Source organism: Sminthopsis crassicaudata, chromosome 3 (genome assembly GCF_048593235.1).
Source record: "Sminthopsis crassicaudata isolate SCR6 chromosome 3, ASM4859323v1, whole genome shotgun sequence".
In the NCBI taxonomy this organism is placed as follows: domain Eukaryota; kingdom Metazoa; phylum Chordata; class Mammalia; order Dasyuromorphia; family Dasyuridae; genus Sminthopsis; species Sminthopsis crassicaudata.
In genome coordinates this window covers 327,476,411-327,764,768 of record NC_133619.1, presented here as the reverse complement: position 1 = coordinate 327,764,768, position 288,358 = coordinate 327,476,411, and the positions used below count along the sequence as shown (strand labels likewise).

The following is a 288,358-nucleotide window of genomic DNA, read 5'->3' as shown; positions in this document are numbered from 1 at the left end:
TGTACTTAACATTTTTTCAAATGAAGCTCTGCCTTTGTACCTTTGTTTCCCTTTACTCAAGAGAAAGTAAGAAAAATGAAACTCTATAAAAAATTTTAAAATAAAAAAATGAAACCCTATAACATATATAGTCAAGCAAAAAAAAATTCTGCATTAGGCATGGCCTCTCAAAAATATGTTTCCATGTGCACTCTGTATCTATCACTTTATATCAAGAGACTGATATGTTTCATATGAGTCCTCTGGAATCATATTCAGTCTTTGATCTAAGTTTTGCTCCCTTCATTTTGCATCAGTTCATATAAGTCTTCTATTTCACAGTTTCCAGAGGCACAAAAATTCTTTATCTGTTCCTGCTGCAATAGAGAAAGCCATTTATCCTACATAGATTTTTATGAGCTGACCTTTCTTTTTTTTCCCTTTTTTTATTAATTTTATAATTATAACATTTTTGACAGTACATATGCATAGGTAATTTTTTACAACATTATCCCTTGTACTCCCTTCTGTTCTGAATTTTTCCCCTCCTTCCCTCCACCTCCTCCCCTAGATGGCAAGCATTCCCATACATATTAAATATGTTATAGTATATCCTAGGTACAATATAAATGTGCAGAACTGAATTTTGTTGTGGTTGTTGCAAAGGAAGAATTGGATTTGGAAGGTAAAAATAACCTGGGGAAAAAAACAAAAAAATGCTAACAGTTTACACTCATTTCCCAGTGTTCTTTCTCTGGTGTAGCTGATTCTGTCCATCATTGATCAATTGGAATTGGATTAGCTCTTCTCTATGTTGAAGATATCCACTTCCATCAGAATACATCCTCATACATTATCATTGTTGAAGTGTATAATGATCCCCTCGTTCTGCTTGTTTCACTCTGCATCAGTTGATATAAGTCTCTCCAAGCCTCTCTGTATTCCTCCTGTTGGTCATTTCTTACAGAACAATAATATTCCATAACATTCATATACCATAATTTACCCAACCATTCTCCAATTGATGGACAACCATTCATTTTCCAGTTTCTGGCCACTATAAAAAGGGCTGCCACAAACATTTTGGCACATACAGGTCCCTTTCCCTTCTTTAGTATTTCCTTGGGATATAAGCCCAGTAGTAGCACTGCTGGATCAAAGGTATGCAGTTTGATAACTTTTTGGGCATAATTCCAGATTGATGAGCTGACCTTTCAAATGGCACTAGTCATTTGATGATGACTATTGATGATGAAAAGAAGTAGATAGACAAAAGCAAACTAAATCCCTATCAACTCTCTAGAAGAGCATCTAAGTTTACATTCTGAACTTTAAACAAATATATTTCAATGCTGCTTATTTATTTGTAGCATCTGGAGAGAAAGAAATTCAGGGCACAGAAATAGGAAAAAATAAAAAACCAAATCCTAGATAACAGGCAGAAGTGAGTAAAACTGGGCTCCTGCTCCAAAATATGTCATACACTGAAATACAGTATTGTAAATCTTAGGAAGGTTTTTTTTTCTCCCAAGGCATAAGGATGGTCCCTTTATTATATACCTTAATATATGGCACTCAGAAAAGTCTCTTTCTAGAAGAACACACTGATATTATTTTTTTCTGAAGCAAAAGCAATTTATTTCTCTAATAAGTAATCTAATCAGAATATTTGTTGCATTATCTATTAAAGGGCAAGTTCAGTCTGTTTTTTTCCCAAAAATTAGTCAAAACTCTTTACAATGAACTCATTAGGAATTGTCCTTTTACATGTTCAAGTTAAATACCAAAGAAAAGTTCACAGATGTGCTTAATGTTAGAGATAACCTAGCCTGGAAAAGATAAAATTTAGGTGGGGGTGGGAGGAGGGGAGGCAAGGATATGATGTCTGTCTTCAAGTATTTGAAGGTCTGTCATGTGGAATTAAACTTGCATTTGGCCCCAGAAGGCAGTACTAGGAATAGTAGATGGAAATTATACAGACAGCAGATTTCTGGGTGATATTGTCACAAAACTGTCAAGTAAGTCCCATGACCTCAGTCATCCTGTCCCCAGGAGGCATTCACTTTTCAAAATGAGCTAAGAAAAAACTCAGAAATTGTCCAATTCAAATAAATAACATGAGATTAAGTCTGATTAATAACTACTCATCATTGCTCTTCTGTAGTTTGGGGATGTTTAGGGTGCACATCAATACAAACATTGTCTCTCTTGGATCACAGCTTAATGGATACCCTGGCCCTAATATTCAATATCTCCCTTTCTATCTTTCTCTGACACATGCCCACTAACTCCTCTCTTCATTCATTCTATTTGTTCTTTCCAAGCTCCCATTATCAAACTTTTCTCCAGTCGACATACTGACTCATTCCTCCTCTATTATAGCTGATAACTATTTATATGTATATATGTGTGTGTGTATATGTAGACACACTCACATACTTACATATACACCCTCTATACACACGAGTGTGGATGTGGTATAAATAAATTTAGGTTTACAAAGTGCTTTATATTTTATCTTCATTTTATCTTTACAACTTTATCTTCACAACTACCCATAGAAGGAAATACTATATTATCCTCATTTTACATATAAGGAAACAGGCAGACATAGGTAATGTGATTTGCCTGGAATCATGTAATTATTTAATGTTTAAGGCAGGATTTAATACTAGGTATTCCTGACTCCAGACTTATCACTCTCTCTAGAGCTAATTCTAGAGCTCTATAGGTCCCCTAGTTATCTGAATTCCTCCAAGTACTCCATAAGCTAATTTATAAGTCCCATGTCAATTAACAGTAAACTCTGGGATTATCTTCTAAATCCTTTTAATATATCAAGAAGCTCATAAGTGACCCCAAAGCCTCATGAGAATAGATATTCCTGGTTTAGTGAATGGTCCAATAACATGCTAAGTCTCTGCTAAATATATATATATATAATAAAACCACTCCCTAAATATAATCATTCCAAAATGAAATAAGTTGCCTGGGAATGTAGTAGAGGCAAGTTTTTGTTATTGTTGTTTATTTTTGTTTATCTAAGATCAGGTCTCTGTCTCTCCCAAGATGGAGAGAAAACATCTTAGAAACTGTACAGCATTTGACACTTTTGACTATCTCCTCTTCAACAATTTTTTACAAATAATATGAATCTCAATGAAGTCAACCAAAATTACATTGCATTTATTAACAAATTAAATTATCTTATAAAATGTTATAACTTATATTTCATTGCTTCTAAGTGTCTAACAGGATTCTCATTATCTATTCATTTTTCCTTCTATGGGATCATAGTATACTGTATTCTTCTGATTCTGCTGGTGATTTTTAAATTATTTATTTTGCATTTATTTTTAATAGTATTTTCCAATTATATGTAAATACAGATTTTGCATTCATTTTTACATTTTTACAAGATTTTGAGGGACTTTCCTTTCTCCCTCTCCTCCCTTCTTCCTAAACTAGTTAGCAATTTCATATACATTATCTAGTACCTATCATATAAAACATATTTCCATTTCATAATTGTGAAATCATAAACAAACCAAAAAGAAAAAAAATGAAAAAATAAATTAAGTGAAAATAGTATGAATCAGTCTTCATTCACTCAGTTCTTTATCTGAATGTGGATAACATTTCCATGAGTCCTTTATGATTGTCTTAGATCATTATATTGATCAGAAGAGTTAAATTATTCATAGTTGTTCATCACACAATGTTGCTGTTACTGCCTACAATGTTTCTCATTTCATTTTGCATCAGTTCATCAGTTCATAGAAGTCTTTTCAGGCTTTTTTCTGAAATCTGCCTGCTCATTTCTTGTTGCACAATAGTATTCCATTACATTTGTATACCACAACTTGTTCAGTCATTCCATAATTGATTGGTAATACCTCTATTTCCAATTTTTGCCACCACAAATAGAGCTGCTATATGTAGGTCTTTTCCCCCCCTTTTTATGATCTATGGGAGTAATTCCAAATTGCTCTCCAAAATGGTTAGGTCAGTTTGTAATTTCCTTTTTCATCATATTAGTCAATCTGATAGTTGTGGAGTTGTTTTACCTCAGTTGTTTTAATTTGTATTTCTCTAATCAAAAGTAATCTAGAGCACTTCTTTATATGACATAGATTTATTGTGCATTATTTTATAAAGAGTTTTCCATATGTCCTTAAGTTATTTGTTGCACAGGGGCAGGGGTGCTGACCCTGCTGTCATTTTGACAAATATTCTCTGGGGTAGCAGAAGGGTGAAGGGAAGAGGGATGTATGACACACATTTGAGTTTAATCTGCATTATTAATCTTCTCTCTCCCACTTTCTTAAGTTCAGACAATCAACAAAACAATAAATCAAACCCTTAATTGAGGTGTTTATTGATTTCCAATGTATACTTGGAGATCTTATAGTGTATATATTACAATCGGCTCTCCTGAGCAGATACCTCTGCACCCAAGAACTATGGGATTCTTGGGCCAGTTCAATCTTTGGAAGTCAGTCCCAGAGGAATAAATTTATACCTGTGACGATATACTCTACCCCTATCCCAGAGTAAAATTCTAAAGATATCTCGAAAACAAAGATCAGAAATGGTCTATGTCTAAGCCTTCTCCAGAAGGGAATAATAGTGTCCCTAGCTGCAAACATACTCAGTGTTCAATAACAGGAACAGGTATGGGACAGCTTTTTATTTTCACCACAGAAAAAGAATAAGAATCAAAATACTTATATAGACAAATTTTAAAAAGCAACACAGGAAACATAAAACAGTCAAATAGTCTATTCTATTCACTAGATAAGTTCCCCTGGAAAATAAATACCTTTTATATGACTATACAAATATTTCCCACTTAGTCTAACAGTCAACAAAAAATAAATACATATTTAAGCTCTATTAGCCAAGCTAAACACTAGAAATACAAAGAAAGGCAAAAGCACTATTCCTAGGCTAAAGGAGCTTACATTCTCATGGTAGAAAGGGAACAAACAATCATTTATAAAGCACCTACTATGTTTCAAGGCACTTTACAAATATTATTTCATTTAATAATGATATTAATTATTAATTGATAATGATAATTAAAATGTTAATAATAATGAGGTAAAACCTATTAGTATACCATTTTGCAGTTGAGGAAACAGAGGTTGAAAAGTTAAGTGACTTGCTCAGGGTCACCCAGGTAAGGTTTGAACTCAAGTGTTCCTGACTACAGGTGCAGTGCTCTATCTCCTGGATCGTTAAGGTGCCTAGCTAGAATTTCCACTCAATGTGTAACTAAGCAGGTTGAACCAAGATATATAAAAAGTAATAAGAAAATATTCTCAAAGGGAAGTCTCAAGAGGTTGGGTAGCCAGGAAAGACTTCCTGCAGAAGGTAGCATTTGAGTTGAAACTTTTTTTTTTAATTAAAACTTTTTATTTTCAAAATATATACATGGATAATTTTCAAAATCTTGTGTTTTAAATTTTTTCCTCCCTTCCCCCACCCCCTCCTCTAAATGGCAACTAATCCAATATATGTTAAACATGTGCAATTCTTCTATACATATTTCCACAAATAATTTGAGCTGAATCTTGAGGGAAATCAGGTTTGCCAAGAAATGAAGATGAGGAAGGAGAAGAAGCAAAGGCATCGAGAGAGGAGATAGAGTTCCATTTGTGAGGAAAAGCAGGCATAGTAGTGGAGCTAGAATGCAATGTGCAGAAGGATGCTTTAAGTGAGAATGGAGAAGCATACAGAGACACCACACCTTCTTGAGCAACTCACAGCAGCATCATGAGGTATAGAAAGGTCCTAATCTCCCAACTCCACACATCATAGCTTTAGGTTTTGAGCTACAATATCTTCCTGTTCTCTGGTTCTATTTTCCTATGAGAAATGCACTATTAAGGACACCTCCCTCTGAGGAGCTACTCAGGAATTTTCAAACACAAGATTACTCATGGGTTCACTCTGAAATCTGGAGACATCTATCATTAGGATTTTTTTGTCTCTAAGTAATGGAGCAACAGGGAATGAGATAGGATTAACAGCCATGAAGGGCCAAGTTGTCAGAATATGCATAGTATGCATTGGTACCAGGACATGCAAGGCTTTGTGAGCTTGCTTCTGGGTTGTGCAATTTAGAGGGATTCTTTCCTATTTTATGGACAACTAAGTGAAGCAGTAGATAAAGGACCAAGTCTAGAGTCAGAAAGGCCTGAGTTCAAATACAGCCTCCGATACTTACTAGTTGTGTGACCTTGGGCAAGTCACCTACCTATGTTTGCCTCAATTTCCTCATCTGTAAAATGAGCTGGAAAAGGAAATGACTAATATATTTGCCAAGAAAATTCCAAATGGGGTTATGAAGAGTAATGAACAATTCAACAATAACAAATTCCCTGATTTGGAACATGCACAGATACCTTAATTTTCCTTTTGGTTCATTTTGTAGCATCAAAACTTCCTTTTACATAGCTTCTGAGAAGTGTCCATACAAAATGTCAAATTAAAAGAAGAACTCTCTCTTCCTGGCAGTTTTCAAATGAGGAGAGAAAAATGTGTAGGCCTTCAAAAGTAACGACTAGGACCAATGGTAGATGTGGCTGTAGCTGCTTTATTTTTTCACCTTGACCACTGTGTAGCCATGAATACATAAAGTCTATGTTTCTTCTGTTCCTCTTGTATCTACCCTTTCCTATAGCTAAATAAATAAATATTGAAGATGGAATAGACCAGATTATCACTTTGTAAACTTTGAAAAGTTAGAACCACCAAGGGTCTAGCAGTTGGAATCCACCCCACATGGCCAGTAGTCATAGAAGCTGAGCACAGTGAGAAGCCAGCTCCAAAAAAATGACTTGCTTGATTCACCTTTGTGGGCACTAACCACCTGAGCAGCTAAGACACTATGACCCACAGGGAAGGAAATGGCATTAGTTCTGCCCAAATCAGAAGTGAATTTGGAAGGAAGAATATTGGTTGTCTCCACTTTAAGCTTTGATTCCACTCTCCCCAGGAACTGAGTTGGTTAAGAGTGAGTTCCTACCTTTAGAGATGTCCAACTCCTGGTTGGGAGCCAGGTTCTTTACTAGCTTTCCACTCCTTATAGTCAGAGACCAGGTATTCTATGGTCCAGTTTCTGAGACTGTGGGTTGCAAGATATTCTCATAACTGAATGTGGGGATCATGAAATAATGATTTATTATCCATAAATGTTTAATTTGTATACCTATTTTATATATTGGAATCACATAAAAATTTCTCAGGTGAAAAGGTGTCATAAGTGGAAAAAGTTTAAGAAGCCCTGTTCTATTGGATCCCACTACCACAGAAACATAATATTTTGAACCCCAATGAGTAGACTTGAGGAGAACTATGAATAGTATCTCAAGCCACAGGTCAGGATTGTTTTAGTTGACATGACTATGTGAAGGACTCAGCAATGGAATACAATATATTCAATTCAAATGGAACATGCTCTGTTAAAAGCAACAGACGCAGTTTGATTATATTATCTGCACCTATAGTTTGCCTGCTTTATGAGGGGAGGAACCTCATAAAGACTGTGTTTCTTAACCACAGTCCTACAGCTGCTTCCTGTTCTAAGGGTGTGCATTAGTCATTTATCTATCCTCGTCTATTTGTCAGCCTCATCCACTATATTCCTTTAAGTCAGGAGATATATTTTCTGTAGACTACTTGTTAATGAGATCATGGAATTTAGAACTGGAAGATTTGGAAGAGATTGTCTAGTCCAGTGGTGGTTAAAACTCTTTGGTCTATATTGACCTCAAAGAGCTTTCATTTTTATGGGTTGCATCTATTTATATTCATCTTGCTGTTGTTGTTTACCCATTTTCAGTTGTGTTCAACTCTTCATGACCTCATTTGAGGTTTTCTTGACAGAGATACTAAATTGGTTTGCCATTTTTTTCTATTTCTCATCTTACAGATGAGGAAACTGAGGCAAACAGGGATAAGTGACCTGTTCAGGGTCACAGAGCTAGTAAGTATCTGAGGCTAGATTTGAATTCAGATCTTTCTTACTCTAGGTCCAGTGCTCTATCCACCATACCACCTAGCTGCCCCCTACTGATATTCATCATATTAGAAATTAAAACTGATAAATTTTATGTGTATTAATTCATATTATAATAAAAAGCCTATTGCACATTAACATGGACAACATATATTTTATGAAAAACAATTATATTTTCCGAAACGAATAAATTTAGAAAGAATGGACATCTTTAAAATTTTTTTGTAAATTTCTTTAATGATTGTCATAACAAAAGACAACTAATTTTTCATATCTGTTTCTGCATCTAGTCTGTTGTTTTGATTGAAGTGTATAAAGAAATTTTGACTTCACGTGTATATGTAGTTGAAAAGGGAAGCATGTTTTATTATCTTAGCATTATTAATTGATTATCATTAATTATTAACAATGCTATAAACTATTGTAATATAAATATTACAATGCTATAAAATATTAATTTATAGTTAATATTTAATCATCTTAGGGTTATTATGAAATAGTTTTGACCTCATGGGCTGTCAGAAAAAAATCTTAGGAACCACCAAGAGTCCATGAACCTCACTTTGAGAATCACTGATCTAGTCCAAGTCTTCATTTTTAAAGCGAAATAAACACCAAGGATCAAGATCTCTGCCTAAATTCACACAGACTGCAAGTAGCAGAAACACATACATTGACCCCAGATCCAGAGTTCTATTTCATTACATCACATTCTTAACTATACTATTCATAAAATATCCATAATCTGTATTTCTACCTCCACAATATCTCAGATTCCTCCCCTCTTTTCCATTTCTCTATTTTTGGCCCTTATTACTTTTTGCCTGAGTTACTATCATGGTCTTTTAACCCATCTTCCCACTTTTAGACTTTTCTAATACATCTTTTACACAACTGTTCAAACCCTAATTCATAGCACTGATCATATCAGTCCATAGTTCAAAAATAATTACTCACATCACACTTTAGGGTTTGAAAAGTTTCTCCTTCACTATAAGTTCCTACATTATTATCCTTACTTTATACTTAAAGAAAGTAAGGTTCTGAAAGATTACATGTTTTGTCCATAATTACCTAGATGATATAAATTGACATTTATGTAGCATTTTTCAATTTGCAAATCATGTTTCATATAAATTATTTCTTGAGACTTACTATAACCCTCTGAAACAACTTCTACAGGTGCCATTTCTTCCATTTTACTGAGGCTTAGCAGGATTAAGTGACTCAAATGGGTTATACAGCTAATAAGAATCAAAGGAGAGGATCTGAACTCAGATCTCCCAATTTCATGTGCAGCAAACACTCTGGGTCCAACACTCTATTACAACATGTTGCTTCTCAAAAATTTGCATTCACTGCCTACCAAATAAATACATGCTACTCTCCTTTACTCCATAATTTGCTACAAGACTTTTTTTTTGTGTATGTGTATGTATATATATATATATATATATATATATATATATATATATATATATATATAATTTTCCTCTGTTTCTGTAAAATTTGAATATAATTAGTCCCTTCCACATAGAGGAGGTTAGCACCTCTGCAATGTGGAAAATCTGCATAGAATTATTTGGCCCTCCCTTTGTACCAGAGAAAAAAAAATTTTTCCCTTTTTTAACGGGTATTTACAACACTTTATTGTAAAATTTGGATTAAGTATTTGATCATAGGATATGTTATATAATACTATACACATATTTTATGCATTTCTGAGTTTCTAAACTTTTTCAGTGTTGTTTGCTGGACTTCTCATATTGTCTATAGTTTGAGGAAAATTCCCTCCAAATTCCTGTTTAATTTCTTAGGGCTGACCCATGATATATAGAAACTGTGATGGGGGGGGGGAGTGGAGTTTCTATGCAACACATAGACTTTCACTAAAGCCAAAACAAAACTTGAAAGAAATAACTAGAAGAAAAGATGTTTCTAAATACCACCCCCATAACCAATTAGCATTCGTAAACACTTATCCAAAGTAGCAATTCCCATAATTGGTTTTACAATATACCACAGTGTGCTTAATTATATGGGGGAGAGGGATGAGGAAGGCAAAATTCTCTGAAGATTAACAAAACAAAATCAATTTTAATTCATTTTAATATATGGTATACTTTTAGGAAGGAAGGAGATATCCCCTAACCAAAGATGGATTGTTGAAAAGACTGTTAGGAGTCACTTAATTACTACTTGACTAATTCCTGGAATTTTTTGCTGTGCCTGAGAGTTTCACTTCTGATGCTTATCCTTTCAGTTACTTTCCTTCATCATTCTTTTAGTTTTCATAAAAAAAAAAAAATCCTCCACTCTACTTGGTAGTCTGTTTCTTATGGTCTGGCCACCTAGTTATGATTTTGTTTGCTAATTATTTCATAGTTCTGCAAATTGGCCAAGTAATTTTCATATCTCTCTATTATCTTATATGTGACTCTTTTCTTCCAAAAATTTGCTTTAGACATGTTCATTTTTGTTTGATTTTGGATGAGACCTCTGATTTCACTGACATAGGGAACTTCCTTTAAGGAAACTAATTCCACCAATTCAGGTCATTCCTTGTTCTGAAACTTATTTTTTAAAATAAATTTTCATTCTTTGTTTTTGTTACTTATATTTTCCATTATATTCCTCTTCTTGCTCCTCTCAGAGACAAAGGATAAAAAAAGGTGGTAGGACACTAGGTCAACAAAACTATCCTACCAAAAAAGTCTGACATTATTTGCAGTATTCCTCACCAATAATACCTAGACTATGCAAAGGAAGAGTACTTCCTCATATTTCTTTTTTGAAACCAAACTTAGTCTTATAGTATTCATTGTGTGTATCGTTTTCCTGGTTCTGCTCATTTCTAATTGTATTAGTTCCTATAAACCTCTACATGCTTCTTGTATTCCTCAAATAATAGTGTGGGGTGGGGAGAAAGACTGATAGATAAAGAAATATAAAGAGACCAGAGAAGGCTCTAGAGAAGAATAAGGAATGAACGTGGTTGTCCTAAGGGCCCTTCCTTAAAATGGAAAAACAATCAATCAAATGGTAAAAGAAACTTCATAGTTATTTTATGTGCATTTCTGAGCATTTCTTTTGTTTTTTGATGATCTGTTGCAGTGTTTCTTATAACTGCTGATTGTTTTCAATTCTTCTAACAATGTTTAGTTCCTATCCTTCCATCTTTTGGGGAATGGAGTTTGGTTATATACTTTAGTTCTTACATATTTTGAATATTAGACCCTTATAAAAATATACAATACAAAAATTTATTTCACAATTTTGTTGTACAAAAGCTTTTCATTTTCATGTAACCAAAATGACTTATTTTACCATTCATGATTTCTTTTTTTTCTTGTTTGGCTAAAATGCTCTCCCTAACCATGATTGTAAAAGATACCTGAATTTATTTGTCTCTAATTTTTTAAATTGTTGCTCTGCAATATATGGTCTCAGATAGTAGACTGGGGAGTATTGTGAGTTTAAATCATTTCTCCAAAGTCACACAGACAGTACGGAGATATAATCTTTAAAAATTACATATTTGAATTTATTTATTAGGATTGGATTTGCAAGACGATTCTTATTTTCTTTGAGACTCTGTGCTACAAATTTAAATTGCATCTCTAAATGGGCCTGAAGTTATGGTAGAGCTAAACTAAGGTTCTTCCAAATATGTATATGTATGTATATATACATATATACACATTATGTATATATGTATGTGTGTATAATACATATATGCATACATACATAATGCCACTATATATATATGTGTGTGTAGATAGATGTATATATGGTATACAAATGCTTACATTAGATACACACTTGCATATATTATATACATACATACATGTATCTATGAGTCTAATATAAGGATCCATAGTCATATATGCTTTTTCATGTGAAATGCAATTATTTACCAAAGGAAACTCTCAATTACTAAAAATCATTACTTACCCATAGTTATTCTCATAGACTGTGTGGCAGTCTCACTCAGGCTTTTCTTGGAATCAGAAACTTTTGCAGACTGTGCTTTCTAGGCTTAAGTCTGAATATGGAAATATTAATGTTAATGCTTGTCAAGTTCAACCTGAAGGGCAAACCTGAATTTGTCATTTCTTGCACTCCTACTGTCAAAAGCTTTCAATTAACTATTTAGCTGAAGTACTGTAGCTAAAATCTATGTTATTTCTGTGTCCCAAGCCATTATTTCTCCTGAGGATTTTTCTTTTAGGTCAGATAATCCAATTTTATCCATCTTGTCCTTAGGATGAAAGTGAAAAAAAGAATCTTAAAACTTGCAGGCTTGTCTATTCTTCTGACTTCTTATACTAAAGTCATACCAAAGGCACTTATCTATAAATTTCTCAAGTGTGATAGCTTAGCTTTCTGCTCAAGATCTATGACAGTTTCATTTTTTGGCAAACACCAGATCCCAAAAGGGGGACGACCTCCAGGAATCAGATCATTCCAAAGCATCCAGGTGGACTTTATTGAGCTGCCACCAATGGATTGCTTCAAATACTTGCTGATCATAAGACCAGTTATCACCTTGTAATCCTAACAGTGGACCATCTGACTCAGCCGGGGCAACTGCCTCAACAGTAACTAAAGTCTTATTAGAACAAATTATTCCCAGATATGGAATGGTGGAGAGGGTAGACTAGGAGCAGGGAACACATTTTTCTATTCAGGTATTGCAGAATCTGATTAGGGACTTACAAATCACTTGGGATCTCCATACCCCTTGCCATCCTCCCTCTTTTGGGAAAGTAGAAAGAATGAATCAAGAAATAAAATGGCAGCTGACTAAATTATCTTTAATGACCCAACTACCTTGGACTAAATGCCTTCTTCTTGCTCTGGTCAGAATCAGAACCAAGCCACGTAGAGATAGTGGGCTTTCACCTTATGAATTATTGTACGGTCATCTTTTCCAGGTTTGCCATGAGGAAAATTGGGACCCTATCTTAGAGAGAAAGGATTTATTTAAGAGATATGTTAAATCATTGCTAAGACATTTACAAGAACTTCAACAAAAAGCTCAGACTCCTCCTCTAGGCTTCCCTGTTCATAGAATTCAGGTTGGAGATTGGGTGTTAATTCATTCCTGGAAGGACGAGAAGCTGACTCCGTGCTAGGACAGAACCTACCAGGTGACACTGACCTCAAACACTGCAATTCGCATCCAGGAGCAAGGCTGGACACACCACACCAGAGCAAAAGGACCTGTGGCGTCTCCTTTATCAGAGTGGACAGTTGAAGATAGGGGAGATCTCAAATTACATTTGAAGAGGGGACCTTCACTGAATGAGAATACTGATTCTGAATCCCATGCATTGTAACTGTATGATTTTCTTTTCTTGCATTAATTACTTTGGGAATTTCACCTTAACTTCACAGTGTTATAATAGTTGAACCTCATGGGGTTTTCCCTGAGCTTTGGGTTTAGCTATTTCCTCATGATAGCCATAGAAACCAGACCTTTACTTTCCAGAGATGAGAATCAGCTCCTCCTGCTCATGCAGAATATAGGGAGAACTTTTAACTTATCAAATTGTTGGATCTGTGGTGGATCCCAACAATTGAACCAATGGCCATGGGTACCTGTCCCCTTAAGCCCAGCCTGGGTCCTTAGTAACCGATCCCAAAGGGAACATATACATTGGGTGCAGTTATCAATGGGGTTGGTACAATGTCACCCCAGGGACTCCCGGAAACATGGGACTCTGTTTCCCACATTTTGGAGTACCTCTAACCTAACAGATCACTGGCCAGTTGCCAATTGTAGTTGGAGGAAGGAGCAAGGTTTATGGAAATGTCAGTATGTCACCTTTGTGGGGGGGGAGAGGAGGCTCCCTAGGGATGAGAGACCAACAATATTACCCTTTTACAAAGAATAGTTCGGACATATTTTCAAGGAAACAACCTGCTCTAAAAGGTCATTATTAACTGCCTATACTCACCTACCTCTTAATTGGACAGGGATTTGTTATATTGGATTAAGGCCAAATTTTTTCTTTCTTCCTGAACAGGCAAACCAATATTTAGGGATTCAGTTGTACGATGATTTGGGAAGGGGGAAATGGAGTTAGATACCTCCATCACTCATTCTGGAGACATAAATGGTTGGGGTGACGCCTGGCCTCCAGAAAGAATAGTTAAAGAGTGTGGGCCGGCCACCTGGGCTCAAGATGGAGGCTGGGGATATAGAACCCCAATATATATGTTGAACAGGATAATTAGGCTTCAAGCAGTTGAAGAGATTATCACCAATCACAGGGCTAAGGCACTAGATCTTTTGGCTGATGAAGCTACTGGAACCAGAGAGGTTATTTTAGAACACAGACTTGTGCTGGATTATTTGTTGGCTGAGGAAGGGGGAGTTTGTGCAAAACTATATTTATCAACATGTTGTATAAAGATTGAAGACAATGGAAATCTAGTAAAAGAAATCCCTAAGAATATTAAGAAACTTGCTCGTGTTTCCTGTACAGACTTGGACCTCACCGTTCAATACTTCTTGGTGGTCCTGGTTTGGGAAAGCTGGTGGAAGAAGCTCCTTTGGTTTGGCCTTATAGCTCTTAGTGGTGTTATATTATTCCTATCTGCATCCCTTGTTTAATCAGATTAATAACCAGAATTGTCTAAAACTCATTATCTAGAATGATTAGCTTGGAAGATAAAGCTGAAGGGTCTGTTAGATGGATGTTGTTAAAAGGGCAAGGGTGGAGCCAGTGGCCCAAGGCCAACAGGAACCAGAAGGAAGTGAGGAATCCATAAGGAATGTGAAATTATGTTACAAAAATTTGAAGAGATCTCAGTGTATAAATAAGAGGAGGGACTGAACGAGATGAGGCGAGATCTTTCAAGACAGTTGTGAAAATCGAGTTCAGAGGTTGAGTAGGCCAGAAGGACTTTGAGGATTGAGTCAAGGGCATGATTGAGTCCCCTTCCTGCTATTCTGATACAATTTCCTCCCTATTTCAGTCAAATATGGGCAACTATGTACTTATTGGTCAAGTTGAATTTCGTGGGTAGATATTTCACTTGTCTTACTCCACCCTCTGATCCCTCTCACAATTCTCTGTCTATACTCACAGATTAAGGCAGCACAGAATAGTTGAGCAGGGCCATTCTCCAAGCATATGTTTATTAGAGTATTGTCCAATTGATAATTAGCCTCAAGTGCTTGGCTATTCAAGTGCATCTGCTCAGAGGTTCAGCCCTTTACACATAATGAGAAGACAGAACTCATTGGAAGAGCCCCTAATGTTGGAAAAGATTGAAGGTAAAAGAAGAAGAGGGTAGCAGAGGATGAGATGGATAGATAGTATCATGGAAGCAATGAATATGAACAGACTTTGGAAGATCAGGGAAGATGGAAGAGCCTGGCATGCTATGGTTTATGAGGTCATGAAGAGTCAGACATGACTGAATAATTGAACAACAAGTAGAAAACATAATTAATTCATTCTGCTTGGTCCCAATAGACAAAATTAGCAACAGTCAGGCAGAAATTCCAAAGAGGCAAATGTAGACTTGACATAAAAAAAACTCCTAACCATTACAGTTATCCAAAAATGAAATGACATGATAAGAAGTTTTTCTTTTTTTTTCTCAATAGTATTTTATTTTTCCTAATTATATGTAAAAACAGTTTTTAGCATTCATTTTTGTAAGATTTCAAGTTCCAATTTTTTTCTTCTTCCCTCTCCCCTAAAACAGCAAGCAATCTGATATAGATTATATATGTATAATCATTTCAAACACATTTCCATATTAGTCACATTGTAAAAGAAAAATTAGAATAAAAGAGGAAAACCATGATGAAGAAAAAACAAACAAAAAGGTGGAAAATAGCATGCTTCAATATGCATTCAGTTCCCATGGTTCTTTCTCTGAATTTGGATGGCATTTTCCATCCCAAGTCTATTGGAATTGTCTTGGATCACTGTATTGCTGAGAAGAACAAAGTCTATCATAATTGATCTTCATAATGTTGCAGTTGGTGGGTACAGTGTTCTGATTCTGCTCACTTCACTCAGCATCAGTTCATATTAGTCTTTTTAGGCTTTTCTGAAATCAATCTGCTCATCATTTCTTATAGAACAATAATATTCCATTACATTCATATACCCTAACTTATTCAGCCATTTACCAAAGTTTTTCAAACAAAGACTGAACATGTTGTAGAAGGGTTAGTTGTTCAGGTATTAATTGGCCTCTGAACTGCCTTCCCAACTCTGTTTTTAGTTCCATGTTAATGACCTACATTTTCCATCAGAGGTAAGAGAGAGAGGAAGAAGTCTGATGGAATCTATGTGACCATGAGCAAGTCACTTTCAGGTTCTGTAAAATGTAGGGTGTGATTTAAATGTCTTTTAAGGTACCTTTCAATTTTAAATAGAGGACCTTTGTTCCTATATAGGATCTGAGGCAAAGAGGAGGTCATAATCTTAGAAGACAGAGGGACTACCTTATGAAAGGCAGGTAATAGGAAGTCCGAAATAGAAATCAAAGTTAGGAGTGAATGTGAAGCTTGCTGATTATGGTTTTTAAATGGTTGAGCTCCTTGAGGGCACAGAATATTCCATTTTTGCTTTTATGTAGCTCTTGTGCTTGGCAGATAATAAGAACTTAATAAATGCTTATTGGTTGATTGAAGGAAAATAGATGTTTCTGAAGAATGGACAGGATCAAAAATTAAATCTCCTGAAGTTTAGGAGGGTTGTGGGAAGCAAAACCTAAGAGATTTAGAAATAAGACTTGAGTATTGAATGAGTGTACTTATGCATGTTCTACATACCAGGGCCCCATCCTCTGGCTTCTCTTGGATTTTCTTTGTCTGGAGAGCCCCTGCCATGGCTGCTTCCATTAATTCCCATATGTTGTAAGGGATAGCTTTCTCATAGTAAATACAATACATGAATCTTTCAACTAGCGTTCTCATAGTAAATACAATACATGAATCTTTCAACTACTTTCTTATCCATATTTTTTTCACTTAAGTAGTACACCACATGTTGTTACTAGAGAACTTAAATTTAGAAAGGAAAGCAATGATTCTTTGATTCAATCCTCTATACAGTACAAATTGGTAGGTCAATGATAGGGCGCTGAACTTGGAATCAGAAAGACCTGAATTCAAATTCAGTCTTAGACATTTATTAGCTGTGTACCTTTGGACAAGTCATTTAATTCTGTGTGTACCTCAGTTTCTACAGCTGTAAAACAGGATAATAGCTTCTACATCACAGAGCTGTTATGGGGATCAAATGAGATAAGTTTTGTAAAATATTTGTAAAACAAAGTGCCTGGCACAGTTGTTGTTCAATCATTTTAATTCTTTTTGACCCCATTTAGAGTTTGTTTAGGACAACTGTCTTCTATTTTTCCAGATTATACATTCCTAGATCTGTCAAACAGTCACTGAATCATGAGATTATAAATTCTTAATCATCTTAATTAATTACCTGCTTCAATATATATTCCACACTATGACTGTCTCTTTTCAAATATATTACTGTGGTATGACATACTACGTGTTGTGTTTGACTTAGCAATTACGCCAACTCATAGATGGAATGAAGTTAGTCCATAGTACCAAAGAAAAACAACAGAGGAAAAAAGTTCGGAGAAAGGAGTAGCCCAGGGACATTCACCAAATCCAAGGTATAGTCTTTTAGCAGATGAGGCTGTAGCAGCAAAGGATATAATTGAGAAGCTTAAAAATACAAACCACTAAGGAATTCCAGTCAACAGGAATTTAGTAAGATGAAGAACACTGTTCTTGCACTCCTCTTCCTCAGAGTGGTAATATGTAGCAGGTGGCTCATGCCCACCATACACTTCTTCTTTTTCTCTCTATGTATATTCTTTTCTTATTTTTTGGAAGTATTTATATTCTAAGTTTTGCTGCTATAAAGCAACAGAGATAAAATATTAATATTGAAAAAATTGGTCTTTGTTTTCATGAGAAGCTTAGGGTTGATAAAAGAGCTTTGCAAATTCCTGAAGATGATCCAGTCCACTTTATTGCACCTGTTCATGTCTGGGCCCACTTTTTTTGTCTATATGTATTGTCTTTACCAAGTTACATCCCAATTGTATCCTAACATATATGGCATTCTTCCAAGTAAATTTTGTAATCTTGGCAATAAACATTCTTCATCTCTTAGTCTTTCCTCTGTGGATAGGCAGGTCAAACTCTTTTGGGATATAACATCTCCTCCAAGAGCTTCTGCAATGTTCTGGGACTTGATGTGGATGACCCTGAGATAAGGTCATCCATAAACAGGAACTGCTCAAAGAAAAATTCTCTATGACCTGTATTCTGTGCAGAATTCCTTCTTTCATAATGGTATATCTTACCTGATGTTTATTATCAGACCATTGTTAAACGGGATTAGTTCTGTTGTTACATTTTCCAAGGAACTTTTAATTATTTTGATGAATAGAAGACAGTTTGTATTTAAAAGAGGAAGAAGAAAAGAGAAGACAGCACTTTATTCTATGAAATCAAATACTTTTTCACAATCAGCAAAATAAGCATAATGACTCTATTGCTCTTTCAATTAATTGAGAGAAGGTACAGATGACATCTACTTTTAGATAGTACTGTTTGTTCCTTCCCTCATTAAGAATTGCTTGCATTAGTGTACTTTATACATTAAAGATTTTATTAAAATGAGAAAAAAGGAAAAACTTTTGACCTATCTATCTGGTCAGTTGCCTTTTTTGTATTAATAAGGTCCAAGATTTTTTTCATACCTTTAGATACCATATAGATCAGTCTTTCAATACCCTCACAATTGTGTTAATTTTTTTAGTACAAATCTTCTTTCTACACAGTTTATCCAATCTATCTCCTTTCCCTATGTTTATTTTCTGGCTACATTTCTTCATTTGGTCATCTTGTCAGCTCCCATGGATTTACTTACCATATGTATGCTGTTAATTCTCAAATCTACCTATACTCAGCTCTAATATCCCTTCTGACCTTCAGTCTCACATGTCTAACTGACTTTCAAACATATAGAACTGGATGTCTAATAGACATCTTAAACTCAACCTATCCAAATCAAAACTCCTTATCTTTTCCCTTAAATCCTTCCCTTCTTCTTATCTTCCTATTACCACAGAGGGAAACACCACCTCTCCCTAGTGAGCCTTAAGGCTCATTATCTAGGTTATGAGTGCTATACTCAACTTCTCATTATCTCTCATCCCACATATGCAAATTGACGAGGTCTGTAAACTTCACCTTTGCAACATGTCTAATATATTTCCTCCTCTTCTCTGCTCTGACATTGTCACCACTCTGGTGCAAGTCCTCATCACCTCACACCTGGAGTATTGTAAGAGCCTGCTGATGAGTTTGCTTCCTCAAGCTTCCTCACTTCAATCCATCTTCTATTCAGCCACTAAAGTGATTTTTCCCAAAGCACGGGTCTGATCATGTTACTCCTATACAATCAAGTCCACTGGCTCTCTATTGCCTCCAGGGTCAAATATTGTCTGCTTGATATTGAAAATCCTTCTTAACTTAGCTCCCTCCTATCTTTCCCTGCCACATATTCTTTGACCTACTGACCCTGGTTTCTCAACTGTTCCACAAACAAGACACTCCATCTTTCAGCTCTGTGCATTTTTTTTCTGGCTGCCCCCTTTGCCTGGGTTGCTCTCCTTCCTCATCTCTGCTTATTGACCTCCTTTGCTTTCCTTAAATCCCAACTGAAAACCCACCTTCCATAAGAATTTTTTTCCCAACTCCTCCTAATTCTCCAACATTCCCTTTGTTAATTATTTCCAATTTTCCTGTCTTTAGATGCTTTTTGCCTCCCCCCCATTAATTATGAGTTCCTTGAGGGCAAAAGCCATTTTTAGCACCTATTGTATTCCCAGTACTTACAATAATGCCTACTAGGAATTTAATTTATTGACTATCTCCACTTCCTCTATAAATGCATACAGGATGGTGATGTTAAATGTGGTAGTTCAATTGTCTTCAATGAAGAAAATAATCTGCTATAATGATTTTTGCAAATATTTTCCATATTTATATGTGAAGAACCTTGGGATGACTTTGCTTAGTTGTATATCTTGCTATACTTTCTTTAAAGTGGTCTCATCCATTATTGTTTTTTTCCACTTTAGAAGATGATATCATAACTTTGTATCATTCTCCTTCAAAAGATTTCACGAATATCTCTCCATTCTGCAAGTATTTGCTGTCTGTGCTACTTGCTGGTTTCTTTTGATCTTCTTGTGACAATTTATTTACATTGGTTAAACTTCAGGATAAAATCATTGTTATTGCAGTAGATAATGGTGAATGTTGGAGGGACACTAATACATTGTTAGTGGAATTGATGAGAGTTAGGTAAGGGGTAACCCCTTCTGGTTCGGCACAAGGATACATAGTTAAATGCAGTCTAGTGACGGTGCAGAGTCCCCTGTAAAAGAATTTACAGACCCGAAAACCTAGATTGATTAAAAAAAAAAAAAAAAAAGGTTTATTGTAGGGGTTTTGAAGTAAGGGTAAATATAGAAAGATGCCAGGGCCAGAGCTGGTTGCCGGGCAGACAGGAACCCTTACATGGCTAGAAGGATTACATGTTTGGGGCTCCTGGAAAGAGTGGGCTCCAGGGTTCCCCTTTTTATAATGGGGGCTCTTGGTGATCTTGAAGGTGGGTAGAGTTCCAGGCTCCTGGTGGGTTTCGGCCAGGGTTAGATTTGAATAGTATTCAATGGGTTTTTAGATAAGGAGGAAGCTGTTTGTGGGGGTTGGTGAAACCTGAGCAGATAGTGGAAGGCTGGGAAAGCCCAAGTTAGCTCAGATCTGGTGAGGGCTGGGAAAGCCCAGATATCATTGGAATTCAAAAGGGTGCTTTTTGACCAGGATTTGTGAATCAAAGGTCCTAGCTTCTTCAGCCATGGGGGGTTGGGAATCAGAAAGGAATCTTAAAGAGACCTCAATCCACATCAGAATTATGAATGGATCCAGCCATTCTGGAGAGTAATTTGGAACTATGCACAAAGGGTTATCAAACTGTGCATATCTTTGATCCAGCAATGTTTCTATTGGACTTATATCCCAAAGAGATCTTAAAGGAGGGAAATGGATCCACATATACAAAAATGTTGAGGCAGACCTTTTTGTAATGGCAAGAAAATGAAAATTGAGTTGATGTTCATCAGTTGGAGAATGGATAAAGAAATTATGAGAAACTATCAGCAGGAAGATTTCAGAGAGGCCTGGAGAGATTTACATGAAATGAGCAGAACCAGGAGATCATTGTACATGACAACAAGAAGATTATAAGATTACCAATTCTGATGGACATAGCTCTTTACAACAATGAGATGATGGAGGCCAGTTCCAATGATCTTGTGATAATGGAAGCCATCTACACCCAGAAAGAGGACTGTGGGAACTGAGGGTGGATCATAACATAGCATTTTCACTTTTTGTGTGGTTTACTTGAATTTTATTTTCTTTCTCATTTTTTTACTTTTTGATCTGATTTTTCTTGTTCAGCAAGATAATTGTATAAATATATATGCCTATATTGGATTTAACATATATTTTTAGCATGTTTAACATATGTTGGATTACATGCCACCTAAGGGAGGAAAGTGGAAGGAAGGAAGGTAAAAATTGGAACACAAGGCTTTTCAAGGGTCAATGTTGAAAAATTATCCTTGCATATGTTTTAGGAAAAAAACTTCAATAAAAAGAAAGTCTTTTAAAAATAAATACACTGTCATTTCTCCTATTTCCCATTTAAACAATTTCTTTTTTAAAACAATATTTTATTTTTCCCAATTACACATAAAGAAAATTGTTAGCATATTTTTAAAATGTGAGTTCCAAATCCTTTCCTTTTTTGAAAATGTAATTAATTAAATATAGGTTATACATGTTCAATTATGCAAATCACTAACCATCTAAGCAATTTTCAATTGAGTAGTTTAAAGCAAGTTTAAAATTTTTTCAGTTATGTCATATCTTTTTCTTATTATTCTTTTTTATTATTTGCTTTCACTAATTTGATTTTAGCTCTGAACAAATCAATGGTCTGTGGCAGTCCAACTAAAGACAGACAAGTGATTCAGTGATAAATCTCCTATCATTAGCCAATATTTTTCCCTGTGTTAAAATATAACTATCTATACACATATAAATTTATATTATAGTTATAAAATAAAACTTTTTCAATGTCCTATGTGTTTTTATGCATATGATGTTCAGTGCTTACACATTCTTTTCTTGAAGAAAGTAAGTAAAATATGTCCAAATAGGACACACTGAGGAGTTATTCACATGGCAAGAATAAGGAATAACAGATGGACAGCCAGAATACTTCACTAGTACTTCTTACTACATCAGGAAAAAATAAGGAAGGTTCCAACACATTGGGTAGACTCCCTCAGGCAAACTTCTGGAAGACATAAATAAGAACTGCACAGATAGATAGGCATAGAGAGGTTGGAATTTGTATCACTAAAGGGAATAGGGGAACTTCCAAAACAAGGAAATCACAAATCTATTTGAGCATTCCAAGATGAGTTCTGCAAAGCTGTGTAAATATAATTTAAATTTGCAAATTAATATTTAGTACATATCTTCCAATGAAGTTTAGCTGATACAAGTTTAACTGATACTGCTCAGTCAGCTTCTGTATAACCAGTAGATCTCCTGCATTGTAGGTTTCTGCTGGGATAGAATAAATGCCAGGCACTTTGCCATACAAGGGGGTCCTAATGGCATTCAGTAAGTCTTCTTGGTTTGGATATTAGTCTAGAACAGATTTGACTTCAACTTGAGGTATTTGATGAATGAGTTCAATGATGAATGTCTGTTGAGAACACCATGAAGTATTCAGCCCATCTCTCCAGGATCAATATAGTTCCATCAGTGCTAAGTAGTTGAATTGCACCATAGGTCTTTGGCCCATAATCTTCAGAGCATTGTAGAAGTGCTGTGCATTAAAAGAAGAGCTTCAGATTGTTGCTATCATCATAAAACTGAATTTTAACTGCCTTCTTACCAAGCCAAGAACTCTGCATCTCTCTAAGAATTACTTGCATTTTGCTTTTGGTGGAGTTAAATACTGCCTTCTAAAAGATGATCAAACTGTAACTCTGGTAAACCCTATGGAGTTCTCATTTTTTTATTTATCAGCTTCTGAATTTCCCCATCATTTTTGTCAAAACAATCCTGATAAATGCAAGTGTTCTGGTCCAGATGAACAAATAAGGTACTGCACATCAGGTCTCTGAAAGCTACTCATTCCTTTTCTGCTCCCCTATTGCTGTGTGCTGATTCAGCTTTCCTTCCAGGTCAGCAATAAACTGTTCATACATGGAGAAGCAGTATAATCTGTTGATGGTGATTCTTCTGACAGTTGTCTTGTCTTGGAGTCATCACTTTTGTTAAATGTGAATGTTTAGCTTGGAGAAGATGAGTCTATGATCAGTCCAGCCCTCTGCACCACATATCACCTTGTCATTCTCACATCCTAACTGTCTCTTCTCTTTATACTGATGCAGTCTATTAAATGCCAGTGCTTGTTGTGAGGATGCAATATTGACATTTTGTTCTGTTTAGATAAATAGAAGACAGTGTTTGTGATGAGAAGGTTGAAAGATGCACAAGTCCATTGTTATTGCTGTTGCTTTTTCTAACTCTGTTTTCCTCCCAAGGACTCCTTGCTATATCTGATAGTCTGTCTACTTTGGCAATTACAAGCTTGTTCTCTTTTGGCACATTTATGATGAGAGGCTCTATTTCTTCCTAAAATTTTTCTTGTCTTAGAAACATTCTTTAGATCACCTGGAAAAATAAGGTACTAGACACTGAGACCCTCTCTTAAATTGAACTGCCAAGCATTCAAACTCTATTGCAAAAAGCAAACTCTGATGAGCTGGCCATATTCCAAATGCCAAATGTGCAATTTATGTAAAAGACTATTTTATAGACTGTACAAGGCAAATGCTAAGACCAGAAGAAATGATACAAAGACATCTCAAGGTCTCTCTGAAGAATTTTAGTATTGATTGTGAGACATGGGAGATGCTGAAAAAGGACCACCCAGTATGGTGTGCCCACATCAAAGAAGGCATTATGTTCTATGAGCAAGGCAAAATTTCAGTAGCACCAAGGAAACATGAAATGTGAACATCTAGAGATATCTCCATCCCAAATGTCCAGATGGACTATTTGTGCCCAACCTATAGTAGAACCCTCCACACATGAAGTGGACTGATTAGCTACCGTTGAACACATTGTGCTTTGACTCCAACATTGTGATGTTATTGATCCCTCTTCAAATATAAGGGGCAAATAACAACAGTTGTTACGACTACTGCTGCTGCTGTTGGTGATGGTGGTAGCTAATTTTTATAGAGAGCTTTAAGATTTACAAAGTGTATTTATTTGTATTATCTTCTTTGATTCCCTCCAATAATCTATCATATCTTTGACAACCAAATCTTTTTTATTTAAACAAAATTTATCAGTGTCTTTTTACATTTACCTATTTATTCAAAATATATTTCTCTTCCCTGCCCTTTTCACTGGGTCAGTCCTTGTAATCGGGATTCAAAAAGAAAAGGAGGGAAGCATTTCACCAAAAATCCATGTATTGATTGTAGCTGACAGTAAATATAATATTCTATACCCATAGTCTCCTACTTTTATAATGAAGGAAGGGAATTGCATTTTTTCTGCTTTTTCCTAAGGCTAAGTTTGGCCATTATAACTACACTTAAATTTCATGTTATTGTTCTTTTAACTTATATTGTTAAAAATCGTTGTATACATTATTTTCCTTATTATATTACCTTCACCCTATCAGTTTATATGTTCCCTTGGTTCTCTGAATTCTTGATATTCATTGTATCTTACAGTGCAGGACTACTCCATTACTTTCATATGTAATTATTTAGTCACTCCTCAATCAATGTCTTTATTTCTTTGCTATTACAAAATGTGCCTCTTTCACTATTTTGGTATATATAAGCTTTTTTTTTTTTTTTTCTGTCTTTGACTTCCTTGAGCTTTATATCTAGCAGTGAGTTCTGGGCCAAATGATATAGACCAGTGGTCCTCAAACTTTTTTAAATAGGCCAGTTCACTGTCCCTCAGACTGTTGGAAGGGCCGGACTATAATAAAAACAAAAACTCACACTCTGTCTCCGCCCCTCAGCCCATTTGCCATAACCTGGTGGGTCACATAAATGTCCTCAGCGGCCGTATCTGATCCATAGGCCGTAGTTTGAGAACCCCTGATATAAACTCATCAACCCAGTTCTGACTGACTATCAAGGCCATTCACAATCACATCTAAAAGTTCTTTCAAAACTCTGGAATATAATTCCTCCAAGTTAAAAAGTTTTAATTCATTTAAAATTTCCCAGTAATCTCTACAGCATCCTTGACAAATGGTCTCACAACCTTTACTTGTAAACCTTTAATTTGATGACTCATTTCTCTCTCCAAAGGCTAATTATTTTCCATTGTTGCATAACATAAATTGTTTTTACCTGAATCAATGTTCAAAATCTATTTCTTTGTCACTTCTACCTAGTTGTCTTGGTTTTCACTTTGGGAATATAGCACTTGTTTACTCTCCACATTATAGTCTTTCATATACTTAAACAAAAGTTACATGATTTTTCCTAAAATTTATCCTTGAAATTTTGGAATTTATTTCACATGTATATCTTTATTTAGCTAAATGCTTTCCAGCAAGGACTGTTTTTACATTTTCTATTTCTGGCAGCTTGCAGTATAGAGGTGCTAAGTAACTATTGCTGATTGATTGAAGGGTGTCCTTCGAATGCTATTGTGTTGCTTCTGCTTATATATTCATGACAGAGATTTAAATACCTACATTAACTGTAATATGAGAAGTTTATTTAAAAAAAAAAAACAGAAGTATTTGCACTTCTTCCTTACTCACTGGAAAGCTGCCTCAACAATCTATTTTCCTCAGTAAGCTCTTCAGGACCCTGGAAAATTCCATAATCTTGATTTAATTTGTGGAGTTCTATATAAGTTGGGTCCTTTGATAATGAATATCAGAGGTGAGTTCCGTTCTAATTATCCTAAAAGAATGTCAAGCTTATCAGAATCAAATGCTTTCTTTTAAAAATACAATGAAAAGTAGAGAAAGAGATTCTAAATTTTCTGCTCTTCTCTGTTAATTGATTAATGACATGAATGGAGTTCATTATTCATTCTTGCCAAAGCCTCTTCATTGTCTATAGCTCTAGTCATCTAGAGCTCCTTATGCACAATTAAAAATGATTCCCATAAAGCATTGGCTTGTTTGCAACATCAGACAGTTGATGATTTCCACATTGTTTGCCTTTAGTAACAGGGAAGTTTGGGATGCTTTCTGGTTTATAAGAATTTTCTCAATTTCAATGGATTTTCTCATGTTATGTTAAACCATTGTTTCTCCTATTTGTAGTCCTCTTGCTTTCTATTCTTCTACTTTTGGATTCTGTCCAATTTTGATTTTATGTTTTCAATTTTTGGCTAGGTAAACTCAATTTCTGTCATAATATTTTATATTTCATTTGTGAAACTAATACTAGTCTTGTAGTTTTAGCTCATATACTGTCTCTAGTTATTTTCAAGTTTGACACAAATTTACATCTACTCAAGTAATTGATGTATGAATTTCTTCCTTTAGAAGTGAGGTTAAATAGATATATTAAGACCATATTGCTATTATTGTGATTACAGAAACCTCAAGGGCAATCCCAATCCTTGGCTTATTCTTTTCCAAAATGGGAGAGACTTCAGCATTTTGTATGTTTTTTTCGTAATAATTTTTAAAGACATGGCTTCATAAATTGCTTCTCAAAAAGATGCAATAGATTTTTTTTTCTTCTACTATGTGTAAAAGAAATTACCATATCCATATTCCTTCTCCCAATTCTTTTTTTCTTTTCAAGAAGAATGAATTAGAGAAGCAATAAAAGTATTAGAGCAAAGACTAAGAAGGGTAATAAAAAATCTTAGACAAAGAATAAACTCCTTGAAAATTAGAATAGACAAGACAAAAATTAATGACACAAAAAGCCAAAAATAAAACAAAGACTTTTAGAAATAAAAAATAAAGAACTTTCTATTTAAAAAAATTAACCCTGGAAAACATGTCAAGGATGAAAAAGTATAAGAATTATTGAAATATCTGAAAGCCATGACATCCTTCTAATGACAACAACAACATCATTAAAAACAACAAAGCCTGTATACCAAAATTCCATTAGTCTCCTCCTAAAACAAACTCCAAAATAAAAATTCTTAGGAACATCTTAACCAAAATTTAGAACTTCCAAGTCAAAAATAAAATATACATTGCAAGCAGCCAGAAAAAGAATTCAAGTGTCAAGAAATCAAGTTGGGATCACATAAGATCTCATAGCTACTCCTCTCCAGGAGAGGAGAGCTGGAATATAGTAATACCAAAGGTAAAAGATATTGACTTACAATAAAAAATAACATCCAGTAAAATAAAGTATAATAATTGGGGACAGGAGATAATGTACCTTCAATGAAATAAAGCATTTCCAAACATTCCTAATGAAAATACTAGAACTGAGTAGAAATTTTAAGACAAAAACATAGTTGTCAAGAGAAATATGAACTGGTAAATATTTATGAAAATTGGGAAGCACTATGTGACTTCTAAGGTCTCTAGTACCTATAAAGATAGAATCCTATGACTTTGGTTTCAATCCAGCATCTGCGACCTATACTCTGTTTGAGCTTGGACAAGTCACTTAACTTCTTTGAATTTCATTTTCCTCATCTGCAAAGTAAGGATTTGGACTAGATGACCTCACTTCCAAATCATTTCTAATTCCAATTCTAATAACCAATGATCTGTGATTCTATGATCCAATCAGTCTCCCAGGTACAATAAACGGCCCTATTACCTTGGTGAATCTAGGCTCTTCCAAATTATATGACTATCCCAAGCCCTGAAACTATGCTAAGTGCTGGAGATATAAATACATGAGTAAGAAAACCCCCTTCACTCAAGAAGCTTGTATGCTTTCTAGTTATAGAGTTCCATAATGTATGTGATATTCAAATTAAATCTGTAAAAAAAAAATGTCCAGTGGATCCAATTGAGTTGAGGTACCATCTGAGAGTATTATAGCTTCTTAGGTTTAGTGTGAATGATTATGACATGCTGATCTCTCTCCAGATAGTGTCTCTATACCTCAATGTGATCTTTATAATAAGGAATTTCTCTCACAAGGCACAGTCCTCCTTTGCCTTAGTCAACTTATAAGAGAAGTAGATGCTGGTCTGTGACATCAGGAAAGGGGTATGCTAACCTATTACAAGTATCATTGTCTATGACAATAGACATAAAGGCACATATAGCACAATAAAGAGCCTGAAGCAAAATATTGACTAAAATAATTAAATTCACATTCCTAATATCTAAACAGTTGACAAAAACAATAACACTATCTCAGATAACTTGAAAGAGGATATAGACATATATAGACAAGAATTTTGAAAAGCTTTTTTTTTAGTCTGATGGCATATATTTAATGAGCAGACCACCTCTCTCAAGAGTAATTTTAAAATGTGACATTTGCTACAAACATCACAAATGAAATCATTCTTCTACAATATTCGAGAGATATAAAACATACATAAAAAGACCTACATACAACAGTACACACAGCAACTATTGTCATATTAAGAATGAAAGAAATGGGGCAGCTAGGTGATGCAATAGGATCTGAGTTCAAATTTAGTCTCAGACACTTAACAAGTCCTAGCTGTGTGACCTTTGCAAGTCACTTAACCCCAGTTGGCTCAGGAAAAAAAAAAGGACCAAAGAAGGAATGGGGGAACTATCAAGAAGAGTTGTTAATATGTTTAATATATATTAGATTACTTACTGTCTAGAGGAAGAGTTGGGGAAAAGGAAGAGAGAGAAATTTGGAATACAAGGTTTTGCAAGGGTGAATGTTGAAACTATTTTTGAATATTTTGAAAATAAAAAGCTGTTATAAAAAATTTTAAGGAATGTTGTAACTATCTTTACATGAATTTGGAAATATAAAATACTACTATGGGGGAAAAGATCTGTCAAATACTAATATTACAAAAGTCACTTGAAAAAGCTCTTGAAGACCTCTTGGAGGGATACTGGAAGATTTTATCATTACTTGTTATGCACAATAGAAAATTTCAGGCAATATTAACTAATTAAAGTCAATAACAACAACAAAAGAAACATGTCAAACAGAATCCATAAAAACAATATTAGAAATTCTAGATTCTCTTAATCAGTGATTAAAAGCAAAAGTCAAAAGTTTAAGGTGATAAAAGAAACCAAAACAATTCAAAGGAAAAAAAAAACTACAGTATCAATCTGAAACTTTACCACAGAGGCTTGAGAAGAAAGGAAATCAGAAAGAGAGACAGAGAGACAGAAAGTACACAGAAAGAAGATCCACCAAAAAAAAAAAATGTGGAAAGTTTTGGTCATCTTTATGGTTTCAAGAAGTCTATTATAATGGAAACATAAGTCGGATCAAATATGAAACAGAAAGTTTGCACATTGCTGATATAATGAACAGTAGAAAGTTACTTCAAAGGAAGTAACAGAAATCCTAGCTTGCTTCTTTACAAAACTAGAAAGCATGAAGGACAGATAGGATACATAATTATTGACTGATATGTTTCAGTAGCAGAAAAATTATTAGCAAAGCATTTTAACAATTTAATCTGAGATACCGGACCCACATTTAACACCACATACTAAGATAAGATCAAAATGGGTCCAAGATTTAGGCATAAAGAACGAAATCATAAATAAATTGGAGGAAAATGGAATAGTTTACCTCTCGGACTTGTGGAGGAGGAAGGAATTTATGACTAGAGGAGAACTAGAGACCATTATTGATCACAAAATAGAAAATTTTGATTACGCCAAATTAAAAAGTTTCTGCACAAACAAAACTAATGCAAACAAAATTAGAAGGGAAGTAACAAATTGGGAAAACATTTTTACAGTTAAAGGTTCTGATAAAGGCCTCATCTCCAAAATATACAGAGAATTGACTTTAATTTATAAGAAATCAAGCCATTCTCCAATTGATAAATGGTCAAAGGATATGAACAGACAATTTTCAGATGATGAAATTAAAACTATTTCCACTCATATGAAAGTGTTCCAAATCACTATTGATCAGAGAAATGCAAATTAAGACAACTCTGAGATATCATTACACACCTGTCAGATTGGCTAAGATGACACTAACTAATAACGATGAATGTTGGAGGGGCTGTGGGAAAACTGCATTATTGGTGGAGTTGTGAAAGAATCCAACCATTCTGGAGAGCAATCTGGAATTATGCCCAAAAAGTTATCAAACTGTGCATACCCTTTGACCCAGCAGTGCTACTACTGGGCTTATATCCCAAGGAAATACTAAAGAAGGGAAAGGGACGTGTATGTGCCAAAATGTTTGTGGCAGCCCTTTTCATAGTGGCTAAAAACTGGAAAATGAATGGATGTCCATCAATTGGAGAATGGTTGGATAAATTATGGTATATGAGTGTTATGGAATATTATTGTTCTGTAAGAAATGACCAACTGGAGGAATACAGAGAGGCTTGGAGAGACTTATATCAACTGATGCTGAGTGAAACGAGTAGAACTAGGGGATCATTATACACTTCAACAATGATACTGTATGAGGATGTATTCTAATGGAAGTGGATATCTTCAACATAGAGAAGAGCTAATCCAATTCCAATTGATCAATGATGGACAGAATCAGCTACATCCAGAAAAGGAACACTGGGAAATGAGTGTAAACTGAGAGCATTGTTTTTTTTTGTTTGTTTGTTTTGTTTTGTTTTGTTTTGTTTTGTTTCTCTTCCCAGATTATTTTTACCTTGCGAATACAATCCTTCCTTTGCAACAACAACAACAAAATGCGGTTCTGCACATATATATTGTACTTAGGATATACTATAAGATATTTTAATAAGTATGGGAATGCCTGCCATCTAGGGGAGGGGGTGGAGGGAAGGAGGGGAAAAACTCGGAACAGAAGGGAGTACAAGGGATAATTTTGTTAAAAAAAAAAAATTACCTATGCATATGTACTGTCAAAGAAAATGTTATAATTATAAAAATTAATAAAAAATTAATCAATTAATTAATTAATTGAAAAAAATCTCAGATACCAAAGCTAATTTCATCTAACTCAATAGAATATGTGTGTATGTAATACTACCAAAAGATGAGTAAATATAGGTATTTATGTGGTTTTGTACTTTATGCAATTCATTCATAGTGAATAGCCAGCGGTGTCTAGGGTTCTACCTTCCTAGAATTATCTCCTGTTATATAACATTGGTATGCTTAAAGTTTAAACTACACCTAGTTCTAATTAGTTTCAAGTGCTAAAACTCTCCAGCAGATATGTTGCTGTGGCTTAGTTTTAATTCCACCTTTCCGGTTATCTAGAATATGATTTCCTGAGTGATTTTTAGCAACCCATCATTTTGCTATTGATCCATGCTCCCTAACTGCATCACTTCAACTGCAAGCAATGTGACAGCTTTCACACTAGATCCTTTGTTTGACAATACTGGGTAAACCTGGACCTTCAGTAGCTCATGGCCTTCAAACAAAAAGCACATCCCTTTACTCATCTGGGCCATCATCCAGCTTATTGTTCCATGGGAGAGTGGGAGCAAGGGAAGTTATATATAATTCTATTTAGACTAATTCTGTCCATATTTTCCTATACTGTACTTTACTGTGAATACCAACACTTCATTCTTATCCATCTTAGTATCATTTCTTGGCATTCATCCAAATTTCAAGAAACAGATAAATAGGCATCTAGATAAAGCATTATTAAACATTTCTTATGTGCCAGACATCAGGCTAAGTACTGTGAATACAAATACAAACAAAAAGCAGGACAGTCAGTGTCCTCAAAGAGTTTATATTCTAATGTAGGAAGATGGCACATAAAAGAGAATCAAGGAAGGAGAACTCATGGGGAGAGTGAGAGATATTTATATGGGGATGGAGGTCCAAAAGGAGTTAAGCGAGCAATGGACTGAACCTAAGTTTCTGGTAAACATATGGCAAGCATATGGAGGCTTAGGGATGAACCAATTAATCAGAGGAGGAGACAACTGAGGTGGAAGCATTGTCCACATAAAGAAGGCTATTAGGGCAGAAGAATAAGAATAATATAAGAAATAAGAAAAAATATAAAACCACACATCAAAATATATGAAAGAAAAGAATCAGTTGATTAAGTAATAAAAGAAAGAAAAGCCAATTATTAAGTGGTTTCCTATATATTGAGAGAGTACAAGCATAAAAGGAACACAAGCTCTAATAGGGGAAGATAATACACCCAAGATAATTCAGCTGCAGGATATATAGAAAGACCTGAAGATCCTGAGGCTACAATTGTAGAGCAGATGACAAGGTTTGGGAGTCCTTAGGATGCACTCAGATGTCTAATCCCACAATAGTGACCTACTACGTTGGAAAGGGGGAAGTGAACCTAAAGATCAGAGGGGACAAAGGATTCTTGGTAGCGTCTGGAGACAGAGGTAGGTGTTGCTGTCACCAAAGAGGTGCAGCCTTAGTCAGACTGAGACCTATTGAAGATCTTAGCTTAAATAGACCAAAATCTCCCATTGTATACAGGTCCATCTCTAGTTGTTATAATCTGTATTTAGCCACAGGATCCATATGGTTCTGGAAGAGAAAGTGAGGCTGGTGGCTTTGCACAGATCTTCCTCATTTAAATCCATTTCACGTGCATATCATGGCAAGATGTTGTGGTCATGTTCACAATACTACCTAAACTAATCTATTTATGTAGCGCTATACCAATCAGACTCCCCAAAAAACTATTTTAATGACCTAGAAAAAATAACAACAAAGTTCATATGGAAAAACAAAAGGTCAAGAATTTCAAGGGGACTAACTAATGAAAAACAATCAAATGAAGGTGGCCTAGCTGTACCAGATCTAAAATTATATTATAAAGCAGTGGTTACCAAAACCATTTGGTATTGGCTAAGAAATAGACTAGTTGACCAGTGGAATACGTTAGGTTCAAAGGACAAAATAGTAACTTTAATAATCTTGTGTTTAACAAACTCAAAGACCCCAGCTTTTGGGATAAGAATTCACTGTGTGACAAAGACTGCTGGGAAAATTGGAAATTAGTATGGCAGAAACTAGGCATTGACCCACACTTAACACTGTACACCAAGATAAGGTCAAAGTGGGTTCATGATCTAGGTATAAAGAATGAAATTATAACTAAATTAGACCAACATAGAATAGTTTACTTCTTACACCTATGGAAGATGAAGGAATTTATGACCAAAGAAGAACTAGAGATCATTATTGATCACAAAATAGAAAACTTTGATTATATCATATTGAAAAGTTGTTGTACAAACAAAACTAAGGCAGACAAGATTAGAAAGGAAAAAATAAACTGGAAAAACATTTTTACAGTCAAAGGTTCTGATAAAGGCCTCACTTCCAAAATATATAGAGAATTGACTCTAATTTATAAGAAATCAAGCCATTCTCCAATGATAAATGATCAAAGCATATGAACAGATAATTCTCAGATGAAGAAACTGAAACTATTTCTAGCCATATGAAAAGATGCTCTAAGTCATTAGAAAATAGAAGAATTTGGGACTCTAAGACTCAATATTGATGAGGAGCTGAAGAGCAAAAAGGGATATACCAAAAATATCTAGAAGTATTAGCAGAAATGTACTGGATTAGCCACTAAAAAATGATGAGATAATTATACTATCTTTATTGATTACTACAAAATCTTTGACTTTGACACTCATGAATTATTCATGCACTCCAGATTTACAAATGAAATACAAATACAATAAAAACATGAGACTATTTGATGTCCGCCTAGACGATCCTTCTCTATTTAAAACTTCTTACCAATATAATAATTTCAATAATTCCTGAAATGAAATGTCCATCTTTCAGGTAGTTTAAATCTCTTATGTTCTGCTTATCTATAAAGGGGCAAGCTGAAATTGTATATGTTGAAAAAGTTACTGGTTTCCTAATCAAAGTTCAACGAGAAGAATACATTTAAAGCAATTAGCATCTATGAGATATGAATCTTAATATATACTTTGGGATTTGTAAAATGGAATGTAAAAATGTATCTTAACAAAAAACTATAAAATACTGATGAATCACAGGATGTATTATCTCAAAGCAGCTAGGGAATAATTGATACTTGTCAAAAAAAAAAAAAGTATACAATGATCTCGTGGTCCTACTCATTTCACTCAGCATTCTCCCCAGAGATACTGTGTATTTATAGGAATGTGGCCAAGAGTTATGAAGGGAATGTTTCATAGCTACTATTCTTATGTGATTTTGGAAAAATTTATTGCTTTAAGCTAATTATGTCTATTGACTATTGATGAGAATCACACTAATGGAGCCTTTTGAGCTATAGTGATAAATAGAAATATTATAATAGAAGTGCTACACAAAGATACCCTTAGTAACCTGGGAGCAGTAGCCAGTCTCACCTGATACAACACACAAGTCATACTGAGTAACATATTGAGGGAGTAGTACAAATAAGGTTTACTGTAGTTGGACATAATAGCCTTTAAGATCTCTTCTAATTCTAAATCTATGATCTTATGAAGCTAAACACTACTAGAAAGGGAGCATTTTTCCTTGCCCATAAAGCCAGTGAGTTTGATTTGTAGAAAATACTGGTTCTTGATAATTTTCAGAGCCCTTGTAGTGGTGATGGATAATACTACCTTCCAAGATACATATTGAGTATGGTGTTACTTTTGAATAGGTAAGCAGAATACTGATGGGACCACAGTAAACTAAATATAACTACAGGGGGGATTCAATGCACATGCATTATTACCAGATGAGTCAGTTAAATTACTGTTTATCTCCAAATGAATTACATCAGAAATAGTTCCTGCTAAGCCTTCTAAGGATTGATTGACCAGACAGTGTATATTCTATGACAACTTTTGGCTAAAGATTAAGAGTTAGCATTTTCACCAAGGCCTCACATTGCATTTGTGCCAGTGGATAGTGGATGTGATTACTGATTACAGACAAGGGGTGCACCAAAGTTTCCCTTGACTTCAAAGAATTCCTAAGAATCAACTAATATAGAAAGTCTCCCTTTGTAAGGAAATAGGGTAGCCTATTTCCACAGCCGAAGTACTACAAAAGAGATGCTAGCCCATGAAATAGGGAGATCCTGGGAATGAAGAGCTATAAACAGCTTGATTTATGCTATGAGCCTAAGAAAATTCTCTGCCTCACTGGTAAATCTGGAGATTCAGTGTGTTTCTGAAAGAAAAGGGAAGCTAAATTATCTTTTTTTCTAGAATCATTTGTTGAGTTCCTGCAAAGACCTCAAAGCTGGAGAACCTACAGGACAAGAGGCAACAGAGCCATAATTTTCACAAAGCAATCTGAGTTTTGCCCCAGGGATATGATATCCAATAGAATGTTTCCTCTCTTTTCCCAATCTCCATGTTTTGTATTGTTTTGTGATCTATCTTCCTCCAGTCTAGGAGTTTGGTTGTGACAAAAACTTGACTCTCCTTCCATTTCCATAGCAACTGCTTTCTGTGATTTCTTCTGGCGTCAATCTCTTGCTTCTCTACTTGGTCTCTAGAGAGGTTGTTGCAGTGTCTCAGTGCCTGCTGTCTGGCCTAGCATAGCACTCTTGGTATCTTTGCCTCAGCCTGGCACACAGCAGGTCAAGACATTTATTCAGACATTGGAGGTGGTAGCAATAACAGAAACAGTACCAGGTAGGGCAGCAGAAGGCAGCCTCACCTCTTCAAATACTGTCTCACTTGGAACCTTGAGGTATGAAAGCCTCTCACAAGCTTCCCTACTCCTCCAAGACTGGGAAGCACTAAGTCCTCTCAGGGTTTAGGGAACTAATTCCTATCCATCCATAGATATAGATCTCTACTACCATTCAGTTATATTAATTTTTTTTCTATTTTGTACTTCATAAACATGTTATTTTAATAAGCAAAGAACATAAAAAGAGGATTACATGTGGAACTGTGACTATCTTTTATGTGTATTTTAAGTGGATTTTCACTTCAGCACAATAATAATAAAACTGTGCTGCTTATCTGAGTCACCTTCTTTGACTCTCGTGTCTATTTTAAAAACTATTTTGATGTGTTGGTGTCATTTTTTTCCTTTTAAAAAATAATCACCACTACCCATCTACAACAATCCCTTACCCAAATAAAAAAAATCTCCTTACTAACAAATAAATGGAATTGAGCAAATGAAATTCCTGCATTGGCTGTGTCTTAAAATATATCTCATGCTGGAACTCTAATCCATCATCTTTCTGCCTAGAAGCATCAGTCTTCTAGAATTACAGTGAGCCATTATTATTGGTTGATCACTATTCTTAAACTTTTAAATTAAACTTTTAATGAAATTTTAATTCTTATGATCATCTCTTTCCTTATTTGATTCAGAATTTTCTGGTATACATATTTTAAAGAGACATCTCTTTCCCTTCTCTTCCAATTTTTTGTGTTATTACCTATCTTAAAGTTTTCAAGAGAAATATCAACAATCTCAGATATGTAAATAGTACCACTCCGATGGCAAAAGTGAAGAATTTAGAAACCTTTTGATGAAGTTTAAAGAGGAGAATGTTACAATAGCTTGAAAATTAACATTAAAAAAACTAAGATCTTGGCAACTGGTTGCATAACTTCCTATCAAATAGAGGAGAAGAAATGAAAGTAGTATCAGATTTTATGTTCTTAGACTCAATGATCACTGCAGACAACAATAGCAGCCATGAAAATAAAAAATGCTTTTTCTTTAGGAGAAAAGTTATGGCTAATTTGGACAGTGTACTAAAAAGCAGAGATATGGCCTTATTGATAAAGGTCCACATGATTAAAAATATAATTTTTCCAGTAGCAATTTATGCCTGCAAGAATCAGTCTATAAGGAAAACTAAGGACTGCAGAATCTATGGTTTCAAAATGTATTTCTAAAGATTTTTGAGAGTCCATTGGATAGCAAGACCAAATCAGTCATTACTTAAAGAAATCAACAAATGATTTTCATTGGAAAGTCAAATACTGAAGCTGAAGTTTAAATACTTTAGCCTCATGATGAGAGGACAAGACTCATTGGAAAAGACCTTGATATTGGGAAAGACTGAAAGGAAAAAGAAAAGGGAATGATAGAGGATGAGACTGATAAATAGTGTTATGGATGCAATAAATAAGAACTTAGACAGACTTCAGGAAATAGTGGAGGACAGAAGGGTTTGGTATGCTATGGTCAGAAAGAATTAAAAACAACTGAATGAAAACAGCAACATTCTAAATATAGATCACACATCTATTTGGAGTGATATGTGGAATATTCTATGAGATGCTGGTCTACATTTAATTTCTGCCAAGGGCATCTTTGAGTTTATTGAATGTTGTATTACTACATTCAGTTGTTTCTGGATTGTTTGCCTTATCTGTTCATTGATCATTTTTTCTAGTTTTTAACCAATACCAAGGTTTTAATGATTGTTGCTTTGTATTGTAATTTAAGATCCGGTACTCCTAGGCCCTCTTCCTTCTTATTTTTTCCCTATTATTTTCCCTCTGATTCCTGACCTTTTGGTGTTCCAGGAGAATTTTATTATTGTTTTGTCTAGTCTAGTTCTATAACTAATCCTTAGGAAGTTTGATTGGTATGGCATTAAACCTGTGAGCTAATTTTAATAGTCTTGTTATTTTTGTTACAGCAGCACAGCCCATTTATCTTCCAAATTATCCCCCCCTCCCTCCACTCCCTCCCCCCGATGACAGGCAATCCCATACATTTTACATGTGTTACAATATAACCTAGATACAATATATGTGTGTAAATACCATTTTCTTGTTGCACATTAATTATTAGCTTCCAAAGGTATAAGTAACCTGGGTAGATAGACAGTAGTGCTAACAATTTACATTCACTTCCCAGTGTTCCTTCTCTGGGTGTAGTTATTTCTGTCCATCATTGATCAACTGGAAGTGGGTTGGATCTTCTTTATGTTGAAGATTTCCACTTCCATCAGAATACATCTTCATACAACATTGAAGTGTACAGCGATCTTCTGGTTCTGCTCATTTCACTCAGCATCAGTTGATGCAAGTCTCTCCAAGCCTCTCTGTATTCCTCCTGCTGGTCATTTCTTACAGAGCAATAATATTCCATAACCTTCATATACCATAATTTACCCAACCATTCTCCACTTGATGGGCATCCATTCATCTTCCAGTTTCTAGCTACAACAAAAAGAGCTGCCCACATTTTGGCACATACAGGTCCCTTTCCCTTCTTTAGTATTTCTTTGGGATATAAGCCCAATAGCAGCAATGCTGGGTCAAAGGGTATGCACAGTTTGATAATTTTTTGGGCATAGTTCCAAATTGCTCTCCAGAATGGCTGGATTCTTTCACAACTCCACCAACAATGTATCAGTGTCCCAGTTTTCCCACATCCCCTCCAACATTCATCATTATTTGTTCCTCTCATCTTAGCCAATCTGACAGGTGTGTAGTGGTATCTCAGAGTTGTCTTAATTTGCATTTCTTTGATCAGTAGTAATTTGGAACACTCTTTCATATGAGTGGATATAGTTTCAATTTCATCATCTGAGAATTGTCTGTTCATATCCTTTGACCATTTATCAATTGGAGAATGGTTTGATTTCTTATAAATTAGGGTCAGTTCTCTATATATTTTGGAAATGAGACCTTTGTCAGAACCTTTAACTTTAAAAATATTTTCCCAATTTGTTACTTCCCTTCTAATCTTGTTTGCATTAGTATTGTTTGTACAGAAACTTTTTATTTGATGTAATCAAAATCTTCTATTTTGTGATCGATAATGATCTCTAGTTCTCCTCTAGTTATAAATTCCTTCCTCCTCCACAGGTCTGAGAGGTAGACTATTTTTCTGTTTCTCTAATCTATTTATTATCTCATTCTTTATGCCTAAATCATGGACCCATTTTGATCTTATCTTGGTATATAGTGTTAAGTGTGGATCCATATCTAATTTCTGCCATACTAATTTCCAGTTTTCCCAACAGTTTTTTCCAAATAATGAATTTTTATCCCTAATGTTGGTATCTTTGGGTTTGTCAAAGATTAGATTGCTATAAATGTACCCTTTTTTGTCCTTTGTATCTAATCTGTTCCACTGATCTACCGGTCTATTTCTTAGCCAATACCAAATGGTTTTGGTGACTGCTGCTATATAATATAGCTTTAGATCAGGTACACTTAGACCACCTTCCTCTGAGTTTTTTTTCATTAGTTCCCTTGCAATTCCGAACCTTTTATTCTTCCATATGAATTTTGTTGTTATTTTTTCTAGGTCATTAAAATAGTTTCTTGGGAGTCTGATTGGTATAGCACTAAATAAATAGATTAGTTTGGGGAGTATTGTCATCTTTATAATATTTGCTCGGCCTATCCAAGAGCACTGAATGTCTTTCCAATTATTTAAATCTGATTTTATTTTTGTGGCAAGTGTTTTGTAATTTTTCTCATATAATTCCTGACTATTCTTTGGTAGATGGATTCCCAAATACTTTATACTCTCAACATTTGTTTGGAATGGAATTTCTCTTTGTATCTCTTGCTGTTGCATTTTGTTGGTGATATATAAAAATGCTGAGGATTTATGTGGATTTATTTTGTATCCTGCCACTTTGCTAAAATTCTGAATTATTTCTAATAGCTTTTTTAGCAGAGTCTTTGGGGTTCTCTAAGTATACCATCATATCATCTGCAAGGAGTGATAGTTTGATTTCCTCATTTCCTACTCTAATTCCTTGAATCTCTTTCTCCGCTCTTATTGCCAAGGCTAGCGTTTCTAGTACTATATTGAATAGTAATGGTGATAGTGGGCAACCTTGTTTCACTCCTGATCTTACTGGGAAAGGTTCCAGTTTGTCTCCATTGCATATTATGCTTACTGACGGTCTTAAATATATACTCCTGATTATTCTAAGGAATAGTCCATTTTTTCCTATACTCTCAAGAGTTTTTAGTAGGAATGGATGTTGGATTTTGTCAAATGCTTTTTCTGCATCTATTAAAATGATCATATGGTTTTTATTAATTTGATTATTAACATGGTCAATTATATTAATAGTTTTCCTAATATTAAACCAGCCCTGCATTCCTGGTATAAATCCTACTTGATCATAGTGTATTATCCTGGGGATGATTTTCTGAAGTCTTTTTGCTAATATCTTATTTAAGATTTTAGCATCAATATTCACTAAGGAAATTGGTCTATAATTTTCTTTCTCAGTTTTCGATCGACCTGGTTTAGGTATCAGTACCATGTCTGTGTCATAAAAGGAGTTTGGTAGGACTCCTTCATCTCCTATGTTTTTCAAATAGTTTACATAGCATTGGGGCTAATTGTTCTTTAAATGTTTGGTAGAATTCACATGTAAATCCATCTGGTCCTGGGGATTTTTTCCTGGGGAGTTGATTAATAGCTTGTTCTATTTCTTTTTCTGAAATGGGACTATTTAAGCAATTTATCTCCTCCTCTGTTAATCTAGGAAGCCTATATTTTTGGAGGAAGTCATCCATTTCACTTAAGTTATCAAATTTATTGGCATAAAGTTGGGCAAAGTAACTCATTATTTCTCTAATTTCCTCTTCATTGGTGGAAAGATCTCCCTTTTCATTTGTAAGACTAACAATTTGATTTTCCTCTTTCTTTTTTCTGATCAGATTTACCAAAGGTTTATCTATTTTATTGGCTTTTTCATAAAACCAACTCTTGGTTTTATTTATTAATTCCATAGTTTTTTTACTTTCAATATTATTGATTTCTCCTTTTAATTTTTGTATTTCAAGTTTAATTTTTGGTTGGGGGTTTATCTATAGTTATAGTGAATAGATTTTTTTTTCTTGCTAAATTTTGTTAGTCATATAAGGAAAGACTGATCGTTTTTTGTGGATTTATCATCCTTTTCAAAGTTTGAATTGTTACTCCTTTCATTATCTCATTTACCACTTTCAATCAAACATTAGGTTCTTCCCAATTTTGTTTATTGCATAGCTTTTATCAGACCTCTCCTCATTGCCACCACCCTAGTTCAGACCTTTATGAGTTTATGCCTGAACTGCTATGATAGTCTTTATCAATATTGCCTTCACAAATTCTCTCCTTTCTTATATATACTGAACAAAAAATTTTATTTATTATGTCACTCTACTGCTCAAATATCTTTCAAGCATAGCACTCCACAGTCTGACTTAAACATTATTTTCTGCTTTTACTTCCCACTACTCAGTTATATTGGTTTATTTATCACTCCAACCAAATTGGTTTACTAATTTTTAAAATAAAATATATCTTTCATTCTCTTACATCTATGTATTTCCTTATGGTAGTCTCTTTATTTGAAAAACCTATATATCTCTACTTTTATCAAAATCATACATATACTTTTATCAAAATTATACATATGCTTCATATATATCCAGCTTAAATTCCAGTCTTATTAAAGAATTTCTTTGTTGTACTTATTCAAAATGACCTTTCCTCCTTGAACTCTTTTTACCACTTACTTTCTAGCAACAATTTGTTTAGGAAAGCTGATTTTTAATCAATGTGTCTCTCTTTTCCTATTCTTTTAAAAAATTATATATTTTATATTTTATTTTCCCCAATTACATGTAAAAATGATTTTAAAATTTTAAGTCCAAAATTCTCTCCTTCTCTCTCTATCCTGTTTAAGAAAACAAAGGATTTGGTATCTGTTCTAATTATATAATCATGCAAAACAAATTTCCATATTAGTCATGTTGTAAAAGAAAACAGACCAAAAAACTCCACAAGAAAAGTTAATTTTAAAAAAAAGTATACTTCAACCTGGAATCAAATTTCATTAGTTCTTTTCCTGGGAATGGATGATATTCCTCAAGAGTCATTCAAAGTTGTCTTGGATCACTGTTTTGCTGAGAATAGTTAATTCATTCACAGTTGATCATCTTACAATACTGCTGTGACTGTATGTTTCCTAGTTCTACTCATTTCACTTTGCATTAGTTCCTGTAAGTTTTTACAGGCTTTTCTGAGAGCATTCTTCTCATCATTTCTTATAGCATAATAGTATTCCATCATAATCATAATCCACAGCTTGTTCAACTATTTCCCAGTTTGTGGTAATGTCCTCAATTTCTAATTCTGTGCCACCAGAAAAGAGCTGCGATAAATATTTTTTTGCAAATACAAGTTCTTTTCCTTTTTTCATTTTTTATCTCTTTTGAGATATTAGATATCTCTTTTGGGATATAGACCTAGTAATAGTATAGGTCTAAAGATATACATGGCTATATAGCTCTTTGGGCATAATTCCAAATTGTTCTACATAATAGTTGAATCAGTTTACAACTCTGCCAACAATGCATGTGCCTCAATTTTCCATATCCTCTCCCTCTAACATCTGTCATTTTCCTTTTTTGTCCTATTATCTAGTATAATAAATGTGAGGTAGTGCCTCTGAATTGCATTATTTGAATATCTTTAATCAAGATAATATAGAACATTTTTTTCACATGGCTATGGATAGTTTTGATCACTTCATTTGAAAACTGATGCAATCCTAGCTTCTTTGCCCTCTATTACATATATATACTATAAGTCCATATGTCCTTTATGTAAAACATGCTAAATCTTGTGTTTTTCTGACTGCAGCTCTATGATACTTGAATTATTTTTTCTGACTGCTTGCAATATTTTCTCCTTGGCCTGGGAGCTCTGGAATTTGGCTGTTATATTCCTGAGATTTTTCATTTTGGAATGTCTTTCAGGAGGTGATTTGTAGATTCTATTTCTATTTGATCCTCTGGTTATAGAGTACCAGGGCAGTTTTCCCCGGTAATTTCTTGATCAATGTTTAGGCTAATTTTTTGATTGTGGCTTTCAGGTAGTCCAAAAATGTAAAAATTCTCTCTCCAGGATCTATTTCTCAAGTTAGTGATTTTTCCAATGAGATATTTCAACATCTTTTTTTTTTTCATTTTCTTGGCTTTGTTTTATTGTTTCTTGATGTCTAATAGAGGCATTAGCTTTGACTTACTCAATTCTAATTTTTAAGGAATTATTTTCTTCAGTAAGCTTTTGTACTTCTTTTTATGTTTGGCCAATTCTATTTTTCAAGGCATTCTTCTCTTCAATGGATTTTTGTAGCTCTTTTACATTGGCCTATTTTGGTTTTTTAAGGTGTTATTTACTTCAGTATTTTTTTAATGCTTACTTTACCAAACTGTTGATTCTTATTTTCTTGCATCACTCTCATTTCTCTTCCCAATTTTTCTCTACTTCTCTTACTTGATTTTAAAAATCCTATTTGAGCTTTTCTATGGCCTGGGACCAATCTTTGAGGCTTTTGATATAGGAGTTTTGACTTTTTTTTTTCTTCTGGCTATGAGTTTTGATTTTCCTTGTCACTTTCTTTAGTAATTTTCTGTAGTCAGAATTTTTTCTATTGTTCATTCATTTTAACAGCTTATTTCTTGACTTTTAACTCTTTGCTAAAGTGAGGCTCTGCTTCTGGGGTAAAGGATGCATTGTCCCAAAATTCAAAGGTTTTGTGCAACTGTCTTCAGGGATATTTCTAAGGACCTCTAAGTTTTTGTATCTTCTAGGATGATATGCTCTAAGGAGAAATATTTACTACTCCCCTGTCTGATGGTTTAGTTTGTGAGCAACCATAAACACTTTATTCTGTTTTGGAATTATAATGAGGTTCTCTATTCTACCCCTTCCCCTCTCCCCCACTGTAGCCCATACCACTCTGCTCTACTACCGCTCCTTGTCCTGGGATCAAGACCAAGAACTATGACCCATATCTGAGTATGGGCAAAGCAACAGGGTCTTGCCTCTATTGCCAGCAAAAATTCTATTGTAATCTTCTAAAAAATTTTTCAATCCCCTTATGATGTGTGGGCTGAGAGCTCTGGAAGTAGATAATATTGCTACTGATTCAGTTTCTCCCAAGGCCTGCTCCTTGTTTGCTATGGCTTGGTCTACAGTGATGCCCCCTGCCCTGGATTGAGCTCCTTTCTCATCCCAGAGCAACAAACCTTTTCCTGCTGAGCTGCTATGTTCTCTTGGGCTTTAAAGAATGTTTCACCCCTGTCCTTTTATGGATTCTGCTGCTCCAAAATTTATTTTGAGGCATTATTTAAAGTTGTTAGAAGGCATGTCCCTGCCTTTTCTCCTCCATCTTGGCTCTGCCTCTTGTTCATCTTTTTAAAATAATCCCCACATGTGTTTTCCTTGTTCTATACTCATCATTCATCATTGCTTGCATAGATTCTAAACCTTTTTCATCTGGGTAATTTTCTAAGTGGTACAGTGAAGAAGACCTACGTTCAAATATGGCCTCAGATGCTTACTAACTTTATAATCCTGAGAAAGTCACAAGAAACCCTGTTTACCTCAGTTCCTCAGTTATCAAATAATATAGAGAAGAAAATGCAAACCATTCCAGTATATTTGCCAAGAAAATCCAAATGGAGTCACAGAGAATCTGTTATGATTAAAACAATTGAACAAAAATTTCCCCGATTTTTTTTTCCTTTTGGTGACTTTGTTGTTTATTTATATCATTCTATGTTCTAACAAAGAAAATTAATTACATTTTTTTCTATTATATTTTCCATGTATATTTCCAAGTAGTGGAATTTTACCATTAGCTTGTCCTGAGGTTATTTGTTTGTTTTATTTGATTCCTTATTATATTTATGAAGTGTTGTATAATTTCTTTATTTAGGTTATGCTTGAAGACCTCCACTTTGGAGGTCAGAGTTTGAATTGAAACTCAGGTCTCTTTAATCCAAGTTCACCATTCTTTCTGTTAATCTGTATTGCATCCTATTTGTATCATTAAATGTTTTTCTACTGTTCTTAGTATTTCCTACAATTTTGATGCTTCTGAGAAGAATATTAGTGCTAAAAATATGGACTTTTGCAGAAGCCAAGAACCTGAAAGTATTGAAAGTACAGTATAATTTTCCCAAATGTTTCAGTTGCAGGCTGTTTTTTATCTCTATTTTGTGACATTGTACATTTATAGCACCTGTCTGTATTATACTGATGGACTAACAAAGGACTGAGGGACATTTTTTAATCAGTCTGTTTTATCTAACACTGGGTATACAATTCAAAACTTTTCTTTATCTTGGTAGAATTAATCAGAAAATTTTTGCCATACTAGCATAACCTTTGAGAATATAGAGACATCCTCATATTAAAATAAGACACCAGAGTGATACCTTTGCAGAATTCAATTGCATAATGACTTTTAACTTATTAGGATTCATTATGAATGCCATTCTTTTGAATAACTTTCTGGTCCATATTTCAGATTTCTCCAAAGTTTTTTGGGGGGTATCTTTTGCAGGTATATTGGAGGAGTATATCCTTTTTAGTCATCCCACTAAATATCTATCACTACAGCACATTAGGTGGAACTAGACTTATGAAGAAAAGAATATCATGACAGTTCAATAAAATATGAGCATTGAAAAGTTCAAATTGTTAGCATAAGTTGTTAGTTTCATTGTACTTCTTGTAAGTTGATGTTGTGAGGAAGATAGTAGAAAAAAGCTCCCATTTTCTTGTTTGTCCTTCATTTTGAAGAAGACCATTGCTGGCATGAAGTGATGTTTTGATTTGTGTGTGAATTGAGGCAGAGTTGTGCAAGTCTTCAGCCTGACTCTTTCATCTAGAGTCATGGAAGCCCATGGTCAGGATACCTGGTGTGCCCTAGAATGCTGTGGATGGAAACAGTGGAGAGACTAAGATCAGCTGCTAACAGATCTCAGACAGAGGCTTCTCTTGATATTATGGCCTGTCTACATTTTTTTTATTAATGGAGAGCCTTTCATTTAGCTGATTCTTTGTCAAGTTGTTTTTAATACTCATACTAATGTTTGTTTTGATTTCCATCCCTCTAACTTATTTGCTAATTACTTTTACTTCAGGTTTTAGTGTTTTTGCCAGCCTCTTCAATACAAATTAGAGAACCCCATCCTCACCACATCTCCAGCTTCTTCTTGTCTCTGCCACTTACTATCTGTTTGATTTAGAGCAGGTCATTCCCTAGGCCTGTTTCCTCATTTATAAAATGGGGAATTTGAGTAAAATGGTCTTCAAGATCCCTTTCTGCTTTAATTCAATGTTCCTATGATCGGCAGTCTAACCTTGGTGTTCTGTGCAGTATGAATAGGACTTTCATGAGAAAATTTAAATGCTAATGATGTTTTCTCTTGATTATGTATAAAAAATGCTTACTCTGTTAGACAATATTTTGATATGAAGTCTAGATTAATTTCCTCTATTCTGAAGGAAATTATCCTTAGCTCCTCTAACACATAGGGATTCAGTAAAATTCTTCTTGAATTTTCCTTTTGATTTCTTCTTCAAGAAGTTGATATCAAAACAAGGATAAAAAAAAAAAGAATCAGGGAAAGAGGGGAGAGGAGCTTAAAAATATTCAATTTACATGAAGACGAACATAATATAACAGGAAAGCTCTTGAACTTTAGATACTTTTTCCAGATTTGTTAGCAATTAGCTATGTGACTTCATGCAGGTAACTTCACCCTTCTGGGTAGGAGTGTCTTGGTAAATGTTTTAATAACTTCTTCCCTTCCAAAAAAAGTATACACATTACAGACTTTTAAATTTATATTGTATTAACATTTTTCTCCATCACTTTCTTAAGAGTAGACTATGAACAAAACAATAAAGCTAAATAATAGTGTTTGCTAATTTGGAAGGTTTAAATGCTCACATTGAAAATTAAATAATAGTCCTCTGGAGCCAGGCTGAGCTGCCTCCAGTATACCACTACTTCTTGGACTTAGTTTCCTCAAATAAAAGATGAAGGGTTTTAATGTAGCAATCAATAAGATTTTTAAAGAGCTTACAATGTATCAGGAATTATGCAAAGTGCTGGAGATACAAAAAGGGGGTGGGGGGAATGTGGCACAAAACCAATCTCTTTCCTTAAGGGGCTTTCATTAAGAGAAATCAAAATATAGAAGATAAAAATAAAATACTTTTTAAATCAGTGTAGATAGGAAACAATCTTAGAGGGAATTGCACTATACCTAGGGGGACCAGAAGAAGACTTTTGAAGTCAGGACTTGAGCAGAGTCTTAAAGGAAGTCAGGAATTCTAAGTTAGGGAGGGAAAATGTTCTTCAAAAGAGGAAAATCCAATGCAAAAGGCAGAGTTGTATTTGAGGAATAAATGGACCTGTATGGTTGGAGCACAGAGTAGGTGAAGGGGATTGAAATGATAGGAAAGGATCAAGTTGGAAGACCTTTAAAAGCCAACTAATGGACTTTTTAGGGAACTGAAATGAAAATGAAGGGTGAAGGAACTCTCAGAGAATTACTTCAATTTTTTTTCCAATGAAATATGAGGCAAAGTCTTCAACAAAGTGAATGAGGAGGTATTGTGTGGGAGTCTTGAAGAGAGAATAAAAGGTTTGCATCTTTTGCAAGATTGGGAATCAATTAGCTAGATGTAGGATTGTGGTAAAGGCAGCCTGGAAATGGCAAGGGGTGTAAATAGTATTTCATATCTACCACAAGGATCATTGAGTGAAAATAATTGAAAATGAAACCAGTACTGGAGAGGGTGACAAAGGAAACAGTGATATGAAAAGAAGCCAAGTATCAGTGAGGACTAAAAAATAGGATGAGTGAAAAAAGAAGAGTTTGAAAGTGAAAGAAAACTTGCTAATTATGAAGCAGTGTTGCAGAAGGCATATTGCAAAGGGCAGGCAAGTCTGGAGTGGGACCTGGGAAGTTAATTTTGAGGGGAATAGGAGTAAGAGAACATATACCCAAGTTTGGAAGAAGGTTGGTTCTTTTAGGACTTTTTTCAGTCTCACAGGAATAGAAAGAGTAGGAAGGTCTGGTGACAAGCTAACCTGAACAGTGAGTCCAGTTGGAGTAATGGGGAGGTAGGCTGATGAAAGCAGGAGATACTGTTATTATATGCTGCTTAATCTAAGTCTTACAGTTGATCAGTGCTATTTTAAGGAGAAAAGTTTTCTGAGGTTTTCCCTAAATTCCAGCTTTGGTTTCATTTTTAAAACTTCAGGGAAACTTCATTATTATTATTGTTGGTGGTGTTTTTAAATAGAATAGTCAAATCATTTATTTATTTATTTTAATTAAGTTTTCCTATTTCATTTTTTAAATTTTTTAAAATTGAAGCTTTTTATTTTCAAAACATATGCAAGGATATATATATATATATATATATATATATATATATATATATATATATATATTTTTTTTTTTTTTACCATTGACCCTTGCAAAACCTTGTGTTCCAATTTCCCCTCCTTTCTCCCCACTCCCTCCCCTAGATGGCAAGTAATCCATTATAAGTTAAACATGATAAATATATATATATGTAAATCCAATATAGGCATACATATTTATACAAGAAAGTTAGGGAGCTGCACAAGAAAAATTAGCTCAAAAAGGAAAAAAATGAGAAAGAAAATAAAATTTAAGCAAACAATAACAAAAGAAGTGAAAATGCTATATTGTGATCCATAATCAGTTCCCACAGTCCTCTCTCTGGGTGTAGACAGCTCTCATCATCACAGAATCACTGGAAGTGGTTTCAGGGAAACTTTGAATAAAAAAGCCTTAATTCTAGTATTTATCTGCTTTCAGTTTATCAGAGAAATGATAATAATTTGCTTTCTAGTGTTTCTTCTTAGAGCCTCTTTTGTTTTCATTCTTTCTAACCTTTATTTTCTTTTCTATGAACATCTCCACCATACATTTATTAGTGCCTACTAAAAGTGAGAAACTGTGCTAGGGAGTACTTTCCATGCATTTTTCTATTTCTTTGTGACTCTATTTAGGTCATATGAAACCAAGAGTTCCTTATTTATTAACTTAGAAGTTTACAACTAAAGCTTTGGAGGAGTCAGCGTGGACTTCATTCTTCTATTCAATTCAATGTTACCTATGTTAAATTCCTGGACATATAAAATTTATGAATCCTGGGCTGTCTCTTTCTATCCCAACTTCTTTCTTTTCTGTTAGCTTAATGCTTTGGCCTCCTGGTTCCCTTGGTTCATTGCTATCATCCTTTATTCCACCTGGATTTCTCTAAATCCAGATTCCAAATTTGATACTTACCATCTGTGTGCAAGTCATTTAATTTCTCTGGGCCTCAGTTTTCTCATCTGTAAAATGAGAGTATTGGACTACATTCTTCTGCATGTGTCCATATTACATGTCGCAATTGATGATATTTTTGCAATCATGGATTTTTTAAATAGCTAGCTACTATCTAAGGCTGAAATTTAAGCAATTAAATTCAATAAACAAGATTATCAATTTAGCATAGACATAAGCCTAGAGATGAATTGCTAAATGGATTAATTTACTAAGGCTATAACAGGCTTCTAATAGATTATTTAATCTGGCCTCTATAAGAAATTTGTTTAGATTCTTAAAAGAACCAAATTATCTTTTTTTCCCTATCTGATCATTTCAAAATACATCTGTACAGATCATAAATCATTTTAAAAGATCATCTATAGAGAGAAATAATTTCTTCCCTCTAATAAGATTCACACTCCCTCAGGGCTAGGACCATGTCATATCCTTTTGTCCTATCCCTAATCAGCATTTGGCACAATTCTGGGTATAATCCAGTGGGGCTGGATATGACACTGAACTGAAGCAAACTGTTAAAAGTTGGAAGTCATTATAGATCTGCAAATACTGACCAAGAAAGTTCATCCAAATTGTACAAAATCATTGATAAGTTTATACAAAACAAAATGTAAATAATTGTTAAAGTTCTTGTTTACTTTGCTTTTAAAAAAACTAGTCTCTAGGCTAAAAATGAAAACAGTATTCAAATTGTCATGAAGTGAAATTGGATGTGTTGACTCTTTTTAAAAAAAGAGTACCCTAATCTCAATTTTCCTGGGAAAAAAAAAAGATTGTTTCCAAAATAGTGGTAAATAGTTATTTAAGGAAATAATGGTTGTTTTCCTAAATTATATATTTACTTACAAAGACTAAAACTCAATTAGTAAGTGAAGTGCAATTTAAGGATAAAGAACCAATATTAAAAAAAATTAAATCTAAACGGTTCAATCTAAATGAGTTTAGCCAACTGAATTCTAAACCCCAGGAGTATTCCTACCTTTGTGATTAATTGGCAGTTCTCAGAACTGTTTGATTGGTATGTCAGACAGTAACTTAGTTTTTTTTGTAGACCTTCATCTAGCATTCTTACTTTTGAAATTACATACTATAGGCCATAAAAATGAAATCATAGTCATGGTGCATTGAAGGAAGAACACTTTTTACTTTCTGTAATACCATTTTGATTTTTGTTTTGGTAGGATACACTTTTGGTTAAAATATGTTTTTTGATTTTCAAAATGTATTTTATTTGAAAAAAACAGAATAAGAAAAAAACAGAAAAGGAATATAAAATAGGGCTTCACCCTAGCAATACACCTAGATTTGGTGTTCCTAATCAGCTGAGGTTCAGAGTCCCGACTTGACCAATAATCTGGCAGGTGTAGTTCCTGCTGAAGCTCCAGGCACATCTAGCTAGCCCACTTGGTATGTTTAAGGAGCTAGCCCAGAGGTGTTTGTACTTCAGGCAGGTTAAATCCTAGCCCAGGATCTTTCTTTGGATTTTCTCAGGTTGTAACTGAAGGACCCTGTTCTGTCCCAAATCTTCTTGATTTTTCACCATTCTATTGCTTGCACTGAGGAGCAAATTTGTTCTATTTGTAGGGGAAATCTGGAGACCTTAAAATTAGCCAGCCTACTCCTCCATTTTTTCAGAATCCTCCTCTCTAAAATCAAAGGCAACATGATATAAGGGAACCATAGTTTGCCTCAAAGCAAAGAACTGGGTTCAAGTCCTGATACATACTGGCTCTCTGAGCCTGGGCAAATCACTGAATTGTTCACAGTATCTGAATATCAATTGCAGAGATAGTGTTGACCTGTAATGGTAGTTGTGAAATCACAGGTTCAGTCCCTATATTATTGACAAACATAGTTAAATGTGGACAAAGAATAAAAGAGAATGTGAAATTATGTTGTTTTGTCATGTAGTTTTGCCCAACATATTTTTATAATTTCCCCAAGGTTCTTTTCTCTAAGTTAAAGTTATTAAAGTCTTAGAAAATTATAGTATATCATTTAGGAGTTGTGTATACATTCTCCTTAAAAAAAAAAAAAAACCTGTAGATTTTAGTGACCTTTAAGAACCTGAAACACAAACACAAAATGTCCACAAAGGTGGACATTCAGTGAAATAGTGGATTTTCAAACATTCATGATGAAAAGACCAGAGTCTAATAGAAAATTTGATTTTCAAATACAGGACTCAGGAGAAGCATAAGGAGGTTATCAGGAAAGTGATTTAATATCAAGGACTTAATTAGGCTTATCTGTTTACATGTCTACATGGGAGAAAAATTATAATTTATGAGAACTTTTTCATTATTATAGCAGTTTGAAGGAATATATATATAGAGAGAGAGAGTGCGCAAGTGTAAGTTGAATATGGAAGGATATTATCTTTTAAAAAATGATGAAATTAAGGGGGGAGAGAGGAATGTACTTGGAGAAAGGGAAAGGTTTTAATTATCTGCCATAAAAAAGAAGGAAGAAAAAGCTCTCCTTCAGTGGAGGGGAAGAGGGAGGTGAGGGTAAATGAATGAACCTTACTCTCATCAGAACTGGCTCAAAGAGGAAATAACACGTACACTCAATATGGATATAGAAATCCATCTTATTCTGCAGGAAAATAGGAGGGGAATGGGATATGGAAAAGGAGGGAGGGTGATAAGAGAGAGTATATTGGGGGAGGGAGTGGTCAGTGGCGAAACATTTTTGAGGTTGGGCAGGGTAAAAAGAGAGAGAAAAAATAAATAGGTGGAAATACTGTTAGCAATAGTAATTGTAAAAAGAATTTTGAAGCAAATTTATCTGGTAAAGCCTTATCAAACACAGAGAGAAATAAGAGCTATGCCCCAATTGATAAATGATCAAAAGATATGATCTATGCCCAAAGGGCTATAAATTCATATATATATATATATATATATATATATATATCCTTTGACCTAACAATTCCACTCTTAGGCATGAATATCAAAAGAAATTTTAAAGGGGGGAGGAGGAAAAGGACCTATATGTAGAAAAATATTTATCAGTCTCTTCTGAGGGCAAAGAATTGGAAATTGAAGAAATGCTCATCAAATGGGGAATGGCTGAATAAATTGTGGTATATAACTGTCATGGAATATTGTTGCTATATGGGAAGTAATGAGCAGAATGCTTTTGGAAAAAAGACCTGGAAAATCCTTCATGAACTCAAGCAAAGTAAAATGTACTCTATACAAGGTAATAGCAATGTTCTGGGATGACCAGCTGGAAATGATTTAGCTATTTTCAGCAGTACACGGTCCATGACTACTCTGAAGGACTTATGGTGAAAAATCCTATCTATAATCAAATAAACTGATTGTGTATCTGAATAGATTGGATATTTTCTTTTCTTTTTTTTTACTTTATTTTTCTTGAGGGTTTTTTGTTTTTTTTTTTTAATTAGGATGGGAGACCTATGTTTTCTTTCATGACTTTTATGGAAATGTGTAACTTCACATGGGATTTCTTAATGGGGGACAGGAATGGGAATTAGGGAAAGAATCTGGAGCTCAACAGTTTAAAAATAATTTTAAATGTAACTGGGGGGGGGGGAAGCTAGGTGGTGCAGTGGATAGAGCACCAGCCTTGAATTCAGGAGGACTAGAGTTCAAATCTGGTCTCAGACACTTAACACTTCCTAGCTGTGTGACCCTGAGCAAGTCACTTAACCCCAGCCTCAGAAAAAAAAAAAATTCAAATATAAATGTAACTGGGGAAAATTAAAATTTTTAAATAAATTTAAAAATTATCTTCTATCACTCATTTTACAGATTAATAAGCTGAAATTTAAGGATGCTGACTTGTACAGTGTAGACAGAAAGTTGAGTTAATCCAAAGGTAATTGACTTGCCCAAGGTCACATAGATAGTAACAGACAGAACTTAAATCTAATTCTTCTAAATTCACACAGATTCTTTTCATTATGTTAGCTTTAGGGAAATTGCATTCAAGGTTTTCATTTGTTGTTTGTTTGCTTGTCTCACCACATTCTGAGAAACTGAGTGGAACTCAGGAAAAAAAAAAAAGAATATTTGAATTTTGTCAAGAAGCTATTGGTTGCTGAGAACACAAATCTTAGTTACTTCCAGCTTAAAATTGAAAAGACTCTTCTTTGCCAAGGTTATATTTTAACATGTATAACAACAAAGTTCTTTTACACAGAACATATATTTGAATGCTGTATTTAAAAAAAAATTAACATCAAATATTTATTGAAAACTTGATTTAATAATATAAAACATTTATAGTGAAATATATAGATTTTTCTATTAATGTATATTTTAAAAAAATAAACACACATACAACTATGTATAAAGAAAACCAAAACCTTTCTGAATAATTCTATGGGTAGTAACATATGGGTAGATAACACAGAATGATTACCTACATGATTACTCCATACTAGGCACACAAATATGACAAGCATACTGAAACTATACTTTGCTTAAAGAGAATCTAATATATGTGAAAATGCAGATTTTTTAAAAAGGTAATCCTAAGAAAAGATTTATCCTAAAATTCTTTTAATTTGCAAACTCTTTGAAGTATGTCAAAATGTCTGATTTATAAAAATTTGATTTTCATGCAACTTTTCAGAGTACATTTATTGTATTAAGTGAGATACATCTGCACCCTATTGCAAAATGGTAGGGTTTTACACACATTCACACACAAATAAAAGGTAAACACACATACACATACACATATAGGCCTTTATCCAGTATCTTAGCACCTATATACAGTTTGTTGTTTATAACAAACATGACAATGTTATATGAATAATTGTAGGTAGTTACATACTTCCATATTCAAGTCTTCAATGGCTCCCTACTGTTAATTCTTTTTGGCTCAATTTGGGAAGCAATCTCTACTATCCTACTTCAAATCAAAATGTCTGCATTGATAGAGGAAGTTTCTCTTTCCTGGCATTTTCTATACCAATCATTATCACAGAACTAGTCCTTAACCCTACCCCAAGTGGTTATGAGGTAGCGAAAGGGTGTTATATCTAGAGTCACAAGTCTAATTTTAGCTTTCCTACATATTTTTTTTATCACCTATGTTAACTCTGGGAAAGCCACTTAATGGCAATGGTTTATTGTTAAATGAATGTGATCAAGGTCCCTATATGGAGTCACTAGCTTGAGAAAAGGGATAAGTTGTTCAGTTATTTCAGTCATGTCTAATCCTTTGTGACTTCATTTTGGATTTCTTGACAAAGGTACTAGGGTGGTTTGTCATTTCCTTCTCCGGTTCATTTTATAATGATACTGAGGCAAACAGAATTAAGTGACTTGCCCAGCATCTCATAGCTATTGTGCCTGAGATCGGATTTCAACTCCAGAAGAAGTTGCTTCCTAATTTCAATATTCCTATTATTTTATCTTAAACTGACTCCTTTTCACAAGGTAAGGGCAAATTGATAAAAGTTACCTTCTATGGAAATATTGGAATTAAGGATAACTAGAGAGTTGCAAGTCTCTAACACTGGAATGGAATTATTTTAAGATTTAATTCTTAGTGGTTGCATACATATTTACCTTGGAAAGGCCCTGAACTGAACAAAATTGTGCCCAGATTGTATAGGAGGAAGAGAGCTGATAGAATTGTATATGGGAAATTGAACAAATGATGAGGTCTGGAATTAGGAGTACCTAAATGAAATTAGGGTTTGAGGTCTAGTGGCAGATTAGGAGTTCAGGGAGTCAAACAGAGCTCCCCTGCAACCCCTTTGTATTCAGTGCAAGAATACACAGTTAAATGAGGTCTAGTGCAAGAATCCCCTGTAAAGGAATTTACAGACCCAACAACCTAGATTGATAAAGGAGATTTATTATGAGGTTTGGAAATAAAGTTAAAGTCTAGTTAGTAAAGGTGAAGGTTGAGATAAGAGGGCATCAGAAACAGTGTTCCAGTGGGCAGAGACCCTTGGCATGCCAGGTGTAAGGCTGCCATGTTAGGAACCTCTGCAAAGAGAGGACTCCAGCTTGGTTCTTTTATAATGAGAGATTTAGCTAAAGGGGCCTGTGGGTGGAGTCCCAAATTGGCTCAGATCCAGTGGGGGCTGGGACAAGCCCAAATCTCCTATTGGAATTCAAAGGGATGCTTTTGATCAGGATTTGTGAATCAAAGTCCTGGCTTCTTGAATTGATAATGCATCAGCTAGGAAGGGCTGGGAATCAGAAAGGAATAAAGCCATCTGAAAGGACTAGTTTCTTAAAGGGACCACAACAAGCACTTCCAATGGTTCCAAGTTGTTCCCTGATACCATTTTTTTAAAAAATCCTCTTTTAATGCCAATATTCCTCCAGCAATGCTATCTAGCTGGGCTTTTTTTCTGAAGAATAAAGATTGTGGGCAATTCAGAGGATAAATAATAGATGCATGTTAGGTATAACCTAATTCTATGTATTGCATAGAATTAGGTTATACCTAGCACACATTTATATATACAAATATATACACATGCATATACACATATATGCACACACTTGTATACATGTGTGTATATGTTTATAAGTATTATAGTTCCCCCTCCCAATAGGATTGGATAAAGAGGGCAAAAGATATCATATAGTTCAAGTGCTATACTGATGCCTATTCATTGTCTCTGTTTATGAGACCAATTATGGAGTTATTGGTTTGGAAATCTTAAACTATTTAACATCTCAAATTCATTAACTATACAGTTAAATGATCCTATCCTTCTCAATACTCATTTGATGGGCTTGGTTGTTTAATACAGGACATGGTTTTCTTTGTGTAAATTCTTCTATCTGAAATTCTGAGTACAGATTATGTCCTAGTAACAATTAGTAGAACTTTGATTGCATATACTTTTTTTTTTTTGGAGTACATTGGGAGAAGAGAAATTTAGATTGATTCAAATCAGGATTTTAGCTTTGTTCCAAATTCAAATGCTGAAAATATTCAAGCATTGATTATGGACAGAGTCCTTATTGAATTTCCAACAAAAATGTGATAATTTACAAAGAAAGATAGAACATGAAGTAGAAAGAAAACAGAATTTGAATTTCAGGATCTCAGTTCAAATCCCAGGTTCTTGGCCTACTGTATGACTCTGGACTTATTTTCTCACATGTAAAAGGGGCTGAAGAGTTTTACTGATGTTCTTTCCTCTTTTTCCTTTTGAGCTAGAAATCTATGATTTGTTTCTTAACACACGTTCTTTGGTAGTTTCAAAAGTTGGGCTCCAAAGAACCTCTTCATTTAGAACAGCATCCAGCTCATGGTGTATTTTAGAGCCCCGGTTCCTTCAAACCTTTATCTACACTCACCTATTAGCCACTTTACTTCTCCCTAACCATCTGATACCTTCCATTTATTTTTCCATTTATTTACTCTGTCTTATCCATTAAACCACATGTGCTCTACGTACATATTTCTATATGCACTTAAGAGTTATCCTCTTGTATTTCTGTTCTTGTATTAATTGTTTTTATATCAGTATGATAAAACTTGAGCTTTAAAATTTGGGATTTAAGCTGTGGTTATTTTCTTTAGCTCAATTACCTATAATATAGAAAATGGTTTACACACCGGGATATCAGGTACCCCCTAGGGGAACCCAATTGTTCAATTTACAGATACATAGAAATAAATAAAACTACAGATACATTTCCATTTTAAGTCATTAATGCAGTAGGTGTACCCGAGTCAGCTCAAAATACGCAAATGGTTAAGTAGACGGTAGGACTAGGCACAAAGGTACTTGGGAGTATAAAGAGAAAGTGTCCACTATCAGTCCAAGGAGTTTGGTCCCTGTTACAATTATACACTTTTGGAACATGCCATAGGTAAGAAACAAATGATTAAAAATAACTTGCCCTTACATATTACCCTTTGATCTAAAGTTTCCAAGCCAACTACAGCTATAATTATCCCTGTTTCAACAGGGCCTAAGGATATCCGGTATGACTCCGTTCCCCTTCACGTGTTTTTGGAGCCACTCACTGAATTGCAGCTATTTGGGATCACTCATTTCACCGCCGGGCTGCACCCTGGGAACACGCAGAGCCGGGGTGATCTCATTCCTCTCGATTGTTTTCCGGGGCATTGAATATAGGGCCACGCGCACGGCGCTCATTTAGGAATCTTAAGAATCAAAAACTTATAGGGTTTGGGAGAGAGTAAGCGTCCGGGGCTCCTCCTTTTCTCCGCTAGGCAGCTCCTCACATCTTGCAATTCAAGGACCGTCCATACAGAAAACTATGATCCTCAGGGCCGCAGCCCTGGGCCACAAGACGACGGGAGGTTCCGGGCACACCGCCTCCGGCAGTGCTGCATGAGAGGGCGGGGTCTCCCGTTCCCAGGAAGGAAGAACCTCGGGCCTTTGGAGTTAAAAACACGGAACACGAATTTCTCACCAACCCTCCCCCCGACGCACATGCACGCACATGCACGCACACGCCTGCGCGAGCTATGCTCAAGGACTTAGCCACAGAAGCAACTGGGCCTCCGGGCTGTAGAGACTTATGTGCCCCTAGTCCCAACCATTACGTAGAGAATGCGAGAGAGTCTGCTCCACCCCTCAATATCTGCGGCTTTCAAATACTCTGGAAACAATTCACCCAACCCCGTCCGCCCACCCAGGGGAGGTTCCGCCACGACCACAATCCTGCTCATTCCTCCCAGCCGAAGCCCTGGCTGGCCAATCACGCTCAGCCGAAGTCTTGCGATAGGTCCAAAGCAGACTCGGATTGGTCGAGCTCAAGGAGTTCATTCTCCCTCCCCTTCCCCTTTCCCCTCTCCGGAGCGCAGCAGCCGTTGCCCAATAAGAAAGAGTATTATAAGTCTTCCCCCTCCCTCCTTCCCACCCCGCCTCAGTGAGGGATGGGACGATTCGGGCTGGCTGGGATGTCCTCGGAAGCCCCCTTCTCTCAGCCAATCACTAAGCGATGTGGCTCAACCTCCCCAGTGGAGTTTTTCGACCAATGACAAAGCGGCCCAGGCACAGGGTAGCACACCTTCCTGGGGCTTTTAACCATTTTGGGCCTCTTCGCACTTTTCTGCGAGAGCAGACGATTGGAAAGTCTTTGATTAAGCCATTGCTGCGGCTGACGAATTTCAGACATTGCCTGTGACCTAATCAGGAAACGTGGCTTTCCAACGCTTTTCTTTTCCTTCAACTCCTCTTCCTCGATCGCCAGTCTTCAGCTCCTTCCGTCGCCTCGGGGCGTAGGGGGTTGGGAGGGGAGGGTTGTCTAGCGGTCGCTTCCAATTGGCTCCTGCTGTCCCTCGGCTATTTCCGGAAGGAGCAGCGGACAGACGACGCTCTCTGATTGGCTCGGGTCAGCGTTCGGCCGAAGCGGGCGGGCGGTGTGCGAGGCACAGGCTTTGGCCGGCGATTCCCAGACGCCTGTTACGCGGGCGGTGGGGTGCTCTGGGTAGTATTGGGTTGGGCTGGGCTAGGGAGGAGGAAGGAGGAGGAGGCGGAGGTGAGCGGGGGGTGGGGGTGGAGGAGGAGCAGGCGAGGGGAGGGGGAGCTAGGCGGCTGCGCACTAAACGTTTCTCATACAGAGCAGCCCCCGACCCTGGTGAATGCGGGCAGGAGCCGCTGCTGCCCGGACCGAGTGACAAAGGAAGGAAGGAAGGAAGGAAGCGAGGAGGAGCCGGCCCCCCCCCCCCCCCAAGCCGCTGTCAGGGCGCCGGGCTGGGGGCAAAGCGCGGACATTTACCGAGCGGGCACTGAGTGGAGCTAGGGGGCAGGAGGGCAGCGTCGGTGCCTTGGACGGGGGAGGGGGCCCTCAAGGGACGGAAGCGGTTGCCGGGTTCCCATGTCCCCGGCGTATGGGGAGCAGCATAGGAGCCGCTGCTTGGGGTCTGAAGGGAGCTGCTGCCGCCGCCGCCGCCGTCATGGCCGCTGGATCCAGCCACCGCCTGCAGCTGCCCCTGGCGCAATGAGGAGAGGAGCTGCTGCCGCCGCCCCCCGCCGTCTCTGACCGACTCCCTAGATCCGCCACCTTCGAGCTCTCCGGGCCGGGCCGCGCTGAGCCGCGCCGACCGAGCGCTCCCTCCGCCCGTCGGCCGGATTCCGCCACCGCCGCCGCCGGATCCGCCGCATTTCCAGTGGCATCACCGAGCCACCCTCCCTGCCTCCCTCCTTCCTTCCCCCTTCCCATCCCCCTTTCTCTTCAAGCAAGAGACTCGTGATCCCTCCGCCGCTTTCCTTCTTCATTGACTCAAAAAAAAAAAAAAAAAATCCCCGAGGAGGAAAAAAAAATAATATTCAAAGTACTGAAATTCCAATCAAGTAAATTCTTCCCTTCTCTTTCTTCCCTCCTCCGTTTTACCTGATATTTTTCAGGTTTTTTTCCCTTCCCCCTCCGAAGGTGAGGGGGGAGAGGAATTGTATTTTTTTTTCCCAGCCCCAAATCATCTATATATAAAAATCCATATATTATCCGTCTTGAAGGAGGATATAAATCGATCGTTTGGTTTTATATAGCTCCATAGAAGAAGTAAAAAGCTAAGAAGAAAAAAAATTTTTTTGGTCTGTGTGTGAGCTTAATGCTGCATTTGTCATTAACTTACACCCCAAAATAAAACAAAAGGAAGAAAAGGAGGAAGAAGGTGATCGGGAAAGAGAGATCATGTCAGGGCGGCCCAGAACCACCTCCTTTGCAGAGAGCTGCAAACCAGTGCAGCAGCCTTCAGCTTTTGGCAGCATGAAAGTTAGCAGTGAGTATTGATTTTTTTTTTTTTAACCCTCTTACATCTTCCTTTTAAAATACAGGCCTTGAAATGCCAGGATTAGAAAATATATTAGAAACCAGAAATTCAACCGCCTGTGTAATGGGAAAAGGTGAAAGTAGTCGCTATTCAAAGATGAAGCACCTCCCTCTCTCCTTCGGTACCTTCCCCCCACCGTCTCATTAACCTTGAATTGACAGAATGTGATTTTTATTTGGGTGTTGGAGTTTGCAAGTTTTCCCCCCTTATCTGTCGTGATTCTTAATGGATTTAGGAATGATTCTCCTAAGCAGCTGTTCAAAGAATCCATAGGAAATTAGAGATCTAAATAATCATCTTTTTGAATAAGGAAAAAGAAAAAGATTTCTTGCAGAAAACAAAAAGGACATACAAGTTGAAGTGTGTATGCCTTTTTTTTTTTTTTTAAATGAGAAGATATGTTTAGGAAGCTTAGACGTCAATATGATAGTCTTGGTTTTATGCTCTTAATAAAGCCAAATGTTTAACATTTATTTTTTTGGATGTGTAAAATAATTGCTTGTACTCTGGAGGATCATTTTGGGTCCTTGATCAGATTTTGAAATTTGAGGTTATTCCTTTTTGCCTTAAAATAAGGGGCTTGTGGCAGCACACTATACAGCATTATACGTACTGCATATGTTGTAAGTTAATTAACTGGTTTTAATATGTCATCTTATGTCTTTAAGTTGTGACAGTAGGAATTTAATGAGTTATTGGGATTTGTGTCTTGATTAAAAAGTTTCACATTTCAGTTTGACCTTTGGTGTGATTTAGAATTTTAATATCAATTTCAACATGCTAACCTATACTTGAGTTGTTGTCAACTAAAGCTATCATTTTAATTCATTTGGAAGGGGCATTGTTGTAGATGGCTATATTAAAGTCTTGAATTAAAGTGTATCTTAAAGGGAAGTGTATTGTGATTACTCCTCATATCTGAAAAAAGCTTTAGATTTTGTTATACTTTTGCAAATGTTGATGTCACTCCTGGCCTGACAGATGCACTAGGCTACTCTGAATTAACTAGTAATTATTAGAAATTATCTTTACATCTAGAGCTTTAAAGGCATCATAGAATTGAATAATTTGAAATCTTTTCTTTCATAGCTTCTGGAGTAGAAATGACTTTTAAGAATATGTTATATTGTCCCTTTTAATCCATTTTGCATCAGAAATTCATTGTTTATTGCTGTTATTGCCATATGTCCAACAACTTCAGTTCATCTTCATGCTTTTTGAAAATGCAAAATGTGAACTTGGAACAGTGTTTATAAAGTTGTAATTTTTTTAATCTTATTGAAATGCACTTCCAAAATTTGACCAATTGTATTCTCATTATTCCTGAAGTGAGATGCAGCAAGAGAAAGATGAAATAAGGTTCAATTGAATTTCCTTTCTCTGAGTGAAAATGACTTGATTAGAAAGAATAGAAATTTTAATATGGATCACTTTTTTGAAAAATTGGTTAAATTGCTTATCTTTACCAAAAGGTATTTTCAATTTTCACAGCTATTCTAGACCATTTTGACTGTGGATTTCTATTTCATAGGAGACTGCCCCTGTGTTGCTTTTAAATAATGAAGTTAAAGGTGATAATTGGGAATTTTTTTATTTTGGAAAGAATAATCAGGCTTTTGGTTTTTTGGTCATTAGCCAACTAAAGTTCTAGGCAATGGGAAAGAAGCAAACTATGCATTATACTGTGGAAGGTCAAACCATCTTAAAGTACATTATGAATTGGATTAGATGAATAAAATTCTGCTGTAATCTTCATCTGTGATGAAGCAAGTCTTAAAATAGGGTAGGAATCTCCTGAGTTGTTGAAATGTGTTTTTTATAATGGAAATTTGGAATATAGTTAAATGAGATCGATTTATAAATTCATTAGTTATAGCGAAGAAAGCAAACCTGTTCTTCAGACTTTGTTTTGTTGGAAGAATTTAGTTATTTACTTTTAAAGAAAGAGCAACATTGGTGAATTATGTTTAAATTGTTAATTGGTAGAGTTTATATATAATATATGTGTGTAATATAATATATATAAACACTAATATTTTGTTAACTAGTAGAGTGTAATATTAATATATATAACATTGGATCTGTAATCTCATCTTTTAATGGGTATAGAGTGCCGTATTAAGTGGAAATTTAATGTCAAATACAATCAATCATGCTCTGATTTTGAACTTAAGGATATTTTTGAGGAAATGAGAGCAATTAAAAATTTAATCAGTATTTCTTTTGCAGAGTTCTGCATTAATGGGACTATTTGAGACCTGGGAAAACAAACATAAAACTATTAAAACTGTGTAGGTGATAAAATCAATTTGAATGCTTGAGTGCTAAGGGGACTTAACATTAACGAATGATGAAATGTAGAGTTAACCGGGAAAAACTACATGAACTAAATGAAGAAAGTAAATTTCAAGGCAGAATTTGTGGAGAGCAGTATAGTAGATTGGGATCAACCAGGTATAGCTGGAAGAACACGATTTGGTGTCTGAAAATTTGGTTTTGACTCTTAGATTTAAAGCATTATTCATGTGACTGTCAAATTACTTAATATCTTCTAATCTTAGTTTCCTACTATGAAAAATGAGAATAATAATACTGGTGCTACTTCATGAGTTGTAAGGAAGAAAACTTCGTAGGAATGAAACTACATAAAAATATTTGCAATTATTGTTGGAGTATAGGAAAGAAGACTGTATTCTAGTTGGGAGAATTAGAATGATTAAAGCACAAAAGTAAGAATTAGTGTGTAATTTGGTAAACATCATAGAAATTGACTAAAAAGAATTGAGAGAGGAAAGCCAAAGAAAAGGCCATTGACATAAAAATTTATCTCTTTTATCTGATAAATAAAAACTAACTTCTGTAGACATGTAGAATTGACATGTAGAATGGATAATATGATGTTTGAAGAAGCTAAATATGGCAGTTATCTTTAGAATGAATTAGAGTGGTGTGAGATAGGGAAATGAGTTAAGGGGCTACTAGAAATCAGCTCAAGTGAGAAGTGGTTATAGTGTAGAAATGGAAAGCAAGAAGCAAACTGGGGAGAAATTGGCAAACTCTCAAGATCCAAAGAGAGAGGGAGGGAAGGAAAGAGAGAGAGAGAGAGAGAGAGAGAGAGAGAGAGAGAGAGACAGAGAGAGACAGAGAGAGTGTGTGTGTGTGTGTGTGAGAGAGTGAGTGTGTGTGTGTGTGTGTGTGTGTGTGTAGGTGAAAAAAACTGAGCATGAAAGACTTAAAAGTATTTGTAATCCTTGGAAAGAAATGCTGTCTGAAAGAAGTTGATAAAAGTTTTTCCCCAGGTTTTGGTAGGTAGCTGTTACTACTAGAAATGACATCTGAATTTCTAAGCCATTTAAGACTTTTCCAAATCTTTTTGCAGCTTAGAGTAGAGCTTGCTCAAGATTTGGAAGTAGTGAATTTGTAATTTACATTGTGATGAAGAAGAGAACTGGCCTTAAAGCTAGAAAGATCTTGGTTCAAGTTCCATCTGTGAAACTTTGGCACTGTGACTCCAGGCAAGTCACTTTTCAGTGGTCCAAGCAACTTTCCAAGATCCTAAGTTGTAGAACAAATCCTGATCTGCATTGGCAGAGGGAGTTTCCTCAATGGGAGCTTCCAATTCCAATGAAATCAATGGTCCTGTAAAAATTGGAATTTACATTGTTTTATTTTTTCAAGCTATAGAACTCTACATAGAATTTCCAAATGACTAAAAAGTTGCTGAGCTGAACAGTGACCATTAGAGTAATAATCAAAACCATTTGCTTGAGGCCAAATGTTTTTGTATTTGAATTTTGATCCTACAAATAGAAATTTTTAAAGTGTTTCTTCTCTTCTGATTATAGATAGCTATCTAAATGCTTTTCCTTTTGATCAATGAATTAATTATACTCTTGCTTATCAGAGAAGAAGTTGATTATATAGGTATGGAATGAGGCATACATTTTCAAACAGCTAACATTTAGATTTGTTTTGCTTGATTGTGCTTAGTAATGAGCATTTATCATTGTAGTGGTGGATAGTTATTGTAAGTGACTTTGTGTGTGTGTGTGTGTGTGTGTATTTTTTTTTTTTAACTCAAATACCAAGAGAGCTTTAAGGATTTAAAAAAAAGGCAATTTGTGAAATTAACAGCAAAAATCAGAAGGATGTTTTACTGAAGACTAATAGCAAATATTGGATACTTTGTTTGTTTCTTTTTGTTGGTACAAGTATTCTGTTGGGTAAATTATTTCCTTTAAATGTGTTTTCCATAATAAGTATTAGTGGACTTGCAGTCCTAAAAATCATAGAATTTCAAGCTAGAAGTCTTAGAGATTATCTGTTCCAATTCCTTTGTTTTTTAGAGGGAAAAACTGGTATCTAGCAATGTGAAATTAATTCCCCAAGGACACATTATTAGGGAACAAAGCTAAAATTTGAATCTAGCTCTTCTAAGTTCATCTTTATCAGTTTCCACTATATTTAGGATATATATGTTGTCTCAAATTTCTTGATTTGTTATGAATGAACTGGGTTCTTTGTTTTCAGTTCTGCTTTCTGGTAGCTTTATTAAGTATTATAATTAAGAAAAATCATATTTTTTCATCCTAAATATCTATTTGCTAAAAGGCAATTTAGGCTAGATTAGTATAATAACCATTTGTAAGTGATGTAAACTGGCCAGGATTGAGACTTGAGACTTGGTAAGGGGAAAGAAAATCACTTAGTAACATTTTCTCAAGTAAATTTTCCTAATCAGAGCTAGGCAATATTGTAATAAAAAGATCACACTGTTTCCTATATAGGTTGTCCATTCCTAGATTGAGATTTATCTCATTATCTTTATGACATTTGAAAAGGTCATTAGAATTTAGCCAGTTCTAGATAACTCATGTTAAAACAATGATAGCAATGCATATTTGAAATCCAATTATTCCTGAATTTAATTTTATTTTCCTTTCCTTTCATTTCCTTCTCCAAACAACTTTCATCTTTGCTGCTACAAAATTGAATTCCAACTTTAGCTTCTATTATTGTATTATTCCATATGGTAGAGTCACTAACAGTTTAATGTCCAAAAGTGGAAAGATCACAGAATCTTTTGTCTCTGTTAAAATCTCTAGAACTTTTTATCTCTATATATAATTTTCACTGATCTTTTTTGTTGTTAGTAAACACTTATGGCGGGCCTGTTATTTATTAATTATTATGATTAAGTGTTAAGATACAAAGAAAGGCAGAAGATAGCCCCTAATCCCAAGGATTTGACAGTCTGATGGGAAGGCATCCTGCAAAAACCTATGTGACAGCAAGCTATAGTGAAATAATTTGGAGATAACAGAAGAAAGGCAATAGAATTAAAGGAGACTTAGAAAAGTTTTCAGTAGAAGATGTAATTTTAGCTGGAATTTGAAAGAAACTGTGGAAATTAAGAGGTGTAGTTGAAAAGGGAGAGAATTCCAGGCTCAGGAGATGGGTCAGAGAAAAGCTTAAGAAATCTATTGAGGTGCCTGGGTGAGGAGGAGAGATCCATCAGCAGGCTCTTAGAATTTACCAGATGTGAGGTGAGGAGGGCCTATATCCAGTGTACCAGTGGCAGAGGACAGACAGGGCATTTGAGATATTTTTTAAAAAATGATGGATCTAGGCAACAGATTGGATTTGGAGGATGATTGAGATAACATCTGTGCTTTGAGCTGGTTATTTCTTTTATTATCCCTTTCCCTCCCAGAGAGCTAATACAACAAATTTTTTCAAAGGAAAAAAAGCAAGGGTTGGGGGCAGAGGAAATAGGGAAAAGGAAAGCACAACATGCCTGTGTTGAAAAAGTCTGAAAACTATTCTACACAGGTGTACTTCCCCCTCACTGGAGAAGGGGGTAGGTGTGTCTTAGCTCTTCTTTGGGGTCACACTTATTCTTTGTAATGTTGCAACATTAATTTTTCATTGTTTTTGTGGTGGTAGTTCTTGCCATTTACATTGTTGTCTTTGTGTATATTGTTTTCTTGAGTCTGCTTATTTTATTTTGCATCAGTTCTTGGCGATCTTAAGCTTCTCTTTATTCATTACATTCATTGTTTCTTACAGCACAGTAATATTCCATTACAATTCATGTACCACAATTTGTTTAGCCATTTTCCAATAGATGGACATCTACTTTGTTTCCATTTCTTTGTTGTACTACAAAGATTGCTGCTATTAATATTTTGGTATATATACTTTTTATTTCTGTGGAGTATATATACTTAGTTGAATTTCTGGGTCAAAGGGTTATGGACATTTTGCTCACTTTATTTGCATAGGAATCATACAATTCTAATCCTGGGAGGGACCTGTAGTCAGTCATATGTAACACTCTATAGTATTTCAGTTTCACTTGAAGATTTTCAGGAAAAGGAAATGCACTATGTTCTGAGGAAACCCATTCTATTTTGAGGCATTTTTGTTAGGATTTTCCCCCTTGAAATTTGCCTCTGTGTAATTTCTACCCATTACTCTTCCATTTGCTCTTTCTGGGGCCAAGCAAAACAAGCCTAATTAAGAGTTAGTCTGGTTATAATGGATAAATGGCTTGACTTGGAGTTAGTGCTGTGTGTGTATACACACACATATAAAACATAACATGTTTTATATAAACATATTTACATACACATACATACAGCTAACACATGTGTATATCACTTTGTGAGCTTTAAAGTGTTAGATAAATGGCAGTCATTTTCTATATGACAGCCTTTTAGATACTTGAATACAGCCATTAGTTTTTCTCCATGCAAACCATTTCCATTTCATTTAACTGATCATATAGTGTGACTTCTCATAACTCTGTACATACTCTCCTGAAAGGTGCCATAACTTGTGAGTTTCTTTAAAATGTGACATTCAACAATCAGGCAAAGATAAGTTACAAATAATGCACTTGTTTTGATGCATGTCCAGTTGAGGCTTTTATAAAGTATTTATGAAAGATGAACATGATTTCTATAGAGCTCAAGTTGACTATGTAATTGCTCAGCATAAACTATATTAGCTTACATCCACCCTCTTCCTATCTTTAGAACAACTTGAACCTATATATGACCTGCTACTTCTAGTAAAGTCAGTAAGCCTGGGGAACCGAAGAGCTATATAGGTGCCAAATTAAAAAACCTTAAATTAGTGATCCATTCTGAATCTTCTAGCAAAACTGTATTTTGATCTGTTTGAACTTGTGAAGCGTGTAAAATATGATTTTGATATTTCTAGTGTCATATTTCCAATTTTGTTTATTAGGTTAATATGTAGTTGAGAGATTGGGAAGTCAAATGACCTGCATTTATTGTTATTGTTGTGACCAATTTGACTCCCAGAATACTGTTTAATAAGAATATAATCACCAGGAGGGTTTTAATTTGCTTGTAAGATTTAGCATCACTTAAAAGTTTTTTGCTTCTTGAACCATATCAATAAATTATATAATTTCAGGATTAGAGCTATTTATGGTTCATTGCTTATTAATTATTTTTTAGAGGCTTAATATGTATAAAATATCTTTTTATTCATGGTATAGGGGGGGAAAATCTCTGGGAAGGGCTAGTCAATAAGAAGTTCATTTCTTTTGTAAAGGAGCAGCATAGTTTTGGTAGAGCACTGAAATTGTACAACCAAATGTGTTCATTATATAATGTGCTATAAGCTTGTAATATGATAGATATTGTACCTAAATAGGTGACTTCACATGTTAAGGATATAGGTTCTTTAAGAAATTCTCTAAATTTGCCTGCATTTTTTTTTTTTTTTAAGGAGGACTATTAGAGCTTTGTTAAAGAATTGCACAACTTATGTCATAATGCTCACTTAGTTCAGTCCATTTCATTTTACAGTTATGGAAGCTGAGGCCCAGAGAAGTCAAGTGAGTTCTCAGGTCCCATAGGTAGAAGTGACAAAGTCTGGATTTGACTCCATGGGTACCTGACTCTTTGTCAGTATCTTCATTTCTTTGTCTTTTGCTTTTCTTCTTTCAAAGAGATCTCTTTTAGGAATGGGATCTGTGTCTGGAGGACTTTGGCAAAATGCCTTTGCTTTTATTTACACGTTGAATAATTTTTCAGAAGCATTTTATTATATGAAAACTTTGGTTAGTGTTAGATTGAAGGAGTGGAAATGAGTAATACATTTTCCTTTAAACAAATTTTACTGAAATTCTGTTTCTGGTTGTCCTTTGGGGACTATCTAGAGAATTGATAAATTAGCATATAATGTAGTTAATATCATCTAAGTTAATAAGGAAGCTGCCAGCCAGGAAGCTCAGGATAAAGCACTAGGCCTAAAGTCGGGAAGCCTTGAATTCAAATCCTGCCTCAGACATTGCCTAACTCTGTGATCCTGGGTCACTCATTTAAAACTTTCTTTGCTTTAAAGGAACTCGCAAAGCACTTCTAGTAATTTTGTCAAAAAAACCCTATATGGAGCCATGAAGAGTCAAGACAGCTGCACAACAAGAACAATTAAAAATCTAACTCCCCCCACACTCCCAAGCTTTTTTTTGTTGTTGTTGTTGTTGTTGTTGTGATGGTTGTGGAGTTATAAAAGTATAAATTAGAAGGAAGAAGAAAAGCAGGAATTTTGAAGAGTTTTTTAAAAATTATTTTTTAATCTTTCCTAGATAGCTGCTTTTTAAATAATATATAGACTGAAACTGCTAATTCTCCGGTGAGTTATATATACAATTATATATATATAAAAGTTGGGCTAATGCATATTTTAATAAAAATGAAACAAAAGTAAAAATATCCTGTTAATCATTGGCATCAAATCATTGCCATATTCTTCATGAATTGCATATAATATTATAAATAAACAAAAGAATTTTGTTTATATATAAACAAATAGATAAACAACTAGATACCAATACTAGAAACAAAATGAGTGTTATTGGGGAATGCCTTAATAGAATGTTATTGGGATAAAAATCTGGCCTCAGATCCAAGAAAGTCTGGTTCATGTCATGCTTCTGAAACATAATGACTTTGTGAATCTGGGCAATTTATTTAGCTTTTTAATAATCTACAGAATTCTTTAAGATTATAAATTGTAAAACAGTTGTTTATCTTCATTGAAAGATAATGAAGCAGTCCCAACACTAGTAAAATAAGTTATGTTTAAATGAAATAGGAAATGTGAAGAATTCAAAGAATTGTGTAAGTCTTGTTTGAACTGATGCAACATGAAGAAAGAACCAGAAGAAGAATATACATAATGATTATGATAAAGTGAAAACCCAGTTAAGACATTCGAATGCAGATCATAACAGTGACAGAACTAATGAGGTAAACTCTAACTGTGAATTGTTTTAGAAGTACTATCAGAGGGTAGGGTCTGCTGGTTTGTTTTGCTTATCTCTATGTTATAAGAAAGGGTCCTGGGGAGGTTTTATTAAGAAAGTCTGAAGCAAAATATCAAAACATTAAAAATGAATAAAATTGTTAAATTATTTAAAATAACAATAATAAAAATTTTATTTATCTGAATTGATTCCTAATATATTTATCATGTAAAGAATGGAACTACTACATCTAGGTTGCCTGATTTCAAATGATGTGCAAGAAGAAACCTTACCTTCTTAGTATAAAATAAGCATTTGTAATTTCTAATTCTTTATTGTGGTACTCAGGGCTATGCTATGGTGATTCTACGGGTTGCAAGATTATTTTACATTTCTGTGTTTTAGTAATTTCAACTAAATTCTTTGATTGTATTAAATAAATTTGTACTTAATACTGATTAAGGACGTTGTCAGAATCAATTAGAATTGCAAATATTTCACTATTTTTGTGTTTTCCTGCCATTTCAAATAGCCATTTTAAGAATATGAATTATTTTCGAGTTCCTTGAAATATTTTGTATGAGGTCCATTAGAGATGAAAATCTAAAGGCTTATTCTAGTACACAAGAAAAGGGAGCATATGATACCTGCTTTTAAAACTGACTAGAACTTTGATTTTGGAAACAAAACCACTTAGAGACAAAATGGGTTTTATTTTATTAATACTATGTCATCATTTATTTATTTATTATTTACGCTCTGCAGATCCTAATAGAACAAGGTTTTCTAAAGTAACCATTGTTAGGATTGATGATTTTCTTATGCTGCTTTGGTTTGTGGAAACTATTTTGCATACTCTCTAAAATTTGGTACTATTCCATGAAGGCATTTTTGCATGAGATTAAATTCAGTTTGTTAAGAATTTATTGAATGTCTAGAATTAGGAATTCTTGATTAGACCAAGAATTAGTTCAATTGAGGTTCTTGAGCACTTACATTTCAGTCATAAAGCTTTTCATTTTCTTTCACTCTGAGCTGATTGATTCTTTGTATACTCTTCTAACAAGCTTTGATCTGGTTTTTCAGCCCTTTGCAAATTTAAAGAGGGAGGAGGGAGCTGCTTTTGGAAAGAATTGTGATAGTGGAGAGTGAAAGTTGACTTCAGAGCCAGAAATTTTAAAAATAATATGCTCAACTTGAAAAGCACGATAATGCACCATATATGGAGGGCTCAATATCTTAGACTTTTTGATGGAAGGGGAGAGGAAAAAAATAAACATTTACATCTTCTACTATTTTCCAAACACTGTGTTAAATGCTTTTTATAAATATTTCATTTATTCCTCACAACAACCCTGTGTGCTAGGTTTTCTTAAGGAAATGGAGGCAAACAGGTTAAGTTACTTGTCCAGGGTGACACAGCTAAAGTCTGGATTTGAACTCAGGTCAGAATGACTCCAGGCCCAATGGTTCATCTGTTGAATCACTAGCTATCTTTATCATGAGGCATTTAGCATTATTATACCATTTCTAATATTTGTAGTAATAACTTCTAGATGATTCAGAGTTATGTTCACTACACCTTGTTTAATATGGTAAGGAAGTATCTCATTTTAAAAATAATTTTTCTGGGGGGGGAAATTGTTTAAAAAAAAAAAAAAGGTTCCTCACTTATCAAATCACAGATCCTGCACATATTTGCATGTTGTATATGTTTTTGGACCAAACACATCCTCAGTTATCCAGGGGATTTATTTTTTGAGAGATATGGATGCCTGACATTTAATGTAATGGTTTTCAGAATTGGGCTTGTCTCTGCATTATTTATTCATCACTAAAGTGATGAGAGGTTGGGAACTGGATTATATCTGACTTAGCAAGTTCTAGTTGGTTTGTTACAACATAGGTATTGCAATTATGTTTCCCTTAGTGGACCACCCAGAGTAATTTTTTTGGATCTCTTAAAATAAAACTAGTGTTAAATTTATGTAGTACTTTACAGTTTTCAAATTGAATTCTTCACAATTCTTTTGAGAGCAATATCATAAAAGTATTTAGTATTCAACAAGCATTTATTCAGTGCCTACTTTTTATATAGGCACTATGCTAAGTAGTGGAGATACAAACATAAAAGCAAAGCAAAACATTTTCCTTCAGTAGTTTATATTTTGCTGCAGGAGATAAATGTGTAGTATACAGATATATGCAAAATAGATTTTAGATACAGGGCACTAAGGTACATTGCTAGAGATGGGGAGGTAGTCAGGAAAGGCTTCCTTTATATCTTGTTTTCATTTTGCAGATGAAGAATCTGGCACAAGGGTTAATTGATTTGTTAAGGATCACATGACTTGTAGATGACAGAGTTGTTACTTGATTTTATCAGATCTTTTGGCCACATCATATGTTTTGTTCACTTACCACTATGTCTTCTCCATATATAAATATTTTAAAGATTTGGAATTTTCTTTGTGTAGTTATTCCTTCCACATATGCAGATCATAACTCCTTTACGATTTAGGAGATATTCTTAGAATCTTGCTGTAGCTGAAATTTTCATCACCACATGTACAACTGATTTTTGAGTCTCTTAATTTATCTAGATTGATTCTTGGACTACAGGTTTATAATCTGTGGTGGGACCTGTACTCAGTCTTTACAACTTTGAGCCTTAGAGAACCTTTGGAGAACCAATCATCACCTTAATAGTGATGAAGCATCAGAACAGGATTTTTGTAGAAGTTATTCATTTCAATCTTAAAACCCTCTTGGTCCATTTCTAACTAACTTGATTATCTGGTTTATAAGTCTACAGATGATAACATACATCAAATTAGAAGACATAATGGGACTGCTGATTATTATTGCTGAGCAAGAAGAAAAACTATTTCTTTAAAGATATGAAGCTGCCTCTTTATTCATGTTGGTTATCCATTCACTCAGCAAATGTATTGAATCTATTTTGTGCTTGTGCCATATAAAATGTTATATTTGGCACTTCATTCTTTAACACCTTGCCTAATTGTTATTTCTAGATCTCATTCCCTTCTGTTTTGTGTTTTCTAATATTTATTGCTTGTTTGAGCCTTCCATCCGTGTGTTTAAAAGATAATAACATTAGATGGACCAGAATTTAAAAATATCTTGAATGACCAAGCTGTGTTGCTAGATGCAGTGTATTTTTAAAAATCCATTCATAAAAAGAAGAGTAGGGTGAAAATTTTTATTTTTCAAAGTAAAGTTGTTTTTCCCCCCTCAATTGATGGGTTGGTTTCTTTTAGTGTTAAATGTGTTAGTGTTGTTTAAGCTTTAGTTGTTTAAACCTGTGATTTCAGTGTTTTATATCTCTTGCTAGGAGAAATTCTTAGATTGTAAATTGTTTGCTGTTGCTGGATGGATAGTCTGCATTAGGCAAAAGAGAAGCATTCCTTATAATTCTGATTTATGTCATGCTAATAATTCTGATTATGTCATGCTAATAATTCTGATTATCTGTTTAGGGAATCTCTTTACCACTTCCTTGACACATAACAGTGTAAACTTATTGAAATATTCCAGAAGGCTTTAATTCTGTTTTAAATTATCTATCTTTGTGAATCAAGATTCTTAGTCCTTTTTTCAGACCCAAAACAGGAAACAAACTGGAGGCTGAACATGATCTATCATATTTCGTTCAAAAACCATAGTGAGAATAAAAGTATTGGTTGACAAACATCAATCATAGGGCTTACTAAATCCTTAAAATTTTTATTACATATAAGAAATTTTATGTAGGGAATTAAGTTTTTGTTATAAGTTAATCTTTTATTTCTTAAGTTCATCTGCATGGTAAGTGATAGATTTTATTTGCTTTCATGGTAAATAGGGGGCCCAAAGATGTTTATTGAAAGCTAGGTGAGAGAGGCAGCTAAGTGGTGCAGTGGATAGAGCCCTGATGTCAGGAGGACCTGAGTTCAAATCTGTTCAGACGCTTAATATTCCATAGCTGTGTGACCTTGGGCAAGTCACTTAATCCCAATTGCTTCAGGGAAAAAAAAGGTAGGTGGGATAGGGACTGAAAAAGATTGGGAAATCTTGACTAAGGAGCTGTATTATTCATTACAGAACCCTGTTATTGGCATATGGTAGATTGAATTAGTCTTGTCAGAATTATGGATGGTGAAAGGATTTGAACCTGGATTTTAAAACTCATAAAAATGAAGTTGCTTGTCCAGTATTGGATAGGTATAAGCAGTAGAGCCAGGATATAAATTCAGATTCTTTGTCTAAATCCTGGGCTTTTTCTTTTCTTTCTTTAATAAGTCAATCTTTATTAGCTAAAATGGAAGAGTAAATTTTGAATAATCTTGATTCATGATATTAGAAAATTATAGTTAACTTTGATGAACTCAAGAGTTGATTAACCAAGCATTCTTCATTTCTCTTCTTATTTTGCTCCTGTCAAAACATGACATGTCAAGCCTTGACAAAGCAATATATAGGTAACATTTTGCTATTTTGGATAGCACTGGCAAAAGGCTGAGCTTTTTTTTTTTTTTTTTTTTTTTTTAAATCATCATATTGTCCTCTTTTCCCACTTCACACACCTAATTAAGAATTGATGAGAGAAGTAAACATAATTAATTCTGATATGAATTCTATATATTACATTAATCCTGTCAACATATAATAAATATGGAACCCAGTTCTTTAATTATATACATGCTGCCCAGTATGATATGAAGTTTGAGAATCTTTTGAGAAATAGACTGAACTCATGTCACTTAAATTGGTCAGCATATGTTTATAGTAAGCAAAACTATTAACATCAACATCTCTGAAAAAATTGCTAATGTATAAGTACTTAAAATCTTTAAAAATTACATTTTCTTTTCCTTATTGGCTGATCATATTGTGTCATTTGGGAGGAAAGCTTTATTCCTGAGTAAGGTTTTTTTTGTTTGTTTGTTTGTTTTTGTTTTGTTTTTGTTTTTTTGTTTTTGACCAATTGCAGTTCTTGACCATTTTCCCTTCAATACCTGACCAATTTGTGGATATATTCCAAGAGGCTTACTATTAGGGATTATTCTTTGTTTCAAGGCCTGTACCCGCTGACCAACATTACGAGCTTTTTAAAAAGAATTTAGAAGATTCCTTCTCTTCTAAAAATGTCCTCAGTGACATAAATTTAAGCTGCTGTTATCTTATTTAATTCTTTCAATTTGTGAAGAATATTTTTTATCAGCTAAATTTCTAGCATCATGCAAGGCAAAAAGCATCTTTTTTTTCAGGCCCAGCATATGAGTAAACTTCTTAAAAATAATAGAGGACAGTTTCTTTATCACTTTGGACTATTTTCTCAAAATGAAATTTCTGTTCTCCAACTTTTCAGTAAATAGAGAACCATCTATCCAGTGATAGTTAACTCCTTAAGAAGTTTTGGAAGAGTATCCTTTTTCTTTCACATAAACACTTTAGAAGGTCATCTGTGGGGTGACCATAGTACTGGCCTGTTGTAAAGCAGTGGCCATACACCAGCTGTAACTCTAACAAGCAGTAAATATTGAATGGCTGGTCCTAATGATAATATCTGGATGATCTTTTTCATTTATATATATGGTCATTTATGTCATTTTCAATTGTAGCTCTCAAGGCAAAATTGATAGATAAAGATTCAATATTAAGAGGAAGGAGTTTGACCATATTTCTGCAATTAGACCATTTCAGAGGAATTCTTATGGGTCTCCATGGGAAACTTATCAGGTGCCTGAAGAACATTTTTCAGATAATTTCTGCAAAATGTAGAACATAGTAATACTCAATGATTTTCAAATATACTATAACAAAGGGGGCATGTTAGTTCTTCCTCACAATTATGCATTTTTTCCTTCATATGGTCCTGACCTAGAATGTTCTTTTTCACCCATCTGGGAGTCTTCCTGTGCTTATGAGTCCTCCTCCCTGAGTTTGTGGCCAGTCATCCTCTTTCCCTACATAGATAGGGGAATCCTGGGTTTTTTCTATTGCAGAGTAAATTGAATTTTCTAGATTTCAAAAAACACTTAAGTATAACTACTCTGGAAAGTTAGAGGTTACAAAAACGAAATATTGAGTGGGGAAGTATGAATAAGAGAAATATGTGGTTATTTGTATCAGAGATTCTTCAGGTTGTAGAATAATTTAGTTCAGGGCTCTGCTAAAATAGTGAGTATCCTTAGTGCCTTTAATGCTTGTTATGGTTTATAAAAATTAAGGAGGAATACAGGGTTCCAAAGCTGGCCTGAGTTGCCAAATCCCTTGATAATTCTTTGAGCATACCTGAATAACATAGATTGAATTACTACATTGTAAGCTCTGTGCAGGTATAGTTGTTCAATTGTATCTGACTTTGAGATCTCTTTTGGGGTTTTCTTGTTAAAAGTATTGGAGTAGTTTGTCATTTTCTTCTCCAGCTCATTTTACAGATGGGGAAACTGAGGCAGAGTAAAATGATTTGCTCAGGGTCATACTGTAAGTGATTATAGCTAGACTCACAAAAGTGAGTCTTTCTTACTCCAGGCCCACCACTCTACATTGTGCCACTATGGATAATAGTATTCAATAATATTTATTGAAAAGATTTAGATCTACCATGGATCCTTATTTGGTCACGAGAATGATTTAGGGATTCCCTCAATGAAATGAAAGGCAGCAAGATATTACATTCCCAGAATTATCAGCAAAATAAATCTGTATTGTAATCTCTAGGCTGAAGAGCTATTGATATTGACTACTTAAACATTACAAGGTCTTGGTATTCCTTGCAATATTCTGTAATGACAGAAATAGATAACATTTTGTTGTATTTTATCATGGTCTAAAACTACCCCGAGAATCTAGAAATACACAGTTGATAATCATTTTCAGTATCAGGTAGTAGAATTCTGGATAAGATTGTAGTAGCAATAGAGATATTGTATCCATTTTTATGCTTAACTCTCTTGCCTTGCTATTTGAACATGATAATTTTAATATTTCAATTTCAGAAGATTTCTTCCTTGTATATTAAAGAACTATTGTAGATTGCTTAAAAATCTTGATGAATATTGGATATTCTTTATGGTTCTGATTCTAAAGTTTGTTGACTTGAAGATTGGAACATTTAAAGACAACATTTTATTTTGGCAGATTTTCTACATTTTACAAAGTTTCCTCAGTGTACACATATTGCAATCAGTTTTGGAAGAATTTTTCTTTGTGCAGAGTTGCAGAGAAGTATTGTTAAAGTATTGCTTCATGTACTCTTTGAATTTCTAAGAAGTTCACACCAAATCATATGTACATGGCATACTCAGCCATGTACATAATGCCAATCGCTAGCATCAGAAAAAGTTTCTGATTTGTAATTCATTTTGGTGCTTTTGAATAATGTGCTTTGGGAGAGCAGATAATGATATCATAATTTTCCACCTGTCTTTCATTCTTGAGGATCCTATAGGTAGGTTTGTGGTATTTTGACTTTCTAGGTATCATTCTGCATTACTTTGGTCATTTCGGGTCCAAATCAAAATGCTATATTGTCTTTTATATGGTTTTTTTAGATGAACAGTGAGGCTTCTTACACTTCTTCAGAAGTAGGTGCTAATCATCCTGAGAATTAGACTCCTCTCTTTCTCATACTATAGCTCCTTTTAATATCTTTTGTCCATCCCTCATTGACTTGTTAACTGTTACTGTTGCCATGATATAGGTCCAGATTGTAATGTTATGTTTCTCTAAAATGTAATCATTCTCTTGGGGGCAGGTTTCTTGGGGAGCTTCTGAAGGCAGCCTTAGCTTCAGTTCAGTTCAATAATCCCAAAATACAGCCAGGAGTTCCATAAAGTCCAGATCCTTGGATCCTTTATTGTCTCTTTCCAAATCTTTTTCACTTGGAGCTCGGCTAGTTTTCTAGAGGCCTTCTTTTCTCCTTGGTTTCTGAGAGCTCTTGTCCAAATGTCTCTAGCCTCTCATCTTCCCAATGTCTCCAGCCAGCACAAAAATGGAAATGGGAATGAATCTGACTCTACCTTCAAGAGTGTGGGATTGTGGGTTTCTGCCTTGTGAATCTTCTGGAAGTCAATTCTAGTTCTGAATCTCCCGGAAATAAGTCCATGAGCAGGCTTTTCCTTTAGACTTGTGAATCTCCTGGACTTGCGAATCCACTGAATCCTGGCTCTGAATCTTCTCTCAGGGAGTGGTCTTGTCCTTTTATAAGCTCTGTAAAGGTATGAAGTCTAATGTGTGAACCAATGAGCGAACTCCTTTAAAGGTATGAACTAAGTACATAAGTACCTTGTAAGAATCCTAACACCAGATCTTGCCAGAAACTATGTGAAATGCATATTTACTATTGGGTATTTATGAGTCACTAGGTGATCATTGATGTTTATAAGTATTGAAAAAATTGATATTTCAATTTGAAAATTTGAAAAAATTTAAAAAGAAATCTTAAAACAAGATACTGCTTTTCAGAGTCCAAGCTTGATACTGTGTGTTACTGGGAAGACCTTTCTAGAATAACCATCTAAAATGAAAATATTTCAGATTAGACTATGAATGCAGTGTGGTATACTGGGAAGGAGCACTAAACTTGAGGTCATGGCATTTGTATTCTATTGGTGTGATTTTGGCATGATCTTGAAACTTTCAAGTTTTATTTTCTATAAAATGAGGGAATTGGACTACATGGCCTCTGAAGTTCCTTTCAGCTTTAGAGCTATGATACTATGGTGATTGAGCAGTGGATAAAAGGATATTTCCAGACAGAAAAGTGTATCTGGGGGTTGAGATTTTGATGTTCCATGACTCTACTTTTCTTATCTTCAATCCCCAAATGGCCCCCAGGTGCCACTGTGTGCTGCCTTAACTCTTTACCCCTTTCCTTCTACTGTAATTTTTTCTGGTTTTGTTGTTGTTTTTTTTTTTTTTTTTTTTTTTTGCTATTATCCTTTCCTGACTTCTTCCTTGGTACCTAAAAAACAAGCTTAAAAAAACAAATCCCCTATCCTCTCCTTTATAGCAATTATCATATATCTTTTTCTTCCCTGTTGTCACTAAATTCCTCAAGAAAGCAGCCTACTGTCTCTATTTCCACTTCCTCTCTTCTCACTTGATTTCTAAAGATTTCACAATTTGGCTTCTTGTCTAACCTTTAAAACAAAACAGGTTTTTCCACAATTTCTAAGGTTCTCTTAATTGACAAATATAATGGCCTTTTACTGCTACATTTAAATTGATCTTGTCCTTCTGAATACTCTTTCCTCTAGGTTTTGGCAAAACTGTTCTTTGTTGTCCTTTTTATCTGTTTGATTATTCTTTCTTACTCTCACCTTGAGACCTGTCATTGGTCCCTGTCTCTTTTCACTCTATATTATGTTGTGGTTTCATAAGTTTCCATGGGTTCAAATGTCATCTCTTTGCTGAGATTCCCAGATCTATCTATCTATCTATCTATCTATCTATCTATCTATCTATCTATCTATCTATCTATCTATCTATCTATATCCATCCTTATTCTTTCTTAGTTTTAGTAATGCAGCTCTAACTGCCTTTTGGATTTCTTAAACTGGATTTCTCATGGGCATTTAAACTTAGTATGTCCAAAACAATTCATTTGTTTTTCCTTCCAAACCCTGCCTTCTTTCCAACTTTCTGATTACCCTCAAAGGTAGTGCCATCTACGTTGTCACTCAGAAAACTACTAAGGTCTAGATCTGATCATATCCCCTTGCTCAGTGAATTCTATCTAGTGACTTTCTGTTAATCCTATAATCAAATATAAATTTTTCTAGCATTTAGCATTTAAAGCCCTCTCTGGCTCTTTTCTATCTTCCCAGGCTTCTTATATTTTTATTTTACCTTCACACCCTATACCATCCAGTTACACTTATCTAATTGTTGTCCTTGAATATGATATTTCAACTTACCTTGCCTTTTCATTGGCTGTTCCCTCAACCTAGTTTTCTTAGCTTTTCCCTCTTCCCTCCCTCACTTCCTCTTGCCTTCTCTGACTTCAGAGTTCAATCCAAATCCTAACTTCTCTTATTTGCTATTGTCTTTCCCTTTCAGAACACCTTCATCTGTTCTTTATATCTTACAAATTGTATGTTGTCTTCCTCCTCAGAAAGTATGCTTTTTGAGGGTGTTTTGTTTGTTTGTTTGTTTTACTTTGCTTTGCTTTGTATTCCCAGAACTTAGCAGTTTGGTCCATCCCTGTCTCATGTCCCTATTCCCTGCCCCTTCCCTTTTCACTTATGAAGAAAACAAGGCAAATCCAAACCTCTTTTCATTGCATGACATTACTATGCTTCAGCTCCCTGAAAAAGTTAGCTTATATAGAATATCCTAAACGCTGAAGATTTTGGATAAGTGAGGCATTATTGTATTTTATTTTCTTCTAGTTCAGAGTTGTTTTTGTTTGTTTGTTTGTTTTTCTTAGTTCAAAAATGATTCATACTAGGGAAAAAATAATGTTAAAAAACTGATGTGCCAGCTGCAAATCTGGGGTATATACTGACTTATAGCACACACATGATAGTTGCTTTTATTAAGTTCTGTGATATGGGCTGAAGTGATTCTGGGAATTAAGAAAGTATTGAACTTATTAATTAAATGAATTGGGAGCCTAGGTTTTCTTTGGTGAAAAAAGAATGGAGCAGGAACTTTGTGTTGTGGATAATACAAATTACTGGCCAGTACATGATAGATCTTGTTCTTTTACTTCTAGGAATACCCAATGAGCTTCTCATTTCAGTAGATTGAAAGATGTCATAATGGCAAATATTTGCAGCTCCCATAATCCCTGTTTTAAATACAAGGAAGGTTAAGTTTAGTTAAGACATGATTCCTGTCTTATTGGAGTTTTTTATTTAGTAGTAGAATAGGATAGACTTCATTCTAGTCTCTTCATCTCTCAATGTTCTAGTAGCACATCACCTGTGCTCTAGCTTTATTTTCTTCCTTTCTTGTTTCTCCCCCATTTTTACTTACTCAACCCAATCTTAAACTTTTCTGCTCTTGAATCTGTTAATCCTCTTGCTGTGTTGCTTGTGCTGTTATTTGACAAACTTTCTACCACTCACTATATGCCACCAAACTGAACTAGAAAATATTGCACAACCTTGCTAATGAGTTCCATTCACTGAAGTGAAAGTCCTTTTACCTGTTCCTCGTTGATTCTCCATCCCCTACTTCCCACAGCAGTTTTTCTTTTCCCATCTTTTCAACAGAAGACCCCCATATCACCTTTTATACTGAGAAAATGGAATTCATTTGCTTGTTAGCTCATTCTTCCTTTCTCTAGACTGTCAGGATTTTGGCATCATTTCCCATTTTCTCCTCCTTTGATTCAGTATTTGATAAAAAGAGCAATTTCCCATGGACCACTCATCTTACATATATCCTAGGTTCCCTTCTTCCTCCATAATTTGGTTGATAACTACCAGTCATTTTTCTCTTAAGTCTCTTCCTTTCTATGAGCTTCTCTCCTGCTGCTCTACATGTGCCACAGATTCCTTAATGCTTTTTTTGTTGTTCTTTTTATTTTTCAAGTAATTAGCTTTTCATAAGGTAATTGTTCCCTTCTACTACTATCCTCTTCCACTGAGCAAATTAAAAAACAAATTAAAAAGAAAATCCCCCAAAACATATCTGTGTAGTCTGGCAAAAAATAAATTATCACCTACATGCTCAAAAGTACATGTCTGCATCTCAAATATACTTCATCTTTATTCTTTAGACTAATAGTTCATTATTGATCAGAGTTCTAAAGTCCTTCAAAATTACTTTTCTCTGTAATATTATCTTTGCATATAGTTCTTCCTTAATTTTTTTGCCGATCATTTTTGTTTGTGTAAAATAGTCCAAATTGTACATTTCCTTTCTATCAATTGATTGGTTATGAAAATTCTTCCTTTAGTTTCTGACTTGCTCCACCAATTTATTTGTGGTATGTCTTTTTATATTAAGCCATGCATTAGCCAGGAGAGGGTTGGCTTTAATGGGAAAGATGATGAGCTTTGTTTTTGGGTTTGATGAGTTTAAGAATACCTATGGAGCATTCAGTTTGAAATGCCCAATAGATGATTGGTGATTTAGGAAGTCAGTTGAGGAAAGAAACTGTAGCTGAATTTATAGATTTGTGGATTATCTGCCTAGAAGTCAAAAAGAAGAGGGCCTAGTTTGGGGCATTTAGTGGGCATGAAGAAAGATTCAGAGCAAACAAGTAGTAAAACCACCAAGAGACTCAAGTAGGAGAGGGAATCTAGGCATGTCAAAAGTAAAATGCTTCAGAGAACTCAAGAAAAATGAGAATTAAGAAAAGGCCATTAGATTTGGCAATTAAGGTGAATTTGGTAATTTTGGAGAAAACAATTTCAGCTGAGTGAAGTTAGAAGCCAGATTGCACAGATTTTAGAATAAGACTCAAGCTTGTTGTTTATCCTTCATTCTGGAAGGAGGACCATGATATCAGGGACATGACATGACATGCAAGTGAATTGAAAAGTGAGGGAGTGCTGTGCAAAGTAATCTGCCTCAATTTCTCCTCCACAGCCATTTGGGTCCAGTGGCAATATATAGATCAAGACAACTGGCTCTGGATGCAATGGGAAACCTTAACCTTTTTAAGTTGGGGTCTGTACTAGGCATACCAATGGCAGTAGGGTAAAAGTTATCAGTGCCTTCCCCATTCCATTCCTTTTTGAAAGAATAAAAGAAATTTAAATGTCCGGACCACAATGTTTTTAGGAAAGCCAAATGATTTACCTGGTCCTGGCATGGAAGAGGAAGTATCTTCATTTCTTAAGCAGTCAGTATCAGTATGCAACAAACTATATCCAAATGGTGTTAGGATTCTTACAAGGTGCTAAGTCACTGGAATGAATAGAAACAATAATTATCTAATTTAGAATGGTTCAGTATGATTGATCTGACCATACAAGGAGATGTTATAGGCCACAACTTGAAACAAGGTATTGAGTGGAATTGAGGAGACAATGGTTAAATCTAATTTAGCATTGATTTAATCCTACAACAAATAATGGTTTCCTAATAATGAAATGATTGGTATGTATTCAGTGAGCAGCATATAAGCAGGAAACTCTCAGGGCCACAGAGAACTTCTGGGAGAACTTCAGTGGATTTTGGGAGAACTTTGGGAGAGGACTTCAGGAGATTCAGAGTCAAGATTCATTCCCACTTCCACCTTTGTGCTGGCTGGAGACATTGGGAAGATGAGAAGCTGAAGCTGGCAGAGACAAAGGATTAGCAGCAAGAACTCTCTGGAACCAAGGAGAAAAGGAAGGCCTCCAGAAAACTAGCTAAGCCCCAAGTGAAGGAGATAAGATTTTGGAAGAAACAATAAAGAATCTGGACTTTAACTCCTGGCTGCATTTGGGGTTATTGAACTGAACTGAAACTAAGGCTGCTCCCAGAAGCTCCCCAAGAAACCTGCACCAAGAGAACGATTACAATTTAGAGAACAGAACATTATAAAATGGCAAAGCTGTCACAGTACAAATATTTAGATTAACTCGTTCTGCCATCTTTAATCTTAAGAGTAATGCTGCTTAGCTTATTTTTTATTATTATTCCCTTTATTCCACATCAACCAGAAACTAAAGATGAAAAAAAAAAAAACCACACAGTTTTCACAAAGTTCTGCAGGGAGACTGTTTTTAATTGAATCTTTATAAAAACATTTGAAAAATTCACTACTTAAAGGAATTCTGCAAATTCTTTTGTTAAGTAGAAGAACACTTGTAATAATTATCCCCTAATTTCTGTGAATATGTTTGGGTTTTCATACACAGCAAGTAAGCCAAAGCAAGATTAACCTACATATATACAATATTTCCAAGAATGCTTGCATTAACATTCTTAATGGGCATTCCTATTGATACATAAACACTAACTTTGAACAAATTCTGGAATAGACTAAAATTCAGATAATTGGCTAAAAAGTTGGCTGGCTATTAACATTAGCTAGGGCTGAGTTGAAAGAGATAACAAAATAAGATTTGGTATTCTATTGATGTAGAACATTTCTTGTATATTGTCAGACTCGGTTGATACATGTTAGTTTTGCTGAATTTTTCCTCATTTATTCACTAATTCATTTATTAATTTATGTTACAAAGTTAGAGGAATAGGGAATATTAGGAAATTAAGGTGACAAAAACAAAAGACCAATTTTAATAAGATGACTATATGCTGATTTGGGTATTTTAATTACTGTCCAATGTGAAATTCAGAACCTTAATTCTGAACTCTAAAAGTAGTCATTAGTACTAAACAAATTTTTTTTAAAAATCACTTTTAAGAGACTGGAATTAATTTCTGAAAAGCATTGTTATGATATTTAACATGCATTGGTCAACCTGCCATCTTGGGGGTGGGAGGAGGGGAAAAATTGGAAAAAAAGGTTTGGCAATTGTCAATGCTGTAAAATTACCCATGCATATATTTGGTAAATAAAAACTATAATTAATTTTAAAAAGCATTGTTATGGTAAATGATTCAAATTAAGATTGTAAAGTGTGTTAATTTCAAAAATGTTGAGTGAGATAAACTTGAGTTCTTAATTTGTATGTACCTGTCTATGCGTGCACACACACATATACACAAATCTAATTACCAAAATTGAAATTTGGGACACTCATTAAAAAAAGTATGTGTCCATTGTGAAGGTCACTTAGGTAGAAAAAAATAATTGAAGGATTCATTAGCTTTCTGAGTCTCTTGGAATGTTCCACTTCTGTATGAACTGACATAAAGGGGGGGGGGGGAAGAAACATTCAGATAGGCTGATTCAGAAATTTGTTCAAACAAAAATAAACCTAGTAGATGGCTAAATAGATGGAAGAAGGTAGTAGGTAAAAAAGAATAATGAATGGCATAGAAGGTGGTTAAAGTGGATAGGTAGTAAATTGGTTCAACAACAAGGATACTGATGCTATGTACTAACTAGTCTTAAAATATTAAATAAAATACTTCTTCCTGCCAAATTGCTTTAATTAGTTTGATAAATATGAAACAAGGTCTATAATCTAAACAGGTTTAATTCTGAATAAACCCATGGCTTACTTGGACTATTGCAAGTCTTCAATTTCAATGTGTCTCTCATTTTTCTTCACTTCCATCTACCCTCCATTAAACTTGGTGGTTTTCTGAAAGCCAAGGTCTGACCATGTTAAGCTGTCCTATGAAATAAATGCCTATGACTTCTGGGATCAAATAAAAACTGTTGGTTGGCATTCAAAGTTCTTTACAGCCTCTCCTTTTCCTATATTTTCAGAGATCTCCCACATTATTCTGCTCCATGATATGTAGAAACTTGCTGTTCCTCACCCATGATGCTTTGTTTTCTTTTTCTTTGCATTGCCCATCCTTCAGTTCGATGCTCTTCCTCTTTATTTCTGGCCTCTATCTTCGTTCCAATTTTGACTCAAACATCCCCTTCTGCAGAGAGGTTCTTTCCTGAGTCCCCTGAGCTGCTAGTGCCTTCTTCTCTTTTTGAGTTACTCTGTATTTAAGTACCTGTTGTGCTCTTCATTAAAATGCCAGTACCTTAAAGTCAGAGGCTTTTTTTTTTTCCTTCAGCTTTCTCTTTATATCTCCTAGGTTTAAAAGGAATTTGATGCTTTTAAGAATTTAATAAATGTGACAATACTGGGAGAAACGAAATTATAGCAGTATTAACCTTTTGGATCCCTTAGTATTATTACACAGAGCAGTTTAAATGTTCCAGTCATATTATAGATTGTTGTAGATTGAATGTCTCTAGTGCCTTGAAGCATTATAAATAAATTTCAAACTTCTATTTTCAAAGAGAAAGCATCAAATTGTTGTCCTTGGCTGCCATTTCACCTGCTTTATGTTTTTTCTTCCCTTTTAGTCTAATTATAGCAGTTGATTAAATTTCTTTAGCAAATAATCATAAATGGAAATATGTTCATCTATTTGGGGATATCAGTAGTTTGTTATTTTTAGGCTAGAATTATTTTAATTTTTTTAAAAATTTTATTCACTTTTGTATTGATTTGGTTCAGAATTTAAGTTCATTTACTAGTTTGTGACTTTGGACTAGTCACTGAACTTTGTTTTCTCATAAAAACATAGGAAGTCTTTAAATGAATGTTTTTAATTAAATTTGTCAAATAAAGAGGCTAGGCTAAATAATCTCTAACATTTGATTTAGTTTAATTCGGTAAAATTAAGTGGACTTGCCATTTAAAAAATATTATTTGGTGTTTATTATGCATATTGCATCTAACTCTTGCAAGAGAATATTCATGAGTTCAGTACTCTGCATTTGGAGTCTGAGTACTTAGGTTCATATCCTGGTTATTCTGTGTTACTTTAGGCAAATCGTTGAGCCTCTTTAGACCTCAGTTGGTTTACAACTCAACATTTGCCAGATTATGAAGTTGAGCTATGTTATTAATAGTACTTATTTGTAAATTCTGAAAACGGGAGAGAACATCTGATGTAAGAGGAAGGGCAGGAGAAAACTTTACTCTTTTTCCTTGTGGTCTCAGCTTCCACCACAAATTAAAAAGAAAAAAAGCAAGTTTTTGATCTGACCCTATTTCAAGCAAATATTTATTTTGGTTAGACACAAAGGCTATTAAGTGGTTTTGTCAGCCTCTGGTCATACCTTTCTTACTCCTCATATTTCCCTGTATTTTCCCACCCTCCTCTTTTCTTATACTCACCTTTGCATTAAAGTCATTGAATATAAAATATATTTAGTTGAAAAGTTTCATCCAGTTCTTCATTTCATTTTCCTGTCTCATCCTTTTTAACATCCTGAAATATATGCTGTAGTTTTTTGGATTTTTTTGTTTTTTGTGGTTGTTTTGTTGTTGTTGTTGTTGTTGTTGTTGTTGTTTTTTGCTAATTCTCATAAGAATTGAAATACAAAGTGACAAAATGCCCCTTTTGAGCCCCTTCTTATCTTAGCATAATTTCTTTTTTCTTTTTGCCTTTGCATAGACAATAAAACCAATTCAGGGAGGAACTATGAGACAGTTTTCATTTAGCAACAATTCAAGGAGGGGGAGGAATTTATTCTAGTTTCATGGATTATGAGAATGTCAAAAGTAAGATAATTATGCTGCTGTTGTGCCCATTAATTGCTCATTAGATATAGATCCACATTTAGAAGGCCAACAACCAAGTTAAAGTTTTTTAAAAATGAAATGTTTTTATTGATATCTTTTTTTATATTAATGTAGTGTTTCCCAATATCCCTCTCTTCTTAACTGCCTAGAGAGGTATACTGTATGACAAATAATAATTTTTTTAAACGTAAAACAAAAGAATAGGAAAAGTGCAATTGGAAAGTGTATCATAAAAGTTTGAAAATATGTGCATCATTTGTGGGCCTCCCACATCTATAAAAGAGTGGTTGGAGATATCTTTTCATCTCTTTTATTTCCAGCCATGCTTGGTTTTTTTGTTTGTTTTTTAAAAATTATTGTCGGGTTTAGTTTGGTTTTTTGCAGCATTTTGCAATATTTACTTTTGGGGGGAGGGGAAAGATGTGTTCTCCATATTTACATAGTCTTTTCTTAATTCTATTTTACTTTCCCTCAATTCATGTACATATTTCCAACACATTCATTTCAGCAAAGTAATAATCTCATTACATTCATGTATGATAGTTTGGTTAAGTCTTTTCTGGTCCATGAACATCTATTGATTATAGTACTTTGCTATCGCTTCAAAGTGCTGCTCTCAATATTATTATGATGTATTAGAACTTCTTTTCAGTGACCTTCTTGGAATATAAACTCAGCGATGGAATATCTACGTCAAAGGATAGTAGACATTCTGGTTAATTTATGTAATTTGAAATTGCTTTCCAACAGAGTTGTATCAGTTTATAGTTCCAACAATAATGCCTTGGTGTTCCTTTCTACGCACAATCCCTCTATTGACTTTTCCTCTGTTTTTTGTTGTTGTTGTTGTTTGTTTGTTTGTTTTTGCCTAGTCACACAATTAGGAAGTGTTAAGTATCTGAGACTAGATTTGAACTAGATTTGAACTCCTGTCCTCCTAACTTCAGGTCAGGTGCTCTATCCACTGCACCACCTAGCTGCCCTGACTTTAATTGTTTTTTGTCATCTTTTCCCATTCATAGATTTTTTTTTTCATTATAGTTTTTATTTACCACATATATGCATGGGTAATTTTACAGCATTGACAATTGCAAAAACTTTTGTTCCAATTTTTCGCCTCCTTCCTCCCACCCCCCTCCCCCAGATGGCAGGTTGACCAATACATGTTACATATGTTAAAGTATAAATTAAATACAATATATGTATACATGTCCAAACAGTTATTTTGATGTACAAAAAGAATCGAACTTTGAAATAGTATACCATTAGCCTGTGAAGGAAATCTGAAATGCAGGCAGACAAAAATAGAGGGATTGGGAATTTTATGTAGTGGTTCATAGTCATCTCCTAGAGTTCTTTCCCTGGGTGTAGCTGGTTCAGTTCATTTCTGCTCTGTTGGAACTGATTTGGTTCATCTCATTGTTGAAGAATTGATCATCATATAGTATTGTTGTTGAAATATATTATGAATGATCTCCTGGTCCTGCTCATTTCACTCAGCATCAGTTCATGTAAGTCTCTAGGCCTTTCTGAAATCATCCTGTTTGTCATTTCTTACAGAATAGTAATATTCCATAATATTCATATACCACAATTTATTCATTAGCCATTCTCCAATGGATGGATATCCACTCAGTTTCCTGTTTCTGGGCACTACAAAGAGGGCTGCCACAAACATTCATGCACATACAGGTCCCTTTCCCTTCTTTAAGATCTCTTTGGGATATAAGCTCAGTAATAACATTGCTGGGTCAAAGGGTATGCACAGTTTGATAACTTTTGGACCATAGTTTCAAATTGCTATCCAAAATGGCTGGATGTAGTCACAATTCCACCAACAATGTATTTTCCTACATCCCCTCCAACATTCTGCATTATCTTTCCCTGTCATTCTAGAGAATATGACAGATGTATAGTGGTATCTCAGAGTTGTCTTAATTTGCATTTCTCTGATTAATAATGACTTGGAGCATCTTTTCATTCCCATTTATAGATTATAAAATAATGCCTCAGGATTGTTTTGGTTTGCATTATTTTTATTAATAATAATTTGGATCATTTTTCCATGTGATTGTTAACTTCATTTGAGAACTATTACATATTCATTTATCATTTATTTAATGGGGAATGGCTTTTGGTCTTATATATATGTTATTTAGTATCTATCTTAAGTACCAAGTCCTTGTCAGAGAACTTTGATACAAAATTGTTTTTCTCATTTAACTGCATTATTTATTATCCCTAGGTGCATTCATTTCATATGTGCAAGGGATTTTCATTTTCATATAATTAATGCTATGTCTTTTGCCTTTTGTAATTACCTTTATTTCTTGTTTGGTTAAAAATACTTTTCTTACCCATTAGTCATGAGAATTGTGATCTCTTAACATTTTTAAATTTTAGGATTATTTATGCACATAGAACAGATTATGGAACATGGTATAAGTGATAGTCTAATCCTAATTTCTAGTGAATAGCTTTTGAATTTTCCTGACAGTTTTTATCAAATAGGGAGCTTTATGTTTTTTCAAATATTAAAGTTAATGAATTCTATAGTTTCTTTTTTCTCCCTTGTCTACCTCTCCATTTTTAAAGCAGTATCAGAAAATTTTGTTGACTACTGCTTTATAATGATATGGAAATGTTATTTCCCTTCATCCCTATTGTATTTTATTATTGCCCTCCTATTCTAGAATTTTACTTTTCCAAATTCAGCTGTTCTATATCAAGTTCTATAAAGTATTCCTTTGATAGTTTGACTATCTTATTAAAAGTGTGAGACAACTTTGGTAATGTTATTTTTATTTTATATCTCTCGTATATATGTATGTGTATGTCCTAACCATGAGCATCAAATATGCCTGTAGCCATTTAAGCTATTCTTTTGTTTTTAAAGGTGCGCTTTGTAATCAAATCTGTACATGTTTGGGGTTTTTTTTTTCTTTTTTGTTTGGGGGGGTATATTTTGCTTTGATAGATTGAGCAAAGATACTTTATGTATTTTTTAGTTAAATTTGAAGTGATATTTCCCCTTCTATTATTGCCTCTTAAATTTTTTTTTAGTACTATATCGAAATGCATTTGATTTTTGAGACTTATTTCTTTACCTGTATTTATATACCTTTCATTTATTCCTCTTATCCTATTACCATTGTTAATATTTCCAGGGTGGCATCCTTGCTTTACTCCTGCATTTATTGGATAAGGTTCTAACATTTACCCATTACATATCATGTTTGCTTTTGATTTTAGGCAGATTTTTTTTTTTTATATAATAGCAGAAAAGGTTTCTCTATGCCTGTACTTTGTAGGGTTTTTTTTTTCTCCATAAATAAATGCTGTGCTTTATCAGCAGCTTTTTCCGCCTCTGTTAAGATGATCATGTAGTTTCAGATGCTTTGTTTTTTTAATATAATTAATTATGTTGATTATTTTTCTATTTTTGATTTTTTTTTCCCCCCACTGAGGCAAGTGGGGCTAAGTGACTTGCCCAGCTAGGAAGTTAAGTGTCTGAGGTCACATTTGAACTCAGGTCCTCCTGACTTCAAGGCTGGTGCAGTATCCACTGCGCCACCTAGCTGCCCTGAATCATTCTTGCATCTCTGGCATAAATTCAATTTAGTTATATTATATTCTTTCTTGGCTAAGTATAATCTGATAGAATTTTATTTCAAAAATTTTTATAAGATTCATTATTGATACTGTTCTGTATTATCCATCTGTCCTTTGTCATTTCCTGATTTAAATATTAAGGATTCTATTTCATGCAAGGAATATGATAGGGTACTTTCTTAATTTTTGTGAAAGATAGGTCCTAATTTTCTGTAAGGTTTGATAGAATTGTTCTATGAATCAATCTATTAGGAGCAGGAGTTGTTTGTTTTCTTTAATAATTTCTTTATTGTTACTCTAGTTCCTTTTCTCAGATTGAGTTTAAGATCTTTATTTGATCTTCTCTAAGTTTGTAAGATGACGTTTAATAGGTTGCTTAAAAACAGTTGTTTTTTTTTTTTTTTAATAATAGCTTTGTATTTTCAAAATACATGCAAAGATAGTTTCCAGCATTCATCCTTGCAAAACCTTGTGATCCAATTTCTTCTCCTTCCTTCTTCCCCTCCTTCCCTCCTCTAGACGGCAAGTAATCTGATGTATGTTAAACATAGCCCTTCTATACATATTTCCACATTTATCATGCTGCACAAGACAAATCATATGAAAGGGGAAAAAAATAAGAAAACAAAAAACAATCATACAACAAAAAGAGTGAAAATTCTATGTTGTAATCCACACTCAGTCCCCGTACTCCTCTTTCTGGATGCAGATGGCTCCATCACCTCATTGTTGATGAGAGCTACGTCCACTGATCATCATATAATCTTGTTGCTGTGTACAATGATCTCCTGATTCTGCTCATTTCACTTAGCATCAGTTCATGTAGGTCTCCCCAAGCTTCTCAGAAATCATCCTGTCGATCATTTCTTATAGAACAATCATATTCCATAACATTCTGTAAAGGGCTAGAACTGAGCAGCTGCAAGGTAACCTAGCAAGTAATGCTAATTACCAATTGGACAATTCTCTATTAACATATGCTTGGAGAATGACCCTCTCCCTAACTATTATGTGCTGGATTGGTGGGTGTGGACAAAGAAGGAAAAGAGAAAGATGAGAGGGTGGAGTAGGACTGGGAGGATCATTCTTTTGGAGGTGGAGAGAGAGGAAGGAGGTGTGGAGATTGCTAGATCTAATCGCCTAAGGGCGATCCCAAAAGATCTAGAATAAAGATTTTTGCTTATTCTGACTCAGCTGATTCTAAGATATCCAGGGTCACAACAATATTCATATGCCATAACTTATTCAGCAATTCTTCAACTGATGGACATCCACTCGTTTCCAATTTCTTGCCACTACAAAAAGGGCTACAATGTTTTTGCATATGTGGGTCCCTTTCTCTTCTTTATTATATCTTTGAGATACAGAGTAGACACACTGCTGGATAAAAGGGTATGCATAGTTTGATAGTCCTTTGAGCATAAAAACTTATTTCTTAGCACCCTCTGAGCATAGGGTTTTTAATTTTTGGGTTTTTTTTTTTTTTTTTTTTTTTTGCCATTATAAATGCCAAAAAGAGACAAAGGTCACAGAAGACAGATTGTCATTTTCTATTTTTTATGAGCTGACATGACCAAAGAATTCATTACCAAATGGACAGCCTACTAGTGATGACCTCTTTATACTTAGCTAGGCTGATCGTGGGGAAATGGACATTATGTGTTGCATTACTAGGGATATTATAGGACTTTTGCCATAGCTGAACCTTGTAAATTAGTTGTACTCTGTTGCCACAGAGACTACTGGTCATCTTTACTTCATGATGCATCTGAATAGAACTTTGTGGAGGAGCAAAAATTAGTAGAGAAAATATATATTTATTGGTTTTCCTTAGAAAGACAATATTTTGGAAGAGATTCAGAGAAGAGGGCCCTGAGTCTTGGGAAAGCAATTCTTTAAGTGTAGAACAAAATGGATTAAAAATTGCCACTTGACCCAAATCTGCATAGTAGTTGATAGGTCACTAGTCTGTTATATTTCATGGTTTATTTGCAGGGATGATAGGCAGAGTGGAAATTGGACACCTGCTACCTTCTCTTCCCTGGATCATCTGTTCGGTGGAAGCAGCTGACAAAGCATTCTGCTTTTATTTAGGGTCTGAACCCTATTTCTTTCTCTACCCATCCCGTACTTTCACCCCCTTCTCTCCTTAACCCACCCAGCACCACTCCAAAGAGAGGATTGTCCCACCAATTGCAATCATTTGTGACTTTGAACAGGCACAATGTTGCTGATCCACTGTTTCTGTGATGGAACTTATTTCAGTGCTGAAAAATAGTAGGATGAATTACACATAAATTAAAGAACATTTAAAATTAGTTTTAAAATATTTAGTACATTTTGAAGATTAAGACCTCTTTGTCACCTATGATTTATTTATTTTCGCCCAGTTTTGTGAATTCATCAGTTCATTTGAGGAAATTCCCTTTCTCAACAAATGCATATCCAGTATCTGCTCTGCAATTTTTAAGCTCAAAGAGATACTTAGAGCAGAAGTGTTGAACTTTCTAGGTGTATATAGTGGCAGCATTCCTTAGTTCATGACACTGCTTCTTCCACTTTTAATTTTTAAAACCTAAAACAGCTTATTGTTTTGAGTTTTCTAAGCTCCAGTTTGAAATAGGGGCATTTTGTAAATAGAGAAAACGTTTTGTTGATAGATTAATTACTATTGGGTTGTAAGAAAATGAATATTGGGATGAATTATATTTGTAGTTGAAAAAAATCGAAAGAAATAAGCTAATGACACATAGCTTAATGTGAATATCTCTATTCTCTACTTGCTTAACTTTTAGGTATCTATTCTTCAAGGTTCAGCTCAAATTTTGGCGCCTCTGTAGTGCTTTCCCTGCCTACTTCAGTTTATATTAATCTATTATTTTTCTAAATTAGAGTTGGTATCCTCAATGTCTAGACCGTCATTTGTACATGCTAATAGTGATAGCTCATATTTATGGAATTTCACGAACATTTATTAATCATTCATTATGTACATTATGTATGATGCTATGGATAGTCTTGAAGCTGGAATCAGGAGATCTGAGTTCAGATCTAACCTCAAACACTTCCTGTGTGACCCTAAGCAAATCTTTTAGCCTCTGAGTGCCTCAGTTTCCTCAATAGTAAAAATGGGGATAACAGACTTTATATGGTTGTTGTGAGGACAGAATAAGAATACTTTATCCATAAAGCACTATGTAAAATACTTGCTGTTACTGCTGCTATATTACTATTATATTACATAGAATGATTTTCTTCCAAAAACTCTTTGAAGTAGTAATGATACAGATGGGGAAATAAAAGGCCAGAAGTATCAGCTGACTTGCCTGAGAGTCATGTAGTAGATGTATGGGAACCAAATCAGATAGCATTTTCAAACACACTGCTTTTCTTACTATATCTCTTTAAAACAAGATTTGAGAAGCTTTGAGTCCTTCTCTATAGAGACAAGGGACAACACAAACTAAACATATACTATGAATACATTTTTCTGGCATTTAAATTTTGTTGTTGTTGTTTTAAACAGCTTTATTTATGCATTAAGAATGATGTAATAGTGTCAAACTCAAAAGTAGGGGTCACTAAGCCTGTAAGGACTCCTAGGTATATATTTATTTTAGAAAAACACATAATATCCATGTTCCATTGTATTTTTATTTATTTTGATAAACGTTTCCCAATTACATCTCTATCTGGACACACCCAGCTCTTGTGCTTTAAAACATGTTCCTATTCCCATTTTAATCCATCCTTTACTCCCAAGTGTTATGTGACTGCTTAGCAATTTGTTGTTCTTTTACAGTTGTATGCATATTAGTTTTTCCTGCCCCCCCCCTTTTTTTCTTTTTTCTTTTTCTTTTTCTTTTCTTTTTTTTGGGGGGGGTGAATTGTTAGAGGAAGAAAATGGTAGTGGTGTGCGATGGAAATTAAATTTAAATTTGGAGTACCTGAGTTTGTATGCCAACTGCCCATCTTGGAACCTTAGATTTCTTATTTGTAAAGTGGAGGTTCCACTAGAAAATCCTTCTTAAACTGTGAGTCGCAACACCACATAATTGGATGCAGAGTGTCTTGAAATTATGATTTATTATTAATAAATGTTTGATTTGCATAGTAACTTTATATATCTATATACTCAGCGTTGCATGAAAATTTCTTGGGCTTCTCAGTTGCTAATAGAAAAAAATTTAAAAGCTCTTAACTAAAATATCTTTCTGTCCTAAATTCAATAATGGAACAATGTCTTAAAACACTTTTTATATCCCATACAATATCCACCATGGGATAGTGGTTGGTTGTTTGATTTGCCTGGATTGTGATTTACTAATAAAGTCCAGAGCGGTGTGTGTATATGGAGAAGTTCAAGGGAGAAAATGAAAGCAAGAGTGGAAGGAAACCTGGGTTTAAAAAAAAAAAAAAAAAAGGTTACAGGAATGACATTCTGAAATAGTAATGAAAGTAAGTTTTTTTCTTTTTGTGAATTGTTTCTTTGATCCTCATTCACCCTTCTGGTTCCAACAAATTAAGGGAGAAAAGCACACAAGGATGTCTATATTCTATTAAACTTTAGAGTTTAGCCACTCTTTTTCATTCCATTTCTTTTAGTTTTCCTAACTCCTTCCTAGGTTTTCTAACCACATATCCCCCACTAAAATTTTCTCTTTTTATTTTTCACATTTTTATTTTCTTGCCTACTAATCTTAAATCTTATATAAATTATTTTTTCTAGCATCATTGAAGAAGGCATAATAATTAACAATCCTGCATAAGCAAACTGAAGCATTTATTAATCTGAACTGAATTTGAAGAACTGAAGCTTATGTTTGAAGGTCTGAAACATTTTAAAAGTTAATCCTTTGAAGAACATTTCCAGAATGGATTGCACATTATAGCATTAAATATAAGATACATAATTTGGCATTTTTATGGTTGACTCAGGTTTACATAATAAACAAAGTTATTATTCTATGCAGTAATATAAATAATACAGTAATATAGTTAATATCTTTGGCTGTCAGTGTTAAGAGCTATTTACTTCATAGAATAAATAATTCTAAACTGCCCTACTTTGTCTATTTTAATAGTTTTATCTCCATTTAATTTTTTTACTTATGTTACTATTGGTATACCTGCTTCTACCATTCAGCTTTCCTTTTCTGATTGATTGCTTTTGAATATCAATGGGAAATCAGGTGGCCAAATTTGTTAAAATAGTGGATATAATACACTTAATAAACTTTTTGATAAAGATTAATAGTCTCAAAGTGTCATAATGGTCACTTTTATATAGTAAAGAGACTGTATAACATTTTCTCCTTTGGGGATTGGATAGGACAGACTAATGACTTAAAAATCCTGTAAGTACCAATAAAGTAGCTTAATATGGTCATGTTATAAATATAATGAACATACCTAACTTCAGCAAGACTACATGAATAATTCAAAACTTTCTCCACCTAGACTTACAGAACAAGGAACAGAGGATATGTAATCTTAGTCCTCAACATTCATATGTTTAACTTTTGGAATTTAAAACATTCATGTAATTTTATTAGTAACCATATTTTTACTTATTTGTTGGCAACGATGCACATTCTCAGCCATCTGCAGTAAAGAGAAAAAATGATAGGTGAGATGCACTCAAGTTTGTGGAAGTTTGTAGAATGGCTGATATCCTAATAGGTGTTTCACTGGACTGGCCTACTGTATCCTTATAGAGTGTTCCACGTGCATTTGTTGCATATTTTCATTACTTGGCTTTAAAACTCAAGTTCTATGTTTCAATTATGCCCCTAAAGCTCAGGCTCAGGGTCTTCCAACTGTATCATCTGAAGTCCCAGGAAACTCTTGATTTTTAAAGGAAGGACTATATAGAGGGGTTTATAGCAATGTAATAAACAGAACAACACCCTTATGCTGTCATCTGACACAATGGAAGGTAAGATTCAAGTTAAAATGTTTTCATTTTAAGAATTTTATTAGTTGTACAGTATTTGTGGTACTATAGATTTTTGTGTTGTGAAAATATTATATGAAGTCAGTTGTTGGTTGGTTTTTTAAAAATTGAAATTTTAGTACAAAAAGGTTCCAGAATTCTAGGGAATTATTATTATTATTTTTTAGTATTCTTTTTTTCTCCCCCCCCCCCCCCCCAGGCTGGGGTTAAGTGACTTGCCCAGGGTCACACAGCTAGGAAGTTTTAAGTGTCTGAGACATTTGAACTCGGGTCCTCCTGAATTCAAGGCTGGTAGCTCTATCCACTGCGCCATCTAGCTGCCCTCTCTAGGGAATTATTAACAATAAAAAAATGTTCTGCTTGTTATCAGTTTTATTTTGTTTACTTCATTTTGTGGGTTATTTAATGGTTACTGGGTTAGGAAAAGTGCATATTATCAGAATTAATGTTTTGTTTTAAATAACTATGCATAAAATTAAATTTTTAGCAATCTCTAGTGAAAGATTACAGTTTTTGGTAAATGTAAAAATTTAACCCCCCATTACCCATATATTCATGTGTCAATATTGGCATTTTTGACTTTGACTCTGTATTCTAGAAACATTATTCCTGTGAAAATTGAGGATTTACTATATTTGAGAGAGCGTTCTGTTCCGTTAGTTGTAACAAACAAAGGGGGTATTAAAATCATGTCTGGCATATTTCCTACATTTGGATTTTTCTTCTTTTTTTCTTCCTCTTTTTCTAAGTTAAAAGAATTCAGCTACTATGCTAAGTTGTTCAAAGTATTAAGTCTTTGGGTCTTCATTGTAGTAAATTTACCTTAATGGCTATAACATACAATTTCACAACTTTTATGAATGTATAAGTATTTCCATAAGACATACCACTCCATTGAACTTTAAACACCCACGAACCTTTTTAGGGGAAAGGAACATTTACTGTGTATAAAAATAGAAAACCAAATTGTTGCCTTTAGAGTGTGTTCTCTCAGTGTATTGAGGCAGCTTATTATTAAATAGTCCTAAAAACTCACAAGCAATTTCCATTCATTTTAGAATACCAAGAAAATGTGTTGTTTTTTTTTGTTTGTTTGTTTGTTTGTTTGTTTTTTTTACTTTTATTGATAATTGCTTAGGCTAGTTAATGGAACTGGAACATAGGCATTTTGTTGAAATAGATTACATATCAGGTGACTGACTTTGGCTACTGCATTTTTTGTGGGAGTCATTCTTTTAATAGTGCTTGGTATTACTGATTCTTTTGGTTTGTAATTTTATTTCCTTGTATATGAAAATTGTATGTGTGAGGTACTGCAAGGATCTATGATTTGATTATTGTAAGGGTCCTCAGATTATAACCACTTTACAACTTAGATGGTATTTGGTAGTTGCTGTGGGGGAACAATTGATCCTCTTGTGGTCAGTCTTGTTGATGAACCTCTGAATTTAGCTCAACAAGTCCTTGGGTGACAGACATAGAATCACATTGTGTCTATTCTCAAAGTCTGCTCAGCTTTCTTTGATCTTCCAGAGCTTTTGTTTTGAATACATATGCCCAGTCTTTTAGTACAGAAGGATATTTCCATAGGAGAAAATGTAGAAGCATAAAAGGGGGAAGAGGAAGAGAACAAGCAATTATTAAACTAAGAGATGTTATATCATTTGATTCTCACAACAATTCTATGAGGTAGATACCATTGTTTTCTCCCTTTTATAGTTAAGGAAACTGAGGCAGATAGTGTATAGCTTTAAAAGCATGATATTTTAAAATTAGTTATTCCTGTTTACTTTTGTCACTGAAACAATGAAATTGGTATTTAAACATATACTATGTGATCAGTGACAGCTATGATTGGTTGCAAGAACTAAAAAGGCAATTAGTTCTTTGTACTCTTTTATAGTTTGAAGAGGTATGGACAAAATTTCAGTTTAAATCTTTAAAGAAAAACTTTCCAATAGTTAGAGATTAAAAATTAAAATGGGATGCTTGGGGAATTTAGTAGTTCACCATCACTAGAGGTCCTCCAGGAAAAGCAAATGATTATTTGTTTGGGTTTAGTTTAGCATTTTTTTCTTTTTTTGTTTTTGTTTTGTTTTGTTTTTAAGAGGGAATTCTTGTTCAAATACCGAGTAGGTGATCTCTGAGCTCCCTTCCAACACAGATTTTATGGGGAAATTTTTCATATATTTATATATTCATGATGATATTGAGAAACATACCTAAAAAAGTAGTAGGGGATTTATTGACATACCTAATATAAAATAGCATTTTTTTAAGTTAAAAGGACTTGGCTTATCTCATTTGAGCTTCATGATAAATCCTTAGAAGTAGATTCTGCTATTATCATGATTATTGTGAACCCTATTTTGAAGGAAATTAAGGTTCAGAGAGGTTAAATGACTTATTACCCAGACTAAGACGCCAATGATAGGATTTGAATTCAGGTTTTTCTGAATCAAAATATGGCACATTATGCACTGTGCCACCTAATTTCCCTCATAAAGAACAGTGATTGTTTCTAGCATGGAATCTTTGCTTCCTAAATTACCTGCTCTTTTATCTTCTGGAAGTTATAATGAACAAAATGAAGAGAGTAGTAACATTCCTTCCAGTGATATCTGGCTACCTATTTACCTACTACATCAGGTAGAAAGTCCTCTGATTGGTTTTCAGAGTCCTATCCAGTCTTTTTTCCTAGTATAAATTCTGTTCCATTCAGGCTGATTTCCCATAATACCTTTACAGAGCTTACTCCTGTTCTGTTTTCTTAGCACATTCTTTACCTTACTCACAAATCCTATCACTTTTTCATTCTGCAGCTCACACTGATCTCTAGCCTTTTCTAAATTTTATTACATTTATCCTTAATATTACATAGCTTTTATCCTAATTGGGATAGTGGGAAAGGTAATACACTAGAACTCTTGTTTGGATTTTGTAAAAGGAAAGTTATTGCATTATTTGTTGACAGACACATGTCCTATCTTTATGTTTAATTTTTGATCTAGTTTAGTAAAGATACAATGGTTCTTGATGATTGGTATTTCTTGTTTATTTAAAATAATTGTTCAAAACTTTGGAACAGGCTAATTGGTTATAACTCAGATGATTTCAATTTTTGTTGATAACATCTAAAGCATTGTAGACAGCATGGACCTTTCTGTCTTGGGCCTCCTTATGCTAGCTACCCCTGCACCGGTGGGCCACGTCCTCTCTTGCCCAACTGAGACAGACCTTTCCTGAAGTCCTTTCAAGATATCTTTTGCTGGAAATTAGTTATATATTGTGATTCAGGAGCCACCTACCAGTGGCTGCTGGAGGTCTAACTCAGACTTGTAGAATGGTTCTCTTCCTTTGAGAGGATGGTGATGATACAAGGATACTGAGAGGCAGTTGCTATTCTCTGACCTCCCGACTGAGAGGCTGTTGCATTGTCTAACCTCTTTCCTCTTCTCTCTGCCTACAATTTATTTCATTCCCAGTCCACAAGCAACACCTGTGTCAGTAGAGCTTGCCCTGCAACTCCCTCAAGTGTCACAATCCATAGCTGCAGATGCTCTTGGAGAATTGACCTGTCCTTTCATCCAGGCATGGTCCTTAACAGTTATACTCCAAATATTTGTGGGTTCTGTTACTCCAAAATCTGTTCAGAAGCTTAATCTACTGTTGATTCTGAAGGAAGCCAGGAAGAGATTAGACGAAGTCCTATGTACTCTCCCTCATTTTAGCTCTGCCTTTCCCTTTTATTTTTTCAAAATGCCTTTGGACACCTGTAACGTGCTCTCCTGGCAGTTACAATTATTATTCTGTCCTAGACCCACCAGAGTACCTTTGACCACTGTCCTTTGCAGTGTGAGCTCTACCCGGCTCGCCTCCTCTGAGGCCTTCTAAGGTCTCTGGCCACAATCTCTTGAATCTATAGCTTAATAACCGGTAGCGCACTCAAGAACAACCACGTGTAATCTTAAAAGCCTTTATTATACCTACTCACATAATGCCCTAACTGATGCCCTGACTTGTTGGTTCCCAAGTGAACACCTGGTCAGAAGACCCATGTGTTCACTACCAAAATCCTTACCTCTTTCGGCTACCCATCTTGGCTTGGCCACCCAGGCTAGGAGCCAGGGTGAACAGCAGGAGGTTAAAGAGGGCGGTTGCTGCCTGCAGTGGGCTTATATAGGGCCTGTGAGGTCACACACACAGCCAATCAGCGAGAGAGTCACCCATTACAAAACTATCTCAATATGGCCAGGATCCCGCCCAAGGGCAGTCCTAATATCCACAGAAATTACTTCTGGGCCTCAATCCCGATGCACTGTGTCCGCCCATTTAAAGGGCCCCTTACAGACACCCTTCAAAACTGACTTCTTGGGCTCCCAATAGACTTCTTTTGGGGCTAAGGAGATACCATTTTCTTAGCTTTTGGCATGCTCTTTTTGTTGTCAAGTTGTTTTAATTGTGCCTTACTCTTTGGGGTTTTTTTTGGCAGAGAAACCAGAATGGTTTGCCTTTTCCTTCTCTATCTCATTTTGTAGGTGAGGAAAACTGAAGCAAACAGGGAGGAAAACACAGCTGGTGTCTGAGGTTCAGGTTTTTGTCTACATGTCAGCCCTTTATCATGTGTCACTGTGCTCCCTAGTTACCCTGGCATAATCCTAGAACGAAAGTTTGTTTTCTACCCTTCTATTCCACTATCAGTATCAGAGTGGTAAGAGAAACTATGTTGAGCTTTAGCGTAGATTGGTTAAAGTAGATTTTATGTTCTTATGAATGGGAGAAACATTTCATTGAGGGGAGGTTTTATTATATATATGTATATTCACACATTTGGGTATAATAGCATTGACATAACATTTTACAAAATGGTTTATGTACAAGTTCTCATTTTTCATAGTCATCCCTTGAGGTATTGCTAAAAATAATCCTTACTTAGATGAAAATGAGGTTTACTGAGTTTTAAGTAATTAGTACAATGTCATACAGTTAGCATCGCAGATAGGTGAATTTATATCTTTTTGACTAAAAGTTCAACACTCTTATCACAGAGATATGAAAAGTGGATGATGAGCAGAAGATCATGTGTAAAAGTAAGAAGACCTGAATTTAACTTTTGCCTATGACACATACTAACTTGTTTGACTTAGGCAAATCCTTTAACTTGGGGCAACTCTCTTGGTAAGAAAGACTGTAAATTAAAGATAAGTTGTTAATTTGCCCCAGCAGAGGGAGTTTCTTTAGTTCCCCATACCCATAAAACCATAGGTCTGGAACAAATACCCATTCACATACAACCTAGATATATGTGGAAACACATACTGTTAAAAATGAAAAGCTTTCTAGGAGAGAGAGGTATGATGTTAGGAAGTTGTCTTTTAGATTTCTCATAAAAGGTAGAATCAATCAGCAAACATTATTAAAAGCCCACAGAATGCCAGGGTACCTCAGGTGCTGGAGAGAATAATAAAAAGTAAAGTGGCAATTGTCTTCCAAGAAGTTTTATTTTGGAGGGGGGAGGATGTTTGTTTTTTTGCTGAGCCAATTGTGGTTAAGTGACTTGCCCAGGGTCACACAGCTAGGAAGTGTTAAGTATCTGAGACCAGATTTGAACTCAAGTCCTCCTGACTTTAGAGCTGGTGCTCTATAGGGATGTTTATTGTACTGGAAGAATACATGTTCCCACCTAAGAAGTAAAAGTTATACACACAAAATAAATTTTTTTGGGGGGGTGATATTGAACAAATAAAAACAAGTGGGAAAGAGGGGAAAAAATTTTTTTTAAGGTAGGGATGGTAGAAACTGAGCTGAGCCTGCAAAATAACTAGGGATTCCAAGATGCTAAAATAAAATGGGGCAGAATAACATTATGGGGATGAAAAGACTGTATTTTCGCAGGTAATGAGACAGGAATAAGGGCGTGTCACATGAAGTGAGCAGCTAATAGGCACATTGACACATAAAGAACTATAATAAATGGAATTAAGCTACTAAGGGAGTTGTAGCTAAATTGTAAAGGTCTTAAAATATCCGGGGAGTTTGTTTATCACCTTTGAAACTTTTAGAATAAGGAAATGACTGGATCAGATTTGTACCATCAATTGATAAACATTTGTTAAGTACTCCACTATGCCTCAGCCACTGTCCTAAGTGCAGCGAGTTAGGATTATCAGTTTTATTGCTCTTTAGGGAATGTATTTGATAGGGGAAACAATGCAAGGAGACTATATAATGAGATTTAAATAGTTCAGATGAGAGCCTGAGCTAGTGAAAGAAGTGTATAGAATAAGTTAGATTTGAGAGATGTGAAGGCAGAATCAGCTGGATTTGACTACTATATGAATATGAGGATAAAAAAGAATGAATCAGAATGGTTCTAGAAGTTCTGAACTTAGATAATTAGAAGATAGTGCCCTCTATAGAGATGGGAAAGTTAGGAGAGGTTAGGAGTGGAAAGATTTTGGACTTGTCAAGTTTGAGATGCCTGTGGAAAATCTCTAGGTTATGTCTATATGTATATATAATCTATATCTTTTTCCAGAAGTTTTATCTGTGGAAGAGATGAAAATATAAGATAATAGTTTGAGGGAATGATAAGATAAAGCAAAGGGTTTTCTTTTACTTAGATCAACCACCATATTCTACCTGAAACATTTCCTACAACTTCTTCCTTTTCCTCTTATAAATATCAGTTCTTTACTCTCTGAAATTAAAACATGTTCTTTGTGTTTTAAATTTACTTGCCTGGCAATATATTATTTTCCTTGATATAATGTCCCTTGACTTTTGCAGGGTGAGATTTTAGGCCCCATAAATGTGAAAAATCCTGAATAACTTTAGGTTCCCCCCTCCTCCAGATCTTTATTTTTAATAATTCTGATCTTATTTGTTGTTTGTCCTTCATTTTGGAAGAGGACTAGTGATATCACTAGTGATCATTTATATTTAACACACAAAACAAGTAAAATAGCACCCATTATCCATTTTTTAAAAAGTTACAATTTCTATCTGAGAGATTTTAGTATCTTATATACACCATTCAAAGTCTTCACAGCAGCTGGTATAGCTGCAGTCAAATACAACATTCACTGCTGGACAAAATCATTTGGCTGAATCTAGATAATAGAAGAGAAAGCATTCCAAAAGAGAACATGTAGGGTCTGTAGTTTTTTATTGCACTGAAACTTGTAACAACATTTAACTTTATAATAAATTTGTGTAGATATAGTTACAGTAGTAAATGATAATATGGTATTTATGACTTAATGTATATGCATTTATGTATATGCATATCACCTGATATTTTCTGCATTAAGCTGCAAATCTCCAAAAATTCCCATTTAATTATTGATGGCTAAGCCAGGGATAACCAGCATTACTAATGTAAAAACTTGGAATGTTGACTATCTAGTTAGTGACAAAGACTTTCGTTTTTATTTTGAAAAATGCCTCTATGATAGTTAAATCCTATGGAAACTAAATGATAGAAAGAAAATGTAGAGCAGAAGTTCTTTTTCTGGGGCCAGTGACTTTTAAAAATGTGTCTTTATTGATGACTTGTTTTTCACATCATCATAGTTACCTCAAATATTCCTTCCTTTCCCCTTTCTATTTATAAAATAGCCCTTTTTTTTTTTTTTTAAAGAAAATATAACTAATTAATGCAATGAAAAAGTCTGAAAACATATTAAATGCATACACCTTGTGGACCTTCCACCTCCACAAAATGATAGGTAGGGAATATCCTCTTTTTTGTTACATTTATTTTTTATTTGTGTGTATGTGTAGTTGTCCTTTCCATTTACGTTTTTATCTTCAGTATATTTTTATTTTGCTTGCTTTATTCTGTATCACTTCTTATAGATCTGTCTTATGCTTCTTTGTCTGAAGCATTTTTTTTATAACAGTGTAATATTCCATTCACATACTACAATTTGTTTAGCTGTTCTCCAATCTTTGCTATCACAAAAAGGGCTATTTACAAATATTTTGAAGTATATGGGAACTTTCTTTTATTATTACTTCCTTAGATTATAGGACCACTAGTATAGACGGTTTAGTCATTATAGTTGCATGATTACAAATTGCTTTCCAAAATAGTTATATCTTCATTGCCCCTAAGAGTTACAGTGTTCCTCTCCTCCCATGTAAGATAAATGGACTTTCTAAGCTCCAAATCCCTCAGATTTAATATAGATACTTTGGTAGCCTTGCATTGGGTATAGACCTAGTGCAAGATCTCTGTCTCTTTTCACCCATAGGAGCATTAATCATAGAAATCTCTTCTGACCACCAAAACAAGATCTCCTTCCTTTTTCTTTTCTTTCAACCTTTCTCCCCATCCTTACCCACTCCCCTTCAGGTTCTCTTCATTTCATTGCTAGACTTTCTTTTGATTCAGACACATCACAAATTTCTTTTTATCCTCCTGTCTCCCCTCCCCTTTCATGTGTCCTCCCATGTTGTATTTTAGTCTCACAGAAAGTCTTAATTTACCTTTCAACAGGGTCTTATTCTGTCCATGATGCCCTACAGCCATCTTGTCACTCACTGTCCCCTCTACCGACTTCCACTTCACTCTGGTTTCCTAGCATATACATTTAGAAAGAAGTTTCTGGTGTAACTATTGCTGCTGTTACCCTTGGCTTCTGCATTTTTGTTGTGTGGGATGTTTGAGAAGCAAATGCTTGGTATGCTTTTCTAAAAATATTTCAAATCCTCTATTATTATTGCATATCCCCCTGATTTTCAGGATAGGTCACTCTGGGCTGCATCCTGAGCACTCTGTTGCTTTTCAAAACACATTCCATTCCCTCCTATGTTTTCTGGTGGGTGCAGAATAGTCTTGTGTTACTGGAAATTTCTTTTTCTTTGTATTTGAAAGTCTTTTTCTTGATGGCTTATTATAGTTTATCCCTAGTTCTCAAAGTGGATCACGACTTCAGAAAGGTGATACTATATGCAAGTGAATTGGATTTAAGGGAGGAAGGGCTGGGAAAAGTCAACTGCCTCACTATCTCCTCCAGAGTCATCTGGGTTAGTGGCCAGATATAGATCCAGGACTATTGGAAATAATCCTTGATGTATTGAGATACCTTGCCCTCTTAAACTAAGGTGGTGGTGGTGTTGTTTTTTGTTTGTTTGTTTTTTAAACAGATTTCAGATTGACTTCTTACAAAACTTGTTTCTGTAAAATTTAGTTTCTTGCTAAAATTTTAATTTCTCATTTACTTTAATCATGTGTCTTTTTGAATTTGCAACCTTTGAATTTTTTTATTTTCCTTTTTTTCTTCTTAGTAGACAGTGTAAGAATTATGTCACTGTTATTTACATTCTTTTGTTTTTCTTTGGCATTTCATTTTCTGGATTCAGAAATTCATGGAGTTCTCTTGCATTATTTCTTGCATTTTAGTATTCTGTTTTTATGGCTTATGTTGTTCTGAGGGATCTATAATCCTTATATTTTGTATGTATCTTGTTTTTGAAATCAGCATGTTTGGTTTGTATAGTGAACATTTTCTTTTAATCTTACTTGGTTTTTTGCTTCTCTTCTAGATTTTCCTTCATTTCTGTACATTTGTATTCCAAGTCTGTTTTCTGTTTTGTTTCTTTGGTGAAGCATCCTATCACAGATTCTGCCTATTCTTTTTTTCTGCCAGGTCATAAAATTCTGCTTTCATAATTTTCATTTCTTTTTTTGAACCACTCAAGAACAAGTGGTTGTGGTTCCATATTCTTTTCACATTCCACAGGATTTTCCATCTTACCATGAGTTGTAATTGTTTTCTAGTATTTTGTAGTATTTATTCATAGATGCCTGAATTTGATCTTGGGTAATTTCAATCAATCTCTCTCTCTCTCTCTCTCTCTCTCTCTCTCTCTCTCTCTCTCTCTCTCTCTCTCTCTCTCTCTCTCTCTCTCTCTCTCTCTCTTACAATTATTTATTTACAATTATTGTTCATTTTTTTTTAATCTTCATCTTTGATGATAAGGAATGAAGAGACTTCCTTCAGGGCAAGTCTCAAATAGTGCCAGCCTTCTCCTACACAGAATAATTCTATGTTAATCAGCCTACATCTTTGCCCTCGAGTGACTTTTGCATGAATAGAATTGGATCCAGTTGGACACTTGAGTGCTCTCCTTCAGTTCATGATGTGTGGCACACAACTTCCTTTGCTTCCCGCTCCCCTCCTCCCCACCTCCCTAGCCCCCCACAGATTATCCTGGCCTTTTCCTTCTGTTTCTTGGCTCTCTGGGTATCAGAAGTTCAAGAGCTGTTGCTATTGATGTGTCTGCCTCAGTAGCACCAGCATTTCAGAACATTGCAGTGCTGGGATTGGCTGAGAAGCTCTGGCTCTCTCCCACCGTCTTCAGCCTGCTTTTGTTTCTGAAGGGCACCCATGCAAACTAGTGCATCCAGGAGCTGGGATCTCCATGCAGAGAGGGAAGGGGAACTGGAGTGTCAGATGGGATTTCATTAAAAGCCTGTGTTTTGGATTCTTTGGTTCTTCTGCTAGTAAGTATATCCTTGATGATGGTAGCATGGGAGGTGGAGAGATGCTGAGTAAGGCGAGGGGTCAGTGAGCATCAGTTGATGTATTGTTTTTAAAACCTTTTGGATTCTGTGGCCTAGGACTCAGGCAGCTGAAGTTGATTTATCTTTGACATGTAATTACTATTTTGGAGAGGTTTGAGAGGTCATAGAGTTCAGAGAAAATGTTTAGTCTTTCATTTTGTTCACATGACAGCGAATCTTGTTTTGAAAAATATATTGATTATTGTTCAGTATAATTTTTTTTATTCCTTAGTATTTTTGTTTTATGTATCTTATAAACATAATTCTGAGAATAGATCTGTAAATTTTACCAGATTGTCCAAGGATTCTACAAAAAAAAAAAAAAAAATTAAGAACTTCTATGAAGGAAGAGAGAACAGGGAAAGAACTGGACAAAGAACTAGTGAAAAAGAGCCTAGAGTAAGGGCAACCAAGTAGGAAGATTGAGAATTACAAGAAAGGATAGCTGCAGTGAGAAGTGTCAGAAAATCTTGAAATTGACTATCAGGAAGATGAGATAGACAGCATCAAAATTCTCTATATCACAGTGTTAGGGTAAGATTCAGATGTGACAGTGTGACAATTCTAAAAATGGCTTTGAAAACCTAAAAGTTGCTGTTATAGATGCCCGCTATTATTACTCTTGTCATGCACTTTTGTTTCTTCAGATAAGTTTTTTTTCTACTTTGTATCTTCAAGTTTTGTATTGATTGATTATTTACTTATCTGTCTAGCTATAGTTTAATTGTTCTTTCTGACCTTTTATGTGAGGAGAGGGTTAGAAGGCCAGCTTATCTTTCCATTAAGAACTGTATGTATAACACTCTTTTTTGGAAGTGGAGGGTGTTAGATTAGACCAGGGGGCTACGAACGGTTTTCTTAGTTGTCAGAATAATACTTGACAAATCTCTTGAAGGATCAGAAGAATGAAGGAATTATTACTGTAATTAATAGTTTCCTTTTCTGCATTCACTGCTTTCTAGAAAAGGAAAGAAGAACCTCTACTACATTGCCCAGTGTTCTGTTGCAAAATACTTTCCTGCTGAGTGTAGCTTTATTGAAGGATTTGTCATTTAAAGCAATTTTTAAGTTAATTCTATCCTTATTGTAATGAATGTATTAATTATAAAATGATTCTAGATTTATATTTTTTGAGTGTATCATTTTGTTTTCATTTCTGCCATCAATCTTTTAGTCTCTTTTTCAAAGTGCTATATGTTTTCTCATTAAGGTAAATTAATTTGTTTATTAAGTTTTTAATGAATGTTAGTGGTGACACAATTACCCTTTGGGCAATTTAATGGGGGATGCCTTGGGAAACCAGGACCAGGAATTATTGTTTTAACAAAGCTAAACTATTCACCATCTTTCTCTTGTTATTTGCCAGTGCACTTATATTGTTGTTAACAATTACTATATCCAGATTATTTTTAATAGCAAACTTAAGTAATATTCAGTTCCCTAACAATGGTCTTTTGAGATAGGTTGTTTAGATATTGTCCCCATTTTATAAAAGAGGGAACTATATTCTTCCAATATGAAGGGCTACTTTTTTTTTTTTTTTTTTTTTTTTCTTCTTTTTTGGTCAGAGGCAGTTTCCATACCTGATGCTGGATTAATTCATTAAAAAAATTTGTCGAGCACTGTGTATAACATTGTTCCAGGCCTTATGGAGTGCTACATAGAAGCAGAATGGACTATACTGTTGAGCAGCTTACTACCTCATTTTATATTTTCTTGTTCTCGAAAAAAAAAGGCAGATGGTACAGAAAATGGCACGAGATAGTACAATATATGATGAAATACCTCATGAGTGGTACAGACAGCTTGTTGGAATTCAGAAAGAATACAAATGATCATTATAGTTTAAAAGCAGCTAGGGAAGTAATAGCAGAGTAGGTAGGATTTGTACTAGTTTTTAGAAGATAGTAGAATTGTATGAGCTTAAGGTGGGCATAAGTGAAGTTATGAGATGGAAATTTACAGGATCTATTTAGATGATAGGTTGATCATGGAAAATTTATAAATTAAAGTATTAGTACACAACATTAGAAAAGTAGGTTTGAGTCAGACTGTGGAGGGCTTTGAATAACAGTCCAAAAAGTTGGGATTTTACATTTAAAATTGCAGTGGTGAGAAGCCATTAAAGATTTTAAGTCTCTCCTTTCTCTCCTCTCTTTTCTCTCTCTCTCTTTCTTTCTCTCCCTCCCTTCTCTTCTTCCTCCCCTCCCCCTCCTCCTCCCTCTTCCTCTTCTCTCTCTCTCTCTCTCTCTCTCTCTCTCTCTCTCTCTCTCTCTCTCTCTCTCTCTCTCTCTCTCTCTCTCTCTCTCTCTCTTCTCTCTCTTCTCTCTCTTCTCTCTCTTCTCTCTCTTCTCTCTCCATTTACAAAAATAACTCATTTGGAATGATGGAAACTTTTTGTTGGGAAAATGATCTGTGTTTAGACCTGTCAAGTGTGAAGAGGCAGAAGGATATAAAAGTCAAATTTTTCAATAACTAGTTCAATGTAGGTGGCAGGGCAAATTTGAGAGCTATAAACAGAAACCAGGAACATTGGAAGTATTGAAAGGAAAGGGGAATTGAGCTGAAGATTGAGGTTGGGGAAAGATCAGTGAGAGGAACTAAAAACTAGAGACACAAAATGGAACAAAAATTTCAGAGTTGTGGGGTGAAGATAGGCTGGTAGCACAGAGTGGGGTGGTACTTGGCCTTGGAAGGAAATAGCCTGGGAATTAAGACTTGATAAGTCTGAAAAGGAGATTGTATAAATTGACAGCATAAGAATTGTGTCTTTCATTTTGCTATACGTTGTTAAGCATGTTCTCAGTATTTCCTATAGTCATTTGTAAATTTTTTATGTCTTAGTTAATAATAAATTTTTGTAAAGGGGCTCTATAATTTAGAAAAAAATAAGTCTCTTATTTAAGATATCAGTTGAATAGTTGTAAAAGGTCTATTAAATTTAGTTTTTCTCTCAAAATTAGATTTGAATATTTAATTTGCAGTTTATCTTTCTCTCAAATATTTTATTTTCATTTACTTATTTGTTTTGTTGAGGCAATTGGGGTTAAATGACTTGCCCAGGGTCACACAATCTGGAAGTATTAAGTGTCTGAGGCTGAATTTGAATTCAGGTCCTCCTGACTTCAGGGCAGGCACTCTCTCTACTGCAGCATCCAGCTGCCCCAGATTTTTTATTTTTAAAGTATGAAAAATCTATGTTGAAAGGTTGTTAACAATTATTGTATTATTAGATAGATGTTACAATGAATGAAGTTGCACTTTTCATGTAAGTACTCAGGTGCTTTGTTTCATGGGTTGCCATTTGAATATTTAAGTTTTATTATCTTTGGTGCCTTTGAGTATTTTCCTTGTATTTCAAAACTGATTTGTTTTTACTGCTGTTTTTACCTGAAGTCATGATGGCATTCCTGTTTTTTAAAAAAATTATCTGGGGAAAATAAATTCTATACCTACTTTTTAACTCAGTATGAATCTTTGTTTTAAATATGCTCCTTGTGTACTACATATTGTTAGGCTTCATTTTTAATCCATGATCCTGACTTTTACTTAAAGCTAATCCTTTTCTAATCTTCATTCCTTTCTTTCCTTCCTACTTCCTTACTTCCCTTCCCAGACTAATTAGTTTGACTGTTGAAGATGATGTTTGGTTTTTGTTCAGGAAGAGGACAGTGACATCAGAGAAGTAATGCCTTGACATGCAAGTGAATTGGATTTGAGGGAGAGAGGGAAGGAAGGAGGGATGTGCCTTCCTTTTCCTTCTAGAGCCATCTTGGTCCAGTGGCCAGATCAGAAAGACTGGGAGATGGCTCTGGATGCAGTGGGAGACCTTGCATAGTTGCAAGACCACTGTACTTAGACTCAAAAGGGCACACACCTTTAGACAAGGGCTGGTGCTGGGAACCTGGACAAGCCATTTATAACCTTTCAGGGCATGTGGCTCCCTTTGCCAGCTTAACCTCTGCTTATTTTATAATATTTCTACTGCTATAAATTTTTATGTTGGGGGAGAGAGCCCTTTGATTGAAAATGCCTTCCCTCATTCTGCTTGAATTTTTCATTTAATATTCCTTGTGTCAAATCTAAATTCACTAGTATTAATAAATATCCTCTTTTCAAAGTATTAAGATGAGGTGGGTTACCCAGTTAGTGCAAGTTATCCTCAAAGTTGTTTTCCTCATAATGCCAGAAAACCTGTGTACTGCTGGAATAAAAAATTTGATTTTTGAAAGGGAGAAATAGCTAGGTATTCTTTGTTTACTTTTATCTTGTGAGTTTGTTGTTGTTGTTGTTGTTGTTGTTTTTTGTTTTTTGTTGTTTTTTAGTAGAAGGGTGGACTCATGGTAAGGCAGCATGTAGAGGTCTGATGACAGATGGGAGTCATTACTAAAAGTTAGAAAGGTAATTAAGACAAGCTTTGTCTTTTTCAGCTTTTGTCTTTTATCTAGAGCCTTCAAGCTTATATCCAGGTTGAAGAAAAGCTAATTTAATTGTTTTTATCTTAGGATTTAGATCTGGAAGGAAACTCCTGGGTTTTTTAATATTTATTTTAAAGATAATAGAATAAAAATTTCTGAGTTGATTATCACACAAGTAGTTAACATTTGATCAGAATTCAAGCTAGTTCCTCACACTAAATTGAGTATTCTTTCACATTGTTTTCTTCTAACAATTCCAACCGTCCCTGTCATGCCCACTGTTGTCAGAGTTTAACAAAATATTTGTAAAAGAATTTTTGAAACACAACTTTTTTGCAAGTTGGAATTTTCTCTGTCAACAAAATTTGAAACAATGTTTTCATTTTATATTAAAATTCAGATTGCTATAATATATCCTATTCTTTGAGCCAGCTAGTTAATCAAGGTTGTTTTTTCTTTTTAAATTAACTTTTACTGAAGACCCAAGTTCCAATTCTGTCCCGGGACAAGTCACAGAACCTCTGTGCTCACCAATACTTACTTGATCTACTTTTTATGTAGAGCAATGGTTCTTAAAGTTATCTGCAGAGATCTTTTAAGGAGGTTTTTAGGGTCAAAACTAATTTTCAAACTAATACTAAGTATATGTCTACTAAAATACTTTTCCTTCTTCCAGCTACATAGCTTTGTAAGGCTGGATTTTCTTCATATACTTGGACTAATGCAATAGATGGCAACAGATTGAATGCACAATTAGAACAACCTAGTTGCTTTCTACTTATTCAGACATTAAAGACATTTGCAAAAATCAGTGATAAGAATGTTCACTGATTTTTGATTTTGGAAAAATAGCTTTTCACATATTTATTAAATAATATGTATGTTTATTTTGCTATTTTAATATAAATTAACATCGGTTTAAATTTCTATTGTGGCAAAAAATCTAGTTAAATATAAACAAAAAGCTCTTTGGAGATGTATATTTATTTCTGTTATTTTATCACAAATTAATATGTATCAGTTTTAATTTCTAATATGGTATAAATTGATAGATTTTAATACAAACAAAAACCTTTTTGGGTCCTTCATTAGAGTGTAAAGAGGTTCTGAAACCAAAAAAGTTTGAGAACTGTTTATAATCCTTTTTGGGAGCACCCTCTATTGAGGGAATCACAGGTTGTTAATTCCACCTTCCTACACTTTAAAAATAACACATTGAATTGTAGAATATTTGGAGGAAGAAGCAAGTTGAACAGATTTGTAGTCATATGTGCGATCCTTATTTTCTGTTTTGCTTTGTATATGAAATGCTCATTATTTGATGATTAAGTTCAGAATTTTAAAAAAGTCACGTCATGTGACAGCTTTCGCTCTTCTTGCTAAAATTTCTAAATTTAAAGTTCTGTGGGTTATCCTTAATTACTGAATAAGCTTGGATTAAGAAAGTAGTATCCAGTCAAACCAGCAATCTTCTATCAAGTACATGTTATGTACAAAGCAAACTTGGGCATTACAAAGACAAAAAAATAATATTGGCCCTTCCAGAAGTTTATATTCTGTTCAAATTTTGGTAGCTGGGTACAGAATTTTAGCATACAGATTAAATTTCCACCACAAACAAATAATATTGTGTTATCTGAGGCAGGCTGTCTTTCTGGGTCTCAATTTCTTCAGTCTTTTGCCCAAAGATGTGAATTTTATGAAAGGAAGATGGTAGATAGGATCCATTGAACTAGAATAGCTTTGAATTCTGGTTCTATTACCATTTTCCATTCATGAATGTAAGACTTTGAGAAAATCATTTAAGTATTTGACCAGACAAGGCAATGGATACCTGTACCTGTTGCTGGAAAGACTACAACTAGTAGACTCCTTTGAGTTTTGTAGGTCTGAGCTACATTCAGTAGGGTGGGCCCAAAGCATATCAGATGTCTGTGCTATGTTCAGCACCAGTACAATATGGCAAACCTCTAGTGGTAGGAATTACCTTTGAGTCCTAAGGATAGTGTTACGGACCAGTATTAAAGTGGGGGTGAGGGACGTGGAGGGTTTGGGAAACACATTAGAGTTTATAAGTTTATTATCAGTATAGAGAATATTGAGGTCTTTCAGTAAATGACCTCTTCACTTCTAGCCTGGATAAGATAGAGCTATTAAGTATAACAAAGAAAATCAAACAACAACAAAAAAACCACTTCTACCACAAAACAAAAAACCACCATCACCACCTCCAAGACAGATACCTAAAAACTTTTTTACTCTTTAGAAGAAAAATTTGCTGACATTTTAAGAAAAAATTTTAATTGTTTTTCATTTAGCTGGTGGAAATAACTTTTCCAGGCACTGATAAAATGATTGTGAGCTTTAAAATAGCATTTTTGTTGCTATAAAAGAATGGTTTCTACCGGGTCACTAATACATTGTTGGTGGAATTGTGAACTGATCCAACCATTCTGGAGAGCAATTTGGAACTATGCCCAAAGGGCTATCAAACTGCATACCCTTTGATCCGTCAGTGTTTCTCCTAGGTCTGTATCTGTAAGAGATCATAAAAAAGGGAAAAGGACACACGTGGGGGGGGGGGGAAGCAGTACTTTTTGTGGTGGTAAAGAACTGGAAACTGAGTGGGTACCCATCAGTTGAAGAATGGCTGAATAAGTTGTGGTATATGAATGTTATAGAATATTATTTTTGTGTAAGAAATGATCAGTAGGCTGATTTCAGAGAGGCCTGGGGAGACATATGAATTAATGCTGAGTGAAACGCAGAATCAGGATATCATTATACACAGTAAAATTATGTGATGATTAATTGTGATGGACATGGCTCTCATCAATAATGAGATGATGAAGGCTAGTTCCAATGGCCTTTTGACAAAGAGAGCCATCTACACCCAGAGAGAGGACAGTGGGAACTGAGTGTGGATCACAATATAGCATTTTTACTTTTTGTTATTTGCTTGCACTTTGTTTTATTTCTCATTTTTTCCCTTTTTGATCTGATTTTTCTTGTAGAGCGTGATAATTGTGGAAATATGTATAGAAGAGTGACACATATTGAACATATATTGGATCATTTGCCATCTAGGGGAGAAGGTGGGGGAATGGGAGGGAAAAAATTTTGAACACAAGATTTTGTAAGGATGAATGTTGAAAATTATGAATATATTTTGAAAATAAGGTTTAATTAAAAAATGTTTCTGTCTTTTGAACTAGATATCTTGAAGAATTTTGGGACATTTGAAAAAAGAAGGAAACTCTTTTCAAATACATGAATACGAATAGGAACACAAAAACTGACCTCTATAACCTAATATATATTCTTAAGGGATTTTTTTAGGCTTTTAAAGAAAAGGAAAAGAGTAAAAAGAAGCAATCAGAAAAACTGATCAATGCATCCCTTCCCACCCAAATTTGTTAATATATTCAGTGTGCTACATTCATGGACCTCCTACCTTTGCAAAGAAGTTGGGGGGAGTATCTTCTCATCTCTTATTTGGGGTCATGTTCTTTGTAATTTTGTAATACTCATTTTTGATAAGTGCTTTTTGTTCTTTGTTGTAGTCTATTTTATATTTTATTTTCTTGTTTTTTCTTCCTTTACTCTGCCCTGGTAACTCCTTCAGTACTTTTCCATATTATCACAATTGCCATTATTTACAGTATAGTAATATTCTATTACATTCATAAGCCATAATTTGTGGGCATCTCTCTTATTTCTAGTACTTTGCTATTATGAAAAATGCTATTATATAAATATTGTGATGCATGTGAAAACTTTTTCTCTCTTTCATCAAAGAGTGTATAGGTAGTAATAGTTGGGTCAAAATGTGTGGGCATTTGATCACTTTATTTGCATAATTACAAATTGCTTTCCAAAGAAGTTTACAGATTTACAGCTCTTATCAATAATGCCCCAATGTCTCCATCTTGCCATAACCCTTCCAATAGTGACTGTTTTGATCTTTTGATATTTTTGTCAAGTTGCTGGATGTGGGATGAGACACTAAAGTTATTTTGATGGACATTACTCTTTTTATGTAGTAAATTGGAATATTCTTTGGAATTATTGACTTGTTTTTATCATTTTCATGATGATAGTCCTATTTATAGGCCTACATGTCAGCCTCTCCCCCTCTTAGTAGATAAAGTGTAAGTTCTTTGAAGGCTGAATTTTTTTTTTAAACCTTTTTCTTTCCATTGTTTCTTTGCATTATATATATATATATATATATATATATATATATATATATATATATATATATTTATATTTAATAAAAGTTTAGTATATGGGCTGATCTAAAAGCATTACCTTAGAATATTTGGCAAATAAAATAACTTATTTTTATGATATTTTATTGCCTATCTCCCCTCCCCCCATAAAAAGCATAGGATAGAGATATAGTATCATAGAGATATATTATTATACACATGGATATATATTTCAATAGATAGAAAGAAAACTATATATCCCAGCTTTGGAAAGCAATGTATTAAGTTTATAGTAGATTATAAAATGGATGTAGAAAAGATAATTAAATTGAACCCTTTTGGCTTTGATTTATTAATCTGAGCTCATCTGACTAGTGACTTAAAAGGATTTTATTTAAACTATTTCCACCTTCCTGATTGGACTTATGGAAGAAAAAAATTGTTTATTGCTTTGTAACTATACATAAATCTTTGCAACAAAAATTTTGCTTTATTTTATACAAAATATAGATTACTAATACCATCAAACCTAGGTAATATTTATAGCTCATTTTTAAACTTTTTTTTTTTTAAGAAGGAAATAGAAAATGATAAATCATATAAATAGGCCAGACTTCATTAGCTGGATAAAGAGTGTTCTAATGAGGGAGTATATGGTCTTTTGGGTCCCTTAAAACTCTAAATTCCATAATCCTACCTTAAACATGAGGATATTTCACATTCCAATAGATTTCATGATAGTTTTTAAAGGGTAATATAAACTACTTTGACTGGGATATGAAATTCCACAAGTAACTTTTTTTGTGTCTGTGACATCCTTTAGTGATTTCTAGAAATACTGTATTCAAATAGCTTTCCTCTGCAGCAAAGCTAGATAGAAATTTGCTAGGAAAGCCATTTTACATTTACCATAGTAATCCTTGTAGACATTTCTTTTCATTAAAGAAGCAACACAAAGTTTTGGTCATCTAATATTACCTATAAATTAAATCTTAGTCTTATTAAAATATAAAGAATTAGGAAAAGCTTTAAGAATAATAATTTTAAAGATATATTTGGGGAATTTGGGGTAGCCTGATCATTGTAGAGGAAAAGAGAAAGGGAATAAGCATTTATATAGCTCCTGCTATGTTCCTGGCATTGTGCTGGAAGTTTGTTCATTTGTTTTAAAATTTTGATCTCATTTGATCTTCCCAGGAATCCTCCACAGTAAGGTTTAAGAAACTTAAGCAAACAAAGGTTAAAAGATTGTCCAGGTTATATTATTAATAAGTATCTGAGATAACATTTGAACTTAGTTCTCCCAGTGTGTTAATGTGGTAGATATCAAGATATTTGTCAGCATCATTTTTATCCATTTGTTTACTTTGATCTTCCATTTCAAGTTTTTTCAAAATGTACCACTTAGATAATGATAGAACTGTCTAAGTTCTGGTAAATGTTTTCAAGAATGCATTCATTTTTCATGATTATAGCATTATTCTAACTCAAGACTTTTGGAAAATCATTCCAAATCATTTGAAGTATGGGAATTGTGGGGAATGTCATCCATTTAGTTATTATTGGGGACAATTTCTTAAGTTTATGTAGTAAGTAAAAATTTCAGTAACTCTCAGGTTCTAAAGTTTTTTCCTCTTTAGATTTTAGTAGCTTTGCAATTTTAACTCTTTTATTTAATCTGATTTTAGGGATGATTTCTTATATTTTACCCCTTATTGGATTGTAATATTTTCTTATGTGACTCTGGGTCTGTATGTTAAATTCCCCTAATATGAGGATAGGAGTTAAGAAGGACTTTGGGAAGGCATTGAACTTATTTAGGAAAGAAGAGAAATATCTTGGAAAGTGGTAAACAGCAAGCAGCTACCTGAATTTTGAGTGGGTTGTAAGAATTGAGTGAGCTTCAAAGGAGGAGAGGTTACTCTGATAGTAGAATGGTAATATAAAATTTTGAGGTGGCAATGGGGAGCAAGGACTATTTCAATAGCTTCCTTACTTTGACCATTGAGTCAGGGAATGAATAAAAATGCAGGCAGAGTTGCAGAAGAAAATGGAGGGAGGCTGTCATTTCAGAACCAGGTCTCACTAAGACTCAGAAAATGGAAGAAGTGGCAAAGGAAAATATTTTAAGGTGAGCAAGTTTATTCTTATGGAGTAAGTATTAAAGAGAGGATGGTGGAAGCGGTGGTTAGCTTTAGAGTGAGTTGAAGTGAATAGCTTTAGGTTAATTTGCAGGGAATGGAATGAAAGATTGGGCACTGAGGGATTAGTAGTTTTAGTGATGACTTGGGGAATTTAGAATTACTAAGATGGGAAGATATAATCAGAAGTGAGTTTTTTTAATCATTGAAGAAATAATTTAGGTAGACTTAGGTTGTTCTTTGGCATTTGGTCTCAGGGTGGTGTCCTCTGAGTGCCTTAGGCATTTTAAGTTAGTATATTGCTGAAAGAATGGTGCTACTCTTCCCCTAAGGCTGAAGGCCAGGCTGGAGACTTGATAGTATGCCCTTCTTCCCCCCTTACCCCCCAAAAGGGAGGAGTCTGGTGCTCCATGAAATGGTGTTTTGTTGAGGCAGTGTGGAGTGGTGAACACAGCGCTTACCTTGGAAGATGAACTAGATTCCATCATCAAAGTCCCATGGCAAGGTAAAAGTCATGATCACATGAAAACCCAGGATGCACTGCTCATATAGAAATTGACTGAAATCTTCTGAATTATATGAGTTATCCCTAGGAGATCAAGGATACCTCAAAGTCCATTTCTATCAAGGAAAGGGAAACAGTTTTTCCTGTGACAGTCACACAAGAGTTTGTTTCTTAGTTATTGCTGGCAAGATTCTTGCTATAGTTCTCTTTTAATAGGCTGGTTCTTTATCTGGAAGATGGTCGTCTAACCTGAGAGCAAATCTAGCTTCAGAAAGGACTGAGGAATGGTACTTGCTGCCCATCAACTCCAGGAGAAGAACTGAGCTCTGTACACATTGCTCATCAACCTGACCAAGGCCTTTAATACTATCAGTTGTGTGGCCTTATGGAAGTTCATGATGAAATTTTGTTGCCCAGAGACTAGTTTATCAGTATTGTACACCAGTTTCATGATGACATGCTTACGGAGATTCTTGATAAAGGACAATATTCTTACACTTTCCAAGTCACCTGTGGAGTAAAGCAGGGCATTCTGCTTGTATCCATGCTTTCTTAGCATGAACTTTTTTCTCCATCTCATCAGATACTTTCGGTGAAGATAAAAAGCAGCATTAAGCTCAACTGTCACATTGATGGTAAATTATTTAATTTGAAAAGGCTACACGTCGAAAGTAAAATGGAAGAAAAGTTGGTTTTCTTCTCAGATGACTGCATACTCAGTGCAATTCTTAAGGCTGAGATGCAAGAGAGGAGTATGGATCCTTTTTTTTTTTTTTTTTTTTTTTTTTGCCACTTGTGCAAATTTTGACCTGATAACAACAAAAAAGCGGAGGTTCTCTGCCAGCCAGTATTGTAGCAAATGGAGAATTTGGATGCTGTGGATAAGTTCTCTTACCTTGCTTTCCAGGGCTGTCCACATATAAGATGAGGTTGGTGCATGCATTGCTAGAGCTAGCTCACTTTGTAGGAGGCTCCGAAGGGAAGTGTGGGAGAGAAGAGATAATTAGACTGCCTCATACTGAAGGTTTATAGAAGCATTGTGCTGACCTCATTGTTATATGCCTATGAAATCTGATCAGTATTCCAGTGCCATACCAAAAAATTGAACCATTTCCATTTGAATTGCCTTAGGAGGATTCTGAAGATCACCTGACAAGGTAAAATACCAGACACTTTCATGTGCTGAATTGCCAAGCATTTAGACTTTACAGTTCTGTTGAGCTGTTTACAATGTTTGAAGGTCAAAAGACTATTTGTCTAAAAAACTTTTACAGAGACACACAAAGCAAGTGCTTACATGGAGGTCAGGAAAAGCAATACAATGATGGCCTCACGATTTTCTTGAAGAACTTTATTTTTGATTGTGAGACCTAGGAGACACTGACACAGAAGGCATTGTTGCTGGATGGGGTAAAGCAAATTTTCAGTAGCTCAAAGGAAATGTGAAATGAGCAAATGTAGAAATATCTTCATTCATCCATCATCAAATGTTCAAATAGACAAACTGTGCCCAACCTGTGATAGAGGTTTCTGAGCTCATATTGGCCTGATCAGCCACAGTTGAACACATAGTATCTTGGCTCCCACATTGTGATGTCTTCTTTGAGTATGAAGGATGAACAATAGGTTCCAGTCCAGTGTCTGGCTGTATGACCTGGATTGATAGCTTAATCATTCTCACTTTTCCCAGGAAACTCTAAAATTATAAATTCCATTTCCAGTTTTTTTGGGTATACAATTTTTTCAGTAATAAGTGACAAAATCACAGGTTTAAGCAAAGGAGAGGATAGCTTTAGAGTGCAACACTGAAGAGGTTGGTTTGAGCTGGATGAGAATAAGGGATCAGGCAGAAGAGAATGAATATGAGTTTGAATGATTACCAGGGGTTCGGCATCACTGGGAGGAGGAAATGACTGAATGGGTATAAGCTGATTATAGACAAATAAGCTACAGTGAACATCCCAGGTAGCTTGAACTGGGAAGGGTCTACCTTGTTAATCTGAATTCATTTTGACTAATTTTTTTTCAATCTGCCCCCATAGATGAGCTTTCACTTAAAATACCAACTTTTTGAAGTTTCCTATTGAAAATGGTTAAAGGGAAGTGTGAGTATTTTAGTTACCTAGAAAATTCACCTAAGTAGAACACATTGTCAGAAAAAACCTTGAAAAAAGCTGTTTTAACTAAAATTTTAAGGAAGCCAGGAAGTAGAGATGATGAGGGAGAGGTCATTCCAGATATGAAAGACAGATTGAAAATACCCAGACTCTGTAGATGGAGTTTTTTGTTCTAGAATCAGCAAAGGAGGCCACTATCACTGGCTTATGGGGAGGTATAAAAAATTATATGTAGGGCTTTGAAAGCCAAACAGAGAACCTCAGATTTGATCTTAGTAGTGAAAGGAGCTATTGGAATTTATTGAGTAATAATGTGACATGGTCAGGCTTGTTCTTTTAGAAAGATAACTGACAGCAGAAAAGAAGATTATCTTCAATTAGAATGGGGGAGAGACTGACAGATCAACCAGTAGTCTGTTGTAATTGTCCAGGAGTATGGACCTATCCCAGGGTGGTGACAATGTTAGGAAAAAAGGGGGTATAGATGAGACAGATGTTGTAAAGATGAAATCAACAAGCCTTAGCAACAAGTTGGATGTAAGGGTGAGTGTAAGGAGTGAGGGTCCTAGTTGTGGTCCCTCAGTAGTAATAGGGAAATTAAAGGAGAATGTTGGGGAACTTTAATGAGTTCATTTTTAGACATGTTGAGTTTTAAGATTGCCTACAGCATATCCTGTTCAAGTTGTCTAAAAGACTGTTGGATCTGTGAGACTGGAGGTCAGGAGAGAAATTAGAGCTGGTTAAGTAGATTTAAGAATCATATCAGCATATATATAATAATTGAATCCATTGGAACTAATGAGAGCACTAGGTGAAATAGTATAAAAGACAAGAAAAAGAACCAAGAGCCTCCTTTTGGATTCTTATCCAGATATGTCCTGGATTGTAGATCCAGCGAAGAACATTGAAAAGGAGGATTAGATAAGCAGGAATAGAAGCAGGGTGATTATTAATTGCTTATCAATTTCTCATATACCTAGCCACATGTCATGGGGCAGTAAAAATCACTTCAGAAACATAGTTAAAGCTTTGCTGTCTCAGAAAGTGGGATGTTAAATTGGGCTAATAAGGAATCATTAGTAATTGAATACAATAAATAGGGTACCAAAAGACTCAAGCATAAATAGGCAATTAGAGTTTTACCTCACTTAATTTGGAATCAGACTCTTGGAAGCCTCAATTTTATAAATTAACCACAAATCCAGAAATCATCCAAGTAGTTTATGAGCCTAAAGTCCCAGTGAACCAAATGAAAATAACTGTCACAAAGGCCATTTTGCTGCTTAGTCGATTTTCAAGTACAATGAGTGTACTGTAGCTTCCTCTTCTTTCCTCTTGAGTTCCTATCACTCAGATGCCTTCTGCTACTATTTCCTCCTTCACCTTCTCTCCCATGATGAGGTAAACCTACTTTGAAAGACAAATTTCTCTACATAGATAAGTCATACCATTCTATCCCATTCATTACTCACACTCCCCTTAATTTCTCTTTCCCTATAAACTCCTTCCCATTTGCCTATAAACATATCTATTTTGCCCCTCCTCAACCCTCATTTGATTCATCCATTTCCACTAATTATTGTCCCTTATCTTTTTCCCTTTTATGTTGAAACTGAAAAAGGTACACTTTTATTCCTTTAATTTTCTTAACTCTTAATTGGGTGTCCATCCTTATCATTAACCTGAAACCACTCCCTTCAAAGTCTCTTAACAATCTCTAATTACTAAATCTAATGTACTTTTTTTTAGTCTTTCTCTCAAATGGCATTAAATTTTTTGGTAAAATATATAAGGCAAAATTCTAGCTGAGAAAACAGAGAAACCATGGGAAATTTGAAGAAGCATGAAAAGGTTTGGAAGACCTACTGTTGTTAGTGGGACAGTGAGTTAATTATGCCAAGTGTTTTTGTATCAGATAGCTTGCATTTTGTTCTTAAATTTCTTGCCATCTCAGTTACTTATTTTTCCTTGGCCCATTCTAGATTTTGCAGAGGTCTGGGTAAGATTTATTACTCTTTTAAGGTTCTTAATTGAATTCTTGCCTCAAGAGCTTTTATTACATTAAATTTTTTTTGTCTCCTTCCTTTCTTCTAGGTGTTTATGAAGTTCTGTTGGAAAATCCACTTTTCCTTCTAGTCTCTGATTGCAATTGTAAAGTTTCTCTCTCTCCTTTTAAGGGCTCTTTAAATTTCTATTAATTTTTCATAGTTGTCAATCTTTTCTTTGATTTTTTTTTTCACCTCATCCATTTAGTTCCTGAATTACAGCATTGTGCCTCAGCCAGATTTCAAAACATGATGCTTTTGCTTGTGAAATTCATTTCAGTCTTTCAGATTCCTCTCCTAACTTCCACAGAATTTACCCCTTTTTGGATCATAAGATTCAAAACTTTGTCTCTCCTGAACCCTCCTTGTTACCTCAATAGAAGTTCAAGACCTCAGAGCCCCTAGGCGTGCCATGGCTCTAGGTAAGGCAATGCACATGGTACTTGACTTTCTGGGACTTCTAAGGTTACCATCTTTGGGTTTTCGTTAACTGCCCTGAGGCTTTTTCAGTGCATCTCTTAGCTTTAGTTGCCCCTAGGACACAAAGTCTTGCTTGTTACTTATGTCTTGCCACTATTTGTACTGAGATAACTACCCTTGATTAGTTTGGTTTTGCTGGTGGAGCCTTCTTTATTACCTTTGGGCTTCTCTCTGACTTGTAGTGGTTATGGGGTAGAAAAAAAATCATTTTGGTTTCTCATGATTCTTGATTTTTTTTCCCTCTTCTAGTGTAAACATTTTAATGCTTTGCTTCAGTAGTTGTGTGACCTGGACACTCTCCCCTCCCTTTTAAATATTTGGTCCTTTTCTCTTCCTCTTCCCCCTCTGCCCCTTCCCCATTCTCCTTCTACCTTCCCCTTCCCCTTTCCCCTTTCCTTTCCTCTTGCTTCCTCTATCTTCCTCTAACCCTTCTCTTCCCTTATTTCCTTCCCTCTCTTTCCCCCTCCTTCTTGCCTTCCCTTTTTTTTTTTTTTTTTTTTTTGTGGGGGAGGTTTCTCTGCTCTTTGGGGGTATATATCCTATAGAGGGATCTTTTGGTCAAAAAGATAAAGGTATTATAAATATGTTAGTAGCATAGTTCTAAATTGTTTTTCAGAATAATGTATTGTTAATGTTCCTATTTTTCCATGTCTCCAATATTTACTATTCTTATCTTAGCCAATTTCCTGGTTATGAATGAACTGTGTATTGTTTTGATTTGCTTTTTTTTTTTTTTTAACCAGTAATTTGAAGCAGTCTTTCAAATGGTTGTTAATAGTTTGATTTTTCTTTTGAAAACCATCTAATTCATAACCATTTACTTATTTGGGGAATGGCTTCTGATCTTTTCTTCAAATGACTGCTTCACTTCTTATCCTAGTGGTATTCATTTTGTTAATATAAAAGCTTTTATAACTTTTATCTTTTGTGATTATCTCTATCCTTGTTTGGTTAATAATCTCTCTCCTGACTTTTAGCCATTGCTGGTTGTGAGTGGGGGAAGGGTTGATATATGTGATTTTATTAGTTATATTTAGTATTTAATATTCTGGTCTCATCCATTTTGATCTCGTTGTATATAGTGTAAGTTGTTGCTTTGAACCAAAAAACCTAATCTTTTCCATAATGTTTTCTAGCAATTTTTGTTAAAAAAAATAGATGGGGATGGGGAAAAAGAGGGAAGGAATAGATAAAATTAATGTTTGGAATATGGGGTAGATATCAGGGTAGTGTATGCCTGACTTGGCCTTACTAGGGCATTAGATTGAGGGCAGTCAAATAAGATTGAAGGCAGGATAGACTCAATCATTGTACTTGGGAATATAGTAAGCAGGAAAATTGCCTTTTTTGGCAGCTATTTTCATTTGACTCATAAGCTTTTTGGCTAATTTTTGAGTTTGTGGTAAAAATTTGGGGTAAATTGTAATTGCCTTACCTAAAAACAAATCTCAAGCATCTTGTTTCATATGTGGCACAAAATGTTTTTTTTTATTATTAAAATAAGCTTTTTATTTTCAAAAAATATACATAGATAATTTTCAACATTCATCCTTGCAAAACCTTACGTTTCAAATTTTTTTCTCCCTCCCTTTCCTGCACCCCATCCTCTAGATGGCAAGTAATCTATGTTAAACATGTGCAATTCTTCTACATATATTTCCACATTTATCTTGCTATACAAGAAAAGTCAGATCAAAAGGAAAAAAAGAGAAAGAATACAAAATGCAAGCAAACAACAAAAAAGTGAACATATTATGTTGTAACCCACACTCAGTCCCCACAATCTTCTCTCTGGGTAGGTGATTCTCTTCATCACAAGACCATTGGAACTGGTGGCACAAAATCTTTAAAATTCTAAGTCAGGTTGTATTTTTAAAGTATTTATGTATATCTTAAAGTTTAAAGCATAGTGTGTGTGTGTGTGTGTGTGTGTGTGTGTGTGTGTGTGTGTGTGTGTGTTGGGCCAGGACTCAGTCTAACTTTGATCGGTTTTAATAGTTTTAGAGAAATTATGAATATTATTTCATTGCATGTTAGATTATTCTTAATGATTCTGGATGAGGCAATTCTTTTTATTAAGATATATCTATATTTAGCCTTTAGATCTGCACTAAACCCTCCTTTTCAGGTTCAATGATAAGGAAATATTTTTGCACTTCCAATAGCCATATGGAGAGCTTCGGACTTTAGTAAAATACTGGTCAAATAAGCAGCACCTGAATAGAAACATCTGGTCATATTGGTGTTTTAGATCATTTAGAAGAGTGCTGTCTATCTCCATCTGGAATTAAGAAATGGGAGGAATTGTGCTAGATACCATATGGTAAACTTGTATAGCTTTAGAATAGCATTTTTTAAGTTGTGTGTTTTTTCCCCCTTTTTTCCCAAGTGTTATAAAATATTTAGAGAATTAGATAATCGTGTACTTATATTGATGAATCCTTTATATCCTCTCTGAAAATTCTTGGCTGATTGAAACCTTCAGTAGGCGGTGTGTCTATACCTTCTGTGTTATTCTTGTCATCTTTTCATAAAGAATCTACCAAATATACTAGAAGTTATTGTCTCATAGTATTTTGTAGATAGCTGTACAATAGTTAGACTCCCTTTTTGTTATCCCTCATTCTTACTAGATAGATGGTTAACCTACTTCTTGTATATAAATCTGTCACATGCTATAATATAATAATTTATACCTAAAATCTTGTCTCTTCTGTTACCCATAGTTTTTAATTCTTACAAGTCATCCTTTCCCATGTAATGCCACCATGAAAACCTTGGAGTTAAAAAGATAAATTTTGTGACAGAAAAATTTGTGATAACCAAAAGCACTGCCAGTTTTCAAAATGTTTTGGAACCCAACTATTTTTGTATCTATTATTTATGCAAGACCTCTGTACTGATATACTAACTCAATGGCTTGCCCATTTAATTACATGTCATAATATGTCCACTTAAGAACTGCTGATTCATCATCTCTATCTTGCTCAGGAAATGTTGGCATGTTTCCTCCTTCCCTCCCCCCTTGCTCCTCAGTATTCCCTCAGGCCCTCTTATGTCTATATTCTCTTGGCAATAATCACTTTTCACTTATCATTTTGAAAGCAGATTACTTAAAAATCTATATGTCTTTGTTTGCCTGAATTCCAGTCTTCTGTCACCTGTTTATTTAATATAAAGTGTCCCAAACAACTCATTCTTTTCCCCTTTCCTTCCCCCATACCTATTTCTGTCACAGTGTCACAGAATTTGAGAGATGTAAGTAATGACCTCAGAGACCTGTACCCAAAAAGACTCTCCATTATTTATAAATATCTAATAGGTATTTGTTGGAAGACTTCCAAAGAGGGAGAACCTGCCATTACAATTCATGGGTAGCTCTCATTGTTCGGATTTCAAGTATATTGTCAGCTTTTGTTTTTATCTAGGATTATAAATTAAATCATCTTTGACTGCCTCTTTTTTTTCTCCCCCAACTTCTTTCCTCCCATATTCCCTTCAGTACAATCAGCTTCCAAATTAAGTTAGTTCTACTTCATAACATCTCTTACATCCATAGTTCTGTACTCAATTCAGGCCCTCTTCATTTAGAGGTCCACTGTACTATTGTACTGTTGTTGCCTCCTAATTTACTTGCTACTCTTTGTCTTTTACAATGCATCTTCCACACAGTTAAGACATTCAGTGTGCCTGGCATTGTGCTAAGACATTTATTGCCTCTAAAATAAAATACTTATTAAAACCTTAGCATAAAACTTAAAAGTTCTTTAAAATCTGACTCCCACTTAACTTTCCAATTTCCTGTTACTCTTTTAAGCATTCTTTTATTATAGCCATACTGGAAGACTAATCTTTTAAGTCAGTATGGTATTTACAATTTTTTTATTTTATTACAGAAGAATTCTTTTGCTCTGTGCCTCCATTTTCCCTTCCTTTCCTTTATTTTTTTATCTACTTTGCTTGGAAACCTTTACCTTTATGGTGCCCCATACTTTTTTTTTTTAATATATTTTTTATGGGTTTTTATTTATCAGATATATGCATGTACTTTTACAGCATTGACAATTGCCAAACCTTTAGTTCCAATTTTTCCCCTCTTCCTCCCCACTCCCTCCCTCAGATGGCAGGTTGAACAATACATGTTAAATATGTTAAAGTATAAATTAAATGCAATATATGTATACATGTCCAAACAGTTATTTTGCTGTACAAAAAGAATCAGACTTTGAAATAGTATACAATTAGCCTGTGAAGGAAATAAAAAATGCAGGTGGACAAAAATAGAGGGATTGGGAATGCTATGTAGTGGTTCATAGTCGTCTCCCAGAGTTCTGACTCCTTAATCAATACTCTGTTCTTTGTTTTAGAAAAGAAAAATACATTTTAATCTTTTTTTCTAAACTATCATTTCTTTTTTTTTTTTTTTCAGTTCCTCAGAATTTTCATATAAGGCTGGTTTATATCATGTAGCTCCTTAAACATGAAACAAATATCTTATGATATTATTTGATCAACCTAGTGATTTCCAGTTTAGCCTCAAGATGATTATGTGATAGATGTGATATTGAATGATTTATCTATACATATCTCTTATGTTTGAGATGTCTAGAACTACTTGAAAATTCCCTTTGAGTTATTTAAAATTAAAAAAAAAAAAAAACACCTCACAATTATGTTTTTTAAACATCCACTATGTGCCTGGCATTGTACTAAATAAATGATGGAGATCCAAAGAAAGGGCCCCCAAATGAACCTATTCTGAAGAAGCTCACAGTCCAGTGGGGGAGGCAACATGTAAATAATTATGAATAAACAAGATATACACAAAATCAGTTGGAGATAATCTGAGAAAGCACTATGATAAACTGAGAAGGGCTTTTTGCATAAGGAGGGATTTAGCTGAGACCTGAAGAAAGCCAACCCTAGAAAGTAGAAAGTAGAGATGAGATGGGAGAGAGTTTTCAGACAAGAGTAGAAACCAGTACAAATGCTCTAAGGCTAATATGGGATAATGTATGTGAGAAATAGCAAAATGAATTGACTGCGTTCATTATCCTGGGAGTCCTGCCTTTCCACTTATAAACTGTTGATCCTCTGCCCCCCCATCTGTTATTTTTGTCCTAATGGTGCAGTTAAGCAGCAAGCCTTTGAATCAACCACATCTAACATCAGATGCCTCAGTATGTACTTAGTCAACCTCTACTCAGCAAAAGGAGGAAAGTATATATCATTGTTTTCTCTAGTCTTGATTAGTCATTGTATGGATCAGCGTTCAGAGATTTTAATCTAATTACAAGAACTTTATATATATGATATCATTTGAGGCTCGTGGCCATTGTGAGATAGGTGCTATAATTATCCCATTTTATTGATGAGTAAACCAAATTTGAGAAAGGTTAAGTGAGCTATTAAAGTCTGAAGGGGACTTGAACTCAGATCTTCCAGACTTTTAAATCTGGTGCCATGTCCTCTGTGCTACCTAGCTGCCTCTAAGTTCTTTAAAAGTTGTTTTTCTTTACATTGTTATTGTTATTGTATTGTTATTGTATAAATTGTGTGTGAAGTAGGCAAAACCATCAGTCTCTTTGAATTTTCCCATAATTTCTCAATTCTTCCTATTCATTATTATATTGTAATATTCCATTATATTTACATACATAAATTTTCATATATTCCTCCATTTTTTTCCCCATTCATCCATTTATGAGTATCTACCTTTATCTACCTTGCATGAGGTTTTTGCTACCACAAAAGTTGGTGTTAAATGAATTTTGTTCATATGAGTTTTTTCCCTTTGTCATCATTAATCACCATGGAATATATATCTAACATTAGTATTTATGGGTCAAAAAGCCTTTTTTAGTGGATTTCTAAATTGTTTTCTAGGATGATTGATCTAATTCACAACTCTAGCTACTGTGAAATGCTCTTTTTCTATGATGGTCCTGCTTTGATTATTCTGAAGTTTTCTACCTTTTATTTTGTGAAATCTTCCAAAGATTTACATAATGGAAGCTTTGATTTTTCCTGCTCTTTAAAAAAAAGAGAGAGAGAAGAAAAATGTAGTTTTATGTTTTAATGCTGCAGAATTTAACTTGTTGGTTCTTAATTCTTTGAATTTTTTAGAAAAACTAGATCCTATAGGAATTGAGATGTCTTTAGTAGAAGGGAATATGGAACTTAGTCATTGCTTGAATTTCTTTTGAATTTAGATAATCCACAGAAAGGAGATGGAGTAAATTGCAGCTGGATTCTGATGTCATAAATAGTAGGGTCATGTAATAGCAGTGAGACTTGATGTGTACTATGTGTTGCAGGAACGTTGGTATTAGATTCACTGATATAGGATTTCTTGGACATGAAGTATAGTTAAATTTTGAATGAAGTTTGATTACTTGAAAGGAATGATCAAAAAACTTGTTCATGTAGCCAGAATACAAAACATTTCAATTGAAATGCTTGATGCTTAGGAATCACAAGATGAGTTGATTTTTAATTTAAATTTTTCTTTTACTTTTATTTTGGACAAGACTCAAAATCAGATGTAGTTAAGGTATCTTCAAAAATAGCCTTTTCTATATCTATAAATAAACGGAAAGCTAGGGTTTTTTTGGTGGTTGTTTTTTTTTTTTAACTTCCTTTCTTTCTAGAAATGAATGGTCTTTCTATATTAAATTATCAGAAGTGTGGTGATCCCCTTACCTTTGGATAAAGAACATGCAGAGTCATCCCGGCAAACCCCGTTACAGTGAAAGCTGTGATATGAGCCATTTTGTTTGGCATACTAGCCTAAATTATCTTTTGGCTACTGCCACCTACTAATGTTGAATCATTCATTTTACCATTCTCTCTTGCTATTCATTTTCCCCTTTTCTAACTTGAGTGGATACCTAATTAAGACTTTTTTTTTGTTTTTGTTTTTGTTTTTTTTAAGAAAAAGAAATCCTTTTTAGAAAAAGACAAAAGAAAATTAAATTAAACTAGCAAACAAAATAAATGAGAAGAGTGGGAAAAGATTTTAGTTGCTTACATAGCTGAGAGGGAAAAACAAGGGAAAAAACTAAATAACTAGGAAAAAAAGAACTAATAATTAGTTATGCAGAATTCCAGAATTATGGAAAGGGATAATAAATGGAGGATGGGTTTAAGGGTAAATAAACTAAAATAACTGAAGAAATAACATATTGTATTTAGAGAGGCTGGCAGGGTGGTAGCAGTGAAGATGGTTGGTTGGGAGAATTTTTGTGTGATGGCCAGGGAAAAATCCTAAATTGGGAAAAGAAAAAAAAATCCTAATTTGGAGGCAATTTTTCTTAGCACTATTTGGAATTTTTACAAAAACTGATCACCTGTTAGGGTACAGATATTATAAATAAAGTATAAAAGACAGAAATAGTAAATATATTCTTTATGACTGTAATACAATAAAAATAGTAACGAGTTCAGAACAAGAATCAAAAACAAAAAACACAGGCCTAAATAGAAATTTAATAATGAAATTCTAACTAATAATAACAATTGGATTAATTATTATTGACCTGATAATTGGATCAGAGAACGTAAAAATAGTTAATAATTACATGAAAGAAAATGATAATGAAGAAACAAGATAGAGCTAAAAATTATTCTGAGGGGAAAAATCAAATCCTTACAAATGTACATTAACAAAATAGGAAAATAGGATAAATAAACCAATACTATATGTGAAAATTTGAAAAACTAACAAACCTAAAATGACCACAAAAGAGGAATTTTTTTTTAAGTAGAAGAGAAACAGATTATTTTAAGGCAAACATTTATAGATACGATAAATAAAATTAAAATTTAAAAAGATTAATAAAATTAATAAACTTTTAGCCAATCTGATTATAAAGAAAGCAGCAGAAGTCATATTAACAAAACGTCAAATCACCAATCACTTAGGAAATAAAAATGATTTACAGAATCTACTTTGCACAAATGCTAAGAGAGCAGAATATACACTTTTAACATTTCACAAATGTAAAATAACCCAGCCACCAGAAGATCGAATAAAGTTCTTAAATAATCCATTCTCAAAAAAGGAAATAATACAACCTATAAAAGAATTACCAAAAGGAAGGGGAGGAAGGGAGGAAAGCACAAGTGCTCCTGAAGGATTTACAAGAAAATTCTTTCAAACTTTTAAGTTATTCTCAAAAATTGAGAAAGCTAAAAGATTCATTTTGTGACTCAAAACCCTAATGTTTAAAATAGGGAAGGATAAGGTACAGAAATAGAACTATAAACATAACAATAATGAATATTAATTCAAAATTTTTTAATAAAATCATTTGAAATATACTATAGCATGATTCATCTTAAGAAAGCATTCATTTTGACCGAGTTGGATTCATACCAAAGATGCAAGGAACATTAGGAAATCAATTAGTCATATTAAGATTTAAATATCCCAGGGCAGCTAGGTGGTACAATGGATAGAGCACCAGCCTTGAATTCAGGAGGATCTGAATTCAAACCTAGCCTCAGACACTTAACACTTCTTAGCTGTGTGACCCTGGGCAAGTCATTTAACGTAATTGCCTCAGTTTAAAAAAAAAAAAAAAAAAAAAAAAAGGAATTAAATGACCTAAACCATATGATTATCCTGAAATGTGGAAAAAGCTGTTGACAAAGCATAATGTGTCTTTGTGTGGGGGGAAAAAACCCTACAAAATATAGCTGTATAGGATCTTTTAAAAAAAGATATCAAAAAGTATCTAAAATCAAAAGCAAGCCTCATTTGAAGTAGAGATACATGAATACCTTTTTCTTTTCTCAGTAGTACTTTATTTTTCCAAATATTTCTAAAGATAGTTTTCAACATTCATTTTTATAAGATTTTGTGTTCAACAGAACCTTTTTCAAGTAAATGCAGGAGTAAAGATGCCTAGTTTGTTCATTGTTATTTGACATAGTTTTGGAAACACTAACAAGGGTAAGAAAGGATAAAAGCTAAGAAGATTGTTAAGAAAAATTATCTCTATTTGCTGATGATATGATGGATTTTTTTTTAAGTTTCCCGCATAACTTGATGCATATTATCTTTTTTTTCTTTTATTAATTTTATAATTATACATTTTTTGACAGTATATATGCATGAGTAATTTTTTTTATAACATTATCCCTTGTATTCATTTTTCAAGATTTTCCCCTCCCTCCCTCTACTCCCTCCCCTAGATGACAGGCAATCTCATACATTTTACATGTGTTACAGTATAACCTAGATATAATATATGTATGTAAATCCAATTTTCTTGTTGCACGTTAAGTATTGGATTCCGAAGGTATAAGTAATCTGGGTAGATAGACAGTAGTGCTAATATTTTACATTCAATTCCCAGTGTTCCTTCTCTGTGTGTAGTTGTTTATGTCCAGATATGATGGATTATTAAAAAATCCTAAAGAATTAGCAAAGGTTCTAATTGAGAAGATAGATTCAGCAGAATGCAAAATAACCTACTATAAAATAAACCCTCAGAACTAAACTGTTTTCTATATAGTGACAAAATCAAAGAGACGGTATTAGAAAAGCAAATTCAATTCCAAATAACTACAAAATGTTTAAAATCTCTGGTGTTCAGTGTACCAAAGCACTCAAAATACCAACATAGATCTAGTTTCAGAGAAAGTAAAAGTGGTTTAAGTAACTAGTAGAATATTCAGTGCTCATGGCAAAAATGTGCAAATATTATAAAAATGAAAATATCGATGTTAATTTAGGCTTTTAATGCTATGCCAGCCAAATTATCAAAAGGATAGTTTGTGGAACTTGAGAAAATAACAAAATTGATTTGAAAGATAACAAATCTATGGAATATCAAAGGTGATAATGAAATAAGGTAGAAACAAAGTAGAAATGGTAATTCCAGATGTTATACCATGTTATAAAGCATCAGTCATCAAAAACATCCTGTATTGATTTTTAAAAGGGAGTATTAGAATACTGGAACAGACTATACAAAGAAGAATCAGAAACTATGCAATTTAATAACCCAGAGTTCAAAAAAACAGAAATTATAAATTACTTAGGAAAGAATTCCCTATTTGATACAACTTCTGGGAAAACTGGAAATTAGGCAGAAATTCGAATTAGACCACCATTTTATACTACAGTGCGTTTTAATTGTATAGGTGACATTAATATCAAGGATCATTATAAAAATTATAACTTTTCATATCTATATGTAAGATATATTCTTAATCAAAGAAGATATAAAGACAATTTAAAAATGTATCTTTGATTAAATGAAACTGAAAAGCTGCACAAACAAAATTAATACACTGAGGATAAGAATGCAAATAGTCTAATGGAAGAAAATTATATTAAAATTTTCTGTGAAAGTTTAATATCCAAGATGTAGGAACAAGGTGTGCGTATACACGTATGATGTGTATGTGTGTGTACATATATTTATATACACACACATATATATATAACATGTATTTCACAGCTATGTCAATATAACATATAGAATATACATATTTGCTTATACCTATATATAACATAATAAGTTTATATATCAAAGTTAAACAAACAGACATGTTTTTATTTGATCCTAGAGTTAATAAGAATTGACTGAAATTGGTTGAATAGTCAGTAGGTATATAGAAAGAAAGGAAAAAAACAACACTTCTTCCTTTTAGGGATCTCACAATCTAGTGTGGCAGATAACATTCCAACAGCAATGTTAAAAACAAAATCTATACTGGACCTATAAGAAATGTTCTCAAAGGGAAGCAAAAATTAAGAGTCCTGTAAAGGGCTTCTTGGGTAAAATTGAGTTAATCTAAGGTTGGTGCTAATCCAATTGAAGAAAACACAGCAAGGCAATTAAACAGAAATGGAGGAGGGAGAGAATTCTAGGTATGGGGAGGCAGTCAGTGAAAATGCAAGTTGGAAAGGGAATGTTGTATGCAAGGAAGGACAATATCCATCACTAGATTACAGAATATATATAGAAGGGATGAAGAATAAGAAAATGGAAGGGTAGAAAATATGAAGTAGATGAGCTTTAAAAGCTAAGCAGAGGAGTTTACATTTGATCCTGTAATAGAGTAGAATGTGGTTGGTCATCTTTGGGCTTATTGGAAATCATCAGTTGTATGATGGACTAGAAATATGGAAGGTCAGACAATTGGGAGATTGTTGTAGTAATGTAGTCTAGAGATGTTGAAGGCCTGAACTATGGCGGTAGATAATAGGTTTAGATGTGAGACATGATTTGAAGGTAAAAACAATAAAATCTGGCAACTGATTGGATATGTTAATTGAGGAAGAATAAACAGTCCACAATAATGCCAAGATTATAAATCTGAGGCACTGAAAGGAGAACAGTACATTTGAAATATAAGGAAGTTTGAAAGAGGGGAACATATAAAGGAAAAATTAGTTTGGCTTTAGACATGTCTAATTTAAGGAATTTCTAGTTTATGTTCAAAAATTAATTGTTGATCTGAGACTGAATCTTGGGACAGAATTTCTCTCTCTCTCTCTCTCTCTCTCTCTCTCTCTCTCTCTCTCTCTCTCTCTCTCTCTCTCTCTCTCTCTCTCCCTTCCTCCCTTCCTCCCTTCCTCCCTTCCTCCCTTCCTCCCTTCCTCTCTCTTCCTTTCTTTCCCTCTCTCTTTCCTTCTCTCTCCCTCTCTCTCCACCTTTCTCCTTTTTCCCCTCATCAATGCATCTTTTTCATAAAATTGATAATTAACCCCCCCCATATAAAGGCAGATATAACGAGGGTTAGAGACTGAGAGAAGAAATAAAGTCACCAAATATAATTACCTTTTCATGGAAGTTCATTAGAGAAAGGGAGATAGGGTGATAGTTTAAGGGGATAGTAGAATCTATTGAAGGTTTTTTTAAGCATAAGGTCGATTTCAGCTTGTTTGAAAGTGATTTATAATTGAAAAGAGGGGATTAAGAATGCATCTTTTGGAGAAGATAGGAGTGGTAGGTTCAAGTTCACGTGTAGAAAGATGGCCTTGGCAAGGAGAAGGGATTTATTTCTCTTTTGACAGACTAGTGAAAGGAGAATAATGTGGGAAATTATATCAAAGAATTTTGAAATGGAAGAAAATGGGAGAAGAGTTCATGTTGATTGGCCTCCATGATTTTTAGTAAAGTTAGGACTAAGTTCCTCAACTGGGAAGCAGAAGGAGGTGTTATGGGGAAGTTTGAGGAAAGAAGAGAAGGTTTGGAATTGCTTTTATAAGTGTGAAATAGTCAGTAATAAAAACACTGCCTTGCTGCAGTGAAGACCCACTGGAAATGTATGACAAATTTATATGGTACTAATAAAATAAATAATGTTTGATCAAGTGATTCACACAGCCACAGATAGGCTTAATAACATTGTTTTAATACTTATTAAAATAGAAATAAGGGTAGATCAAATGATTGTTTTGATTATTTCCTTATAATGTATATATTATAGTGTTTTAAACTTAAGATTTTAATAAATTAGAATGTCAAACAAAATTAAAATCTTTGTATAAAAGATAGATATTTTAAATTTAATCTCAGTGTATGAAAGTAAATTTGCCCATTTGTAAAATGAAAAGGTTGGCCAGATCTTTAATATTCCTTTTATCTGTAATTTTTCCATGATTCCTTGAATATTAGGGTTCTAGAATGGGTATCCTATAATAGTACCTTCATGTTTTAATGTTCTGTACTATATAGCATATGGAAGACAGTAGTGGTAAATGAACGTACAGGTATTAAATCAGAAGGAACTTTGTAACTCCAATTCTAAACTTTCATTTTATGGTGGAGGATATTGATATCCAGGTAGGGAGGGTAAGTGACTTTCCTAAGATTGCATAGATTCAAAACTATGTTCTTTGACTCTAGTTCCAAATTTCTTTCTATTATACCATAGTGCAGCTTAATCTCTATTTTGAATTAATTTAACATTCTTATTTTTGTATTTATTTGTTTTGTTTGTTTTGCTAGACTGTAGTGATTAAGTGACTTGCCCAGGGTGATGTAGCAAGTAATTGTTAAGTATCAGAGGCTGGATTTCAACTCAGGTCTTCCTGACTGTAGGGTTGGTGCGCTATCTACTTTGTCATTGCCTGCCTCTTTTTTAATTTTATACCCATTTTCCTTGTTTGAGATCTTATTTTAGGTACTTTGTTCCAAATCATTTTCCTCATACTCAAGCACTTTTAAATTAATTATAATTTAATAATACATCTAGAATTTAGATTTCTTTGTTTATGGAGATTTATTTTAATACTATTCTTTTTGTGTTCTCTTTTCCAGGAGACAAGGATGGCAGCAAGGTGACAACAGTGGTGGCAACTCCTGGACAAGGTCCAGATAGGCCACAGGAAGTCAGTTATACAGACACTAAAGTGATCGGAAATGGGTCGTTTGGTGTAGTGTATCAAGCCAAACTTTGTGATTCAGGAGAACTAGTTGCCATCAAAAAAGTACTGCAGGACAAGAGATTTAAGGTGAGATTTCTGTTATTTTACATGTTTTTGTGATTATTTTAATGTCATTTTTCTAATCATGTTTCACTTCTGTTAGGCAAGTTTTTTAGTAACTCAGATGTAAAGATTTTAACTTATTCAGCTAATATGGTTTGAAGAGACTAATTTGGAAATAGTAGTACTGGATTTAGAGTGATAATTTAGTCAAAACAAAGGTGTTTTACTTTTCCTTAGACTTTTCTTTTTCTTCCCTATTTTCTCTTAATATATTGTTTTACATATGGCCTTATATATAATAATCTCAGTGAAGAAGGAAGAATATGTTTCTTCACAATCTCTAAAATAGGCAGTGTTCAGGGTTCATTCATAGTGAAATCAGAAAGAAGGATGTTCAGAGTTCCATTAATTCCTACCTATATCAAAATGAAATAGCTTCACTACTTTTGAGTAATAAGTTTACAATTCTTCTAACAGAATTTATTTCTAATAGGTAAGGGTTTTATAGACCTTTTGAGGTATTTATAAAAGAATCCATTTGAAGTTAAGTTGTAACAGAAAAATTGCAGGTTGAGACCTCTGATTTGAAAAATGATAATTAAGACTTAGTGACATTGAGCTCTTCTGGGTAGTGAAAAGCCAAACCCTGGTGGACAAACTTAATTTAGATCAGAGAAATTTTTATGTAGGTATATAAAATAGATATGCAAACCAAACATTTACATTAAGTTACGAGATTGGGGTCGTGACCTACAGTTTAAGAACCTAGGAAACTTTAGACAAAAAATTTCAGATGTTTCCTTTATGATAGTAAGATGAGACCTTATATAGCCATCTGTATTTATAGCATAATAGGAATTAAACTTCTTGCTGTATGTACCCCCTCCTCCCCCCCAAAAAAGACAAAGGAGTAAGTAACTAACCATATCTATTTTTTTGAAAAATCAGAGAAGTTTTATGTTAGAAAGGACCTCTGTGCCCTTCTTCTCTAAGGCTTACTTCTCTAAAGTAATCCCCTTTGAGACACATCTAACCTTTGTTTTAAGATGACCAGTGAGGAGCAACTTACTTCCTAACTCCTGAAACAGACCTTTCTACTGTTTTGGGAAAAACTCTTTAAGAAAAATTTTTTGTCATTATCAAATCCAAATTTGCCTCTTGGCAGCTGTGTCCCTTCCATGAACCAGAAGAACTACTCCAAACCTTTTACATGACAGCCTCTTCAGTACTTTAGAATGGCTGTTGTGCTATCAATTCCATTCTCACCCTTTCTTTTTTCCAAGCCAAGTATCCTCAGTTTCTTCAGTCAGTTCTCACATGGCATGAACTTAAGGCTCTTTATCATTCTTCTTGCTTTCCACTGGATAGCCTCAAGATTATTAATGTTCTTTCTAAAATATTGTACTTAGAACTGAATACATTTCTCCAGATTTGATCTAATCTGGGCTCACATGCTGTTACAGTTTCAGAAGCTCACAAAATGCTAAATATCATAAATTGCATATTTGAAACAAAAAAAAAATAAAGCCATGAGCTGTCTTTGCAGAAGCCTATGTTTCTCTTGAATGAATAGTTTGTGTGACATCTCAAGTGGAAATAATTGAGACAGGGATAGTATCATGTGTTTCTAGCTCTGAGGATTCCAATGAATGGTAAATCAGAGCAGTGAGATAGTGCTAGATTACAAGAGACAAGAAAATGGGAGGGAAGATGTAAAGAGCTTGAGGTGGAGGGACTGAACAGGTGAGAGATCATTTCTTATTTCCTATTGCCTTACCTTTCCTTGGTACACTTAGACCTCACTTGAATTAAAAGTGTTCTGCTTTGTGTCTGTCCCTTGGATCACTTGCAGATACTTTTTATTTGTACTTTACATACTTAGAGCAAAATCCTGCCTGCTTTATGAAGTTTTTGTTTTCTTTGCTTAATTGGTTTGCCAGTTTTCACTGTCTTGGTAACAACGAATTTTCTGAACTCTGGTTTGGAGCCACTTTCTAAAGTATTTAAAATTCACTTTCAGCTATTTCTCTGTAGCAACAAACATCTGTTATGTACAGAGATAGCAGAGTATAGTGGATAGAGTTGATCTTGAACCAAAAAGAACTGGATTCTAGCCTGGCCTTTTACAGACAATGACTGTGTAACCCCTTGGCAAGTAAGTTTACTTCTCTGTATTCTAGACAACTTGTTAAAATTATAAATAGGAGAGAAAATGCCAACCTCTATATTGGAAGAGGCGATTTCCAGTTCCCGGTTCCAGTGAATTTTTTATATCTGTTCCTTATCTCATCTCTTATGTACGATGCACAGGGGATCAAAAAACAAAAACGAAACAATTTCTACCTTAAAGGAACTTTTCTACTATAGGAGATAATACAGCCATAGCATAATGAAGAAGAGTGCTGCATTTGGAACCTCCTTGATCTAGAGAGTATTGCTGCATTGATTGTAAAGTCAAGTACTAAATCTGATGTGGCAGTGATTAGAAGTGAATCTTCACTTGTAGGCACAATGTAGTCAAATGAACTTTCTCCTGAGCCCTGCTGCTTTATGCTCTAAGGCAAGTCACCTTAATTTTGCTCAAGATCATTTTCCTCAGTTGTGAAATGAACATGAGAGTGGATGATCCTAAGTATTTAGCTCAACTCAGAATCCTATGATTCTATGTATCTGCTTACAAATAAATGTCTCATACTGGTAGTAGTCATCATCTAGAATGAGGAGGGAGGAAAGGAGAAGGCAGTGAAGAGAATTCCAAATTTGACATTGCCTGGGGATTTGGGGAAATGTTGCTTTAGACAGAAGTGAACAAGATAGAAGAATTTCCTTGTGGTTTTATTTTTGTTTGGTTTTTTTGGGGGGGAGAGCCTGATTTTAAGTTAATACTTTTAATTTAAATTCTTTTTTTGTTATATTGAATTTATTGTACTGGAAGCAAAACTTAAGTAAACATCTCTCCATAGGCCCTTGGAAAGTACTGTACAGGAAAGGTGCTGAAAATTATATGGATTTTAGGTGTCATTTGTGTAAATGTGATAATTGAAGCTGCAGTGTGGGAACTATAAGAGATAAAAGTAAATAAGCAGAAGAGCACAAAGTCCAAAGCAGAGCTTTGGGGAATAATAATTGTTATGGAGCAGGAGGAACATAATGAGATTACCATAAAAGACTAATGGGGGGGAGGAGGAAATAGGGAGTAAGAGGAAATTTTATTTTTTATAAGACTTGGTTTAAAAATTTTGGTTTTTGATTTGCTGATAGGGCTCCGTTAAAAGCACTCATGGTGGCAGCTAGGTGGCGTAGTGGATAGAGCACCAGCCCTGAATTCAGGAGGACCCGAGTTCACATTTGGTCTCAGACACGGAACACTTCCTAGCTGTGTAACCCTGGGCAAGTCACTTAACCCCAGCTTCAGGGGGGGGAAAAAAGCACTCATGGTAAAAAAAAATATTGTTTATTAACACAGAGTGAAAATTTTCATTTTTGTTGTGTAATATCTGAAAACTTCAAAAGATATATATACATTTTGTTATGATGCCAAATAAGTCATCTGAGTTGTTCATCGTGGGAGATTCTTTAATGTCAACATGAATGAAACTTTTCTTCCTTAACCAACTTTCTATCTGTTATGATTAACCTATGTGCTTACTAAATACCAGCCATTGTGCTAGTTACTGAAATATAAGTATAAAGAAACAATCCTCTCTTCCTTATATTCTAATGGAGGAAATGAAAAATCTCCTGTTAAGTATATATTGAATAAATACAAAATATTTAAATATAAAATAGTTAGGAAGAAGGTACTAGTGAGATCACAAAGGCTTCATGTAGAAAATAATTCCTGAGCTAATTCCCAGGTAATGAGGTGAGGAAGGGGGAATGCATTTTAAGAATGAAATAAAAAACAGTGCAACATCTGAAACTTAAAGAAATATTGTTGATAAAAGGAGGAAGACCAGTTTGGCTGGAACATAGTTTTGTTGAGGGAGAAATATTGATTAGTGAGGTTGGAAAGATCAGAATGGGGCCAAATTGTAAAGGATTTAAAAGGCTAAATAGGATAATTTGTCCTTTAGGCAACAGAGAAATAATATGAGTGGATTTTTTTTTTTTTCCCCAACTGCCTATTCTCAAAACTCCATAGAGTCATTTTTTTTCCTCTCCCAGACCCTTAGCATGTCAAGTCCATTTCATTCAATTTTTAGTACATTTCTTGTACTTATCTCCTTGTTTCAGCTTTCATACCTTTTAAATTAGATTTGCTTCTTTTAGTCCAGAAGTAAACATTATTCTGAGAAGGGAATCCATAGGCTTCCCCCAGACTGCCAAAGGAATCTTAAGACACACCCAAAAGAGGTTAAGAACTCCCAGTAATCTAGTTGGTTTCTACTCTCTAATATTTTCTCCACATTAAGGTTCATATAAACTGTCTAAAGTATTCCTCTAATCAGGTCACTCACACATTAAAAACCTTCATTGGTTTCTCATTGGCAATGGAATAATGTTAATTTTTTAAACCCTGACATTCAAGACATTTCAAAATATGGTTTCTAATGACTTTTCCAGCTCTTTTATGTGCTCTATGATCTGGCCAAATTGAACTATTCATCATCAGATATTCTTGTCCTACCTTTACCTCTCTTGCATCATTTTTCGGTACTCTTGAATGCCCCTCTCCCCAAATATACCTATTGAAATTCCTCACTTCAAGACATAGTTAAGATGCTACCTCTTCCTGGAAATCTTCCATGATTCTTCCATCTAGAGTATTTCTCAGAACATTTTGTTTGTACTTCAGTTTTTTATTTACTCTCATTTTGCTTTACACTGTCTTCTTTCACTGTCTTCTGTATTAAATTATAAACTCCTTGTTGGCAGCAAGTATCTGGTTTTACAGTATCTTGCACATAAGTAGAAGTTTAAGAAAGAGTTATTGATTTGAATTGTTCCATAAATTCATTGGGATGATGATTTATTTCAGGATACATTAAAATCTTGTTTAAGGTCTTGGTCACATGAGTTATGCACTTAGGACCTTTTCATTCTGGCTACAAGTTGAGAGGTGCGCTTTGGAGGATCACGTGTTGTTTGCTGTGATTTCCTAAGGTTAGATTTGCTAGTTGACAGCTCGGGTCTGTTTTTCACCATTTTGTGTAATTTGTTAGCAACTAAGGTCCTGCTGCCACCTGGTGACATTTTACCTTCGTTGCCTGTAACTTTTCTCCTTACCAAAACTCGTAGATTTTTCTTAATAGAACTCATGTTTCCTCCCAAACTATTTCCATTTCCAAATTTCCCTATTGTCTCTATCATTCTATACTCTGAGGTCATCCTGAATTACTCACTGTCATTTACCTCATATGTCCAAATCCATTGCTAAATCTTATTGTTTTTATCTTCTCAAAATCTTTTAGGTATTTCCCCTTCTCTCTACTCATCTAGCCAGTACCTTAGTTCAGGCCTTCATCTCTCTCTTGGATTACTGCAGTAGCCTTCTAACGAATTTCCTTACCTCATATTTCTCCTTACTCCAATGAATGCATATTCAAGACTCAGCTACAATGCTGATTTTTCTGTCATATATACTTCCCCTATTGTTCCTATTGTTCAGGATCATATATAAAAGCCTCTGTTCAGTATTTAAAGCTCTTTATAACCTAGCCTCTCCCCACCTTTTCAATCTTTCTACATCATTCTCCCTTCCATATACAAAATGATCCAACAACACTGGCCTACTTATAATTTCTTTTCTTTTTTTAAAAATTTTATTATTATAGCTTTTTATTTACAAGATATATTATGCATGGGTACTTTTACAGCACTGACAATTGCCAAGCCTTTTGTTCCAATTTTTCCCCTCCTTCCCCCCACCCCCTCCCCCAGATGGCAGGTTGACCAATACATGTTACATATGTTAAAGTATAAATTAAATACAATATATGTATACATGTCCAAACAGTTATTTTGATGTACAAAAAGAATCGGACTTTGAAATAGTATACCATTAGCCTGTGAAGGAAATCAAAAATGCAGATAGACAAAAATAGGGGTATTAGGAATTCTATGGTTCATAATCATCTCCCAGAGTTCTTTCCCTGGGTGTAGCTGGTTCAGTTCATTACTGCTCTATTGGAACTGATTTGGTTCATTTCATTGTTGAACAGGGCCATGACCATCAGAATTGATCATCATATAGTATTGTTGTTGAAGTATATAATTAATGATCTCCTGGTTGTGTTTATTTCACTCAGCATCAGTTCATGTAAGTCTCTCCAGGCCTTTCTGAAATCATCCTGTTGGTCATTTCTTACAAAATAATAATAATCCATAATATTCATATACCACAATTTATTCAGTCATTCTCCAACTGATGGGCATCCATTCAGTTTCCAGTTTCTGGGCACTACAAAGAGGGCTGCCACAAACATTCTTGCACATACAGGTCCCTTTCCCTCCTTTAAGATCTCTCTGGGATATAAGCCCAGTAGAAACACTGCTGGATCAAAAGATATGCACAGTTTGATTACTTTTTGAGTATAATTCCAAATTGCTTTCCAGAATGGTTTGATCTGTTCACAGTTTCACCAACAATGTATCAGTGTCCCAGTTTTCCCACATCCCCTCCAACATCAGCATTATCTTTTCCTGTCATTTTAGCTAATCTGAGAGGTGTGTAGTGGTATCTCAATTGTTTTAATTTGCATTCATTACTTGCCTTTGCAAACTCTGGGATCTAGCTAAACTTACCTTCTTCCTTAAATATGATGGTTGTCTTCCTTCCGGACACTTATCTCCCTCTGTGCCTCTGCCACCACCTCTTAGAATCCCTAATTGTTTCAAAACCTAACTCATGTGCCATCTTCTGTGTGAGGCTTTTTCTGATTATCCCCACATATACCTCTGCTCTTTCACTCCGTTACCTTTTTTTAAAATGTTATGTGCATTCTTTTAAAAAACATATATGTATTTGATTTAATCCACAGAATGTAAGGTTCTTGAGAGTTGGAAGGGTTTCATTTTTGTCTGTATTCTCCATTGTCTAGCACAGTGCCTGGCACATAATAGACACTAAATGCTTATTGATTTGTCAGTCTAATAAGGTCTTGGGCTAATAAATTTTAATTCTTCTTTAATTAATTTTCTATACCAAAGGAAAAAAAATTTTTTTAAGGTAGTTTGTGGGGTGAGAGGTGGCAATTTATTAGTGGCTCTGAAGGATATTTGCATTTAGGATTTTCTTTCTTTGCAGGTGACAAGTTTGGGGCTTTGGACCAGGGTTTGCACAGTCCCACAGTTGCATTTGTCATAGGTCACAGATCTAGCATTTCTTATCTAAAGGGAGAATGTATATGGAAAGAAGAACAGAGCCCCAAAGTTGGATGTTCTGGCAGAAGTAGTAGAAAAAGAAAAAGAAAGTGGTGTTAACCAGATAGACTCCCCAAGGTACTTGATGGTGTGCTATACTCTGCCCTACTTAGCCTGTAGCCAGGTTTTCCTGAATGAACATTGAATCTTTTAGAGGAGATTGAGGTAAGAATTAAAAAATAACCAAGAAAATTGAGCACTTATTCTTTTCAAGGCCAGAATTAAGAACTGGGAGGGATACCTGAATGGGAGTCATGATTCTGCTACTTCTCTTTGTTACCTTTGGCTGGTTGCTTTACCAGAGCTCGTTTACCTTCTGGGTAAAATGAAGGCATTAGATTGTTCTTGAGCTCCTTTCTTACTCTTAAGCCTGTGATCCTATGAAGTGAAACTGTTACTAGTAGAGGCAGTTGCTTTTTCAAAACAGACCTCTTTCTCTTTCTCCCTTTCCCCCTTTCCCCAACTCTGTACTCCCTCTCCTTTCAAAAAAACAAATAAAAATGGTAGCTGTCCTTTGAGAGAAGATAAATTCAGTTTATTCATTAGGTGCTTTGGAAATAAATCTGATACTGAATCTTAGGAAGTGCTGAATTGAATAGCTGTAATTTAGGCTTCTGGTTACATGGGTAGCATCTTGCCCTTATCAACAGATATTAAAGATTTTGGGGGAATATATATATATATATATATATATAGTCAACACACTTCTGTTCCTCTACTGTTAGGATTAAGAGTGAATAATAATTTAGGTAGATCATCAAGGAAAAAACTCCAATATTCCCTAGATTAAAAATTCAGTAGTTCCCCATTGCTTCTCCCTCTGCTTAGAATATCTGTCCTCTCTATCTCTATTCCTAAAATTTAGTTTCTCCCTTTAAAAGCCTAAGTCATGTTAGTCAGGGTAATAAACATTTAAATGTCTACTATTTGCCAGGCACTATGGTAAACACCTTGAATACTGTACGAGAAAAGAAAGTCTCTACCCTCAAAGAGATGTAGTGGGGAGGAAGACAAGACACAAAAGGAAACAGAAAAGTTTGGGGGTGAGAAGGAAGGAAGGAAGGAAAGTGCTTTGATGTGCTGGAAAAGTCAGAGAAATCCCAAAGTAGCTCAGCCAAGGGAAATGAGAAAAAATACTACCCACATCATGGAGCTTTCCCAGGTTGCCACAGCTGCATATAAGCTCTACCTCATTTGACCTTGTTAATATAGTAGAGAGAGCTAAGCACTTAAGAGTTAGAAAATGTGAGATCTTTATTGTTAGCTCAGTTACTTAACAGTGTGACCTTTGGGAGATGTCAGTCTGGGAAAAAGAAGATACTTTGGAATCCTAGTTCTTCTACCCATATGACTTTGGCTAAGTCCTTTAACCTATCAGTCCAGTTTTCCTCACTAGTAAGATCTGTATCTGTCTCTACATGCTGAATAAAAGAAAATAATTGTGTATTATATAATATCTAAGATTCTTTTTAACATATAAAGCCATGATTCCAAACTTGTTCTTTCTCCTTAAACTTCCCAATACTTTCCCTTTTACTACTCTCTCAACTAAAAATCTTGCCTTATATTTTGCAGAAAAACATTGAGGTCATTTGGGACAAGTTCCCTCTTCCGTCTTCCTCATTTCTATCACCCAGATGCCTTTTGCTACTGCTTTCTCTCCCTTCACCCTACTCTCACATGATGAGATACTCTACTTGTTCAAGTGATCCCATTATTTCCCATCTCGTCCAATAGATTATCCTCTCTTAGTTTGCCCACTCTTTCATTTATTTTCAGTCTCTTCTTGTCTACCATCTCATTTTTTCAGTCTATATAACTTGTGTCTCCTCTATCCTGGAAAAAAAAAATTCATCTCATATCTCTTCTGCCTTTTGTAACTAAATTTCTTGTAAAGACAATAGATGCCTTCACTTTCTCTCCTCTTAAACCCCTTACAATGTGGCTTCTGACCTTATAATACCCAAACTGCTCTTTCCAAAGCCCAGTTCAGTATCCTTGATGCTTACTTTCCTTGAACTTTTTGCAGTATTTAACACTGTAATTGTCTCTCCTCCTTGTTACTCTTCTTTCTCTAGGTTTTTAGGAAACTATTCTGTCCTGGTTTTCCTCCTACTACCTGTTTTCTTCTGTTTTGTTTTAGTTTGTGTCCTTTGTTGGATCCTGATTCAGATTATGCCTTCTAACCGTAGGTATCCTTCAGATTTCTGTCCTGGACCTTCTCTTCTCCCTTTATATACAACTTCACTTATTGATCTCCTCAGATTCATTTTAATTGCTATCTTTCTGCTGGTGATCCTCAGATCTGCCACTCATATCCATGGCTCTCTGCTGACCTTTAGCCTCACATCGCCAAACCACTTTTCAGACCTCTCAAATTGGATATACAGTAGTCATTTTAAACTCAAATATGTCCCAGCAGAACTCATCTCCTCCCTTAAAAACCTTCCCTACTTACCATCTTCCCTGTTACTAAAGAGGACACTGCAGTCCTTATAATCCCTCAAGTTCATACCCCCAGAGAGATCCTGGATTCCTCACTGTCTCTCAGTTTCCACTCCAAATTCTTTCTAACATCTGTTGGTTTTTACCTTTGCAGCATCTCTCAAATATGTCCTCTTCTCCCCTCTGACACTGCAATCACTGTGGTATAGGCCCTTATCACTTCATAACTAAATTTTTTTCTTTCTTTTTTTTTTTTTTTTTTTTCAATAGCCTGCCGATGGGGATACCTGCATCAAGTTTCTCTACTTTAATCCATCCTTCATTCAGTTACTAAAAGTAATTTTCCTAAAACATAGGTTTGATCATGTCATCTTTACTCATTAAACTTCAGTGGCTGTTTCCCAGGAGCAAATGCAAAATTCTATCATTCAGAGCCCTTCTTTAACCTAACTCCTTCTGTCTTTCCAGTATTACTCCCCAGCATGTACTCTTCTATCCAGGGCCAGTAACCTGTTACATATTCCATTAATAAGACATTGCCTGTGTAATAGGTTTGATGGTATAGTTACAATTTGCTTTTCAGAATGGTTGGACTAGTTCACAGCTCCATCAGTGATGTATTAGTGTGCTTCTTTTCCCAAAGCCACTGACTCCTTCTCCTCCCCACATTGGTCATTTTTCATTTTTGTCCTCTTAGCCAATTTCATTTTTGAGAGGTCATAACTAAACAAAATTTGAAATTTTGAATTTCCTTAATTATTAGTAATTTACAGCAAAGATTCAGTAACTGATCAACACAAAGGCTTAACCACAATTCCAAAGAATTCATGATGAAAAATATCCTCTTTCCCTCTCTTCCTCCTTCCCTCCCTCCCTTCCTTTTTTCCCTTCCTTCTTTCTTGAACATGGATAATGTGGAAAGGTGTTTTGTTTTTTTTTTTAAACATAATTCCATTTTTGTAATGGGCTTTGTGTTTCCCTCTGTATAAAATGGATATAGAGAAAACAAGAGAATCTGAAACTGAAAAATAAAGTGCTGTTTGATGTAAAGCTCTGTAATTGTCATCTCTAAATTATCCTTGGGGACTTCCGGCTCAACTCAATCTCCCAGCCAGACTCTCCTTCCTGTAGAGAGCAGTCCCAACTCTGACCTGGAGTAGACTCATTTCTCCGGGCCTAATATTGTCTCTTTTATCCTCCCAGAGAAGGGGCGTGTGAGAACTCAAGGGCTTATGGGAAAATTACTTCAACCAATGAACTTGCTCCTTTTAAAGGTTATGTAAACTCCTCCTCTGAAGTTCAAAGGGGTAATTATACTCCCCTTAATGGCCCAACCAAAGGTGTGAACTAGAGAATTGTTAAGTACCGACTCAGCACTTAGTAAGAATCTAACAGTGTGAGATTTGAAGGGGGGGTAGGGAGCGATAAAAGATTTTCTTGAGGAAGAATAATTTGATTTGGGTTCTAAACACTGACTGGAAACAAAGATAGATTCAGAGTTTCAGGTTGGTTGGAGCACAGCGCATGAAGAAGAGAAAAGACTAAAAGTAGAGTTGAAGGCCTTGAATACCATGCAGAATAATTTAAACTTTATTTGGGAGGCAGTAAGGAGTCACCAAAGAATTTTGAGTAGAGGAATGATATGAACAGATTTATGCATAAGAAATATGATTATGACAATCATATGAAGGATTGTCATTGCCTCTTCCTTATAGAAAACTATTGCAGTTTTTAAGGGGGAATGAGGAGGTGAGAATGAGGGTAAACACTAGGGTTGTGTTTGTGAGCAAAGAATTTGGAAAAGTACATATGGTAGACTTGGCAGAGCTAAATGTTTGATTAAGAGAGTTGAGGGAATGAGAGAAGAACCAAAAATGATTCTAAACAAGGAAAACTGAATAAGTAATGTCACAGATTAAAATAATGAAGCCCCTCAGAATGAGGGACAGGTTTTGGGGAGAAGACTGAGGAATTCAGTTTTTTCCATTAAGTCAAAGGGAAAATCAACTTTACAGGTATTCCAAAATTTGAAACATAGGTCTAGAGTTCAGAATAAAGACATTGACTAGAGGAGGGAGACTTAAAAAAAAATTAGATTGGATGATTAAGAAGTTATTGCCAACCTTGAGAGATTTCAGTGAACTGATGGAGAAATCCGATTGAAGGCATTTAGGGAAAGTAAGTAATAAAATCAAGGAAATATCTGGTGTGTTCAGCTTTTTAAAAATTAGGCACTTAACAAATCATCAGTAAATGCAAACATTTCATTTTATGAAATATAATAAAAAGGAATTGAAATCTGTTATAGCTTGCTTTTTTAGTCTGTTAAATATACCAAGATAATTTTTTTTTATTGCATTTTATTTATAGTGTGCTTGATAAACAACAAAAGTGAATCTCTACATATTAAATTTAACACATTTATATCAATAGTGCCCTACTTTGTAATGTTCTAAACATTCTGAACAAGCTAAATGCTCATTGACATTTGTTTAGCTTAATTCAGTTATACTTATTAACTACAATTGACACCCACCAAAGCTTTATTTTTGTGTTTATTTGCATTTTTGATGTTGGTGACACCTACTGGCTATGTCACCCTGGGAAAATTGCCTATTTTAACCATGTTCTAGGCAACTCTTTCTTAAGACTTTGTGAAAGTCTTAATTTGTGAAAAGAAACTGATCTGAGGATGTTTACTCACCGGAGTTATATGGACCTATAAAATAACAGGTCTGGTCAGGGGAAACCAAAAATAAAAGATAATTCCTGCTACCAAGTCAAAACAATGAAAAATAAAGTATTTTGAGAAGGAAAAAGCTACATATTTGGGAGCTTCTTGATCTTAAAAATGATAAAAATAATTTTTTCCCTGCCTTTTGATAGAAACTCTGCTTCAATGTCTATAGCTTATTTACAATTGTTTATTTTATATTAGACACTTTAGAATTTGTTTTCTTAAGTATGCTTTTTGGACAACTTTCAGATTGTATATTTGTTTATATACAAAACAATTAAATTTCTGTTAGAAGTTTAGAATTCCATTTTAGAATACTTTTATGTTTTTCCCTTTTTGGCATTTTATTAATATCAGTGGTTCCTTTATTATTATTATTTTATTTATTTGAATTTTTTAACTTATGGAATCTATAAAACAAGTATTTCTGTAACATAATATGATAATAACTTTAAAAGACAGCAAAGTTATGTTTCTTAGAATAACATTACTCACGTCTATTAGTTACAAAAAATAGTCTCTAGAGCAGTTTTGTAATTGGGTGGAACTTTTTGCAAGAATATATAGGATTATATATATGTATATATATATATATATGATAAAATTGATACATACTACTAGTAGTGATGAAAATGATTAATATCTTTCTCTTTAGGAAACTTAAGTAAATCCAAGTTTTTCTTTTGTAATGGAAAGTAATTTTTTGTATTCTCATTTTGCTCTGCATTTTATGTCAGATTTTGAAATAATTTAATAGTCTGTTAATGGTAAATTCTATTCCAAGTTGCGTAGGTCATTCTGTATAACAGATTTTGAATCCCCTGACCAATCAATATTAGCAAAGGTTTGCTAAGCACTTATGGATGCTTGTCATTGTGCTAGGAGCTAAACTTAAAAAGTAAAAAAAATAATCTCTGTTCTCAGGGAGCTTTCATTCTGATGGAGGAAACAGCATGTACATGTTAAAAAAAAAAAAAACGTGATATACAAAATTAAAGTTGCAGAAGAAGTCAGGCAAAACTATCTACAGCAGAAATTCTTAACCCGAGCTAGCACCTCCATTTCACCCCCCACTAAGCATTCTATGAGCTTTGTTAAGAAAAAAAAAATTTTTTACCTCTTCATTTTCAGCTTCTAATTGAAATTTAGCATTTCTTTCACTTATGATTTCTGTCCCCCAGACTTCCAAAGGGGGTCCATGACACAAAACAGTTTTAAGAACCTTTGCTTTAGAAAGTGAAACCTGAGCTTGTCAAGATCATTCCTAAAATGTGGATCATAGAATTGGACATCATGACCTAAATGTCATCAAATCATAAATCAAAATTTAGATATGTTGCAGAAGTATATATATTCCAACATTCTCATTTTTAAAATGAGGGAATTGAGCCTTAGGAAGGTTATCTTATGAATGGGCTAGAATTGACAATTGATATTAATGAGGATCCCAGACACAGGGCAAAGGTCTGAAACACCTTATAATTTTCCACATATTAAATTTTACTTTTATTTTATTTTTTTATTAATAGTTTTTATTTACCAGATATATGCATGGGTAATTTCACAACATTGACAATTGCCAAACCTTTTGTTCCAATTTTTCCCCTCCTCCCTTTCCCCTCCAATGGCAAGTTGACCAATACATGTTAAATATGTCAAAGTATAAATCAAATACATGTCCAAACAGTTGTTTTGCTATGTACTTTTATTTTAATTGAAATAAATCAATGTTATCTTTCCCATAATTGCATTTAAATATTAAAATTTTTATACATGTAAAATATTTTGTAAAACATTGCATAGCATTAACTGGAATTTCCACCACATTATAAAAAATTACTTGCTTTTGTATCTGTTGAGCATGTATAATATTCTAGGTAAAAAGTGTTATCTTATAGCTTCATTTTTCACCTTTGAAGATGATGTTACTGAGCACAATGAAAATTTGTAAAGCAGATTTTTGTGAGAAAATATTAATTGGTTTTTAACAAATTACAGTGTGGCATATAAACCGTGACCTTTTTATGGTTAAAAAATTATTTACACTCAATGCTGTTTTGTTTTCTCAAAAAAAGTCTAGTTTAAATTTTAAAAATTAAAAATAAGAGACCAAAATGTCCCTTCTGCTTGTTTTAAAACGTGATAAGATCCACTAGGTTGTTCTAGGAGCTATTCTTGTGCTTTTGTCTTGTGTCTTTTCCCCCTTTGGTTTTTTCTTAGCCTTTTTTTCCACAGGGAATCAATTGTTATCTTCCATGTACTTTAGTGTTTGAAAGATCTGTGATAGCATGGTCATTCATGCTGCCTCTTCCTCTTCCTCTTCAAGTGTAGATAGGGATCCTCCTACATTTTTGTAAACTGATCTTTTATGGAACCAAAATTTGCCTATTTTAATTTTATTCTATTTTAATTACTGATCCTAATCCTGACTTTTAAAAAACAGGAAATAAATATAATCTTTTGTACCATCATATGTTTTGAAGCAGTTTGTACATTTCCCTTATCTTTTCTAATTTCCAGGATAAATATTCCTAGTTTCTTCACCCATTACTGATTTATTGTGGTTTTCAAGCCATTCCCCACAATTTCAAGATAGTACTTAATTCCAAAGGTCGCTGAGGAAGACCTCCTGCAAAGACAGGAAAGTTAAGAAATAGGAGGAGGTGGAGGAGGAGGAAGAGGAGGAGGAGGAGGAGGAGACATTCCACGCAGGGGGAACAGCCAGTGCAAAGGCATAGAGACTGGAGATTGAATTTTGTGAAGTGTGAGGAACATCAAGTAGACCAGTGAACTTGATAGAATTTATGGAGGGGAGTAAAATATAGGAAAGACTGGGATGATACAAAGGAATCAGATGAGGAAGATCTTTAAATAGCAAAGAAGGAATTGGAAGAAAGAACCACTAGAATTTACTGAGTGAAGAAGGGGTGACATCAGACTTTTGCTTGAGAAAAATCAGTTCAGAGCTATATGGAAAATAGATTGGAGTGGTAATGAAAAAGTTAGACCAATTTTAGAATGTTGTTGCAGTAATAGTGTAGGCTAGATATGAGGAGGACTTGAACTAAAATATGGCTATATGAATATAAAGAAATTGAGAATTGATGTTAAAATGAAGGAGATAAATGGGAGCAACTTTTAAAAATAATCTTTACACCTATACCTAAGGGCAGCACGGAAGTCTTAAACAGAGGTACACAGTATGAAGTAGGAAAAAGAGATAAACTTTCCAGATAGATATAGCTCAATATCTATTGTGGAGTTGAGAGAAGTAGACCTTGAAAAAAAAATGGGAGCTAACATGTACAGAGAAGACAGAAATAAGGTGCACAACTTAGGGATCTATCCAACAGATTGCTCAGATCTTAAGATGGAGAGAAAGGACTTCAAGGCCCTGCAATGCCAGACACATATGTTGTATTAGAAATACATGTTTCTTATAAGTGTGTCTCTGTTGTATACACATAGAAGGAGAAAGTTAATAAAATCTCCAACATTAGGTTAAACAGTGATATAGGATACAATTGCGCTTAGTTGTTGTCCTAAGTAATTCTGAAAGTTGCAAATCTTTGATAGCCTTAATCATGATTTGGAGGGCATCACAGAAACTTAAGGGACCCATAGCAAAATTAGACTTAGAAGAGCAGGGCCTGCTCACTCTGGGTAAATTAGTGGAATTAAAGCTGGAGATATGAGTACAACAAACCACCAAATAATTTGGGCAACCAGATGTTACATTAATAAATTGTTAGATTTGGGGGTCCAGAAAACCTGAATTCAAATTTGGCCTTAGGTACTTAACTAGTTATGTGATCCTGGGCATTTTTCATTTATGTTCTCTTATATTGTGTAGGCTTTTACTTTTTAAAAAATATCATGGTTTCAAGGGAATCTGGTGATTTTTAAATTAGTACTCCTTGACCTGTAGTTGTTTTTCATATTACAAATCTTATAATTTATTACATTAAATTCTTTTTTATCTCAAATTTTAAAAAATTAAAATTAAATTTCTGGTCTTATGTATATGACAATTTTCAAGGTGTTTTGTAAGGTTCATCATTTCTCTTCTAAGCTGCTTTTTTTCCTTCTAATTATTTACTCCTTTAAAAAACAACAAAAAAAAACCCCACAATTTTTTGCTTCATTAAGTATTCATGTAATTTTTTTTTTTTTTTTTTTTTTTTTAGTCTTCTTACAGTTGTTAAGGAGTTACTTTCTCTAAGATATAATTTTGGATAACTTTGGATCTATTATAATCAAAATATAAAAGCTATGTAGTATTTGGATCTGGAATATGTGTATGTTTTTGTGTTTTCTCATCTCTCCAGCTTTCATTCTTTCATTGAATCTTTGTGCCTGGCCCAGACTTACTTCTTGTTTTTGCTTTATATGACGCATCAAGCCTTGCCTTTTCTCCACCTTGGTCCCTGAATTAATCTCTCTCTCCTGAGGTGAAAACGCTACATTTGCCAATACTATAACATTTTGGAGGTACAGAGTGCTGCATCTTTGCAGGATACAGTGCTAGTGACCTTGGAATCAAAGAGCCTCAGTTATATCCACAGGCATACCCCACTAATGGCCAATTCAGGCATCATCTTTTAAGATTCATGTTCTGGGTTCCTAATCCCATTGGATCTACCGCAGGGGGCACTGGCTCTTAATCCCTCTGGATATATCTGGTCATGTATTTCTGGTCAGCCTTTACTGTGATCTTATTACTCAGTACTAGTGTTAATGTTCCCGGTGAATTCCTATTTTGTGGCTTTTATATGCTTTTATATACTTAAGTACCCAGAGTCACATAAAGATTTCTCAGTCAGAAAGGAGTTGCCAGTAGAAAAAGTTAAAGAAACTCTGAGATAAAACTAAGGCAAGTTAATGTTGCCTCTCTTGGCTTTACTTTCCTTAACTGGAAAATGGGCATAATAATGCTTGAAAACCTTACCCCCATTTCCCCTCTTCCCATCTTCCTCCCCTATGTTACTGGGAGGATAATGCATCTAAATATTTAACGTGTTGTGTAAATATGCTGTTTTTCCTGTTACTATTAAGTCTAGTGTGGACATTGAAAATTTGACTTTTCCTTGTCATTCATTTCATTATGAATATTTCAATATTCATTCAATATTATATTTCCTTATAAATATGTGAATTTTCGATTACTCATTTATCCTTTTCTTATATTCTTTTATTTTCTAATCTCTAAAAAGACCTAAGTGTTCCATCACAGACAAACCAAGCCCTGCTACATCAACATGGGTTATCATGTAAAATACATTTCCATAATTGCCATTGTAAAAGAAAACACAGACCACTTTGCATTATTCGTGTCTTTCCAGGTTTTTCTGAAAACATCTTGTTTGTCATTTCTTTCTTTTTAGCTCAGAATTTCAAAGTACAATTATAGGTTTGATTAGTGACTCTGAATGTAGATCCTTTATGACAAAGTTTGTCATGTTTAGAAAAATAAAAGGGAAAAAATTTTCATCAGTCATATGAATGAATTATAGTATTCATTATTTGACTGTACAGGACAAAAATTTAGTGAATTTGCCTTTGTCTTCATGCAGTCGAGGCCAACTCCAGGCAAAATTAGTGTTTACGCAATGACCCAGGTACTTTTTTATATTATTGGTTCCAAAACCAGTCCTTTCTCCCTACTAAACTAGGAAGGAAAATTATGCATCAAACAGCTCAATGCAGCTTAATTTTCTTCTTCCAAATTTGTCTGCCTTCTACATTTTGAGGTGTATTTCAGTGATCTGTTAGGGTCAATATGCTTAGGCTGTCACTGGTTTTATAAAAAACTTTTCTGTAAAGTTTTAAAGCATTACCTTCCATTCTCCCATGTTTATTCAAACCATTATTTTCAAAAGTGTTCAAATCTTTTCAATTTATTTCTAAAAGTCCACAAAAAAAATGTCAATGTAATAAACACAGGCCAATTTAAATCAAGCCAATCCAGAATATAAAAGAACTATCTATCAGGTGCCCTCAAAAGAAATATATTTTTAGATATAAAAACACTTACATGAGCAATGAGGGGAAGGAACAGTCCAATTACAAAAGAAAAATATTAAAAGCAGCAAAAGCAGGATTGTCAGGAAAAATTCATTCTTTAATATAATAATAATAGCAACATGACAAAAGTTCACTAAATATTCACTTTATGTTGTGTTTTTAGACAGAATGATAATGGTTTTCTAAGTTCAAGCTAGCCCTCATGCCAACATGCTAATATCATTGACTTCTGAAAGAAATATGTTTTAATACTGACTTAAGATGCCATCTGTCTTTATTGGTGATCTTACTTGACTTTCTTGGGTTTCTTTCAATTCGGCAAATGTATAAAGTACTATGTGCATGGAGAACACTTTAATGGAACTAGGGGAGAGATAATTTAGGATTGATTTATAAAACTGTTCCTGGAAATCTTATTCTTTTTTGTGCATGTGGACCTCTTGCAAAAATCCAGAAATAACAAAAACTGGCATTTCAAAAATGATGTGACCCATCCATGTTTAACATATATTGGATTACTTGCCATCTAGGGGAGGGGAAGAGGGAAGGGAGGGAAAACAATTTGGAACACAAGGTTTTGCAAGGGTGAATATTGAAAATGATCCATAAATAGATTTTGAAAATAAAAAGTTTTAATTAAAAAATGGTGTGACCAATTTGTCACATTTTCTTTAGTTAAAAAAAAAAATTCTAACTAACAAAGAAACACCTTTGGACCAGGTACCCTTAAAAGAACAAGGAGAAGGAGGGAAAGTTACTATTGACCTTTTTTTCCTTCCCAATAATATGTAAAAACTTTTTAGCATTCATTTGTTAAATTTTTGAGTTTCAAATTTTCTCCCTTCCTCTTTACCCTCTCCTCCACTCATTTAGAAGGCAGACACTTTTATATAGGTTATACATATCACTGGCAGCTTCTACTGGGATAGGGATGTTACCATGCCCTATTCAAAATCTGCTACCTCTTTTGTCCTTAATCCATCCTTTTTCTTTAAGAAGACATACATAGGGGCAGCTAGGTGGCACAGTGAACCCGAGTTCAAATCTGGTCTCAGACACTTAACACTTCCTAGCTGTGTGACCCTGGGCAAGTCACTTAACCCCAACCTCAAAAAAAAAAAAAAAAAAGACGACGACATACATACACCAACCAATAGAGTATGTAATGTATGTGTGCATTCATGCATACATGTATATATGTATTCCTCCAAATGTAATAGTATTCTGTTCACAATTGGTATGTAAATGGTTGTTTAATTGGATTTCTTATGGCAACTCTTCCTTCCTTGTTTGCTATTAGAATACATGTCTTTGTAGTTTTATTTTTATCTAATCTTATCTGTTTCTGATATAAATCATCAGAATACTGCTTTCATGAAGGCATCACTGTAAATACATAAGAAATTATGCTCTTATAACAAAGTGAGGACTAAACTTACTATATATTATTTGAAACCTTAGAGATAAATATTTTAGGTTCCTGTAATGCCATCCTTGTTAGTGAGCAGTCAGCCTAATCTAGTGTAGCTTACCATAAATCTTTTTATAAGTAAAAAGATAGCCAGATTTCTTTTATTTGTTAATTATTATACTAGATATTTTGTTTTCAAGTGTAGGTTGTATATTGACAGCAAATATTGTAAGTCTAGGCTATTTGTAGTACTTGCTGCTTTCTCTATTAATATTTTAGAATGCTTTATTTTTTAATATCTTTTCACATCTCTCTCTTTTTTTTTTTCAGAACAGAGAACTCCAGATCATGAGAAAGCTAGATCACTGTAACATAGTCCGATTGCGTTATTTCTTCTACTCCAGTGGAGAGAAGGTATGTGTGATTGTATTGCATGCAGAAAATGTAAATAGAGAGAAATAGATACTATAAGAATATTTGAGTCAGAGTCTGGTGTATTATAATATGTTGATGCTAATTATAATAAGACTATGTTATTCTTAGTAACACTTTATAGATTAATAATGTTTATAAATTATTATTATTTTTATCTTTGTAACATCCTTATGCTGGATTATATTATATTTTGTTGATGAGCAAATGTATATATCCATACTTGTGAATCTGGTGTTGGTACTTAGGTCTTTTTTAGTCCAAATCCATGTTTTCTACCATACTATTCTGTCTCTCTTTGATACAGAATATGAAAAATTGAGGAAATGTGACAAACTTCCAAGTTTCTCCCTTTTTAAATTTTCTCTCTAATTTTTAAAGAATTGAAGGAAAGTTTAGTGTCCGTTGTTAAAGTATTATAAAAAAACTACATGTTACTTTTTATATGTTGATTCGTGTATTAATCCCTAATACAAACTTTTTGGAAGGGTAAGGTTCTGTCATTTTGAAAAGGAGAGAATTTTGAGCAGAAAAGATATTATAAATTGAGAGTCTGCTATAGAGTATTCCTGTGTACCTTATCAACTCAAAGGATGGTGATGTAGTAGAATAAATAAGCTGAAAAGAAATGAGGGAAAGAATTTTTAAGAGGCAAAGAATTATTTTTGAGACATTCAAATGGAACATTTGCTCATTCTTGAAATTTAACCAAAATTATCATTTCCAAATTGTTATATTTGGCCACTGTATTAGTTATTATTTACTTTTAGAAAAATAACAAGTAATTTTATTTAAATGGACACTTATACATATCCAATTTATTTTTTGACAGTTTTGATATGCTCCTATTGAGCATCAGAAAAGTGGTGTCATTTCCCTGGGTGCAAGTAACTTATTTAAACTCCTATTTTTAAAATTCCTGAGTTAGTTTGAAAACCTTCATTCAAAGGCTTTGAATTTTGTAGATGATATGGTGTTCTACTTAGAAAACCCTAAAGAGTCAGTCAAAAATTAATTGAAAAATTAATAATTTCAGCAGAGTTACAAGATACAAAATAAACTTACATACACATCATAAATATGTCCATACATTAACAGCAAAATCCATAGGTAGAGAAATTCTATTGATAATAATTGCTAAAGGTATAACAACACTTAAGAGTCTTCTTGCCAGGAAACACATAGGAATTTTATGGCTATAACTACAAAACACTTTACACAGAGATTTCATTAATTGGTGAAATATTAATTTAATTTGTTATGGATTAACTGGACCAATATAATAAAAATGAACATTTTATGCCATTAAGATTGAGCTACAGTCCATAAATATGAAATTATCAAAGGATTCCTTTATAAAGGTAAAGAGAAAAATCTCAGAACTCACCTGGAATTTTAATAATAATAAATCAAGAATTCCATGAAAAATAATAGGGGGAAAAAGTGGGAAGAAAAGGAGCCTCATAGTACCAGACCTCAAGACAATATCACTAACTAATAATTATCAAAACAAATTTGGTACAGTTAAGAAGTAGAACTTAATTAAACCTAGAGTCAGGAAGAAGACCTAAGCTCACATTTAGCCTTAGTCTCTTCAACTCTAAAATGAAGATAATAGTAGTGCCTACCTCCCATGGTGGTTTTGAAGTTCATATGAAAATATTTATGAAGAACTTAGCATAGTCTTGGCCACATAGTAAGCACAATATAAATTTCGATGATGACAGTAATTGGAATAGATTAAGTACTTAGTATAAACAAAAATAAATGTAGTATCCTAGTGTTTAATGATCTCAAAGATCCTAGCTATCAAAATAAGAACTAAATATTTAACAAAAGCTGTTAAGTAACATTGTGAATAAATTAGAAGAACAAGGAAGAAATCACCTATCAGATCTACCGGTAAGAGAAGAATTTGTGACCAAATAAGATGTAAAGAAAATTGCAAATGATAAAATAATTTTAATTTCATAAATTTTAAAAAGTTTTTGCACAGACAAAAGCAATGCACCTGAAATTAGGAGAGAAGCAAGTAAATGGGGGAAAAAAATCTTTGGAACAAGGTTGTTTGATAAAACTTAGTGACCTATAAGGACCTAATGAGTCATTTTTATAAGATTAGGAACCACCCCAAATTGCTACATCTTCATAGCATATGAATAGTTTGTAGAAAAAGAACTCCATGCTACCAGTAGTCATATGGGGGGAAAAAAATTGTTCTAAATCACTAATAATTAGAGAAATGCAAATTAAAAAACTTCTAAGGTACCATTTCACATCCCTGAGATTGGGAAAGTAGGAAAAAAAAGGAAAATGACAAATATTGGAGAGGTTATGGGAAAATAGATACTCTTGGTGGAGTTCTAAATTGGCACCATGCCCCAAAGGCTGTTAAATTATTTGTACCCTTTGAACCAGCAATAACACTACTATTTCTATACTTCTAAAAGATCAAAGAAAGAGGAAAAGGACTCATGTGTGCAAAAAATATTTATAGCATTTATTTTGCTTTGGCAAAGAATTGGCAAATGAAGGGGTATCTATCAACTAGTTATGGCAAGTGAATGTCATGGAAGTTTATTAAGTAACAACAACATTGTAAAGATAACCAACTCTGAAAGTCTTAAGTACTCTGTTTAACAAAATGACTTAACCACAATTCCAGAGGACTCGTGATGATTTAAATATACTGCCCACTCCCAAATTGAGAGGACTTAGGATGAAAATTGAAACAGTATTTTTTTTTTTTTTTAACATGACCAGTGTGGGAATTTGTTTTGCTAGTTTATATGAATTTTTGTTTTTCTTGTTTTCTCATTGGGGAAGGGGTAGTCATGTAGTAGGAGGAATAGAAAATAAAGTGTCATTGCTTAAATATTATATTTAATTTTTTTTTAAAAATTAGAAATCTTAGCACTTAAAGAGCTAGAATTGTTGTCCTGGTCTTTAAGAGTTTTTAATTGTTCTTGTCATTCTTACTCTTCTCATCTTACTTTTGGTTTAGTCTATCTGAGATAGCTTTTTTTTTTTTTGATAAATATATGGCAGATGATTACACAAGATGGATAAAATGATTGCTTTTTATAATAGTGAAAGTATCAGAATGTGTAAGTACAATTCTTTTAGCCGAACCACAGATTTATTTTCTGAACCTCCACTAGCAGACAGGATGAGAGAGATATGTATTTTATACTTTTATCATATGGTTTTGATTTCTTATATACTTTACTTTCTATTTTTGAGAATGATGATCACCTCACATTTGAGTTTTGAGTTATCTACCAAATTTTCAAAGATTATTTTGGGCTTTGTATTTGTAGTGTAGGAATTTGTTTCTATGTGAGATTAGGGTGATAATGTGCTTCCACAGGATATAATTTGGTTATTTGATCATGGCTTTACAAGTATATTCAGAGAAATAAAATCTTACATAAAACCTTTAGTATTCAGCACAGCTGAATCTAATTGTTGCACTACAGGCAAAACAAATACTGCTTTGAATCAGTTTCTAGGTTCAGAATTTCTTCAGCTTTTAATTTTTTAGGAGAATGAGTAATTGTGTTAGTTTTGTCATTCCTCAAGTTTTAACATTGTTTGAAATAGTTTACTATGTTGTCCCAGCAAAATTATTATACAGACATATCTTTTCTTTTGAAGAATTTGATTTTTGTACGTGTTATATGTGTTCTACTTGTCTTAATAGAGGCTTGATTTATGGCTTAGTGTTTTTATTTTTTCTCACTGGGGATGAAAATGGCTCGGCTGGCTTGATTTTTGGAGAAAGAAAAAAAAGTTACTTGAGTCAGAGGTGTATTTGCTGAAATACTGAGCATATTGGTACTAATCTGGCAGTTACCCTTCTTGCTGCTTAGTTTCTTTTATTGGTTTACATAAGAGTCTTTCTGAAATAACTAATGTTTCTTGATTTTATGGGGAATTTGGTTTGAGAAGGGTCTAGTTGAAGTGAAATCCAAACTAGTAAGACAGACTTCTGTAGTATCAAACATTAATAGATCCCAAAGAAAGTTTTAAATGTGGATTATTATAAATATAGCTACTTAGGACACTATCTCAAGTATAAGCTAACATAGAACATCTTGTAATGCAGATAATTTGCTTACTAAGTTGCAGTAAATACTCAGTGAATTAAAGATTCTTGTCCCCATGTTCTGAGATTTCTTGCTTGGGTTAACAACTGAGCAGACTTTTTTTTTTTTTTAATTAATTTTATAATTATAACATTTTTTTTTTTTAAACAACATTATCCCTTGTACTCCCTTCTGTTCCTAGTTTTTACCTTCCTTCCCTCCATCCCCTCCCCTAGATGCCAGGCATTCCCATACATATTAAATATCTTATAGTATATCCCAGGTACAATATATATGTGCAGAACCGAATTTTGTTGTTGTTGTTGTTGCAAAGGAAGAATTGTATTCGGAGGGTAAAAATAATCTGGGAAGAAAAACAAAAACAAAAAAAAATGCTCACAGTTTACACTCATTTTCCAGTGTTCGTTTTCTGGGTGTAACTGATTCTGTCCATCATTGATCAATTGGGATTGGATTAGCTCTTCTCTATGTTGAAGATATCCACTTCCATCAGAATACATCCTCATACAGAATCATTGTTGAAGTGTATAATGATCTCTTAGTTCTGCTGAGCAGACATTTTGAAAACATTAACTACGTGGTGATTGGTTGACTCTGCAAGACATTAGCTATGTAGTAGAGTATAATAGTAATATAGTATAATCCAACTGAAATAACATCAGCAATATCGGTTCTTGACACATGAAGAGGAAGTTTGAACATAGTCACAATAAAATCATGGACATTTAGAGTTAAAAAAGACTTCTGTGTCCATGTAGTCTAGTCTGTAATAGGATTTTCTCTGCCGTGTTATTGATAAATGATCTTGCAGCCTCTGTTTGAATAACTCGCCACTTCTTGGGCTACCTATTCCACTACCTATACCACTATCATTTTTAGTAAGTTTTTATTTACATCAAATCTAAATCTGCCTCTTCAGCTTCCAGTCTTACTTTTTGCCTTTTGATGCCAAATCCCAACTCCCTTCTTCCCCCAACCCAAGTCTAATTCTTGACAATCCTTCAGATACTATATATTATAAATTTTATTGTGTTTGTCATCTGAAACTTCTCTTTTCCAGTTCTTTCAACTGATCTTTATATGATAAGGAGTTAGCTTGCCTTTTTATTTACAAAACCAATTGTTCTACTATTTTCTTTAGTCTCATGTCTTTCCACATTTCTTGCATACTATTCATCTTCTTGGATGCTGGACAGCTCTCTATCTCTTGTTAATATCTTTGCCTTTATTCATTTTGTCCTTTAGCCGGACTTTTCTATTCCTTCCTCCTTTAAGAATTAATTCTGGTGGTGCTTTGCTTTCAAAATCAGGAGAGGCCTTTTCTGAGAATCTCTTCTTCAAATTTATTTTATAGTATTCTATATCTGTTCTTTGCATTTAATCATATTCTGTTATTTGTTTATACATATTTCTCTCTATCTTAATCTCTTCTGTTTTATTAGCTCCTTGAGAGCAAGGCCTATTTGCTGATTTTTTGTTCTCATTTTCATGTCTCATTGTACATGATTCCATGGACAAGTTTTCTTGGCAGAAATCCTCGAGTGGTTTGCAAATGTATAAAGTCAGTTTTCAATACTACCTACCTGCCCCATTTGCTTTTAATTTTAAAACATTTTTTAAAAGGTTTTTTTTAACTTTAACTTTTAAAAATAAATGTTGATCTAAATTGCACTTGTTTTTAATCATCTCATCTTTTGGAAGTAAAGTAGTACTATTTTCAGCATTTATGTATTTTTCTGTTTAAAAACAAAATAAAATAAAACCCGTAAGGAGCATTTACTGTGTTCAGTTGATCCTCTTTTTATATATGATTTTACATCCTTTTCAGACAATTTGTTAACAGTCATAATTATTTATAAGACCTGCAGGGAAGAAAGTAAAAGTTAGAATTGTCTATTCATTGTTTGAACTGCACACAGAATCAATCATGAGCAAAGGGTTCTATTATACCTTTAATGCTCCTCTAAATGCTCTCAAGTGAGTAAGAAAGTAGAAGGGGAAGAAGCCCATTCACTTAAATGCAAGGGGACACTAGAGAAGGCATTTGAGGTTTAACTACCTCAATAGTGAGAGGTGGGAGCCTCAGACAAGATCTAGCTCTTAAATTCATCCTATAATTAGGAACAAACTCAAATTACTACTTTTCTACACATTTCTACTATATAGAAAATAATTTCTTCCCTAGAAAGTTGACTTGGCCATCACAATTGTACAAGAAGTTGTAGAATTGCAAATATCACTTTATGAGGCAATTCATATTTTAAAATAGTTATAAATGCATATTATAGCTGACTTGGAAAGTGAACACAATTCACCTTCTAACATTTGCCTCAGAACCTCCTCTTCCCTGTTTTGCTCTATTTTCCTCTTTACTGTCTTTTTCTATTTCCTTATATGCTGTCTCCTCTTTCCACTCTTTTTCATCTCCCTTTTCAAATTTTGTCACCTTCTTTCCCTTTCTTTACACTTTTGCTTCCATTCCTTTTCATAAATTCATAGTGTTTAGAAGTAAAAAAATATTTTAACATTTGTTCATTTAAGCCCACTGGGGCCAGTGTTTTGTTTTGTTTTGCTTTGTTTAAGGAAGACCAGTAAGTTGTTCTTTTGCTTGAATGTATCACTTAATAGATTTTTTTTCTCCCAATTATATTACTGACTCTACAGAAACAAGTTTTCCCATCTCAACTTTTGGAAAAAAAGATTTTGAAAGCTACTAAAAAGAAAAAAACAAACTATATTTTATGAGAGAACCGCTAGGCTACCAAAAAATCTCCATTTACTCTCTACACCCTTTTTTCTTCCTGGAGGGTCCTTATTGATCTATATAACTTGTTTAATAATATAGAGGCAAACTTACTTGTATAATAGAGTCAAGATCCAAAAGAGACCCTATTTGTCATTTGGTCGATCAGTCCCATTGTACTTAGGGGGGACAGTGAGACCCAGAGAAGTTAAATATTTTATATAAGGTTATATAGCTAATCCCCAGAGCCAGAATTCAAACCCAAGCTGTCTCTTAAGTTTAGAGTGCTTTTTTTTTTTAATTATAATTTTTTATTAAAGCTTTTTTCAAAACATATGCATGGATAATTTTTCAACATTAATCCTTGCAAAACCTCATATTTCAATTTCTCCATCCCCTCCCCTAGATGGCAAGTAGTCCAATATATGTTGAACATGGTAGAAATATATGTTAAATCCAATATAGGCATATATATTTATACAATTATTTTGCTACACAAGAAAAAGCAAGCAGGAAAAAATGAGAAAGAAGATAATGCAAGCAAACAACAGAAAGAGTAAAAATGCAGAAAGCTTTCTACTTCACATAGGTGATACTGCTGCTTAGGTGACACAGATGAGGCAGGTTTAATTGCTCATATTAATGTCTGTTTCTTATTGATTACAGGTACTTTGTGAGGTAAGTAATGAGATAAAGTTTTAGGAAAAACAATACAGTGTCCTGTTCTGTCAAAGGACCTGCTTTTCTGAAGTTGGCAGGGGAAGAGACCAGACTTAACTAAGTGGAAACCTTATGTTATAGAGGGTATTGTAAAAGTCTGAGTGTAGTTTTAAGCTTGGATTGATTTTAGAACATCCTATTGGGGCTAGGGGGAGAAGGAGGAGGGAGAGATGAAATCAGTATTTATTAACAAACAGCAATTAGGCATTTTAATTTGGATAAGAGTTCTTATCCTGTATTACAATATTTTAACAGCATTTTGACAATATTAAAGCCACACACATAGATATGCTAAACTTTACTAGAAATATATACTTGATCAGCAGTTTCCAGCCCCATTCAAATCCAAATGCTATAAGACTGCTCCAACTAGATAAATTTGTCTTCACTATTTACTTATCAATTAATTGAGTAGCATTTTAATTTTTTTAATTTTACTTCCTCTTCCCGTGCCTTACCATTTTTAGGTTTCTTTTTTGGTTGTATTTCCAAGCCTGGGGACTATAAATAACCTAGTTTACTACATTTGACTGGAGAGGGAAAGGTAGCCAGAGGACAAAGGCTCTGGACTTGAAATGTGGGATAATTGCAGCCTTTGGTCTTGAGGTATAATTATTAATATTTATTGTATTGGAGCAATGCATTCTTGCTTAAATTAATACAGAAGAGATTTTAGCGAATATTAATTGAAGAAAACATTTGGCAATCTTTTTCTGACTTGAGATTAATTGGATTTTGTGAAACTCTTAAATTCAAAGGACAAGGAGAATATTTTACTATACTTCATCTACCATCATGATTTAACTTTGATCAAGAATCTTTACCATTTCCTATATCTTCTATCATTCTTTTTCCTTTCTGTCTGGCTGTTTTTTCCCTCTTCTTTTTCTTCCTCCTACTTGTCTCCTTTTTGCCTCTTCTGCTAAAACAGGAAAATGTCTATCATAGACTTTTAGTGTTTAAAAAAAAAGTTCTTCTTAAAATTGTATATTCTTATTGCATTTATTTTAGAAGAATTTTATTTTTAAATCAGTTCATTGTAAAAATAGAAGAGATTGGCAGGAATTCTATGTGCTTCAATATAATATAAAATTTTTTTCCCCTGAGGATGGGGTTAAGTGACTTGCCCAAGGTCACATAGGTAGGAATTGTTAAGCGTCTGAGACCAGATTTGAACTTGTGTCCTCCTGAATTCAAGGCTGGTGCGCTATCCACTGCGCCACCTAGCTGCCCCTATAATATAAAATTTTTATGAATTCCAAAACAATGTAAACTCTCTGAGGAACAGAGAGGAACACATTTACATAAGTCTTTGAACCCTCATTGTATAGCTTAGTGCATTGCATTAATGAGTGTTTAATAAATGTTTGAGTTTAAATGAATTTGAACCTGGCAAAATTGCAAACCCCATATATCTTCAAAAAGGATATGCAAAAGCTGTGCTCATTGGATGATTTTTAAAATTACTTGCCTAAAAGTTAAGGATTATGACAAGTTATCATAATGCAATCAGTCTTTCTGAAGTTGGTCACATATACAGTGCAGTGATAAGAAGATAGTTTAGTAATATCTTGAAGTTTCTTGAATCATCAAAAAATGATTCTATTATATTGAATGTACTTTTAATGTTTGGCATTTTGGTGTACTTATGGTCTCACTAATATGATTATTTACAAGTTGTATATTCATGTCTTTTTATCCCAGATGACTCTTGTTGATATACTGTAAATCTTCCACAGTGGGGCTCCTTTTATTTTTGTTTTTTAATCCCCAGTCATCGTGTCTTTTTTTTTTTTTTTATGCATGTACATTCATTTTATACATATTTCCTCATGAGTCATGTTGGGAGAGAAAAATTAGAACAAAAGAGAAAAAACCACGAAGGAAAAAAAGGAAGAAAATAAAAAGTGAACATAACATGTCTTGATTTATAATTCTCTCTCTGGATGCAGATGGCATTTTCCATCCAAACTTTATTGGGATGGCTTTGGACTGCTGAGCCACTGAGAAGAACCAAGTCTAATTGTTCATCTCACAATCTTGCTGTTGCTGTGTTTGTATTCCTAGTTCTGCTTGTTTCACTCAGCATCAGTTCATCTTTCCAGAAGTGGACCTCCTTTTGTACTGAGGATCTTAGGATGGATACCAGGGAAGCACTGAAATTATTCATTGGCTATCTCCTGCCAAACTGACCTTGTTTCTGTTCCTCATTCATAATTCTTCATCTCTTGATTCCATTTTTTTTTGCCCTGGCTATCCCCCATTCCTAGAATGCATTCTCTCCTTACCTCAGGGAATCCTTTCTTCCTTCAAGATACAGTTCAGATACCATCATCTATATGAAATCCTTCTTGATTCACCCAAACTTCTTGTGCCCTCTTCATAGAACTTTGTATTTAGTGACTCTGTGTGTGTGTGTGTGTGTGTGTGTGTGTGTGTGTGTGTGTGTGTGTGTGTGTATTGTTTTTTTTGCTGAGGCAATTGGAGTTAAGTGACTTGCCCAGGGTCACACAGCTAGGAAGTGTTAAGTGTCTGAGGTCAAATTTGAACTCGGGTCCTCCTGAATTCAGAGCTGGTGTTCTATTCACTGCACCACCTAGCTGCCTATATATACATATATATATATTTTGTACTTGTTTCTCCCACATTAGAATATAAACTCATTGTGAGTAGGAATCATTTTATACTTTGTTCTTTGTCTAGTAGACATCTTCAGCAAGTCAAAAACTGATTATCTTTTCCCCTAATTTACAACAATAATCTTGTGGTTGGTTTCCCAACCATAAGATTCTCCCCCCTAATGGCCATTTTTCAGCCATGTGTCCAAAGCAATTTCTTACAAGTCTGTCCATATCAATTCCCTCCTCCTCTAGGATTAAATATAAAATTCTCAGTTTAGCTTTCAAAAACCTTATGCCACCCATCCCAATATATTAGTAATACTGGTTTGTTTGATGTTCCCTGCACAGGATGCTGTCTCTCAGTTCTGAGCATTTTCACTGGCTGAGCCTCATGTCTGAAGTGCCCTCCCTCCCCATCTCTACCTCATAATTATCCCTCTTGATTCCAGTTCTTTTCCCTCTATTGATTATTTCTAGTTTTTCCTATATATTACTTGTTTGTATATAGTTGTTTACATGTTATCTCTTCTTAGAGAGCAGGGATTATCTTTTTACTTTATTTGATCCCCAATACTTAGCCCAGTGCCTGGCACATAGTAAAATACTTAATTGTTTGTTGACTTGTATCTGCAGCACTTAGCACTATGCCTGACACATAGTAGGCTTGTAATAAATTCTTTTTGATTGCTTTTTAATCAAGAGAAAGGAATTCTGATTTGGTCTTTTTCATTTGGGGTCAGTGTGTTACCTATTTTCAGTATTTCTCCCAAGTCATATCTATTGATGAATCAATTATGGGTTATTCCTTCATTTGCATGTTAATAGCCTGGACAATAGATGCTATACTTTGTAGGAAAAAAAATTTAATGACCTTCAGCCCTATGTAAAGCTCCTTTTATTTTTGCTGTGGTAAGAGACGGAGGAAGCTAAAAACCACACTATTTTTATTCCTTTTAAAAAAATAGCTTTTAATTTTCAAAATATATGCAAAGATAGTTTTCAACATTCACCCTCGCAAAACCTTGTGTTCCAAACTTTTTCGCCCTCCCTTCTCTCCATCCTTTCTCTTAGACATCAAGAAATCCAATACATGCCAGATATGTGCAATTCCTTCTACATATATTTCCACAATCAGGATGCTGCACAAGAAAAATCAGATCAATAAGGGAAAAAAAGAGAGAGAAAATAAAAAGCAAGCAAACAAGAACAAAAAAGGTTAAAACACTATATTGTGCTCCAGTCAGCCCCCATAGTCCTCTCTTTGGATACATATGGTGTTAGGATTACTAAGTGAGAACTGAGGTTGTCTGGATAGTGACAAGGTGAGAATTCAGGTTTTCTGGACAATTACAAGGTGAGAACTCAGGTTGACTTGATAGAGGGGGCAAGCTCATTGGCTGGGGTGGTTCTTCCCAGAAGCCCTTGCATTATCCCACACCCATTCTCTGGGAGGATAAAAGAGACAGCACTGGGCGCAGAGAGCAGATCGGCCTGGAGAAGGATAAGAGCTGGAGGAGATTCAGAGCCAGGATTCAAGAGAAGACTCTGAATTGCATCAGGCTTGACGGGGCTCTCTGCAGGAAGGGAAGTCACTTCTTTGGACAAGAGTTAACAGCAACTGCCTGGAGACAACGGTTCATTACAGGAAGAAGAATCTGTTGGAGAGATTTGAGTAGAAGACACAGCAGATCTCTTCCCAGAGAGCGATCCAGCAGCTTCTAGAGACGACAGCTCACTACAATTGGCGCCCAACGTGGGGCAAGGACTTTTGCTTATCCTGACAAGAGGAGCTAGACCAGACCTTCGCAATTTGGCGCCCGAACAGGGACAGACACGGTCCTGATTCCAGTGGAAAAGCTAACGATCTAGATCTCAGTCTCTCTGACCCAGAACCGTGAGTAACGAGGAAACTTTGTTAAAGATTAAGTGAGCGTGCTAATAGATAAATAAGGAACTTAACTTGTTAAGGGCTAAACCAGGAATCTCTTATAGCTGAAATGGGGCAGATGTTAGCTATATTCAATCCCTGGACCTCAGCCGACTCAACCCCAGCCCCAGAAGCAACCTCAGCTCCATTCAGGAGTGGTACTATAGAGAGTATAATCAAGATAATTGAGGAGCAGAGTTTACTTGTAACCTGGGTACAGATTGCTAAACTCTTGGCTGCATTAAGACGCACATCCCCTTGGTTCTTAGAGGAAGAAAAGATAGATGTAGATAAATGGAAGCTAGTGGGATATGAAATGAAAGAATTTCAAGCAAAAAATGGGCCTCGTTCAATTTCTGCAGAAGTATTTTATATCTACAACATAGTTCAATTAGCCTTAAACTATCAAGCAAGTTGTAGGAGAAGGAAAAGTTCTAAAAATGAACAGAGGAGGAAGTGTGAGGAAAAAAGGAAAGATCAAGATCTTTCCCTAGAGCAAGAGGATTTAAATGAGGAATTATGGTATGATTCTCTTGAAGAAGCTTCAACCCTGCCTAGAGAACAGATTATTGACAGGCCCACATCAACCCCACCTTCAGAGATGGAGGAAGAAAGAGGGGAAGAGGCAGAAACACAAACAGAATTGCCTGTGAAGAAGCCTAAGCCTATGACAAGATTAGAAAAAGCATTGGTTAAAGCTAAGAGAGAAGGACAGGATATAAGTGATTTTATACATGCATATCCTGTGATTGAAAATACTGACTCTGTAGGTAAAAAAAGGAGAAGATATGCACCTTTAGATTTGAATACAATTAAGGATTTGAAAAAAGGTTGTACCCTTTATGGGGCTACATCAGCTTATGTCAAAATGTTACTAGATGGTTTGTCTTATGAAGTCCTAACCCCAAATGATTGGAAATCCATAGCAAGGACATGTCTGGAACCTGGAGAAAATTTATTATGGCTTGCGGAATTTCATGAATTATGTAAAATTCAAGTCAGATGCAATTTGGAAATAGGAGTTAACACACAATTCACTTTTGAGCACTTAGCTGGTGAAGGTCAGTATGGAGAGAATTCGGAACAGATTAATTATACCATGACAATATATGAACAAATTGCTAAGGCTGCGATAAAAGCTTGGGGTGTCCTTCCTGGACAGAAAGATCGTGGAGAGGCTTTCACTAAAATACAGCAAGGTCCCAATGAACCTTTTGCAGATTTTGTGGGACGTTTGCAAACTGCTGTCAAAAGAACTATTGGAGAAAATTCAGCTACAGAAATAATGACCAGACATCTGGCTAAGGAAAATGCCAATGAGATTTGCAAAAGAATTATATGGGGATTAGACAAAGATGCTCCTTTAGAGGAGATCATAAGACGCTGTGCTACAGTGGGAACAAATGCTTTTTACACCCGGACAATGATGAATGTGGAAAGACAGGGTCCCTCCTGGCAAGGGCCTTCTAGAGAAACTCGGCGATGTTTTCAATGTGGAAAAATTGGGCATCTAAGAGCTCAGTGTAGATATGGAGATACAGTGAGAAGACAGGGTGAGAGAAGACCTAAAACTCCATGTCCAAAATGTCACAAGGGCCTCCACTGGGCCTCCGAATGTAGATTGAACCAGGGAAATGACAGGTGGGGCCCAGCTTCAGCCCCCCAAGTGGGGCATGATGGCAGCCGAGGTTACATCCAGAGAATTTTAAGACATGATCAATCAGCCAAAAGGCAATCAGATGGAAGAAAGGGATTGAAATTAGGAAAAATAGAGTTGTGTGCAGTAGAGACTACCGAGATACTCCCTGGAGAAGTGAAATCTGTTCCTGTTGAGCCTATGGATCCTTTGCCTCCAGGCACAGTAGGCTTGACCATTTCACCTTCTGAGAGTGCCTACAAAACAGTGTCCATCCATACACTGATGTGGGAGACTGGAGAACGTGTATCTAATATCCCAGTCACTAACACAGGCAGACAACGTGTGATTTATCAACCAGGAGAAGTAGTAGCATCAGGCTTATTGTTACGGACCCCTAATAAGCAACCTAGTGATAGTCGCCTAGATTTTGACTCCAATGAACAAAATCCAGGAATATATTGGACAGCAGCTGTGACAGCTGACCGACCTATGCTTACTATTTATATAAACGGAATACCATTTGAAGGATTGGTAGACACGGGTGCAGATCGTACAGTTATTAGAGGTGCCAATTGGCCCGGTCACTGGCCAAAGATTAAAGCAGACACCTATATGTCTGGGGTGGGAGGATCAATAGCAGCAGAAGTTAGTGCTAGGCCTTTGAGATGGGTATTTGAAGGAGAAACAGGAGCTTTTACTTCTTTTGTGGTTGAAAAAATCCCCATCAATCTGTGGGGAAGAGACATTTTACAGCAGATAGGATTACAAATAAGCACTTCGGCTTTTTAGGCAGGGCTGCTGTTGAAGGCCTACCTGCACTTTCACCAGTTCCTATTCAGTGGAAGACTGATTCACCAGTGTGGGTAGAACAGTGGCCCTTAAGAAGTGATAAAATTCAGGCCTTATTAGACATAGTGCAAGAACAACTTGACCAAGGACACTTGCGGCCTTCTCTAAGTCCTTGGAACTCCCCAGTATTTGTGGTGAAAAAGAAATCTGGAAAATGGAGGATGTTAACTGATCTAAGAAGAGTAAATGAACAGATGGAAACTATGGGACTTCCATCTCCTACTCAGTTGCCAAGAGAATGGCCTCTATGGGTTATAGACATTAAGGATTGTTTCTATTCTATTCCTCTAGATAAGGAGGATATGAAAAGATTTGCTTTTTCAGTGCCTAGTGTTAATTTGGCTGAGCCTTATAAAAGATATGAATGGACAGTTTTGCCACAGGGAATGAAAAACAGCCCTACTATGTGCCAAATGTATGTTGCAGCTGCTCTTGCTCCAGTAAGAAAAGCCTTTCCAAAAGTAATATTGTTACATTATATGGATGATATTTTGGGATGTGCACCTGAGGAACAAATGTTAGAGGCATGTCTACAAAGGACCATGGAAACATTAAAGTACTACAAACTGCATATAGCTACAGAAAAAATTCAAAGACATGCTCCTTTTCAATATTTAGGATATGAAGTATATCCTAAGACACTCACAGTACAAAAGCTTTCTTTAAGAACAGAGAAGTTGAACACCTTAAATGACTTTCAAAAATTAATAGGAGATATCCAATGGATGCGTCCAGTGTTAGGCTTAACTACCAATCAACTACAACCTCTATATGACATTTTAAGGGGAGACAGTGCTTTAAATTCACCACGCCAGCTTACAAAAGAAGCACAAGAGGCTTTGAGAGAAGTTGAACTGGCTTTATCCAATGTGGTTGAAAGAGTCACTCAAAAACCCTTGGAAATATCAGTTTTTGCTACAAAAGAGGCACCCACAGCAGTCCTTCATCAAGGAGACAGAGTGATTGAGTGGGTGAACCTCCCAGCACAACCAGAACAAAGCCTTACACCTTACCCAGTGCTTGTGGCTAGGATTTTATTAAAGGCTATTAAGAGAGTAATACAATTATCTGGGATAAGTCCTGAAAAAATATACACATTCTATACTAACGCACAGGTTAATGTATGCTGTGAGACCATCCCAGAATGGCAAATTTTATTGGCCACCGCTCCAAATTTTGCACATGGATCTCCATTAAAGATTACCCGGCTACTACATAATTGGCGATGGATTTTTGAAGAAAAGGTTTCTAAGGTTCCTCTTAAAGGACCAACAATCTTTACAGATGCCTCCAATGAAAATATTTGTGCCATATACTCTCATGATTTAACCATAAAGAGAGTAATCAGGACTCCTTTTGAATCCACTCAACAGAATGAATTATTTGCTATCATGCTAGCTCTCACTTATTACCCAGGAGACGTAAATATAATTACTGATTCAGCCTATTCAGTAGGTGTAGTACAAAGAATTGCCACAGCCCAAATAAAATTTGCAGCCTCCAATATTTATCAGCTCTTTAAGGAACTTCAAGAGCAAGTGAGAAAACATCCAGGCAAGATTTATATCTTGCATGTCCACTCACATAGTGGACTTCCAGGTCCCATTTTTGATGGAAATTCAAAGGCAGATAGCCTTCTAACCATGTTAGCCAGTAGTCCTTTATTTCAGGAAGCACAAGAATCTCATTCTAAATATCATCAGGCTGCTCGAGCTTTACGTTTACAATTTGGAATCACAAGAGAGGAAGCTAGGAGCATAGTAAAAAGCTGTACAGCTTGTCTTCTTTTCCATGCTCCTACACTCCCTCCAGGGAAGAATCCTCGTGGTTTGAGACCCAATGAAATCTGGCAAATGGATGTGACCCATTATAAATCTTTTGGTCGTCTATCTTTTATTCATGTCGTGGTAGACACCTTTTCAGGATTCACATTTGCAATGCCAGCAGCAAAAGAGACAGCCCGAGTGGTCACTGAATTCCTTATACAAGCTTTTGCAATTATGGGTGTGCCACAAGCAATAAAAACATACAATGGACCTGCATATACGTCCAAACATTTTACACACTTTTGTGCACAGTATAAGATTTTACATACCACGGGCATACCCTTTAATCCTCAAGGGCAGGCAATAGTAGAGAGAAGAAACAGAGATATTAAGACACTCCTCCAAAAACAAAAGAAAGGGGGAGCCACAGGTAGCCCTAGGGAACTTCTAAATTTAGTTCTCTATACCATTAATTTTCTAATTTTTGACAAAGATGCACTGGCTCCAGCAGACAGGTTTTATAACCCACCAGAAGGGCAGTGTCCAGTGAGAGCATCTCCACTGTCCTTAGATAATCGCCAGGTGATGTGGAGAGATCCAGAAAGTGGTGAATGGAAGGGACCAGATAGGTTAACTGCCTGGGGGAGAGGGTTTGCTTGTATTTCTTCAGCAGGAGAAGGAATCAGATGGGTGCCAACGAGTCATATTCGCCTTGTCCATCAGAGAGAGACAGAAAAAGAGAAAAACCTCAAAATAAAGGAGAAGATCTAAGAAACATCTGACACTGAAAGAGCATGGATAATAAGAAGACTGTTAAAGAACTTTAAAAACCAGCAGGAATCATTGGACTTCCTCACACAAGATGAGACTAATGGACAATGGACTTATGGACATTTATAAATTTTCAATTTATGATTATTTGATTATGATTATGTTATATACTTCTAGCATGTGTTATGTTACTATGTTACTATGTGCTTATGTAATTTATGTAATTATCTGTAATGCTTCCCATATTTATGGATTTATGTTTCAAGGTCATGACTGTCCTATGTTCTAAATCAAAAGAAAGGGGGAGATGTTAGGATTACTAAGTGAGAACTGAGGTTGTCTGGATAGTGACAAGGTGAGAATTCAGGTTTTCTGGACAATTACAAGGTGAGAACTCAGGTTGACTTGATAGAGGGGGCAAGCTCATTGGCTGGGGTGGTTCTTCCCAGAAGCCCTTGCATTATCCCACACCCATTCTCTGGGAGGATAAAAGAGACAGCACTGGGCGCAGAGAGCAGATCGGCCTGGAGAAGGATAAGAGCTGGAGGAGATTCAGAGCCAGGATTCAAGAGAAGACTCTGAATTGCATCAGGCTTGACGGGGCTCTCTGCAGGAAGGGAAGTCACTTCTTTGGACAAGAGTTAACAGCAACTGCCTGGAGACAACGGTTCATTACAGGAAGAAGAATCTGTTGGAGAGATTTGAGTAGAAGACACAGCAGATCTCTTCCCAGAGAGCGATCCAGCAGCTTCTAGAGACGACAGCTCACTACAATATGGTACTTTCCATCACATTGGAATTGGCCTGAATCACCTCATTGTTGAAAAGAGCATGCTCATCACAGTTGGTCATCACATAATCTTCTTGTTGCTGTATACAATGTTCTCTTAGTTTTACTCATTTCACTTATCATCAATTCATCTAAGTCTTTCCAGGTCTCACTGAAATCATCCTGCTGATCATTGCTTATAGAACAATAATATTCCATAATATTAACACACCCTAATTTATTCAGTCATTTCCTAACTGATTGGCATCTACTCAGTTTCCAATTCCTTGCCACTACAAAAAGGGCTTCTATATACATTTTTTTTTGCATATGAAAATCACTGTTTTTAGGCTGTCTATAATCATTAATTTATTGTTAGTGTAAATAGCTACTTTTTCAATAGCCAAAGATTGGACTTATAAGTGAAAAATTTGAATTGTATTAATCTTGACATTCTTGCTATAAAGACAAAATTGTAATTCAGTAGAAAAATGGCTCACAGGCTCTTTTGAAGATATTAAGAAGAAAGTTGATAGAATTGGTTTTATTGTATGTCCAAAAATAATAAAAAATCATTCATAGACATTTTGGTCATCTATCACATTGCTTATAATAAACATTTGCCAAAAGAGCACTATGAAAATGTGTAGCTTATGTGCTAGGATTTTTTGCAAAATAGTGAACATATGTGAAGAAATCTTTAAGGAACTGAATAAAATCCTCCTAATTAAATCACCTTCTGTTTTAGTACTTAGTGAGCTTAATGTGCATAGCAGAGATGAAAATGCATGGGAAAATAGGATTTAAGAAAAACTAATGGGTTGTGGACTACACCAAAAGCAGTCTGTCCATATCATGATTTCATAATTGCTTATTTCTAAAAAAGAGCCATAAGGCATTGGACATAATAAGCAACAACTCTCCCAGTCCCTAGAATCATAGAAATTGAAATTGTTTATGTTTCAGCTAACAGGAAATGATTAGTTACTATTATAGATGCTATTTCTTAAATTTGTCAGGGTACTCTCGGATTACTGTGGTCATACAAATAACAAAATAAAATACAAACTTCAAGAGAATAAATATGGGAAAATATAGTAGGAAATTAAAGAAACACCAATCTGCTTTAGTGTTTGTGTTAATTTTTATATTTGAATCGTTTGAAAATGTGCCATTGGCTTTTTAACTTGGGAACCTTTTTATTTGTAACTCAGATATTTGAAACAGATTGTATTTACAAGCTGTTTTTGTCATGTCACCTGTATTCTGGATAGGTTCTCCTTATCCCTCTCCTATTGGAATATGAATTCTTCCCCTAAGATTTGGGGCTTTAATAAGTGATTTTTCTCCTTATCTTGCTTGAAAATAGGTTCTTAACCAGCATCAGCAGCTCTCATTTTTAGGTCTTTCCCCCCCCCCCCCAAAAAAAAAAAAAGCTCTACTCTTTAGAATTTAAACTTTTTGGAGTTATGAATTGTTTTACTTATTCAAACACAGGACTGACATATAAGTATTTATTAAATACTTTTTTCATTCATAAAAGAACATCCACTCTATTGTTGACTGGGATGAGGCGGTTTTCTATGCTGACTGCTACTCTTTATGGATTTGTATAATAATTTTGAGGGAGGTTGGAGGTGGTGAAGGAATGAAGAACAATAAAATAATAAACAATAAAATAGAATTTGTTTTGCCTTGTAGTAGAGAAACAATGGAAGCTTAGGATAAAGACTTGACTGGCAAAATTTAAGTGAAACCTTTAGTTGTTACAGCACCATGTATGGAAGGTTGGGGATCTGATCTCTGGAGCAGGAAGGAGTTGAGAATTTGGGGTTTCTGATGCCAATGAATGCTAATATATGCCTTGCTTGCATAGGCTAAAGGTGGCTCAGCTTGCAGATATGAAAACATCTAGGGTACTATAACCTGGTTGGTCTATAGGTCTATTCTGATTTTTCTGGCCCTAGTCTTAGTTGTGCTAACTCCTGAGCCCAACTGAATACTTTAGTAGCCTAGTGTTGACTCCTGCTTTGTCAACTATCTAGAAGGTTCTCCTGGTTTCAGAAGCTAAAACTGCAGAGTTTCCTTGACCTCAGCTCATATCCTGCTTATTTACTTACCTTCAGATCTTAGCTTGGGCTGAAAACCCAGTTGCTCTGTAACTCCATTTTCAGGGTCAGAACAAAAGAACTGCCAGCTGGCTGCTTTGAAAAACAATCTGGAAGTTTTAATGGATAAGTCATTGACATTGAATGACAGCCAAGTTTTTCTGCATTATTAGAAGTAATAGTGACCATAATGAGGAGGTTCCACTGTATTCCATCCTATAGAGTATAGAAATAGGTTTCCAGCATCACATTTTAGGATTTAAAAACTGGAATATTCTAGATGACTAGATTATGAGTAGATTGGGAAGCAAGATGTTAAAAAAAAATGTGTAATGAATTCTATGTATTTAACACAAAGAAAAAGATTCAGGGAGGAGAGTATAGCATTTATTTATTCTTCAAATATTTAAAGGATGTTATACAGAAAAGACTTTTACTGTACTTAGTCTCACCAGGCAGTAATAAAAACAGTGGTTTAAAGTTGTTAAGAGGCAGTTTTAGGACAATAAATAAAAATGCTTTTTCTTCTTTTTTTTAAAATTTCAATAATATTTTATTTTGTCCAACTACATGTAAATATAGCATTCAACTTTATTTTTGTAAGATTTTGAGTTCTAAATTTTTATTCTTCATATCTTTGCCTTCCCCAAGATAGCAAACACTTTGATATAGGTTATACATATACAGTCATTTTAAATGTATTTCAATATTAGTCATATTATCAGTAAAAGAAAAATCAAAATAAAAGGGAAGAACCAGGAGGGGGGAAAAAAGCTAACCCAACCCACTCCCACTCCACCCTCAAAAAAAGGGTGGAAATAATATCCTTAAATCCACATTCAGTCTCCTTAATTCTCTCTGGATGTGAATGGCATCTTCTACCCTAAGTCTAGTGGAATTGTCTTGAATCATTGTATTGCTAAGAAGATGGAAGTCTTATCATAGTTGCTCATCACATAATCTTGTTGTTACTGTATAAGTTGTTCTCCTGGTTATAGAAATACAATTTAAGCAAAAGGAAGGGTGGAGGATATTAAAAAAAAAAAAAAAAAAAAAGGTTGCCAGAATAGTGAGTTACAGTTGTTGTTTTCATTGTATAGGCATTCTTGTTTAGATATGCATTGGTGTAGAAGTATTGAGATTTCTCCTAGCTCTGTGATTCTGAGAAAATCAGTTAGCAAACATTTATTAAGTGCCTGCTATATGCCAGATACCTTGCTAAGTGTGAGAGATACAAAGAAAGGTAAAAGTTCTTTTCTAGGAGGTCACAGTCTAATAGGAGAGATATATGCAAACAACTGTATGCAACCCAGATATGTACATGATAAGTTGCAGATAAATGACAGAGATAGTGGAACCGCTTCTAGGGAAAAGGAAAGCCTTTTTAGAGAAAGAGGGTATCATTTTAGCTGAGACTTGGAGGAAGCCAGGGAAGTTATAAAGGAGGGATAAGGAGGAAGAGAATTCTAGGCATGTAGGCAGCAAGTGAAATTTTAATGTTAAAACTGCACTAAGAGTTTTAGGATTTCATATTTACTTGTAGACACACATTTATAGCACAGTGTCTTTTAATTTTTAGGATAGTTATCATCAGGCATTAGAAGCAATTTGACCAATCAGCCAAATGATTTTTATTGTTTTTAAACCTGTTAAATTATGGTCATCAATGTCCTTATAATGAATAGTTAATAAGTTGTCAGTAAGGTAAAAGAATCTGGTAAAGGGTCATCATGTAAGTGTTAGCTTTGTTTTTGTGTTTTAATATCCTGTTCAACTAACATTTTTTTTCCAGAGGACATTGCGTTGTATAGTAACTACTTACACTACTTTTGTTTCCAATTTTTTGAATCATTTCTCTCTGAGAGATGATGAAGACCACCAAGAGCATGATAACCAAGTTGGTCACCAAAAGTTTAGATCCCAAATAGTTATAGTTGTTAGTAATGCTTTAAACTCCCTATGTTTCCTTACAGTTAATTCTTTAAAATAGAATTTATTGTTTCTCTTCCCTAAACTATATTTCTTTCAAATCTTCCTGTTTCTGTAATAGTATGCTAACCTCGGCATTATCATTTTCTCTTGAGTTTTCCTCCCCACTACATCTTGACATATCTACTTCTACAACATCTCTTAGACCCAAGCTCCTCTTTACACCCATATATCTATCACTTTAGTTCAGGTTTTCCTCCTCAAATATCATGCCATATCATATAAATCCTTTTGCTATATTTGTGTTGAAGTGGGTTTCCTTAAGTATAGATATACCTATGTCACTCTTCTATTTGATTGTGTCTAATGGCTCTCTCTTATCTCTTAGTTTTTAAAGCCCTTCACCACCTGCTTCCACCACAGCTTTCTAGTTTTATTGCATATCTTTCCTCTTTCAGTCATATGTGTTCCAGCCAAACTGGCCTTCTCTCTTGTTTTTCATGTAGGGCACTCCATCTTCCATCTCTTATCTTTCCACTGGCAGTCCCCATTCCTTGGAATGCAGTCCTCCCCACTTTCACCCCAAAACACCCCCTTTCCCCCACCTTCCTGTATGTACCCATTGGAATGTAAGTAACTTGCAGATAGGACTTGTTTAATTTTTTATATTTGTATCCTTATACCTGGAATAAGGCTGGCCATATTCATGCTTAAATACTTGATGAGTATTCCCTGAAATAATTTCTCCATCTCCTCATGGCTTACTCCTGTAATTCACCTAAGCTCCACATAGCAATAATTGTACCCTTCATCTGTCATTACTAGCAAGTATTTCACATCTTGAATCAAGATATTATGAAGAAATGGAATTGATGAAACTTAACTACTGAGCCATATGTACATTCTCATTGAGAAGGAAGAATTGAAGAGGAATCAGCTTATGAATCTGAGTGTCTGTAAGAATGATGGCATCTGGGAAGTTTGGAGAAGGGATGGATTTATGGAGAAAGATCAACATTATTTTGGATATATTGAATTCAAGATATTTGTGGGACATGAAAGCAGAGATGGATAGATTTGTAAATTTGGGTTTAATTTTACAAGATAAGAGATATAGAAATAGCCTGTTTCTGGAATGAAATGATGTATTGTGAATTTTGGTTGGTAAAAGCAGAAGATAAAAAGATATAAAGCTGGTATAAAGCTTAGAAAGTTTGAAAATTAATTGAAGGAAGTAAAAAAGCTTAAAGATAGGTAAAAACTAGGTTGTGGAAGATTTTAAATATCATGTTAAGGGTTTTGTAGTTAATCCTAAAGGCAGTAGGGAGCCTCTGAAAATTTTGAGCAGCATTACACTTAGGCATCATGAAGATTACTTCATTTATGAGTGGGTCACTGTTTTCCCTCCCTGCCCTAATAAATTCTAATAGTTCTCGATTACCATAATGACTAAATGTAAAGTTCTCTGTTTAGCATTTAAAATTCTTTATATCTTGACTCCTCCCTTACAGTTTTTTGTGTTTTTCTACTCCCAATATGCTACACTGTTCTACTTAGAGTTTTTTGAACATAACATTGCAACTTCATGCTTTTGCACCGACTTTCTTAACCTTGGGTGCTCTGCCCCACTTATCTCCACCTTTTGGTTCCCATGACTTTTCTTAAGATTCCAGTCTTTCCTGGGGGTCCTTTCCTGGGCCCCCCTTATCTATCAGAGCCTTCTCTTCTAAGGCTAGAATTTATTCTGATTCTTATGTGTATACCTTTTTACGTATATGTTGTCTCCCGAGTTAAAATGTAAGTTCTTTGAGGGTAGAGTCTGTTTTGCCAAGTTCCTGGCTCACAATAAGGATTTTATGTTTGTTTAATGATTGAGTGATTGGTGGTAGATAATGCTGGAGTAAAAGAAGGTTAGAGCAGTGTCATAGAAGCTCTGGAGAAAAAAATAGATATATTTGAACTCAGCAGCCTTATCTTCCCTAAGCTTTCCTTGATCCCATTAAACACCCTTAGATATGCTTATGTCATGGATTATGGATTGTGCGAATTTCTTGATTTCAGTGCTACTCTCAAAATGTGGATGGGATATAATGGCTCTTAAGCCTAAAATGATCATAGCTTTTTCATAGCCTTGCTACAGCACTATCAAACCCTAAAACCCACTCCATCCATGACTTCTGACTGGTGAGAGTACTCACCATCATGGGAACAATACCAGTCATTCATGCTGCTAGATTTTTAATGTATCTTGATTGAGATGAGAATCACCAATTCTTTCTTTCTTTTTTTTCCCCTCCAAGATGTAGAGATTATCTTGGCATCTGCCCTACTTGTATGACTTTGCTAATTCTTTGTACTTACATTAGATATCTGATGCTGCCATTTACTCTTGTGCTCTACAGTTAAGACTTTGGGTGTTGCCATTCACCCTGCACTAGAACTCTAATTTATAAGTTGTCTTCTCCAACTAGATTATCTGCTCTTTGGCAGTGGTATCTCCAAGGAGCCCCCTTGGCACATAGTAGCACTCAATAAATGATCAGTCTAATCCTCTTTAATACTTTTTCCATCTGAGTTCTAAATTGTTTGTCCTATGAATTCTGTTTTATTAGTTTCACCTTCATCATTGTAGATCAAATTATTTGTATCCTGATTCTGTAATAAATCATTTTAACTATTTAACATTATCTGGTGAACATGTTTCATATGTCTTGGCTGGAGTGATTGAAAAGGACAGGACCAAAGATAGAAGAACCCTGTAGCATTCCAGTGTAGATTTTCAAGATTTACACAGATTCAATCAAACTTACCTACAAACTCACTTAGTGAGTTGAATAGCTGTTGTTTTTTCTGCTCTATTCCACATGAATATGATGATTACAGCAAGTGCTTTAACAGAAGAATAATGTGAATAATATTCTCTCAATTTCCTTGTCTATTTGCACCATCAAATAAAAGGAAATTCGATTTATTTGGCATGGCCTATTCTAATAGGGTCATTAAGTTTCCCAGTGATCACTTTGTTTTCATATTGCTCACAAATCACATATTATATAAAATATTGTATTTTAAACATTATTTGGGGAAAAATTTCCAGCGATCTACATAAAACTCTGGTATCTATGATTTTGTACTATACCATTTTATCCTTTTTTGAATATTGATAATTTGTTCACCTGTTGTTCACCTGTTGGCCTTTTTTATATTTTAAGAGATTTACAATAGTAATCTCAGGCCTTAGGGATAATCTAGTTTAGCCTCTTTGTTTTTCAAAAGGGATACAAAAGGAAATTTGTGATTAAATAAATGCCTTTAATTAGTGATAGAACTAATGGAAGGTCAGAGTTTCTTCTGATTCCTATATACGGTGTTTTTTTCTTCTGCACTATTTTGCTTCCACATTTGTTTAGTAACTCAAATGTAATTTGTTTGCTTCTAGATTGCTACCTTGTTCTTTAGATTCCAGGCTAAAAGAATTTTACCTTTGTATGGGGGAAAAAAGAACAAAATAGGAATTCAATTATTCTACTTTCTCACTGTCAGCTGTTAACATTATATAATCTATCCCAAGTACTATTCCTATCCCCTATCATCTTGCTCTAAGGTAGCCAGCTTAGTTGGTACAGTGGATAATGTGCCATGCATAGAGTCAGGAAGGATTATCTTTATGAGTTTAAATCTGGCCTCACTAGCTGGTCAAATTAGTTGTGTGACCCTAGATAAATCAGTTAACCCCATTCGCTTCAGTTTTTTCGTTGTTTAAATGAGCTGGAGAAGGAAATGGCAAAAACCACCCCAGTATCTTTGCCTAGTAAATCCCAAAATGGGGTCATGAAGAGTTGTACATGATTGATTTAACTGAACAGCAACAACTACATAGTTCCGAGGAACCTGGGGTCAAAAAGAATTGAGTTTGTATTTTCTCTTGCCCAAATCCAAAGTATCCTCCATCTCTTTAAGTGATTTAAGCATATTATTTTGTACAGACCTTTTACCATCCTATTTATTTCCTTCCAGACCTATTAAAGCTTGTCATTGATGTCTAGAACTGAACGGCATACCACGTTATCCTGCTGTTTCTTGTTTCAAGGAAAGATATTCGGATGGCTGAGTTAAGGCAGACATATCAAGAAATGATACCAAAAAATACAAAATGATGCAAAAAAAAGATGAGCATTGATAAAAATTACATTGGGGAAAGGAAAAAAAGAAACTTAAAAATACCTACTTCAAAGTTGTTAGGAAAATGCTTTATAAACATATAAATGGAAGTTTTGTGATATGCTCTACACAAACCCATCTTCTTTCTCTTAACTAGTTTGTTTTCTTTCTCTGTCTGCATCCATTTACTTATACAATTTTCCGTGTTTGGAAATGCCCTTGCTCCCTGTCTACATTAGCTGATAATCTTATTTCAGTGGCACCTCCTCTTTATAGACTTTCTTGGTGCTTTCTCTTGTGAATTCCCATAACACATTTTCCTGAAAGAATTATTTCACAGTATCTAGGAGCTGAATGTTCTGTAGTAAAACATCAGCTCCTTGCAGACACTCCCTTTTGTATTTGTGTTCTCATTCCCTAGCACAGGGTCTGGCACATTAAAATACATGCTTAATAAAATCCTTGTTGATTGATTTAGTTCACTTCAGGTCTGACCAAAAATCCCTTCTGTCATAATAAGATCCCTTCCAGCTTAAAATCATTATCTTAACAACAAATATTTATTAAACACCTATGTTCCCATTGCTAAAGGGACTTCATTAATTTTATTTCTATTTTTAATTGCTAAGAGTTTACTACATTCTTCATCAAGTGATTTAGTCTCTTATCGAAGAGGCAACCTAGCTTACTTTTGAATTATCCTGATATTTAACTAAGGTTTCCCCTATATCAAGGTAAAGTTAGCTTTATTTTCTATCTCTAAATTTTAACTTTTTATTCTTAGTTTTGTTCGGAATTATTAAATCCTCCTTAGAAAAATGCAGATCTTTACCTGCTAGAAAAGAGCTATCATATCCCCTCTGTTTTGTCTCTTTTCCAAGCTAAATGCCCTTCACTTTCTAGGATTGATTCCTTTTTGTTATGTTCTTCAGTATTTTTACCATCCTATCCTCTTCTGGATATATTTCAGCTTTCAACAACTACATATGGTATAACAAGTGTTGCCTAACCCAGAGCACAATTACCTTTCTCATTCTGAATATAAATCCTTCACAAATGTTTTTTGAGGTAGCATTAGGCTTTTTATTAATGTATGCTATTGAATGAATCATACTGAACTTAGTCTTTAATGGTCTCAGATCTTTTTCAAAGAAAATCTTGAGTAGCCATAATTTTCCCATCTTATATTTGTGAATTTTTTCTTTTGAACCTAGATAAAGAATTTTATACTTAATGCCTGTTTCATTTTATTTGATCTGTCCCATCATTTTAGCTTGTAGCAATCTTTTTGTCTTTTGTTGATAAATTTTTGAGTCTCTGATTTCTATTGTGTTCTACTTTACTAAACTTTTGAACTTCATGTAATCTGTAATTTAACAAGTTTGCCATTTTGCTTCCACTCAAATTCTGGATTTATTCAAGTTTTGGCCCAGTCAAGGGCCAAGTCAGATTCCTATGGATTTTTCTTCTATCTACTGACTTTCCTTTATTTAGCAGCTATTAATGAATATGCATTGGGTTTGGTCATTCACTGAGTTTCAGAGCTACTGGGTTATGCTATCTATCATCTTGTCTATATCCACAAATGTTTTTTGGTATATTTTTAAAATTTTATTTTATCAAAGTATTTTTAATATTTCTCTGGTCAACTGATCTAGTTACTTTGTCAAAAATAAATATCAGATAATCTAGTGCGACTTTTATTTGTATATGTAGTTGTATATGTATACACACATTGTATATGTAGTCAGTCAACTTTAATTAATGCTTACTATATGCTAGGTACTGAAAAGATAGACACAAGATAGTCCCTGCTCTCAATGACTATACATTCTAATGAGAGAGAACATGCAAATAACTGTGTACATATATACACAGTGTATATTTAAATTCTGCATGTGATAAAATACAGGTAATCTCATAGGAAAGGTATTAGTATTAATATGTAGACCCTTTTTTATTGAAAGCTCATGTATATGTGTATTGTGTAATACTGTTTTGGCTGTAACCAGTCTCTTCTCAAAAAAACTTCCATGAGTTAAAGCACAATGTAACTAACATCAATATCATTTTTGTAATTGTTTAAAAGAAAGGGAAGGATTATATTTTAATCTTAATAATTTGTATATGTGCTACTGAAGCAGGCACAATCTTAATAATTAGAAGCTAAACTTTACATTGTATTTAAACTAATTGCTTTTTCCTTTTATTATTTTCATGTAGTTTTGGAATCACAGGCTATTTTCTCTTCAGTTTTACTTTTTTTTTTTTCCTCCCAAATTTAAACCTAATGGTAGGACAATGGATCAAAGAGAGTATTAAATGACTTTCTTGCATAATTCTTAATTGTTTTCTAGAATTGTTTAATTAATTAAAGTTTCACCTACAGTGAATAATCTATTCTTGATAAAGTTGATAATCACTGTTTTTCCCCAGTGTAAGCTACTACCTTATTATTATGTTTTAGAATTTCTCCGGAATATAAAGTTAAGCTCATTGATATTTGTTTTTGCCAACTTCACTATCTTTCCCTTTTTTTGAAGATGGGGGCATTTACCCTTAGAAATTATTGGGTTTTATATTTTTACTCCCATCTTATAGCACCGTGCTTGGGACATAATAGACACTTAATAATTGCTTGTTTAATGATCCTGAAGTCCTGTTTCTTAAGTCCAGCTTCTCTGTTATATATCTTTCAGAGATCATATAGCAGCTCCACACACCACATCTGATATTTGTAGTTTGCCTGAATAAAAAATGGCATAAGCTTCTTGAGCAAAAAGTAGATGTTGTCTGCTTACAGCTTCTTTTATTTGGGTTTCCATTTTGTACTTAAACTTTTCTAGTCTCAAGTTCATTTTCCTGAGAAGACAAAACTATGTTAGAATGAGAATTAAGTAGTTGAGCCTTTTCCATATTCCATTATCACTATTTCATTCCATTTAAACAATGGGGTCCTACCTTCCTTTAACTTTCACCCATCATAGTATTTTATCAACATAGTATCAACAGTATTTTGAATTGTTCTTAGTCATCATTATCTAACTTCTGCTCCTTCTGGATTTAACTCTTTTCTGATGAAATCCTAAAAGGATAGTCCCTTTAAAAAAAAAAAAATTATTTAGATGTGTGCCTTCATGCCTTATTTATTTTTTCTTTGGATTTAATTTTTTTACATTATTATTTATTTTTTAATATAGTGTAAATGTATCCTGTTTAAAAAAGGGCTCATCATTCCCCTCCCCCCCAAACTTAGACCTTTTCCAAATGTTCTGTTTTTGTCAGTGGCATCACAAAACTTCTAGTAACCTAGGTTCATAATACTAGAACTAACATCAACTCTGCTCCTTACTCTTTGGTCAGGTTTTGCTATTTCTACCTTCCAACATCTCTCCTATCTGTTCCTTTCTCTCTGCTCACTGCACCATCAGTCTACTTCAAATTCTAGTTTTTTCTACTCTGGAATATCAAAATGGTGTCCCTAATTAGCATCCTTGTCTTTTGTTGTCAAAGTCAACTAATCAGTCAGTAAACATTTATTAATTACTGGTCTTTTTGTACTAAGTGCTGAAGAATACAAAGAAAAGCAAAAGTCTTGAGGCAGAATTGTAACTGTTGGATTGTAATCAGAATTTATTTTACTTAATTCAATTTATGGTAATGTTTCTTTATTTGACTATTTAAAAAAATAATTATAATAAATTTTGTTTATTTTTAATCTTTCAGAAAGATGAAGTCTATCTTAATCTGGTGCTGGACTATGTTCCTGAAACAGTATATAGAGTTGCCAGACACTATAGTCGGGCCAAACAGACGCTCCCTTTGATCTACGTTAAGGTATGTAAGAAACTTTTAGTTTGTTAGCACATAAAAAATTTTTTTAATCTTCACATCTGGTAACACACTTCAGTTTTAATCCTAGGACATTGTTTATTTTCTCATCTTTGACAGCTTTTCCATTTTTCAGAAGATTGAAAATAAGAATATTGGAGTGCCACTTAACTTGTCCTTAAACTACATTAAATTTGTTCTTAAAAATGGCATTTCAGATAGAATTGTGCTTGAAAACTGAATTTAAAAGTATAGAACTTTATGAATTGATCATTTAATTCTTAGAATATGATTTCTGAAAATCACATTTACTTACTTTTTTTAACTAATAAATGTCACAACTATTCACATTTCTCTACATATGTTTTCAGAGTGCTTTTCTCACAACAACACTTTGAAGTAAAATGTCCAATTATTATTGTCCTTCTTTTTCAAATGAGGAAGGTAAAGGCCAGAGAGAATGATGATAATAATAATAGTGGTAGTAATAATAGTTTGTATTTACATAGTGTTAGGTTTTATAAAAAACTTTATATATGTGATCTCATTTGATCATGGTATAAAAAATAGGTGCTCTAGTTATCCCCATTTTTTTAAAAAATGAAGAAACTAACTTTCAAAAATATTAAATGTCTTATCCTGCAGTGAGAATGATCTTTGTTTTTCCTCACTCCAAATCTAACATTTTCTCCCCTACACTATGCCTTTTCTCAGTTTGCCTATGATCATATAGTTTGTCCTTTAACATTATATCATGTTACAAAGGACATCATCTATCATGACTTATTCAGTATAACAGTGTGAAAGCTAATTTTAAACTGATTATTCTCTCTTTACAGTTTGCTATTTAAGAATGTTTATGTCTCTTTAAATCTATAATAGTGAGATGCACATTATTATTATTATATATATATTTCGTTTTTTATCAGAGAACCTCTGGTTTTAGATCAGTAATTTGGAAAAAACAAGCTCTAGTTTTTCTAGCCTTACCTTTTAAAAAACAAAAATTGGTTAAATGTAATATAGAAATTAAAATGAAAGGAACCTATGTATGCCCAGGCAAGAACAAGTAGGAGTAGAATTTTGTCCTTTTTCTCCCCCTGTATTTTGAAAATCACATACAGGTAAAAGATAAATCTTTTGTCTCAATTTAAAGTTTTAATTCGTGATTATGATCCTAGGATTTTCATTTTTTATATACACCAAAATTGTTAATGTTTATAAATTCAAGTCCTTAGACTGACACATAATAATAGGATGACCTTTGGCAAGTCACTTATCTTTTCAATGCCTTAGGCACTAAGATCTCAATGAATTGCATTGAAGATGTAATGACAAGTCCAAGACCCTCTAAACATTCATAATTTTCTTTCCTACTCTGAGGTAATGATTTTGAGTAATTAGAGCTTGAATAAAATTGGATAAGCATAATTTTATGTTTAGAATTTAGCTGATTCAGTGTCACTAATTTTTTCTGTTGTTCAAAGATTCTAATGAAACTGTTCACATTATTGGAATTCTGGCCTAGGTTTTGGTTAAATGATAGATGCAAAAATTAACCATTTTCTCTTGGCTCCCTAAAAGCCACACAATCCAGCATAATTTTAGCAATCATGAATCAACCTTATTTTTTGTTACTTAAATTTATTTTTGTTGCTTTATATCTGTTCCCCTCTTCTTCTCCCCCCCCCAAAAAAAAGTAATGACTATTCTAGGGTCTAATTCTAGAGTAGAATTTAGAATGAGATTAAGTTATTTGGACATTGTTCATGTAGATTTTCTTACTTAGCATATCAAAAAGACTTTATAACATGGTCTTACTTAGAACCTGCACTTGAAGGACACTCATAATTTTCTTCAAAGTTCAAGTGCCAGGTCCTGTATAAGTTCTATTATGATTCCATCACTTGGCTGGTGTTCATCCTCTCTACTCTCAAAATTTATCATTTACTTTGTATGTATTTTGTATTTATTTATCTGGATTCATATTACTTTGTTCAATAAAACAAAAATTTCCTAAAGAGAGGTGCAGTATTTCATTTTTGTCTTTTATCCCCACCACCAAACATAGTGCCTGACACAGTGTAAATGTTTAATATGTGATTGTGGAGTGAATGAATGAATGGCTAAGCACCAGGTGGAAAGTTTCTTAGCTTACTTCAAAATTCTTTTTGAAGACTTGAATAGGAAAAAAAAAAAATAAATTAAAATTCTTCTTTCTTCTTCAAAAAGTGAAGGGAAGGGAAATTTAAGGTATAGAATACTAGATAAGAATTTATATGAAGCAAATGATTTCTTGAAACTAGCCTGTTTTGAACATTAGGTAAGTTTTAAACAAGGAAAAAACTCTTTAGTATTAGTATTCTCATCATTAATTTTCACTACTTTTAAGACATTAGTATGACAAAACTAACAAATGAATCATTAGCAAACTAATACACATGAGGCCAGGTTTCTTATTTGCAGGGTCCTTTTTTCATGGCAGTGAAGGAAAGACTCTATACCTTAAGATTTAAATAATATTCCTATTTATTTACTATATGTTACCGAATTGTAAAGATCTTGATGACATTGACATGTCAATACACCCTTAATGCCTTCCAGAAGGTCAGAGGAAGTGTCATCTTAATTCAGTAGTCAGTGTTATCTTAATTTTTCTCTTTGTAACATACTCATTTGAGTCAAAAATAAAATCTCCTAAACTTTTTACCCTTGTTAAATAATGTTTTTAAAAAAAAATTTTTTTAAACTATTACACTTTGGAGTTCAGTTTGATGCCAAATTGCTAAGTAAACTATGATGAAATCCAAGCAGTGATTTATCTTTGCTTTATCATATCTTTTTGATGCAATTAAAAACTACAAGGTCATTCTCAAGATTACTTCATCTGAGTCGCTGCCCTATCAGCAGCTTCTAAAGGGACTGCCACAAATGTCACTTTTACATCTCACATGCGCCTGTATAAGGATGGTGTCTGGCTGATCCACCTCAGTGATGATTGTTTTCCAACGGACATGCTGTTTAGGCAGCCAACAAGTCAGAGCAAGCAAGATATGTAGATCCTACCCTTGAGAGACACCATCAAAGAGGTTCAGGAGAAAATATCTCTTCATATGGACTTTTTTTCTTTGTCCTTCAGGCAGGTATTTAACTATCACCTTTTGGAATAAAATGAAAAAAGTCCTCATAGTTTTGGGCATTTCTGTTGTGTTAGTCATCCATGGTGTATGTGGTGATTTAAAACCCATTTATCTCTGAGATTCATCAAGGATGATAATGGTGTTATAGCCTAATTCATCATTGCTGTGACACATAGACTCTTAGGTCTCTCTCTTCTTGCCCGAGTCCAGAAAATCCTGAGAGTTTTGGGTCACAGTAACTTCTGAAAGGTATTTGCCAAGGAAAACTAATAATGTCAAAAACTGCAGAGATATTTATGTATTTCCTTCCTTCCTTCCTTCCTTCCTTCCTTCCTTCCTTCCTTCCTTCCTTCCTTCCTTCCTTCCTTCCTTCTCTTCCTTCCTTCCTTCCTTCCTTCCTTCCTTCCTTCCTTCCTTCCTTCCTTCCTTCCTTCCTTCCTTCCTTCCTTCCTTCCTTCCTTCCTTCCTTCCTTCCTTCCTTCCTTCCTTCCTTCCTTCCTTCCTTCCTTCCTTCCTTCCTTCCTTCCTTCCTTCCTTCCTTCCTTCCTTCCTTCCTTCCTTCCTTCCTTCCTTCCTTCCTTCCTTCCTTCCTTCCTTCCTTCCTTCCTTCCTTCCTTCCTTCCTTCCTTCCTTCCTTCCTTCCTTCCTTCCTTCCCTTCCTTCCTTCCCTTCCTTCCTTCCTTCCTTCCTTCCTTCCTTCCTTCCTTCCTTCCTTCCTTCCTTCCTTCCTTCCTTCCTTCCTTCTCCTTCCTTCCTTCCTTCCTTCCTTCCTTCCTTCCTTCCTTCCTTCCTTCCTTCCTTCCTTCCTTCCTTCCTTCCTTCCTTCCTTCCTTCCTTCCTTCCTTCCTTCCTTCCTCCTTCCTTCCTTCCTTCCTTCCTTCCTTCCTTCCTTTTCCCCCTGAGGCTAGGGTTAAGTGACTTGCCCAGGGTCACACAGCTAGGAAGTGTTAAGTGTCTGAGACCATGTTTGAACTCGGGTCCTCCTGAATTCAAGGCTGGTGCTCTATCCACTGCGCCACCTCGCTGCCCCCATATGTATTTCATTTCTTAACTGGAGGTACTAATTTTCCCATAAACTTAGTTTTCTTGTTTCATTGTTTACTGATTTAAGGATAGTCTTAAGTTTGATATAAGAAATGTAACATTCATTATTGTTTATTCCAGTTGTACATGTATCAACTGTTTCGAAGTTTAGCCTATATCCATTCCTTTGGAATCTGTCATCGGGATATTAAACCACAGAATCTCTTGCTTGACCCTGATACAGCTGTCCTAAAACTTTGTGATTTTGGAAGGTAAGTTTTCTCTTTTGAATTTTCACATACCATTCTAATCCTGTTACATGTTCATTGAAATAATGTATGTAAAAACACTGCAAACTTTTTAAAGAATCATAAGTATAATCTATTGTTTTTATTCTACATCTAAACATTGTCATTTTGATTAGGCTGTACATAATTTTGTTTCTCTTTGGCTCATTTTTATCTAAGTTTAGAGAGGAGGAAGAGACTTAAGTAGTAATATTTTATCCTTTTTTTCTTTCTCTTTCCTACTAGCGCTTTTTTTTTCTTTGCAGCTCCTGCCTCTTTTCACCCTCCATTTACCTTATTCATTGCCATTAATTATAAAATTTCATTCATCTTTTTATTTTCCCCCTCCATCTGTCCTTTTCTTTCCTCCCTCAGTCCCCTTCTCTCTCCATCCTCTCTTCCTCCCTCCCTCCCTGTCACCATCCTTTCCTTCCTTTTTTCTTTTCTATCATTTATTTCATTCCCTGGGATATCCCCCAAAAATTTCATTAGCCTCACTTAGACTTTTATTTATTTGCTATCTTTGAATTATCTTAAATTCTTAAAAGGAAATATAGTCTTGTTCTGCATCTTGTACATCTTAAGACTAGCATTGCAAATGGACAATGTAAGCCTATAATTGAAGCTGAGAAAGATAATCAGATTACATTTGGGGAATTGATTACCACTTTCAATAATTCCCAAACCATTCCTCATTACAAAGTCTGTCTTTGAAACAGTTAATTTGCAGTGATTTTATGTAGCTGAGAATAATCAGTTTCTATTATAGTCTCATGAAAATCAGAATTGTTGGTGGCTGAAATTCAATTCATGAAAAAACTCATACCTGATGTAAAATAGAGATGGTTACAACCATGATCTCCATAAGAAGTGGATTAAAAGACTTCCACAAGAACATGTGTGACTATAGGATGTAGAATAATTTTCGTGGAGGAAAAGCCAACAATAATAATATAATTTAAGCATCCTATAGGAAAGCCTCTGCGGAAAAATTTGTAGAAGATAAAACTATACATTGTAGGAATGGGTTTAATCCCTACTAGTAGAAGAAAATAGCTACCAGGAAATAAGTACATGGATTCATTGAAGCAGCTTTTAAATGTTGGACTGACCTTCACTGACTTCTACTTTGCTTTCTTTCTTATATTTTTCTCATGTCTTGTTCTCTTTTGATTCTTTTTTTTTTAGGTTTTATATAGACACATTCATACCTTCTAATTTTCATATTTCTACTTCAAAACATTTTACAGTGTCCTTATGATTTCAACTTGATGTTTCACTTTCGAGTATTTTAGTGACACCTTTTTTTTTTAACAAGTCATTTTCAGACATAGAACTACTTCCCATATTGCCCACATACTAAAATAACTGTGCAAAAACATCTAATAAGCATCTGCATTAACAGTGTAGATGCAGAATTCTTTCTGTGAACTTTACTAAGAAGAGGCTGGTATCGGTATGGCAGCTATTCAGAGATTGGTTCCCTTTTTGGTGGTCCTTTTTTTTTTTTTAATGTTGTTATAATTGTTATTGTAATTATAATTATTATATATTGTTCTGCTTACTTTCCCTCTGTATCACATCGTGCATGTTTCTTTAAATTCTTCATATTTGTCATTTCTTTCTTACAATAATATTCTATGACATTCATTTATTTCAATTCATCAGCTGTTCTCTAATTGAATAGTTTCTACTTTATTTCTAATTCTTTGCTACCACAAACAAAGCTTCTATGAACATTTTGGAATATGTGGATCTTTTAATCTATTTTTTACTTCTTCAGAATATGTATATAAAAATGAGATCTCTCTCTCTGATTCAAAAAATGTTAATACTTTACTCCGTTAATGTAATTCCTAGTATATATTTTTGATTTGGGCTTTCAGTTATCTCTGGGAGAATTTCCCACTGATCATATATACTATTCATAGTACCTAGAACGTATATCTATAGCTAATATCTTCTTTTTGATCTTTCCAGTTTCATAGTATACAAATGTCTAATGGCTCTTCTGAGATTTGGTTTATTTCTGAGCTTTTATGACTTCCAGACTTTTCATTATAAGACTTAATGGGAACTGCTGCTTAATACCTATATCAAAGTGTTCCAAAACTGTTACTATTCCCTACTTACAGTACAGTGTTAAATTACATGTGAAAAAAATATAATGTTGATTTTTGATTGTTGAAGTATTCTTATCCAGCTGGGTCATAGAAACAGTTTTATTAATATACTTCATTATGGTGGAATCTAGAATAAAGATTTTGCCTTTACAGGGAGAATCTCATCTAATAGATTCATTGTCTGATTCAACAGATTTTTCTGTAGTGAAACTTTTTAAAACACAGATTTTAAAAGCGATGTTTTTCTCACTGTTCAATTAATGATGATAGAAGAAATACTAGTGGTGCTGTCTCAGGTATAAGCCAATCAAAGGAAATTTGAAACCCAGCTGAGGGTATGCCGTACTGACCAGACCATGTCTATATATACCTTTTCCATTCGTAGAGAAGGAAGGTATCTCCTATATAAATTAAGAGGGTAGAAAACATGTAGCTTGCAGGGAATCAAGAGGAAGTAGTGTCCCTTCCAAGGTTACAAATAGGATTAATTTTGCACCTACAATAAAATAAATACTTACTAGATTAGTTCTGTCTATAATAATTCATTAACAGCAAATAATCTTTTTATGTATCTTTTTTAATCAGTGGATTTGATTTTATTTCAGAGCAGGGAATTTTCTGATTTCATTTGTTTGGAGATTTCCCAGGTAGCTCTCTCTATTAATACAGATCAGTAATTCACCTATAAGTTAAATTTTTACAGAGTTGCCTGGTGCATGTAATTATTTTAAGCTTGCAATTTCAGTTATTTTTTTAAAATAAAGACCTGCATCCAAGCCATCCTGATTTCAAGGCCAGCCTTCTATACAGAAATATTATATTATAAAAAGAGAAGAGCTTTTGATGTTTGTTTTTTCAACCATAACTTCACTTCATTTCATCCCTAAATCTAAAGAGCAACTTTTATTATTTAACTTGATAATTCACTTGCTGAGTAGGGACCCATTGTGGAGATATCACAAGAAATAATCCTGACCTTTGAATTTAATAATGAAGCATGAATATTGGGATTAAACAAATTACTAGAAAAAGAATGAAAAGAAATAATTTTAAAGTATTTAACATTAATATTCATTTGGAGTTTGGGTTCAACTTATGACTTTAATTTATAACTTTAGGGGCCAGGAAGCACTGAGTATTAATTAGAATGAAAATTGAATGACTCATTTAAAAATATGAACATTTAAAAGTTAGCGAATATTGTGTCATTTCTCCTCAGTAGCAAGAACCTCAAGTTTTCCTAGTACAATTAGGATAGAATATCAGCTCCTCAGGTTATCATTTAGACCCTTCAGATTTAAATGTAGCTTAACCTTTAGACTTAGTTCACATTATTCCTCTTCTTTAGTTTTGTGTCCTGATCATAACTTGTTTGTTCTTCCCAGAGCTCTTTCTTTAATGCTTTAGAATCATTAGTTGTCCCGCAAAACCTAAAATGAACTCTTTTATCATCTCGTATTTTTAGAATCTCTTTTTTTCTGAGGTTGGCTCAGGCACCATCACTAATAGTCTTTCTTTATTCCCTAATGGATAGGATTCTTTTCTTCTCATGTTATTTTTAATTACTAATCATAATAGTTAAAATCTCCCCTCCACCACACAAAAATGTAAACTCTTTAAGCCTTTTTGATCTGTGTGTATGAAGCTATATGACCATTCTTTGCCAAGAAGTGCTTTGGGGGTCTTACACATAGCAAGTGTTTAATAGAAATAGAAAGTTGTGTTTTTTGGGTTTTTTGTTTTTGTTTTTATTTTTTTCTAGTTAAATTGGCTTACACATGTCTTACTTCTAATTCTAGACTCTTTGCATTTGAAACTGCTGTGACCTCTCTCCAGACTCTATGTCTAGCTCATTACCCTGATATGTACATGTTATACTTAGTCTGTTGCCTTACTATTCTCATTTAACTCTTTTAGCTTTGTTGCCTTGTGTTCTTTGCTTATTAATAAAAGACACCAAATTTTGATAGGGATTCTCAATTCTGATTGTTTTATGCTGCTTTGTGTTTCATTTTTTCTCAGATAGTGTTTCAAAATAATAACTAATTCATTTTAATTTTTTAAAATATGTAAATATTTTAAATATGTAAAATTTTTAAAAAATTAAATATGAGAGCCTTATAATGGTGGTGGTAAATGAAGGAGTTTTTTGGGGTTGTTGTTTGGGGTTTGTTTTTTTTTTTTACAAAAATTTTATGCATAGGTAATTTTCCAGCATTGACAATTGCAAAACCTTTTGTTCCAACTTTTCCCCTCCTTCCCTCCACCCCTTCTCCCAGATGGCAGGTTAATCAATACATGTTAAATATGTGAAAGTATAAGTTAAATATAATATATGTATACATGTCCAAACAGCTATTTTGCTAATGAAGGAATTTTTCTATTGAACAAAGGGGCTATGATGTCAAGATTCATAAAAGATTGTTTGTTATCAAGGTAAACAAGGATGTAGAATTTGAATTTGTACTTAATCAATTCTTTGTGTAGAACTTAGGCACTTAAGTGATTCTAAGTTTGTAGCAGTGCAGTGATTGTTTTAATATTGCTTGTCTTTAAATCAGTTATATAATGTATACAATATTACAGTATTGTAATATTTGGAAATATATCTAAAACAAATGTATAAACATGAGTATTTTGTTGATTCACTTAGGTGGTGTTTTTTTTTTCCCACATTTAAAAATATGCCTCAGATTAAATGACTAGATTTAATATGAATCTTGGAGGACATGTAGCTGATAAGATGCTTTTCCATTTTGTTATTAGTGCGAAGCAGCTGGTTCGAGGAGAGCCCAATGTTTCATATATCTGCTCTCGCTACTATAGAGCACCAGAGTTGATCTTTGGAGCAACTGATTACACCTCTAGTATAGGTAAGTAGTGGCTTCTCATTGCTATTTATTTTCTAAAATGATTATATTTAACATTGGCCAGTTTGTCATAATTTCAAATAAATAACAAGAATTGATATTGACCAGAAGTATTTTCTAATAATCCACAAACGTGTTTAATGTGAAGGATACAAGCATTTGTTAAGCACCTGCTGTGTATCTGATACTTTAATAAGTGTTTTACAAATATCATTTGGTCCTTATCTCAAACCTGAGGGAGAGGTGCTACTATTAAATGTAACTTAAAGATGAAACTTTTTAAAGTTGAAGAAACTAAAGACTACCCAACTAGTAAGTATCTGAGAACATATTTGAACTCGGGTCTTCTTGACTCCAGGATTGGTAGAAATTGATACTTTTTGTCAAGTTAGGATGGTATATTCAATGAAAATTAGTTCATACATTATTTCTGTGGTAAAAATGGCAACTAAGTTTAAGATACTTTTAAATTCTGAAATTTTTCACCAAAGTTTTCAAAATAAACGTAGGTAGGTAATTTAGTGGATAGAGTTGTTCCATATATATATATATATATATATATATATATATATATATATATATATATATATATATATATGGATAGGAAAAGAAAAGAAGTTATTCTTGGAGTTTCCCAGTAGCAGTGATAGATATTTACTGATATATTTGAACATCCTCCCCAATTGACTTTATGACAATTAACATATTACTTCAAGATCATTGACAATTTGTAGCCTTTTGAGGAATTAAAAAATTGTTTTTCCTAATTGGACACATACCAGTATCCCATAATCATCTGAGTTTATTAACCAAGGAGTACTGAAGTACATACCTACACAAACACACGCACAAACCTACAGAAACATATGAAGGACACATAACATGAAGAAGAGTGAAAACATTTGAAATGTTCTTTCTCTTCTTCTTGCCCTCTAGTAATAGGCCTTTACTGTAATCGAACCATTTGTAAGAGTCAGTATTCTAGCATGGTCCTGGGAGACTAGCAAAAAGTCTAGGACTGAAAGACCAAATTTGAATGACTTAGGAAAAGGGGCACATGGCATAGAAAGTCAGCTTATATCAAGGATTTTTTTCAATCAAGCAAATTTCAGATGACTACTTCCAAGGCTGACATGTATTTAGCTCTTTGGTATACAAGATCGTATGTAATTTTTTAATGTGGTATGCAATTACAATTTTTTAAAATTAATAACAGTTGGTTGTTTTTTTCTTAGCACCTACATAAATTCTGATTTTAGTAATTTGATATTGAAGTTTTACATTGTAAATTAATGGCTACAATAAGGAGATTAAGGGAGCCCCAGCACCCTAGTCAACAAAATCTGCTTCAATTTCCAGATAGAGAAATGTCTGCGAATTTTAACCCTGAGTTAGAATATGAACTCTTCTTTAGTTCTTTTGAAGAATGATGTACAGTTGTCAGCAGTAGCATCTTAGAAAGCATAGAGAAATAGTAGAAAATTAAATGAGTTTAAAGAATGCTTTGCAAAAGATCCAGCTAAGAAAATCATCCCAAGGACATTCAAGGTTGAAAATAAAAGAACTACAAACAGAAGGGGAAAAATTGAATAAGATTTGCTAAAATTTTCCATCATGAACAACATTCATCATACTTGAATCCTAATATCCTAGTCTCAGATATCCTTTTGAAGAGTAGTTCAAGTGGCACTAAATAAAACAAAGACAATAAATGCAGCCTGGCGTGGACCAAGTTTATATGTGGAGGGAATAATGGAGGTAAATTTCGAAGGTATTGAGTGAATGATATGCAAGGTAACTTCATGAGGGGAAAATTCCAGACATGAAAAAACTTCAATTCATTAGTACTCAAAAAAAAAAAAAAAAAAAAAAAAAAAGGCAACAAAAAGGGCCCCAGTAAGCACCAATATATATGCCCCCACTTACAAGTATATAAAATTTTTGAATTATCTATTCATTAATCATGAGCATCCTTGATGAAATTTATTAATAAGGAACAATTTATCAATTGTAAAAGATATTTAACAATAACTCACATCTTTACCACTTCATAGTTAACTGAAAGATGTAGAAAATTTGGAGATACCTAGTGGCTCAGTGGATAGATCACTGGCTTCAGAGTTTTCTAACAAGTCACTTAATCCCAAATTGCCTTGTGACTCCCTCCCCCCCAAAAAAGATGTAGAGAGTTTAAAAATTGCTATTATTTGTTGATTTTGATTTGGTATGATGAAATGTTACTTCACAGGCTCTTTTCGGGATCCATAATATCACATTTATTCAAGGTCATTAGAAGATATAATAACAGAAGTAATCCTGTTCAATGGCCCTCTCATAATAATCATCAAACAAGGCATTAAAAAAGGGGGGGATTTCTACTCACCAAAGGAATTTGCCACTTTTGGTATTAGTGAATCACTACAGAGCCCATTTGAAGAAAGGATTAGGGTACGGATGGTGATGTTCTTCAAATATTTTACTGAGTGTATCAAGCTCCAGACTGTTGTAGAGTCTCTTGGAAGACATCCCAGAAGAAATTGATCTCTCCATCCACTCAGGAAAGACGATGTAAATGTAGAGACTGTTTGTTTTCCGTATATCAATATGCACTTATAAAGATACTATTTGTATGTGTATCTATGACAGATAATGTAGGTGAATAAGGAGGATAGTCCTTTACTTTTGTATTGTCTTTAGAAAATTTTGGAGCTCCTTTTTTGACCCAAAGCTTTTCATGAAACCAAAGGCCCACTTTTTAATAATAACATCCTACCAGTGTTGCTGTTTTGTCAATGAGACAAAGAATAAATCATTGTCCAAAGAATTTAAAATGAATATCACACAGAGGGCAATCAAGGAGTAGATGACAAATATGAAAAAGGATACAATAGATAATTAATGGTTACTCTGGAAACTATGAGTAAAAAATTATCAAGGAATTTTATGTTAGCTGATCATTTGGTAATGTGAAGGGATTTTTAACGGACATCCAGAGTACTCAAATGGTATTTGTGTAGTGTCAGAAGAAAGTTAGGATATTTTCCCACTCTTTGAGTAGACCTCCTAGTTGTTAAATTTATAACAATAGAAATGAGTCACATAGGCTGAATTGTAATTGATGGTAATTTCCAAATCACAGCTACTTGAGTAGCTATACTTAGGAAGTCAGTTAAAACTAAGTTCAGTTAATAGTCTACTTCAAAAACAAAGTTTGTTAGAGGAATAGATTCAAACTAATAGATAGTCAATCAGTAAATACTTAAATGAGGACTTATTGTTCACCTCTGGGGACACTGAAGGGGCAAAAGAATCATTGTTTTTAAAAAACTTATGTTCTAATGGAGGAGACAGTAAACAAATATGTACAGAGAAGCAAAATATATACAATAATTAGAAAGGTTCTGAATGCCATACAAAGGATTTTGTATTTTATGCTAGAGATGATAGGGAATTTCTAGAAATAGTTGATCAGAAAGAGATGATGTGATTGGACCTGAGCTTTAAGACAATCACATTATTAAATGGTCAAATAAAGGATGTCTTGGAGTGGGAAAACACTTCTGGCAGGCAGACCATCAGCTGACTCTTGTAATAATTCATATGTAATATGATAAGAGCTTTTATGTCAAAGTTGTAGAAGTGTCAGAGGAGAAAGATGCTACAAAAATGAAATCTACATGCCTTGAAACACAGATTAGATCAAAGGATAAGAGATAGTAAGGAATCAAAAATGACACCTATTTTTTGAGCTTGAGGTAGGGATTGCCTTTGACAATAAAAGGGAAGTTTAGCTAGGAGCAGTTGGGGTGGGTGGGCGAATGATAATGAGTTCAGTTTTGGTCATATTGAATTTAAGATATCTCTTGGACATCCTGTTTAAGATGTTTTTGAAAGGCTGTTGGGGATATGACAATGGAGATTAATAGAGTACTTGGAGCAGGACAGGTTGATTTGAGAATCATCAGTGATAATAATCATCTATGATAATATTTAAATCTATGGGAGCTGGTGAGATCATCAAGTGAAAAGAATAGGATCCAGGACAGAGCCTGTATTTAGAGGGCATGACTTTGATGAAGATCCTTAGAAAGGAGAGTCTGATAGGAAGGAAAGAAGCAGAAGATAGTGGTGTCCTGAAAACCTAAGAGAGAAAATTATCAAGAAAAGGAGAGTCAAGTGTTTAGAGAAGGAGACTATCACAGACAAAAGAGGAAATGTTAGCATTTCTTGCACTTGTATCTTCAGATCCCTATATCACTTAGGTCTGCTATCTGAAGATCTAGGGCCCCTTCACATCTTTAGTGTGGAATTTCCCTGTTTAGTTTTCTGTTTGTTTTTTTTTGTTTGTTTGTTTGTTTTTTGTTTTTAAATTTCCTAAAGGACTAGCTCTGTGATTCACCACCCTTTCTGTTTCCTGACCTCCTCTGCTGAGGATGCTGCGATGTGGTGTATTTCCATCTTCACTTTCATTCAGCTATCCAGAGTTTTATTTACTTATTTTAATGACATTTAATAGGGACAAGCTAGAGATAATTTTTAGAAAAATTGACATAACTATGATGAACCTAAACCATAGCTTATCTCTCACTCTTTAACATTAACCCTAACCCTAATTTCTTATGTTGGCTATTTGGTAGAATTGATGTCCCCTGGGTGGTATTCTATGTAATATTCTGGAAAAGATCTTAGAGTTTCAGCATCTTAAAAGTGTCACATGACTAATAATAATAATAATAATGGGGGAAATGTTTGCATAGTGTTTTGTTTTTTTTTTTAATCTTACTTGAGGGATAACTTGATTTGATAAAGTTTAAATTTAGGTCAACAAGTAAATATTCAGTGACTTGCATTATATGTGCTCAACATTGTTAAATGCTTTGAGAAACCAAAGAAAAATAACAAATATGATCTCTTTATATGGAACATTAGAAAAAATAAAATAAGGTTATCTGTGAAATGAGTTTAAAGTGTGTGTTATATACTGTAATTAATATGAGAGTTCAGAGAAAAACCGGATTCTTGAGCAGCCAAGGAAGTTTTCATGTAGGAAGCAGGAAACAATCCAATCTGTGAAGGAAGGTATACCTACTCCAGAAGTGTTTCCAAGTTTCATTATATGTATTTCAAATGGATATTTTACAGGTGTTAAAAGTCGCCAAAAGAATAAAACTTTATCTCAGTGGAGTATCTTAATCAAGATGAAAAGAATCCATTGAATCAAAGCTTTCCATCTGTTTCTTTGACATGTCAACAAGCACATTTTAAGTGCTTATTGTATACACTAAGTGCTAGAAAAATAGAGAAGCAAAAATAGTCCCTGCTCTTCCTCAAGAGTTTACATTCATAAGAATGATAATTTCCCATAACTATATACATACAAGATTTATACATTGTATATAGAGGCCTCTAGGTGATATAAGATGGAATATTAGGCCTAGAGTAAGGAAAGACTTGGAATTCAAATGCAGCCTGACCCTGAGAAAGCCACTTAATCTCTATTTGCCTTATTTTGTCCATCTGTAAATTGAGGATAATAATATCTTCTATTTACCAGGGTTATTGTGAAAATCCAGTGAGTTAATATTTGTGAAGTTTTTAGCATAGTGCCTGGCAAATTTTAAAAGCTTAATAAATATTTGTTTTTTTCCTTCCTAAAATGGAAGTATTTTTAAAGAGAAGTAACTAGTATTGGAGGAGGTTGGGAGTTGGAGTAGAGAATAGGAAAGGGTTCTTGTAGAAAATTGGATTTTAGTTGAAACTTGACGTTAGGCAATCTAGGAAGTTTATATATAAGGAGGCTTTAGGGGAGACAGCAAGTTGGAGGTGGAGATGGGGATGGAATGTCGTATACAAGGAAGGGAAAATAGGTCAGTGTACCTGGATTATAATGTGTTTGGAGGGGAGCAAAGTGTAGGAAATCTGGACAATTTGGAAGGGTTTTAAAAACCAAACAGATGATTTTATATTTGATCTGAGAGGTAATGGAGAACCATTAGAGTTTATTGAGTAGGGAATTATGTGATCAGGCCTGCCCTTTAGAAGTATAACGAGTTTGGCTGATTGAAGCATGCACTGGAGTGGGAAAGAGACTTGAGGCAGTCAGACTCAGCAGTGACTAGTAGACATCTGCCAGGTTATGGGGCTCCTACACCAGAGGAGGCAATAACAGAGGAACCATGTAAAAGATAATGTGAAGGTAGAAAAAAAGAGTACTTGATAACAAATTGGTCACGTATGGTGATTGTGAATTAGGATGAGGTCTTGGAATGTAAACTTGGGGGAAATTTTTAGTTTTATGTATTGATATTTTTCTTATTTATCAACTTTGCTCTCTATACTGAGGAGAGGTAGCATAATATTGGGCCTTTGAGAATTTGAATTCAAATTGTACTGTTTAATAGACTAATTGTCTGACACCCCCCCCACACACACGTCACTTCAGTTCTCTTGAGATTTCATCTGTAAAATCATCACAATAATTATAAGAATGTCAAAATTTTGCTGCAAGAATCAAATGAGATACATTGCGCGCGCGCGCACACACACACACACACACACACACACACACACAACACTTTGCAAGTCTTATCACCACATAAATGTTATTAAAGTTGCCCTAAGAATTTCTATTATAAATCAGGGGCAAATTATAACCTACCTGAAAAATCCTAAGTTAAGAATAATTTTTACATTTTTAAACAAAATTTCTTTATGTTTAAAAATGTAAATTCTTTTTTTAAGTTGGGACTAGCAGGCTCATGGGCTAAGTTTGTTGACCTATGTTACAATTTAAACATTCTGTGAAAGATAGAAATAACTCTCATAGTTTATAGATTCTACAACTGGAAACTTGGGGTATAGAACATTAATTTTTTTGTCTGTTTATTTTGGCAATTATGTCCCAAATTTCATTTTTATTAGTGAGAAAGGCCCTTATGAACATGGCACTGTATGTTGTTATTTTATAGAATTTTAATATTAACTTCTCTATCCAAATAGCTTTTAATCTTAAGCCAGTCAATTTAATCCAACCACCTTTCCTTCTATTACTTAGTAAATGTAAATGTTTTTTTTTCCTTGTGTGCTATTAGAAAAATATATTATTGTTTAAAATAAAATCTTATTTTAAGTTATGGATATTTTATATTTTTTGAGTTTGTTTTATCATCTTTTACTGATCTCGAGAGAGAAAAATAACTAAGAGCCTCAGAAATACAGTGAATTTAATTTATGTGTGGTTTTTAAAAATATATATCTTGCATTTATTTAAAATCAAGAATAGAAGATACCCAACTATATTCAGTAAATACAACAAATATTAAGTATGCTTTCATTCTGTGTTCTCTGATTAAATATACCTGGAGATACAATTATGTAGATAAAATTAAATGTGCCACCTCCAGAGGATATATCAGAAGTTATCTATCCTTGCTCTTAAGACCAGGAATTGAACAGAACCATTGAATATTTTTTGTAACTTCCCACACTACTGAAAAGATAGAGAACATATCATACAAACTATAGCTCTAATTTTCCTTACCTCAAAAAATCTTCTATCTTTACTTATCTTTTTCTTTCCTTATTTTGAAGGAAGAATTATTCCTGCTCTTGTCAACACTAATCTTTACCCCCAATGCAGACCATTTTTTGTTGTCTTTCAAGAAGACAAAGAAGTAGAGTGTTAGCAGACTAGACTGGGGTGCCATAGAAGCTAAAGGAGGACTATTCATATGTAGTCAAAGTACATAAACAGATAAAGAGCAATTTGGCAAATATGCCCTAAATCATTACTACTAAGAGAACACAAAACAACTTTGGGGTTTATCTCCTGAGTTAAAGATGGTAAAAATTAGGATATCAATGTTGGAAAGAGGAAAAGGAGATAGATCCACTAACACATGTCATTAGTTTTAGTTACTCTGGAAAGGAATTTGGAATCATGTGAGAAAATTTGCTAAGCCATTTGACCTAGAAATCTCACCACTGGATTTGTCCCTCAAATGAGGGAGAGCAATAACAGAAAAACTCCATGTGAAGGCAAAATATTTATACTAGAATTTCTTTTTTAAGGTAGCAAAAATCTGAAAACTCTTCCCACCAATTCGGGAATGGCTGAAGAGAACATATATAACTGTAATCTAGTGTTTCTTCATCATGAAGGCAGAAAGATAGGAAATTCAGAAAAACATAGTAGGACTTATATGAATTTAAAAGCAAAGGGAAAAAAAAGTTCATTTAGGAGAGTATAGTATACTCCAATGTATGATGAGTATGTTGAAAGTAATGTAAATAAAAAGAACGAAAAGGCATCTAAACTGAGATTAAATGCCATGACCAATCTTAGCTCCACAGGACAGATGAAGAAAACAAACAAAGGCAAAAACAGTCTCTGCCCTCAAGGAGCTCACATTCTAATAAGGAAGGAAGGAAGGAAACAAGCATTTATTAAGTGCCTAATATGTGCCAGGCACTGTGCTAAGCACTTTACAAATATTATCTCATTTGATCCTCACAACAAACCTGGGAGGTAGGTGATATTATTATCCCCATTTTACAGTTGAGGAATCTGAGGAAGATGGAGGTTAAGTGACTTGCCCAGGGTCACATAATTAGTGTCTAAGGCAGAATTTGAACTCATGCCTTCCTGATTCCAGGGTCAATGCTCTACCCATTGATTTAGCTAGCTGCCTGTATGGGAGAAAACAGTATTTTAAGTAAATACATACAAGGTAGATGTAGAGTAGTCAGATGGATGATAACCCCAGTGGGGAGGACATTAGCATCTGGAGTAAACAATTTTTTTTTTCTATGTTACAAGGAGCCTGGGAATTGGTATATCAGGATAGTTTTATATGGAAGGCATACAATGTTTAAGAAGTTATGGCGGTTGGGTGTAGCTAAATAGAGGAAGTAGTTGTTTGCTCAGTAGAATGTGGACAAACCAGACTGAAAGATGTTGAGAAAGTAAGGGAGTGGGTGGTGAAGAATTGGAGGAATCAGAATAAGACCATGCTTTAAATAAGTTTGACAGTGAAAGGAACAAGAGACTGAAAAGGAGCAAGAAGACAAGCTGAGCAGTATCATGAAAATCCCTAAAGAAAGCACATCTAGAACAGAGTGGTCATCAGTATTGAGGGTTTTCAGCAGAGTCATGTGCAGCAAATAGTTCAAGAAAGATGAGGACTAAGAAAAGATCATCAAATTTGGCAATTTATTTGTTAAATACCCAGTCAACATGGTTGTAAGACTTCTTCCAGCTGCATTTAGCAGCTCATTAGTAGCACTGGAAGAGGCAGATGGTAGCAGTAATTCAGGAATGAGGTTTGGCAAAAGATGAGTAGCAAGAGAAACTGTGATTTGTCCAAAATTACATGGAAACTAGCAGAGCTGTTAGCTTAGTGTCAAAAGCAAAAACTTGGTGACTTTGAAATCCCACCTTTTATGATACCAGTTACTCCAAGTTTTAAATGTTAGTACAGTTTATCCTAGGTCATACAGAGCCTTCTTTCTTCACAGAAAACTAATTTCCCTGGGACTTTTTCAGTTGTTTTGAGAATTGGAGAATTGGATAGTGACTAAAAACTAATACCTAGGTCAGCTTATTAAACTCATTGAAGGCATAATCTGTAGCATAAGACTATCAAATTAAAGGGAGATGTGGATTGTAGTTACAAGAGGTTGTTCAAACACTTACTACGATAATGCTGGGTTATTGTGTAGAAGGAAAAAGAATTAATTGAATATCCTTTGATGTCTGGCCAGGAATAAGCTGTGTATAGCCATGAGTTTATCTGAGCATTTTGTAATATTCAAACTCTAAATAGTTACATAGTTAAAAATAACTCCCATATATTTTTAGTTTGATTCTTTTTTCCAAGTGACATTAATTATAGAACTTTACAGGATTTCCCTATAAGAATTTAGCTCTTAGGTATCAGAGACTATTCTTCAAGGTTCTCTGAATGATTGCCTTATGTGTCTACTTCCAGACAGCCAGTGCTATCCCCCCTCTTTTTTTTATTTTATTTTATTTTATTTTTTTATTTTTTAAAAAAGTACGTTAAAATGCTGGCACCAATTCCCTTACAGGCATGGCTATTAGTTGGTTTGGTTCCCTCTTCTCATTCCTCATGTGTTTGGAAAACTGCTTTGGGTAAGGTTTGCAAATAAGTCTATGTAAGAGTTTCCCTGAGTTGTAAACAGTAGCACCTATTGTCTTGAAAAAATTAACAGTTGTTGCCTGTCTTTCTAGTCTGGTCAGATTGATAGTGAAGTCTCCTTCATTTTCAGATCTTCTATAGGTCTTTTGGCACTATTCCCATCCCTATTGGTTCAAAAGTGATTAAAATCATTGGTTGCTCATGTGATACTGATAAAGCACACAAGAGAAATAAATGTAAATCTTACTTAATAAAATATCATTTGTCCTGACCTTCTTTTCCCCAAATTACTTTGTATTTACTTTGAATTTATTTTGTATTTACTAATGTATGTGTATTTTGTTTCCCCAAAAGGAAGTAAAGTTTCTTGAAGACAAGAACTCATTATTTTTATCTTCTCAGTGCTCAGCATAGTCTTGACAGAGAGGCCCTTGACAAATCTAAAAGTACTTTAAAATCTTAAGAAATCAGAGTTCATATAAACAGAAATTTCACTTAGCTTGATTTGTTTTGCCTATATTCAAATTTTGGGGAATAATGAGCAAATAACAAGAATAATGACATGAATTTTCTAGGTTATTTAGTCAAGAAGTATAGATCAAGGCCAATCTCTAATTTTTTATGTGTCTTGCTTTATGCAATGATAACTGAGGTACAAAAGTCATTAACAAAAAATATTAAATTTTCTTTATGCTAAAGCTGAAATTGTAGCTATTTTCTTTTAAAGATTTTTTTTTTTTTAACAATAAGAATTGATAACAATCAGTATATGCAGTACACTAGTGTTAACAAATCATGTTGATTATCAGGAGAAAGAAAAGTAGCAAAAGATTCATGAAGTCTTAATGGGTAATAACAGAATGGAGGGAAAGGTAATGCCATGAACATATGTGTATAGGGATTAAAGACACATAGGATGAAGCACTCAAACAGAGTTCCATTTCCAATTTTGCTATGAGCAATGTTTCTGAAGAAACTACTTAATAACAAAAATAATAATAGCTAAGATTTCCATAGCACTTTGAGGTTAATAAGGTGGCTCCCCATATGTAAAATGAAGAAGTTGGAATAGATAATTTTTCTGATTATGAAATCAGAAAAGTAGATTTAAACTTAATGTTATTATAGTAGAAAGAGCCTTAGATTTTGAGTCTGAGGATCTGAGTTTGAATCTTGATTCTACTACTTAATGTTTTAATGACTTTAGACAATTAATATGTTTGGAACTCAGTGTCCTTATTGTGAAATGATAGATCTCTACCCCCAAAGATTTCTACTAGGTCTAAATCTGATTTTGATTACAAAATCAAAAAATTCAATTATCTTGAATAGTGGTGTCAAATTCAAATAGAAACTAATTCCTGCTCTGCATATTGATTTAGAAAACCACACAAAATGATAATGATGTTTTGTATTTTTTATTTATTTTGTTTAACATTTCCAATTACATTTTAATATGTCTCCCATTGCACTAGGAATTTACAACTCTGAGTTGATACCTAATGGAAAATAGTTAATGTACTGATGATTCTAGTTAATTGGGCTTTTGTTGTACTCTGGTCTTCACTCCATTCTTTGAAGCACTCCTGTAAGAAAAAATCCTGATTTGGTGTACCTTAACCTCAAAATGATAGTCACCTTGATTGTATTAGTATGCCTGACTTTGCAAGAATTGGCAGCTAAAAGAATTAGATTTCTGGGTCTCTTGATGCTTTATCTACTAGATAACATTGCCTCTTGGAGGTCTTCTTTCATTGTTCTAATTCTTCAGCTAACTGTTGTCTGCAAGCTGATTTCCTAGAGTTTTGTATGAAAGTATTGTTTGTTCTTCTACATTTATAACCTTATCTTTTTGTTGTAAATGGTTTTGCATTCTAGGAGAATTAATTAGTACGCCTTGCCTTTCACTTTGATTAGTGGGTAGAAGAGGTTTTAAAACCTAGATTAAAATAAAACATTCAGATCAGTAAAGGCTTTTAAAAAAAAAAAAAAAAACTTGGCATTAAGATCACATGTGAGCAGTGTCTGGTTCAGAAAATGTTGGCTTGTTTTATATAATTATAATAGTCATTATTCAGATCCTCAAGTATTGTCAGTAAGCTGAAGAATTTTTATGGATTTGAGTATTTCATTTTGTGATTCTTACTGGTAATTTCAAAAAGTTACCGAAATGGGCTTTTCTACATGCTCCCATCTACTCCAAAATATAATAGAAGTGGCAAACTATAATCCCTATAGAACTATCCTCACTGAAAAACCAGGTTGGTAGCCAAAATGATAGCTTTTCAGATATTCTACATTAAAAAAAAAAACAAAACAAAACAAAACATAGGTGGAGATAGCTGTTTCCATTCAAGTTTCTATAGTCCTACCTCAACTTCTTAAAGTATTATAATCATTAAGAAAAAGGAAGTCATACAAGTAGTTAGAGACAGGTGGAGAGGTCATGCTAAAGTCGTCATAGTGTTCTAGACAACCTAAGTAGGCTAAAGAAAAGAGAAATATAGATAGGAAGAAAAGAATAAAAAATATGTTTTATAAAGAAAAATAAAACAATTGATAAGAAGGTAAGAATGGAATTATATGGGAATATATCCAGGAAGAAAAATTACCTTTTAATACCCTTTAATCCATTCCATTCCTCAAACTCATATATATATATATATATATATATATATATATATATATATATATATATATATATATATATATATATATATATATATATATATATATATATATATATGTGTATATATATATATATATATATATGTGTATATATATATATATATGTGTATATATATATATATATGTATATATATATATATGTATATATACACATATATATATACATATATACATATCATGGTTGATTTAAAGAATGATTTGTTGTAACATAATAGAGTGATATAATCTTAAATTTGTTTATACTTTTCAGCAGTATGCCTTTTTTTTGTACTATATTTTGTGTTCTTGATTATGCTTTGCTGAAGTCAATGTTAAAATTAGTATTTACTCCTTTAGAAAAGGGATAAAAAATGACAAAGAGAAGCTAACTAAAAGTTTACTGCAAATAATAGAAAGATTCCAAAGAAATTATGAGGATGTTCTACTTCATGCATCTCCTCTTACTCTAATCTAGAGATAATCATCATGATAGTTAATTTTTATTTCCTCTGGCTTAGTAACATCTTCAAATTACTTTCCTTACTTCAACAATGAATGAATGGAAAAGCATGTATTATGTGTTAAGCACTTTATTAAGAATTTGAAGTATAAGTATAAGAAATGAGATGACCCCTGCCTTTTAGGAACTTATATTCTAAGAAGGGAAGAAAATAATTGTAATAGATTTATCAGATTGTTTGGAAATATATAATAGCAATGGCTAGACACTTATTCATTTGAAGAAAGACTTGGGAGTTTCTATTAGCTCCAAGCTCAATATGAGTAAAGTGTTTGAAGTAGCTATCAGAAAAGTTATCTGAAGCCACTTTAATTGAAGCCTAAGATCCAAAACAAGGAAGATGAAAATCCCTGGTTGCAAAGTTCCCTGTTAAAACTCTTCAGTGTAAAAATCCCAAACTGCAAATATAGTACTTGTTGACCAACTTAGTATAACTATTAAAAGTTGTTTTACAGCTATTACACAGATGCCAAAGGTACATGAAATGAATCTGCATGTATAATTTGCTAAGGAACTATCTACATTTAAACTACTTTATTGACTCTAAAGTTTCCTTTCTTTAACATATGTAACTACTTTTTAATTAAGATCTCATACAGTTTATAAAGCACCAATGACTTTTCTTTACCAGAGAAGGGGGGGGGTAACAAAATTTAGTACATTTTTGGTCATAACTATAAATTAAAGATTTAAATGAAAAAGATATTAACTAATAAAATTACTTCAACATTTGCTAAAGGGAATTTTTGTATCTCTTTATCTTATGTCATCATCAAAATATGGTGTAGACATCAATTACCATAAGTTGTGAATTTCCCAGAAGTGTATTTTGAATCCAGAATTACAGTGCTACTGTTTTTGTCTGCTCTTTTGTCATTTACAAATTAAGCCTGACCCCCTAGAGAATATATATGGAAGTGCCTTCTTCCATTACCTCTCCTCTATCCTATTGCAGTAGCCAGTAGCCACCTAACTGATCTATCTGCCACAAGGCTTTTCCCACTCTATTCCATCCTCTATTTAACTCAAGGTAAATTTTTTAAATCTTGGTTCAGTTTATTTTAAATTCTACATAGTAATGCTAGTACTTCCCTCTGAGATTATCTTTTTACCCTATAGATATCTTGTTTGCACATAGTTGCTTACATGTTTTCTCTCCCAATAAAATGTATGCCCCTTGAGGGTGGGGATTGTTTTTACTTTTCTTTGTAGATCAGCACAATACCTGGCACACAATAGATGCTTCATAAAAGCTTGTTGACTTGATCTGATTGAATTATAGCCATATCAAAATTGTAGGATTGGCCTCTGATTATTAGATTATTCTGAGCCAGGTAAAATCAAAGTATTATTTCTTAAATTTTTTTTCATGTCATCTCAGAAAAAAACCATTTACCATAGTAATATGATCCAGAAATTAAACGATTGTAAATTATTTGTTACAACAAAGAGACCAAAAGAGTACTGAAATGTCTTGCCAGATGGAGAGCCTTCTATGAAAGACAAATCCAGATCTATTCTATAAACTCTTCTCCATAAAATCTTACAGAGAGGATTACAGAGATATTGGACTGATTCTGAGCAGTATCATCTTACAAAAAAACCCACAGAAGCACTTGAGTTCAAAATGAGTTTAAAGAATGTTTGGGAACAAAATTCAACTTAGCATTTTCCCAAATGGCTTTCAAAGATAATGGAAAAAGACTGCAAACAGAAGAAAAACAGAGAAGATGGGTGGGGAAGAAAGGGATGCATTTCAATAAACTTTTCTTCTTTGAGGATAAAGAAACTACCTTAGTTGGGCCCTAACATCACAGTCACTAAGGTGTTTGTAAATGTGTGGTAGAAATGGTTCTAAAGGGAACAAAGATAAGAAAAAGCATACATACTGGACCTGGAATATATTTACTGTAGAGGCCTGCTGGAAGTAACACAATTAGAAGAGCATCAAGAGACTGAGATATAAGATATCTGCGGGAAGGGTAAGAAACGAAAAAGTGGGGGAAAAGAAATCAAAGAGGACTGAGAACATTAGTGACTATCAACCTGTTTGCCTAGTAGCTATCCAAAATATGAAAGTCATCTATACAAAAACTGGACATCCTCAATGAGTTCATTAGTCATTTTTATAAGTGATATAAAAATAATGGACCACATCTTTACTTTTGTTGTTCATTTGTATCTGACTCTACATAAGAAAGTTCAATCGGATTTTCCTGGCAGAGATCCTAGAGTAGTTTGCCATTTCTTTATTTAGCTCATCTTTATTATCACACAGTTAGCAAAACTGAGGAGGAATCCCATTGTGCTCTTTTTTTTTTTTTTTTTTTTTTTTTCTCTGTTACGAAAACCAGTTTGTGGAACAAAATGTTATGTTCCAGGCTCTTTTGAAAAAAGTTAACTTCCATCTATACATTCTTTAGAAGACTTAACAGAAATAATCCTTTTCTGGAGTCCTTTAATAATAAACATCAGATAAGACATAAACCTAGGAGATAGATGTTTGCAAAAGCTATTTACCATTGTAAAGGAGAAGATAGCTTAGGGTCCTGGTTGAGGAGGGTTTCCTTGTGAATAATGTAGTCTTCCAGTTATTTTTGTGCTAATTTGCATCACCACTCTTCTCCACCCCAGGCATTGCACCATCTCTTGGAAGAGATCTGTAATCAAAGGAGTTTGACATGTTTATCTAGGAAAGTGGATGAAGAACATCTAATGCCTAGATTTCAAAATACATTTGGATGAACATCCTATAGTTTGCTTCTTCATTAAGACTCATATTTTAGGCTAATTGTACACTGTTACAAAGTCTGATTCTTTTTGTACAGCAAAACAACTGTTTGGACATGTATGCGTATATTGTATTTAATTTATACTTTAACATATTTAACATATATTGGTCAACCTGCTATCTGGTGGGGGATGGGGAAGGAGGGAAAAAATTAGAACAAAAGGTTTGGCAGTTGTCAATACTGTAAAATTACCCATGTATATGTCTGGTAAATAAAAACTATAATTAATAAAAAATAATAAAATAAAATTTCCTAAATAATGAAAAAAAAGACTCATATTTTAAATACTAATATTTTGCTGGTAATTCTGAAGAATTAAGATCAGTGTCACTTAGTCACAGTGTCAACACAGTGAATGTTGAATGGCTGCAACATATAATCAGTGAGCAGCTTTGAAGAAAAGAAGTAAAAGATAACATCTAGGAATAGTATTTTGGGAAAAGCAAATGTACAGTCATGTGGCAAGAACCAGAAATGACAGGTAGGCAGCCAGAGTATTCCACTAATACATTCCTAATTCTCTAACACTCTGAATGCTCTCATTCAGTGGCAAACTCTTGTGAGATCATGGACATGAGTCACATGAAATAAGTGGGCATAGATGATTTGAGAATAGAGGAATTTAATGAATTGATGGGATATCAGTTCCCATTTGTTTGAGAGAGTTCTTTTGTGGGGAGAAAAACCAATAACAACAATTACTAATGGTGTGATACAGACTCCTCAATTGTGAATGAAGGAGATAATGGCAGTTATTGAAGGCTTATGTAGTAGACTTTCATTCTGGCTGCTGCTGCCAAGACTGATGATACCATCCTCTTCCCATCTTCATTGCTAGAATCAGATGGACCAAGAATATCTATAAAAAGGAATGATCCCTCTTATCCTAATCAGTCAACTATTTCATATCATTTCTCTGCTATTTCAAATACAGGTTTTATTATTTGTTCTTTCAAGGGAATAAGTATAATTTAAATTTTAGATTTAAATAGAAATTATTTTAAGCAGTAAAACAAAATAGACTCCATATACTTATAGTCTCAAGTAATATTTGATATCTGTATTGTTTATCATCATTTAAGTTGTTTATAAATTCTACTGTTGCTTAATTCCTGCCAAGTTAAGCCTTTAAGGTTAACTTTTTTTTTTCTCAAAATTGAAATTAGATACACATGCACCTGAATACTTCCTGTTATGGATTCTGTCTCATGTTCCTTTTTAGGTGATATTTAATTTACCATAGATTTCACTATTCCTTGGAACATTTAATGAAATAATTTATATTGATAAGCGCCTACTTACTTCCTGTATTTATTAGTATTTTGTTTGGCTTTCTAGCCCAAGACACACTGACAATTGTAGATTTTAGTTATTTTTAATTGCCTAGGCTTATAAATTTCAAAGTATACTGATCTAAAGAATGGTGTGAGTTTTTTCTCCAATTTAAAATATAGACAATCTATTGATATTCATTAATAACTTAATTGTGATGAAAATAGAAATACATATTTCTCAAATATGTTTCAGTATAGTTTAAGTGCAATATCATAATGAACCCTTATTTCTTTTTCTTTTTTAGATGTATGGTCTGCGGGATGTGTATTGGCTGAACTGTTGCTAGGACAACCAATCTTTCCAGGAGACAGTGGTGTGGATCAGTTGGTGGAAATAATCAAGGTTGGCACTTAACTAGCATTGTAGAATTTTTGAGGTGAAAGAGATTTTAGCACTGATATAGACTAACTTCATCTTTTTATAGACAAAAAATAAGTTTAAATAACTTACCCAGAACTACACAGCTAATAAGTGGCAGTCAAGGTTCAAGGTCTTCTAACTTCTACTGAGGCTGAATAACTTGCTTAGGAAGTTTAAGGCATTTCATCAACTTAATTATTTAAATGTACTATTTTTTAGTGTATTTTTCCTTTTTAATTAAGGGAAAGAGTCTAAATTTAAAAGATATTGAATTTTTTAAGGCCTCTTATAGTTTTAGTAAAGACTTCCATGTTTATGATTTTTTACATTTATGGCACTTCATTTTGTCCTTTAACAAATTACAGAACTTAAATTCTTGAATCTGTTTGTGTATAGTTTATGAAAGTTTCATCCTTTAGGGAATTAAACTCAAAACCTGTTTCTGCCTCTCTTCTCCCTTTATTTCTAGTAAGTCTGTATGTACACTAATCATTCATTGAGTACCCACTATATGTTAGGCACTGTATGAGTTGGGGACAAAAAAAAAAAATTAAAAAGCAGCTATTCATGCTTTCAGGATTATATTGGGTAAGGGAATAGGACACATATATAATAAAGTAAGTACAAAATACATGCAATATAATTTCTGGGTAAATGTATTAGCAACTGCAAGAATCAGAATAGGTATCTTATGACAGGCTGCATCTCAAACTGAGTCTTGAAGAAATCTACAGTTTATTTGAGTTTGAGGTAAAAAATGAATGCAACCTAAAAATGAGAGAAAGCATTTTATAAAGGCAAAAAAATTGAGGAAACCAAATTTTTTTCTGAAAAAAATAGAGAATTTTAAAGAGAAAAATATGAAATCTGCCTAAAAAGGTAAGCAGGAGCCAGATTATGAAGAGCTTTAAAAACCAGACATGTTTATCCTTCAGAAAGCAGAATCCAACTGATCCAACCCAAAAGTTTTAAGAAAATTATTTCATACAGTTAAAAATAGAATGCATATTCTCATATGCTTACAGATAAGACTGGTAAGTATAGTTGAATGCCAAAAATGTAGGATACTTATGAAGTAAAATCAACTCCTCAGTTTCCTAATTCCCAAGTCTACTTCATTGGTTACTCACAATGAATAAGAGTACCTTCCAAGCTTGTATTCCATAGAAATTCCTACCAAGTTCTCTGTATACTCTGTGTCTCAACATGAAATTCTCCCACAGATGCACTACCACCAGCTACAGACTAAGGTACTTGGTACTAAATATACTGAGTCATTAGAAAGAAAAGGACAGCAGCTGGATCAGGGAAAGGACAGATGGTACGTATAGTGCATAAGCATAGCACAGAGCCAGCTAGAGGAAAAAACTTTCATGAGTGAAGAAAAGGAAACAAGGAACTCAGCTTAAATTTTACCACAGAATTTACCTTGGGCAGGGATTCAGACTGAGATCCTTCATCTCCCCATCAGAGGAGTGAATACCTCAAACTTTGTGGGGTAGTTATCTGTGTATCAGAGGGAAAAGGAGATCACAAAGAATGAGGAGAAAAAGCCTGATTAAAACTTAGCTTTGAAGCTGACAGATCAACAGAGACTCGTAAAGAAAAACAAAAATAAATAAAATCTTTAGTCAAAACACAATAAATAAGTATTATAATGTGGAGGGAAAATAATCAAAACTCTCCAACCAAAAAAGAGATTCTGGAGATGTCCCAGAAATAATGGAATGTCAAAATGGTTCACAAAAAGAGAAATAAAATATAAAAGAAATAATCTTACAAATTAGAATTCTCAGGTCAAAACTAAAACCTCCCACAGTATATAGGATTTATAAGATACAATGAACAATCTCTGAAAAGTAGTAGAGGCTCCAAAAGAAAGAATAATAAATCTGGAATGTAGCTATCCAAAAGTAGAAAATAATTTGGCAAAGCAGAAGCAAAAGATCCTTGTTTTTTAAAACACATTATGTATTCTTTAAAGAGCATACTTGGTAAGAATAATCTAAGGATTACAGGACTGCTGTAATGAACATCACGATCAAAAACTCTAAATAAGATATTAAAACTTACTAATATAGAGAAGAAAGCACTGTTTTATCAAATTCATATATTACTTCCTGAGAATAATTTCACACTTCAAACAAAGTCACATTTTAAAAAATAATCAAGTTTTTTCTAAAATCCAGGCAAAAGAATTCAAATTTTAAAATACTACAAAATATTCAAATTGAATAATTCAGAATTACCTCACAGTTGTGAGAGATCAGAAAAGAGTTTAATAAGATGTTTCTAAAAAGGAAAGAAACTAAAGTTGAATTCTATAATAATATATCTTGCAAAGCTGACTCTGAACATTAATGAGGAAAAAATGTCCACAAAATGAAAAAGAAATTTGAGGCATGGACAGTAATCCCCATTGGTAAGCAACATATTTGATTTGCAAACATGCCAAATAAGAGAGAAAATAAGGTAAATACGTAAGTGAATACTAAATAATCAAATTCTCTTATGCTTATTCTGAAAGATTCTAAAATAACATGTTTATTCTGGAAATTTTTTTTAATGTGAATTGAACATTGAAAGAAAGTACTTCAACAAATTATCAAGAGTCACAAAGGAGGTATGAAATATCTGTTCTAGCCCTAAAGTTGGCCAGCACATCCATGTTTGTAGGTGTAGGTCATATTGGTAGCAAGCTAGTAGGAATAGAAATAGACTTCATGATATTTGACAGAAAATGAATCATACCATGTAACGCTATTTCCATTTGACATTGCATCCTTCATAAATAGATTTTTTTTACATCAATAAAAGAAAAGATAGGGTAAAAATCTACAAATAAAATAACATAAACATGAAATAGTAAAGGGAATTCAAACTTGTCACTCATAAACACTTGAAAATTATTTCAGATAAAACAGGTATCAGTAACTCCATGAGATAATATGAAATATTAGAACAAAGACAAAAGCCTTAAAAATATCAGAAAGTCTAATGATTGTTTTTCCTAAGGTTATCTCCTATCAAGAACATTTAACTGGGAGAGACAAATCAATGAAATAATGAATTATCAGATGCTGGGAAGGTGAATAGAATGCTGGACTTCATATCAGCAAATTCAAATTCTGCCTCAGACACTAACTAGTTTTGTAATTTTGGGCAAATCATTAGCTTCTCTCAGGCTTGGCTGCCCATTTGTAAAATGGGAACACCAATAATTTCTTGCCTCCCAAGGTAGTTATGAGGATAAAATAAAGTAATATGTAAAAAGCTTTGCAAACCTTAAAATATAAATTATTGCTCTTAATTAGTATCATTTCTGTAATTGTTTCTATGTGAAAACCTTGACCATAGAATATCCTAGATGGCTTCTAGGTCATGAAAAAAAATTGCTAAAGGAAAGAGTTCAAATACTAAAAAGTTACAATATCTGATAACTGCCTCCAAACAAAGAGAGGATAAGAAGGCAACAAATAAAGGCCCACAGTCAATTTTACTTATATATGGTTACGTATCACATTGTGGGAAAAATGAATCTTCATTGAAATAGGGTACTTCCAAGTACTCCTAATGATGTGACGAGAGCTGAGTGAATCTTTTAAAATGCATATATAATCCTTAACTCCTGATGGGCAGTTGTGGGACATTAGCCTGGACCCCTGCACAAGGTCAACTTTGTGGTAAAAGAAATTTAGAAAGTAAATTTATTTAAGTTATTGAAAAGGAAATTCAAAAGCCACTTAAATTCAAAGTAATTGAAAAAGATTCTACAATAACAAAGTGTTTGTATTTTAATAAATGGGAGAAAAACAAACATTTCTCTTCTGAACTCTACAAGTCATAGGATCTTATGGTTATTTTGAGAGTTAACTTGAGAAATATTGTAAAGTGCTTTGAAAACTTTAAAGCACTATAAAATGCTAGTTATTGTTATTATTAAATATAGAACAGAGGATCTGAGAGCTGTTTTGTTACGTTTTGATACTCTTAGAAGAAAAAGAGAAGGAAGGAAAAAGGAATGCATTATTGAAGAAAGAGGGAAGATGGGAATAGAATTTATTATTTCACATAATCATGGTGTTTGAGAAGAAGACTACATAAACACAGAGGAGGAGACAGGTAGCATATGAACTTTCATATGAACTGGACAAAAAAGCATTTAAACCATATACATGATACATATACAAAGTTTGATACAGAAATATATTAAACACTGGGGTATTAAGAGTTATAAGGGATATTTTCAGAGAGAGAACCTTCAAAAAACATTCCATATTTGGAATGTATGGCCTACACTGGGGTATAAAAAATAAAAGGGTAAGAACCCATCATCTGAAATTGAAGTAGAGAAAAAGAAAAGACATAGAGGAGTGGAACCAGATTGCATCAAATATATAATTATCTTCTCTCTACATCTTATTGCAAATAGGGAAGAGGGAGTAAAAAAAAATGTAAAAGGATAGGGATAGAGAAAGCTGCCCAGTTAATCATAACGGTTAATGTGATTAGGATAAATGCACACATAAAACAGAAAAGGATAGGAGGTAAAAGTATGAAAAAGAAGAATGCAACTGTATATTGTCCACAGGAAATACATTTAAAATAGAAAGCTCCACACAATTTAACCAAGGGGCTAACGTGAAATCTATTATGCTTCAGATGAATCCAGAAAAGCAAGATTAGAAAACATCTCAGATCTTGATTAAAGAGAGAAACATTGAAACTACATTATGCTTAAGAATATATAGATAGTGAATAAATACATGTTTATATACTTAATGAAATTGTATTGAAAATAAAGGAGCCTTCCTCCTTTTCTTCTCCTGATATAAGTAAGACTGCCAGCAGAACTCTTAGATCATCCTTTTAATCCAGTTTATTACCATCTTATATCATTCTGTTATTTGATAACATCTTTTATTGCAATTTTTTGGCATTCCTGATGCTTATATGTTGTAGTTGTTCACATCAGCCATGTGCTTCTCCATTGGCCTCTGAGAGATGATGCTCTGAGAGATTTTTAATTTTTTAGACTTTTGCATTTCATGTTGGTACAATTGGGTGTTGTTGTTTTTTTTTGTTGTTGTTGTTGTTGTTTTTTTTTGTTTTTTTTTTTTAAGTTGGTCTTTGCTTTCATGGGAAGTTTGTGGTCATTGAGAGGAGCTTTTCTGAAGGTAATCTGTACTGTTCTCCTTTTCCATTGACTTCAATTAGTCATCAAGCTAAACTGAGCAAGATAGATATTTTTCAACATATTCAATGGAATATTCATCTAAATGTGTTTTGAAGTCTGGACAATAGAGATTCTTTGTTTAGTTAGTCTTTCTGATGACCACGTTAAACTACAGGAAGTCCTGCAGTATTTTAGTGTTTAATGCAGTCAACACAGTTATATATGTGTAGTTATGGAAAACATTTCCATATAAATTGTTTTTTTTTTGTTTGTTTGTTTTGTTTTGTTTTTTGGGGTTTTTTTGTTTTTTGTTTTTTTTTACAAGAAATCTCAAATATTAAGGGGGGAAAACAAAAGGAAGAAAGTGAAAAATAGCATGCTTCAGTCTGTATTTCAAGCAATATCAGTTCTTTCTTTGGAGGCATAGAGTATGCTTCATCATTACTTTTTAGGGATTGTCTTGGTTCATAGTATTGCTGGAAATAGCCAAGTTAACAGTTCTCATCAAACAATATTGCTATTACTATGTATAGAATTCTTCTAGTTCCATTTACTTCATTATACATCAATTCATGTAAGTCTTTCCAAGTTTTGCTGAAATCATCTGGTTATTTTATATAGCACAATAATATTCTATTACAGTCATATACCTCAGCTTATTGACCATTCCTCAATTGAAAGACATAATTTGATGACCAGTTCTTAACCATTACAAAAAGAGTTGCTATAAATATTTTTGACCAAGTAGGTTCTTTTTCCTTTATTTTGGGATGTCTTTGGGATATAGACATGGTAGTAGTTTTGCTTGATCAACAGGTATGCAGTTTTATAGCTCTTTGGACTTAGTTCCAGATTGTTCTTCAGATTGGTTGGATCAGTTCACAACTCCACCAACAGTGCATCAGTGTCCCAGTTTTCCCTCTTCCCCTCCAACATCCAATATTTTACTGTTTTGTCATTCTGATACATGTGAAGTGGTACCTCAGAATTGTTTTGATTTCTATTTCTCTGATCAGTAATGATTTAGAACATTTTTAAAAATGACTTTGGAAGGGGCAGCTAGGTGGCGCAGTGGATAGATCACCAGCCTTGAATTCAGGAGGACCCAAGTTCAAATCTGGTCTCAGACACTTAACACTTCCTAGCTGTGTGACCCTGGGCAAGTCACTTAACCCCAGCCTCAGAAAAAACAAATAAATAAATAAATAAAAATGACTTTGGATAGCTTTGATTTCTTTCTTTGAAAACTTCCTATTCCTATTCTTTGATCATTTGTTAATTTGGGAATGGCTAATATTTTTATAAATTTGACTGAGTTCTCTCTATATTTGAGAAAAAAATTTTATCAAACATAATTATTGCAATTTTTGCCATTTTCTGGTTTTTGTTTTTGTTTTTAGTTATCTAATTTACCTTTTGTAATGTTCTCTATCTTCTTTGATTCTAAATTATTTTCTTATCCGTAAGTCTGAGAGATAAACTATTCCATGCTCCCTTAATTTACTTATGGTATCACTATATAATTTATGTGTAAATTTTATGTGTAAGTCATTTTGACTTTATCTTAATATACAACATGAAATGTTTTATTAAATTGATTTGGCCTATCCATGAGCAGTTGGTACTTTTCTAGTTGTCTAGATATGATTTTTATTTGTGTGAAAAGTATTTTAGAGTTGTGTTCATATAGTTTCTGAGTTTGTCTTGATAGGTAGACTACTAAGTATTTTATATTGTCTACAGTTATTTTAAATGGGATTTCTCTTTCTAACTCATAATAAATAGAAATGCTGATGATTTGTGTGGGTTTATTTTATATCCTGAAGCTTTGTTAAAATTTTTGTTAATAATTTCATGTAATTTTTAGTTGATTGTCTACAATTTTCTAAGTATACCATCATATTATCTGCAAAGCATGATGTTGTTTCTTCATTGCCTATTTTAATTTATTTGATTTGTCTTTCTTCTGTTATTACCATACTTACCATTAAATATTAAATAGAGGGGATAATGAGCATCCTTGCTTCACCCCATTATTAATCCATTTAAAAATTAAAGTAGAAAGAATTTAAAATTGCATTTAATTAAGTGTATGAGATAAAAAGAGCAAATAAATATGGAAGCAAGTGAGAGAGACTGGACATCTTATGAACTTAACTTTTATCCAAATTGGGCAAAGAAGATTGGAACACATACATTTATCAAAGAAGTCAAAATTCCATTGAGAAATAGAAGATGAGAAGGAAGTCATTTTAAAAGTGAGAATAAAGTCTGGGAGAAAGTAGTCATAAGTAAAACATTTCAAATTTGGGTCAAGGATCCTAAAAGAACAACTTAAAAAAAGGAAAAAATTGCTAGACCAAGCAAATTACAATTTGAGCTAGATAAAGAATAGAGAAGCAAAAGAATAGGGTCAAACTACTTACATTACTTGTTTTTTTAACACTGTCTTTAAAAAATGAAAAGGTAGGGGTGATAAAGTATAAGCGGGATACAATTAAGGGGAAAATATAATTAATGCATATGGAATGAACTCACCCATTTTTTTAAAAGAAGGTAGCAAAATAGTAGGATTTAAGAGTACGTTATGTACAAGAAGCAAATTTGAAACAAAAATCTGCATAGTTTAAATGTATAGTTGAAACAATTTATCACTTGGGTAAATTAAAAAATGAGGGATAGCAATCATACTCTCAGTTGTGACAATAATAAAAATTGGCATAAATAGAAAAAAAGATGAGAAGCCATTATGATTAAAGGTAACAAAGATAATGAAATATCAATATTTAAACTATATGTGCCATATCATCTAAGTCTAAGGGAAATCTAATCAAATTATAGCAAGAAAATCAGCAGCATCAAAGTTCATTTCTAACTTTATCTTTTCTTTGTATTCTACACATGCCCTCCATTTCAACTAACTTCTGCACTTTCTTGATTATATGCCTATCTGTCCAAATCATCTCCATCATTCAGGGCCCAACTCGAGTCTTCCCTCTGGCAGAAGCACTCATGTTTACCTACTATGGTTGTTCCTTCCTATTAACTTACTGTTCTTGGATATTTAGTGATGCTTTTCCTCATGACATCTTGTTTTTCCCCATTTAATTCTTAGGCTCTTAAGGGATACATTTTTATGAGTGTCATATTCCTTACTACATCATGAATTGCAGAAGATAGAGGAGCATGTGCCCTGCTTTCTTTGAATCCTCTAAGATTTCTTAACTGTTTTGATTGTGCACCTTCATTAATTTTTTTAAAATGAGCATGAGCTTAAAATGTGTATAGATTTATTTAAAAATTATACTATGTGCTGTCTTTCTAATAATTGTACACATTATAAAACTTAAACAATAACAAACTGAAATGAGGAACTAGTGATAAAATAATATTAAAAGGAGACTCATCAGATTTCTGAATAAGATAGGAATATGGACAGATAAATGGTGTAAGGAAATCACTGACATTTGTGTGGAGGATTGCAGTGGAAAGAGACTTAAGGTAAGGAGAACAATTAGGAGATTATTACAGTTCAGGCAAAAGATGATATTGATCTAAGTGGTGGATTTGTGAGTAGTGAAAAGAGAACGGAGTAAGAGATGTGAAGATAGAACTCAAAAGATTTAGTAAGTGGGTCATGAATACATATATAGTAATACAGTAGGGGAGACAAAAGAAAAAAATAAAAATGGGTAATTTAGGATATTTAAAGAAGAGTGACCGACCATTCATAAGGAATGTCAATGCTGTCAGATGCTACAGATAAGTTAGGAAATTTTTATGAATATTGAGAAGGGTATTAGATTTGGTCATTTAAAAAATCATTAGTAAGGCAACTAGGTGATACAGTGGATAGAGCACCATCCCTGGGGATAGAGGGACCTGAGTTCAAATGCAGCCTCAGATACATGACACTTATTAGCTGGATGATCCTGAGCAAGTTAGTTTCAGAGAGACAGAGCAAGAGGGAAGTGGGGAGAGGGAGAAGGGGAAGAAGAGATGAAGAGCAAATTAGTAAGTTTAGAAGGAATCGTTTCAATTAAGTAATGAAGTTGGAAGTCATATTGTAAAAGTTTTAGGAAAAAGAGTACAGATTAATAGGGTCTGTTAAAAGTTGCCTAAAAATGGAGAGTGAATACTAGTGATATTGAATAAAGATACTCTCTTAAGCAAATTTGCTTAAAAGAATAAGAGGCAACAAATTGAGGATATGTATGAGTTTTGAAACATCTGCTATAGAAACGGGGATAGAGAACCAATTATGGTAGAGTAGAATAAAATGCCTTGTTTCAGTGAGGGTATAGCTATGGTTACATGGCATAAATTTTTAGCTATTCTTGTGTTCTGAGAAGTTGTGAGTGGCAGTAAGATAAGGGAGCAAGGAAATTGAAAACAGAAGATCATAGGATCAGAGATTTAGAACTAGAGAAAGCTTCAGAATCCATCAGGTCATAACTTCTTATTATATCTTAGAAGTGAATAAGCCAAAGCACAAAGAGCTTAAGGTTCTTTGCCCAAAATCTCATGAGACAAGTATAGTGCATGTATAGAAGATAGGATATGATTCCAGGTCTTTTGACTCCAGAGTCAGTGCTCTTTCCACAGTAGGTTCACTAAAAGGTCAAGATTAGGGAACAAAGGAGATCATAGTCAGAATAGAAGTTTTGACTAGTGAAAGAGCTGAGTAAAGAGTTTGGATGTCACAATGTGAACAGAAAATGGATTTTGAATTGTGTGATAAGACTGTTGTTGTATATTAAGGGAAATTGGATGCTTTTTTAAAAAATTAATTTTATAATTATAACTTTTTTTTTGACAGTACATATGCATGGGTAATTTTTTACAACATTATCCCTTGCACTCACTTCTGTTCCGAAATTTCCCCTCCTTCCCTCCACCCCCTCCCTTAGATGTCAGGCAGTTCCATACATGTTAAATATGTTATAGTATATCCTAGAGAGAATATATGTGTGCAGAACTGAATTTCTTATTGTACAGGAAGAATTGGATTCAGAATGTAAAGATAACCTGGGATAAAAAACCAAAAATGCAAACAGTTTACACTCATTTCCCAGTGTTCCTTCTCTGGGTGTAGCTGATTCTGTCCCTCATTGATCAATTGGAGCTGAATTAGATCTTCTCTTTGTTGAAGATATCCACTTCCATCAAAATACATCCTCATACAGTATTGTTTGCATTTGTTTTGTTTGTACAAAAGCTTTTTAATTTGATATAATCAAAATTTTCTATTTTGTGATCAATAATGATCTCTAGTTCTCCTTTGGTCACAAATTCCTTCCTCCTCCACAAGTCTGAGAGGTAAACTATCCTATGTTCCTCTAATTTATCATGGACCCATTTTGATCTTATCTTGGTATGTGGTGTTAAGTGTGGGTCAATTGGATGCTCTTGAATGGAGGAATAGAAAATTTTCTCTTTATACATGCACAATTAAGGTTGTGACCATCGCTATTCATGAATGATGTAGAGTGGAGTATTTTAAAGGCCTGGAAGGGGACATCCACTAGTATGATGGCACAGGTTCTGATGAGGAAATGGATAAAATGGAATGCTGAATGATGGAAGTAAAGGAGAAAGTCTGGTCCAAAGGGGGGGAACAAGTAGCATTTTAACTATTCCACCCAAATCCCTCTGAATACTAGGGGGGGAAATATAATTTAAAAGTAAGGGAAAATTTTTAATGTTTTTATAAAGAAAATGTGTATAAAAGATCTAATATTTCCATAGAGTCAATTCTACTTTAGTATTAATAATATTTTAATATGACATTATAGTATATTATATGATCACAGTAAAACAACTTGTTAAGTAACTAGATTACATTTGGATAAATCATTTTACCCAATTGCAGTGCATGTGCTAAAGTATGGGCAAGAAATTTGGTTGTATTTATTTTCTGATTTGCAAATGTGAGCAACTTTTCTCAAATCCACATTTCTCACCACAAAAGTTAAACACAACATGAAATTATTTACTATTCCAATTGCTCACTAATGTTTATGTTAAAAGAATCTTTTCACATAAAATTTCTTGGTACATCAACATTAATTTGTTGATCTCTTGGGATTTTTATAGTATTTGGCTTTCTTTTTGTATTCCTCAATGAATTTTCTTAAATACTTTAGTAAAAATATGTGATAAGGGACATTTCATGTATAATACTTTCCCCAGAGAGCTTTAACTGTTTTGACTATCCCAGGATCATACCACCAGTAGTTACTTTGATTTCAAAAATAAGCAAACCAGTTGTCTTTAATCTCATACATGGTATCATTAATGCCTTATTGCTTATCCAACATATTACATTCTGTGATTTGAATTTCCAATTTTAATGTTATGTTTTTGTGAAGCATCTTACTGTAGCAAAATGGAATTGTAATTCTCTGCCTCTACAATATATTAGCTCAAATTGAACATTTATTTTGAATATCATAAAACGTCCCCAAAAGTACAGTAAGAGACTGAAGCAATATTGAAAATATTCTGAAATGTGATTCAAACTGTGAACCTGCTAATCCAAGTAACTTCACTTCAAGCTCCATAGCTCCTCTACAGAATCGTCTTGTCTTTGAAATTAGTTGTAATTCTAATATGCAAGGGAGGTAGGAGTCAGTGATAAGCAGGAAAAATAATATTAGCCTTTTAAAGATTAGGTCTGTTTCAGTGGATATAAATGTTAGAAACCAAGAAGTAAATGACAGAGATCCAGAAAGCAAAAGGTTCCTGTATTATTTCAACCTAGTTTGCCACCTTAGCTCCTAATAAACAGATAGTAGAGTTCATCTTAGCATTTTCCTGTATTGATTACCTTAATTAAGGAAAGATTCACTTGTTCTTAGTGCAAGTTTATCTCGAACTGGTACTGCTGCTGTTTATATTTGATAATTATAAATGGAATGATGAAATTGCATAAACTGATGAATGTTTCACAAATATTTAAAGACAACTATTCTGAATATTTTGTAAGTCTTGTATTTTTGTTGAAAGGTTCCTAAATAGAAAAATATTTTGTTGTATACCTCCAAGTGTGGGTGAGACAGAGTTTAAGAGAGTAGGTGTGAATTTTGGGGTGAAGTGTGATCTTGATTTATACTTTTTAGGTAAATTCCTGAAAAGTTTTACATAAACCAAAAAATGTATATTTCAGATCAAAGACTTAACTAATAAAACCAAAGTTTATTCACATTCATCCCCCTCCATTATTGTCTTTCTTTAATCCACAGAGTTGTTTCCAAATATAGCTAAACATTCCCTTTAGACTTCTAAAGACATTTCATTTTTTTCCCCCTTTTTAATTAAAAATTCCTGATAAGATTTCTTATCAGTCAACCTATGACTTTCCTTTTCCTACTAAAGACCCCTCAGGCCAGAGACATCCTTCTCTCTGAAGTTCTTCTATTTTAAGGTATTAGCAAAAGAAAGAAAATAGTCCTATCCTGAGTTGCATAATTTGGATGTGGTTTTTAGCATTCCCATTTAAGCCCAAAATGAGTTCACAAAGAGACAATATTTATAAATAGGATTCTGCTTCAGCTATGATAGATATATCAAGATTCAGAGCAGTTTGAAATCAGTGAGATCAATAATCATTTGAAGGATTGCCCTAATTAATATTGGCTGAAGTGTTAATTGGTCTAAGTGATGTGGGAAAATTTGGGATTGGATGAGAAGAGTCTCTAAACTATTAGCACCTTTTCCCCTAATGCCATCATCAATTGAATATGTGTTCTGAGGAGATCCCATAGGTTACAAAATTTTAACTGCATTATTTATGGTCACAGACAACACAACTAGAGTTTATTAAGTCTTATGTGCCCGGCTCCAGAGATATAGATAAAAAAGTGAACTGCCCTCAAGAACTTTATAACCTGTGAGCAAACAGCTGTAAAATGGGTGCCCATCAGTTGGCATATTGCTAAAACAAGCATAATATATTAATACAATAGAATATTATTTTACCACAAAGAACAAGAAACATGAGGATTTCAGAGAAACTGGAAGATCATAAGTGCTCAAATTCTGAGTAGATAAAGCAGAACCAAAGGAATAATATATGCAAATGACTAATATAAAATAAAGTAATACAATCACATTAACATGTTTTCTTCCTTGGGAGTGGCAGCTTTAATCCAATAAGAAATCTAATTGTTGTTCTTGAATTAAAATACCTATTCTCTATACAGGATATTAGATAAAAACTAAGTAGACCTTTCTATCAAGAAGTTTATATTCTATCATGGAAAACCTAGTGCATATGCAGGATTGGGAAAGTGGGTATTTTTTATGTTGTATATACTGCTAGGTGATTACTATGTCTTGAGTTTTGTGCAGTTTTTTCTGTTATGACCATTTGATAGGTGAGGCAAAATATTGGGAACTAATTGAGATGTTAGAAACAAGGCATCAATAAAAGTTTTTTTTTTTTTTTTAAGTCAATGAACAATACATATAGCTTAGACTAGCTGGGCACATAATTTAACGGGAGCAACAAGTAAAGCTGGGAAATTATAGTGATTTCAAAGATCCCAGACTGCTCACTACCACAAAATTCCATTTTTTTTAGTCCACTTTTTTCCCACCACATTCTGAAAAAGTCAAAGTCGATGACTCAAAGTAGAATAAAAAGTAAATGGTAAGTATTAGTATGTTTCAACATATTGCTCATGATGATTCACATTGAAAAAAATATTGTAAAAATAATTAAAATATGTTATCAGAAAAACTATTCATTTAGCAAGAATGAGTAACAACAGGTGGACTTTCCAAATTTTTTATTAATACTCATGAAATATTAAGGAACCAGAAATGTACATTGGGTGGCTCTTTAATGGAAAAAACTTTACTAAGAGTCTTATAGGAGGAACTCTTCCATGCCTTCATGGTTGTTTCATTTTTCCCTTGGGTTTAGCTAGAGGTTATTAATACTTTTTTTTTTTTTTTTAAATTTTGTTTTGGGAGCACAGGCACTCTCTAGTTTCTCCCTTCGTTTAACTAGCTGTTTCTCTTTTCCTTCTTCTATTTCTGAAACATTAGCTTTTATCCAGCAGTTCTTAAAGTGATGAATAAGTTAAGGATTCATGTCTCAACCAGTTAGAATTCAACTCAGAGCTTATTATTCTGACCAATGGTAATTCCATGAATTATAAGAAAGAGAATTTCTTTTTATGACAGCTTTTAGTTTTATTTGAGAACAGCTGATATACAAACATTTGCAAATATATACAACCTAGCTTTATTTTTTATGAACTTTCTTAGTGGATGAAAATAAATATTATTTAATGTTTCACATTATCAATTTTTTTTTCTCAAATGATCATAAACAAAAAAAAAAGTTTGATAAAGGAATCTAATTGGGAAGGCATCAAATGAAACCAATTCTTCAGATTAGATTCTTTCTTTTATTAGGGACCCAGACATACAAAATGTTTGTTGTTTTGCCTTTTCAACCAAGGAGAGAGAATGGGAACATGATAAAATTTGATAACATGATAAAACACTATGAATTCCATATTGCCCATCTCCCTTTTCAAGAGATAGGAAGATTTAGAGAAATCTAATCACAAGCAGCAGTGCTACTGTCTCCTAGTAGCCTTTAACAATTGATTTTCAATTCTAAATTAATATTATTTGTCTTTAGAGGTGCTTCCTTGGAGGCATCATCATAAAATTTGCAACCAGTTAGAAATTAAAGCTTTATTTAGCCAGATATGTGTCAGTGTTATTAGATATTAGTCAGATATAAGTTACTTTCTCAGTGTAGCATGTGTTACAAAATAATTAGTATACTTCAACTTCTATAGGCTATATAAAGATTTTATTTTTTCTGTTTAGGTCCTGGGAACACCAACACGAGAGCAAATTCGAGAAATGAATCCAAACTACACTGAATTCAAATTTCCTCAGATTAAGGCACATCCTTGGACTAAGGTGAGTTTAAATGAGTGGAATGAGTAAGGCATAAAAGCCAGAATTACACTAAATGGTATTAGTTTAAAATTTACTTTTCCTTGAATTTTAAACAAAACCAATTCAAAGCCTAATAATTAAATACAAGGTATTATAGCAATTCAATTGAGTGTTCATAGTATGAACCCGTTTTGATTGCTTTTATAAAGACATTTACTATTCCAAATGTGTTTTTACAAGGTCATAGTGACACGCTTATATCAGTAGCCTATAATAAAGTTTGGAAAGGTACAAGATCTTGTGTGAGTTATAATGACCATTTTGAGCCCTAAAGGCTTTTTTCTTTTACTTATGTGGTAAATATTACCACAAAGACAGCATGCTTTTTTTTTTTTTTTTTTTTTTTTTTCAATTCAATGGTCTTACTATTGAAAATTATCCTTTAAAGTTATATGTTCTTTCTTTCAACTACTTTACCCCACCCCTACCCTCTCTGGTTTCTTTCTCCTTGGTGCTCTGGGGCAAAAATCATTAAAGAATATCATACATTGAATGATCTAAAATGATCTTAGAAATCAGCTATTTCAGTTCCCTTGTTTGTACCTTTGCATAAGTACAAACAACCAGAGAAGTTGTGTTTTCTAAGACCACAGCTACTTATTGAAAGAGTGCAGCTTAGGATCTAAGTCTCCTTATTCAGTCAGTACCTTCTCTGCTCTGTCTTATTTGCTGTCTCATGTCTCGTTGCATTCTTTCTAAAAGAATCAGAGATAATCACTCTAACACTTTGAAAAAATTGTAATGACAAATACTGTTTATAAATCCAGTTATGCTGAAAACAAAATGATTTGAGTTCACGGACATCTGGATCTTCATTTATATAGGCTACAATAACTTCCCAGCACTTAAGAAAATCTGCTCATGTTGCTAGGTGGGCTTTTTCCTCCCTAATTTAAGTCCATGTACCTTACAATATTTTAATCTTAGTTTAAAGATATAGTTGACATAACGAGATAAAAACTTGAATATATTCCTAATTTGTTTATTTCTTCTGAGAGTGTGTAATAACTAATACCTGAAGTCAAATATACTTTATTCTTCCACCCTACTCATTATTCCATTTCTAGTTTAAGTAGTTAGAAAATCTAGAGCACCTTGAGATTATATCAGTTTGAGGGACTATATTGAAATTCATTTCCCAGGACTCCTCAAATCTACCTTAGAACATGCAGAAACAGTACTGAGTCTCTGAAGAATCATTCAGATCAAGGGTGTGTCCTAAGACTACACCAGACTTATCCTTGTATTAAGTCATATTCTTAGAACTCATTTTAATTTAATCCAAGATTGTAAACAGGCAAGGTGAGATCTTTGCTACACTTGAAAAGGGGGGGAGGGAGGATTTTTGATAGAGAAATTTTCAGAATATTTGTAATTTCAACATTTTATCAAAAATGTTACCAAAGGTTTTATATATCATATTTTCAGATAGCTAGAAATAGTTTTTTTGTCATTTCAAATCTTTTGGGATGATATAATTTATAAGCTTAGAGTGGAATACAGTAATATGCATAGCTGATAATTATATGGTGCTTATGGTTTACAAAGTGCTTTCCTCACAGTAATCCTTTCCACTTGAAAGGAGGCCTGTCTGTGATAGAGTGATGCTAAGATCTCTCCTTGACCCTTTGCTGTTTAACATTTTTATCAGTGATTAGGATAAAAGCACAAATAGCATGCTCATCAGGTTTGCAAATAACTCAGAAATAAAGTTAACTCTCTGTGGGTGACTCAGGATTCAAAAAGATCCATTTGGCTAGAACAAAAGGAACTGGGAATAATATGTAGTCTAGAGAATAGGTCAGCTCAAGTGCAGCTTTATACTTGAGGCCTTTCTTATCCCCTACTCCACATGCTTCTACCTTCCTCATCTTCATCCTTAAATTAAATTGTATTTATTTTCATATATATATATATATATATATACATTTATATGTACATATTGTCTCTTCCTCTAGCCTAGAGGACAAAAACTGTTTCATGTTTACATTTGCATCCTCAGTGCCCAACATATAGGTCCTAATTTAATTGATACCACAAATGAATGTCTTCTTCAGGCGGAAGGACTGTCATGGGGAAAGAAATTAGATTTTTACTAATTTGGCCCTAGAAAAAAAAGCTGAAGAACAGTAGTAGGATTTATAGAGATAAACATTTGGACTCTATGTAAGGGGAAATCTTCCTAAGAATGATAACCATCCAAAAAGAGAGTGTGAATTATTCCAGGATATTTTAAGTTATTTCACTACAGAACTTCAAGAAAAGTCAATAAACAACTATTGTGCCACAGAGTATTCTTGGTTAAGTATGGTTAAAATCACATGGCAGGGTATGGATATCCATGCATTCTCTTCTCACCCTGAGAGTCTTTGAAGGAAATTATACAAGTATTATTCTCATAAAACAAATATAACCACTGGGTTCCAGTATCCAAGTTGTGTAAATTATTTGCAGAAGCAAGATTTGAACCTAAATCTTCAACACTAGTGTTCCTAACATAACCTTATACAGCTTCTGGTATCCATTAGAATGGATCTGGGCAAGTCTTTCAGAATTTCATACAATTGTAATAGCAAAAAGATGATGACAAATTTAAATACTTTTAATATATCCCTTAAGATTCCTAAGTGTTTTTATTTTTATTTTTTTCTGTTTTCTTGTACCACTAGATAACCATAACTAGAAATTTGGGTCAGCATTATTATGATTGAAGCAGTTTTGCTTTCACTAGAGTTGTTTTTATTCAGTTTATACCAGCACAGTGTTAAATATGTGAGGGCTAGCTTATTTTATAAGTGTACATTTAAAATTAGATGTGTATACCTAAGTGGCTTAGTATTCTAGTGTTGGAGTATACTATGATCTCCAAAATAACAACTAGTATTTTGAGGGAGTTGGTACAGATAAAGGATTAAGAGAAAAAAAGTATATGGAAATAACTATAGGTAGAGGAAATTAGGAATGATAGAGATCAAAGGACCAAAAAACAGTAGAATGAGTTCTGCTTATTATATTGCTAAATCCCTTGAGGTTTTTAAATCTAATGCTGACATATAGAAGAGAAATTTCTACTTAATCTATCCTGGTTTCGATGTCATTTATGATTATTAAGGATATAGGACATCTATAGAGATACTTCCAGTTTTTGTACTCAATTAAGAAAAAAAATTTTAAGGGATTTTTTTAAAAGCTAATAAACATTAAGCACTTACTCCATGTTAAGATCTGTGCTAACCACTAGGGATGCAATATAAGGCAAAAAATAGTCAGTGGTTATCTAATTATAAGCAGTAGGAATAAAAGTAAGGGCTAAGAATTTCACTCTGCTGCAAAAGAAAAGAAGCTTATGATTGTACCAAGGAAGCATCATGAATAATAGAATTTTCCTGAGGTTCCTTCCCAAGATTCTAAAATCAAGAGTTTTTTAAACCTGGAAGAAAAGGGAAAAAAAAAAAAAAAAACACCACCACCAGGATCTTACTGTTCAAGATGATGTTCCTTTGGAGAATGGAAGGGAAGGTTAATAGGGCATTGCAAGCAAAGAGAAGATCAAAAATGAAGTTAGAAGAAAAAAAGAAAGGAATACTTTGCTAGGTTTTACAGCTACAAATATTAAACAGTCCCTGCCTTCACAAGCTTCCATTATAGTGCTAGGATCTCTCACTTCTCTAAAATGATGGTAATAATTATTATACCTTCTTTATAGATTTTTGCATGGATAATTATTTTTAAAAATACAAAAATACCATTCATATGTGAAATGATAATACTATTCTATATAATTTTGTATTATAGAGTAAGAAAATACTGTGAATAGTATCACACTAGCAGTCATTATGTTTAGATTTTTGCCCTGGTTCTGATTTTGTGACATCTTGTCAAAGCAAATAGGATGATAAATCACTACTTTCACTTCCCTTTTTTTTTTTTTTTTTTTTTTTTTTTTTTTTTTTTCCTGCTCAGTTTATCCAATTCCCTTGTTCTACCAACTATACCATTGGAAAGTTGTTAGCGTGATGGTGTCTTCAGAAATCTAGGGGATTAAATAGGAGAGAAATCAGGATTTTTATTAACTAAAAAATTGTGGTAGAAGTCTTGCCACCTTTATTTACCTTTGCCATCCAATATTCAACCTATTATGTGGCTTGGAAAATCAGTAAATTTTTCCATCCCTTTTCTAGAACATGGACATTTGATTGAACCTATCATTAGTTGACCCTAGTATTTCTTTTGTATTTTCACATTGTTTATGTATGTACTTCATTTTTCCTTGGGGGGAGGAGGGCATGTTGAAAAACTCAATGTTTTTATTATTTAGAAGCAGAAATTTATGTTTTCTGCTTAAAAATCTCTACAGAATGTTTATATAAAACCCTATAGCTCCCAAGTTGAAAAAGTAATGTTTTAATGCTCTTTATTTGTTTCACTGGAAAAATTCTAAAAAGGGAAGCAAGGATATACATTGGAGTAGTTAGGAAAGACTTTTGTGTAGGAAGTGGCAAATAGACATGATCTTTGAATGATTTTTGAGGCTGGAATTGGTAAAGTGGAATTGGAAGAGAATTCTAGCAAAACTATAGAACTAGGAATGAAAATGACTCATGTGTAAGCTACATAAATGAGAGATTCCTTTAATTAAAAGAGTGAGGGGTTGAAATAGGGGACTGGTTGAAAAGGAGAATCTAGATTTTTTTTTCCCCTCAATAGTATTTTTTTTTCAATTACATGTAAAGGTGGTTTTCAGAATTCATTTTTGTAACATTTTATGTTCCAATGTTTTTCCTCTCTCCTTCCCTTACCATCCCCCTTCACAAGACAATAAATAATCTTATATAGGTTATAGATGTATATTCCTTTTAAATATATGTATATATTTGTCAGTATTGTTCAAGAAAGATCATGGCAAAAGGAAAAACCGGGAGAAAAAGACAAACAAAAAAATTTTCCATAGTTCTCTCTCTAGATGTGCTTGGCATTTTCCATCCCAAATCTATTGAAATTGTTTTAAAGTGAACTGTATTGTTGAGAAGAATTAAGTCTGTCATAGCTAATCCATCACACAGTTTTGCTGTTTCTATGTACAGTGTTCTCCTGGTTCTGCTTGCTTCACTCAGCATCAGTTCATGTCATTCTTTTCAGGCTTTTCTAAAATCAGGCTTTTCATTTTGTTTATAGAACATATGAGTATTCCATTACATTCATATAACATAACTTATTCACCCATACCCCAATTGATAAGCATCTACTCAATTTCTGATTTCTTGCAAAAAGAGTTTCTACAAACATTATTGTAATATGTAGGTTCTTTTTCTTCTTTTATGTTCTCTTTGAGATGTAGACCCAGTAGTACATTTAATGTCTACATTAAATGTAGTAGTACATATGTGTATTCCTAAATAGTTTAGTATTCTAGTGTTGTAGTATACTATGATCTCCAGAGCAACAACTAGTATTTTGAGGGAGCAGGTATAAATAAGGGATTAAGAGAAAAAAGTATATGGAAAGGGTTGGATCAAAGGGTATGCATGATTTTATAGCCCTTTGGTCATTGCTCCAAATTGCTCTCCAGAATGAAGTGATCTAGACTTTAAAAGACTGTTAAAACAGCATCATTCTTTTGAACTTGATCTGATACGCAATAAAATTCTTAAGTAGAGTAGCTCCACAATAAAAGAATTAGTTGAGTGTAGGATGAATGAAGTAATGAGAGGGTTTGCTCAAATAACTATAGAAAGTGGTGATTGGTATTCATTTACTGACTCAAAAAAGATGCCCTTTTAAAAAGAGAACATGGGTAATTATATGTAGGCGGGGGAGTATCCAGCAAGTCATAAATACATGCTAAATTTAGCATAAGACCACTAAAAAAGGCTTTGAGAAAAACAGTCAAAATTATCATAAAATAATTCTTTTTCTATTTACTTCTCTATTCATTTTTACAGGTTTCCTAGTTTCAGTAATAACATTTTTTTCAGTAGGTAGCAGAGCCAATCAATTTCCATTAAGTGATTTACTATCTAAAGATCAAAGCATTCTTAAAAATTATGTGTTTCTTATCATATTCTGATAGATTTAACATCTTTGAACATCTATTTTCTTTTATCCTACCAGGCCTATTAAAACACTCATCAGAAATATGATGATCTCTTGTTTTTGAATGTTCTTGAGTTTTTATTCCCACAAATAAAACTATAATAAAAATTTTAATATTCACAAATATACACACATTTGTTTTTCTCATTTTGCTTTGTTAAAGCAATGAATTCAGACTTAAACTTGTATTTTTATAATTTACATAGAAATTCAGAGTCAGAAGTTTTTTAAAGAATTTTTTATCTATAATTGCCTTCCTCCCCCCCCCCCCCCCCCATTTAGATTGCTAAGATAGTACCAAGAAAAATTATGGCTGAATAAGGAGGTAATGGACCAGTCTTAAAGCAAGAGAAGGGGATAATTAATTAAGAGGACAGCCTGTATTTATGTTCATAAAGCATTAAAAAGACTTGAAGGCTTTCTACACATTGGATAGATTTTCTCTGGAGACATATGAAACAACATGAAAAAGAATAAGAATGAGAAGATATGAATGGGTTAAAACCTGTATTAAAAGAGCAAGTATTCACTCATGGATCCGTTGAAATTTGAATTTATAGTCAGATTGATGAAAATAGAAGACAGTGTCAGTAAATAATAGTTAACCTTTATAGAGCTCTTCAGTATTCAAAAAAACATTTAACATGCATTATCTTATTTAATATACCTTTTTTATAAACAGATATCATGATAGAGAGATTGAATAATTTACCCAAAGTAAATATAGATGGTTTGTGAAGAGCCTCATTCACTCTGTTAGATAAAAATTGGTCATTGTAGCCTCCAATTACTTAGCAGTGGTGTTTGGCTAAGTCACAGTTAAGCTGAAAGAACAAAAAAAGTTGTAGTTTTCTGTATACCTATGATAACTTTAAAATTTAACAAAAGTACACATGATGGGAAGTGAGTGAATAGCATACTGGGTAGAGTGCCAGGCCTGAAATTAGGAAAACTAATCTTTCTGAGTTCAAACCTGGCCTCAGATAATTAACTGTGTGATCCCAAGAAGCCACTTAACCCTGATTGCCTCAGCCTTCCTCATCTGTAAAAATGAGCTGGAGAAGGAAATGGCAAACCACTCCCAAGAAAATTCCACTTGGTCATGAAGAATCAGACATAACTGAAATGACTGAATAACATATTATGAAAGCCCCAATCTCCAAGGAAGAATGTTTTTCCTAATCATTCCCTACTCCAGATACCATATTTTTTATCTCCCTTATAGTGATTATTGAATGTACAGAATATTACAAAATTCACAAATGCTAAAATTCTCTTTAGGCATTACACATTTCTTCTTGCTTATATTCCCAGAATGATCTTAGACTCTGTCAAAATCATACCAGACATAAGTAGCTTAAGCCAGAAAATCCTGTAGTGTAATGAATGACACAATGAACATTTGCACCAAGTTACATTAGGTATCCTGGAACTTACAAGTGTTCTCAGGAGCCCTGTGGGGGAAGCAGAAGCAATGGCCAACTGACCGACAGTAGTCAGTCTTTATTATATTTCTAAATAATGGTAGTATCGGTCTATTATGTTGTTATTTTATAGCCTTTACAGAATGTCTTATAAGAAAATTTGCCAGTATTCATATGTTAAGATATTAAAATCCAACTCTGGATATTCAATTTAACCTTTTCTCTTTATGTATTCAATCTCCTTAGCTCATCAGTTATAACTAGTGAACTCCAAATTTCCAAGCCTGCCCTAAACTCTCTTCTGTATTTTACTCTACACCTTTAACTGCATATTAGAAATCCTCATCTTCAATCCCTATGGTCTGTGCTAACAGCACATCTGAAACTAAATTTTTCTTCTTCCTGAACTGCCTATATACCCTATGGACTTCATTTGGGGCAATAATGTATCATTCTTCCAGTGATCCCGACTTGAAATATAGCATTATTCTTCATTCATCCCTTGCAATTTTTCCCCATATATAATCCGTTACCAAGGCTTTTTCCTTTGGTGTAAGACCTTTCAGTCTCTTCAGTAAAAATTTTTTCTCTAGCATTGACAATAAAGCCTACTTTTGGACTCTAAACATCACAACTTTTGGTAGCACACCACCTTGTGAGGAACTAGAAATAACTCTCTAAAAGAAGCTGTTGTTGAGAAGAACAAGAATACATGGAGGGGAGGTCCATGCTAGAGACTTCATAATTGTAACAGTGTTAAGAGATCATTTCTTAAGATATCTGAAAACAAGCAAATTTATCAAAGGCTTGGAGAAAATATAAGGTCTTATTGCTTATTTAAAAAGTCAACAAACATATCAAGGACAATTGAAAAATGACCCTACAACATTTTCATGAAAGTTATATCATATATGCATCAAAAACATTCTTGATAGATGTATAAGAAGGAAATATATAGATTTTCACAAACAGTATTTGCTGTAGATCACAACTTTGCAATTATATATATTTCATTTAAAATTATGAGGCATATTTATTTGTTTACTAAAACTAAAGCATTTCATTAAAACAATACAGTTTTAAAGACTCTCCTTCAATAAAGTATCTTCCGTGCAGATGTTAAAATCATATGAAATTTCTGGAAAGATGTAACACTAGTCTCTGTCTGTTATCATCAAGCATGTGTAAAACAAAGAAACCTGTTCATCAGAGATTTTTTACCCCATTGTCAAGAAGACTGTTCAGAAGAATTCTCTATAGATGGTGAGATGCTCCAGATATCTCTGTTTGTACGTGAGTTTGTATGGGCTACATCAAGCCCTGAGAATATTACAAAGCCTCCTGAATAAATTCTTTAATTGGTCAAAATTGAGTTTTACCTCAATAACCAAGTGATGCAGTTTTTGAACTAGGAGGTAAAAGAGTGAGACAAGATATCATTTAGCGATGATATCAAAGATGTATTGAAGTAAGGATACAATTTGAAACAGGGGGAACCAATTATAAGGTTATTGTAGTAGACCAGGCAATAGTTGATGAGAATCATCTGTGTTGAGATAATTGAACTCTTGGGAACTGATGAGGTCATCATGTGAGATTATATATAAAGGAGAACTGATGGTCCAGAACAGAACCTTGGAGGATACCCCTCTAGTTAGTGGTCATGCCCTGGAAAAAGAAAGTAAGGGGAAAAGAACAGTCGGAGACTTGAAAAGAGAGAGAGTTTGAAATAGTTACTCTTCTGAATGGCATGGATTTGCCTTGGGTACGGTGTGAGGTCTAGTTAATATGGAACAAGTTTTAGTGGACTCAGCTGCCAAAGTGATGTTTTGAAAGCAACATCAATTTTAATGGGCTCCAAGTCAGCTGCCAAAGTCTGTTTTGTAAAGCATAGGTTCAGCAACAGCTAAGTGGCACAGTGGATGGAACATCAGCCCTAGAATTGGGGGACCTGAGTTCAAATGTGGCTTGAGATACTTGACGCCTATTAGCTGAACAAGTCCAATTGTTTCATCCCTTTCACCCTTTCAAGCCTCTTCCCCCCCCCCAAAAAAAAAAAACCAAAACACAAACTAGAACAAAACATTAAAGCATAAGTCTGACTTATTCAGTTAATTCCTAGATCTCCTTATTATTTTCTGCTCCCTAACCTGATCCCTCTCTATCTTGTCAGTTTTCTTTTACTTCTGTCTATATACTACCTTCCCACTCTATTAGCCAACTTACTGTTCATCACCTCTCTCCCAGCTTTTGCAGTGGTTGACTATTCCCCACATTTCATATACTCTTCTCTCTCACCTCTGCCTTGGTTTTCCTGACTCAGAGCCCACCTTCCGCAGAATACTCTTCCTGGTCCTCCAGCCTATAAAGTTACATTCTATCTACCTTAAATATCTTGTGTTTACCTAGTTACTTGTTTTCCCATTAGAGAATGAGCTCTGTGAGGGTACAGATTGTATTTGCCTTTTTTTGCATATCCAGAACTTAGCAAATGTCAGTAATATAATAAGTAATGCATGTTGATGTACTGATTGATTTAACTCATCCATATCTATATATAGTAAAATCCAATTTCTCCTTCAAAAACCTCATTATATTATGACATTTTCAGCTATAAAGAACTCTACTGCTACAGTTCTTAATAACAATATCATAATGATACTCCAGAGTAGTTCCTAAAATGAGAAATACACACTTTCAAGTGACATTTCTATGGTTTCTTTTCTCTACCACATCTGCCTTTTTCCAGTACTCAAAGCAGTGCCCCAGAAGTATACAAATATTTATGTAAATAAATACATGCATAAATATACAAATGATTATATTCTCTTAGTTATCACTAAGGTTACAGTAGCAGGAAATTAATTACTTCCTTAATATTTGCTTCAGCACTTTCCTGGTCATTAAGCAACTTTATTAAAGCAGGGAATTTTTTAGTATTTGAGGTGGAAGGCGAGTAAAACTTTGAGAAGTTAATAAGAATTTTAACAAATAATCTGTTGATAATTACTATAGATGAGTCTTTAATTGTTTTACTTATTTTATTTCTTATGTAGGTACTATGCCAGTTGAGTAAGCAAGAAAGACTTTGGTCATTAAAAGTAGTTCATTAACAAGTTTTCATTTAATTTTAATAAGGACAGGTGAGCTGTTCCCACCTCACAGATGCATATGTAGAGGGTATTCCAAGTCTTAAATCTTAAAAGACTATTGGAACCCCTCTGCCTCTCAGCACCACCTCCTCCACCCCCATTTCTCTGATAAAGGTAATAAAATCATATTTTCATGATCTTTGGAAAGGGCATATTACTACCCTTCATTTAAATGTTGTCTTCCACTTAAGTACTTTTAGAACAAAGACTGTCTTTAGCACAGTGCTTGACACATATTAAGGATCTAATACTTTTCATTCATGCATAGTAGATATTCAGTAAATGTGTTAAATGTCTTATAAAAATTTGTCTAATGCTTCATAATTTCAAATACTTTTTCTGCTTTCTTTCTCATAGTAATGCTATTTACATCTTTTTTAAAATGCTAAAGAAGAATCACTGTTCTTTTTAGCAAAGTACTTTTTAAAAAGTATTCTTCTATTTCTTCTTGAATTCAGGAGTTTCTGTATTTGTTTAAGAATCCATTCCTTGGGTCTTTAATGAGTTAACCAGCATTTATTATACATATAGTATATGTCAGGCTTTGCTAAGCACTGAGGCTGCATGGACAAAAATGAAAATCTTTAATCTCAAGGAGCATATATTCTAATGAGACAGAATTAATTATATTTACAGAATATATTGAAGATACAAAGTAGCTTTGGAAAGTAGGCTGCTAGCAGCTGGAGAGGTCAGGCAAGAAAGGCCTCATGTAGAAAGTAGCACTTGATCTAAGTCTTGAAATTTCAGTAGGAAGTTTGTCAGACATCAAAAGTAGTTACAAAAATAGTGAAAGAAGCTCTAGAAAAGTAAATTGGCAAGACCTTTACATTAATGGCAGAATTGATTTGATTATAATTCTAGAACTGGAAAGATATATGTTTGGAGATAGAGCACACTAGATACTGCTGAGTCAAGATCTCTAGAAAATGTGATTAGAACTACTTAGATAAGGAACAAATGAAGTGAAATGAGTCTCAGAAATCCAAAAAAGGCTAAATAATATGCAGAGTACTCCTTTAAAAGAATAAGAAATGTCTTTTCAGAGAGGCTTCTATTTTTTAAAAATGAATAAAAATAAAATTTTTAGTCCTTAGAAACAGGCAGGTTTCAGTTATTTGAAAATTTCAATTATTTCAATTAATTTTCAATTATTACCATGCAGCATAGTAGATAAATAATATGTTTCTATAGTTTAAGGAAGTAATAGAGAAGACCTTAAACATCGATAGACAATATAATTTTACCATTTTTAATGAATTTAATTCTTTTGATTGGCTATTCCTTATATGTATAGATTTATACTTGGCTTCAATAATGATAAAAAAGAAAGGCATTTACCTTTTTTTTTTTTTTTTTTTTTTTTTTTTTTTTTGGTTAATACATTCAATAAATATTTAAATGTACATGATTTCCAAGGCATTTTACTATGCATTAAGATTGTTGTAAATGTGAATAATATACTCCCTTTTTTGAAGAAGCATGAAATTTTTATACTTGCCATTTTACTCTGGTTTAGGTTCAAAAGTTACTTTTAAATTCTGATCTTTTCCTATTGGACAACTGAAAAATCTTAGTGAGACTTTAGTTTTAAATTAAGATCCTGTTTCATTAATCTTTGGCAAACAGATATTTTATAAAATTATTCAATATTAACCAAAATATTATCAGGTGAAAAAAATCTTAATTCTTAATGTCTGAATTCTAATCTTTCAATATAAGTTCACTGGTAAGAAATTGATTTAAACATAAATTAATTTCTCAGAACCCAGGAAAATAATTAAATTTTCTTTTCAACTCATCTTATATTTCAAAGCAAGATTAGGAAGAGATAAATTATCAATCTAATTTGAAATAAAATGCAATTTCAGAAAGTTTCTACTTTGTAAATTTTTTTGTCTTTTTGTTCATTTATTAAAGTTTGCTTTTAGGTCTTTAGTTCTCATGATACATGATTATATTCCAAGAACTTTTAAAAAATATTTAGCAGTATGACCTAAATAAATAGGAACAATTTACTAACAAACTTAGAAACCCTTTACCATCACTTTGTTAGTGATGATATAAAATATGTCTTTTAAATAAATCTTAATGAATTTAGATAAAATTCATTTATCTTGTATTTCACTGCTCTAACTGACCCATTTGGACCTAATTTCAAAAGTTGCATTGTCACACAGTAAAAGTATGAGGATGTTATTTGCATATTACTTAACTCTGTGGCCTCTGATAGTAATTGAATACTATTTACATGATAACAGATCACTTTGTAGTAATATAATAGAGCCTTTTAATTCACTTCTTTGTATGATCACTGTACATAAGGTTCATGTCAAACTTTAAAAACTATCTTCAATAAATAATGCCCCAAAATCATGTTTAAATTAATTAAGGGTGCTTAAATATAAAAAGTATTGTCTAGATTTTTTTTTCCTTTAAATACTATACTCTGTCCCTGCCTTTGAAGATTAAGTAGAATGAACCTTTTTTTCCTAATCAACTAACTAATGCAGTATGAAGTTCAGCAAATAAATGAAAGTTATCTGGTACTGTGTTTAATGTAATATCTCATTCCGTGTTTGTTTTTTTAAAATGTAACTAATTTTCATTAGCTTGAAAATAAAGGCTTAATTGCAAGAGGTTCCCTTTTTAGTAATGGTTAAGTTTGCATCCTTGAGCATGTGGTTTTTTTTTCAGTTGTTTTGAATTATATTGCATGTATTAGTCTGTAACTAGAGATGTGTGGCAGTATTTCATATTTATCCCAGTATTAACTAGTAAGGAGGAACCATTTGGAAGAGGTAGCAGAATGGCTTCGTGTTCTATGTAGATTAATTGTCACTGGTTACATCTATGGAAAAATGTGAAATAAATGTTTGGCTGCTTAATATACTAGATTTAGATTTGATGCTGTCAGGAAGCTACTTTCACAAAGGACTTGAAATAGTGTGTGTGTGTGTATATATATATATATATATATATATATATATATATATATATATATATATGTTCTCTAAAAGACTCTTTTGTAAAGCTTTTTAATTCAGTTATTAAAACTTTCTCTAGTATTAAACTTGATAGTCAAAGGCTATTCTGGGATATTTAGATTAAAATTGCACCTATAATTTTTAGTTATCCAAATGCAAATGTACTTAGGACATGTTTGCATTTGTTCAACACCAAAAGATACTTAATTTTTGAAAACTGGAAATTGATGTACTGCTAGTTCTACTAAGAATCAGTATTGTGAGAGACTGTTTATTTCATCTTGTGAAAATGAGTTGCTGCACAGGTGAGGTAGTATTTGAATCACTTTAAAAGTTCATGTCAGTGTTTTGTTTTGTTTTGTTTTCCTTTTTCCTATTTTCTTTTTGGCCTTTTTAATTTTATTTATTTATTTTTGCTTTTGTTTTTTGCAGGGGTGTTTTGGGATTTTCATGGCCTTGCTGCACATTTGGCTGGCCATATTTAGTCTGCGCACTAAATGTTAGTCTGCCCAGTTAAGTTTTACTTTTGTGCACTCAGTTCTTTTGATTTGATTTCATGTTTTGTCCACCTAGATGTGTTTTTAGATTGAAAGATTTTTATTCCAATGGGCCGGATTTTAATCCGTATGCTAAATTTTAGTCTGCAGACTAAAAGTAATCCGCGGATTATTTATTTTTATTAAAAATATTTAATTCCCCCACTAGAAACTATCCTAAAAGAATACTTACACTAGTCAAGGGAGTTCACAGCTACTGGTGAGTTATACCATCTTTTATTCTTATGCCTTATAACCGACACCATCACCTCTGTCACATTTTTTTTGCTCAGTTGTACTAGGTGTTGGTGTACATTACTGTGCTTGTCACCCATAACTGTGACTGTCCCTTAATATTACTGTTTATTGTATATCTTTTTGTTTAGCTTTTGGTGGGTGAATTGGGTAGAATTATAGTTGGAACTGTGTTGAATTGGTAGTGCTAAAAGGCTCAGGATTTTTTTTTAGTGAGTTATTCCAAAAGGAAAGAATGTTCTTAAGTTTTTCTCTTTTCTTAAGTAATGGGTGCAAGGGTATGAGGGGGAAAAGCCCACAATAGAAAAATTAAGTCCATACCCGCACTCCCAAGGTGATATGTCAATTTCGTGAAGAGTCCTAAAGAGATGAAAAAAAAAAACGTCAGCAAAATAAACATCCATTAGAGGGGAAGTCAATCCAAAATGGAGAATAATCCGCGGTGGCCTGATCTGTTCTTAGCTCACACAAATTTAATAAATTATCTGGTTTGAAAGCTCAAATAATACAAACCAAATATTTTTATTTTCTTCTGAACACTAAATTAGAGTTTTTTTATACTGTGTCCCTTGGACACATTTATGGAGAAAAACAAAATTTGTACCTAGGGATTTACACATTTAAAGTAGGCTAATCTGGCCCTCCCTTTTCCCCCATAATCCCCATGTCTATGGACAATGAATCCAGGACAAGAGGACTACCAAATACTTTACTTTGGGACCTTGATTACCCCTTTACTTCTAGATTTAATTTTGATTTTAACTTTTTTTGGTTTTGTATTTTTTTAATAAATGCACTGGCATTGGAACATAATAAAATAAAATTAAGATGTTTCTTTACTATGCCTCACCATTGCGCAATCAATTTTTTTACATACACTGTGGCGAAATAATTTTCAAAACTTGGACTTGCTACTATGGAGACTGATGTTTAAAGTTTATAAATGTATAAACATTTTCTATGTCCCCCACACCATGGATTTCTTATAACATTGGATATATTTTTCCTTGCTGGACTATTCTCTTTTGGATTGACTCCCCCTGTTTGGATTATTTCACTGCATTATCATCTTTAGGACTCGTCAGGAACAGGACATTTCACCTCAGGAGTTCGGGTATGTATTTAATTTTTTTTTTCAAATTATTAGGGCTGGCCTATAAAAGGAATTTGGGGGAAAGGAATTTTGAAAGGCTAGAGATTCATGCTGCAAATAAATATTTCATTTTTGAAGTAGAATACAAATTATATTTAGGCATGTGTGATTTCAGTTTTTAAATCACTTTATAGAAAGGTTTTTTGTTTAGGTATGTTATATCTTGTCTTCATCACTGATCTCAATATTCATTATGGTTCCAGACAGGCTTAACAATTAGAGGGTTTTATTTTTCTTTAAGTTTCCTTTATTTAAAAAAAACAAGTTGTTGATTAGTTGTGGAACTGAGATTAAGTAGTTGAAGAAAATAAGGATTTGAGGAAGCAGCAGAGACAGAAACTCCTTTGGTAAAAGCCAAATTTCAGTAGTTCTGTCGGTCTCCTTTTCTTTAGACACAAAGGTAACAACCCAGAAGAGCAGTGTTCCTGTTTGGGCTGTAACTTGGAAGTCACTTGCTACTACACCCAGTATTGTGGTCAGAAATCCGAACTCTGGAGGCATTGGGTTTGACCCAACACAAATGACCCCCACATAATCGTCAGGTTAAAGTTTATCCACAGAGTGCCAACCAAAGTTTTTCTTATCATGGGTCACTCAAAGGGTTTAAAGTAACAGTGGATAACTTTGTAATTGTAGGTTAAGTTTGTCTTAACATTTGTTATCAGAATAGATATTATTCTTTGTTGTTTTTACTCTTTGACTCCATGAGTCAGGATTCCATGACAAAATGGGCTAATATACAATGTCTTAGTACCAACATGGATGGGTACTTGTAGCCAACAAGGCACCAAAGAGGTTTTGGTTTTGGTTTTTTATTTTTAAGAGAGAAATTTACAATACTGATTTATTGTTGGTTTTGACAGATAATCTTCGTTGATGTTAACATGAAATTTCTCCATTTAAAATGTACTTACTGCCCAGCTACCCTGCACTTGAATGTTAGCAGGAGGTATTTATTTCTATTTTTGGTGATGCTGAGTGGCTTATGTGCTCCCATATTGGTGCAAAAGCATTTTGGATTAGCTCATGTTTATTGAAAAATGCTGGCAACGTAATTCCATATACTGTCAAGTAAATGGAAATTGTCCTCAGGGAGGAGCATCAAAGACAACTGTTCAACTTTGTCTTTCATGTGATATTAAGGGGGAAATTAGGTGATGAATAAGGGTGGGAAATCTCTAAGCAGTGACTTATTTCAGCAGTTGTTGGGGACAAGTACTAAGAGGTACATTTTCTGATCACAGCTTTGGTACCTATAGAACTTTTGCTCTATATGTCCTTCCTGTGGCCATCCCATAGAAAATAGTATATTAGTATTGAGAATTATCATTGAAAAACTGTGGAAGTGCTCAATCTGTTCCTGTAAGGTTTTTTGTTGTTGTTATTGTTGTTATTTGTTTGTTTGTTTGTTTTTGTTTTTTTAGGTTATAACTTTATAACTCCCTATTTCCCATTTGGATTCAACTAAGCCAAAAAAGTCAGGATTTGTTATTATTATTAGGGACCCGAGAGGTAGGCATCGTTCAGAAATGGGCATAAGAGAAAAAGACTTCAGCTCAGAACATGAAATAAATGCTGACACTGTTAGTCTGAGATACTATGGAACAGGTAGCACCAAGCCTTTATATATCTCAAAGAAAAACCTGACTTTTCTTATGAAAAGGATTTTTGCATATAACTAATAAATTAACACTCTTGAGATTCCAAAATGAACTTATTAAACCTAAGTGATTCCATTGTAAATATTAACCATGACAAATTACATTGTGTAGTGCTCTACAAACATTATTCTCACTTGATCTTGTGTTAGGTACTATTGTTATCCCTGTTTTACAAGTATTTGAAGCAAGATTCAAACTTGGGTCTTCCTGACTTCAGGTCTAACATTCTATCCACAACACCATACTGCCTTGGATTATAAAACTTTTTTTTTAGAATTTCATGGATAAACAAACTTTTATTTCAAATATTATTTTGATATTTGAAAATAAGCAGAAAAGTTGTTTTCCAAATATGTATAAAGGACTGTTCCAAACTATTCCTTGAAATTCCGAGTACTCTAATAATTTGTTCTGATGCCCATATCCAATGAATTGCAGTAGCATCCCTTGACTTCCTCTTACCTTGTCTCTTTCCATAAGTGCTTTTTCCTTCTGTGTTGTTCTCCTTTTGAGTATTTGTCTCCATCTTCCTGCCGCCTTCTTTTTCTCTGTCTCTCTATTTCCCTCTCTCTATTCCTTTCTCTTTCTTTTCCTTTTCCCCCCTCCCTCTTACTTATTCTGTATCCCTTCCTTACTCCCTCCCTCTTTCCTCCTACCTATTCCATTCTGTGACTATTATTGTTAGTTGCTATATTTTTTGGTCTGTCTTTCTTCATTGTCTACTTTTATTGCCCTATCTATCCATCAGTTCCTCCCTTCCTAACTTCCATTCCATCTTTCCTCCTTGTGTGCTCTCTACTTTTCCTTTTCTCTTTAATTGGTAAAGATAGATAACTGAAGTATTATCTCTTAAATGCTTTTGGAATTAAAAGGGTGGCCTTCGGATCACTTTTTTTTATGTCAGTGACCCTAAATAGGAAGGAAAAAAAGTCTCCCCACTCTGTTCAAAAAAGAATAATCTGTGTAAATGACCATAGGTGACAACTGTTTAAGAAAATAATATAGTTTTTTTCAAAATCTAGATATCTAAAAATTTCTCCAGATAACTTATAATTTATTTTTTTAAATAGGAAAAAGTTAATCGTTAATATTTTGCAGGCTTGGGTTAAACAACTTTCTGTTTTCTCTAAGATGTTGACTGCCAAACTTGAACAGTGCTGTCCATATCAACGGTTATTCTGCTCAAAATCATCCAAAAGAAGCATCCTTCTGCCACTGTCACAAAAAGTCAAGAATTTTTAATTTTCATCATCTTGAATTTTTCTTCATTTTCCCTCTATCTCTAACTTCAACTTTTATCCCATCTACATATACATCATTTCTGTATGCATGATTGATTGCTCTACTGTATCATCAGCATTTTTAGACATTTTTGCCTTCTTTCCCAGTGGTTTCTCTGAGTTTCCTCATATAGTCTTTCACACTGACAGTTCATCTTCTCCAGTGTGGTGAACTATGTGCAGTTAACCCTTTAAATTTTAGAAGGCTCCCTATCCAAATGCAATTTTGTTTGTGTAACTAGTGGGAGTTCTTAACTTATTACTCAGAGGGTTAATTGCTCAGCTGTTATAATGAAAAACAAATCAATCTACCTTTTTTTTGTCACGTAGGTCTTCCGACCCCGAACTCCACCTGAGGCAATTGCATTATGTAGCCGTCTGCTGGAATATACCCCGACTGCCCGATTGACACCCCTGGAAGCTTGTGCACATTCATTTTTTGATGAATTACGGGACCCAAATGTCAAATTACCAAATGGGCGAGATACACCTGCACTCTTCAATTTCACCACTCAAGGTAATTTTATAAACTAAGGCTTTTTCTCTTTCCAGGAAACTACATACTCTAAACTTAAGAAATTCTACTCCATTTAGCAAAAGCTGGAAAGATAAAAATTTGAATCTTAAATACTTAAGCAAGAAGAAGGTATTCTTTTGAGTCCTCCTATCAATTAAACTAACAAAAATGTTCTTTGAGAACATCTGATTTTATAAAGAAACTGAGGACCAAAGAGAAAAATTTATTTGTCTGGGGTCTTTCAAAGGAGCTGCCTAATTTTGATAAGTGTCTGTATAATCTGTATAATAATCAGTTTGTCATCTGGAAATGTAATAGTGACTGATAAAAAACTTTTGGTAAATAGGAACTTCCTGTAGTTTTTAACAGATATCATTGAATAGACTACTTGGACTATGATTACATAAGTGCAATTTAATTGAGTAAAGTCCATGATTCACAGTAGTATTAACACATTAATAGTTACCTGAAAATGAGTCAAATAACACTTTCCAAAAGACACAGAGTCTTTTTCTTATTTTTAATTAAAATAATGACTGTAGGTTACCCTCAAGAGTCAAATTTATAAATGGGTATTTACTATTTACATTTTCTTCTTTCTGATTACCTAATATGTGAGGGTACCTTTAATACCTTTAAGTCTGTTCCCAGTATTGGAGTTATGTGAAAGGAACCTAATGTGTACCTGAGTATTCTCTCAAAGATTATTTCCAGTTCCTTCAGATTCCCTTCATCTTCTCAAAGATTCCTAGAACCATATAATCTCCATTATCTATATGATACTATTTCTTTTCAATTTTGTACTGAATTTAAAAGTGTCTTACATTGAATAAATAAATATATATATATATATATATATTTATTTATTCAATGTAAGACACTTTTAAATTCAGTACAAAATTATGTAAATATCAAAAACTATGAAATAGAAAAGGAGATAAAAGAATGTACTCACTATATTGTGAGGAAGAGTCTTAGAGACATAATTAGTGCAAGGTACACCAACCACACATTCTGGGAGCAAGTTGAGTATTTTTGAGTATTTCGGTCATATCAATTCTTTCAGATCACCAGGGAGCACTAATTCTTTGTAGTTAGTCGCTTCAGTAAGTTAATAATACAGTTTACCAGTTATTCAACTTCTTCTAAAAATATAACTCATGTATGAAAAAAAAACCTTAGAAAAATATAATAAAGTTTTATGTTTAATTGAAAAAATCATCTGGGCAAGAACAAGGTGTGGGAGAGTTTGTTTGATAGCAATTTCATGTGAAAAAGATGTACTTGATTATAAATTCATTTAAAGTTGGTAGTATGAAAGCTGCTAAAGTAAAGCTCAAATGTAATATATTATTAAAGTAAATTAAGTATAGTCTCCACTTCAAGGGTATAATCGTACTTTTTTTTTGACACTGGTAAGACCACATCTGGAGTGTTATCTTCAGTTCCAGGTGCCACATTTTAAGGGAGCTATTGACATCCAGTGAAAGGCATCTAGGATGGTGAGTGGTCTGAAACAATGTTCTCTATAATAAATGTTTGAAGACCTGACCTAGATGTGAATAAACTAGAAGAATTTGGAAGGGGCATGATAGCCATATTCAGAGAGATATTCAGGTAAAAGAGAAATTTGAGTTATTTTCTGTTCTTCCAGACGGGCAAACTAGGACCAAGGAGTAGAAGAAAGAGGAATGCAGGTTTCAGAAAGAATTTTATAGCAGTTATAGTTGTCTAAAAAGGAATGAGTTGCGTTGTATCATAATAATAATTTGGGTTAGTTTTAATAGATTTTATAGTTTTTTTTTTTAAACAATTAAATATTCCATAAGTTATTTCAGCAAATTTTGTATAATGTAGTCTAGACACAAAAATAAACTTCTTTTAACCCAAGTTATATACCATCATTTTTTCATTTTTAAATCTTTAATTTATTTTCAAAGTACTCTTTTTTAAAAAAAAAATCTGGATTTCTGTCCTGGGTAAAATGCAAATATTGCTATATCTATGCCTTTGAACAATAGGACATTTAAAGTAATAAAAACTTTTAATAAAGATAGCAGATATTTACATGATGGTACATATTTTTTAAACATTTCACAATCGGTAAATAACATAATGTTTACATACTTTTAATAAAATGTACACTAGAAAGTCAAAATTAAATAAAATCATGAATTTTACTCAATTAGAAAATGCTGCTCTTCCAAAATAAACTAATGACAACTCAATTTCCATATTTAGAAAATGGAGGACAAGTGTTCATATTATGAAATAATAAAAATCTTCAGCCTAATATCTAAAAAAATAGATGTTTTAAATTGGTTGGCTCTTAGGAGATGGAGTGAGGAGAGAAATTTTTAAATAAAATTGATCTTGAAATTTTTTGTATTTAAAGTACATATAAAGTATTGAAAGTATATGAAGATTAAGTTGAAATGGCCTTACTGATCCACTTCTTTCAGCCATAAAGCAAAATATCAGTATTATGAATTCACACTTGAGCCTTAAACTAAGTGGATATAGTCACCTCATTTGCTTTTGGTATTTTGATACCTTAAATAGATAAATAAGGAGTTGATTGCCTAATTAGGTAATAACATGACCCTGGGTAAATAAAAATGTGATTTGGAAAAGTTAACATCAAGTGCAAATTTCCATGTAACCAGGCAGCCTCAAGGCTAAAGCTTGACTTCATATCAATGTCCATTCAAATTATTTCATTCATGTAATGCCCTCTGCGTGCTATGCAGCCATTAAAGAAGTGACTCATTTTTAAGTTATCATATGAATCCATTGACAGTAGTACAGCTCTGTCTTAAGAGACAAACAATGTGAAAGGATGCAGAGCCGTAATAACTGCTCCCTTGAGTTAGACACCAAGCTGGACAGCCATAAGAGAAATGTTTAGATTACCCAATACTGGACTGGGATAGGGAGAGAAGATGGGGAAAGAAACAATTGTAACTGATACACAAAGATACCAGCACTTATCAGAGAAGTATTTTTTATAGGAGTGCTTTTTGGAAGATGATGGGTAAGATAAGGTTCTCTATACAGAAATTTTGCTTTACAATCCACTTTTTAGGTGCTCATATTTTCTCTCTAATAAGGGCTGTCTAAATATAAATCTCTTTGAATATGTAAGAGGCAAGTTTGTGTATGATCTGTATACATTTCACATTTTTGCTGGGTTTTATGTATCCTATTTCTAGGCTGTGTATGTACATATTAGTAGTCATGAATAAATGGGTGCTATGTTTGTAGGTAGATGACTAAATATGCTTCCAGTTTTTAATGGTTAATGGTTGTCGAAGTTATCTTGATATGAGAATAGTCTTATATGTATAAAGCACTTTAAAACATATCAGTGAATAATGTGACCATATCATTTTCTCCAACTAAGTTTTTCTTGAATCTTAACTGTCTGGAAAGATCATTTTGGTTCAATCGCATCACATTTTTTCTGTTTCAAAAACATTTGATTTCCTATCTTCATAAAATAATCTCATTTGTAATGGGAACCTCAGTTTTGAAAGCCCATAATATGAGCATTTTGCCATTATGCAAATACAGTCTTAAAACAAACACTAGATGATAACATTTAAATCATGGGACTTAGGTATAACTGCAAGATTGATTCATTCAGCAAATATTGAATGTCTATCCATATTCCTTTAATTTTTTTTTAAAGTTGTTAAATCAATAACTGCTTACAGGAGCAATAAATTTTAAAGATTGAGCATGCATGAATAAAATTTAGTTTTGTAGTCATCCAGATGAAAGTTTTTAAACATATTCTTAGCAGTTATATTAAACCATATAAAAGAAATTATTTTCTAAAACTTTACATTAGAATGAAACTAGAACACTATAGCATTTTTTCTAAATTAAAATAATTAATTCTGTTCATCTCCTTCTTTGTATAACAACACAGTTCAAAACATATTGATAATGTGATAACTTGGGCCTATAACAGTCATCAGTCTGGTATAACATTATCCCAAATAGCCAATTATGACTATTGTGTTTTAGGAAGAAGGATGAAAAGATAGTTCCTTTCATATCTTTCTTAGGCTCATACTGAGCCTAGTTGATAATTGAAGAAGCAATGAAAAAAGAGATACTTAAGAATTTCCAAACCCAGTCTCTTCATATCTTCCATTGTAAAGCCTATAGGAGGCCCATTTTCATAGGGTAAAGAGATTTTTTTTTCCTAAGGAAAGAAATTCGTCACAAGTGGCTAAACTGTGAAATGTTTCACATTTCCTTGTGAACTGTACCTGTGATTTAATGTAAATGCAGTAATTCATAGAGTGACTTGAGAAAAATATTCATTTATCTGTTTCGTGGCAACTATGCTTTCAGAAAATGGAGCAAATTATTAGAAAACTAGATCTTTCCTAATCTTTTGAATACATCCAGTTGCATGAGAGAGGATAATAATGAGCATAAGTGGTTTAAGAACATTAAATTTGTCATTTATTCTACAGATTTTGATTTGAGCATTCACAATTTGATGCAAAAGCATTTCTATGTGCTAGGCACTGGTGCTAAGGACATAAATTCAATTCAGTAAATATGTATTAAGCACCAACTACATGCCAGACACAAGAAAATAAGAACAATAATAGCTAACAGTTCTTTATCAGTAATTGTTACTATACTTTTTCTTTATTCAAAAAACTACAAGCTAATGACCTTTCATTACACATTTTCATTTTCACATTTTCATAAATAATTATAAGATCAGTTTCGAAGTGAAAGAACACAAAATGGGCAAATCAGGAAAAATTTCCAAAAAGTAGTGTACCTAAGCTGAGCCTTCAAAGAGAATTAAAAATTCTGAGAAAGAGTTAAGAAGGCAAGTGCGTTCCAATCCCAGGAAATAGCTTATACCTAAATACAGAGAGGAGTTGAAGGAGGTATATCAAGTCCAATGAACAGTTTAGACAGTTGTTTCTGAGAATTTCACAGTGATTTGAAGAATAAAAACAATATGACAAATGGTATCATTGAGGAGATGGCGGGATCAGATAAAGGAGATTTTTGGTTTTTAAAGCTTGAAGGGAACCTGTACACATATGTAGGCATTAAAAAATATTGATAATTAAGAAATAGAGACATGATGAGGAGAGAATAGAAGAAGCAGAGTTTGAGAGGAAATGAGATATTTTTACTGTTTCTGTTCAGAAATAAGTAAGATAATAGCCTCTTTTCTAAAAGAGCTTATAGTCTCATGGGAGAAAAAAATCGGCTCTGTAATAAGTACCATATTAAGTGGTAAGAGCAAAATTCTGTGACAAGCAATGGAAAACTCATTTCTTGCTGAGAAGATTGAATAAAGCTTCATTGTATGGGACATGTGAGGGAAGAATACCTAGAAACAAAGCATGATAAAGAGCAAAGTTTCAGAGGCAAGAAAAGGCAATGTAAGTTTGGAGAAGAACAAGTAATCCATTCTGACTGAAGCATAAATTATATGTAGGAGAATAGTAAATGATTAAAGTGAAAAGGTAGATTAAGAGCAGATTTTACAGGCCCTTGAAAGTAAATGGATTGTGGCACTATATACTACATGGAAGGATCAGCATTGTGGGATTTCTGCTTTCATATTGTCTTGTGGAAAAGAGCTCACAGATATTAAATAATTGTTATAGTTCTAGAATTATCTGATAAATTGCAGGCAAATAAATTACTAATGTTAGATAGTATATAATCCAGAACTTTTGAAGATAACTCCAGTGAAATGAGATAAATGGCATATGTTTTGAAAAAACTAAAGAATATTGACTAAGAACTTCACAAATGAGTATTGCAGAAAGAGCTTGCTTCCAGATTGCCAGCATGATTTTTATCCATAAAAAAGTTTTCAGAGAAAGACCTGGAAACCATAAACCCATGAATTTTATTTACATTCCATGTAACTGGAAGAGTAGAATTGCTGAACTCTCAAACAAAAACAATTTGTAATAATAATTTTTAAAAAAGCAATATTTTTGTAAGAAATCATACCTGCCTATCTGATCTGCTAGAGCTCCCTTTGAGAGGAATGTATTACTACTGGCAGAGGGAAACCAATAGGTATAATATATTTAACATTAAAAAGGTTTCATAAACTAAAACTATTCTCTAAACAAATCTGCATGATTTTACGGGCTCTTTCCTATTTCCCCCTTAGTTCCAAGACCAAGGAATTGACTTAGAAGTAGGAAACAAATGGTAGGATTCTTGATTATTCTTAAATCATTTTGTTAGATTCCCAATAGATAAAAATCCAATCTGGATTTTTATGATATCTGGGAAAACTTCTGGAATTAAAGTTGATAATATAATATACTAAGTCGTAAAATGCAAAAGGGTAGACATGAATAGCAGAAAGAGAAAGAAAATGTATAAATAGACTGAAATAAAAAAAAATTCATATAAACAGTAAGATACTTTAAGGAAAAGTAATTCAGATTTATTTTAAATTAATATGAGGTTACGGTGAAAGAAAAGAACATATGAGAAATCATAGATTTCCTGAAAACTCAAACTTATTGTACCATTCTAGTCAGTGATACCAGCCAAAAACCTGCCTTATGAGGAAATGTATTGGTTAAGAGAACCAAGAAAATATTTCTCAGATCTAGAAATGCAATATGAACCATGTAAACATGTTAACAGAATTGTATAAGAGAATGAATAATAGACCTGTTTTCTGATAATGTTGATAGAATAAAACTATAAAGGATTAAGAGGATGAAAGGAAGCCTTTAGGTGATTTATTGAACAAAGTACTAAAATTGAGAGTTAGGAAATAGGCTTTCCTATTCTTAATAATCATTAACTACTAATACTGTATTGACCTTGAGCCTTTTCTCCAGTCTTGGCTCTCCCTGTCTTTAAAAACAATAGGACAAAGTTAGATGGCCAATAGTTCTTCCCTTCTGGATCTAAAATTCTGTGGTCAGGCATTTGCTACAGAACATTGGACTTTCTGTCAAAAGTTCTGAAATCCAGTTCCAAATTCATCTATTACCAGCTATGATATCTTGGACATATTGCTTAATTTCTCTGAACCTGATTTGCCTTATCTGTGAATTAGAAATAGTAATATTTGTACTTTTTCACAAAGGTTAGTTATAGGATCAAATAAGGTAATAATCAGACACCTAGTAATTGAAAAGTGTTATATAAATATAAGGTTATTATGTTATAGAATAAACAAAATTAGGCCTTCGGGCTTGAACAAGAAGATCTGAAGTGAGAGATCTGGTTGAAACCAATATAATTGTAATATAGAGCTAAACAAAGACTTGTTCCCCAATTTTTGATACATTAAAACTAATTCCCTATAGCATGAAAACAAAATTTACAAAATTTTACAAAACAAAGTTTAACCAAAGATCATCATCAGGTATTCTCAGGATGAGCAAATTTTCCAGATAATAAGGCAAGACTTTGTGTGTAATTTTAACTGGGATGGAAATCTTCATAATTATTTACTTCATTATCTCTGCCTTAGTACAGTAAATATAATTAAATTTTTTCTTGATAAATTAGTGAATTCATTTAATTATTTATTTTTTTGATGGCAGTTGTCTCTGTTTATTTTCCCCCCCCTGAGGCTGAGGTTAAGTGACTTGCCCAGGGTCACACAGCTAGGAAGTGTTAAGTGTCTGAGATCATATTTGAACTCGGGTCCTCCTGAATTCAGGGCTGGTGCTCTATCCACTGCGCTACCTAGCTGCCCCTCTGTTTACTTTTGGAGCATGTAAAAGCAGACTATAGTACATTGATTGAAAAGAGTGCTAGATTTAGAGTCAGAGGATCTGAATTCAAATGTTTGCCTATAGCTTCTGTGACCTTGTATATATATGTCCTTTCAATTACTTGGACTTTAGTCTCCTGTTTGGTAAAATGTGAGAATTGAACAAAGTGATTCTTCCAAATTTGTGAACCATGCATGTGGTGAATAATCTAAGCTAAATATCCTCTGCCCAAATTTATACCCTGTATGAATAAGCTAGAATGATGTTACTCGAGTAATTTAAGAGCAAGAATTTAACCCACCCTCAAAATTCTGATTAGCATTAGAAATTAGGAAAAGTTATGTCTAATTAGAGAAAAATAGCATAAGAAAATATGCTTTATAATTAAGTGGCTAAACTTATTTATTAAGGATAGAAAAGTTTATCCACATTTACAAATAATAGCATTTATAAAAACTTTATAAACATATAAAGGATATCATAACATTTTTGATGGATAAAGAAAGAGCCACATAATTTGGCTCCCTAATGGTCTCATTCAGGAAAGTGATTGAGCTGAAGACAAGCCATCTAATTCTAGATCTTCAAAAACTTTGAAACAATTAACATGAAGATTATTAGCACTCTTCTCTAGCCATTCTTTATTGAATAATCCTTAATTATACCATTTTAAGGATTCAAATACCTATTGACCTTATGTTGTATTTAGAATAAACCAATTTTTGACAAAAGGAGGAGGGAATATGTTTCTTCCCCATATTTCACATCTTTCTTTCTGGAATTTTCAAGTAGAATTCTAGATCTCTTAACAGCTTTAAAACACCACAGTTTTTACAGACAAATATATTCATACTTGAGGGTGGGATCCAGGAATTTATAAGCTGGTTTTATACATACATAAAACCAGGTATATTTTTTTCTGTTTCTAATGGAAATGACATTCTTGGGTTTTTTGTTGTTGGTTTTGTTTTTGTGTTTTTTGTTTTTTTTTAATAGAATTTTTGTTCAAGAATAAGAAGATTTTAGCCGTTCGAAAGGAGAGCTTTTACCAAGTATTTTTCTTTTATTTTGCTGTATATTACAGTGTTATTTATCTGCTGAGATTGTTTAAGAATCTAGTTGATTCAGCAGTTTTCCAGAAGAACATGTTCCATTTGTTTTTAATAGAAACAAGATGGCAGTGAAGTTGTTCACAAAAGTTTAATATGCTATTTAATTTAAGCATTTATTTGTCTTTTAAAAGTTAGTTTTGCTTTTGTTTTATTACACATTAAAGTTTTGTATAATTATATATAAAAATATGTTTAGTCTGTGATAAGGATAAGAGAGCTACAGACAGAAAACTATGAAGAGAATGAAGGACAACATAGAATTAGTGATTATAAAGATAACCAAGGGACTAAATTTAAGTTGTTTAACCATAATCTTCCCAACAAATTGGTTTCTGGAATAATTCACATTTCTGTGGCACTTTAAGGTTTACAGAATACTTTACTAACATCAAACAGCTTGTGACTATAGAGATTGTAAGTTTCAACACTTCAGTTTTATAGATTAGGAAACTGACGCTAAAAAAGAATAAAGAGCTTGTCTAGGATCATACAACTGGTAAATATAGGAGTCAGGATTATGAAAGCTATGTCCTTCTTGATTGTTTTCATTGATCATTCCAATACATTGTGCTAAATTCCTTTATAATACTGCTGTTGAAAAGAAAGTCCGTCTGTTATATATTAGTGGAACAAATTTAATGTATGATATAATGAATTTTTGCCTATATTATAGAAGCTTTGTCTCAGTGACTGTAATGTCCATAATAATGTATTGGACAGGAACCATCATTGATGATTCCACATGTGCTGGTGCTTTTACCCATCCAGAGCCAGAAGATAGAGCTACAAAGATTCAGTAAACTTCTAACACAGTCCTGGTGGGAAGATTTTTAGTTAACCAGAAACTGAATGACCTTGGGGGTAGGGAGAACCAACACAAGAAGGAAAATTGTATCCTGGAACAAAACATAATGAGGTAGCTAACACTAAAAAAGGGGGCAAGCTAATTTAAGAACCAAAATAGCACTCTTGTTTTCTTTTATCTGTGTAATCCTTAAATTTTTCCTGTGGCTGGGTTGGTGACACTTATGATTGAAAATTTTAGATTATTACTCAAAATTCAGATGATCTTATGTGTTATTCATGATAATAGAAAACTTTGATTTAAAATGTTTCTCTCTTTACTGAAATCCAGTGAAGTATTATTTTTTAAATGCACAAAGACAAGACTTTGGATAGAAGCCTTGATTCAGTTTTCTACCACTAAGATACTTTCTACTCATGTATTTGAAAGGGATATTGCTGTTTGCTTAAGCGGTCTTTCTAGGAAGATGAGAAGGAAGAATGTCTCTCTCTGTCCAAGGGAGTAGAAGTTTAATTTTAAGTGAATTTCTTAGTGTAAAAAGTTGTCATAGGATCATAGATTTAGAGCTAGAGGAGATCTCAGAGTACATTCAGTCCAATCCTTTTAGCATATACATAAAACAACTAAAGTACAGAAAAGTTAAATGACTTAGCCAGTGTCATATAACTAGTAAATGTCTGAGGTAGTATTTGAACCCAGATCTCCCTGTCTCCTGTCCAATGTCCACCCTATCCATATCATTATGTTTCTACTTTTATTATCCTTTTATTTTTCCTAGAACACCAATTACCAGTGATTCTCTTTCCTAAAAGTAAAATGGCTTTAAATAGATTGTAAAATATAAAAAGGCACTGGATCTTTTGTAAGTTTATTTCCATGTTTCTCAGGGATGACATGAGCTGATGTGAAAATCATGTTACTAGGAAACAGTTTATCTAAATTCAGAGAGGACACTGCTTCCCAAACTTTTCAAGTCCATAATGCCAGCTATAAACTTGCCAGGGATATTTGTTCATGTCAGAAATTTTTCCTCTTTCTTTCCCCACAGCCATCAATTCCTCACCCTCCAATCTTATTTTATTAATTTTCATTAAAATTTATTAAAATTTTATTGTTTATGAAAGGGGTACTCTTTGAAAAGAGAACACATTCTCTACAAATCGACAAGTAGGTACTGCCCTTAATAGGTCATTATATCATTGTCTTTTAGCCAATCTTAATTGGAAGCATTCTAGAAATTCTTTGTACAAAAGCTATTATCTGCTTATTTGACATTCAGGGTTATACATGAAATCTAACTGTTCTGTTTTACTTTCCCTTAGAACTGTCAAGTAATCCACCTCTGGCTACAATCCTTATTCCTCCCCATGCTCGGATTCAAGCAGCTGCTTCAACCCCTACAAATGCTACAGCAGCTTCAGGTGAGAAGAGCACATAAGAGTCTTTTTTCTCTCCTCTGTTCCTGAGAGAGTAGAATAGCCTTGTCTGCAATTTTTTCTGAAAGGGAAGAGATGTCCTTTAATTCTGATTCATCTGGTCCTTGTCTATATTTGCTTCATTCTGAATATCAGAAGAAACTATAAATGAATTGTTGAAATGAATAAAAAAGGTGCATTATTTTTACTTCATTACTTTCAGATTCGTGATTTTATCAGTATGAATACCGAATTACAGATTGCAACCCTTTCCTCCACACTTTTACATATGGTTTTTAGAGTTTCTGTGATCAAAACATTCGTCACTGAGTAGCCAGTCTTTCAATGGCTAGCCTCAGCAGAGCTAAGTAGGCTCATTATATGACATATAGAATGTTGTGGCACCATTCTTTAAGAGTTCTGATCAATGCTATAATATGTTAAGCCCTCTGACTAACAGATTGAGGCTTTTCAGTTTTATATACATATTGTCTGTGTTCTATAAAAACACGTGTATGTATATAATATCCATATGCATTGCATGTTTCCTCAGAACAAAATGCAGAATGAAGGCCTTTAAACATATGTGTATATAATACATATGCACCTAAATGTGTATGTACATAATAAACCTGTGACATATATACACATATGTATGTAATTGTGTGTCTGCATATAAAAACCCTTAGTTTTGGAAACCCTAAACAGATAAGGAACTTTTTTTTTTTTTTTTTTTTAAACACATCTAATATATATCCGTACCTGCATTCTCTGCTGGAGATTTATTCCCTATAACAAAGGATGAAAGGTGAGGACAGATAGAAATGGAGTTGTTCTACAAAAATTACTCTCATATCAAAAAATCTAGCATTCTCTGCAGTTGTACACCCATAGTTTACCTCCCCACCTCTGTGACAAAAAGAGGCCAAGCTTGGTCATTTTAATTTTGCAGCATTCAGTTACAATTACAATTTGGGGAGCAAGAGGAGATTGTTGTTCCTTTCATTTATTATTATAGTTATATGTTTTTTTTCCTGTTTCTGCTTATTTCACACAGTATTTGTTCATATAAGTCTCTCCCCCCCCCTTTTTTTTTTTTTTTTTTTTTTTTTTTTTTTTGCTCAGCTTACATTTTTACCTTAAACCACACTTTTAAAACGATTTCCTGGTTATTGCATATTGACATAAAAGAATTTTAGCTTAATTTACTTTTCATTTCCTATAATAATACTAGAAAGAATATTAAAAGAGGTAATCCTTTTTCATATCCTAAAAGTAGAATAACATTTAAGCTGTCCCACAAAGATGAGAATTTAAATCATTCTTAAAGACTCACTTCTGTTCTCTGTTGAAAAGAATTCTACAGCCGTCATTCAGGCATTTCCCAGCATACACTGGGACATTCTTCTTTACAGCCAACTTGTGGAATTTCTTGTGAATATTGAATGAAATCACATCATAAAGCCTTCTTGGGAGGTTTTTTTTGTTGTTTTTTTGTTTTTGTTTTTGGAGTGGATTTCATTTTGATCAATAACAAAGAGATTTACAGTCACTTTAACTTCCTTTTACAGTTTTGAGAAAAGTAACTTGAGAAAACATAGTCTCCTCTAAAGTATTGTTTCTATTTACTATTTATGTTAGGTGCATATAGTATAGATATTTCTGCCTATGCTAAAAATGTTGTTTCACATGTTGTCAAAAATTCTATTTAAATGTTTTCAAAACCCACCCTGAGTTAGATGGTTTTCCATCTTTAATATAACTTGATTTTATTTCCCAGCAAATATTCTAAAATTTAGTATAAAATCTATACCCTAGAGCAAAGGGAGATATTTCCTACTATTTTTTTTTTAATCAAAAATATAGAAAATTTAAACTTTACACATGAAGGAAACAAAAAAACAGAGTGCCAGATACATTTAAACAAAGGTTTAAGTCCTATTGTAGCCATCAAAGAGTTCTGGATTTGGAGCCCTAAGATCTACATTTTAGCAAAACTAAGTCTTACCCGTTTTATGCCCAGGAGCAAGTAGTCTCCATGCTCAAGCCTTCTCTAAAATTGGTATAATAATGCTTCTTTTCCTCTCCATCTCACTGTGTTGTTGTGGAGATTAAACGAAATCAAATTATGTAATGTTAGAGCCAGATGGAACCTTAAAGGTTATTTAATTCCTACAACTTACAAAGCTAAGATCAAGCAGAGCAAAGTGACTTATGCATAACATGTAACCTCACTTTGCAGAATATAATATTCTATCTTTGCATATGCATAGATGGCATTATTGTTGGCACTGCTGATTTTCACAGACCACCTCAGAATTCATAGCAGAATGGGTACCATAATGATATTAATTTTGCTATTCATTGGGTACTATAGTTGTATAGCTTTTGTGACCTGAAAGAACAGCTGGATAATGTTAAGATTTTGGTAGGTAGCAAACTCAGAAGGCTAGGGGCACTCAACAGATTTCCATTAATACACAAAATTAGTTAAGTACATGGTCAGATCTTTTTGCATTAGAAGGCCAATACCGCATGAGATGTATTTTTTTCATTAGTAATCCTTATTTACAGAGAAATCACCTTCTGCCCTCCTAAATTTCCAACATTTTTTCAGATAAAAAGTTTTTCTTCATTGTCTCATCTTAAATATTGCATATAATTGCTACCATTAAATGACTTTTTGGCCTAAAATTGTTGGAAATGGAAGAGGTAGCATGCTGTCGTCTAGCCCACAAACTGGATTGGGTGTTCAAAGCCCTGAGTTTGATACCAACTTTTAATAGATTATTTCTTGTGTGATCTGTCACAGGTTTTTGCTACATTTGGTCTCATTTCCCTCATCCATAAAAAGATTTTGCCAGATAATTTCGAAGGCTTTTTCTAGTGTTGTCTTAAAAACCTGTGAACGGTGAGACCTGATTTCACATGGTATAGTAAATAGAGAGTATTGACCTGTCAGTTAGGAGATACCTGGCTGCTGCAAATCCATTGGTATCTAAATATGTAACTTTGGACAGATCATTTAATTTTCTTACTACCCCAGTATATTTAGCTGTAAAATGAGGGAGTTGGACTAGCTATCTTAAGTCCCATCTATTTGCTTTTGGTGCCTGCCTTAAGAAACTGGGGTCTAAATCTGCACTAATTCAACATGAAAATATTGAATGACACTGGCAATTCATTCTGAGCATGTTGGACTTAAGCAAAAATAAATGATTCCAATAACAAAATTTAGAATAATGAAAATTGAAGTTAATCATTCATGTTAAAGTTTTATTAATTTAATCAACAACATTTCAACTTTACATGAGGTATCAGAGAGTGAAAGGACCTGAATTTCAGTACCAGCAGAGCTGGCAAATCATTGCCTTTCTGGGTTTCAGGTATCTTATCTGTAAAATGAAAGGGTTAAAAAGATGTTGTCCAAGTTAACTTCCTGCTCTAACATTCAATAAATCTTAAATTATATCATCCAGTTACTTTCACTTCCAGCAAACAGTTTATTATCACTATTTTAAGAAGAAATGGTAATACGGAATGAAATTTAATTTAATCCATGTTTTGTTTTGGGTTGTGTGTGTGGGGTTTGTTTTTGTTTTGTTTTGTTTTGTTTTGTTTTGTTTTTTTTGTTTTTTGTTTTTGTTTTTAACAGATGTAGTAATATAGGTTAGTATGAAATCCTCTTCACCAAGGGACTTTCTTTTTGAATGCTTTGTATCACTACATCAAAATATTGTTTTCTCTTTTTAAAAGTAAAGCTCTTTAATTTATGCACACAGAGTCCTCCTCCAGTGCCGCCTTAAGGTTTAGAGGTGGGCTTGGCCTTGGCTTCTCAAAGTCTATGCCAGCAAAGTACAAGCTCTGGCAAATTTCACTCTCCTCCATAGCCCTAGAAGTAAGTTTTATTGGCTTTCTGAGATCCATCCTAACCAAGTACAGAGAGGCTCAATACTCATTATTAAATAAGCAGGTCACTTAGTGATAAATTCCTTTTTTTACCATTGCAACCTCTGACCTTTTTGTATTCTATATATACTTATGAGGTGCCTTTTGTTTCCACTGATACAGTGTAAGCTTCAGGTCAGTGACAGCTTCATTTTTGTCTCTGCTATCCCACTGCCCAGCAGAGTAGAAACTTGATGAATCGTTATTGGTTGATTGATTGAAGAATAAAAGAACCAAAAACTTGCAAGCCAGAGAGGTGTCTCATTTATACATCCTTAGTACTTTCTTTAATGAGTTTCGAGGACATTGTACATGACAAGCACCCAAAAAATAGCCCCTAAAAATTTTGGAATTTTTTTTTTATTTTTAAATAAAGAAAATATTCATTATTGATAAATAATTCCTGAATCATCTCCACCTGGGCAGTCATACCATTGGGTTATTAAAACTAAATTTCCAAATTAACATGAAGCTAGAAAAATGAATAAAAATTTTAAAAAGATTTGGCATGTGTAATTAAGTGCAACTTGACTTATTTAACTTTTACCCAAATTATCAGTGAGAGAGAGGAGAAGAAAGGAGGAAATTTAAGAGAAAAAGAGAGAGAAAGAAAAGAATGATGGAAGGATATTTGTTCTGATTTTAACAGTTTCATTCTAATGTTTAATTATTATAAATCAGTTCCTATACTGAAAACAAAAGAACTGAAAATGCTCTAACAACAACTAAGACAACATTCAACTCAACAAGCAAGAGAGATGTTAGCCAAAGGCACCACCAATTCAGATTATAAATTTAATGGTTAAATCTTAAAGAAATGGAAATTGAGAGATTATGAATAGCACTGCTTCATAAAACAGTGAAATGCATGGGATAGAAATCCCAATGTAAATAAAAGAAATGCATGGGATAGAAATCCCAATGTAAATAAAAGCTGTCTGGTGAGAGATCCACACCAGCAAAGTCGTAGGATTTAAAATCAGGTAGACTCCTGTTTACAGATGAGGGAACTGTGACTCCCCAGAAGGGAAATAACTCAACTAGGACACAGCTTCAGCTGTCTGAGGCAAGATTAAGACCCAGGTACATTAGATATATATCCATAACTATAAATGTCATTGCAACTTTTTTTCTTTAACATAATCTTCTCTTCAGCCTGTTTCCAAAGTAAATCAACTCTTCCTAGAGTTTTGTTTTCTCATTGTTTTGCTTTAGGTTCTGTCTTGCTCTTTCATCTTTTTGCTTTTCTGCTAAGAAATCAAAGACCTTGTGTCCCTAGCCTCAGAGTAAAGAGAGACAAGCCAACATTGCTGCAGTTTAAATCCTATTTATGTAATTACATTTTGTACTGTATTCATTTTTTTCACTTATATGTCACCTCCATTATAACATAACTAGACCCTCAAATATGGTTTTATTTAGATTTTGCATGAAACTATCAAACTTGGTTACAGAAATACAGCACATGAAACTGTTTCAGAAAAGCTAATTAACAGCTAAATCTTCACTGCTAAAAAAACATTCCTTGTTATTAGTCCTAAACATTAATGAATAAATCTTTTCTCTTCAGATAAACATGGGTATACACACACACACACACACACACACACACACACATTCATTCTGACAGCTCAGATTTAAGAAATTGGTAGGGAAAAGAACACTTTTATTTTAAAATATATTCTGTATGTATTTATATTTAGGAAAAATTAAAAATAACTTACCAAAAATTATACCATTTCTAGGCCAGCTAAAAATCAAACCTGTAAATATACTATTCTGCACGTAGAATTAATTATTGCAAGCCTAAATCCAAAATTTATAGCATTCTGTAAGTGAGCATGTCCTGTGTGTGTTTATATGCATGCAGACATTGGTATGTATATATGATTTTGAGATTGGACTATAACATCTCAGAAAGTAAATATTATATTAAGTATAGTATTAAATATTACTATCATGATGATTATATTAAAAGCTATTTCAAATCTTGACGTGTTCCCTAAGCCCATAGATTGCATAGAAAATAAAAATAATTACAAAATTAAATTTGGAATTTCAAAACTAAACCTGTTTTTGTTTATTGTAAAAGTTGCTTATGTTACTAAATGAACTCAGTACTTTCCAGTACCCAAAGTATCAGAAGGTTACAGAAGTTTTATTCCTGTGAAAAAGGAAAATAACAGTAAGTCTTTCAAAGAAACACCCTGTTTTCTCTTTCTCTAAAGGATGGTCTTAATGACAGATAGAAAAAACTTTTCAAAATCAATACAACAGTTGTTTATTCATTGCCTGCTGTTTGTTCGGTGCTGTCAAATCAAGGAGACTCAAAAAAAAAAAAAAGTCCTACCCTGTAGAGGCCCAATAATCTCATTTATAAGCAGACTATCATTCAGTTTTCAAATAACAGGAACAGGTAAATTCAGAATAGAGAGTTATTTACATGGACAAAAATACAGTTGAGAAAGCGTTTACTGAAGAATCAGGACTTGCTAAGCGCTGAAAGATCATAGGATTTATATAATAGAAATTGAGAAGGGCAGAGAATCCTTTCATGAATATCAGTCAGCCAGACTACAAGGGCAAAGCCTTAAAAAAAAATAAATAAATAAATCTCAAGGAGCTTCCATTCAAAGATTCTTCTGTTTGAAGTCATTCCAGGCAGAAGACAAAGCAAGTGATAGTGGGGTTTTGTTTTGTTTTTCTTTTTTAATGCCATGAAAATTCAGTAGATGCAAAAAATAATGTTGCTATGAAAATAAGAGGAGAAATTTGTTCTAAAGAATGGTAGGGAGGGGCATTTAATGAGGTCATAATAAAAATAATAGATCTGTGCCTTTAACAGTACATTTAAACCCGGTAGAGATGGTAGGGCCAAGAAGCATTTCCCAAAGGCATTTCCTGCTTGAGCAGGTGTATGGAAGTAGGATGGCACAGGAAACTTGTTTGAAAAACAGTTTGATTGTAATGTAAAGTATGTGAAAGGGAATATTTGAGATATATAAGGCCAGCAAATGATAGAGGGCATAATGCTGGGCAGAAAAGCTTGAGTTTTTTCAGTATCCGATAGTCAAGTCATTCTTTCCTCCACTCTTCATCTCTCCAACCCCTTTCTCATCCAAATCCCTTATTTTGCTGTCAAAGTAAATATTCTTTATATAAATTTGCTTACGGCACTCATTAGCTCAAATATTTAGGAGCTACTTATTAAAATACTGCTTTAAAATTCAACCTTCTTTGTTTGGGCATTGAGGACCTTTTGAAGCCTACTTTTCCAACCTCATCTTATATTACTCCCCTTTAACCATCACACTCCTGCTAAGCTGGAGTCTGCATTCTCTCTTTTCATTTCTCCCCTCCCAACCTACACAATGTACACAAAATGTACTTCAATCCTTCTTGTTTTTTTCATATAATTTATTAAGCTAGAAATATCCTCTCCACTTCTAATCTATTTAATTTCTTCATTCCATCTCACATGCCATGTGTTTTGTGAAGCCTGAGTGGTTATGGGAAAAGGCTTTTATAAATTGTATAACATTACATAGAGTAAATGATTGCTTTTTGATGTACACATTATATTCCCATTTCATGAATGGACATTTCATAAGTAAAAATATCATGATTTTTTTTATTACATGCCAAACACTATCCTAAGTCCTTTACAAATAGTTTATTTGGTCTCACAGCAGCCCTATAAGGAAGGTACTTTTTTTTTTACCTCCATTTTTACAGTTGAGGAAACTAAGCCAGGCAGAGGTTAAATGATTTCCTCAGGGTCCCATAGCTAGGCAGTGTGAGGCTGTTCTGAATCCAGGCCCAGTACTCTTTTATCTACTGTGCCACCCTAAGTGTCTTTAGCTAGAAAGTAGAAATGAGAATCACAACCCAGTTTTTCTTAAAGTCTAATGTTCTTTTAGCCCCACTATGTTATCTCAAGAGAATGAGAGTCTGGTTTAGGGTGACAGCCATAAGAACTGAGAGGAAGGCCAAGTCTACAAAAGGAGAGAAAGAAGAGACATGTACTAAAGTACCTGCCATGTACTGTTTAACCAAATACAAATGTTCTGTGCACTTTTTACAGATAGCACCACATTTGATTCCAGCATTACCATCATCTTTAGAGTTGTAGAAATTGGAGTTAAATGACTTGCCCAGAATCGCTAAGCTAATGTCTGAAGCCAGAGTTGAATTCCTGATGGCTAGGCTCAGCACTGTAGTGACTATGCTATCATCTGCCTCTAAGTCTAAGATGAGAAGGCCAGGGGATAGATCCAAGTGATCCTGCAGAGACAATTGCATTATATAGCTTTGTAAAATCTATATTTTAAGTTTAATAATTGATTTTACTGAGTATTGATATTTTCCAAAAGTTATTTTCAATCATAAGTATAAAATACTTGCTATAATTTTCCTTTTATAAAAATATCAAGTTCTATTAGTCTTATACTACTGTCATTTCCTATTCCATTCTTTATAGAGCCCTCACTTATAGCAAAACAAAATTTCTGCCATGTCTAGAAAACATATACAACATTACAACATGTAAAGTGAACCATCTCTCTGTTGAGGAGAGCAAAATTTATTTCATCATTAGCCCTCAATTCTAAATACCTTCTATTTGTACTTTTGTAAAGTACAATAATATTCCATTATGTTACTATGAATCAATTTATGCAACCCTTCCTCTATGGCCTTCTACTTTATTTATAATTTTATGCCACCACCAAAAAAATGCCAGTTTTTTTGTTTTATATAATAATTTCTTCTGTGTCCTTGACCACCTTGGGATCTATACTTAGCAGTGAAAAAAGCTGGGGCATAGGATATGAGCATTTTAGTCTCTTTTCTCATGAAAAAAGCTGGGGCATAAAATGTGAGCATTTTAGTCTCTTTTCTCGTAATAATTTCATTTTGTTTTCTGTAACAGACCAATTCATATTTACATCAACAATGCATTAGTATACCTGTCTTCCCACAATTACTCCAACATCAACTATTTCCATTTTTTATTACCCTCAAACTAATTTGATGGGTGTAGGTCAAGCTTCCTTTGGTATAATTTATAAAATAGTTGGTGAGGGGAAGGGGCCTTTTGAGAGGGGTTGCATCTTAGGGCCTAATTTATTTAATAAAAAGAATTATGTCTGTGGAGTTTGAGTTTAAAGCAATGAAAAAATGGTCAATTTGTGGGCAGTTTTCTAGTAATTTATCTGGGGGGGGGGTGTGTATATACACACACACAAATATATTGAATTTTCTCTTTGTTTCTCTTTGGTTTGGAATAATAGAAACTGGTTAGACCCAGCCCAAACACTTCATATTCCAAAACCTGAAAAAGAAGAAACTGAATTCTTTTTGTTATATATCCTAGAAATTAGACCCTCTTTGAAAATTTTAACAAGCCAGAACTCATCTCTAACCTTGAATACCTTACCTTGGGAGTCTTATCCTTTCATCCTATTTGTTCCAATAATCCCCAGACCTGAGCAATTTCTAATCTCAGTTATCTACTAACTCCTGAATCAAAAGCCATGCTAGGAAAAAATCATGAAATCTTTGTTTTGTTCACAATAATTTTAAACTGAGCTCTCATAATTACTCAGCAAGCATTTTATTCATCTAGATCCCTTTTCTATTTATCATAGCAACTGTTGTAAGCCTACTCCTATCTCCTTAAATCTTCAACTTGACCTTCAGCTTTCTTTTTCAATAAATTTCACTTCCTACAGTACAAGTATTAAAGCCGTTAATCATGAACTCTTATCTCCTCACCATCATGCCTCAGAACTTTGCTACATTCTCCTTTGCTTCAATTTCAGATTATGAGATGATCTTCCTTCTGTCCAATACTAAACTTTCCATTGCTAACTGTTGAATCCCCTGTCTCTCATTTTTTCTGAACTGGAGTACTGAAGTGTTGCATTCCCATATAGCATCCTTCAATATGCTTGTTTCCTTCACTTGAAAAAGTCTCCCACCCAACAAATCAAACCAAATGTGCCTAAAACTAAACTCATCAATTAACTTAAAATCCTTTACTTTGCGAATGTACCACCCTCTTTCTGGTTTAACCAGATTCAAAATTTTAGAGCCATTTTTGCCTCTTTCCTTTCTCTCCAAATAAATTGTTTTGTTTCTTCATTTACAGTGACCTATATGTGTTTCTTCTCAATTCAGTTCAAACATTTACTAAGAATGCAGGTATTCTGTTTAAGTATTGAGGATACAAAAACAAAACTATTCTCCCTCAAAGTTTACATTCTACTTGAGAATCTACCAAAAGCAAGTAATTTGAGGAGGGAGAAAACTGACATTTAGATAAATCAGAGAAATTTCACACTAGTTGAGCCTTGGGGAAGGGGGGAGAGTAAGAATTCTGGATATGAAAGATGACTCATATGCAGAGAGGCATATTTTGTTTTTATATGTCTTTCACGTTCCCCACCCCCCCATATTCAAAAAGCCACCCCTTATTTTTTTTTTAATTTTTAATGAAAAAGAAATAAAGTCAATTGATTAAAACCGGCCACCACAACTAAATATTCATCTCTGAAAAGATAGCTCTCTTCCCTAAGACCAAATTTGATTATTTTAGTTAATTTTTTATTTGCTAAATACCTGGGTTGTAAAAATAAAAATGAGCATTCCTTGCCCTCACTAAATTCATATATTTTTAACTCATGCAAATAAATGATGCCTTTTGCCAGACTTAAAAGTGCTACATAAACTTCAGCTGTTCTGGCAAGATAGAAAATATACATGTATAAATTTATATAAAGAAAATGAGAGTTTTGTAGTATATGCTCATTTTTGTAAACTTTGGCAAGATACACAAAGTAAGCACAAAGTAATTTTAAGAACATTAACATCTTAGAAGAGTTAGGACTCAAGCTTCATGTAGAAAGTGATATTTGAACTATGGACAGGAATATCCCAAACCTCTGGAGTTTAGAATCATAGCCTCAGACATGAGCTGAAACTAGACTGATCATATTTAAATAGCTAACTATCACTGAGGTCTTAGTTAAATAATTTTCTACAGTGAAAATCTCTAAGATAGATGCCAAAAGTAGTTATCTTATTAGACATCCTTTGGCAAACCATCCTCCTTTGACAAGTGTGAATTCATTCTTGATTTTCCTCACCACCAGTGGCAGTGACTGCAATTTTATAGGTTCAGTGAATATGAGCTACCACTTGTTCTCCAGTCTTATTCTGTATTCTCTGGCCATTAAGATACATATAAAACATACTTTCTCCCCATTTCTGGCATTTAAAAATCCTTCTCTTCCTTTATAATATCCCCTTTAAGTGAGGGATTGTCATTCTTGTTTATTTGTAAATTGAAAGTTATCTTTTCCACCAAATTTTACTAATTTTAGTAAATCATTTTGTCTTGATTTTTGCTGAGCCCTATGACATGCTACATTTTATCATATTTATTTTTTTGTATTTCCCCAACCCCCCAGTATGTTGAGGTTTTTTTTTAGCTCATTAATGGTGTGGGTTGTCGTTTTTTTGTTTTGTTTTGTTTTTTTCTCATTGTTAATTTATTCCCTTCCTTGCTCAAATATTTCACTAAGTGAATTCAGGTGCCAAGGCAAGAAAAAATACTTTATGAGGTACGGGAATAATTTGCAAACCTATTGTATAATATTTGTGACATTAGATTCAAATTGTGAAAGATTCAAGAAGTGTCAAAAGAACAGAAGCAGGTAGATATGGTCTTTTCGAAAAGGGTGGGGGGAAGGGTGAAATATTCGAGAATCTGATTTGATTTTTGTGTCAGGAAAATCAACAAGTCAACAGGCATTTGTTAAGAGCTAACATTTGTTAGTCATGCTAGGCATGGTGATGTAAAGAAAGATCAGGAAGCAAAAACCACAAAAAACAATGCAGACAATTATGTACAAATAAGATAAATACACAGTAAATTGGGGATAATCTCAAAAGGAAGTCACTAAGATTAAGGAAGACTAGATAGGCTTCTTGTAGAAGATAGTTCTTTAGCTGAGACTTAAAAGAACATAGGGAATCCCAGAAGTATAGGTTAAGAGGAAGAGAGTTCGAAGCATTGGGAACGATTAATGAAAATGCAATAGTGAGAACAACTAATGAAAATGCCTGGAGTTGAGAGATTGGGTGTTTCAAAGTGGTCAGTATTATTGGATCCCAGAATACATAAAGGATCCAAGTATGGTATAAGAAGATTGGAAAGGTAGAAGGGAATCAATGTATGAAGAGCTTTGAATGCCAAACAATTTTCTGGAAGTAGTAGGGAGTTTATTGAGGTGTCAGTCGTGCCATAGTTTTCTACTTACAGAAAAATCAGTTTGATAGTTAAATGAAAGAAGGATTGGAATGGGGAGCAACTTATGCCAAGGAAACCAACTACAGGCCACTGCAATAGTAGAAACATGAGGGCTTGCACCATGGTGCTGCAATGTCATAAGAGAGATAAATGGTTTATTTACTATGCATTCTAGGATTTTAAACATTTGGGGGGAAAAATGCTAATCACTGGAAACTAACAAAGGTTTACTAAAGCAAAGCATGTTTAAACTAAGTCCCATTTCCTCTTTAATGACCCAAGTTAGTTGGCAAAGGCATACTTACATCTGAGTTTTAGACAGGTATTTTGTGTCATCTTTTAAGATGTCCTATGGATAATATGGTGAAATGTGGGCCAAATAATAGTGCTTATTAGGTGGATCTGCTACTTATCAAATCACCATATGCAAAAATATGCTAATTATTTGTTGAATCAGCCTAAAGGGAGGTCTTTGGTAACTTTGCTGGAGACTTGCCCTTGGCCCTACATCAGCCCTCATTTTTATCCTTGATTTTAAAGGAGTGTTTGCGAATGATACCAATAAAACAATTGTCACACAAGACTAGAACAACAAACTGAAAGATAAATTTTAACAATTTTAGTTTAAAATACCAAAATTTAGATTTTTTTTAACTCATGTGTTTAAGTTATAGTACAAAATGGAAGAGACCTGTTTTTCTAATATCTAATATAAAAAATATCCAGGAGTTTTAGCTGAACACAATGTTAATATAAATCCTCAATGTGATTTGGTTTCTAAAAAAAACAACAACAACAACAACAGCATTCCTTGTTTTTTCCTCAAAAAAAGGGGGGGATTTCATTTAGATCATAGGAAGTGAAAAGTTGACTGTACTATATCAGACTATATCTAGAGTACTGTCTTCAGTTCTTGTTTCCACATTCACACTGCCTAAGTATAAAGGACATCTAGAGGAGGTTAATTTGGATAATTGATTATCAAAATTGTCTTATCAATCACCATTCAAGGATTCTGTAGCTGGATGAGAGAGATGATAGAGGTCTTTAAATATTTAAAGGGTGGTAAAATGAGATAGATAACAAAGGGATTAAATTATTCGATGTTAATGTAAAGGACTTTTACTATTTACCATAAGATATGATGAAAATGAGAAATTGAGAAACATGGATAGTCTAAAAGTATTGCCAGGTGAAAAAAACAGAACTAGAAAATGCACTGTCATACATAGTGACAATTATAGAAGCAAAAACATAACAGAGAGCCAAACTCAGGTTTATCACTATAGATCATTTATTATCTCAGAATACAAATAGTAAAACATAAATCTTTTCTTAGGAATTCATGAGATTGTTATAAGGATCAAGATAAATATAGATAAAATACTTTGTAATGTGAGCTGTTATTTAATAATAATAGTACTTGCCTCAGCTGTTCTTCAAGTACTGTCATGTACATAAATATGTTACACATATTACTTATATACACATTTCAGAGGGAAAAATAAATATAATAGTGATATAAGCATGCTAAAAATTCTGTGAACATTTCTTTCTATTTTGATAAAAGTAATCTTTTTAATCATTATTGTCTTAGATATTTGTCACTTTGTTATCATCACACTAAAAATACATGACAGTTTCATTTTCTCTGCTGAATAAGTTTTGCTAAACTGTAGTTGATAAGAGATCTGGTTTTGAAGTCAGGAAGACTTATATTTATTTAAGTTATCTCTGACAAAGTAGACTGTGATCAAAATTATGTCACTTAGCTTCTCAGTACTCTAAATAGCTAAGATCTAGAAAGTTACAGATAAGATATTGATTTTCATTGATAGAATTCCTTCTGTGGGAACTCCCTACCATGAATCACACAAGTCCAATTTGGGTTTTTTTTTAATGCACGGATATACAAAATTGTGTCAATGTTCTTTTCAGAAATAACTGAAAGTTCCCTTCTTTTCATTTGTCCATACACTTTTTTAAAATAGTAAAATTACAGGAAATTGGAATTAAGCAGCTTTCAATGAACAAACAACACAGCAAAATCTTAAGCAGTGAAAGTTAGAAATTACCAATACATGGTTCAAGTGCATTTACATGTCAAGATTTAACCCAGCTATTCAAGATCTGATTAAGTATGGAGACCATAATATATAGCTGACAAATGGTTTATATTCCTCATGAAAATCATACAGTCCTTTTAATGACCCCCAAATTTCTCCCTGAACAAAGACCTATCTTTTTGCATTTACATTCTCTTAACATCTTTTGTTTTAATGTCGCCTTCATTTCCCAATATGTTCCTTGCCCCTCCTGTTCCCAGAGAACATTCCTTTTTAACAAAGAACAAAAAGGGGGCAGGGGGAGAAGAAATCAGTTCAGCAAAACCAATCAACTCAAAATTATTTGCAATATTAATAATACATTCATATCCATCCATCTGCCATTACTATTACTCTGCAAAGAAAGGAAGATTATATTCTAATGTCTATTTGAGACAGTATTCTGGGTGATAGTCTTATTGCTGGGTTTTTGTTTTTGTTTTTGTTTTTTTCATTCATATTGTTAATGATCATTGTGATTTTATGCACTCTGCTTCAATTCATAAAGTTTCTCTTTACTTCCCTATATTCTTCATATTGTTTCTTTCTGTGTAGTAATATCCCATTGTATACATGTAACAGAGTGTTCTATCATTCTCCTGTCGACGGGCATCTACTCTGTTCACAGGTGTTTATTCCACGCCCCCCCCCAAAAAAAATACTGTTATAAATATTTTGTTTTATTTGAGATCTTTATTTTTATAATTTATCTCTTTTCTTTGTAAATGCCTAGCAGTAGGACCTGCATCAAAGGATATGAACATATGATTACTTTCTTCTCATAATTCTAAAAAGCTTTCCAGGATAGTTGGGGGAAATTCACTGTTACATCAGCAGTATATTAGTATCTCTATTATACCCCCTCTGACATAGATTACTTTGATCTTGTCATCTTTTCCAGTTTGCTTCATGTGAGGTATACGCTCAGCTATTTTGATTTGCACTTTTCTTCATATTAATATAGAGCAATGTTTATAGCTGATAATAGTTTGTGATTTTTTTCTTTTTAAAAAAATCTTCTTAGCTTTTCATTATTTTACCCATCAGCAGATACTTTTTTTTTTTTTTTTTTTTTTTTTTAGGATAAAACCTCTCTTTTTAATATCAGCATTTTTCCAGTGACACTATATATATATATATATATATATATATATATATATATATATATATATATATATATATATATATATAAAATACCAGAATCTCTTAAGAATTAAAGTTGTGGGTCACTTGAAGAACAATGAAAAGGTGCATAGTAGGAACTAACAAAGAATTGCCTTAGGGAAATAGCATAGAGACTATGTTTGGAGAGATATATGGACAGAAGACAAATGAACTAGTCATGTAACGAGCAAAGAATAACTCAGGAATTGTTTATGTACTCAGTTGATATCCACACAATGTCAGGGAATGAGAGCTGGGGGAAGGTTTGATGAGGAATAATTTCTTTTTATGGATGATATAGGGTAGGATATGAACTGGAGTCACACAGAATAAAAAATCATGGCCATGTTGGGATATTTATATCTTTGTTAGGAGTATCCATATCAGTGAGAGCATAGATATTGAAATATTAATCATAGGTCATCTTTGCTTTTTACACTGAATCTAACTACAAAGAAGTACTATGACACCTGTTCCCTATCTGAGAGCAACTGACTTCCAGAATATCCTCAGTGCCTCTCTTCAACAGTGTCTTAAAGGAGGAAAAGTTTAGAGTTGGAAGGAACTTCAGAAGTTTTCTAGCCAATTCCTTCCCTTTAGCATTGAGGAAACAGAGTTCCAATAAGGTTAAGCATCTGACAGCTGGCAACTTTACAAAGCATTCCCTTTACAAAACTTATTACCTGAGTGGACTAATTATTTCAGTCTGAATATAGCCTCATTTCCTTTCTCAGTACTTTCCTTTTCATGATCATCTAACCTGGGGCAGCTAGATAATACAATAAATAAGATTATAAACCCTGTATTCAGGAGGATCCGAGTTCATGGCCTCAAATACAATACTAACTGATTCTGGGCAAATCACTTAACCCTAAATGCCTCATCAAAAACAAAACAAGACAAAAAACAAAGATATATCTATAGTCATCTAATGTAGCTATAGCTTTCAGTGAAAAGGACTCCCCCTGATTATTCAGAAGATCACAATCAGTACCAGTTGGAGGTATGGTTATGTAACTTTTTTCTCTTAAATTCATTGTTTTGTGAATCACTTTCAGTGATAATCTGGAAAAGTCCCTTCATAAAAAGCAAGGATATCTGATGTTTATCCTTGTTTCCTCTTGTGCCTAACAGTGCATATGGAAGGCACTTAATAAGTATAGCTGCTATGGAGTCACTTGGATATAGAATTAGAGCCCAAGGATGGAAACCAAGAATTCCTGAGCAATAAACAGAGACTTGGGAGAGCTAGCATGAGGAAGCAGTGCCAAGAAACAGAAAAATGGGGTTTCCATGTGGGCATGATCTCCCTCCCTTAGGGGAAGGCCTCCACAAGGGAATCATCAACATCAAGGAATCAAATGGAAAAACACAGGTAGATGGAGGGCTGGAAACAGGACCACACACTAAGATACTGAGGAGAGAGCCCCCTCTACCAGCACTTATGGACACAGACCAAAAGAGAGCTATTGGCAGATGGAGACAAGAAGGAAAGACTCAACAAGAAAGTAACCTAGAATTATATTTAGATGGTAACATTATATATATTACATATTATATTATATTATATCATATATATGTTAGCTTGGGGCAAGCTGGCACCTACCAAATGAGAGGCTGATTGAACTCTGTTGCAATACTAAGTTCTTCCAGGTGTCCCAGCAGAGGTAAGGATGGTGTGACTCTTTCTCCTTTGGTGGGAGGGGAGAAGTCAGAAGTCACAGTAATTTAAGGTAAAATGGGGAGGTAACTTGGCTTCCAGATGAAACAACAAGTGTTGAGAAAATGGGATAGAGCTATTCTGATAGCAGGCTAGGCCCGAAATTCTAGCACTGTGGTTCTATGGAACATATATAGTCCCACCTGATAGATCTCAAGAGATAGAGAGACATAAGTGTAACTCTCTTATTACTGACCCTTCTGGGCTTTTAAGGCTTGGATTCAATCTCTCATTCATTTTGCTCCCATTACTCCAAATGAATATCAGAATATTTGTGTCTAAATATCCACAAAAATAAGGAAAAGACTCCTCGACTCTTCTTCAAGTATTCAGGCTTATATGACTTAATATGTAGGATCAACTCTATTTAAGCTAACAAAATAACATTAAAAAGGCTCAATGAAAGCCCATAGACAGTCAACAAAGGATGTGCTCCTCTCTGTATTCTTGTGTGCATTTGCTTATCTGCATGTGGGTTTATGATCTACTTATCCTTCAAACTCAAATCCTTCTTTTTCCATTAAGCTTTCCCAAGCTACTCTAGCCCAGAGTGATCTTTCTCCCTGATCTGACCTTTAATATTTATTGTCTCTGTGATTCCCTTAGCAACTAATGATAGAATCCAGAATTAGAAGAGACTTCTCATCTTCTGACTGAAGTAGGAAACTACTCAAAAACTTCCAAAATGAGAAGATACAATCTTGAGAATTATTTCCCTTTTGAACAACTCTTATTTTTAGATTTTTTGTTTGTTTGTTTCAATATAGTTTACCTAAATCCATTTGCTTATAATTCTCTCCTCTAGGATAAAGCAGGACAAATCAAGTGGTAAACCTTCACATATTTGACAGCTATCATGTTTTCCTTAAGTCTTTTCTAAGCTAAATATTCACCTATCCTTCAACTCATACTTCCACAGCATGTTTTGTAGTTCCTTCACCATCGTGGTGTACCATATTTTGTATAAACTCTACTTTGTTGCCTAAAATGTACAGCTGACTGATAGCAAAGATATGTTTAGACTAGAGCAGAGGATAGTGAGCCTTATTCTAGATTATGTTTGTTTTAGTGGAACTTAATTTCATATTCATGTTTTTGAATGCCATGTCACCCTGCTGCTTCATCACTGAATCTACAGTTTACTAAAATCCCCACATTCTGTTCACATGAATCATTGTTTAGCCACATCTATACTGGCTTACACAGATGCAGATAATTTTTTTTAATAATAAGAGCTTTGCACTTATCCCAGTAAAATTTTATCTAATTAGAATGAGCTCATAATTCCATCCTACCCTTATACATTATCCCACGTGGTAGCCAGACCTTTCCAAGTGGTGCCATCCCTGCAATAGAGCACTCTAGAATTTTGCCAAGAACCACAATCAAAGTTACACTGGCCTAGGAGAATCTAGACCATGTTCTTCCCCTTTCTGAAAAGTGTGGTACATTATACCTGCCTCTATTCCTGAAGCTCCTCTTCCATTCTCCACAATTTTTCAGAAATCACCAACAACAATTCATCAGTCACATCTGCAAGTTCTTTCAGTGCCCTGGAATGTACTTTTGGACCTGGTGACTTGAGCCTCACTGAGAGCATTTAGCTCTTACCATCTCTTCAGTCATTGTGTATCCTTTGGTAATAATGATAATTGCTCATATTTCTATAGTACTTTTACAATCTATATAACTACTTTTCTCACAACAACTAAGTATAATAGGAAGTATGAGTATACCCATTATAAACAAGTGAGAAAACTGAGACTTAGAAAGATTAAGTGACTTGCCCACAGCCATAGGTAATAAGTAGCAAAGCCTTGGCATGAATACAAGGTTTCCAAGACCCATTCTGCTTACTCTACTGCTTCCCTTTTACACACACACACACACACACACACACACACACACACACACATTATTTTGTTAGCAAAATATTTTGCACATATTGCCCCATTTGATCATCAAAATTGTCTAATGAGGTAGGTGTTGAAAATCAGCATTACTGTTCCTTTTTATATTTAACCTGAAACCTAGAAAAGTTAAATAACTTACTCAAAATCATATAAAGTTACAAGAACCACAGCTTGAACTCACATCTTCTCATTCCAAATCTCTTTTTTTTCCTTTGTATCATAACTTAAGATATTCTTCATTAATATGCTGTTTATTTTTTTGTGTCACTATTTTATGTTCTGCATGTTTATGTCTTCTCTGTTAAATTACAAGCTCCTTAAGAAAAAAATGGAGCCCACAATGATTAACTTAGTACCTTCTGGCTAAGAATTGGAATGGAACTTGTGCCCATCAATTGGGAATGATATGTGATTATAGTGAAATATTATTGTGCTATAAGAAATGACAAGCAGGATAGTTTCAGAAAAACCTGGAAAGATTTACATGAATTATTGCATAGTAAAGTGAGCAGAATCAGGAGAATGTTGTATACCGTAACAGCAAACATGGCTTAATGAAGAACTGTGAATGATCTAGCTATTTTCAGCAATACAAAAATTTAAAACAATCCCCACTGGAATAATGATGAAGTATACTATCCTCCTCCAGAAAAAAACTGATATTGATTAAATACATACTAAAAACATGCTATTTTTCATTTCCTTTCATTCTTTTTCTTTTATTCAAGTCATCTTATACAAAGTAACTAATATGGGATTATTTTATGCAATTGTACATATATAATCTGTATCTGGTTACTTACCATCTCAGGGAGTAGGGAAGATTGGGAGAATAGAAGGGATAGAATTTGAAACTCAAAATTTTAAGTTTAAAAAATTAAAAAAAAAACAACAACAACAAAACAGTTCCTTAATCATCACTACTAATTGATAACTATGTTATATGTTTTTTTTTTTGTGTGTGTGTGTGTGTGTGTTCATTATGGGTCTTTGTCCATCTGTCTATTCTGATGTGTGTGGAAGGAGTGTGTCTATCTCAGATCTTTCCATGTAATTCTACATTTATCTCATATCTGTATAAATATGTGAAGTTGCCTAAGTTTTAAAATTCCAAAAATAGGAGTAGGAACTGGACTTATGATTTTCATTGGGGTAAGGAACTCCCAAATGAAAAATCTCCTTCCACCAAATGAAAGTTAGAGCCTCTTTCGCATCTTAGAGCCTTAAGGTTGCTAGGAGCAATCAGAAGTAAAGTGAGTTACTTAGGTTCACCCAGAGGTGGATTTGAATCAAAACTTCTTGATAGGGGTACATTGCAAGATATAGAGGCTGGATAGATGTTAAGACAAGACCCATGGTTATCTTTTTGTCAGAAGGAAAAAGAATTACTTATTCCCATCTTGTACAATCCCTATGAAGTCAAACAGTGCAAGGGAAGGAAAGAAGAGTCCTCTTAGTGCTGGTGGGTCTTCCCACCATCCTACTGTCTTAGATGTGCTGTGAAAGAATCGCCCAATATCAAGAGAGGGGAGCAGGGGAGAGGAGAGGGCAGAAAAAGTATTAATGGTGGAGAACCTGAAGCCTAATGTAGTAAATTGTAAGTAGCAAAGCCAAGTTTCACATCTAATACCTTTTTATACTATACTATGCTTCTTCTCTGGGTGAATGTGCATGAGAATATGGCTGTTAATCTCTCTGGGCCTCAGTTTCCTGATCTGTTGTATGAAGGGGCTAGACTAATGGCTTCTGGGGCCCCTTCCAGCTTTAACTCTATGATCTTGGTTTGTGTAGGTACATATAAATGTATGTATTTTAAAAGCTCAGGTTAGAAGGGAGTTATATTTGGAGGCTTTAATATGTATTTAACATTTTGTCTATATATTTTATATATGGTTCTATGCCATTGTATATTTAATAAGAATGGTTTTACCCAAGGAGATAATTTAATTTATTTTTTCTTGTTTTCTCTCGGGAACAGTGTTGTCTTCTTCCCCCCACAAATGAGCAACCTGCTACCTTCTTTAGCCTCATACAAAGGAGAGAAGCTGTTATTAAATATTAGTTTGAAGCCAATTAAATAATAACTGGAATTATTCCCAAGCCATTTTATAATGCTCTGTGCAAATAAGCAGGTACTTTAGTGCTCTCATGCTTAAAAAATATAGTGCTCTTGTCAGCAATATGTATTATCCTAAAGTTGAGTTCTGATTTAAAGAGATGGTGTCTTTAAAACATACAAAATAGACTAAACTAAGAGTGAGCTTTATAATTATATTAAGTAGCTTAGGTTTTATTTCCAGTTTAAGCTCTAAAAGAAAGTCTGCTTAAGCACACATATAAATCACATCATCCAACCAGTCAGTAAGTGTTTATTAGGTACATACTTCATACCAGGAACTATGCTGGGCATTGAAGATACAATGCAAAAGTAAACAGACCCTACTCTAGAGAGAAAAGGCAGTGTGTATATATAGACTAGATCATGGGAAGAGCACTAACAGCTGGGGAGGATCAAGGAAGGTAAAAGAAGACTGTGACTTGAAAGGAGCCCAGGGATTCTAAGATGTGAAAGTGAGAAAAAAGGAGAGTGCATTTCAGGGAGGAGAGAAAATAGGAAGAGAATAGCCAGTACTAAGACATGGAGACTAGAAATTTGGTGCCATTTTTGAGAAAGAGAGTCTGATTGGAAGCGGATATATAACAGGATTGAGATGCCAGGATAGGGCCATTGTCTGAAGGGCTTTAAATTTCAAATGGGAGCTTATTTTTAATCCTGGAAATAATGGGGAACCACTAGAGTTTGAGTAAGGGAGTGGTGGGCAGAGTGAACTCTACACTTTACAGAAATCACTTTGGCAACTGTGTTGAAAATAAAGAGTAAAGAGACTTGGCCCAGAAATCATTGGAGAGGCTGTGGCAAAAGGTGATAAGGACCTGTCTAGAGTGGTGCCTATGCAACTGGAGAGAGTATTTATTTAGAGATGACGAGATTTGGCAGCTTCTTAGAAAGGATAGTGGGACTGGAGATCAAGAGAGAGACCAGGGCTAGGCAGATTTTAAGAGTTGTCAGCATAACAATTATTATAAAACCCATAGGAGTTGACAAAAGCACTGAAAGTGATTTCAGAAGGAGAAGAGAGCCCAGGACGGCGGCGTCTGGATATACACATAGTTAAGAGGTGGGGTCTGGATGATGATTCAGCAAAGGAAATTGAGGAGAGGTCAGACAGGAAGAGGACCAAGAGAGCAGTGTCATAAAAATCCAGAGAAGAGAACATTCAGGAATAAAGAGCAATCAACAGTGCCAGTGTCAGCAATTAGCAAAAAGGTAAGAACCAAGAAAAAGCCATCCTATTTGGCAGTTAAAAAACCATTGGCACTTTTGGAAAGAGCATTTCACTGATTGCATCAGAAACCAGATTGCAAATTATTGAGAGAATGAGAGATTATAGAGCCAATGAATATAGATAACTTTTTCTAAGAATGTGGCGAAAAAGGTAAAAGGGATATAGAGTGATTTCTTGAGGGTATGGTGAAGTCTAGAAAGGGTTTTTAAAGCATATGTGTAAGCTTCAAGGAAGGAACCTGTAGATAGAAATAAAAATTAAGAAGGTGATTATGGGAGCATTTTACTGGAGAAGGGGGGAGGGGATGAGAGACTAAGGTTACATGAACACTAGTTACAAATTGGGCTTGGTAGTAAGAGCCCCATCTTCATCAGAAACTGGAATGAAGGAAGAATGGATCTCAAGGGAATTCACAATGCTCAGTAAAATAATCAAGGTCTTCAGTTGAGATTGCAGAAGGGATGTTATTGGGGAAGTTTGAGAAGAAAAGAGCCCTTTTCACCACATCTTCTTAGCTCTTTTATCTGTGAATTCTGCTTTGAAGTTTAACTTTATATGTCAGAAAATCTTACATCACAATCAGTGAATGATGGTTATCTGTTGAATGCTAAAATTTATAGTATTAAGAATTTCTTTTGGTTTTCCTCTCTCATAATTTGATCTTGTTTGGTCATAAATTCTTCCCTTCTCCATAGAATCAAGAACCTAGAATCAACCTCCTAAAAACAGGGTTTTTAAAGAAACATATATTCTATGTGCTTTTAGACAAAAAATTGAGCTGTATAAATACAGATTCCTTTCTTTTTAGGCAAAATAATCAACAACCAAAATTTTTCTATCAAGCAACTTGGGCATATTACAGAAGAGAATAGCAAAAATCCAAATCTAAGGGGTTTGATTCCATTTTTAAGTGGTTTAAAATGAAATGCTTAAAAGTAGAATTTGGTTCTGGTATCATATTTAAAAATCTATAAAAGACTTTCAAAATTCTTTACAGATAAATAAAACACACTTCAAAGATATCCTTGGATTGGCAGATGAGCAAATCATGCCATGTGCTTCCTAGCATAGAATTTGTGGGTTTTTTTGCAAATAGTATATTTTTTCCAATTACACGTAAAGATTGTTTTCAACATTGATTTTTATGAGATTTTGAGTTTCAAATTTTGCTTCCTCCCTCTCTTCCCCAAGATGGCAGGCAACTTTATATAGATTAATACATATGCAATCATGGAAACCTGTTTCCACATTAGCAATGTAAAAGAAGAAACAGAACAAAAGAGAAAAGACACAAAAAGTGAAAATAATGGGCTTCAATCTATATTCAGATTCCATAATTCTTTCTCTGGATGTGGATAGCATTCTCCATCATGAGATTTTGGAATTGTCTTGGATCATTGTATTGCTAAGAACTAAATCAATTATATTTGATCATCACACAGTATTGTCATTGCTCTATGCAGTGTTCTCCCAGTTCTGTTCTTTTCATCCAGAATCAATCCTGCAAGTCTTTACAGGTTTTTCTGAAATCCATCTTTTCTTCATTTCTTTGTTTCTTATAGTACAATAGTATCCTTTTACATTCATATATCACAAATTGTTCAGGTTTTACCCAATTGATGGGCATTCCCTCAGTTTTCTTTGCCACCACAAAAAGAGCTATAACAAATATTTTTGTAGATCCTTTTCTCCTTTTTTTTTTATGATTTCTTTGGGATATTGAGCTATTAGTAGTAGTATTGCTGCATCAAAGAGTATGCATAGTTTGATTACTTTTTGGATATAGTTCTAAATTTTTCTCAAATGGCTGGATCATTTCACAATTCCACCGAGGATGCATTAATGTCCCAATTTTCCCACCTCTTTTCCAATGTTTGTCATTTTCCTTTTCTGTCTTTTTAGTCAATTTTATAGGTATAAGAGCACTTCTTTGAGCATTTTTTATGACTATAGTTAACTTTTTCTTCATCTGAAAACTGCTTGTTCATATCCTTTGACCATTTGTCAACTGGGGAATGACTTATACTCTTATAAATTTGACTCAATTCTCTAAATAAGAAATGAGGCCATTTTCAGAAATTATGTCTGTAAAAAAGACAACTTTCTGCTCTCTTTCTAATCTTGGTTGCATTGTTTTTATTTGTGCACAACTTTTAATGTAATAAATTATCTATTTTGAATTTCATAATTTCTAGCCCTTGTTTGGTCATAAATTCTTCCCTTCTCCATAGACCTTACAGGTAAACTATTCCTTGCTCACCTAATTTACTTATGGTATTTACCTTTTATGTCTAAATCCACGGACACATTGTGATCTCATCTTGATATATGATGTGAGATATTGGCTGCAAAAGAATTCTATTTCATTTGTTGCTTAACAAGATCTGAACCAGAAGTAAATTTGATGTAGACAAAACAAGTTTAACTTGGAGTTATTTATCTAACTCAGTTTCAGCCTTTGTTGTGAGAGAAGGGCTGGTTAGAACAGAGCTTATTAAGATGTTTCCAGGGACAGTGTTTATGTGTGTTATATTTCCAGTAAACCAATAAATCTTTTTGTCAAGCATTTAAGAATGATACAGCATACAAAACTGCTAAGAACAGGTAAAAAAGTATTTATAAATTGCTGAAAATAGATTTTATTTTATTAGATTGCTCTGAATGAGAATCTGTTGCAGGATTACTATTGTTAGATAATTACTGTGCCCTTCCTTACATACATACCAGTTTTAGGTGCTTTTATATCTCATATCTTAACTATATATATTTGAAGGTTTAACACATCTCATCCAATCAGAAATTAACACCTATCCAGAACATGAACTGCAAGATTTTTTTTGAGATAGCTCTTTAATTAAAAAGTATGTAGTAGGATTTCATTAATTTTAAAAATAAATTGTACCTGTTATTACTATGAAATGGGCTTTACAGAAAGGAGCTTGTTTGATAGCTGAATTCAGGAAGGTAATTGAAGAGAGGTCATTTGATAGAGAACTCTGAAGAACAGTGGAAAAATTACTAGAAGTAGGACAGAGAGCATCACTCTCAAATTCAGCAGAAAGACGAAACCAAGGCATATCAGAATATAGTCATGGAAGCCCAAGAGTCATTACCTAAAATAAAATAATGAAATAATAGACATTCAGACTTAAAAGTAGGAAGTCCTATGTCAGCAGAAAATTTAACTAGGAACAGGCTATGTACTTTCTGATTGAATCAACTCCTTATCAGGCAATTAAAGGTTTTAAAGTTAGAAGAAACTCTAAGGATCAACCCTCTCTATTTATCAGATTAGGAAACTGGAGGCCAGAGGGATAAAGTTACTTGGTCAAAGTCACCCAAGTATTAAGTGTTAGGATTTAAAGCCAAGGTTTTTTTGTCCACATCCAGTGTTTATGGTTAAAATTGTTCAGTTTCATAAATTTCTCTGATCCTAATTAATTAGTCCTGACATCACAGCATCTAGGTCTGCATTTCACTGTAGTATAAAGAAAACATAAACTAGATTTGTTCAGAACATAGGGACAAAAAGGATTTTTGACAGGAAAGGATGACTTGATTGTTGAATCTCAAGAATCATTATGCACATCCTTCAAAGAGAAAGGGGATTAAAAACATTAAGAATAGGCTCTTGATGAATGAAAGTAGCATAATTAAGGAGGAGGTTTAGAAGTATTACCTGTGTTAGAACAGGGTACTAGGATCATTATATTAACAAAAATAACTAAATGGACAAGGTCTTTGTGAAGAAGTCATAACTCAGAAAGTAAAATGGCCCCTCTGTTTGTCTGATGAGTAAATCCCAATAGTCTTATCTCTTTGACAGTATCTTTTCTTGATCTACATTATCCCCCCTCCCCTCAAGGGGCAAGGGATCAGCCACAACATAAAATTTTGCATCTCAAAGTGTTAGGAGCTTGATATCCTACAAAGAAATTTCCTGCCAGGAGAGAAGAAGGTAGGGAAATAGAAACCAGTATAAGATACTCACTAGCCAAAGTCTTCAGGATACCATTGCAGCCTTCATCACCTCTGCAACTTTGGTAGATAATAAATACTCTCTGGAAATTTTTCCAGTAACTCACTCTTGAACCTCTGAATGTGATATCAGTGCAATAACAAGAGTAGATTAAGAAGAAACAGATCATGTATACGGTTTCAAAAATTAGTTAAGCTAAATTAGTTAGGTACCATAGTTGTCCAGCCTTGCCTTTTAAAATGTTTTCCAGTTCAGGAGGTGTGATAGTTGCAAAGAGATATGATTGGGCTCTTGTCCTTGAAAAGCTTATAGTCTCATAGGGAAGTTAAGCATGGTTGAAATGCAAATATGCAGAAAAAAGAAGAGAAAATAATGGAGTATTTGCTATGCACTTACTATGCACTCACTAAATCCAAATAGAAAAGCAAGACAGGCCCTGTCCTCAAGGAATTCATATTCTATAGGGGAAGATAGTACATGTTCAGTTGTAAATCAGATGTTGGTGCCACTTCTATAAAATCTTAATCGTTTTTGATGTAAGGGAAGGCAAATAGCTTCCGAAAAGTTTTTTCCCTACTCTCAGAGCAGCCCAGGGAGGCAGCATGCAATCTCTGAAGCAGGTTTCAGCGCCCTGCTCATAGTCTTATTTAAAAGTTCTCTCCAAACAGCATTGCTCATGCTTTCTCTTTTGGGAACTCTTATTGCAGATGCTAATGCAGGAGATCGAGGACAGACCAATAATGCAGCATCAGCTTCAGCCTCCAACTCCACCTGAACCAGCACCAGGCAGCCAGCTGTGCAGGAAAACTCGCCGGCCACTTGGGTTTCACTCAGCAACACTGGTCACGTTGGGAAAGAAAATTAAAGAGAAAAAAAAAAAACTTGTTCATTTTAGTGTTCAATTTTTTTTTATTATTGTTGTTCTTATTTAACCTTGTAAAATATCTATAAATACAAACCAGTTTCATTGTATTCTCACTTTGAGGGATTTCCAGGGGCTTGGGAGGGGTCGTAGGGAGGGGACAAACGGAGCAATAGAACATGAAATGACTCCCGCGACAATCTTTTTTTAGGGAAAGTCTGCTGTTATGTATGTACTCTTAAAAGCAGGACTGTTGCCTCATGCCCCCTTCCACAAATGAAGAAAATTATTCTGTGCTGAAGTTTTGGGGAATTTTTTTTTCTTTTTTTTCCAGTCAAAGTGTCAGACATTGGTATAGTGCACAGCTTGAATTTGGTTGGAGCTTAGCAGGTGTAATTCATTGGGGGCTTCAGTGTTGCTTGTAAAATTAATCCATATCCTAGGGTATTTGAAGAATTGCCTTTGGCATGTTGGGGTGGGTGTGGCAGATATAATATGAAATGTGTCACATTCATCATCAAGGGAGGCAATTGAGTTTCAAGTTTGGAGCTACACTTGGAATGTTTTCGGGGGGTTGCTTTTTTTTTTTTTTTTTTTTTTTTTTTTTTAAATTTTGCTCTTACATCAGGTGAGAGAAACCTACAGTGTCACACATGATGGAAAGTTGTCAGATGAGAAGAAGCAAGCCAGAGCTTAGCTCTATTAGACATACAAGAGGATGCTTGTTTGGCTAACTAAAGGCTTTCTGCCTAATCTCAGCCTAGCTTTTGAGTAGTGATCTAGAAAGGCTAAGGAGAGAAAAGTTAGGTGAGCAGCTTCGGTCTGCAGAAGAGAAAAAAGCAGGTGAAGAACTGTGTCCTTTGGGAAGGGGACAGCTTAGGGGCTCTTTGGCAAATGGCCACTGTGAATATATTTTTCCAGGTTTTGCTCTAAAATTGCTTCCCTTGCAAAGATACACCATGAGAGGACACTATAGTTTATAATGTGAACTGTAACAGTCTACTGGTTTATTTTTCTTAATTTTTTTATTGAAAGTTGAGCTTGCAAATTGCCACATTCTATACATAATTCTAATTTTAAATCCAAATCTAGAATCTATATTTAATTTCATCCTTTTTTAACCTCATGCTTTTAAATTTTTATTTATTGATGCATGTCAGATATGCCATTATGATATTAAAATGGTAAAAATATTAATAAACTAGGCATCAAAATTATATAAAAAGTACTTGTACCTGCTGACTTATAGGAAAGCTGATTATATAAATGTGTGTATATATATTATATATATACATGTATACATATATTCAATACTGCTTTTTTATTTTTTTGTCTACAATATGAAAATTGTCTGATTGAAGCATGAGAATGCTTTTTTTTTTTCCAGTTAATTATCTTGTTCTATTTTCTTTCTGTATCAGTGAATGATGTCAGATTCAAAGTCTCTGTTTTTGAAGTAAAAGCAATATTCCTTGGAAAGCCAGGAGGGTGGATGGATTATATTTGCAATGTAGAAATAGTCTTTTCAGAACTGGTCTGTTTTATACTTGTGAGTTTGGTGTCCATGTGGGCCTTATATACTCACTAAAATGAACCTTAGTCACCTTGGTGCTTATGGGCCATTACTTGACCTGTGACTCTTTAAGGCACAATCAGTTGTATTTTACATTTAAAGATCATTTTAAGTGATGGCCCCTTCCCTCCTGCCTACCCTTTCTCAAACACCTTCCAAGGATAAACTAGCAACAACAGGGCTGGCTGCAAAATTATTGCTAGGAGGCTAGTCTTTCTCTGAGTGTGCAACCTGCCCTTGGACCCTTCTCATTGCTAGAATAAGTCATGTAGGGATTTGAATTTCTCACCTTCCAACTCATTTAGAAGAAGATTAGTCTCTTAGTTCTGGAAACGGGCACAGACAGCTCTACTGCCTTCCTGTTGGAGAAAGAGAATGTCTGAGAGACAATTGCTTCCTGCTGAGAGGAACTGA

General features: G+C 33.9%; 1 protein-coding gene across 4 annotated transcripts; it reads left to right on the top strand.

Moving 5' to 3' along the window:
* The first annotated feature begins 59,927 nt into the window (after window positions 1–59,927).
* On the top strand, window positions 59,928–286,476 carry GSK3B (glycogen synthase kinase 3 beta). 4 transcript variants are annotated; one of them, XM_074301329.1, is made up of 13 exons: window positions 59,928–60,107; window positions 135,909–136,102; window positions 156,391–156,474; window positions 186,331–186,441; window positions 190,740–190,870; window positions 195,775–195,881; window positions 213,597–213,694; window positions 228,741–228,836; window positions 244,398–244,436; window positions 247,747–247,933; window positions 258,927–259,025; window positions 277,774–277,909; window positions 286,217–286,476. In XM_074301329.1, exons 1-12 carry the CDS (start codon window positions 60,020–60,022, stop codon window positions 277,872–277,874), a joined length of 1,335 nt encoding a protein of 444 aa, XP_074157430.1. In that variant the 5' UTR covers window positions 59,928–60,019; the 3' UTR covers window positions 277,875–277,909; window positions 286,217–286,476. The 4 variants fall into 4 exon arrangements, with proteins under 4 accessions (XP_074157430.1, XP_074157432.1, XP_074157431.1 ...); XM_074301331.1 differs by lacking the exon at window positions 244,398–244,436; XM_074301330.1 differs by lacking the exon at window positions 277,774–277,909.
* The last annotated feature ends 1,882 nt before the right edge of the window (window positions 286,477–288,358 follow it).

Excerpts from the sequence above, each read along its gene's own strand:
- GSK3B (XM_074301329.1), top strand. The coding sequence starts at position 60,020 with ATGTCAGGGCGGCCCAGAACCACCTCCTTTGCAGAGAGCTGCAAACCA. Across the intron at positions 190,871-195,774 it reads AAACTTTGTGATTTTGGAAG|TGCGAAGCAGCTGGTTCGAG; the intron begins GTAAGTTTTCTC and ends TTTTGTTATTAG. Across the intron at positions 259,026-277,773 it reads AAATGCTACAGCAGCTTCAG|AAATCACCAACAACAATTCA; the intron begins GTGAGAAGAGCA and ends ACAATTTTTCAG.